Below are 288,358 nucleotides of genomic sequence, written 5' to 3'. Positions count from 1 at the left end.
ACGCCATTCTCCCGCCTCAGCCTCCCAAGTAGCTGAGACTACAGGCGCCCACCACCACGCCCGGCTAGTTTTTTGTATTTTTAGTAGAGACGGGGTTTCTCGTCTTAGTTAGCCAGGATAGTCTCGATCTCCTGACCTCGTGATCCACCCGCCTCGGCCTCCCAAAGTGCTGGGATTACAGGCTTGAGCCACCGCGCCTGGCCTCTGGTATATTTTCAAAAATTATGTTGTTTTTTTTTTTTTTTTTAAAAATAGTGACATCAAATTGTACTTGAAAAAGCACTGTATTCTCATGATACATACATCGTTTCAGATTGCCTTTTCTAGACTTTTCCATAAATATAGCGTAGAATCTTAAATGTGCCAGCTTGCTTTTTAAACTTTACCTAACTTTATAAGCATTTTCCCATGTTTTCACACGTTGACTTTTTTTTGAGACAGGGTCTCACTTTGTCACCCAGGCTGGAATACAGTGGCACTATTACCGCTCACTGCAGCCTTGACCTCCTGAGCTCAAACAATCCTGGTTCAGCTTCCTGAGTAGCTGGGATTACAGGCACACAACACCACACCTGGATAACTTTTTTTTCTTTTCTTTTCTTTTTTTTTTTTTTTTTTTTTTTTTTTGAGATGGAGTCTCACTCTGTCCCCAAGCTGGAGTGCTGTGGTGCAATCTTGGCTCACTGCAACCTCTGACTCCCTGCTTCAAGCTATTCTCCTGCCTCAGCCTCCTGAGTAGCTGGGATTACAGGCACACGCCACCATGCCCAGCTAATTTTTGTATTTTAGTAAAGATGGAGTTTCACTATGTTGGCCAGGATGGTCTCGATCTGCTGACCTTCTGATCCGCCTGCTTCGGCCTCCCAAAGTGCTGGGATTACAGGCGCAAGCCACCACACCCAGCCCACACCTGGATAACTTTTTGTATTCTTTGTCTAGAAAGGGTTTCACCATGTTGCCCAGGCTGATCTCGAACTCCTGGGCCAAACAATCCTCTCGCCTCAGCCTTGCAAAGTGCTGGGATTACAGGTGTGAGGCACAGTGTCCAGCTCACATTGACCTTTATGTTTGAGGTGGGACCAGTATCAAGCAGGTTTAGGGTAGATGGGGCAGGGTGGGGATGACTCATCTGGGATAGATCAGCTTGTGTAGGACATGTCCCTCTATTGTGGGTTTCATGGATTATTTCCCTCTATGAAATGAAACTCTCCTCAGCACTAGGCAAAGTAAGTTACTTCTGAGATCCACTAACTCCCCTTCCATGCCTACAGGTAAAACCATCCCAGATTACCTTTATTTCTGCTTTAGGGTTTAAAAACCCCAGGAGGCAAACAAATTAAAGACTGCAGATGTTCTTAGGATGGTTAAACTTGACACGAAAGAGAAAGAGGTACACTTCAAGTTCAATTCCTTAGTTATATTAGCCACTTTGAAAGAGTCACAGGGGGCCGGGCGCGGTGGCTCAAGCCTGTAATCCCAGCACTTTGGGAGGCCGAGACGGGCGGATCACGAGGTCAGGAGATCGAGACCATCCTGGCTAATACGGTGGAACCCCGTCTATACCAAAAAATACAAAAAACTAGCCGGGCGAGGCGGTGGGCGCCTGTAGTCCCAGCTACTCGGGAGGCTGAGGCAGGAGAATGGTGTAAACCCGGGAGGCGGAGCTTGCAGTGAGCTGAGATCCGGCCACTGCACCCCAGCCTGGGCGACAGAGTGAGACTCCGTCTCAAAAGAAAAAAAAAAAAAAAAGAGTCACGGGTGGATATTATTGTTCTCTTTAAGGTTTTTTTTTTTTTTTTTTTTTTTTTTTGAGACGGAGTCCTGCTCTGTCGCCCAGGCTGGAGGGCAGTGGCACAGTCTCAGCTCACTGCAAGCTCCACCTCCTGGGTTCACGTCATTCTCCTGCCTCAGCTTCCCTAGTAGTTGGGACTACAGGCACCTGCCAACACGCTGGGCTAATTTTTTGTATTTTTAGTAGAGACAGGGTTTTACCTGTGTTAACCAGGATGGTCTCGATCTCCTGACCTCGTGATCCACCCGCCTCAGCCGCCCAAAGTGATGGGATTACAGGCGTGAGCCACCGCACCCGGTCTGTTCTCTTAAGTTTTAAACTTGATGGAGTTTTGTGTAGTCTTTTTAAGCAGCCCTCCCCACTCTGCTCCCCTCCAATCAGCAGTTTATGATGGTCAGTTTTGTTCATAGAGTTCAATTTGATAGTTAACATGTATATTGATATGGCTGCCTGTGTTTTGTGTTACGTTTTGCTGTGTTTCATCTTCCTGTGCCTGGGAGCTCCCATGCCCTCCTTTCCTATCTCTCTCAAAATGAGCTGTTTTTCCCCATCTGCTGCATTTTGGTTATAGACATTTATTTGTAGGTTTTCTTTAAAACAAAACTCCTCTAAATCATACTTGATAACCATCCATACTCTTTACTCTCTCCTGTCCTAGGAGCTGTTTTCCTAACTCCTGCCCTTCATTCTTGACGCCTGCCTGGCCTCGTTTTGGTTCCTTTTCTGCAGCATTGCTTCCACCCACCAGCCTCAATGCCCCTGTCCCTTAAGAGTATTGCAGTGCCTCCTAACTGGGTTATATGCCTGTGATTGTTCATTTTTAAATCTGCTACCAAGAGCTTTTTAAGCTGTAGATATGATTATTTCATCCTGGGCTTTAAAAATTGTGAGGTGGGGCCCTTCAGTGGGTTTCCAGAGCAGGATAAAGTTCATGGCTCTTAGATGGAACCTTGAGCCCAGCATCATTCTGCCAGCCGCATCTTTGCCATTTCCCCCACTCCACTCTCCCTCCTTTCTCATAACACACTGGTGCACTCTGATGGCTCCCAGGGGTTTTGTTTTCATGGTCAGGACACAAAAAACGTTTGCAGTTAGACACAAGGTTGCCATTTTTTAAATTTTGCTAAGTAAGGGCATTAAAAAATGATCTCCATCATCTACTGTCTTTATCTCATTTTAAAAGATGGCAGTTTACCCTAAAAAAAAAAAATGAATTCAGCATTGTGAGAAACTCAGCAAATCATCTGCCTTTTCTGCACACTGTGTTCCAGCCTTCTGCATGTGGCTGGGAGGCGAATCTCTTCTTCAAGCTCAGGTTTGCTTTTGCTCTGCTGCCCTCGCCTCGCACTCAGTGATGCTTACCTCTGGTGAGCCCCTGCAGCCCTGGAAGTGTTTGACTCATACTCCAGGTTCCCTGGAGTTGAAATTTCTCTCTCTGTTTCTCCTCTGACACAGGTAGCCAGGGCTCTCTGTCTTACAGCTCTTGGTGGTTCTGACACCTGGAATGTTACTAGCCTTGGATGTCTGAGGATGATTGTCATCATATCTCAGGTTTTCACACAGATCCCAAACCTTGCCCTATGTGTAGGGTATACAAACAGTATAGAATATTTTATGCCACTAATTTTAACAACATGCTGAGAATGCCCACTTTTCTCTGCCTATGGATTGGCTACACTCTGAAAGCAGCAAGGATGGGCCTACAACTCCAGCTGCGGGAAACTGAGTAGACTGCTCCCCTTTATTTCATTTTATTTCTTATTTTTTGGGAGAGGGTCTCACTCTGTTGCCTAAGCTAGAGTGCAGTGTCATGATCAAGGCTCACTGTCGCCTCAACCTCCCTGGGCTCAGGTGATCCTCCCACCTCAGCTGATCCTCCCACCTCAGCTTCCCAAGTAGCTGGGACTACAGGTATCTACCACCACACTTGCATATCTGTCTTCCAGACTGTCATCCATTAAAAGTGAATTTTGACTAGTAGGGTAAGAGAAAGCCATCACCATAATTAGCAGTATCTTTTGGGGGAAGCCTTGAAAGGACTATCTTCCCTTGATGAGAGCAGAGCATTAAAGTTTAACTACACAGAATAAAGAGACAGTGAGTTTTTTCTCATATTTTTACTGTGGCCCGGTAGCCATTTGTATAATCTGTTAAGCCTTTTTTTCCCCCTTAGAAAAATTCTGTTTCCAGATTGGGAACACTCCAGGATGTCATTGGCCTCTGAAATACTTTGTGGAAATGTGTTAGTTCCCATTCTAAATTGGTTTGGTGACTGAGGCTGTTGACTTCAGTGTTTTGTTTTGTTTTGTTTTGTTTTATTTGAGATGGAGTCCCGCTCTGTCACCCAGGCTGGAGTGCAGTGGCGCGATCTCGGCTCACTGCAAGCTCCGCCTCCCGGGTTCACACCATTCTCCTGCCTCAGCCTCCTGAGTAGCTGGGACTACAGGTGCCCGCCACCACGCCCGGCTAATTTTTTCCATTTTTTTAGTAGAGATGGGGTTTCACTGTGTGAGCCAGGATGGTCTCGATCTCCAGACCTTGTGATCCGCCCACCTTGGCCTCCCAAAGTGCTGGGATTACAGGCGTGAGCCACCGCGCCCGGCACTTCAGCATTTTAGTTGTGGGGCTGGCAGAGCATGAAATTGGGTTTGCGTGAGCATGTGTGTGCCTGGGTATAGTTGACTGCATTTTCTTTGCAGAATTATAATGAAGCATCTTCAAGGACTTTGAAAAAGTTTCCTCAGGCATATCCAGTGAGCATGGTAGATGCCATTGTTTCGCAAGTTTTCTATTTTCTTTGTCTGTACAGGTTGTTCTTGACTTCATGGCTGGGAGGAAATTGAGGATGCCGAAGAGTACTTGCCGTTTGGCCAGTGGGGTTGAGCCGGTCAGCTGGCTCCTGTTCTCCCATGGGCCGCTGTCGGGGCTGGGTCCTGTGACTATAGGAGAGGGGCCACATAGAGGCACCGTTCTAAGTTCTGTGTGGGGACAGCACAGTTCCTCTGGTCGCTGCACATGCCCTGTCTGACTCATCTATTATCTAGACTCATAAAAAAAAAAAAGATCCTAAAAAATACTGGCCCCGTTCTGGAGAGTTGGCACAGAAATTCAGATTGTGGACTCATTCTGTAAGCTGGCTTCTGTTCCTCACCTCCCACCCTTTTCTCCCTGGCCTTCCCTACCTACTATCACCACTCCCCATTGCCCATCTCCTTCTCCCAACCTGGCTCTCTTACCTGTGTGACTGTTAGGGGTTCAATGGTAGGTATTTGGGCAAGGAAATTTCTCCTTTCCTTAATTGATTTCAGGAAGATCTTTTGTATCCCAGAAAGGAACTCCAGGGCGACTGTGGTAAATATCTGATTTCATCATTTTCTGAATACATTAACCTCACATATGCTGATGGGATGCCAAGAAAATGGAACTCCTACCCTTGGATGGCAGGGAGTCAGGAATTCTATCCACTGGTGTGTGAATTCCCTCAGGGCATCCCATCCAATAAGTGACACGCACAGCCTCACAACCCTCTTGATTGATGCACAAAAGAGTGGATTTTGCTGCTATACTGAGTCCTGGATATTCACAGCAAAGCTCTAAGTGACAGGTATGGAAGTGCTTTTGAGTCTGAACCTAAAAACACCTAGACATCCCCACAGAGTCGAATCTCAGGCAGAGTTAGGGCTGGGAGGAACGTCAAAGACCACGGCCTGGCCTCGCTCCACAGCTGAGGGGTCCAGTGTATTTCAGGCCATTTGCTTGTGCAAGGACATGGTGTTCTGCTTTTAGTTCCAGTGGTTAAAGGATACTATTAAATGCTACTGAATTATTTTAAGAATAGTAGTGTAAACTGCATTTAGCTTGAGCTACTATAACTAACTTATGGGGTTTCTGGACTTTGATGAAGATAGCTCTTGTGTTTGCTGCAGACAGAAAGCAGATATCTAAGTGAGCCCTGAAAGTAAGTTCTCTGCTTGGAAGCATTGGCCTCTCCCACACAGAGGCACAAGGAGTGCTAACCGTTGGACTTGAAGGCTGTTAGAGTTGGAGCTGCAATGGATGCCGGGTAGGTGTTGCTTGGGCATTGTTCCAAGAGGCTCTGGAGGCAAGTATTTTAAACAACTCAAACAGCCCCTCTAGGCGAGCTGCAGGAAGTCCAGCCCTTGCCTTCCTGTGGTCAGCAGGAGATAAAAGTGTGGACTGTTGGAGGCTAGGCCCCTCCTATCACTGGATAGCAAACTGTTAAGGGAAGATAAAAGGAAAGAGTAGGGATGTTCTTTTTAAACAGCATGAAGGTGCCTTTGTCACATGCATTCAAGTAAATTAAGGGTGGTGAGCAAGGCATGCCTCATTTTTATGATCACAAACGTGTTGAAGAATTCTGAGAAGCAGGACTTGGTTTCACAAGTATGCCAAAACAATTTCATGTCATGAAAATATTGGTAGAGGTAGGCTTTTGATTGAGAATGTTCCCATTACATACTGCTTAGGTTAAATGGGCATCAGCTTGGATTTTCATATCTGAGTGCTACAGAGATTTTCCCTGTTGAAGTGTGCCTGACCCATGGGGACTGGGTGGACGTGTCCAGCTGTCCTTGGACTGAGCAGATGAGCAGGCAGGGCAGCTATGCTTCTCTGAAGTGTGCGTGTCTCCTCTTAGTTGTACTTCTGGTGTTGGCCCAATTATTGCCCAGGTATGAAAGAGTTTGAAGGAAGAGACCGTCTGCTGGTGTCTGTCTTTCCTTTTCAGTTTTCCTTCCTGTTCTTCATAACATTTGGGGGGAGTTTGGGGGCTTGCAAGGGGGTTATCTGTTTCTCAGGGTGGGGCTTGTAAATGTGAACCCACACTTAAGAGCCTGGGCATGTTCAGTGAATGAACAAGTGAACAAGTGTGCTTCGGGGACATGATGCTTGTTTCAGGTCCCGCTGGGCTATGGAGGGGGTGGCCCTTTGTGCAATTAGACCCCCTAGGGAGTGCAGTTGTTGTGAACTAATCACCGCCTGGAGAGCCTGTGTGCCTCCCACTTCCTCCAGGACTGCATTAATCCCCACTCCCCACCCCCACTGCCAGCCCCTGTCCCTGGCCCCCTCCTTCCAAGGTGCTTCTGCTGGTCCAGGAACATGCCACCTCCTCTCCCAGCTGTACATGGGCTTTCCGAAAAGGCCCATCCTGCCTGCTAGTCATTTTTGGTTTGCTCAGTTTACTTTAAGAAAACCCATTTGCTTGCCAGTGTTTTTGGTTGGCTAGGTTGTGATAAACACTTATCAACCACGTGTATCTCAGAGCATTTGTTTTCCTTCATATGCACAGTAGTAAATACTTTTCTTAGAGGCGAATTTGGGGGTGAGGGGATAGAAGGTTTTCTGTTATATAGCATAGAGGGCAGCCCATCCAGCTCCTGGGATCTGGGCATGGTCACTTCACCGCACACAGTCATTCCCAGCTGACGGTTTGTAATGTCTGATTACGCACTGTGAAATTTTGACCACAGCTGACCACTTTTCCAGTGGGCAAGGAAAGATGTGATCTCCTCCTTCCACTGCCTTGTCTAAGCTAAGCTGTTAGGGGAGAAGCCTTTCAAACACTTTTATCTTCCACAAGTCATTTTGGTTTTCTAAGGAGTGTCATCCTGAATTCTGGGAATTCGAAGCCCAGATTTAAGGTAAACCCACCTGCCCTGGGATTGCTTAGCTTGCAGCTCGTCCTCTGGGGCAAAGTGGAGAATCCTGTTGCTGCTGCACCCTTTCCCCGAGCATGTCAGAAAGGCCAGTCCCGCGACCTCAGGGCCTGTGAAAGAGTTGCAGGATATTGCCTAAAACTCTATGCAAACTGCTACTGAACTTTACCCTAGCTTCTTAACCAGAAGCTGGAAATGTGACTGAATATATACACTCCCATTTCTACCATACAGTGTCACGGTGTCAGCCATGCTGTATTCAGGTGCTGCAGTTAGTTGGAAGAGAAGAAGCTTGGTGAATGTAGGGAAGAAAGAGCTGCATCCTTCTGGGAGCCAGTAGTGTGTACTTCCGTAATTAACCAGACGTGAAGCTGACCAGGATTGGTTTCAGCAGCAACTGAAGTCAGAGGGGTTTTTATTTCCTGGTGGCCATATAGCATGGCAACTGTGTCAGCAGCTGTTCTCATTGTCCAGGGGATTGCATTTGGGAAAAGCCAAATTATTTTAAATTGTCCAACTTGTGGGCTGGGACAGGAATTCTTTTTTTTTTTTTTTTTTTGGAGATGGAGTTTCGCACTTGTTGCCTAGGCTGGAGTGCAATGGCACGATCTTGGTTCACTGCAACCTCTGCCTCCGGGTTCAAGCAATTCTTCTGCCTCAGCCTCCTGAGTAGCTGGGATTACAGGTACCCGCCACCACACCCAGCTAATTTTTTGTATTTTTAGTAGAGATGGGGTTTCACAATGTTGGCCAGGCTGGTCTCGAACTTCTGACCTTAGGCAATCCATCTGCCTCGGCCTCCCAAAGTGCTGGGATTACAGGCGTGAGCCACCGCACCCGGCCGGGGACAGGAATTTTTTTAGAAGACTGTCAAGCTGAGCTCCTGCCTTCAGAGCTTTGGCAATCCAATAGGGGAAGCAGATGGGTGAATTGAGGAGTTGGGAGAATCAGGCCAGGGACTGCCTGGAATGTTGGAGGATAAACAGTGTAGCATCAATAGCTCGCACGCTGGAGGATATCACAATGTTTGTTAAGTATTTTAATAAGCACTCCTTTGAATCTATATTGTAAGGTAAGGAGGGCAGTGTTACCAGCTTCATTTTCCAGCCGGGAGAACTGAGGCTCAGAGTTTGGTGGCTCCATTGATGGCAAGCTGAGTTTCCAGGCCAAGATTTAAGACTCCCCGTGTCAGGCTGAGCACAGTGGCTCACACCTGTGTTCACAACACTTTGGGAGGCTGAGGCGGGAGGATCACTTGAGTCAGGAGTTTGAGACCAGCCTGACCAACACGGTGAAACCCCACCTTTACTAAAAATGCAAAATTAGCCAGGTGTGGTGGTGCACGCCTGTAATCCCAGCTACTCAGGACGCTGAGGCAGGAGAATCACTTGAACCCAGGAGGCAGAGGTTGCAGTGAGCCGAAATCACGCCACTGCACTTCAGCCTGGGTGACACAGTGAGACTCTGTCTGAGAAAAAAAAAAAAAAAAGATTCCCCATGTCATGTACTTTTTAAGTTATGCTGTAATTATTTATTCTTGCGCATGCTTTTGGAATCTTAAGGTATTATGCAGAGAGGACAAGTGTTACGCAAAATAGATTGTCCCCTTAGAAGTGCGGAATCTGAAAGTCAGAAGAGTCTTCTAACCTGGTCTCCCACCCATTGCTGGACTGGGGTTTTTTGTTTGCTTTTTATTAACCTTCAAGCAGAGGGTTACCTACCCTCTGCTTGAAGACTCCTGGGGACAGCGAGCTCATTACCTTATCTGGCCTCTATCCATCTGAGGGCTTAGTTCAAAACTCTGGTTTAAAGAATTGTGGCGCTCCAGAGTTGCTTGTTTGTGCCTCATTCCTTCCACGGTGGACCCGTGCAATGAGTGTGCCCGTCTTCCACACACCGGTCCTGTAGCTTTTGTAGCTAGCTCTTGTCTTCATTCTGTTAGCCATTTCCAGTTTTCCCCTTGACTTGGTTTCCCAGTCCTCTAGCTTGCTAATGACCCTTCTCTGAATGGTTTTTCAAAGACCCTTCTTGTGGTACAGTGGAAAGTACGAGATTTTTGGAGTCAGACAATCCCAGGCTAGACTCCTGGCTCTGCCCTTTAAAAGCTGTGCTATATCTAGCAAATAGCCTAATCATTACCTTCCAAGATTTGGGGGAGGATTAAATATATGTAAAGTGCCTAGCATATTTCTAGCATGGAGTTTGTGTCACAAGTACCAGTGCCCCAGTTTATCAGGGAAGGGGTGTCTGGAAAAAATAAAATTGGATGCACATTAGATTTCCAGTATACTCTGAGTTGAATCCCGTTTTCTGTTACTTACAGCAACATTCTTTTCTGTTTTCAAATTCCTCAACCAAGGGGGGTTAGGGAGGCCTCTCCCTCCCCTTTCTTGTACCTGATAAGCCAGGAGAGCAGATCTTAGGGTGGGACAGGGCAGGGGAGCTGCTCAACTTAATCCCCTGCAGAGTCATCTTTAACCTTGGCCCAGGAGACCCTGCCCTGCCCTAGGGGTAGGTGAGGGTGCCCTGTGGGCCCTCCATCCCTGTGGTCCAGCATGGGTGCTTCCTTATTAGAGCGTAGCCCACCTTGGCCACCCAGAGTAGAGGATGATACACGTTTCTGCTAAGTTAGGCAACAAAGTGATGAAATACCAGGTCCTGGCAGGCAGGCTGAAAAACAATGTTTAGGAAAAGTCTGGCTTTTTTGGGGAAAGGGCCAGGGACTCAACTCTTCCCACAGCTGAGCGCCGAGGGCTGCTGTGTCCCCTCCCAGGGGAGCAGGGTGCTGTGTGACAAATGGCTGCCATTTAGCAGCTGTGTCTTGGCCTTGCAAATCTGGCAGTAGTTAGGTCCTGGCAGGAAGACTTGCTCCCTGGAGAAGAGCTACAAGAAGTGGAGTCAGCTTCTTCATAGTCCTCACGTACTAGCAGGAAAGCTTATCATTGCGACTGTGCCCCATTTCCTTCCCTTAAAGAAGCACAGAGCCTTGCAGAGAGGTGCAGGAAGAAGAATGGGGTACCACAGGATGGTTTTATCTGGCATTGTCCAGAGAATCTCCCCAGCTCTCCCATGGTTCGTGTTTTAAATACTCAATCTGACTGACATAGGTAAGTTTGGTAGGCAGGGACTCTGTCTTCCCAGTCGACGTGTGCCTCCTGCTGAAGTTATATGTAATGTAGTAATTTAAATGTCCATGTGATTTTTAAGAGAAGCTGCTTCCTGCATGGAACCTATTACTCTGCACTAAGCTGCTCCCTCCTCCACACTTTACAAAATATTGAAGTTTTCCTTTACCTCAGAACAACCGATATTGCTTTTGAAAAGGAGCATCAGTAGCTTGTTATTTCTAATAAAATGCTCCAGGTCAAGACCAGCAGAGCATCTGAAACCTAGTCAGAGTAAGGAGCAGACACCCTGGCCTGTGAGAATGACCTCTGATTTTTCTTCCTCCACTCTCTGGTCCCATTAAGAGACAAACTGTAGTAGACAGTGAGCATTTTCTAAGGCTGTAAGAGGGAACCTCAAGGCTGCGTGTCTCCCCTTGAAGTTATCTCCCTAACTGTTCTCCCGTCACCTGCCCCTTGTTGCTCACTCCTCACGGCCTGGGAGCAGCAGAGAGGCGAGGGAGAGTACCCGGGGCCACCAGGAATCCTGGCTGAAGGGCTCAGGTTTGGAGGTGATTCCACAACCCCCTCCAAGGAGCTTTTTGGGAGGTAGCACAGGCTTGGCAACTGCTATTTGCTGGAGAGAAAGCTTTTAGGGTCCAGGGCTGCTTGAAGGCCCAGGCCCATGTGGCTTTGCCAGCCATGCACTGCAGGCTGGCCTTGCCTGTCTGAAGCCTACCTCTGATGTGTTTTTGTTCCTGAGGAAGCCCTGCATAGATTCATTCCTCCCTATCCCTTATTTATTATTATTTTTTGTTGTGGTAGATAAAGCCAAAGTTAGAAATGGGGATCTTTGTCTCTGATCCAGGGCCTTGGTTTTTGCTCTGGAGGTGTATGATAAGCCAAGCAACTTCTCCCAAATCTTCACTAAAGGAAGGTTTTCAGGGAGATCCTGGGCTTCTTCATGAGCTGGTTCTCAGGGCTGGATGGAAGCCTCTAGAGAGCTGGTAACTCAGAAACTTACACTACTGCACCAGCCCCCCAGAGGGTTTCTGACTCAGTAGGTCTGGGGTGGGACTGAGAATTTGCATTTCCAATAAAGGGCTGGATGCTTCTGCCCTTGGGGCTTGGTGGAGGGTCTGTAGTAGTTAATTTCTCCCTGCATTGTGTTGATGGATCTTCTCTGCAAGGTCAGCTCATCAGATAGGACTGGACTGTTCAGGATTCAGGCAGAGCCTACCTTGCTTGGCTGCTTCTAGAACACAAGGGTATAGAACGTGAAGTGTCCCATCACTTTGCAGAGCAAGCGTAGTGTTTCCGAACTCTTGCCCGCTGCAGCGAACCTTTCAGACTGAGGTGGAAGTCCAGTTTTGCCTCCTGCCAGGGAGAGGAAGGCAGAGGTGAAGGGGGAGGAGAGCACTCCTCCTTCCTGCCTTGACCGGGACGGAAATGGAAAGCCAGGTGCTGAGCATCTGGAAGGGCAGCAGTGATGCAGAGCGAGATTACTAGAAGTCAGAGAATGTGACTAAGGGAGCGCACCTGTGCTCTCCAGCCATGGGCCAGGAGTCACACACTTTTCCAGAAGAAATTTAACAGAGGTCAGAAACTGGATTTATTGCATTGTTCTACCACGCAGCAGCTCTAGGATCTTGGAGACGAGTGTTTGTTTCTCAGCCTTTGTTTTTATGGCTGTACAGTGGGAACAATCCTCATGGTTGTTGTTATGAGGATTAAATGAGACGATGCGTGTGGCACGTGGCGCTCAAAAATTGTTAGCCATGATTTTGATGGCACAATTAGAGGTAAGTGTGTCCTGGAATTTGGAACCAAGAGCCATGGATCAGTGGGAGTCATGTGGAACATGGCCGTGAGGGATGGGGTCAGGAGAGGAGTGCAGGCAGATATTCTGGGGCAAGGAACTGAGCAGAGAGGGTAACCATGGGGACTGGTGTGCAACGGGGCCAGAAGGTAGACTGAGGCCAGAGCATGGAGACCACTGAATGGCAGGTTAAAGAGCCTGACAATTAGTCTTTTTGTTGTTGTTGTTGTTTTTGAGATAGAGTCTTGCCCTGTTCACCAGGCTTGAGTACGGTGGCATCATTCTAGCTCAGTGCAGCTTCGAACTCCTGGGCTCATGCAATCCTCCTGCCTCAGCCTCCCAAGTAGCTGGGACTGCAGGAGGGTGCTACTATACCTGCCTAATATTTGAATTTCTGGTAGAGATGTGGTTTCACTTCATTGCCCAAGCTGGTCTCAAACTCCTGGTCTTAAGTGATCTTCCCACTCGGCCTCCCAAAGTGGTGGGATTAGAGGCATGAGCCACTGTGCCTGGCTTGCTGTAGTCTTCAGAGGATGAGAGTATAAGAATGTTCTGGAGCTCAGAAGACACCCAAAGAGGAGGCTGACATATATCTTGGGTCCCAAGTTTGCTGCCCCCCTTCACCTCTGCACTTTTGTCTTGAATGTGCCAAGGGATACATCCCCCGCCCACCTCTTTTTTTTTTTCTTTATCAGAGATGGGTTTTGTGTTTCCCAGGCTGGTCTTGAACTCCTAACCTCAAGTGATTCTCCTGCCTCTCTGTCCCAAAGTGCTGGGATTATAGGCGTGAGCCACCACGCCCAGCTCCCCCCAATCTCTTAGGAGCCCCTTCTCACCCAGGAAGAGAAGATCGGAGTTGGCTGAAGCAGCTCCCGGTGCCACATGGTGTAGGGGCCTGCTTAGATGCTGAGAGGCGCTGTGTGACACGCTAAGGCTCCTGTCTTACCAAAGCCTGTGCCAGCCACGGGTTGGCGGTGGCGGTGGCGGGGGGGTGACTTTCGTGGGTTGCCGCCCTATCCAAGGCATAGCCTGGACCCTAAGCCAAGAAACACATCAACTTTCTGGAACTCAAAGCCGTCATCACAGCTGTCTCAGCCTTCAGAGCACATGTGAGGTGGTGAGAACTGTTTTGCCCTGAGCTTTGCAGGCAGAACAGGCATGGCCCTTGTGGAACATTTAGCCTGGTTTGATTCTGTCCCCAGCCTAGCCAAGACTCGGCCCGTCCTTCAAGAGATGCCTTTGCTATTTGTCAAGCTCCCTCCTGGCTCAGACCATTTTAGTGTCTGAACTGTGAACTCAAACTCTTAGCCTGTCCTGGGTTGGCCTGAACTGGTTAACTAGGCTCTTACACAGCATGCATCAGCCATCCTAAGTACTTGTGGGCATTGTGGAGGCTCTGCACTGCGCCCCTCCTGGTCAAGTGTTGTAAAACCCACTGCTCTGTCATCTGTGGGTACATTTTATTTCAGGGCCTCAACCATCATCCTAGGCATCTAAACTTATTCCACATTTCCTGGGGGCCTTAGGTCAGAGTTTAGATTTCACTTCAAGAACCCTGAGGAGGCTAGGCGCGGTGGCTCATGCCTGTAATCCCAACACTTTGTGAAGCCAAGGTGGTTGGATCACCTTAGGTCAGGAGTTTGAGACCACCCTGGCAAACATGGCGAAACCCTGTCTCTATTAAAAATATAAAAATTAGCTGGGCATGGTGGTGCACGCCTGAGATATGAGAATCACTTGAACCCAGGAGGCGGAGGTTGCAGTGAGCCAAGATCACATCACTGCACTCCATCCTGGATGACAGAATCAGACTATCTCAAAAACATGGGGGGAAACAAAAAACACTTCAGGTTCTTGCCTATAATCCCAGCACTTTGGGAGGCTGAGATGGGTGGATCACTTGAGGCCAGGAGTTCAAGACCAGCCTGGGCAACATGGCGAAACCCTAAAAACCCAATTTTAGTCTCGACTAAAAATGCAAAAACTAAAGTTAGCCGGGCGTGGTGGCACACACGCCTGTAATCCCAGCTACCCGGGAGGCTTGAGGCACAAGAATCGCCTGAACCAGGGAGGCAGAGGTTGCAGATTGTGCCACTGCACTGCAGCCTTGGCGACAGAGTGAGACTACATCTCAAAAAAAAAAAAAAAAAAAAAAAGGAAAGAAACCCTCTGGTTTTTCAGAAGCTGGGATGCAGCCCTTATCTTTCATCTTTTCATTGCTATCTCCTTAGACCTGGAGACCTGCCCCTTAATCTTCTGTTTCTGGCTTTACATAGCATTGTCCCTTATCTCCCCCGGGGCTTGGGGGCTGGCCTTTCCCTCCCCCCACAGAGGGACTTCCGCCCTCTCTTAGTCCTCCTGCCTCCATTGGCTTTGCATAAATCTTGTGGGAGTGCAAATCCAGAAATTCAGCAGCCTCCACCAACAACCAGATCCAGCCTTTCTGTCACATTTCACCTACGGGAGTCATCTTTAGGGCGCTACTAGTCTTTCTTTTACTTTTTTTTTTTTTTCCTGAGGCACTGTTCGTGGAGCTAAGGGGTATCTCAAAGTTTCTTCTAATAACTCTTTTGTACTTTTCCACTCTTCAAGCTCTGCAACTCCCTCAGGCCTAATAGAACCCAAAACAAACAGCCTAGTGAACTCTGGCTTTATATTGCAAGACATTCTCAATATTCAAATCATTTACACCCAAGGGCAAGGGGATGGGTGTTTCAAGGTCAAGACTCTCAGCCTAGCCCTCCTTGTTTAAAACCGTCCTCTCCCCCTTGCTATCCTGTGGCTTCCCGGAAGCTACTCGGTGGACCTTTTTTTGAGATGTCTTTTTAAAATGAAGGGAAATAAAATGGAATGAAGGGGAAGTGGCAGGTATAAATTTTAATGAAAGTCTTAGCTATATGCTAGAAAGTTTTAATTTCAGACACTTGTTCTGACTCTGAAGTGTGTTTATTGTGTTTATGTGGTTTTTTTGAGACGGATTCTCACTCTGTCGTCCAGGCTGGAGTGCAGAGGCGCAATCTCGGCTCACTGTAACCTCCGCCTCCCCGGTTCAAGTGATTCTCCTGCCTCAGTCTCCCAAGTAGCTGGGATTGCAGGCGTGCGCCATGATGTTCACCTAATTTTTGTATTTTTAGTAGAGATAGGGTTTTGCCATGTTGGCTAGGCTGGTCATGAACTCCTGACCTCAGGTGATCCACCTGCCTCAGCCTCCCTAAGTGCTGGGATTGTAGACGTGAGCCACCGCGCCTGGCCTATTTATTTTTTTAAAATTTTTGTTATATCTTTTTATTTTGAAGTGTGTTTTTATTAATTATGAGTAAAACTATGGCTCATGCTATTTATTTGAAGATCTTGGCAGTTTCTAGAAAAAAACCAAATGGCTATTCCTGTCCGGGCTTTGTTCCTAATAAAATTTATCATTAATTAAAATATGAAAAAAGAACAATAACTTTGCTTTTAAAAAAAAAGGCAATATTTAATTTCACCTTAGATGGGTGAAGATAGTCTGAAAGGATGTTTGTGCATTTCTGAAAACTCCATGGGTATTTTTAATAAAATGGACTTGATTCATAGTTCACAAGATGGCAGGTCATATATCACGCAAAACAGGGATTCTTACCCTGCTGTCCCTGGGTGGGTTTCTAGGGTCCCTGACCCTCCTGGTACTGAATGAAAATGTTGAGTATAGAGTATGTGCATTTTTTCAGTGGGGTGGGGGGCATAATGTTCAGTTTGAGGGTCTCTCCCCTTCTGTGGGACAGGGTCCGCCCCTGTGGGTTAGTACTGAGGTTCATGGTGACAGCTGTGTGGCACAGATGGGCAGCTTGTCTCTAGAAGCTCCAGAAGGGAAATAAAAGTGAGAAAATATGCCAAGCAGTTGTTTCTTCCCCGGCGTTGTCCGTGTGGGGTTTATTTTACCTCTGAGTTTTCTCCCAGTTTTGTGCTCTTCACCTTAGCTGAGGGAGGCTGTGTTGAGAGCAGAGAATGTGGCCACATGCTGTAGCTCTGGGAAATGCTGCATTCCAATTTTCTCCCAGCACAGGGCTTTGAAGCCCTTGACACCCCAGAGCAGACTTGCTCAAACTTTTGAAGGGCACGTGTAATTTGAGACGGTTTCTGCATCTTCCCTACAGAAGGAGAAGGTCTGCATTTGGTCCTATTTGACGTGTGTTAGCAACACTTTCTTCTCACACCTGCAAGAGGATGTAATCATCTCTCCTCTACTTTAAGGCACTGTTCAGTTGTATATTTCTTATTATTTATTTTTTGAGACAAAGTCTGGCTCTGTTGCCCAGGCTGGAGTGCAGTGGTGCAATCTCAGCTCACTGCGACCTCTGCCTCCTGGGCTGAAGCCATCCTCCCACCTCAGCTCCAGAGTAGCTGGGACCACAGGCACTGCCACCACACCCAGCCAATGTTTGTGTTTTTTATAGAGACAGGGTTTCACCATGTTGCCCAGGCTGGTCTCGAACTCCTGAGCTAAATGATCTGCCCAGTTTTGATCTCCCAAAGTGCTGGGATTACAGGCATGAGCCATTGCTAGTTGTATATTTCTTAATTTCTTCGACTGTCTTTTTTTTCCCCCCTCTGTTTCTGATAGTACTAATTGCTGCCTTGCTTTTCTCTTCTTGTTAAACTGGCAGTCTGTAGGTATCTGCTGTGAACATGCCATTAGGATGCACGAAGCTCCACCTCCACCGGGGAGCCAGTGGTCCGAGCCATTCTCACATTATGCTGCCCTTGACATTGCTGGAATGTGACTGGGGGAGAGGGGTGTCCTTGTCTGTTCAAGGCACACTCAGCTCCAAGCTCTTACTTGGATGTTGACGGGACAACTCTGGATGGAATCAGCCTGGCTCCTGGCAGCTGGCTTGTAATTGCAGGCAAGGGATGGGAAATGTTTTCTAGTCCTAATTTGTGACTCCCGGTGATGTTGAGCAGAGGACCATTTCTGGTCTTAATCCTCTTTTAACATCATCTTTTCTTGTTTTTGTAGGTTGCTCCGACTGTGTGCTCCAGGAGTGGTGGCTCTGAGGTGTGACCCTGCCCACCTTTGGGCCCAGCCAGGTTCAGCCCCCCAGTAAGGAGGGCAGCTTGATAACACAAAGAAAACAGGTTAGTGAAGTGGTTTTGACTCTCAGTGAGTCACAATAATGCTGAACGTCGAGTCTTCCCATGCTCTCCCCTCCTACCCTCCCCACTTCCCTTTTAATTGTCGTCCCCCTTTCCAGGTCCTCCTGAGGCTTTGGTGCAAAATCATGTTGAAATTGTAACTAGGCCAGGCACGGTGGCTGACACCTATAATTCCAGGACTTTAGGAGGCTGAGGCGGGCAGATCACTTGAGGCCAGGCATTTGAGACCAGCCTGGCCAACATGGCAAAACCCCATCTCTATTAAAAATACAAAAAATTAGCCAGGCGTGGTGGCGTGTGCCTGAAATCCCAGCTACTCAGGAGACTAAGGCATGAGAATCGCTTGAACCTGGGAGGCAGAGGTTGCGGTGAGCTGAGATAGTGCCACTGCACTACAACGTGGTCAATAGAGTGAGACTGTCTCACAAAAAAAAAAGAAAAGGAAAGAAATTATAACTATAACTTGTTAGTTCTTGATCTGATGGGCCTGAAATGTGGGATGAGAAAGGGTGCCAAGGGTTTGTCTCAGGAAGCAACACTTTGGACATCTCATTTTTTTTTTTTTTCTCTTCTCTCCCTCTCTCCCCTCCAAATCCAGACCATGTGTGTTAAAAACTGGAACACCAGGTTCATCTGCTTGGTAATGTTGATCATATCTATGACTTGGGAACTTCATCTGGCTTCCCACTGCTTTCTGATTCCAGTTGGAAGAGATTATATTAGAATATAACCAGTGATACTTATTTTTAAGAGACAGGGTCTCACTCTGTCGCTCAGGCTGGAATGCAATGGTGTGATCATTGCTCACTGCAGCTTTGAACTCCTGGGCTCCTGTGATCTTCCCACTTGGCCTCCCAAGTATCTGGGACTATATGACACATGCTGCCACACCCGGCTTCTCTTCCCCCTCCTTCCCCCCCTCCCTTCCCTTCTCTTCTCTTCTCTCTTCTTTCTTCTTTCTGTCTGTCTTTCTGTCTTCCTTCCTTTCTTTCTCTTTCTTTCTTTCTTTCTTTCTTTCTTTCTTTCTTTCTTTCTGTCTGTCTGTCTGTCTGTCTGTCTGTCTGTCTGTCTCTCTTGTCTTTCTTGATGGAGTCCTGCTCTGTCACCCAGGCTGGAGTGTAATGGGGCTATCTCAGCTCACTGCAACCTCTGCCTCCTGGGTTCAAGCGATTCTCCTATCTCAGCCTCCTGAGTAGCTGGGATTACAGGCATGTGCCACTACGCCCGGCTAATTTTTGTAGTTTTAGTAGAGATGGGGTTTTGCCATGTTAGCCAGGCTGATCTCGAACTCCTGACCTTAGGTGATCTGCCCGCCCTGGCCTCCCAAAGTGCTGGGATTACAGGTGTGAGCCACTGTGCCCGCCCCCGGCTGATTTTTATTTTTTATAGATGGGGTCTTGCTGTGTTTCCTAGGCTTGTCTCAAATTCCTGGGCTCAAGCCATCCTCCCACCTCAGCCTTCCAAAGTGCTGGGATTACAGGTGTGAGCCACCACACCTGGCCTTATTTTATAATAATAACATATATTATTATTAATACTGGGGTGATGTCAGAGAGAAGAAATGTTACAGAGGAAAGAATGAAAAGTCTAGGATTGTAAATATCCAGAAAGAAAAAAATGCTTCGTGAATAGACCATAAAAATGTTAGAAATGATCTTTTATTCCCTGAGATTGAGTATCAGAGGGTTTAGGTTGCTTAGTTGGGCTATTGTTCGAAAATTGTCCAGGATGTGGTTATAGGGTAGATAGGACCAACTAATACTGGCCAGCTTGCTCTGGTTAGATGATCATGTAGAAGAGCCCACATGTTATGGTGGGTTTTTTCCAACATAGAACAATGAGCTCCATTGTGCCGTGCAGCATCTTCTTCCCCTTCTGCCCTGCTATGTGGTCCTGAAGGAAGAACTCAAATAGAAGACATAAGAACAAACTGAAGTACAATCTTGTCACAGCCCAAGGGGCTGGTTGTTGGTTGCTTCTGGAACAAATTCTCAGGGATGAGGCCAGTGACTCTTTTCTTTCTTTCAAACAGTGTAGCTGGGAGTTTCATTTTATTAATTACGCTTTCAGATTAGAGATGAGTCTCTATTTTTTAATTGCTATTTACTTAAAATAGGAAAAGGAAGTAAATGTAAGTGATCTCGGTGTCATCAGTGGTTAGTGTCACACTTTATACTTTATCCCCAAGGAAGAAATACATTTAGCAAATATTTTCCTGCCCAGACAAAATGGGAAACAACAAGGCTCTTCTCCTTTTCAAGTGGGATAAGCTTTTGCAATTTTCAGCCCTTACATTGATTGACTATACTGACTGTTGCTAGGCTTTCTGTATTTAAGACACTTAGGTAGTTTGCAAGAATGTATCTTTGATAACATGACTGAGAATAATTCTTACTGGCAATTTGGCTCTGTTTAGTGAATATGTTTTTGTCAGTTTACTTATTATTTCCCTCCTCTCCAGTTTCTTCCCTTATTCAATGATATAATTAGAATTTTTTTTTAATAACTTACAATTTTACATTTAGTCTTAAAGGTGTTTAACCTGTTCCCAGACTTGAGCAAACTCTACCACATTTTTCTTTTCTTTTTCTACACAGACACACACACACACACACACACACACACACACACACATAGATTTTGTTGTTTGTTTGTTTGTTTTTGCTTTTACAATTTGAGATGGGGTCTTGCTGTTTTGCCTAGGCTGGACTTGAACTCCTGGGCTCAAGCAATCCTTCCGCCTTAGCCTCTGAAGTAGCTGGGAGTAGCCCTCTTTTCTAAATGTAGTAATGTGACAAAAGCAAGATAATCTTCAAAACTCATAGTATAAATTGGTGGAAAGTTTGTAACAATTACAGGAAAGATAGATTTCTAGTTAGTTATGTTATAATTTTCTGTACATTAAAATTATGAGGGAGATACACGTATTTAAAAGAAGGAGGTGAATTCAGTATTGAAGGTATCCATTTATGAATCAAGTACGTAATTACGTGATTGATTACAAAAACTCTAGGAAACTGATGACTCTCTTTTTAGTAGTCCATTAAGAAAAAAGTATGTGTACACACTCGTGTGCACTTTGTGTCTACATGTTTTTTCCCTATAGAGAAATTGCCCAAAGTAAACCTTCAAAGACAGTTAAAAACAGGAAGTTTGAAGCACAGTTCTTTTTTTTTTTTTTTTTTTTTTTTTTTAATTTTTAAAAATCATCTGTAGAGATAGGGTCTTGCTGTGTTGCCTAGGCTGGTCTCGAACTCCTGGGCTCGAGTGATCCTCCCACCTTGGCCTCCCAAAGTGCTGAGATTATAGTTGTGAGCAACTGTGTCCGGCCTGAAGCACAATTCTTCATAAATTTAAGGGGTTTGCTGGCATGGGGAAAGGCCATGGAAAGATGAGAGTGTAGATTTTTTTTGGCTGTAGCTTTCCTCTCTTTATGAAGAAAGATGAGGGCAAAGAGGCTGGATCCACAGTCTCAAATTGTATGTTTCTGCAGTTAGTCCTTTTACCTACCAGTTGGAAAACCATTTGATTCACATTTTCAAAATGTCTGTTAACAAGGAAGGCACATCTTGTCTCTTTACAAGACAAATACTTTCCCTAAGATTCCCTTTAGCCCGTTTGGTAAGAATTTAGGCTGGTGCCGCACGTTTATAACTGCTCTGGGTGGTACCATTTCTCACATGCTGGGTCATATCCCCTAAAGTTGGAGGAGGAACCCATGAGAAATCATATTCTTTCTTGTGTTGTTCCTACACATTCTCTTTACAGCTGAGATGATGAGCTTGATCTTCAGCTGCTGTTGTGGACTTACATAATTTATTAGCACACAATGTGAGATAATAGGATATTAATATCCTACTACCTTATGGTAGGGCTTCAGCTAAAGAATATCCTCCTAGATAAAATGAGGGAAGTGTAGACTTCCTACCTACTGACTGGACCTGTAGCCATAATAGTTCTAGTTGCAAGGAACACACATGGCTTGAAGAAGTAAATTGTGACACGGCCATGGGCCATAGTTTTCCCTTTGGTCATTCTTTTCATGTCGCCAGGTTTCTTTTAGGTCTGTCCTGAGAGGGTCTAAACTCAGCCTTTAGTGAATGCCTGAACTGTTGTGTCTTTGGTTACTTTTAGGTGAAGGCATGAGATGAGTCAAGTGGAGCCTGAGCATTCTTGCAAAGGACTGAGGCACAGTGTGAAAGAAAATATGATGTATGGGTATAAATATGAGCTTCAGAAAGTGAAATTTTACTGCAGAGTCCTTTTGGCTGTTGGGAGTGTGCATAACAGGCAGTACTGTAGGGGTTAAGATAAGGTTGAGAAACAGCTACAGAATGTGGTTTTGGAAGAAAGAAAGGCAGACGTTGCCTCTCATTTGTACTCCTTGCAGTGTTGTGAATATAGTGGTCTAAGATTATAGCAAATAAATGATAACAGTTTTTTCTTCACTAAGTGAAAAGATGTTCACTTTGGACCTTTGCTTCCCTTCCAGTGTCAACGAGTACTACCGAGAGAAGAAAAGAGGTCAACACAGACTCATTTTCTACTCCATGTGAATGATAGCTACAGCAGGGGAAGTTTCATAGTCTATCAATTGGGTCAGAAAATGGAGGTAATCAGCAGTGTGGTGGTGGGGGGTTCTTCTTTCCATTTTCTAGGGTATGTTACCTGCTTTATATATGTGTGTGTGTATATATATATATATATATATATATATATATAAAATTTTTTTTTTTTTTTTTTTTGAGACGGAGTCTCGCTCTGTCGCCCAGGCTGGAGTGCAGTGGCGCGATCTCGGCTCACTGCAAGCTCCGCCTCCCGGGTTCATGCCATTCTCCCGCCTCAGCCTCCCGAGTAGCTGGGACTACAGGCGCCCACAACCGCGCCCGGCTAATTTTTTGTATTTTTAGTAGAGATGGGGTTTCACCGTGGTCTCGATCCCCTGACCTTGTGATCCGCCCGCCTTGGCCTCCCAAAGTGCTGGGATTACAGGCGTGAGCCACCGCGCCCGGCTATATATATATATATATATTTTTTTTTTTTTTTTTTTGAGACGGAGTCTTGCTTTGTCACCCAGGCTAGAGTGCAGTGGCCGGATCTCAGCTCACTGCAAGCTCCGCCTCCCAGGTTCACGCCATTCTCCTGGCTCAGCCTCCCGCGTAGCTGGGACTACAGGCGCCTGCCACCTCGCCCGGCTAGTTTTTTGTATGTTTTAGTAGAGACGGCATTTCACCATGTTAGCCAGGATGGTCTCGATCTCCTGACCTCGTGATCCGCCCGTCTCGGCCTCTCAAAGTGCTGGGATTACAGGCTTGAGCCACCGCACCCGGCCTGTATATATATATATTTTTAAGAAACAGGCTTTTATATGTCAATTTGAAATTTGTAACTCTGATAGTGTTGGCTTCTCAAATCTCTTATAAAATTCAGGCTCCCCATCAAAATCACTGTATTGCAGCAGTGGAATTTAATGAAACCCGATGTTTCTCATCACTAGTTTTAGGTCTAGAACATTTATGTAGTAGTAAATGAGTCTAGGTTCTTAGGAGGGTGCTGGCAGGGTGGTAGCTTTCTGGGCTTTGTAATTGTTAGCTTGGCCTTTCCCACTTCTGCCTAACCCAGATTAGGAAAGGTAAAGAAACCTGCCTCTCATGAGTTTGAGTCCTGTTGGTAGTGCACACTCAGAAAGGAAGCAAGGTTACTTAGTCCTTGGTGTGCCGAGACTTGGTTTAGATGAAAGCTTCCATCATTCTGGGAGTGAATGTGGCCTTTAACTGGAGAAAGACAGTGTTGGATGTTTTTGACCTGAGTTACAATTAGAGTAGCCATGGCCAGTGCCCCCTGGCAATGACAGAAGCCTAAACTTCCCCATGATCACATCAGCAATTTCCAATTTTCAGTTTTATGGCAGAGGCTTCTTAGAAGCTTAAACCCCTGTCCCAATGACGTCAAGTTCGCCCGTTGGCTTGGAAGGTTCAGACCTGTCTTCCATCAACACCATGATGTCGGCGGTCATGAGTGTAGGGAAGGTCACAGAGAATGGCGGGAGCCCCCAGGGCATCAAGTCCCCCTCGAAGCCTCCAGGACCAAATCGGATTGGCAGAAGGAACCAGGTAAGTGTTCACACCTGGTGGTGACCTCTGGTGGGTCCAATCCATGAGAATATTGGGAGATGTTTCCCAGTTTCCTATGATAAAACCTTGGAAGAATACGGGGATAAAACCTTGGAAGAATATGGAATAAAACGGGTGTACCCAGAGGCCTTAATCATTTTTCAAGAGCAAAATTTTCATGACTTATGTTAGTTTCCTTTCGTGGAGAAAGTTTTCTTTGCTGTGGTGTCGATGTTGGTGGAAGTGCCCTTATTTTTGGCCCCACCATTGGATTTTAGCTCAAGCTTTCTTCACGTGATGGCCATGGCAGGGAATGTGACTGATTTCTCTGCTGTGCTGTGGTTTGTTTCCTCATTCACACAGCTGGCTATTTTTAAGTGTCTTCAGATTAGATAGCAAATAAGTACTGCCTGTGCTGGGGCTGCTGTTTAGCTTTCTATCCTTGAAAAAGCACAGAATTTGGCTTCAGATAATTGCACTTAAGATGCTGTTTAGTCATCTTGAATTTTCATTGGGCATCAGATCAGGAGAACACGGTAAAGTAAATAGGTGGAATTGAGAAGGGTTAATGCTGTTATGAAAGTTAATGTCTTCTCTACTGGGAAATAAAATGAATCTTCAATGTACAAATGGGACATTTCCTTGAAAAGGTGTTGCTATCTTGGCAACATATTGTTGAACAGAGGGTAGGTGGAGGAAGGAGGCAGAGAGTGAATACTTCTCATTTCATCTCTGGATCCATGTAATACCAATTGACTTCCTTGTGTTTAAGTTTGGTTTAACTGATTTAATGAGGCTATACTAAATCCTTGGAGAGAAGGAGGTCTTGCATTTGTCTAGGAACCAGAGATGGATGAGAAAGCAAACCTGCTGGGCTTTTGTGAACTCATTTTCTTTTTTATAAATAATCCTACTGTGGCTGTCCTTATACAGAATTCTCTGAGTATTAATATGATGGTTTTCTATACATTCTTAGAAGTAGAGCCTTAATTAAAGCTTCTGATACAACTTTTCCTACAAGAAAAGTTGTACCAGCCCCAAACCCTGCCAGCGGTGTGGGGGAAGATGCGTTTCTCCACACCTTGCTGAGGGATGGGGACCTGGCAGAGGTCAGTGATGTTTTAGCATTGGAACATTGATTCCTTTCTCTCTTCTTTTTTCCTTTTCTCCTCGTGCCTCTCTTCCTATGGGTGCCTGAGAAAATACTCAGCCTGTATGACTGTGGCCTGAGTCGAGAAGGAGCGCTAGCTCTGAGAAGAAAAGGTTTATTTCCACTCTCATGTGACTGTCCATCTATCCATCTCTCCATCCATCAACCCATTGGACAATATGTACCCAGTTCCTATATCCAGCTAGCTGCTGTACCAGGTGCCAGGCATTTGGGGAAGAATAAGACAGACAAGGTTGTCGTCCTCATCCTTCTGCTCTACCAGGAACAAGTGAAGTAATAGGAAGAGCTTTTCCTCAAATAGCTCCAAGTTGTCCCAAGTCCAGCCTCCAGATCAGAGACCGTGGTTAGGGCCCTGGAGGATGCCCACAGCACCCCCCATGTTTGCATGCTAACTGGAGGCTGTCTCTTCAGGTGTGAGGAGGCAATTGTGCAGGTGGGGCAGGGCCGCCTTTCATCCCCCTCCCTTCTTCTCCAGGGATCTGGTATCCTGAGTTTGCTTTTGAAATGGAGGTTCTGGCTAGAGGTAGCCTGGTAAATATAGTTCTTAATCCAAAAGACAAAAGTCAGTGGGGAGAGAGTATGGGGAAGAAGGAAGCAGTCTCCTTACCTGTGGACTAGACAGGGAGGGCTGAGAGAGGGAGCCCGGGGAAAGTCCCATCGATGTGAGCTTAGAGTTCCAGGAGAGATTAGCCACAGCCGGATGCTGACATGGGTGCCAGATTGTTTCATTATGGAATGGTTCGTTATCACATTAGCTGCTAATTTTATCTTTCAACTCAGGAGGTGTGCTCCTTCCACCAGCATGACTGCAATAACTGGATTCAAAATTCTCCATTAGGGTGCTGGGCGTGGTGTCATGTCTCTAATCCCTGCTACTTGGGAGGCGGAGGTGGGAAGATTGCTTGAGCCCAGGGGTTCAAGGCCAGCCTGGGCAATATTATGAGACCCCCATGTCTTATAAAAAACAAAAACAAAATTCTCCAGGAGGGCCTCTCTTCCAGTATCACAGTGCTTTCTTTTCTTGGAGGTTCATTTTATTATTATTATTTTTTTTTTTTTTAAATAGAGACAGAATCTCTATTTCTCACCAGAGCATGGTTGATTCCTAGTTTCACAAACTATACAGCTAATGTGTGTAAGCTGCCTTAATTACTGTGATATCTGGCTTTGCTTATTTTTTTAAATTATAAAAAAACTTTTTGTAGAGACAAGGTTTCACTATGTTGCCCAGGCTGGTCTCAAACTCCTGGGCTCGAGCGATCCTCCCACCTCAGCCTCCCAAAGTGCTGGGATTACAGGTGTGAGCCACCATGCTTGACCTGGTTAGTTTTAAAAGATTACATCTAGGTCTGTAGACCTCCTCCCAGGTAACTTGGATTTTGGGGACCTGTATGATGGCTGGCAGCAAAGCACTGCCAGCCTCAGAGGTTGGGGTGTCAGTTCATGAGTCACCCCAGAGTCAACACAAGTCAGCCCCACCAGCCACACGGTGTGCCTGCTGTCTATTGTAAGGTGAATGCAAGAGGATTTTTAAAAAACATTTGTCTCCCCATGGCTGGTCACTTGGAGGCCTTTAAAAAAAAAGTATTTATATCCTATTGGTGACTTAAAAAATTATATATATGTAAAATTGTCTATCTACTAATTTGACAACAATACCCCGGAGATGGAACTCATCCCCAACTTTTGGCCTGGCTGTGAGATATCCCTCCTTGTTAAATCTTATTTTGTTGCTGTTGCTTTCGTTTATCCCCACACCCCTGCCCCATGGGGGTCCTTGGCCAGCTCTACTCCGACTACAGTTGTAGAACTGGGCTGAGAAAGTGTGACACCCCCTCCCCCCATTATACCTCAGAAAGAACTAGAAGTATGATAAATGAGTAAGAACGGGAATTTTTTTTCCCACTGTTTCTAGGATGTTCATGTTTTGTAGAATCCATATTCTTAATTCCTTCTGAGAGTGAGAAAATGTGGAGCATACCTAATTCTCAGACCCAATTCCATAGATTAGAAAAAAGTTTTGGCCAGGCACGGTGGCTGATGCCTGTAATCCCAGCACTTGGGGAAACCGAGGCGGGTGGATCACCTGAGGTTGAGAGTTCAAGACCAGCCCGGCCAACATGGCAAAACCCTGTCTCTACTAAAAATACAAAAATTAGCCGGGCATGGTAGCACACACCTATAGTCCCAGCTACTTGGGAGGTTGAGGCAGGAGAATCGCTTGAACCCGGAAGGCGGAGGTTGCAGTGAGCCACAATTGTGCCACTGCACTCCACCCCGGGCAACAGAGAGAGACTCCATTTAAAAAAAAAAAAAAGTTCCTATTGCTCAGAATGAGACTTGTTTGTCTTTGAAGAGGAGTGAGAGAGAAGGTGGCTGTGAGCTAGACATCATCATGCCTTCATTCCACCTGTCTGGTTTATGGCGCCATTTGTTTTTATAGTCTTCAGGGTGACTTTTATTTTCATCATCTCTCATAAGCAACCACCAGAGTGTTTCCTTTCTGTGCCTTGGGGTTAATCGTTCTTTTGGTCAGACTTTTATATAGCATAGTGGTTTAGGGCATGGACTGTGGAGCAGCTGACCTGGGTTTTAATGCTATGCCTACCACTTAATAGTTCTCTGACTTGAGGCAGGTTACTCGCCTCTGTGTACCCCAGTTTCCTCGTTCAGAAAATGGGATCCGTAATAATGCTTGTCTATTAGTGGTTGTGAAAAAACCTGATGGTCCTGTGTAGAGTTGAGCACATGGTAAGTGCTCAATAATTGGTGTTATTTGCAAGGAGCAGAAACTCATTCAAATGAATGCAAGTAAAAAGAGGTCTATTGAAAGATGCCCGAGGATAGGAAATGACCCAGAGCCTAGACAGAGCATCCAGCCCTAGGGACAGTGCCCTCCATCCCATTGGGTTAGCACTGACATCTTCCACACTGCTTTCTCCTGACTTGAGCTTGCCCAGGTGCAAGCCTCTTTGGGTTCAGCTCTACCTCTCCATGAACTTTCAATTCAAGTGCTCATAATCACCCAACTTAGTAACTTAGCCATCCTCAAACCTGGGCACATGTCACCATCATCTGGGGAGCTTGTGAGACAAACAGATTTCTGGGGTTCTACTCCCCCCAACCCCAGTCTGCCACTGACTCTGATGTGGCATGTCCAGAATCTGGTTAAATGCATAGAAAAAGCCCCCCAGGTGATTCTGCTGATCTTGAGAAATCTCTTGAGCACCGCAACTCCAAATTACTGGGAGAGGCATCCAAGCCTAGGTCCAGTTAGTTTTGGGTATGTAGACAGGAACCCGTGGTGCTTAGGGACTGTGAGGGTGAGGAGGCAATGATGCACACAGCCTAGAACTCTGCATGAATTATTTGGAAAGAGGATCTGTAGCATAGGGTTAGTGAACGACACTGGCTTTTTCTTAAAAAGGCAAAACATACTGCTTGACCTGTGCATTCTGAGGGAACATAAAAGGAGCCCCCTCAGCAAGTAGTAAACTGGTTCTTTTGTCACCTTCTGTGGAAGTCTTCAATTTGGGTTGGCATTCCTATCAAAGTTGTCGTGATGAGGACAGCAATTTTCTGTGTGATGTTTTTGTTGATTATTTATGAGCAGCATTAAGCAGGTGCTAGCAGTGGGCAGAGGAATCACAGCATGCCCACTGGGTGCACAGCTAGGCACTGAGGGCTTCCCTCTCGGTAAGGTGGGCTCTTCTGTTGAGAACCTTATTATCTCTCATGTGTTCTTGGAGACCTTGAAACCTGTTGGAGGATAGCCCAGGTTGGGCTTGGGGAGAAATGTATTCTTTTCTAGCTCTTCCGTGAGTCAGTGCTTAATTTTTCACCATCACGGATGATGAAGTGGTATCTGTGTAATTAGAATGCTAGTATTTATTGAGTACTTACTATGATCCCAGCACTGTTCTAGTGTTTGGTGTGTGTTACTTTAACCTGCATCATAGCATGGTGTGGTACTGTTTTTCCCATCTTTCAAATGAGGAAACTGAGGCAGACAGAGCAGTGACTTGCACAAGCTCATACCTGGGCAGGTTCTGGAGCCCATGCTCTCAGCTACATAGACACAAGTGCTTATTACAGAAAGAAAAGGCACTCATTGACTGTGATTTGAAATTTATCTTCCCTTTTAATCTTTCTTTTTAGGAAACGAAAGAGGAGAAGTCTTCCTATAACTGCCCCCTGTGTGAGAAGATTTGCACTACCCAGCACCAGCTGACCATGCACATTCGCCAGGTAGACTCCCGCTGTTCTTTTTTTTTTTTTTAAGTCAAGTGCAGTAGTGAGAAGAGGGGAAAGAGTAGAACAAGGAGTTAAACACTCACTGTGGGCAGTCAGTTGAGGTAACTCACGACCTTCAGACCAGCCTATTTTTGATTTAAATTATTCTTCCTAAACAGAGGGCAGGGTAATTGGATTTTAATGGATGAGTTGTAGCTGTGCCTAATTTAAATTTAGTATTTTAAATAATTTTGGGAGGTGGTTATGAAATGACTTTTATATGTGCATATTCCTGTGACAAAGTCCTAGGTCAATGCAGAATTCCTTTTTGGCTAGGTGCAGTGGCCCACGCTTGTAATCACAACATTTTGGGAGGCCCAGATGGGCGGATCACTTGAGGTCAGGCGTTTGAGACCAGCCTGGCCAACATGGTCCAGACCAACCTGTCTTTACCAAAAATGCAAAAATTAGCTGGGCATGGTGGCACACACCCGTAATCCCAGTTACTTGGGAGGCTGAGGCAGGAGAATCACTTGAAAACCCGGGAGCAGAGGTTGCAGTGACCCAAGATTGCGCCACTGCACTCCAGCCTGGGTGACAGACCAGGACTCTGTCTCATAATAAATAAATACATAAAATAAAATAAAATAGAATCACCCTTTTTTTTTTTTTTGGTGAGACAGAGTCTTGCTCTGTCACCGAGGCTGGAGTGCAGTGGCATGATCTCGGCTCACTGCAACCTCTGCCTCCTGGGTTCAAATGATTCTCCTGCCTTAGCTTCCCAAGTAGCTGGGATTACAGGCACCCGCCACCACCCCCAGCCAATTTTTAAAAATTTTTAGTAGAGATGTCGTTTCGCCACATTGGCCAGGCTGGTCTCAAACTCCTGACCTCGTGATCTGCCTGCCTTGGCCTCCCAAAGTGCTGGGATTACAGGCGTGAGCCACAGCGCCCGGCCTAAAATCCCCTTTTAAATTTGAACAAACATCAAGTTAAAGGACCTTTCGTTGTATGTTGCTTGTCGGTATGAACCAAATCCCTTACAGCATAATGAGATCATAGCTGCAACCCTGTTCCTTAGTGTAAATGTACATCACACAGAAGGAAATCTACTCAGCTTGGGGTCTTTTTTTGCTTTTCTCCTTTATTATAAGATTTATCCTCCTTCTTCTGCTATGGCCAATTCATGACAAAATGTTGATGAGTGTAGAACAGTGAAGGATTGATGACCTAGTATAATCATGACATAGTACTGAATAACATCAGGTCACTAAAGTGACTGGGGTTTGAATAGAAATGTTCCTTTTTACCGTCTTTCAGAGGCCGAAACCGCCCTGTGCAGGTTTCAGTTCTCTTTCTCTGACGGCAGGCCTGAGTCATCAAATTTGAAGACGGGACATCAACTCTTTTAATGGGAGGACATATTTCCTTCGCTGTTGAGAGTCCTTCGGCTCATAGGAGTTAATATATGTGGTCAGTGAATCTGTATGTGATTCAAAGAAAGACCTGGGAAGGCTCTTCTGAGCCTTTCAGTAGAAATAGTTTTCAAAACAATGCGGGAATGGAGGAAGATCATACAAATATTTGTTTGCCTGTTTTCCTGATACATTGTACCCCTTCAAGAAGATACTTAAAATGAAAGAGAAACACATAGCCAAGAAAGTTCATTGGTTTTTTAATAAAGCTCTGGATCTGCATTTCCTAAGAGCTGAGCTTTTGATGCACTTTGTAAGTGACCGCTGTGATCATTGCTTTCTGCAGCACAACACAGACACTGGAGGAGCCGACCACTCATGCAGCATCTGCGGGAAGTCACTGAGCTCGGCCAGCTCCCTCGATCGCCACATGCTGGTGCACTCTGGCGAGAGGCCTTACAAGTGCACTGTGTGTGGCCAATCATTTACCACCAATGGGAACATGCACAGGTGGGTGAGGGTGCCCTTTGCTTGGGGGGTTGGCTGGTACCTGGAGGTTGGCAGGCAGGACAGTGGCCTCTGAGCCTTCAGAAGACTTGCCTAAAGATACAGAGAGTTCTGGAACTGTGTCCGTTGTATGGAAAAACCAGAGATGCACACTATCTCTGGGGTATTCGAGGTGTCGGATCATGGGAAACGGAAGTACCTTGGCAAGGTCTGTGGCCCTTCAGAGTTCTTCAGGATAAAACACAGTCGTTTCCCCTCTGCCAGTTGGAGTTTGTTTGGGTGCAGATTATCACATGTAAAAGAAGAGCCCTCCAAGAGTAGCATCCATGTAACCCTGCCATGTAAAAAATACTTGCATATGCCTACCAGATTCCTCACAGACGGTTTCGTTGCAAAAATCAAAACGTCTGGGACCTTTTAATAAATAGTGAAGTGGCCTGGTCCTGGAGCTTCAGGATAAGATAGGATAAAATTAAGAAAAAGAAAGTCTGATGAACGTCAGGACGTTACTTCCTGAGAGAGAAAGATGCTCACTCGGGTGGGAGACAGTAGAGTGGTGGACATATTAAAATTGGGGTGAACCTATGGAAAATAGTTTATAGGCTGATCGTACATGTTTTGAGGGATTTACTCTTCCATATTCCTGTCTAGTCCTTATTCTGCTTTCTTTTAAAAAAGTTGAGTCACATTTGTTACATGTTTATTTCAAAAGAAAACTTTATATAATTACTATAAAATGGATATGCTAGTTATATTTGGTTATATAAACACTAAAATGAGATGGGCCAGTTTATTATACATGCACATGGGACATACTGATACAGCAGTTAAGTTTCTTGATTTGGAAACTAGGCACCTGAATTCAGGTCTCAGCTGCTACTTGTAAATTTTCTATCCTCAAGCAAGTTACTTAACCTCTTTGTACTCCAGTTTCTCATCTTTAAAAAAAAGATTTTTTTGTTTAATTATTTTCTTTCATGCTATTTTGACCCCCCAAAAACGAGATTTTTAATCATATCTACTTCATTGGATAAGGATGAGGATTAGGTGATAATGAGTTTAGCGTACAGTTCCTAGCACAAACTAAGCACTCGATGTTATTTATTGTTATTTGCATTTCTAAGTAATGCTGCAATAATTTAAAGCCTGTGTATATCTCAGTCTAAACTCTTAGAAGTGAGGTAGAGTATGACTTCATGAAAAGTAGGAATATATTAAGAATTTACAAAGTGTTTTGCTTTTTTGTTTTCTCATAAATTTCAGTCCTGATGGGTTATTCTCTTTGCCCCTCCTGTCTTGGGAGTGTTTTCGGGTATAAAGGAATTGAATAGTGTCACTATTTTACAATACAATATTTTGCATTTTAGCTTTTTATTTTTTTTACCACCGTGTTGGCCTGTTGGTATCATTTATTTTTGCTTTGCGTTTAGATCTGCTCGTTCTACACCCCACACGCCCAAAAAGTCCTTTGTTCTTTACATATTTGCCCTTCTCAGAATCTGGTCCTAGAGGTATTGCCTGTTCCCCTCTTGGGGATTCCTTCACTTTTTCCTACTGAGCCCCTGCTCAGTGGAACTCCCCATGGGCCAGCTCCAAGTTGGCAGGGGCAGTGGGCACACTGATGAAGAGGACCCTCCTAGTGGCGTTTTGGCCCTAACCGCTGACCGCTGTGATCCTCCATGAGACATCTCTTGATAGTAGGCCCAATCACTCCTGATTCGGAAAATTTCCATTTTGAGACATGATTGAAATAAACACAGCTATAAAAGGCATAGTTATTGTCTTCTACAATAACCTGTGTGGCAGTGTGTTTTACAAATAAATAATCATTGCTGAAGCTATGGTGCTCTGGGTGTCATATCTGTATTACATGAATACATATCTGTATTCACTTTTCATTTGTTTTTTTTTTTACATCTTACGGTATAATTCATACATCATACGTTATACCATGTAAAGCGTGTACTTCAGTGGGCTTCAGATTCTTTTTTATTGTTAAATAATAGTTCATTGTAGAAATATGATACCACATTTTAGTTATCCCTTCATCAGTTGATGGACATTTAAGTTGTTTCAACTTTTTGGTTATTATGAACAAAGCTGCTGTTGACATTGTTGTACAACATTTGGTATGGGCCTATGTTTTTGTATTTCTTCGTAGACACTTAGGAATGAAATTGCTGGGTCATATGGTAAATCCATGTTTAAGTCGAGGAATTGCTAAACTGTTGTTAAAAGTTCCAATCTGGGGGTATTGCCATTATAACAATACTAACTTGATCCATGAACTTGGGATGTTTTCCCATTTGTTAAGTCTTCAGTTTCTTTCAACGTCTCATAGTTTTCAGAGTACAAGTTAAATTTATTTATATTGGTTAAATTTATTTCTAAGTATTTTATTATTTTTGATACTACTATAAGTAGTTTTCCAATTTAATTTTTCAATTGTTCATGGCTAGTGTATTGATACACAGTTAAAATTTATATATTGGTTTTGTTCCCTCCAACCTTACTGACCTCATTTATTCATTCTAGTAGTTACTTAGTGGATTCCTTAGGTTATTCTATATCATGTCTGTATTCATTTTCTCGCCTACTTGCCCCGGCTACAACCTGCAAAACAATGTCGAATAGAAGTAAAGAGAATGAACATTCTTTTCTTGTTTGTGATCTTAAGGAGAAGGCATTCAGTCTTTCCCCATTAAATATGATATTAGTTGTGGGTTTTTTAAATAAATGTTCCTTACCAGTTTGAGAAAGTTTCTTTCTTTTCCTAGTTTTTTTAGTGTTTTTATCATGAAAAAGTATTGGATTGTGTCAGATGATTTTTTTTTTTTTGCATCTCTGGTTGGGTTGTTTTTGTCCTTTATTCTTTTGTTGTTGTTCATTTGTTTTTTTGAGATAGAGTCTCGTTCTGTCGCCCAGGTCAGAGTGCAGTGGCGTGATCTTGGCTCACTGCAACCTGTACCTCTCGGGTTCAAGCGATTCTCCTGCCTCAGCCTCCCGGGTAGCTGGGACTCCAGGCGTGCACCACTACGCCTGGCTAATTTTTTTATATTTAGTAGAGATCAGGTTTCACCATGCCAGCCAGTCTGGTCTTGAACTCCCGACCTCAGGTGATCCTCCCTCCTCGGCCTCCCAAAGTGCTGGGATTACAGGTGCGAGCCACCACGCCTGGCCCCAGATTTTGTTTCTTCTTGAGTCAGTTTCAATAGTTTGTATCTTTCTAGGAATTTTGGCGATTTCATCAAGTGATTGGTTGGCATACAATAACTCATAATATCCTTTTGTAATCCTTTTTATTCTATAAAGTCAGTAGTAATTTCCTTTCTTTCATTCCTAACTATAATAATTTGAATCTTCTTTTTTTCCCCTTAGTCAATCTAGCTAAACATTTGTAAATTTTATTGATCTTTTCAAAGAACCAACTTTTGGTTTCATTGATTTCCCTCTATTCTGTCGTCTATTTCATTAAATTACTGTTCTAAACATTATTATTTCCCCTTTTCTGCTTTCTTTAGGTTTAGTTTGACCTTTTTCCGGTGTTACAGCAAAGTATAAGGCTGGATTATTGACTTGAGAGCTTTTTAAATACAGGCTTTTATAACTGTACATTTTCCTATAAGCATTGCTTTAGTTGTTTCCCGTAAGTTTTTGTATGTTGTGTTTTCTTTTTCATTCATCTCGGCATGTTTTCTAATTTCCCTTGTGATTTCTTCTTTGACCCACTGGTTATTTAGAAGTGTGGTGTTCAGTTTTCACAAATTTGTGACTTCTCAAATTTCTTACTAATTTCTGGTTTCATTTCATTATGGTCGGGAAAATTCATTCCATTAATTCGTTACTGATTTCTAGTTTCGTTCCATTATAGTTGGGGAACATACTTTGCATGATTTCAAACTTTGTAAATGTACTGAGGCTCGTTTTATCACCTAGCATATGGTTTATCCTGGAGAATGTTCCATCTGTTTGAGAAGAATGTGTATTCTGCTGCTGTTGGGTGGAGTGTTCTATAGATTTGCTGTTAGGTCTAGTAGGTTTATAGCATTGTTCAAGTCTTCCATTTCCTTACTGATCTCCATTTATTTTTATGTACTCTGCCTTGTAAGGATTGTATAATTATTATCCCATTTTGCAAATGAGGAAAGAACTGAAGTAATAGACAGTGATAAGATTTGAATAAAGGATATCTGGCTTCAGAGGCCATGCTTTTAACTACCACAGGTTGAGTACCCCATATTCAAAACGCTTGGCACCAGAAGTGTTTGGGATTTTGATTTGTTGTTTTTTTGTTTTGTTTTGTTTTTTGGAATATTTGCACATATATAATGAGGTATCTTGAGGATGGGACACAGATGCAAGTCTGCACACAAAATTTGTATATGTTTCATATACACCTGATATACATAGCCTGAGCATAATTGTATGCAATATTTTTAATATTTGTGCATGAAACAAAATTTTGACTGGGACCCATTACATGAGGTAAGGTATGGAATTTTCACTTGTGGCATCATGTCAGCTCTCAAAGTTTTCAATATTGAAACTTTCAATGTTTCAGATTTCAGATTTTCTGATTGGGACACATGGACTGTATGTGAGAAATCATTGATGTAGCTTTTGTGTCACTTTGCATATTAGAAAAAACACTCTTTCACTCTTTTCCTCATTCTCAACACCATTCTGTGCTGTTATAGAACGTTATTTTTCAATGGTAAACTATTACTGTCATCCCACTAGCATATTCTATGTATAGTGAGCATGGGATAGTTTTGGGGGCAACCATTTTGACTGAATTTTATTACTCTGTGTTGTCTGGGTTTACTTGGATAGTCTTAGAAATTATTTTGAACTTTTTGTAGCATAGCCCTGGGTACTATTCTAAGATACATTTCTCATTTATGGTCATTGTATTTTGGAGTTATTTATAAATATTTTTTTTAAAGCAGGCATTGGCTGGGCACGGTGGATCACACCTGTAATCTCAGCACTTTGGGAGGTTGAGACAAGCCAGTCACTTGAGGCCAGGAGTTTGAGACCAGCCTGGCCAACATCATAATATCATGTGTCTACTAAAAATGCCAAAAATTAGCCAGATGTGGTCATGTGTGCCTGTAGTCCCAGCTACTCAGGAGGCTGAGGCACAAGAATCGCTTGAACCCATGAGGTGGAAGTTGCAGTGAGCCGAGATCTTGCCACTGTACTCCAGCCTGGGCAACAGAAGAAAAGCAGGCCTTGGGGATACTTGTTTGTGCTAATCTTTGGTTTTCTGGTACTGATTTTACTTATTATGAGGCACCTTGATTCAGAGGAGAGGACTAAATTGGGGCTGAGTTCTAATCTTAGTTCTGTAGAATTTTGTGGAAATCTCTTAATTTTTTGACACTTTAACAGAATGGCTTAGTATTACCTCACATTGAATTTGGACTCAGATTTAATAATGTTTGTAAAAGGTTCTGAAGGTTTACAGTGTACTATGGACATCCCCTGGGTAGAGGGAGTTTCTGAGTCTGTATTGTTAGAGTTGAAACCACCATAATGACAATCTAGGAAAGTGTTCCACTACTAGCTGTGTGATCCCAGACAAGTTACTTGACACCTCTGTGTCCGAATTATTTCATTGTAAAACGTAGTATTAGCCGTACCTACCTCATGGGAATGCTGTGATGATCAGTAAATAACACATGCAAAGCACTTGGATAGTTGTTGTTAAATGGTACGTATCAATAATGATTACTACTCTTTTATTGTTGTATGTGCCAGAGAGGGAAAATATATTGAGTAAACATTCTTATAATGCCAGAAAATAAATTGAGTAAATTGAGAGTGATTTCTTTTAAGTTTGCTTGTTTTAGTTTTTGCTACACTAAATCTGTAATTTAAGTAACTATTTTTGAAATATTGGGGATTATCATACTACATTTATTATGTCTTTGCAGAAAGTTGCAAATAATGAGTTAAAAAAACATTTGGGTTTTGGTAAATCACATAAAAGTCATTACCATTTCATTTGTTGGCGAAACTGTACTTTTGAAAAAAATTATAAAAATGTGAGAACACTTACAAAAATGTGCCAGAGAGAGTGGAGTTAGATTTATTTGCCCCAGTGGATCTGTTCCAGAATCTGAGACTCTAGTAGTGAGCTGTGATCTCTCCCAAGCACATACCTGTGGGCCTGTGTTACATTAATCAGGGGCCAGAACTGCCCTGGGATGTGTGTGCAGGAATTAAAAAGAGTAATGCAACCCAGGTCCTGAGAAGCACGGAAGGCAATCAGTCGACTTGTAAGAGTTTAGTGCTTAAGATCAAAGTTCTTTTTCTTGTTTCCCTTCCGCTATCACTGCTTCCCAAGGTCTGTTGGCACCTGCTGGGATTGGGTAGTGCCCAGGAATTCCCTCATGGGGTCTCCAGAGCCGACGCTAAGCTGAGGGATCAGAGAACCTCTGCCTCCGCTTCCCAGGGCACCCACACCCAGGTGCCTCCGTTCCATCTTGTTTATAACCTGCTCGAGGCTCTCCCTCAACTGTGCCAGTTTCGTCTGACATGGCCCTGTGCTCTGATTTTTGGCTCCTCCCCTGAGGGGTACAGATTGGGTGGGGCCTCTGCCGTGGCATGATTCTCTGTAGCGTGGATTTCTGGAGTTTCGTTTCTCTGAAGGCTTGATTCCACAAGGCTGGTCTGTGCTGTGCTCCTCAACAGCACAGTTGATGACCACACAGCTTACCCTTCTGCCTTCTTCTGCTCACCCCCTGGTCTGAAGGCTGTCCACACTCACACATGGGGTGCACACCTCCGTGTGTGTGCACACTCTTCCAGATGAGCCCAGCTCTCCAGTTTTGCCTGCTTGAGGCAGATCTGGGCTCCACCCCAAAGTTGTTTTTTTTTTTTTTTTTTTTTTTTTGCTGAAACACTCAGAGGGCCTCACAACACAGACTCTGAGGACTACATCCTTTGAAGTTTCAAGTTACTTTTAGCTGATATTGAGGTGTATAGAGCAACTCACTCTATTTCCTTTGGCCTATAGTCATTTTATGAGTATTTGTTAGTTATCTGTATTTATAATGCGACTCAGTCTTTTTGTAGAGTTTCCTTTATCTTAGTTTTATAAGAGGACACTCAGAATTGTTATATTGGCCAAATAAAGTAAACTTCACAGAATGAAGGTAGCATATTAAATTATGTGTAGTCGTAGACAGATGCTTTGTAGCACTGATAAAGCCTATAACTTTTTACTAGTAAATAAATTTACTTGATCTTTTAAAAGTAATTATATTTTGGCAAGTAGGGAGATGAGAGTGATGCTAATACCAACTTATTTTGAGAAAGGTTAGGATAAAGACCTTTTTAATTTATTACTTATATTATTTTAATTTGTTTTGAGAAAGGTTAGGGTAAAGACCTTTTTAATTTATTACTATATCTGGTATAGCTTTGTGAGCTGCCACTTCCCTGTATGCAGATTCTCATGTTTTTGAGGTTTGAAAATCCTTTGTCCCAAGCCTTTCTAACCACAGCTCAGTTGCTGAGCAGAAGAGTAGGTTGCCATCAAGTACAAAACATGTATCATGGAAACATCACCGTGGCTCCAGCTTTTAACTTCCCAGAACTCTTTATCAGTTGCTCCCACGTTGAAAATTTGGATTGAGTGGTGCTCGTCTTCCAAAACAAACTTGGGAAACTGAGCCAGAGCATGCCTCTGGGAGAGCTCAATGTAGGAAAAAGGGCATTGAGCTTTGCAATATGCAAAGCTTGTTCCAGAAAGTGCTGGGCTGCAAGCTGTGAAGAAATGATACTTGAAACAGAGGATTGAAATGTGCCTCATTTGGAATAAAGCCTGTCTCTAAAACTGGTTTTTCCTTTTAAAATTGCTTTGGGGAAATAGGAAATTAATTTTCACTTTGCTCTGTATTTTACAGACTGTAGACTTTTAATTCTAAAGAGAGTTGTAGAGCATGTGTTACATTTAAGGACATACTTAAGACCCTGGCAGAGGCAAGTTTTCATGACTGACTTCATTTATTCTTTGAAGAGTAGGGATGTGTTCTGATTTCAACTGTCATTAGAATGGTGAAGATGGGCCAGTACTTTGGGAGGCCAAGGTGAGTGGGTCACTTTAGGACAAGAGTTCAAGACCAGCTTGGCCAACATGGCAAAACCGCATCTCTATTTAAAAAAAAAACAAAAATTAACCAGGTGTGGTGGCACTTACCTGTAATCCCAGCTGCCCAGGAGATGGAGTTCACTTGAACTCATGAGGCGGAGGCTGCAGTGAGCCGAGATTGCGCTACTGCACTCCAACCTGGGCAACAAAGCGAAACTTTGCCTCAAAAAGAAGGGGTAAGATGAAGAAGTGAAATCCTTGGAACATCATCTAGTTGTTTTGTTGCAGGCTTTTTTCCTGCGGCCATAGGCATGATTTTTTTCTGTTGCCAAGTGTAGGAGACATAGGACCTGAGGATGCCCCTGGACATCAGGATAGGCTTCAGGAACAGAGGCTTATATGTTCCTATTATGCTTGAAGAAAATACTAGCTGCACAGAAATGTGACCTGCTCCATGACAAATGAGACCACGAAGGCTCTGAATTTAGCATACTACTCTCAGATGCCTAGGCTAAGCCAGCCCTTGGTGCACAACTGCACTTGGGTATCTGGAACAGGTGGCCAGTATTAAATGAGAGAAGGAGCAGAGGTAGCACAGTGTTTCTGAAAGCAGGGGACAGTCATTTCTTTACCCTCAGTGCCCAGCAAGAGGAAGGGTCCTGTGAACTTCCATCATGGTCATATCAAGTTTCTGAGGACACCCTGTAGCTTGTTCTGGCACATGTTGCTTCTCAAGGGTGGAGGTGACCACTCAAAGGTTCAGTCAGTCCCATCTTAAAATTAATCTCGTAATCACAAGGTCCCTGTCCCTCTTGACATATTCTTCTGCAGGAAGGAAGGTATCAGGACAGTTCACATGGAAATAAATTATATATTTATTTGTAGGATAAAACTCTGTGGGTCACCCTGCCCTGGACTGTGTGAACGTTTTTTTTCCGTTGAAATACTTCTATGGAAAAGAAAAGCTTAAAAGCATTTCAGTCGTCTACATCCAAGGGGGAAAGACAAATCAAAAGCAAATGTCCTTCAGGGATGCTCAGAGATCTTAACACATTTAACTCCACTTAGAAGGACATAAATGTTCTATACAAAGACTGTTGAGGGGTTTGTGTAAATGTGATTTTAATGGGATATTCGTAGTCAGCATAGCTGTATGAACTGTATATATCTCCTGATACATGTTAGGCATTTAGTGAATATTTGGTACTGTAGTTTCATCGTGATAATACTTGGGTATCAAAGCAGTTTTCAGCATATGTTAGTACTCTGAACACTAAAATAGACATACTTCTGGTATAATTTAGAAAGCTTTTCTTTAAGAAGGGCTGAAACTTCTCTTTTAACCAGATAAAACAAAATATATGTAAGTGTAATATCCCATTCCATGATCATTCCACTTAATATGCTTTTCCCTCTCTTGAGAGTGCACCTTGGTAAGAGGCCCATAATCTTCCCTCCAGAGTGGAGATTTTCCACTAGATAAGACATGGAGAAAAAGAGCGGATATGTACAAATTTGTTGATTACAGCAGAATGTCTGAGCTACCAGTTCCCCCCAAAAGCATTATTAAGCTTTCACCACATAAGCTTACTGATTGATTAAATAAATTTAGCCTTTCTTTACATCTCGTTGGCTGGATGTGAAACCTGTGTGCTTTTATTTTTACTTCAGTAGTGGTTTAAAGAAGGGCGACATCTTCTGTGGTGCTTCTGAGTCCTGATAGCTCTGCCTAACTTTTCTGGCCAGGGCTGATAAAGGATACTCCCTGGAGTGGTCAAGAGCCTCAATTTCTTCGTCTTTAGTGGGGGTAATGTTTACTCACAAAATCTGTTAGAAGGATTAAATGCTGTAACATATACTCAAGCCTCTGGCTCATGTTAGGTGCACAACAAATTGTAGTTCAAGGCCTTCCGTTCTCTTCTCTCTTAAGATATTTAACCCAGCAGCTCCTTATACCTACTTGTTCAGCAGATGGATTTACTAAAGTGAGAAAATACACTCCCAGCTTCTTAACAATTGGGGCAACATAGGCTGCATTCTAAGAACCCGAGAGCCTGGTAACAATGCTGTGCAACAGTAGCTGTGTGTCATGCTGAAGTTCCGTGGCCAAGTTGTGCAAATCCTTACTATTACCTGAACACTTGCCTTTTTTTTGTTTGATTGCTTGTTCTATGATGTTTACATATGTATGTGTGTATGTGTGTGTGCTTGGGTTTTTGTGTGTGTGGTTTTTTGTTTTGAGACAGGGTCTCACTCCGTCTCCCAGACTAGAGTACAGTGGCGCCATCATAGCTCACTGTAGCCTCAACCTCCCAGGCTCAAGCGATCCTCCCACCTTACCCTCCTGAGTAGCTGGGACTACAGGCACACTCCACCATGCCTGGCCTGTTTTTATACTTTTTTAGTGTGGATTTGCATTAATACTATTAGATGCGATTCTGTGGTTCTTTCCAGAATTTTTACTTTGCATTTTAGAAACCTGAATAGTTGAAAGCTACCACTATCCTCTGAGAAAAAAGGTAGGCAAGTGGGATTTGTCACTGAATTTTATTCTTCAAATAAGATAAAAAGTGTAAGAAAGTTATCAAAGCCAAAAGTTGGCCAATTTTAATTGACAGTCTCTTGTGTAGCCTGTTTTTTGTTTGCTAGACTTGACCTTCCTCAAAACATTTTCCCTTTTACTTTGTGTTTTTTTCTTTTCTAATACCCTTTAACAATCAGCACAACTTATTTTTTATATATATGGGTATATATGTGTGTGTATATGTGTTTATTTATATATATATATTTTTTTAATTTTTTGAGATGGGGTTTTGCTCTTGTTGCCCAGGCTGGGGTGCCGTGGCGCAATCTCCACCTCCTGGGTTCAAGCATTTCTCCTGCCTCAGCCTCCTGAGTAGCTGGTATTACAGGCATGTGCCACCATACCCAGTTAATTTTGTATTTTTAGTAGAGATGGGGTTTCACCATGTTGGCCAGGCTGGTCTCAAACTCCTGACCTCAGGTGATCCACCCACCTCAGCCTCCCGAAGTGCTGGGATTACAGGCGTGAGCCACCATGCCCGGCTTACTTTGTATTTTTGAAGAAATATTTGAGAAACCTCCTTGTAGCTGATGCTTACTTTTAATTTAGAATTTCTCTCTGAATTGAACTGACCAAGTTCAAGTTCAGTTATGCCAACGAGCATAACAATCATAAAACTGTCCAAGTGGACACTGTCCCCTCAGTGGACGTGTTAAGCAGCAATCAAGTCTTTTTCATCCTATCACTAGTTCTCAAATTTATGATCTGGCTCATAGTTAGTTTTTTGTCATTTGGTCAACTGGATGCTAATATTTATAACTTAAGTTTTCTTCTGTTTTAGCAGAGTTGGTGTTCGTTAGTTTGTTTTTTGGAAACTAAGGAAATGCAAAATAAATTTTATCTTTAATGCGAGCAGTACAGTATTTTTGACATATCTTGTTGAGTTATTTCAGCAGCTCAGTCTTAAACCAGGTAAAACTGGTGGATGGCAGCAGAATCTGGAACATCATGCTTGCCCACACTTGAACAGCAAGCAGGGGTGAGAGTGAGAAATTAGGTTAGGGAAGGTAAGGGATGGGCTTGCTGGGGGTAGGATGAGGAGCAAGGAGCTGGCCTCTGCTCTGGAATGCAGCGTGCCCTGGTGTCCTCGCCGACCATGCCCCTTGTCTGATGCGCTGAGGACTTTGAACAGGTCCTGAGTGTGTGTCCAGTTTAGTTTCATAACACGAAAGTGGCAAAGTCAAGAGGGAGCCTGACTTCCAGCATTAGATCACAAAATGAAACCTGCAGGGACCTGGCAGCAGTTCCACCGTAGCAGTTCACAGGGTTTTATACCTTACATTTTTCCGCCTTTGTTTAAATATCCAACCTGTCCGACCTGTTCGGGCTGAACAAGCTGGTGCTAGCAAACCCCGAAGCGTGCCCACTCACTGTCAACCTTTTTCTGATGTGTTAAGGAAGGTGATTAGTGGCAACATTGCCCCCTCAGCGCCCATCCCACCTTCCCCACTGAAACATGAACAAGAAGCATTGAAGTCTTAGCCTGTGTATTCATGATACGGATTCTCATCTCACCTTTGGCACGTTTGTGTGCCTGTGGGCCGTCCTCAGCTTCTCTTGGGGCTCTGGGATGCTTAATGGAAAGGTTGTTGGCCTTCAGTGGAGAAAGATTTTGTATTTCCTTAAACCGGAGATTCAGTTGCATAATGGGTTCATTGGTCCTGCGGTGTCAGCACTTAATTCTTCCTCTTCATGCTTATATAACCCAGCTTGCTCAAGAGGACTGCTGTTCCAAGTTTATGGGTGGGAAAACTGAGGTCTGCGATGCTGCAGGTTCTTCCAGGGCTCTCCTCTCCGGTTTCTGTTAGTAGATGGTATACTGTTGCTCCCTCGACATCTCTGGAGAACAGGGGCCATGTGTGCACCGTGTCCATCCGTTTGAGATAAAAGTGGCTATAAACGGCCTTGGTCATACAGAAGGACTGTCACCTGGTTGGTCTTGGGAGGTGACATTTCTCTTTGGATTCATTTATATTCATCATTCTCTCTCCAATCTTGGTTCCCGTTTCCTTGCCAGCAGTTTCTCAGTGGCCCCTAAGCAATATAACACAACATCTCCAGAGTGGGTGGCTCTCCTTTTTCACTAGGCTTCTTCCTGCACTCGCCCACTGCACCTTCCACTTTCCTCATGGGCGCGTGGCCGACCATCTGGGATGGCCCCGCCCGTGCATTTCTTGTTCCTCTTTTGGAACTGGCTGAGGAGTGGCAGTGACTTCGCACTGCCCTGTCATGAAGATAGTCATCTCTTCCTCCTGCACAGAGTGAGTGACTAGGTCCTGCCTTCTTGAGGACACCTCAAGCGGTCTCCCTTCAAGCTGAAGTGGGAAATGGCCTCTGTGACTTCAGCACTTCCCTCCTCCTACGAAGCTTAGGTGTGGGGGTTGGCATATATGATTTTAGCCGTTGCCCTGGGAAGCTGGTCTCTGTGGTGGCTGGTGATGGCTTCGCTCAGAGGGGACAGCTCTGGGCTCTTGAGGTCACTTTGGGAATGATGACTTAAGTTGGGGCACCATCACCTCACACTGTAATATGAGGATATTCAGCGTCCCTGCTGGGAGAGGCCAGCCATGGGTGTGGGATTTGGACCCCAGGCTGCATGTAAGTGTTGAGGAAACCGAGGGAGGTTAGCCTGGGAAAGAAGAAGAGGCCATGACAACACAGCGGCTGCCCTGAGGTATCTAAGGCCTGTCCATGGGAAATGGGAGCCTTCCACTGATGTCTCTGGACTCATCCAGGAAGGGCCTAGCCGGCCGATTGCAGCTCCGTGTTAATGAGAGTTCTCTTTGGGTGAGAGAAACGTCAGTTCATCCAACTTCTGAGGTCTTTTGTTTGTTTTTAAGAATGTCTGATTTTGTATGAAAATATGTACTGTGTATTTTTGTGGATTTTGTAAATAGGTATGGGGACCAAATAACATGAACATTTATTTTAGCATAAATAAGCAGGTAAGGGAAAAAGACAAGCACAAGCAGATGTAGGGTGTTACTGATTCAAGGGCAGGGCAGTTAGGCATCATGTCTAGAGTAAAAGATTTTTAAAAGGTTGGTGCTGGTTAATGTGGACTGACTGCCAACACCCCCTACCCGCTACTGGATCTGAAAGTCGAGAGGAGGAAGGAGCTGTAGAGGTAGCAGAGAAGGGGCCTCAGTTTTCTAAGTAGACAGTCATTAGCAAGAGAATGTCATCCCTTGACGCTGGGCTCAGGAGTTCGAGGCTGCACTGAGCTTGGATCGCACCACTGCACTCTAGCCTGGGTGGTGCAGCAAGATTCTGTTTCCAGAAAGAAAAGAATATATATTCTTCAGGCATTATCATTCTAGCTCAGTTCATCATTAAGGAAGTATCTGTACCAAGAAACCAGAAGGACCAAGATAGAAAAGGAACTGCTGTCTCCAAATACTGCCAAGGAACCTGAGGCAGGAGAGCAGAGATGGTGGTCCAGCCTGGAGAGCCATGACCCCACGCCTGGGGTTGGAGAGAAGCTCTGGGCTGATGAGCAGTGGAGACTGAGAGCCTGCCAAAGCGTTTGCTTACAAGGAACATGAAAATGAACCCCTGGTACACCTGGACTTCAAATTAAATCTCATCAAATTTAACTGTATCCTTACACTGGCTCCATTGGAATGCTATGCTACAGTCAGTAGATGAGAGACGCTCTCTATTTGGGGACATGTTGCCCTAGTATTGCAGGGAAAGGGGGGCTTGTAGAGGAAATCTGTGCTGTGGAGCATGTGGTCTTTACAGACACCTCCCTGAATGAAGGCAGTAGGAATAAACCTCAGTATCAGCCACAAAGCTTGACTTTGTCACGGCCTCCATGGGCCACATTGCCCACATCAGAGGCTGCGGGATCTAACCGGCCTCTGGTGGTGGCTGCAGTGTGCGGTGCATTTCACCAGGAGCATCCCGAGAGCCCTGGGAGCCACCTGGCTGACGGCATTCCCACAGCGAGCCTACGGACTGCGGGCTTACACTTCATGCCAGGCTGACTTTGGACTTCTCTAAGATGGCTGGCTTTGGGGGTCAGCACAGGTGCTTACGCATTGTCTAACCTTCCTCCACACCCTGGGACAGCTGGTGTGACCTGCCTTCCGGACAGGCATGACTGAACCCAAACAACACCTGAATTACTAGAAGGTGCCTCTGCACTTTACAGGTGGGGCCACACCAGGAATTGCCACCTTGCTGTACTCCCCTCACCCCCTCCCACTCTGTCTGCTCTCCGTCCCCCATTTGCTTGCATAGAACTTGATTGGCATTACAAGCATCATCCACAGCCCCTGCACACTGAGCTCCTCTCCTAGGCATTTGTTATGAAAGCATACACACATCTTTCTAGAGACGTACTTTGGCCAGAAATGTAGGTTGTGCAGCTGTGGAGGTTCTTAATCTTATTCACTCCCTCTTTGTTTATCACAAGGCTTTTTTGGACAAAAAAAAAAGCAAGCACCAGGTACGGATGAGGATGTCTCTATAACCAGCCTGCCAGACCCTGTTTGAACCTGTTGCCTCTGGCTTGGCATGTCTTGGGCCGTGCTGTGTGTGCTTTGTATACAGCGTCCTGTGTCCTGACAGAGTGACTTTCCTCATAGTACCATTCACTCAGAGTATCAAATGAGTCGGCTTCTCCATTAACAGTCCTAGGAGGAAATTGAGACTGAAAAGTTAGCAAATACTGGAAGTGTCTATATTTCTCCTGAGGTTTAACCTTCACACGTAAATTACACACGGAGAGCTTGAAGAATGTCTGAGACCTGCTGTGACGGCAGCTATGACCAAGTAATCTTTGGTTTGGATCACATTTAAACTGGTCGAGAGTTTCCCAGAGGATTTTGCCCCCAAAAGAATTTTAAGAATGTTAAATTTCCCAACTTTTTGGTTAAGCATTTATGCCTGGTAAACTGATGCAGAGACTGCTGGTATATTGGAAGATGAGTCTGGGAGATGTCTAATGCTGGTATCCAAAAATGTTAGCGTCCTGGTCAAATGGTTAACCAAACCTGCAAACGGTGCAGAGAGCTGGAGAAGTTCACTATGATCCTGTGGTTCTCATGCTTAAGCAGGCTTCAGTATCACCTGCGGGGCTTGTGCAAGCCAGACTGCTGGGCCCTGACCCAGTGCCTACCAGTCTGCAGGTCTGGGGTGGGACTCAGGGGTTTTTATTTGCATTAAGCTCCCAGATGGTGCCCATGCTGCTGGTCAGAAGCCTACAGAGGGAATACTGGTGTTCTAGGAGACTGACAGGATTGTCCTCATTTTACCAGTGTGGAAACTGAAGCTGAGGGAGCCCAAGTTTCTCTGGAGTCTCCATGGTTACTGGTGGCAGAACAAAGATCACACGTCTCAAATGTGTCACTGCTCAGAGACCACCCAAAAGTTTCATTGCATCACATGGTGTCTGTCTACACCATCTTCCCACCCAGATTCCTGATTGCTGCTCAGAGAAAGCCAGTGCTTGAATAGCTAAGAGCTTTACCCCATTCCCAAATCTAATGACTTAACATGCCTAAAGAAGGTCAGCAGAAAGTTCCTGTATTTGGAACTGGAAAGGAGAACATTCAGGGAGGCAGGGAGGGTCAGGTTTTAGGGATTGGTCTGTCTCCCCGGAGTTATTGACCAGCCTTCAGCCCTTGCACAGGGTGTACTCTTTGGTTTAACTCTGATGTTTTCAATATTGTCACAGATAACCTACCCTACTACAATGGACCATCTCAAATTTTAGAAAGCAAATGATTACACTTGTGGGAGAAAAGCCATTTAAGCTGAAAATCAGCATCTACTCCTAGATTCAAAGTAGGCTCCAGTTGTGCCAAAAAGTGCTCAGATTTGGGGGGTTTTTTTTTTCCAAGTTTAAAAAACATCTGCAATATTTGTGTTCGTTTATCACTGTAAAAGCCTCTTTGGGTGTTATGAATAGGATAAAACTTCTTGACTCCAAAAGTTCTGATAAAATTCCTTCCTTAGACCACAGTGCGGCAGGATTCCTACTATTAAAGTGTCATGCTTCCAAAAGAGAATCACAGAATTTTATGGAAAAGCAGAAATATACTTGGATTTTACATTAACCTCTCTCTATAATGAGTGTAGGTATTGTTTGGAATGAACAAACATGAATTCCAATAAGAAAAGATTAACATGTCCTCAGTGTTCATAGTTAGAGTGTTTTCGATTGAAGTCCCTACAATGTGGCACTGTTCACAATCTCATGTCAGGTTTGCTCACACCAAATTCTAGCAAGGCAAGTTGTAAGGTGTCCTGGAACCTGAGAATAAATGTCATAGTAATACTCTGAGTGAAGCAAGCATTTTCTACATACACTTCATTCCTTCACTCCTTCATTTGTCCATTCAGGAATTCAGCAAATATTTATTTGTTTGTGCTTCCATCCAGCAGTTTAGCAGATACTTACTGACCAACACCTATGTGCCACCAGGGCTCATGCAGAGAACAACAGAGACCAGGTTCTTGCTGTAATGGAACTTACTTTCAATTGAGGGTGAGGGGACAGTCAGACGAGTAAAATACATGGTATATTCAACTACTGCTGTGTGCTGTGGAGGAAGGAACACTAAATTGTGGGCATGAGAGCATCTGCACAGGTGGGGTGTGGGGCCTCAGGCAAGGCTTTGCAGGAGAGGCACGTGGCACGAAACCTGGACGGCAAGAGCCAGGCTTGGGAAGGTCTGGGGTGCAGTTTTCCAGACAGAAATAGCAAGCACCTGAGTCCCGGAGGTGGGAACTAGTTGGATGCGTTTGAGGGACCCACAGGGGCTAGTCTGTCTGAAAGGGCCTTGGGATGGAAGAGGGCAGGGTGCTCCACTGTTGAAGTCTAGCAGATAGGTGGAAGCCAGATTTAGTTTAATTCTAAGAATGGGACTGTCAGAGGAATTTAAGCAGGGAAGTGGTATGATTGGTCCTGTGTTTTAGATGCTCAGTCTGACTGCTGGATAGAAAATGGAAAATAAGAGAGCAAGAGGAAGAGCAGAGTGGCCAGTTTAAGATACTAAGACCAGCTGGTAGGAATTCCTGCCACTGCTAGTGTTTATGCAATGTATCCATTGAAATGTGAATCCTTATATATGGATCTCCGCACACTTGTTCAGTTATTAGACCTTAAGACAGATTTCTAGGAGAGGAATTACTGAGGTAAAGATCATACATATTTAAACTTCATATCTCTAGTGCTCAGCCACTTTGCAGAAAGGCGGTCACTCATTTCTACTCTCACCAATGATGAGAGAGTACCAGTCTTCTGAACCAGACCAGCACCGCATATTGTTAATGTAAGACTTTCTCACCCTCGCCAATCTGGAAGGTGAAAAGATGTACTGCTCAGGTGCAGAATGGAGGAGATGTGGTTTGATAGCAGTAAATGAAGTAATCATGGGGGTTGTGATTGACAACAAACTTGGTAGGAACTGAGGGTATAAACACACCCAATGGAACCCACCCAGGCTCCCTTTATGTAGCTTCTGGAGGTCATAGTGCCAGCCATGTGCTCTGAGCTGTCAGATCACATCCAGACTGAATTTGCATCTGGATCCAGCATTTCATGAAGGATACCTGTACACTGGAGAGCATTCCAAGGTTACTTGGGACCAGTATAATTCCACAGACTTGCAAGCAGAGCTTCAGGGGAGCTGTTCGCTTTTGAAAAGAGAACACATTACAGAAGCGCAGTAGTCCTCTTACACTATTGGAAGAGCTGCCACGCGGATGAGAACATACACTGATGCTATACCACAGCATCTCCCTTGAGGACAGATAGACAGTTAAAGCAAGGACAGAATTTGTGACTCCATGTGAGGGAGATGGTTTTAACAATTAGAACAGCCGGGCCGGGCGCGGTGGCTCAAGCCTGTAATCCCAGCACTTTGGGAGGCCGAGGCGGGCGGATCACGAGGTCAGGAGATCGAGACCATCCTGGCTGACACGGTGAAACCCCGTCTCTACTAAAAAATACAAAAAACTAGCCGGACGAGGTGGCGGGCGCCTGTAGTCCCAGCTACCGGGGAGGCTGAGACAGGAGAATTGCGTGAACCCGGGAGGCGGAGCCTGCAGTGAGCTGAGATCCGGCCACTGCACTCCAGCCTGGGCAGCAGAACGAGACTCCGTCTCAAAAAAAAAAAAAAAACAAAAAAACAAAAAAAAAAAAAACAATTAGAACAGCCGGTGAAAATGGAGAAGTCCTTGTTGGTGGAAGTGTCCAAGCAGAACTAAATGGTGATGCCTCCAGTCTGTTGTGGAGAGGGACTTTCTATGCAGAATAGAGGGCTGAATCCCATCCCAGCTCCCGTCCAGTTCATGGGCTCCTTGTCATTTATTGACTCTCAGGATGCATGGAACTTAGACAGATTAGCCCTTGAAATCAACCCTGAGAGAAAGACTCAGGCCTTCTAAGGATTAGAATATTCTCTTTCCCATCACCCCTAATTTGTTTTGGCTACAGCTTGAGGGGAAGGGGTCACTAGTGTCTCATCATGATGATCCTGGCTCCACTTCCTTTGAGCTTTTGGGAGGAAATGAACAGCGCAAGTTGCCACTCCTGTTGTTGGAGGCCAGGGAAGCAGAGCAGGGGTCAGAGCAGTGGGGAGAATCTCTCACTACATCACATCCATCGTCAGACCTGGCCGGACCCCTCCAACCCTGCAGTTCACCCGTGGGCTGAATTGAGGTTGTCAATGCACCCGTGGCTTTTGCTCATCATGTGGTTTGAAGGACAAAGCAAGAATTTCCCATGTTGTGCCCAGTAGCTGGGGATTTCACCCTGGAATGGAGCGGTGCTTGTGCTTTCGCACCTGGGGTTCTGGGGCTCAGTGGGAGAACTGGAGTGAGCCCCGTCTGTCAGACTGTCTTGGCCTGCTTTTGTCGCTCTGCCGCTTCTAGGAGTGATGCAGTTCAAGGGCAGCCCCAGCTTTCCAGACTAGGATAGAGGCTCTGCAGTCCTTGAGCAAAACTGGAGGTGGCAGCGTTCTATGCCTGAGCTGTGGGCTCCTCACCTCCTTCACTCTCCTGTTGAAGTTTGGTAGTAACTGTGCCACCTGTGGCCACAGTCCACCAGAGAGGAAGTGTCCAGGTTCAGGTTGTATCCCTAAATTCCAGCTGGTGATCCAGAACAGAGTTAACTGACTGGCGTGGTCTTGAGAGAGAGGTTGGGGTTGGGGGAAGAGCATGAGCTCAGAGTCGGCGCACATAGGTCAAATCAAGCTCTGAGGCTGTGGGCAGGTTGACCTCCCTGCACGTCAGCTGCCACATCTGCAAAATGGAAATAATGATCTGTCTAAGGTTCCTGCTAGGCCCTCACTAAGTGTTGGCCTCAGTCCCTCCTTTATGAAAACAACTTCTTTCACAAATCCCAAGAACAAAATAATTAAGTATCATTTTGTATTTTTATAAATATTATGTCCTATTTTTCAAAAGATATTGCTTGAAATGGGCTCATGAACTGTTTATAGTTGTCAACCTCTTAATTTTTAATATTCTCATATCAACTGTAGAAAAGGGTGTGGGTTCTGTTAATTAAAATTCACTTTGAGTAATTTATTGATTTGATGCTAGTTTACATCTCTTATCATACTTTCTCAACTCTTAGATGCTTTCTTTAAAATGAGCATTTCTAAAATTGGAGTGTCAAAAACTTGCCAGCCTTTCTTTTTTGCTCCTAATGCCGATATTGAGGGATGGTGTCCTCAAATCACAATCACTTTGGAATAGAGGTGGTGCTTAGAACAAAGCTATTTATTCCCATTAACTTTCACAAGGCTTTAGGAGGCCAAGAACTAAATAATGTTTGTTTGTGATTCTTTATTATTATTCTATTTCTTTCTTTCTTTTTTTTTTTGAGATCGGTTCTCACTCTGTCTCCCAGGCTAGAGTGCAGTGACATGATCATAGCTGACTGCAACCGTGACCTCCTGAGAGCCAATACCATGCCACTGCACTCCAGCCTGGGCAACAGAGCAAGACTCCGTCTCAACAGCAACAAAAAAGGAGAGTACAGCTAAAAAGAGAGCGAAACTTCTTTTCAGAAGGGTGAGAGGATAGCTCATGAAAATTTTGCTGTCTTTCCCTACTCCTGAGAATTTCTCAAGCAAGATAATCCTATAAAATAGTTATTCATAAAAAGCTGTGACTGTGGTCCTAAATCTGGCACAGTTCAACCACAGTTATATGACGATGGTCATGATGATTGTCATTGGCAAAACTAAATCATTTTTATGTTGCAAAATTAGGAAATTAAAACTCACTATTCATTTGTAATGTCATTTGTTTCCTGTATATCTTGGGACCTTGTTCTTAGAATGTGTGTTTTAGAAGTCAGTAAAGTAAGGTTACTTAAGTTGAATAACCTATAAGACTCTCTTTTTGGAATAGACATACACATATTTTACGTAATACTTTCTTATCATATGGGTAGCCTAGTCCTGTAGATATTAGAGTTACCGCATGTAACTTTTTCATTCTACTGTCCGAGTTAACTCTTGTGATCTATAAATCCACATAATACTACGAACAACAGGGAACTGCTTTCAGGTCTTAAGCACTCTGGACATTTGCTCTGTTAGCATGTCTCGAATTTGACCACCAAAATGCTTCCAAAGCAGAAAAGACAGATGTGTACAACAGATAGATGGGAGGTGGGTTCTGGGGGCAAGGATAGCATTAGCACTTAGTTTATGAACTAGTGGAACAGTTTAGCATCTGGGAATTCTTTATTCTATAGAATTCCATGTCCTAAAATAGTACTTTTTGTCTGCATGAGTGGATCAGGTCACCAGATAGTTTGTTTTCATCTCGTTAATGCCAGTTAAGTTCATGAATGTCTTCTAGTGAACAGCAAGGCATTGAGCGACACTTTTGGACAGCACTTGGAAGAGCTTTTAGAGAGGTTCAAGGAGATTATAGAGTTTTAGAAAGACAGAAGTCACTGTATAAATTATATCTCATGTCTCTTAACTAAAGAAAATTTAAGTACCAATGCCTAAATATAAAATATTAAAAACATAAATGAACTGACTTCTAAAGATCACATTGTGTGTGTGTTCTTTTCAGACATATGAAGATCCATGAGAAGGACCCTAACAGTGCCACAGCCACAGCCCCTCCATCTCCTCTGAAACGTAGGCGATTGTCCTCCAAGAGGAAACTGAGTCACGATGCCGAGTCAGAGAGAGAAGACCCAGCACCAGCTAAAAAGGTCCTCTTGGCTCCCAGCGCAGATTCACCTGCTTATGGGACTTCTGTCAGAAATACCACTAATCTTTATTTTCTCAGTGTGGAGACTTGGCAGACATCCATCCTAAGCTCTTAAGCTGTGTTTTCCCATACTGTTTCTGTAGAGTGTCTGAGAGAAGAGTGCTAGTGTGCACTTCCTCTTTGGAGCCCCTTTGCTGAGCCCAGAGATGAAATGAAGAGCTTTTACAGTTGTTTCCATGCTTTCTACCTGATTTTTCTAGCTAAAACGCAAGCTTCAAAAGCGTTTGGGACTCTTGTTCTCACTTTTTTATTACCAGTGCTGGCAGATACCAGGTGCTGCATAAGTACTTGTCAGGTGGGTGGGTGGGTGGGTGGGTGGGTGGATGAATGGTAGTGTTCCGCGAGTATTTGTTGTGTGAATGAATGAATGGTCAGGTCCTTAATAATCAGGATTGGATAATGCAACCCTTGCCTTTTATTATTGTAAATCTCTGAACTTAGCATTGGCCTCTCTTCTGAAGCCATCCCATGTGGGAGACCTCCCTCGTGACTTCACTTTTTTCCTTTTCCCTCAGATGGTAGAAGATGGGCAGTCAGGTGACTTGGAGAAGAAGGCTGATGAAGTCTTTCACTGCCCAGTATGTTTCAAGGAGTTTGTTTGCAAGTATGGACTGGAGACCCACATGGAGACCCATTCAGATAACCCACTAAGGTAGGAGAAGGGGTGAACTAGACCTTGTTCATTCCTGTTTCTCTTGGCATGTGACAATGTTCTTAAGTCCTATTACTCCACACTGGGCTCCAGTGATTGAACTTGTGCACAACATTAGGGAGGCAGTTCAGAAAGTACTGGTGTGAGGAAGAAGTTGGCTGAGAGTTGTCAGAGGGTGGCTGTATCCACAGGGTGTTCACATAGTTCACTGTGCCTTCTTTCTCTCAGCAAAGCCCCTTGAGTAGTCACCAGTGAGCCCCTGAACACTGGGGAGTCTGCTGTCACGGGTGTTCTTGGACAACAGGTAGATTTTCTTGGCAAAAGATGTTGCCACTCAAATGACTATTAGCAATGCATGAATATGTGGCCCAAACAGGGACAGCCTGTGTGTTGGATACCCCCGGCACAGAACTGGTGCATCATAGGCACTAAGAAGTGTTTGAACTGAGCTAGACCTCATAGCACAGAAACCTGAGAAGCCATTTTGGGGTAAGAGAAAGTTCTGCTTAGTGCAGGATACTTGGCCAAAAATGGAGCCTGATATGTTTCAATAAAAAAGTGATTGCTCTGCCATCCAGCTTCAATTGTAGGGGCTTCCCAGCTCCAGTGTTTCTGATCCTCAGCCTTGCCAGGCAGAAGACATGGGTAGTGACAGGACTTCCCAGAAGAATTCAGGGGACTCATCTTTCTCTACCTTCTCTCATAATTCATCAGGCAGTCAGTCCTGTATTCTTGATGAATTGATAGATTTGGAAGTTTTTCGTAGAGAATTGCCACTTTAAAAATGTTATCTGCCAGAGATTTTAAGCATTGGAAAGAACAAAGAACTACTTAGGAACCCCTGCTGTTGTTGAGAGACTTGAAAGTAGCCCATCCTGGAAGTCACACACAGCTGCAGGGTCACAAGCACAGAGCGGGGCCATACATGCGTGCAGCTTTGGGTTTTAGAAGACAGCTTGGGAATGCAGGAATTTGGGCATCTGTTTGCCTGAATCCCTGATATATGGACCAGATTTCCTTCTTGAAGACACGTGTTTAGCTGTGACTTAGGAATGGGAAAATCTGAGCAAGCTGAAGACGTATGTTATAGGGAAAAGCCGAATTGTACAGTAAGATGATGCCAGGTCAAATATGATTATCCTTAATCACATTAGCCTGACATTTTTCCATTGGTGAGGGAAAAAGGAACTTACGAAGAATTTAAACTGCTGAACAGTTGAAGTGCTATAAAATGTCTTTACGGAACTCCCCAGTCTCAAGAAATTGCGTGATCATTGAGTTGGGCACAGACTGGTTGTCAGGCCTAGACCCCACTCCTGTCTCTGCTCATACGGGACCTCAGCCAGCTACATCTGAACCTGTTTTCTCATCCTTCAAATTGAAGGAGGGCAGGACTAGATAATCCTTGTGTTCCTAAAGCCTTCTTGTTTTTTTGTTTTCTTTTGTTTTCTTTTGTTTTGTTTGTTTGTTTGTTTTTGAGAAAAGTTTTGCTTTGTCTCCCAGGCTGGAGTACACTGGCGCAATCTTGGCTTACTGCAACCTCTGCCTCCTGGGTTCAAGCGATTCTCCTGCCTCAGCCTCTCAAGTAGCTGGGATTACAGGTGTGTACCACCACACCTGGCTAATTTTTGTGTGTTTTTGGTAGAGATGGGGTTTCACCATTTTGGCCAGGCTTGTCTCAAACTCCTGACCTCTGGTGATCTGCCCCACCTTGGCCTCCTAAAGTGCTGGGATTATAGGCATGAACCACCATGCCCAGCCCCAAAGCCTGCTTCTTAACAGTTGTTTTATTCTGTCTACCAGGAAAAAGCATATGGCTCCTCTCTGTGCAGGCCCTCTAGTTCTGAGAGATGGGGAAACTTCACAGGTTCAGGAATGCCCACAGCATCCCCAGGATATGGACTTGTAGTGGGTGGCAAATACTGAAATAGTTCTCTAGATCAAGGACCTGAGTGAGCAGAGATGACATTATCAGCTGAGCCTCCCAAAGCGAATCATGAGCAGAGGCAGAAACAGCACAGGGGACCCCAGCTCCTGCTCACGTGGCTACCCAGCAGCCTTGAGAGCCGGTGCTGCAGTGAATACAGGCTGTGTCTGAGCCCCTCTGTGTACGTTCTCTCACTTCATATTATTCTGTGCTCAGTTACCACCTTAGAAACTATCATTTACCCCCGTCTAGATAATTCTATTCTGCGGGAAAAATAATGTGGCTCCCACAAGCAATTTCTGAGCAGTCCAAGCCTGCATAGCACGGTGTGTGGCAGCGATAGAGGCAGATCAAGTGACCCCTTCTGAAATGCTGACCTGGGTGAGGGACGAGGTTCTCCTGAAGCAGTCCTCTGAGCAAGGACCTGCTCCAGGGAGGCCAGGCTTCCTCTGCACAGAGGTTGGAGATGGGCGTTGCACTGGATGCTCATCACTTTTTTCATGGTTGGGATGGGCAGGATTTGGTGAGTGATTACTCCACAGTGATGGTAGGGCTGGTGGTGTAGACAGGCTGTGAAGCTGAACCCTCAGTCCCGCATGTCCAGCTAGCTGACCTAGAGGATTTTCCTCACCTGTTTACAAATAACGCCCTGTGTTTGGTGAGGGGTTGGCTGAGACAGTTTTGTAGCCTGACAGGGACTTGGCCCCTCTGGGCAGGCTCTCACTTTGCTGGCCCCACAGCTGTGGCTGAGGGGTGGCCCATAAGAAGAGGTTGCCAGGCATCCTTTGTGGGGGCACACAGACCACCCCCTGCCCTGTGCCTCGATCTATAATTGTTGCTAGGTGGGGTGGGGCTGGCATGGAAACCAAAAAGAGTTGATTACAGAACATGGTTAATCTCCCTTTGCTCCTCTCTGCTCTGCCGATCCCCGTAATAGCCTGCTATCAGAGGAGGCCTGGGGCAGCCTGCGCCAGCAGGGACTAGCTGGGCGGTGAACTGGGACAGTAGCTGGTGGCAAGACAGCTTGTTAACCCAGAACTAAAATAGACACCAGCTCCATTTCAAACCCCAGAGGCAGCAGAACCACAGTGGGATGCTACCCGCTTAGACTGGAGGTTTGTAACTCAAAACAGCTGTTGCCTTCTCACTCTCCTGCATTTGTCTCCCTTCCCCCGCCACCAACACTGGCAACGTGCCCATTGTTCCTTAATAAAAAGTGTTGGAAATCCAAACTCATGTAAATCTCGATTCCATGTCCCTCCACTCCACTGTGTTTCAAATGAATGAAATGTTATCATAGAACAAAAGGAAGATACAAAGCTGCCTTAGAGATGCCAGCTCTTACGGTCGGGTGTTAGCTTCACCCTGACATGACCAATGCTCAGTCATCCCCCTTCCCCCACGACTCCCCAGATGAGGGAGAGAAGGCAGAGGAGGAAACAGAGTCAGGCTATGGTGAGCTGGCATTTGGAACTGGAGGTGAGGGACGGAGTGTTCAGAGAGCAGGCGGCTACACCGAGGACATCCTTTGTGTGAGGATGTTGCTGGGCACTGAATGTCCATCAGAATAGAACAGAGCAACTGGCCATACCCTGCTGTGAATGAAGTCAGCTGGGAGGGGCATCCAGGTCAGCAGGAGAATCCGAGCCACGCGGGTCCCTGAAATTTTCTAATAACCACATTTCATTTCATTTCATTTTGAGGATCTCGCTCTGTCACCCAGGCTGGTGTCCAGTGGCATGATTATTACTCACTGCACCTTGACCTCCCAGGCTTTTAAGTGACCCTTCCACCTCAGCTTCCCAAGTAGCTGGAACCACAGGCATGTGCCACCCCATGCAGCTAATTTTTTTTGTATTTTTTGTAGAGACAGAGTCTCCCTATGTTGTCCAGGCTGGTCTTGAACTCCTGGCCTCAAGTGATCCTCCCACCTTAGCCACCCAAAGTGCCGGGATTGTAGGTGTGAGCCACCGTGCCTGGCCCTAGTAGTCATGTTTTTAAAAGTGAAAAGAAAGAGACAAAATGAATAATGCTTCGAGTATACCAATATCATCAAAATATGTCAACGTATAATCAACAGAAAAATTGTGAGTGATGTGGTTCACATTCTTGCTTCCATGTACTGACTTTGAAATCTGGTGTGTGTGGCGCGACACCAGCCCATCTTGACTGCACCACACCAGCCACATTTCAGGTGCTTAACAGTCCACAGAGAGGTTTCAGACAAGCCACCTATGGCAGGGAGGGCTGCAGCTTTGATGCCGAGCCGTGTCTTGTGTGTGAAGGCCCAAGGGCGGCAGCTGGATGGTCACCCTGTTGGCACAGCCACTGCTGAGGGTGAAACTTGGCCAAAGTTATTGTGTAATCTTAGATGGCCCCCTGATGAAAGGAGTTCGGGTAATAAGTAATGTTAACATCATTTCAGTTAAAATGTACCCAGCAAATGATTGAGTTTGTACTGTGCGCCAGGCACTTGCCCAGGCTTGAAGGAAAGAGTGATGTTTGAGACAGGGTACGGGCTAGGCACAAAACAAGCTAGTTGGTTATAAAGCAAAGTTCAGAGGTGAGTTCACGGCCCAGGAGGGCACGTTTCCCTCAAATTCCAGGCAGAGGGATCTGGTGGATGCAAAGCTTCTCCTTGTTTACATCAGAGGCTGTGGGGCTTCACTTAATTTCCTCTGGGTCAGGGCCCAGCTGGGTCTGGTACTTCATTGACCCTGGTCATCTCTGAGTTCAAGGTGATGACATGAAATCTCTGTTGGGAATTAGTACGTAAGGAGCCCGAGGGGGCTCTAGCAGGCACCTCGGCTCCATGAGTAGGGAGGGCAGCTGAGACCACCCCCTGCCTGTATCTTAGTAGTGGGGCCACCAGAGGGAAATGCCTTCTTTTTCCTGCATTCTCGACTGTTCCAAGGAATGTTTACCTCCCTTCACTGCACACCTACCACCTACAGAGACCCCAGGACGACTCATCGTCTACCCGGTATTGATCCTGTCAAATGTCGTCCTAAAAACAGGGAGAAGATAAAATATTTGTCAGCATCTTGTATTCAAGAGTCCATGAGTCTGAGGCTTGGGCAGGCAGAAACAGATTTTAAACACTTCTGGGGGCTGTGAACAGAGGTCCCTCCAGGAGGGGAGGACTGCTCCCACCCCTCACCTGACAGGTACAGAAGCCTTGGTCAGGACTACCCTGCCCCCCACCCAAGGGCCAGAGCGAGGAGTGGCCCACCCAGCTTTGGTGCCCACTACACACCCTTCATGAAGTCCTCAGACTCTGCCCAGTGCTTCACGCCACGCTGGTTTGGTTGAACAATCGGAGTGGGGCATTGGGTTGCCGTGTGCAACCCAGGCGGGTTCCTGGGGCATGGGGAGGGGCGGCTGCCTGGCCAGGGCCCTGTCACAGGGCCATCACTGTTGCTCGAAGCAACTGGGAGAGATTAGTGCAGCTGTTGGATGTCAGTTCTCTGCCCTGAGATGGGCAGGGGAGGGTGGGCTGAGAGGAGAGGAATGTGTGAGTTGGTTGAGACTCTAGAGGAGAGGTTGTTTGCACTTACTCCTTTTGGCCTCTGGAGACAGAACAGGAAAAATGAAGCATGAAATCCCTTTTGAGAAGGAATGCCAGCCTCTCCATTAAAACACAATAATGAGGAAGGAATTCAGTATCTGAAGGAAATGGCCAAGCTGAGTGGCAGCTTCTCGGCAGGTATTTCGCAGGTTCTGCTGATGAGGGTTGCAGGGAGCAGGGAGTGTCAGCGTTAGGAAATGCTCCCAGCTGAGCCAGCGTCCAGGCATTAGGGATGTGTGGGTCACATAAGGAGCCAGGGCATCTGCAAATAGCTGTCCTCTGAACGCACAGCCCGGCAGAGTGGAATGAAGCCAGCCGGCTCCGTCCCAGCCTGCCGCCTGGCAGCTCTGTGACCTCGGACAAGTGGTGACTCGGTTTCCCTATCTGGAAAATAGATTTGAAGACTGTTGTGAGGATGAAGGGAGATATTCCACAATCCTCAGAGTGTAACAAATACTAAATGCAATTTTTCTTCTGGTACTATTTAGAATGCATGTATTTTTAAATATTTTAAACCTTCCAACATTTACAGTTATAGGTGTTGTGCCACTCTATGGCTATCCCATTCCAGCGGAATTGAAAAGGAGTCAAATTCCATGTGTGATTTACTTGGTAGAGAACATGAAAGCAGTTTGTCCTTTACTCTTATAAACAGCTGTTTTTATCTAGTTTCACTTTTGTAAAGATTGGGAAATGGAGTGGCTCTTTAAATTTAGTTTGAGTCCTGCTTCCCATGTTTCTTAATCCCACTATGTGGAAAGCAGAGATTTAGAAACGTGAAGGAACTCGACACCTCTACGTCACAGAACCACACGTCACTTTCCTTAGATTGTTGGGGGATCCCTAGGGTTCTAAGGAAGTGAGTTTCCTGATGTTTGAAATTTGCCAATGCAGCGTTTCAAAAATATGCTTAGCGTAGTTTAAAAAAAAAAAAATTCACCCTTCTTGCTGATTGTGAGGAGGTCATATGTCCTTCAGCTGTCACAGTGGTAGACTTGATGGAGTTACGTGACAGAGAACAGAGCCCAAGGAAGCACCTGAGCGGTTTTTCATCTCTGGGTTACTCTGTTAAGGCTTGTTTGTTGACTTCGGGATTTTCATCTTGTTCTAGAGAGTTAAGGTCACCAGATGAATAAAGTATTACTGTTAGTGAGCACTGGGGGAACTAATCCCAAAACTGTTAAGCCACAAGGTTAAGAAGTTTAAAAAAAAAAAAAAAAAAGACTTTTGGTGTCCTTGTTTTCCATTTCTGTAAATCACATTGCTGATAAATTTGCCTTTGGGCATGCACCCTACCCGTTTTAGGTACTAGGCTCAGTTACTGGCTACAGATTCCACATGCCCTTTTCAGGGCTGATGCTGTTAACGGTGATAGTTATTCCTGATAAGTACCTTAACTCTGCTGTGAGGTATCAAAACTGATGGATCTATTTTTGGCTGCCTCTTTACCATTACTCCTTCTAAAGAATGTGTACAGCATAACAACATATTTATCACACTGCATTTCTACCCCAGCTCAGAATTGTGCAACTTTCTTTAAAAAAAAAAAAAAAAAAAAAGGATGTCCTGTCTTCTTCCAAGGACATTTGCTGTCAGAAGAACAGATATCTCTGCCTTGCCTAAATAGGCAGGCTGTGTAGCACAGACAGCCATCAATTCAATGACTTTTTAGAATTTTAGGGCCTCACGGTGGCTCATGCCTGTAATCTCAGTACTTTGGGAGGCCAAGGCAAGGGGATCGCTTGAGGCCAGGAGTTGGAGACCAGTCTGGCCAACATGGCAAAACTCCATCTCTACTAAAATACAAAAAAAAAAAGCCAGGCATGGTGTCTCAGACCTGTAATCCCAGCTACTGGGGAGGCTGAGGCACAAGAATCACATGAATCCAGGAAGTAGAGGTTGCAGTGAGCTGAGATTGCACCACTGCACTGCCGCCTGGGTGACCGAGTGAGACGCTGTCTCAAAAATAAAATAAAATTTTAATTTACTTTTGTTTTCTTAAGACTTAGTGAATCTGAGTGTGAATAAGAACATTATTTGTCGTATTAAAGTCCCCTGAGGATTGAAAGGACAAAACTCCAGCTAGCAACTGAGTGTATTTTCTTGACCTGTTGGAGCTGGTTGGTCCCACCCCTTGCCCTATGTACCTCCTGCCTTTAGTGACTCAGGCACGTGGTCAGGCAGTGGCTGGCCGGTTGGGTCTCTGTGACTTCAGGACAGTGTGGAGTTCAACAGCTCTTGTGGGAGTCAGGCTTCTCTGACCATGTTAGCACTGTGCCCTTTCCAGCCCAGCAAGGGTCAGAGTCAGTATACTGTGGGATTTTGCTTGTCTGTTTGATTTTTGGAGAAGGGACAGGAAGGGCTGTGACAGTGCCTGTCTAGTCACTGACAACCACAGGCACTTCTCTAAGCACATATCAAAGAGTCTCTGTGATCATGGTTCCCGGCCCCTGGTGTTGGCAGCCACCTTCCTGTCATCTGTGCCTTTACATACCAGCGGCCATGTAGAAACAGCTTACCTTGTGACCTGGGAGGCATTTCCCTCCACTGGGCCCCGCAGGCCCTCCTCTCTGCTTCACCTACCCAGTGCCACCAGGGACATTACAGTTGATACTAAGGGAGGGAGGAAGGGATGCTTTGAAGAGATAAGTGCAGGCAGCTGCTTCACCTCTGCTGTTCCAGGGAGCTCCACCTCCACGTACCTGAACACCACAGCCCCCTCCTACCATCTACCCTAAGAACTGCTAGAGCTCCTCCACCCTATAATGGGAACCTCCACAGTGGAGCGGCCCCACTGGAGGCAGGACCCACATTTCAGGGACTGGAATGTCATACATGGGGTGGGGAATGGTCCAATCTATTCCAGTATTCTAAATTAAAGTTTCTTATCCTCTTACAGAAACATTGGCCAACGTGTGCTAGAATGCAGGTCCCCTGGGGGCCTGGGGGGTGGGTGAAACAGGCTCTTGTGCACTGTCTTGGTACAGAAACACTTATTTCTGTGAGCACAGTGATTGGGAGTTCACATATGCTAAGCAGCTCCTGTAAGTTGAGGTCAGGCTGAATGTCCATCTTGGATTCCATGTGGAATCTAACCTTAATCTGTCCTTTGGAGATTTTTCCCCTGATGATTTTTTTTTTCTTCCTGAAAGTAATGTATTTCTGAATGTGATTTTTAAAGAAAAAGTTGTTTTTGAAAGGGTCAGTGGGGTTCTTAATTTCTTTAAATCCTACAAAGAGATACACTTCCCCCAAATACATTTACTTTACTGACAGCAAAGTTAGTTTCCATTTGGAAAAGTTACCCTGTTTCCAACATCGAGTTATCTCTGTTGCCAGAAAATCAAAAGGCAGCCAATCAGATTTGTAAACCTTTCCTCTGGCACATTATCAAGATCTCTTGCAAAATGAAATTGTCCTACAGCCCTCCCCTCTCCTGTGGCTCTGAGTGCAGTTCTGCCCCATCTAAATATTAGTATTTTGCAATCATGCTCTTTATGAGTCCCTGGCAGAGTGGAGATACACCACAGACGGGGTGAGGAGAGAGTCGTGGGGACCACCTGGCCAGTGACTGTGGTCTTAATGAAGATTGACAAGCCCAAGGGAGGTTTGCAAATACCCTGATGCCTGCAGCCGGCTTTGCATCCAGCAGCTCCATCCACAGATTTACAGTGGCCTCTATTGTCCTTGAAGAGCTGCTTAGAAACAAGGTTGCAAAGCTTTCTCCTTCGGGCCTTGGGAAAGCTGGATGAACCCTCGGGTTTCCACCTGATAGGGCTGATCCAAGTGTTTCTGGGTGGTGGTTTCCACACTGGTTTTATTTAAGGTCTATCAACAGGTGCTGAGTGTGAGGCAGGGAGGCAAGTGGTTTTCTGTGGGTGTTTCTTCCTTTTAACCAACTGCACCACATGCTTCTGATTTCAAAGCAGATTTTTTTTCTCTGCCACTTTCACGTTTTATGTCTTTACACTTCTAGAAGTCCCTTAGTTGAAATTCCATGAAAAGGGTGTGAAGTGTGGATTTAGACCTTGCTTAGATTCTGTTAGGAGGTTGAGTGCTTGTGCAGGCTGGGAGAGCATACACTTCTTTTCAGGAGGCAGGTAAAGGGAGCAGGTGGGATGAGGCAGAAGACTGGTCAGAAAGAACACTTTTCTCCCCATGAGGCTTTCAGTTAGACAGAAGTAGTAAGGACGATTGTGAAGTTCTTGTGAGAAGAGAGAACACTGTTCCTTTGAAATTAAAACTCAATTTTTCCTGATTTTTCATGTTGGCTAAAACAGGCCAGGAAACGGGCTTTTCCTGATTTCTTTTTTCCTGTCGTACAAAAACATAATGATTAAATTTGGAAAAGTACTTTGCGGTTTTCAAGGGACTTTGTTATTCACAGTAACTGCAAAGATCCCCCTGTTTTAGATGAGAAGGGAAACTGAGGTATGGAGAAGGAAAGGAACAGGCGAGAAGTAACAAAGATGAGTAAAGTATTGGTAATTTCTTTTCTCTGGGAGTTCTAACAATCTAACAGGCTTGTACTTTAAGACATTTCTAGATAGCAGATTCTCACACCTAACTCACTGTATCTTCCAAACTTGTCTAACTATAAGAATCAGCTGGTGTGCTTGTTCATATACAGATTCTTAGGCCCATCCTCTAGTTATTCTGATTTCAGTTGATCTGGGGTGATCTAGGAGTCTGCTTTTTTTAACAAGGTCATGTGGGGATTCTTATCTCTTGGCATGTTTGGGAAATTTTACATAGCCGGCAGCTGAAGTGCAGATGGAAATAAGTTGTCCAAGGTCATACAATCTGAACTCCCTGATCCCCACCTGGTGTCTCTGGTCCCTGAGTCCACATCCCCCTACCACCCACTGCTCCACAGCTGCCTTCCCAGGGACACAGAGTTTGTGGTCAATACTGGATAATTCTGCCACGTCTTTATTCTCATGTCTTCATCAGCTACTACGTATGAAGCTGTCCAGAAACGAGGGATTTTGAGGGTGAGTGAGAGAATGAAGAAGACAGACACAGGCATAAGAGACAAAAAAAACCTCAATGTTATTAAAAATGCAAGTAGGTGTGCACACCTGTAGCCCTAGTTACTAGGGAGGCTGAGACAGGAGGATTGCTTGAGCCCAAGAGTTTAAGGCCAGTCTGGGCAACATAGTGAGCCCACCTCAAAAAAGAGAAAAAATCACTACAACCATAGAGGTACAGTAAATTCTAAATCTAATTGCCATATTAAGAGGCATTCATTCTCCATTCCCTTCATAAAACCTACTTGTTAATGCCAGTCACACTAAATATTCATAACCAATAGGCTATGCACTAGTACAAAAGTCTCAAAAGTGGAGAGTAGCCAAGCACAGTGGCTCACACCTGTAACCCCAACACGTTGGCATTGCTTGAGCCCAGGAGTTTGAGATCAGCCTGGGCAACATGGTGACACCATGTCTCTAAAAAAATTTTTAAAATTAGCCAGGCATGGTAGCACATGCCTATAGTACCAGCTATGAAGGGAGGCTGAGGTGGGAGGATCACTTGAGCCCGGGAGTTCAAGGCTGCAGTGAGCTATGATCATGCTACTGCACTCCAGCCTGGGCAACAGAGCCAGACTTTTTTTTTTTTTTTTTTTTTTTTAAGAAGAAAAAAAAAAAGGCTGGGCACAGTGGCTCACGCCTGTAATCCCAGCACTTTGGGAGGCCTTGGTGGGCAGATGAGCAGGCAGTTCGAGGCCAGTCTGGCCAACATGGAGAAACCCCGTCTCTACTAAAAATACAAAAATTAGCTGGGCGTGGTGACGCAAGCCTGTAATCCCAGCTACTCAGGAGGCTGAGGCGGGAGAATCACTTGAACCGGGGAGGTGGAGGTTGCAGTGCGCCGAGATCGCGCCATTGCACTCCAGCCTGGGCAACAAGAGCAAAACTCTGTCTCCAAAAAAAAAAGTGAAGAGTATTCAGTAAGATCTCTAGGATACAAGGAAAAAAAAATATTTTTTATCTCACCGTTTTAAAATTTCTATTTGGTAATATACCTGGCACATTACATATATGCAAATATATATGTATATAAATACATATACATACTACCTGTGTACACACATACATATTCTCAGCTGAACAACAAACACATATGGACCACATACGAAAAACTTTTTTATAGGAGTAGTGCACATTTCAGAAAGTTTGCAGCCACCTCTCAGTCCTACCTGCCTGCCTTTTGCAGTTGACTTGCATGCTACGTCAAGTCTCTTCCCAACCTGTTTATGTCTGTAATACTTGTAATCATTTATTATAATTTAATTAAATTTTATATAAGCTGATGGAATGTTGTTTTAATAAAAGAATAGTCTCTGCAGAAACTTACGTTGCAAAGGCTTATTTGCAGTGCAGATTGGACAGAGTGTTTTTTTTTAGTTGCTGTCAAATTTAGGCTAGGTAAGATACCTGTGCACAGTTGAATGCCATAATCATAAAAATCTAGGATTCTGCTTTAGTTTGGCTTGCAAAAATCTGGTATAATAAACTCCCATGTACCCTTATCCAGTTTCAGGGATTATCAGCTCACAGCCAATTTTGTTTCCTCTCTTCCCCAACTGAGGTAATTTCAAAACAAATCCCAGATATTCTATGTTTTATTTATAAGTATTTCATTGTATATCTTTTTTTAAAGGGGACCTTTTTAAAAAGCATAGCCAAAATAATATCATAACTGAAACATTCAGTCACTTGTGAATATATCAAATATCTCTGATCAGAGTTAGATTTCCCCAATTCAGACATTTCTCTTAGCCTTTCAGTCCAATATAGATCTTTCAGCCAACTGGTGGCGAGGTGATGGATTGGTGACCATGGGGAGGGTGCAGTTGAACTTGAGCATGGGGAGAATGAACTGGGGGTGGGAGAAGGAAGGAGCTCCATCTCCAGGACAGAGGCTCTTGTTGCCTCCAAGGGTCACCGTCCTCCCTGTGTGCACAGCTCAGAGCTTGAACGTGTTTCAGCCAGAAAGAACCTCACCCAGAGGGGCTGCATCCATTCTGCTTCCCCGCAGGATGTGTCTCGTGGCCTGTGATTTAGACCGCTGGGTACTTTGACGTCTGGGCCCGCAGTGTGAGGACTTCCAGCCCCTAAAGGTGTTCTTCATTATCCAGACCCATCCCTTCCCTGGGCCTTGACCACAGTGGTGAGCTCAGCAGAATTCCCTCAAAAGGGACGCTGTGTTTTGAGTGGCTCATGGGAACCCAGGGTTGGGGTTCCAAAGGTAGCTGAGCAGTGACAGGAGAGTGCTCAGGAGAGGCCCTGCCTGAACAGGGGAGCCAGGGGAGGAGCATGCACAGCAGGACCGGGTTCTGCTGTGCCCGCTACAGCGTGATAAGGCAAGCAGGGCAGCCCAGACTGACACTTCTTCCTTTCGGTGCTTCCTGAAAGTGAGTGCAGCTGCTTCGTGGCTGACTTCGTTATCTGTTTATTTCCAGGGAAGACTCTCTCTCAAAAAAGTTTTCACTGAGGTGCATGCAGTGTGGACGCAAGCAAGTGGCTTTGCCTGGCTGAAACAGTGATAAAAGGAGCTAGCTCCCTTAGAGGGGGTGAGGGTCAGCTACGCTTGCACACGTAAATACATGGAATGATGCTTGGTATACAGCGTTGTCTAACAGAATATCCTGTGATCGTGCAAACATATTGTGTCTGTGCTTCCCGATGCAGTTGAGCCCTTAAAAGAAGGCTGAAGTGACTGAGGAAACTTTAATTTAAATTTGAACAGCCACATATGGCTTTGGTGGCTACTACATTCCGTGCAAGTCTAGGAGATGTTGATAATACCATAACGATGGTATTTTGTTTTTATCCACCCATCTGCACACTGATGTAAAACTTTTAATATGGTTCTCAGTGAAGACCTAGAAGACAATACTGGTATGAAAAGCAGAGACAATATTATAAAGTGGTGTTTGCTCTGCATCTGTGTGGCCTGGAACATTTAGGATGTCAAAGATCATCTCTGAAATGAAGAGTCAGATTTTGAAGTGGACTGCATCTGTGGGAGTCTTTCAAGGAAGGAGAGGCAGCCTTGTGATAGGCATGGGTGGGAGCAGGAACTCAGGCTGACATTTCATGTGTGCTTCTTACTGGCTATGTGGCATGAGTCACATTGCTTCGTATTTTTGATCACCAGTGTTCATCTGGAAGATGAGAGTCATGATACGCACCTGCCTGCTGGGGTTGTCATATGTGCTGTGCTGTCAGGGTGCCTAAGCTCCGTCCGTGAGGACCGTGGTTATCATTCAGATAATGATGATGCTAATACCACAACTTAATGCACAATCACTGTCACTTCTAATTAGATTGGAAAGTTTAATAATTTTTATCCCTGTCAGATGCCAGGGATGCCGATTGATTGCTCTAGCTACTACTTAAATGTATATGCTCTTTTGACTTTTAAACATTTACTCTCTAGACTTTTAAGCATTAGAATCCAGTGAACTGAGGGAGAGAGAAACCTCTGACATGATCCCTAATGCCTGATCGAGGTGAGAGCGAGCAGGTCTGCCACGGTGACTTCAGGTTCCCAGCTGTCTTCTTCTTGTGCCCAGACTGTGGGTGTTCAAGTCGTATGTACATCTTGTGCTGCCTGCAAAGATTTGGTATCCAGAAGTTGATAGAATACAATGTTTTTTAAAGGAAGAGGTTTTTGGTGCTAACCATGCAGCCTGGCTTCTTGACATCATATCATTTTTATTTTACTCAATTGAAATGAGTCAACAAAAACATAAGGCTGGAAGAGTAGAAACTCTGACTTAACTGCTTCTTCATATGTTCTCCCTTTCTGCCTCCTCATATGTTCTCCGTTTCCTCTCCTAGATGTGATATTTGCTGCGTCACCTTTCGAACACATCGAGGACTGCTGCGTCACAACGCGCTTGTCCACAAACAACTTCCCAGGGATGCAATGGGCAGGCCTTTCATACAGAACAACCCTTCGATTCCTGCTGGCTTCCACGACTTAGGATTCATGGACTTCTCCTGTAGGAAGTTTCCTCGCATTTCTCAGGTATTCTGATCAGCCCATGGAAGCAACCAGCAACTGCCTTCCATGGTCCACGCAGTTAGACTAAACTTCCTCTCCCTGAGGTTTCTTTCCTTAAAATGTCGGTTGGGCTTTGTCTTTTTTATAACACCTTTTTTCTTAAAATTATCGTTGGCCCTTTCAGTCTTCCTTGGGTTGTTGGGTTGAGAAGGGCGCAGTCTTGTTTGGGGTTGAATATCCTAAGAACTTGTGCATCAGTCTAGCTGTTCTGTGCCTTTTGCCCATTCTTGGGTCTTTGAGGTTTAAGATGTCAACCCTGGTAGGCCAGGCCCCAGTGACTCACACCTGTAATGCCAGCACTTTGTGAGGCCAAGGCAGGAGGATCGTTTGAGGTCAGGAGTTTGAGACCTGCCTGGACAGCATAGCAAGACTTTATCTCTACAAAAAATTTAAAAATTAGCCAGGCATGGTGGTGTGCACCTAGTAGTCCCAGCTACTTGGGAGGCTGAGGTGGGAGGATACTTGAGCCCAGCAGGTTGAGGCTGCATTGAGCCATGATCACGCCACTGCCCTCCAGCCTGGGTGGCAGAGAGAGATTTTCTCAAAAATAAAATTTTAGGGCCGGGCACGGTGGCTCAAGCCTGTAATCCCAGCACTTTGGGAGGCCACGGTGGTCAGATCACAAGGTTAGGAGTTCAAGACCAGCCTGACCAACATGGTGAAACCTCATCTGTACTAAAAATACAAAAATTAGCCAGATGTGGTGGCACGCTCCTGTAATCCCAGCTACTCGGGAGGCTGAGGCAGGAGAATCACTTGAACCCAGGAGGATGAGGTTGTAGTGAGCCGAGATTGTACCATTGCACTCCAGCCTGGGCAACAGAGCAAGACTCCATCTCAAAAAAAAAAAAAAAATTTTTTTTTTAAATAAAATAAAAGTTGTGAATTGTAAAACACCCCAGCCCTATAATAATTGGAATTTGTGGGCTTTTAAAAAAATCTTTACTATCTGCGTTGCAGCTAAATATTCTAAATATTGTGGTTTCTATTAAAAACAGTTTGGGTCATTATTGACCTGAATAAGAAAAGAGCCATATATATTCCCACTAATAAAGCACCTGCTAAAACTACTTTGAAATCGGCTGGGCACAATGGCTCGTGCCTGTAACCCCAGCACTTTGGGAGGCCAAGGCGGGTGGAGCACTTGAGGCCAGGAGTTTAAGACCAGCCTGGCCAACACAGTGAAACCCCGTCTCTACTAAAAATATAAAAAATTAGCTGGGCATGGTGGCACATGCCTATAATCCCAGCTGCCGGGGAGGCTTAGGCATGACGATCTCTTGAACCTGAGAGGTGGAAGTTGCAGTGAACCGAGATCATGCCTGGATGACATAGCGAGACTCAGTCTCAAAAATAAATAAATAAAACTACTTTGAAATTATTTTTTCCCCCATTTAAAGAAGTTCAGATAGAAGGCATCAACAGTGTTGTTCTTCAAGTGTATAAGGAACAAACTCAATGGATTGTTCCATATGCACACCACCCATGTTAACCCCCCAGGTGACATTCCTCATAGCCCCTCCTAGGCAGTGTCCCCCTTCCACAATCATAGAGGGGTAGGGTAGCTGATTCTCCAACATCTCCCACCCTCAGTTTCGCAAGGCACCCATTTTTTAAAAGAATTAATTCTACTCTTGTGGTATTGTTACTTAACTATGCTTCAGAATCTCTCATGAGATATCTTGTGGGGTTGATATCATTTATCATGCAAACATGATTCTTAAGATGCTTTGTGGATTTCCTTATTCAGTCTAGTGTGTTAGCAAGCAGGAGAAGGTCATTTTTTTTTTTAAGGCAGAGTCTTGTTCTGTTGCCCAGGTTACAGTGCAGTGTGGCATAGTCATGTCTCACTGCAGACTCAACCTCCTTAGGCTCAGGTGCTTTTCCTGCCTCAGCTTCCCAATAGCTAGGACACAGGCATGTACCACCATATCTGGCTAATTTTCTTGCTTTTTATAGAGACGAGGTCTTGCTATGTTGCCCAGGCTAGTCACAAACTCCTGGCCTCAAGCGATCCTCCCACTTCGGTCTCTGGAGTAGCTGGGACTAGAGGCATGAGCCAACACACCTGGCAAATTTTTTTTTTTCTTTTTTTGTAGAGATATGGGATCTTGCTATGTTGCCTAGACTGGGAACTCTTTTTATATTATGGGGGAAGATTGTGGGATAAATGTACAACAAATACTTTGTGCATCTCCGTTTAGTGATTATTTTTTCAATCTTCACGTGTGTTCCCTTGCTTTTACCGGTGGGTTCTATATAGGCCTGGTGCGAAACAAACCTGCGGAGGTGCATCAGCGAGCAGCACCGTTTTGTCTGCGACACCTGTGACAAGGCGTTCCCCATGCTCTGCTCACTGGCCCTGCACAAGCAGACCCACATGGCGGCAGACCAGGGTCAAGAAAAGTTGCAGGCCACGCCCCTGCCTGCTGACGCCCTGGACCAGAAGGGCTTCCTGGCCTTGCTTGGCCTGCAGCACACCAAAGACGTCAGGCCTGTCCCCGCCGAGGAGCCCCTGCCGGATGACAACCAGGCAATTCAGCTCCAGACACTCAAGTGTCAGCTACCTCAGGACCCCGGCTGCACCAACCTGCTGAGCCTGTCTCCTTTTGAAGCTGCTTCCCTAGGCGGTTCTCTCACAGTTCTCCCCGCGACCAAGGACAGCATAAAGCACCTGTCCCTGCAGCCCTTCCAGAAGGGCTTCATCATCCAGCCTGACAGTAGCATTGTGGTCAAGCCCATCTCTGGCGAGTCGGCCATTGAGCTGGCAGACATCCAGCAGATTCTGAAGATGGCGGCCTCGGCTCCCCCTCAGATCAGTCTTCCGCCCTTCTCCAAGGCCCCCGCCGCCCCACTGCAGGCGATCTTCAAGCACATGCCCCCTCTGAAGCCAAAGCCCCTGGTCACACCACGGACGGTGGTGGCCACCTCCACGCCCCCGCCTCTCATCAACGCCCAGCAGGCTTCCCCAGGCTGTATCAGCCCCAGCCTGCCGCTGCCGCCCCTGAAGCTCCTCAAAGGCTCAGTGGAGGCGCCCTCCAACGCCCACCTGCTGCAGCCCAAGTCCGGGACCCAGCCCAGCGCGGCCACGCGGCTCTCCCTGCAGCAGCCGCGGGCGGAGCTACCGGGCCAGCCCGAGATGAAGACGCAGCTGGAGCAGGACAGCATCATCGAGGCCCTGCTGCCGCTGAGCATGGAGGCCAAGATCAAGCAGGAGATCACAGAGGGGGAGCTCAAGGCCTTCATGACAGCGCCCAGCGGCAAAAAGACGCCAGCCATGCGCAAGGTGCTCTACCCCTGCCGCTTCTGCAACCAGGTGTTTGCCTTCTCGGGGGTCTTGCGTGCCCATGTGCGCTCCCACCTGGGCATCTCGCCATACCAGTGCAACATCTGCGACTACATCGCCGCCGACAAGGCCGCGCTCATCCGCCACCTGCGCACGCACAGTGGGGAGCGGCCCTACATTTGCAAGATCTGCCACTATCCCTTCACTGTCAAAGCCAACTGCGAGCGGCACCTGCGCAAGAAGCACCTCAAGGCAACCCGCAAGGATATCGAGAAGAACATCGAGTATGTGAGTAGCAGCGCGGCCGAGCTGGTGGACGCCTTCTGTGCCCCGGACACCGTGTGCCGGCTGTGCGGCGAGGACCTCAAGCACTACCGTGCCCTGCGCATCCACATGCGCACGCACTGCGGCCGCGGCCTGGGCGGGGGCCACAAGGGCCGCAAGCCCTTCGAGTGCAAGGAGTGCAGCGCCGCGTTCGCGGCCAAGCGCAACTGCATCCACCACATCCTCAAGCAGCACCTGCACGTGCCCGAGCAGGACATCGAGAGCTACGTGCTGGCCGCCGACAGCCTGGGGCCCGCGGAGGCGCCAGCCACTGAGGCCTCGGGGCGCGGGGAGGACAGTGGCTGTGCTGCCCTTGGTGACTGCAAGCCCCTCACCACCTTCCTGGAGCCCCAGAACGGCTTTCTTCACAGGAGCCCCACCCAGCCTCCGCCTCCCCATGTCTCGATCAAGTTGGAGCCCGCCAGTAGCTTTGCGGTGGACTTCAATGAGCCCCTGGACTTTTCTCAGAAGGGCCTGGCGCTGGTCCAAGTGAAGCAGGAAAACACCTCCTTCCAGAGCCCTTCCTCCCTGGCCCCCTACGACTGCTCCATGGAGCCCATCGACCTGTCCATCCCCAAGAACTTCAGGAAAGGGGACAAGGATTTGGCCACTCCCAGCGAAGCCAACAAGCCTGAGCAGGAGGCGGGGAGCAGCGGGCAGCCCTCTCCCTGTCCAGCACCCGGCCCTTCTCTTCCCGTGACTTTGGGGCCCAGCGGGATCCTGGAAAGCCCCATGGCCACTGCGCCGGCGGCCACCCCGGAACCCCCAGCGCAGCCCCTGCAGGGCCCCGTTCAGCTGGCGGTCCCAATCTACTCCTCAGCCCTGGTCAGCAGCCCTCCCCTCGTGGGCAGCTCAGCCCTCCTGAGTGGCACAGCCTTGCTGCGGCCATTGCGACCCAAGCCCCCCCTGCTTTTGCCAAAGCCCCCCGTGACAGAAGAGCTGCCCCCGCTGGCCTCCATTGCCCAGATCATCTCATCTGTATCCTCGGCCCCCACCCTCCTGAAAACCAAGGTGGCGGATCCAGGGCCAGCAAGCACTGGCAGTAACACCACGGCTTCAGACAGCTTAGGAGGCTGTGTCCCCAAAGCCGCCACCACTGCCACCCCTGCTGCCACCACCAGCCCAAAAGAGTCTAGTGAGCCTCCCGCTCCAGCCAGCAGCCCAGAGGCTGCCTCTCCCACCGAGCAGGGCCCAGCGGGCACCTCGAAGAAGAGGGGCCGGAAAAGGGGGGTGAGGAGCCGGCCCCGCGCCAACAGCGTTGGGGTGGACCTGGACTCCAGCGGGGAGTTTGCGAGCATCGAGAAGATGCTGGCCACCACGGACACCAACAAGTTCAGTCCGTTTCTGCAGACAGCGGAGGACAACACTCAGGATGAGGTGGCCGGAGCCCCCGCCGACCACCACGGGCCCAGTGATGAAGAGCAGGGCAGTCCCCCAGAAGACAAGCTGCTGAGGGCCAAGCGGAACTCGTACACCAACTGCCTGCAGAAGATCACCTGTCCCCACTGTCCCCGGGTTTTCCCTTGGGCCAGCTCCCTACAGAGGCACATGCTCACACACACTGGTAAGAGGGCCACCGGGCTCCCAGGCGGTGAGTCCTACGTCGTGGCAGGGGGAGCCACGGGTGGGGGTCATAAGCGAGATGAATCTCCCACAGCTCCAGTTATTCCTAGCTTGCCTTCTTCCCCTGTCTGCGAAGCCCCGGGCTTGTCTGGTGGTGCTGTATTTCCTGTGTGCTCTCAGTACCCACATGGCCTGTGTGCAGGGGCTGAGCCCTCCAAGGGCAGCGCCCTCCAAGGGCAGCATTCTAGTGAGTGTTCACCCAGGGCATTTTGAGGTGAAAGTGGTCACAGGCCCTCAGATCACTCATGGCGTCGCGTCATCCCTTCCGGAGGCAGTAGCCAGATTATCTACTGGGTTAAGCAGGGAGGCAGCTCCGGAGAAGTGAGACTTTGAAGGTATTGGGGCATAATGAGCTCGGTGCTTTGACACTAGACATTCCATTCCAGTGTCCTCAGTGCAGCGTTTTAAATTTTGAAAATTTTGTGAAGTTTTTTTGGATGCCGTGTATTCTTAAATCTTACAAATTGTGATGTTGGCCGTTTTCTTTCGGTTCACTAAGTCACATCTTCCCCTGTTGATTGTGAAAATCAGCAATGAGTGGTGGTAGAATGTTTTGAAATTTCTGTTTATGCTACAATTGTAAGCCTTTCTGAGAAACTTCTCTCGGAAGGGCCCGGCGCTGGTCCGGGTGAAGCAGGAAAACATCTTCCTGAGCTGTTCTTCCCTGGCCCCTACGACGATCCCTAGAGCCCATCGACCTGTCCATCCCCAAGAACTCACACCCAAGTGTGAAAAGGCTCTAAGTAATAGACTTAAATGGTCAAAATGATACCCCCAAAACTATTTTCCTTTTTTCTTTTTTTTTTTTTTTTTTTTAAGACAAAGTCTTACTACATTGCTCTGGCTGATCTCAAACTTCTGGGCTCAAATACTTTTCTTGCCTCTGCCTCAGAAAGTGCTGGGATTACAAGCGTGAGCCCCCGCACCTGGCCCCGAAAGTATTTTTCTTTATTTGAGACGGAGTCTCACTCTGTTACCCAGGCTGGACTGGAGTAGTGTGATCTCAGCTCACTGCAACCTCTGCCTCCCAAGTTCAAGCAGTTCTCCCTGCCTCAGCCTCCCAAGTGGCTGGGATTACAGGCATGCGCTACCATGCCTGGCTAATTTTTGTATTTTTAGTAGAGATGGCGTTTCACCATGTTGGCCAGGCTGGTCTCGAACTCCTGACCTCAGGTGATCTGCCTACCTCAGCCTCTCAAAATGCTGGGATTACAGGCATGAGCCACCATGCCCGACCTGCCCAAAAGTATTTTTCAAATGTTAGTTTCCAGAAGTTGATTTTTAAAGAGAAGTTTAGGATAGGAATATACTTTAAATAATTTTGTATCAGGTGCTTCTAGTATATAAGTGGCCATACAACTCTCACCTGAATTACAATTTTCTGAATTTTCTCAGTGAACAGCCTCTGTATTCAATGATTTATGTTATTGAACTAAGGGCAAATTAGTGAGATCCTATCTTTTTGGGGTTTACAGCCAAAATATTAATAAATAGATAGGCCCTAAAACCACATGGTACTGGATTGGCGAATAAAATACAGAACACCAGTTAAATTTGAATTTCAGATAGACAACAAATAATTTTTAGTATAAGTATTTTTATGCAGTTCTTGGGATTTACTAAAAAATTATTTGTTTATCCAAAATTCAAATTTAGCTCTGGGCATCCTGGTTTTTTTGTGGGTTTTTCTTTTTGCGCTAAATATGGTAACCCAAGGTAGTCAGGAGGTTTATGACAGGATGTTGAGGGTGGGTTGTGGGAATTGGTGTGAGCTGTGCTCTGTATCTTGGTGGAAATGTATTACATAGAGTTGATCATCCCACAAAGCTTTGGAGAAGCTCGTGGAAGGCTGTTTCTCCTAGATGAGGTGGAACAGCAGGAGGGAGGTCATGGAGCCACCGCTGGATACCTGAACAGTGTGCAGAATGGAGCCTGGGGAGGGAGAGGAAGCTGGGAGCCAGAGGGAGTTGTGGCTGGGAGCGATAGGTCTCTCAGAGGCCGCACTGCTCACCAGAGCTTGCCACACAGACACGGCATTTCTTTCTGCTGTGGTGGGTCCTTGAATCCAGGGATTGAGGAGTAGCAAGTCAGGAGTGCCTATCCAGGGAAGACTCAAGGAGAACCAGGATTTCTAGATTTGTAAAGTATGTACTGCCCTTTCATACCACTGTCTTCCTGTTAAAATAGTTTAAGCCTGACAAGTAAAGCAGCCATTCTAATGATGATAGCAGTTCAGGGAAGAAAATGCATCTTCAAGAGAAGGTGCCCCTTATAGCAGTCTCTTTTGCTACCCTTTTTGGGTATCACCTGTTTATCGCTACTGAGAGTCTATGGAGAAGTGAGTCTTTCTGTTACCACTTTTCAGAAAGCAGATGGTCTGGATCTGATGATTGGCTTGGCTCGCGCCCTTCCTCAGTGCTCTCACCTCCCCCTGCTGTCACCCAGCCTCCCCATCTTCCTCCTCCGGTATTTCCTTTTTTAAGAGTTGTGCCCATGTCTTTGCAGGTGCATGATATGTGTTCCCACTTGTGAATCCAGTCATGATTGCCTGGCCTTTGAATGCCAAAATACCAGTGTTGGTTTAAAATTTAGTAGCATCTAAAACTGAGCAAGAAAGCAGGAGGTTTGTTTAAGATAGGATGGGGTAGATATAAATACAAACATTCTGCCTCTTGTCCCTTAAAAGTTACTGATAACCTCGATAGATGTGTCTGTTTTGGCACAGTCCCTGTATCCTATCATAATATGTTCTTGGTAGAGCTAGTGTTCATGACAACCTTGGGAGGGTGATGTCATCTGTGTGTTGCCACAAGGAAATCGAGGTTTACTTAAGGAGCTAAGTAACTTGCCTACAGCCATATGGGGAATAAGAGATGGAGCTACTGTTCCAAGCCAGGGTCAGGTTCTGTGCAGCTGCCCCCTGGCCCCAGGGTGTGTGTACCAAGTGTGTCCTCTGTGCGAAGGTAGAAAGCGGGCAGGGTGCACCTTCCATGCTTCCCTGTGTTCCCACGTGTCTACATGCAGAAGATTGGGAAGTAGTTTGAGATAAGGGGGGGACACCACTGTGGATCAGAATGTTATTAACTAATTTGAGATTTAATGACTACGGAATCGTGTTAGCCACCTGCATAGACACCGTATGAAGGTTGGTACCCATTGAGCTCCATTAACTTCCTTTGCTGTGCTTCACTCTCAGCCTCCAGGGATGTTCAGCATCACCACTGCTAAATCATGTTATATGGAGCACTTGGCTACATCCAGTGTTGTGTTAGAGCATTTTCCATTCATGGAGCATTAGAGCTGGAAGGAGCCTGGGAAGTCATCTGATGGGCCCCCTCTCCCCACAGACCTGATCTTTTTCCTGGTAGGCAGCTCTGCTGTCACTCAGAGCCACATGGATCCCTGGCTTCCTAGGCTTCTGTGAGGTGCTGTCTCCAAAACTTTGAAAAAAGTCTTAAGCGTACACATGTTAAACATTGACTCTGCAGCCACCCTGCAAACAAAGGTATTATTCAGAGAAGATGTTTTGTGCGATATTTTTGGTTTTTTAGTTTTTTGCTTTTGTACAGACAAGGTCTCACCAAGTTACCCAGGCTGTTCTCGAACTCCTCGGCTTTGCAAAGCGCTGGGATTACAGGTGTGAGTCACCGTGCCTGGCCATTTTGTGTTTTTGAGTATACTGTTAAAATCTAGCTGAGTTCCAGCCAGAAACATTGAGCAGCATCCGGTTTTGGACTGCATTTAAACAAACTGTCTACACCTTGAATGCTGGCCTCTTCCTACCCCCTCAGCAAATTACTGTACTGTCTCTACTTTGTCTCAAAACACGTGTTCTCCAGTCCTCCCATTCCTCACAGGGGCAGCAAGAAGCAGATCTGGTGTTCAGTGTCCAACGAGGGGTATACCTGCTGGCTGCTGGCAAGGAGCATGTGGCCTCAGCCTTTTCTTGCTCCCGGCTCAGGTTCCAGGAACTGTGTCTGATGAGGAAGCTGGCAGGGCTGTCATTTTTCATACCCCTGGCACAGTCTCCACACACACCTGCCTTTCCTCCTTCCTTCCACTCCTCTCCAGCTCTCTCCCAGCCCATAGTTTCCTGCTGATGAGGACAGTTCCTGGTTCCTTACCTTTCTCCACCTAAATGTGCCACTCCATAGGAGACAAGAGTGCACTGTTCCTGCCTTTGCCCCTCGGGAGCATCTCGTGTGTTTTTAGGCCACAGGTGGAGGAGAGGGTGCCAGAAAACACAGCCAGTCTGTTCTTGCCTGTCCTTGTTTTCTTCCCCCTTCCGTTTGCTCCGGTTCCTTGTCCCACAGCGACGGGCTTGGGACTATGGGATGTCCATTTTGGGCTTCCCTGGCTCACTGCCTTTCTCATGGGTGCTTTGAGCACCTTTTTTGAGCCGGCTCAGGCTTTCCCCTGACACCCTTTCCTCCCTGCTTCTACCCGGCAGTGAGGGTCAGAGCTTCAGTCAGTGAGTCATCCTAACCTGGGTGTGGAAAGCACCTGGGACACCACTTGTATTTGGCTACTTTTAGCTTTCTTAAAAGACAGCTTTGGCCATTTTTACCCAGTCCTGTGTACACTTCTGCCAAATACAGAGAGAAAATACCAAAAGAAAGCATGCCTTCACGCAGGGGTGGAGGAGCAATGGCGAGAAGGCTGGGCTGCTCAGGCCCATCTTGTTACAAAAAGAAAAGCAACTGCAAGGTTTTCCATGCTAGTTAGACCCCACCTTTCTAATCTGATTGTCTTTGAAAAATGAACAGAAATGTTTTCAGTTCTGTTTTTTTGATCTTGGAGGCCAAGATGCCAATCTCCTCATCAAACTATTCTCACTGTTCACCCTTCTCTTGCCCCAATGCCCTTCTTCATTTCTTGACTGTTCTGGGAGAATAAACACTGGCTAATTTGAGGGGGTGTTTTTTTTTGGAGTTTTTTGTTTTTGTTTTTGTTTTGAGACAGGCTCTCGCCCTGTCACCCAGCACCCCGGCTAGAGTACAGTGGCATGATCACAGCTCACTGCAGCCTTGAACTCCTGGCTGAGCGTAAGTGATCCTCCTGCCTCAGCTTCCCAAGTCGCTGGGACTACAGGTGCACACCACCATGCCTGGCTAATTTTTTTACTATTTTATTTTATTTTATTTTTATTTTTTGAGACAAAGTCTTGTTCTGTAGCCGAGGCTGGAGTGCAGTGGTGTGATCTCGGCTCACCACAACCTCTGCCTCCCAGGTTCAAGTGATTCTCCTGCCTCAGCCTCCATAGTAGCTGGGATTACAGGCCCGTACCACTGCACCCAACTAATTTTTTGTATTTTTACTAGAGACGGGGTTTCACCACATTGGCCAGGCTGGTCTTGAACTCCCAACCTCAGGTAATCTACCAGCCTCAACCTCCCAAAGTATTAGGATTACAGGTGTGAGCCACCGCGCCCGGTCTTTTTATTTTTTTGTAGAGACAAGGTCTCACTGTGTTGCCCAAGTTGGTCTGGAACTCCTGGGCTCAAGCGATCCACCTCTCTTGGCCTCCCAAAGTGCTGGGATTATAGGCATGAGCCACTCTGCCTAGCTGGCTGATGGTTTCAGTACTCGTGTTGGGGCTTGCAGAATGCTGTAGGTCCTGAGTGTGCAGGTACTCCCTGTGGTTACAGGTGCTTTTACAAATACCCCCCTAAAGCAGTTATTCGTGGCAGCTACCAAATAGATAAAATCATTTGCTACTTTCTATATAGATGACTGGCCAGCAAGTGTTTTTGAAACCTGTGTTACTATAAAATACTAAACGGGCCCGTTTTCCTGCATCCCTGCAATCCAGAAAGCCCACTGCTATGTAAAAATGTCAGACTTACGCAGTGAAATGTGAGCTTTTAATGACTCGTGTGAGTTGTTATGTCACTTTGGGAGCCTTCATAGTTTGATGCAATACTTTGGCATCATGGACTGTTTTTTGAATTTAGCATTAATAGGGACCTTCTCATGGGGACGTCAGCCTGGCAGTCCTAACCAGCTGTAAAGGTGACGCACTTACCAGTGTGAAAATTAGAGTAAACCATGTGATAGGGGGAGCGAGAAGCCGACCGTTTTCTTTGAAATCAAGAATCCTATCATAATAGCTTCTTACTTGTTTTCCTCTTGGCCCAGTTATTTTCTCAATCTGGCCAGACTCAGAGAAGCAGCAGTGTTACCTTTTGACAATAAAATATTAAAAGTACTTTATTTTTACTTGAAATTATTAAATACTGTGTTCAATTTTAAATGAAAAACAAGAAGTAATTTTTTTCATTTTATTTTATTTTTGAGACAGAGTCTCTCTGTCGCCCAGGCTAGAGTGCAGTGGTACAATCTCTGCTCACTGCAACCTCTGCCTCCCAGGCTCAAGCGCTCCTCCCACCTCAGCCTCCCCAGTAGCTGGGATTACAGGCACGCACCACCATGCCTAGCTAATTTTTGTATTTTTAGTAGAGACGGGGTTTCACCATGTTGGCCAGGCTGGTCTTGAACTCCTGGCCTCAAGTGATCCACCCGCCTCGGCCTCCCACAGTGTTGGGATTAGAGGCATGCACCACCATGCATGGCTGCAAGAAGTAATTTGGAAGATGCACCATAAACACTGAGATACTGTACAACTAGTCATACTTTTTTTTTTTTATTAATGTGGATGTTTTAAAAATAAATTTTGCAGAAAACACTTACAGAATGATATGAGGAGACCTGAAAACAGTCAGTGAGTTCTCCACCTCTGTTCCGGTTGCCTGTGGAGCTCCTCAGAAGCACGCAGGCCGGGTGTCTGGGTTTCTGATTCTGCCCTTGCCAGGTTTCTAATTCTGTTGTCTTTGATTGTTGCGAGCATCTTTATCTTAAAAGCTCCTGAGGAGATTTGTAAGCATCATCTAAAAGGGTCTTTTAGCTCAGGATGGAATCAGTGTCGCCTGTCTCTGATTATTGCTGCTGATGTAAATTTGTGGCCATGCTGTCACAGGGGCGGCGCCAGGTCCACACCTTCACGCTCTGTACAAATGGCGCCCCCTGGAGTCGTGTGACACAGCCATGCCTGTCAAGGCTAGTCCCTCCTTCCCCTGGGAAAACACGTGGCCCCTCTGGCTGGTCCCCAGGTGCCAGGCCCTTGCTGTGCATTCGCAGGGGAGTGTGTGGCCTTGGGCACCTGCGCTAGTTCAGGTTTCTGTCAACATTAATCTAAACGAACGCCAGAGGCCCCTGTGATCTGCGTTTCCAGGGAGCTCTGTTTAATTGTGGCAATCCCACGGCTATGAGACAAAAGTACTAGGCCTCAGCTCTGAAGTCAGGTTAGTTAACACATAAAACCTTTTACCCTGTAACATTAGCAACTGGGACCTTGGACGCCAGCGACTTGGGGGAAAGGGAGGAATGCAGTGATACACAAATGATGCACCACCAACTTCCATCTCTTGAAGGTTCCTGATCCCCTCCCTCCTCCTCTCTTTTCCTCTCCACCTCCCTTTTCCCTTGTGCTTTCTTTCTGCCTCACATGCATCCACACAAACCCAGGACAAGTTGTAGAGGAGCTTCGATTGCATTTTCAAACATGACATTTACAGCACAAAAGGAATCCAAGTAAAAGGAGAGGGTAGGCAGACCAAAGCAGGAGGGTACTGTGCCTCTCTGTGGCTCACCCATCTGTGCATTTGAGATGGGTCTAGCGGCGAGGCAGGGCCGCCAAAATGTCCTCTTCACGTGCACATCTGTTGAATGGAGCACATGATCAAATGCAGACATAGTTACATATTGGTCACTCATTTGCAACCAAGCTTGGAGCAGGGGGAAGAAAGAACCTTTAATATAATGAGAAGATCTCCTGACTCTTGCCACCTAGGACCACAGTGAACTTGAGGAGAAGTCACTGCAGGATCTCTCAGCAAGTCAGACAGGAGTTGTCCTGGGAAGTCAGAACTCACTGCTCCCATTCCCCAGTGGGAGGGTACTGGCCACCCTGGCCGGGGGCTGTCCCTGACTTCTCTTCATGGCCCCCCAAAGATACCCAGGGGGTTCCCCAATGGATTTCCTAGTGTCCATATTATGGTGTCCTTGCCACACTAGAACTCGTTAGAGGGCATCTTTCTCTTTGTGATAGAATATAGGTGTTTTCTTGCTGTGCTCTAAAATCTCTTCATTCACTTTTATTTTGTGTTGTCATTATTTAATATTTGAATTGTAATAGCATTGTTTTACTTTAAATGTATAGTTTTCAGTTTCATTTATTTTAGTATTTTGAAGACAAAAATTCATATTCCATTCAACTTAGGAAAAGGGAGAATGATCGTTGTAGTCACTGATGTTCTCTTGTTTTTTTTTTTTTTTTTTTTAAATGTGTTTTGTTAATTTTCTTGAAGGGGTGGAGGAGGGGGGAACAACTGCCAGTGATCCCAGAAGAATAAACAAAAGCGACTTTTGTTTTTCATTGCAGTAGAAAGCCAGATAAATATATATTTTTTTTCCTGCTTCAGGTCAGAAACCCTTCCCTTGTCAAAAATGCGATGCCTTCTTTTCTACCAAATCTAACTGTGAACGCCACCAGTTGCGCAAACACGGAGTTACCACCTGTTCCCTGAGAAGAAACGGGCTTATCCCCCAGTCAAAAGAGAGTGATGTTGGATCCCATGATAGCACAGGTAGTGCCGCCAGGTGAACAAGAACCCAGAGAGAGGGAGACAGAGGAGTTCGGTTAAGAGTTGTATCTAACTCCGGTCCGAGCTGTGGAGGGGCTGCTTGTTCACTTCTCTGTAGGATGCAGAGCCTATTAGTAGAAAGGCGGGCCCTACTGATGATTGGGAGGGAGCATAACTCCTGGGTCAGATCGCCTAGACATACAGCAGGAAACAGTGACAGTGCCCCTCGGTGACTCTCGGGGCTGCTAGGGAAGATCTGTCACCCTCTTGGCAGAAGAGGCCTTTGTTCCCGATGTTGGGAGGTGGGATGTATGGGAAGGCCTACAACTTTAGCCCTGGGTATGAACTCATCTAAAGGGGATGTGAAACCTTAAAGGTTTGGGGAGCCCTGGCCTCTGCAGCCTCCTCGGGAGCAGGCCTGGGCTCCCTGGGGTGTCAGGGTATTGAAGGAACAAGGGGTGCGGTGTTCTTCTTTTCAATAACTCTCTTCCCGGTGTAAGACTGTCCTTGTTTGAAAAAGCACTGTGCATGTCCTTTCTTTAATCACATCTCTGCTTGACCTGAATCCGAGTATTATTCTCCTGTGCTGATGTGTGCTTCCTCCCTCCAGCACCCACAGAGCAATTAACGGCTGCCCGATACGTCTTCTGCCACCTTTTTTCCCTTGTAGTTTCTGAATTTACTCATGTCCTCTATCGGTACGCTCCATCCGCTCAGACTGCTGGGGTTCTCCATCCTCGCCCCCAAGAGCAAACAAAACAAAAGCCAGCCTGCTGCAGGCCACTTAGACACCCCGCCAGTTGCCACTGGTTAGCAACAGGGACAGCATCATGGTGCTGGGTCCATTTCTGCAAGTCTTTTTTTTTTTTTTTTTTTTTTGAGACGGAGTCTCGCTCTGTCGCCCAGGCTAGAGTGCAGTGGCCTGATCTCAGCTCACTGCAAGCTCCGCCTCCCGGGTTTACGCCATTCTCCTGCCTCAGCCTCCTGAGTAGCTGGGACTACAGGCGCCCGCCACCTCGCCCGGCTAGTTTTTTGTATTTTTTAGTAGAGATGGGGTTTCACCGTGCTAGCCAGGATGGTCTCGATCTGCTGACCTCGTGATCCGCCCGTCTCGGCCTCCCAAAGTGCTGGGATTACAGGCTTGAGCCACCGCGCCCGGCCCAGTTCTGCAAGTCTTGAAAACCTGACACTATCTCGTGGCTGCGAAGAGATCCCCCCAGCTATGTTTTTCTAGGGTTGTAATTGCGTCCTGTGGCTTCTGTTCCTTAGATAGGGTGGAGATGGGGTGCTCTAGAGTTAGGAGGCACCCCTGCCTCAGGAGTCAGTGTGGACAGCGGGTTGGGCATTAGCCCCCTTGTCCTTACCTTGGTTATAGCGATGTGGGGGCGCATCTGGAGAGGCCACCCTTTGCCCCTCTCTACGCCTCCCACTGAGCCCCGTGAAACCAACTGTGAGTGCTCTTGACTGCCCAACTGCCAGTCCAGATCAGATCCTCTGAGGGTATGAAAGTGTAAGCTGCTTTGCTCACTGCTTCCCCAGCTTCCACTTCCACATAACTCACCAGTATCTTTGAGTGAAGAAAGATGTGGGTGCCCACGGAATCTTCCCCTAACTTGGACCCCTGTGAGCCAAGGATGACCTGCAGTTCAGCCCACGGGAAGTACACACCAGTGCTGGCAGGCACGCACTTGCTGCAGACCATTCTGTTAATGTTTAACCATCGGCCGCCACGTTACCTGTTGGTCTGGAACATTTTCTTTCAGCCTGGTTTTGAAAGCTACACTGTGATCTTCCCATAGTGGTTCCACAGTAGCGAAAGCAGCCAGTAACTGAGGGAGCTGAGGGGGAGCCCTTGGGTTTCCATGTTTACAAATAAGTCTTAGTAACTCTGTGCTGAATATGCATTTTGCATTCAGCTTCTTTATCATAAGGGAGGAACAAGGGCTGGGGCTCCTGCTGACTTCTGCAGACACAAAGCTGAGTCGGAATTTATGGTCTTAGCTTCGGTTCAGCACCAAGTGTATTTATAAGTTTGTACTCATAAGTTTTGTTTTCCAAATCCCAGCAAAGCCCTTTCCCACCTCCACCCCACCCCGGAAGTTATATAGGTTTTCTTGAGGGGATAAAACCTCTAGAAAAGGAAGTTACTGAAAGTTGTAATGTGAAACTAGCAAAGAGAAAATACATGTTTGGTTTAGTTGTGGTCCCAGTCCATGGTGAGAAAAGGGACTGAGATTTAAGTGGGAGAGAAAAGAGGTTAGGGAGGCAGAGTTTAGTGATTTCAAGGGGGATTTTAAAAACCAGATGAGCATGATGGGCATGGGGTGAAGCCTTCATTCTGGGCTCCTCCCAGTGAAGTTAAAAAAGTGAGGCTTTGAAGGAAGACCACTTAAAAAGGGGGAGGCTGGGGGAGGAAATGACCAAGGAGGTCCTTGAGGGGTTTTCTAGGCTTATATGCTTAGGTGGCATTTTCTTAAAATTCCTACACGTTTTATAATGCAGGTCTGACTTTTTTCAACATAAAGTCCCCCAAAAGAATGCTTAAAATGCCACAGTGGGGGCAGTTCTCCCTTCAAAGGTCCATTTTGAATATTCAGATTTCAACTGAAATTCTCCATTCACTGTCCTCGACAGAGAGGTGCCCTGGCCCCCTCTGCCCTTGAAGGGCATGCCCTTGGTCCTTCCGATGATGCCGCGTCTTCGTGTTTGTAGGCACCTACATAGGGCTGTTTTTAATTCATATAAACGTGAAAGTGTTTAAACTCTCCCTTAATGGTGACCACCTTTACCAGCCCAGAAGTCCCACATGTCAGCATGGACTGCACCCCAGGAAACCCTCTCAGTCCTCCGATGCTTTGGGTAGAGTGCAGACACGGTGGCTTCCCTGCAGACGCACCCCTGCCAGGTCAGATGATTACTTCGGTTGGTAGTCTGTCGCATCGGTTGAGGCGCATTTAATTTTTAGGAAACAATAGATTATTAATTGTTGAGCTGACTAGGGCCGTCTCCACTGTCCTGTAGGAGGAGCTGTGGGTTTATTATCTATCAGGATTCCTTCTGCTTCCTCTGGCAGTTTTCTTAGTTGTTGAACACAAACCGAGGGACTGATGGGGAGAGGGAAGAACTGCATATTTTTAAGGTAGCATTGCTTATATAAAAAGTCATCAGCTCAGCTACCTCATTTGGGAGTCTGGGTGGTTGAGGGCGGGGATTTATACAGCACCTGGCCTTGTAAGTTGACTGTTCATGATAGGTTTAGAGGCGAAGTGTTTGTTCATGAGAATCACTAATGAAAATCAGTTGTTGCTTAGAATGTGAAGGGCACAGCCTGCACTGCTAAAACACTCCCCCTAGTGGGAGTTTGGTAGAATACAACCAAGCCCCCTGTGTCCCAAGAGGGCGTTGGCCTTTCATTGTACTCGGGTGATCTGTCTCCATTATCCACACAAAGGAAGGTCCCAACAGCAGGAACAATTTGATCTTAGTATATTTATTTGGGTTTTATTTCAAAATTTATTTTATTTTTTTCAAGCTTTATCATGTTAAATATGTTCTGTGCAGTTAAAATAATGCATGTTCTTTGCTGAAAAAAAAAATAATAGAAGTAGCCTAGGATATACTGGGGACAAAGGGGAAGTAACCAGAGATTAAATCTTTTAAAAATAACCGGTTGGGCGTGGTGGCTCATGCCTGTAATCCTAGCCCTTTTAGAGGGCGTGGAGGGTGGATCACCTGAGGTCAGGAGTTCTGAGACCAGCCTGGCCAACATGGTGAAACCCTGTCTCCACTAAAAATACAAAAATTAGCCGGGCATGGTGGCTCACACCTATAATCCCAGCTTCTTGGGAGGCTGAGGCAGGAGAATCACTTGAACCCAGGAAGCAGAGGTTACAGTGAGCTGAGATTGCACCACTGCACTCCAGCGCAGGTGACAGAGCAAGACTCTATCTCAAAAAAAAAAAAAAAAAAACCTACAAAGGCCAGCCACAGTTGCTTATGCCTGTAACCTTAGTACTTTGGCAGGCCAAGGCAGGAGGACCCCTTGAGCCAGGAGTTCGAGACCAGCCTGGGCAACATAGGGAGACCCTGACTCTAGGGAGGGAAATTACCCACAAAGCCAGCAAACAAATTGAGCAGTTTGTATTTTTATTGTAGAGTTTATACCAATATCCATTCTATAGCTGCTCTCTGTTGAAATGATTCAAGAAAACGAATATCTTGTTTTTCCTTGGAATGTGGCCCAGACATTGGTGTGCATATCTCAGGATTCATATTCTTTAAGCTTTTGGATAATTTTGCAAAATCATTTCTTCTTTAAAATTTTATATTCACACCATAATATTTCCTTCTGAAACCTCTTGAGATACTCAGACAGTGGCTGCCAAAAAGTGCAGTCAGTGTAAAACTAATGAAATGAAATGATGGAAGTGGACGCGTTATGCAGATGGCTGTGGGTAAGCCTAAAGCCCCAAGCAGGTGTGAGCAGTAGGTACTGTCTCTTCAGACCTCGGGATGGGGCAGGACCAGCTCCTTACCCCAGCCCTCCTGACCGCCTTGATGGCCAAATAATGGAGCATGTGATGTTGAGGAGAAGTGATAGATGCAGGTTGATACTGTAGTTACGCCTGATCACACCAAGTAAGAATCCAGGTTAGGTGTGTGAATCTGCTGGCTCAAGGACTGCACTCACATCTGGCCTGTTGAGGGAGGCGCATCTCATACTTGTGCCGTAAAACAATGACTTTCATCCACCTAATTCTCAGAGGAACTTCTGAATCCCTACAGTAATAAATCAGACAGTGGCCAGGCATGGTGGCTCACGCCTGTAATCCCAGCACTTTGGGAGGCCAAGGTCGGCAGATCACCTGAGGTCAGGAGTTCGAGACCAACCTGGCCAACGTGATGAAACCCCGTCTCCACTAAAAATACAAAAATTAGCCGGGCATGGTGGTGGGTGCCTATAATCTCAGCTACTCGAGAGGCTGAGGCAGGAGAATTGCTTGAACCCGGGAGGCAGAGGTTGCAGTGAGCCAAGATCACACCATTGCACTCTAGCCTGGGCGACAAGGAGAAACTCCGTCTTGAATAATAAAAAATCAGACATAGGATCTGCAGCTAAATAATAGGTTCCACCAGCTTCCAATGCACTGTTGTAGTGCATAATTTTAAGAAGTTATTAAGTCCTCTTTCAGCCTTAGGAAAGAGAAGGCCTTTTGACACTGTTTGATGCTGTGAATGTTGCAACCGTGCCATCCCTTAAAAGGACTGTTGAAAACTGGTAGGCTTTCCACATACAGTTTTACTGGGTGGAATGGACAGATAGGAACAAATCAAAAGGCAGGAAGTCAGGGTAGGTGAGATGCCCGGAAGCCAGAACCCCTTGTCTTCACAGGCACCCACAGCCCTTCACAGTCCGCTCCCCTCACTGTCTGCTGTTGCCAAGCCTGGCATCAAGGGTGCCCTTCCTTTGAAAGATTTCCGCCACCCCTGGGAGGCTGACAGCTAGGAAGCCTACAAGCTTGCCTGCACCCCGTTGGGTCTCTGCAGCCTCCACCTGGAGATGAGCGTCAGGCAAGAGTGCATACCATACACACAGAATGCAGGCTTGGGGTGGTTTCCTGTGAAACTCATCAAGACCATGCTTTGGGGGATTAGGGGTGGGGGTGGTCCTGTGTATGTTGCATGTTTGTATGATCTCTTTGCACTGGAAAAATAACTTATAACTCAAGCTTCCTCAACCTCCCTGGCGCTGCGAGTCTCTGGAATGCACCCCTCTCCTATCTCGCAGCCCCTGTCTGCCCTGCCTGAGTCACTCACACCTTCCTGGGGGCGGGAGCAGTGGAAGCCGGGGGTTCGGGGGCACAGCCAGCTCTGGGAACACACCTCAGGTGATGTGGAGGCTGCTTTTGCCTTTCTTACCTCCCCGGGGTCATCTTGGTCCTCCTGGGGGAATGTAACAGGTGGTGAGGATTTGGGCCGAAAGAAGTCCTCACTGGTTTGGGGTTCAGGCTGCTGGCGTGGGTCTAGCCCATTCCCGGCGACGTCCCTGGCATGAGCGTACCTGGTGGTGCCCCTCTGAGCCCTCCCCGCTGTGCTTGCCCCACAGACAGCCAGTCGGATGCGGAGACTGCAGCCACCGCGGGCGAAGTGCTAGACCTCACCTCACGGGACAGAGAGCAGCCGTCGGAGGGTGCCACTGAGCTCCGCCAGGTCACAGGGGATGCCCCTGCGGAGCCAGCCAAGGCGGAAACGGCCTCGCCTGTGCACGGAGAAGAGCACGGGCCTGGGGAGAGCCATGAGCCGGAAGAGGAGCGTGGCGCTGAGGAGAGTGCCGGTGACGCCGACGGCGCTGAAGAGGACGCGTCGAGCAACCAGAGCCTGGACCTGGACTTCGCCACCAAGCTCATGGACTTCAAGCTGGCCGAGGGCGAGGGCGAGGGCGAGGCAGGCGCCGGGGGCGCGGCCTCGCAGGAGCAGAAGCTCGCCTGCGACACCTGTGGGAAGAGCTTCAAGTTCCTGGGCACCCTGAGCCGCCACCGGAAGGCGCACGGCCGCCAGGAGCCCAAGGACGAGAAGGGAGATGGCGCCAGCACTGCGGAGGAGGGGCCCCCGCCCGCCCCTGAGCAGGAGGAGAAGCCCCCCGAGACCCCGGTGGAGGTGGTGGAGTCGGCCCCGGGCGCCGGGGAGGCCCCGGCGGAAAAGCCTGCAGAGGAGACTGAGGGCCCCTCCGACGGGGAGAGCGCAACCGAGAAGAGGTCCTCGGAGAAGAGCGACGATGACAAGAAACCAAAGACAGACTCCCCCAAAAGCGTGGTCAGCAAGGCAGACAAGAGGAAGAAGGTCTGCAGCGTGTGCAACAAGCGGTTCTGGTCGCTGCAGGACCTGACCCGGCACATGCGCTCCCACACAGGTAACCAGGGCAGGCCAGGTCCCCAGCCCGACAAGAGGCGGCCAGGTGGGCACCTCTGTCCTAGGAGCTGCCTTGAAGCGGCGCTGGAGGCCGCCGAGAGAACGTTTGCTTACGTTGCGGGTGTGCTCCTTAAGCCCGTGAACTAGGAGTTTTAAGGAGTTGTCCTCTTAGCGCTGGAAGACCGTGCAGGCCTGCAGCCAGGCAGGAGAGGGTCCTTGGCCCTTGTGTTTTTGAGAACGATGTGATCCGCCTCTTAGCGCTGCTGAGCCTCCGTCTTCCCATCTGTAGAGCTGGGGTGACAGCTGCCCTGTTTCAAAGAGGTATCTAGGAGAGGGTGCTTGTGCTGGCCATTTGGGGCCACTTGGTCCTGTCTAGTCCTGTGGCCCGGACGACAGGCGCTGCCCCAGGCCACTGTGGGGCGGCAGGCACCCTGGGTGATCCGTTAGGGCCAGGAGGGTCTTTTCCTTTCTTAGCCGTGCAACCGGCTGAGGTGACTGGGACAGGACTCTTAGCCACTGCCCTGCACACTGCTCCTAGAGTTCACCCACCACCCACAGGGTGGAGGCTGCAGACCCCAGAGCAGGGGCGCTTGCTTTGAGACAAAGACCTGGATATGCTCATGGAGTCCAGAGAGATATATCCTCCTTCCTTCCAAAATAACCTGTCCCTCCTCTCAGCCGCAGCTTCCCTCCCTGTCACATCTGCAGCCCGCAGTGAACACGTGTGCCCCAACCCAGCACAGTCCGCTGTTCGCTGCGCTTGCGGGTGTGAAGGACCAGGGGCCTTGGCTCTCAGAAGAGGGATATTCTTGGGCTCCCAGAAAGCGTGGTGGGCCCTGCCCCAGGCCTGGCGTGTGAGCATCAGGAAAGCCCCCGCTGCGCCACATCGCAATGCAGAGGGTACCTGGTGCCTCCGACTTAGGTGCTGCTGTCCATGCAGATTCCTGAGAGGGCCCACTCCCGTCCCCCTCTAGGTTCCTTCCTAGGCTCTGGTCGAGGCCAGTCCGCATGTCTCCTGAGGCTTCTGCTTCTGGGACTTGGGTTTTCTGGATCAGTATGTAGAGTGCCTGGACTGAGAGAGGAAGGAGAGGGAACGTCTCAAACTGATAGCTTGAACCAGCAAACAGAGCTTGTCCGTCCTGTTTGCTGGTTCAAGGAAGAGGCCTCTGGCTGAGAAGGAAGGAGTCCTGGTCCCTCACACATAGCCTGGGAGCCTCATTCTTCCTGTGCAGAGCAGGGTGTGGTGGGTACTGGTGCCTTTTGGTTAATGGAAATTCTTTCTTTCTTCCGTTGTTCCAGGGGAAAGGCCATACAAATGTCAGACCTGCGAGCGAACCTTCACCTTGAAGCACAGCCTGGTTCGCCACCAGCGGATCCACCAGAAAGCCAGGCATGCCAAACACCATGGGAAGGACAGTGACAAGGATGAGCGGGGTGAGGAAGACAGCGAGAACGAGTCCACCCACAGTGGCAACAACCCCGTCTCAGAGAACGAGGCGGAGCTGGCTCCCAGCACCAGCAGCCACATGGCCGTCACCCGGAGCCGGAAGGAGGGCTTGGCCAGTGCCACAAAGGACTGCAGCCACAGGGAGGAGAAGGTCACGGCAAGGCGGCCGTCTGAGCCTGGCCAGGGTGACCTTAACCCAGAGAGCCCAGTGGCCCTGGGGCAGGACCTGCTGGAACCTCGCAGCAAGAGGCCCACTCACCCAACCCTGGCCACAGCTGACAGCACCTCGCAGCTCCCGGGGATGGAGTGACAGCCTCAGTCCCCCTCAGCACAGACAGAAGCCAGCAGAGCAAAGCGTCATGGGGTTTCCTCAGTGCCCTTCGGCTGTTGGGGAGTAAGAGAGAGAGAGAGAGAGAGAGAGAGAGAGTGAGTGCGAGAGACAAGCAGGAGCGTGGCTGCTCGCTCAGTGCCATAGCCTTACCGCAGCCTGTGCGGGAGGCCACAGCCCGTGCCGATTCCAGTGCCTTAACTACTTACCGGATCCCTCCATATTATCGTGGGTGTTGTATTTTTCCAAAATGACTTCTTAAACAAAACAAATAATTATAATGAATTGTCTGGAGAGGACCTCTTCATTTGAGCATTAGCATTATTTTTTATTGGTGTGTGTGAGCTTGTTTTTGTGAATCTGTGATAGCACCGTTTGTTCTGTGAGCTGGAAACAGAAGGAAAAAACATACCCTTGGGTACCCATAGCCAATAACTGGAAGAAAATGATGTGAATTTCGTGTAAATGACCAGAGGAAAGATGAATAAGATGATAATTTCTTAAATAGACATTTTCCTTTTTTCTGTGTGCTTCATGGTGGAGCTGTCATCTGGTCCTTGGTATTACAGGATGTGGTTGATGAAGGTTTCCAATATGGTTTCAGGCCAAAACCAGGAAAGATTCTAGCTTCAGCCTCATGTCCGTTTCCACTCTGTCAGCATTAGACATGGTCACCGTTCAAGTTTCAAGACATCCATTCTTAACTATAGAGAAGAGTTACTCCCCTGGCGTCTAAACCTATGGAAAACATGCACGGATAGCATATATTTGATTGCCTCCTCTTCCCTTTCAGTATCTATATTATTAATATTATTATTATTATTATTATTGTTAGTTCATCAGTTTGCTGTTCTCTGCAGTGAGCAGAATCAAATGGGCAATATTTGTCCTGGGAGACCTGTGCCGCACCCGGGTCCCCGTGTAAACGTGTGCCTGCGGCTGTGGTTGGCACCCTCGGGTGGTAGCTCTTCTACTGTAATGAGACAAGCCTTTCTTCTGTCACTGCAGAATTTAGCAGGGCCGTGAGCAGTCTTCCCAGGCGTGGCCCAGGAGCAGCTCAGAGAGGGTGGAGTGAGGGTGCGTGCATCCAGGAAACAGGCGTCAAGAAGCCAGGGCCGTGCCTGGAGCACTGCAGAGATGACTGTGGAGAAAGCAAAGCAGTGACCCAGTGACCAGGCACGTTACTCGTGAGCGAGGTATTCCCAGTCTTCCTGCTAAGCCTAATCCACGCCTTACCCAGCTGTGCTACTGTCATTTGCAAAGCGAGGAAATACTACTACTGGTAATAAAACTACACATGCAAGATGTCAGATGAGAAATAGGTTTATATTTACCTTCCTGTGATGTGGAGTTGGTGCTTGAAGATAAATGTGCTGTTTCTAGTTTCTTAAATAGCCCAAACCCCTGGGTGCAAAAAGGCAGGATTCTTTTTACCCATAAGCATCTTTGGCAGGCAATAGACGTCCCTCACTGTCCCCGCCTGCAGGGAGGAAAATGTACCCCACTGCACCTGAGCTCCTGTCCCTCAGCCGAGACCTCAGGGGCCCCCAGCCAGCCTGCTGCTGGGGACCCCTGTGCTTGCTGCAGTGTGTGGAGCCTCTTGTACCCCAGCTGCTTTCCCCTGCCTTTTTCTGGCCCCAGTGCCCCTCCTTTACATAGACTTGTTCGCACAGAAACATGCACACCCCCTTTTCTCCACCGCTTCACCAGTTTCTGAAATCCAACCTCCCAGACTTCAAAGGAAGATAGATATTCTTGAGATAATGAAAAGTGATATCTTCGCATATGAAAGGAAAAAAGATTGAGGTATATATGATTTTTAACTGTATTAGGGATGTATGAACCAGTTTAAAAATGAGGTTTTATTTACTGTAGAGATGAATGCAAATCAGAACCAATGATTCCTTGGTCTACTTAGTTAAAACCAGTTCATACATCCCTTAGGTTTCTTTTTTTATTATTACAGTTGTTATTGTTATTTTTGTTGTTATTATTTGGGGTTTCTTGTGTTTTTTCTCTGCGACTCTCCACACTAAACTCGCAATATTGTGGGGAGAAGCTGTGAGTAAACTCTACGCTGCGGTGAGATGTAGCAGTAATCAGCTCCCAGCGACGTGAGTAGCCGGGGCTGCCGCTCGCAATAATCACTATTGATTTAAAGCTTTACTTAGCCTTGATCTGTACCCTCGTAGTCAATAAGGTCTTGCCACATTTTATTAGTGAGGTGGAGAAACGTATTATTTGTTTGTTGTTTTTGCCCTTCCCCCACCCCCCAATATTAAACTGTGAAATTTGTGATTTGTTTAAACTCTGGGTGAATCATAGCTTAGTTTGCATGTCCAGCTAATTTGTTTCTATACATTTTGTTTGATTCTCTTTCTCCTTCTCTCAGGGCTTTTACAAAAAAATATATATATATGGATCTTCTGAAAAGTTTTTTGAGGTGCAAGTTTTTTCTTTTTTTTTTTTTTTTTCCTCATTGATTAATGGACATGATGCTGAGATTCAATCACTACATGAAACACCTGGCTGTGAAAACAGAACAACCCAGAGGGCTGTTTTCCAAGCAGCGCTGGGGAAGCTACAGAACAGCCGGATGCCAGTTTCGGGAGGATTCACCGTACGTTCTGACCCTCTGTTCGTCTCTTTCCTCTCCTCTTTCTTCAAGAAGGAAATTGATCCTAGTGATTTCAGCCCATGCATTAAACAGGAAACAATAATAAATTTGTAGAATGCATATTTTTCTAAAGGGAACTTAAAAACTGCTGCTACATGTTATGTACAAAACTGGTTTATGCCACATGAACAGAATCACAAGTTTGGTTTTGGTACTTTTTGTTCCTCTTTGTATTCAGTTGTATAGAACTTCCAAATTCAGAATGAGAAGAAAGCTGTTCTGTATCAAACCATCTAAGCAATAAATGTTATATTTTAAAAGCGGCAGATTGCCGGTCACGTGGCCGTCCTGTGATTTGTTGTGATCCCATCCCCAAACCCACAGCCCACTTGGGGCAGCCCCCAGGTGTGCAGTACCGTTGGAGGGAATCACAGGTGCCCAGGAAAGCTCTTGTCATCCAGGCAGCATTTTTCTTCGCTCTGGAGGCTGGGGCAGTGACTCTTGCCTATAATCCCAGCACTTTGGGAAGCCAAGGCGGAAGAATCACTTGAAACCGGAAGTTCAAGACCAGCCTGGGCAAAATAGTGAGACCCATATCTCTACAAAAAAATAAGTTTAAGAACTATCTGGGCATGGTGGTACACGCCTGTAGTCCCAGCTATTTGGGTGTTTGAGGTAGGAGGATGTCTTGAGCCCCAGGAGTTTGAGGTTGCAGTGAGCTATGATCGTGCCTCAGCACTCCAGCCTGGGGGACACAGCAAGACCTTGCTGTATAGAAAAGCACTCGGCCGCACTTGTGAGAGCTACTTTGAGAGCATGTGGAAAGTTAAGTGGGTGGCCACTGTCAGAGCTTCAGAGTGGAGACCTTGGTGTTGGGTGCACAGGGCCAGGAGACTGGACCCAATGGGGCACCACGGTGCAGGCCACTGTCATTGGCTAAAGCCAGCATTTTTGTTTCCTGTGCAATAATGCCTAAGAAGTCTGCCTCACCTCTTCTTCCCCCAACCCAGTTGTAAGTGATTTAGTCAGCACCTAGTGGAGGGAGAACAAAATCTGTTAGTGTGACCAGATTTTGGTGAGACGGGAGGGAACAACAACCCTAGGGCTGGGGACGGTGCAGGTTAAAACTCACATTTGGGTAAAATAGCAATCAGCAGAGCTTCAACTCCTGTAACTAGGGAGTGGCTCTCAAAAAGCAACACTGGGGGCCGGGCACGGTGGCTCACACCTGTAATCCCAGCACTTTGGGAGGCCGAGGCAGGCAGATCACGAGGTCAGGAGATCGAGACCATCCTGGCTAACCTGGTGAAACCCTGTCTCTACTAAAAACACAAAAATTAGCCGGGAGTGGTGGTGGGCGCCTGTAGTCCCAGCTACTTGGGAGGCTGAGGCAGGAGAACGGTGTGAACCCGGAAGGCGGAGCTCGTACTGAGCCGAGATCACGCCACTGCACTCCAGCCTGGGCAACAGAGCAAGACTCCGACTCAAGAAAAAAAAAAAAACAACACTGGGCCAGGAGTGGTGGTTCACACCTGTAATGCCAGCACTTTAGGAGGCCAAGGTGGGAGTATCACTTGAGGTCAGGAGTTTGAGACCAGCCTGGTCAACATGGTGAAACTCCATCTCTACTAAAACTACAAAAAAGTTTAGGTGTGGTGTGTGCCTGTAATCCCAGCTACTCAGGAGGCTGAGGCACGAGACTCCCTTGAACCTGGGAGGCAGAGGTTGAGTGAGCTAAGATGGCCCCCATTGCACTCCAGCCTGGGCAACACAGTGAGACTGTCTCAAAAAAAAAAAAAAAAAAAAAAAAAAGCAACACTGAAAGAAGTTGGTTTTGGAGGCGGCTGATGGTGGATAATGCTAAAATGCATTGAGTGTACTTGTACCATACACTACTAAGTGCCACCTCACTGCAGGACCAGAGCTGTGGCTGTGGTCCTTAAGCTTTTTCAGGCCTCTCTGTTGAAAGGCGGAGAATTTAACACACATTTATATGTGGGAGCTTGGGGGATCCGCATGCCTGCGTGGGCGGTGGCTGGTGGAGTAGGCGGAGTACTAGCCCTGGGTAAGCGGATCTCAAACCTCAGATCCTCCAGCCCAAAGACATAGCCAACCGCCTGCCCTGTGTTAGGGATGCAGGGCAAAGAAGTGGCCATGAGCGTGCCGCTGGGGACAGGCTGGCTGGCATGAAAATCCCAGCTCTGCCTCTTGGGGCTGGTGAATGGCCTTGTGCCTGAATTTCTTCATTCCTAAGAAGGGGATAGCAATAGTACCTGCCTCATGGGCATTGTTGTGTGGATGCCATGAGTTAATTATATAAGGTGCATGTTAGGGGCTCTCATTATTGTTTCTACAGAGTCTTCTCATAGGAATGCTTCGTTGGTTCCCTGGTGAAGTAGTGGGTAGAACTTCACCACACGCATTCATGGCACACTGTGGGGAACGGCCAGTGGAGGGCCTCATGGGAGATCACCAAGACGCACTATCCTCAAACCCTGGGGAGTCTTGCCACCTTCTCCTACCTGGCCTCCTCTGGCCCTGTAATCCCACTACCTTCCCGCTCAGCCTGTGGCCTCCCCATGGCCCCAGGACTCTGCCTGGGTCTTGGTGCTTATCCAGCATCCCCACCCTGCACCAAAGCCTATTCCACTGGAGGAGGGCATGGGGCATGGGGCATGGGGATGGGGGAGCTGGTGGCATAGACCTAGCACCCAGGATGAGGCCTAGTCCCTTGCTACCTTACTGCTCAGATTGTCATCTGAAGACCCAAAGCATCAGCATCCCTAGGAGCTTGTTAGAAATGGCAACCTCAGCTTGACCTGGCGCAGTGGTGCACGCCTGTGGTCCCAGCACTTTGGGAGGGTGAGGCAAGAGAATCACTTGAGGCCAGGAGCTCAAGGCTGCAGTGAGCTATGTTCACACTCAAGCCTGATTGACAGAGCAAGATCGCATCTTCACAAAAATAAAAACACAAACCGAAAAATAACAGAAATGAGAACCTCTGGCCCACCCAGACCTGCTGAGTCAGAATCTGCATGTGAACAAGGGCCGCAGTGGATATGTGCACACATTAAGGTTTGAGAAGCTCCGGTCTAGACCCCAAAGCTTGGTTCAGAATAAAGTGGATGGTGGACCCAGCAGCTGGCTGCAGAGACGACTGTGGATTCTTCCTCCCAACCAAAGACAGAATCCATCTCAGAAGGAGTGGGCAGAGCCCAGATATGGCTTTAGAGAGTGCCGGGCTTGGCCCTCCAGAGCTTCCTTCTATGGATCCTACTCCAGCCCCAGCACAGACTCAGCCACTGCCTAAACCCGAGTGCCCCGAGAGTCTTGTTTGGGGTTTCTGCCTGTTTGCCATCCTTGTGGATTCCAAAGTCTACTTTGAAAGGGCCGAGGAGCAAGCAGGGCCTCCAACCACTGGCCAACAGCGCCAGCTACCTGCTTGCCTGTCCTGGTGTCAAGCCTTGGGCCTGGAATATTCAGGCCTCTCCCCTTCATAACCACCTCTCTGAGGAGGCCAGGAGTGAGGGAGGATGACTAGGCTTATTTTAAGCTTGTAATTGAAGGTTGCTCTTTAGCAACAAAAGAGTCCCCTCCAATTCTAGGCTGCCAGAGTCAGTGTCCTAAATAAGAAACAAGCGGTCACTCCTTTCCCGTTTTACTGTTAGGGGAAGGAAGTCACAGCCCAGTAGGAAAGTGACATCCCTGGCCCTTGCCGTTCACTGCTTCAAGTCTCACCTGGCTGTCAGGGCAGGAATTCATGTCCCCACGGTGGCATCTGCTTCCCAGGCTGTGAGGCCAGCAAGGGGCTCGCTCAGCTGCTCCCCAGCCCTGCCTTCCTCCATGGATCTGACATGACTCTTTTATGGGAATTTACATAAAAGTAACGCCTTGCTCAGTGTGGAAAATTTAGGAGCTGCAGGAAAATATAAAGAAAATAAAGGAAGTCATCTCGCTTCTCAAACGCCGTTTTAACTTGGTGAGTGTTGCTCTTTTCATTGGGCCTCACTTTTCCCTTCCTCATTCTAAGATGTGTTTGTACAGGACTTTGCACACTGCAGTGTTTTCCTGTGGTTTTTGTTTCTTGTCTTCACCCAAGTCCAGTCAGCTGTGAAGGAAAAAAATCCTTATTCCTTCAGAGCAGGGATGAGCATTGAAATGATTTGCTCAGGTCAGCTGGCTATTGAGTACTTTTGTAGGGATGAAATTCTCCACCAGCAAAATCCTAAAACACAAGTCCCCAAGAATGGGTGGTGTGTGTTGTCCACTGAAAAGGGAGTTACTGAAAACTAGGAATGTGTGGCCTCTAGGAAACATGGCACTGATGCAATTTGGCACATAGATATTTGGCATACATATTCCCAGGGTCACTGAGTAAATTCTCAACTGTTCCAGTTCTCTTTTTCTGTATGACAACACCAAAACTTTGGGTCAGGATTCAGTGGGTTGGGCAGGGTTCTGCAGGGATGGCTCATCTGTCCTCCATGAGGCATCAGCTGGGGCAGAGCCTCCAAGACCAACCATTTTTTCTCACTCATATCAGGTGCCTCTGTGTGTACAACCCACCCACTCACCTACCCACTAAAAGAAAATTATCTGGGTTGCTTGTTAAAAATTGCATTTCAGGCCGGGTGCAGTGGCTCAACCTATAATCCCAGCACTTTGGGAGGCCAAGGTGGGCAGATCACCTGAGGTCAGGAGTTCAAGACCAGCCTGGCCAACATGGTGAAACCCCATCTCTACTAAAAATACAAATATTAGGCAGGCAAGGTGGCAGGCGTCTGTAATCCTAGCTACTCGGGAGGCTGAGGCAGGAGAACCGCTTGAACTCGGGAGGTGGAGGTTACCATGAGCCAAGATCACGCCTCTGCATTCCAGCCTGGGTGACAAGAGTGGCACTCTGTCTCAAAAAAAAAAAAAGAAAAAAATTGCATTTCAGATCTACTGATTCAGGATCTCGGGAGGGAGGACCCAGCCATGTACATTTTTAGCAAATTCCTGGAGAATTTGCTAAAGCCCATAAAAGTTTGCAAACCAGGGCTCTGTTAAAGATTGTTCCAGATTCCTGCCCCTCAGATGTACCTCTAGTTGCCCCTCAGGCTAACACCAAGGCAAATTGTTTGCAATGGAGCTGTTGTTTGGTCTGGGGTAACTCTCTGATATCTAGGATATGTACCAGAACCTTCCTTCAAGTCTCCTGTCTGGCCTCTTTCCCTGCTTTTGCAGCCACTCCTCTACCTATATTGGCACAGGTGCTCCCACCCAACTTTGGGATCACCTACCCCCAAAAGGGAACTTCTAAGAACCTGTGGCTGGGCTCAACCTTGGCACTGAGTCTAGGAGCAGTTGCCTCCACCTGACTCACCTCCCTGGACCTTTGGGTCCCTAGTCTCCTGATACACACTTGTCAGGGCTGGCTCATAATGGTGGGATCCATATGGATAAATGAAAATGTGGGGCCCTGCTCTGTTGCCCGGACTTGAGTGCAATGGCACAATCTCAGCTCACTGCAGACTCCGCCTCCTGGGTTCAAGCAATTCTCGTGATTCAGTCTCCCGAGTAGCTGGGACTATAGGCACACACCGCCACACCTGGCTAATTTTTTTTTTTTTTTTGTATTTTTAGTAGAGACAAGGTTTTACCATTTGCCCGGGCTGGTCTCGAACTTCTGGTGGCCTCAAGTGATGTGCCTTCTTGGTCTCCCAAAGTGCTGGGATTACAGATGTGAGCCACTGTGCCCGTCTTGTGTTTTTGTTTTGTTTTGTTTTGTTTTTTTAAGAGACACGGTTTCACTCTGTCACCCAGGGTGGAGTGCAGCAACGCAATCTCAGCTCACTGCAGCCTCAATCTCTCAGGCTCAAGTGATCCTCCTTCCTCAGCTTCTCAAGTAGCTGGGACCAAGGTGCACACCGCCACACCTGTTGTTCTTGCCATGTCGCCCAGTCTGGTCTCAAATTCCTGGGCTCAAGCAATCCTCCCACCGCAGCCTTCCAAGTGTTGGGATTACAGCATGAGCCACCGTACCCAGCCAATGGGTTCTCCAAGGCCACATTACCTTAGGCATTGGGATACTTACATGCAGGTGCCCACAGGTGCCTGAGGTCTCACATCTACCCAACCCTCTCTACCTCCACACCCAGGCCTCCACCAGGGGCCAAGGGGGCTGCAATCACTAGGCAAGGGCAGGGGGTTGAGTGGCCAAGAACCTGTCCCAGGGAGGCAGGAGAGAGAGGCAGGCAGGACCACACAGGAGCTGGGGCTCCCGGCACCCAGTGCACACTCCATTGTCCCATCAGAGTTCACTGACAAATCCCAGTTCGAAGATAATATCATAAAGAGTTTCATGATGGGGCCCTGGAAGCATTGAACTCCAAGCACAGTCCTTTGCCTGTGGGCTCTGGCCCCACAGGGGTCGCACTGCAGGAAGCCAGCCCTGCCCACCTCCCTCAGCAACTTGGTCCTGTCGGGTCTCCCTGCTGACCCCATGGCACCACTGCACCCTCCTATCTGTGGGGCCCCCACTGTCCCCACCTAGAATTCTGTTTCCATACCAAGGCGTGACCAATGGCCCCCAACCCATTCAGTGTTTCAGGCCAGCCACTCCTGTTTTTGGCGGCCTTGCCCTCCCACGAACCTTACATCCACGCCTGCCCTCGGATCTGGACACGGTTGCACTTGTTATCTAGTATCAGCACTAGGGAGGCTCAGTCAAGCCAGCGCTAATGGTGGGTTTGGTGTCCTTGGGACTTCTCCACCTAGGGCCTGTGCCAAGGCTGGTCCTCAGTGCTTGGTCAAGAGTGGCTCTGGCGGCTCTGGGGTGGTGGCCCCTGCAGCTCAGTGCCCCTGCCCCTCACGCTCACTGGATGGGGGACGACACCCTTCCTCTCAGCTCAGGGTGGATGGACCCCAGAGCGCCGCCCAGCCAGCCAAGTCTCCCTGCCCCTGCCCTGCCCTCCAAATGGCCCAGATCATACCCACTGCCTTTCTTTCCTAGCTCACTGCCTCCGCCCAAGTCACCTTCTGTCCTGACTCCCGAGGGCTTGGGTCCCACTGGGGAAGTCGGGAGGAAATGGGAAGCCTTCCTGACTGTGAGTGAGGGCAGGAGGGGAGGTGGGGTCAGAGAGGGCACCTGGAGGGTGGCAGGAGAGAGCAGGAGGGTGTGAGAGAGGTGGCAGAGGAGGGGGTACAAATAAGAAGAGAACACCATCATTGTTTACCAAAAGTGAATTACACCACGCCAAGTTTTCCTGTTATGTATATATTTACTTATTTATGTATTTTAGTGTGCTTAGTTGAGGTAAAAAAAAAGAAGCAAGAAAAGTGTTTGCAGATCGGCTTTATGGCGGTGAGCTTTGCAATCATCTCTGAAAAAGTTGGGATAGCCTGGCAGGCAGACGAGAATCCAGGCTTGCTGGCGTATCCAGATGACTCGGAAGGAAGACCCCAGACGGGGAGCGGCGGCGCTGGGAGCAGGAAGCTCCTGGTCAGGCTGTTGATCCATGTTTACCCAGCAAATATTTGCAGGCCCTGAGCTCAGCAGGGGAGGAAATCTCAGGCAAATGAGACACAGACTCTGCCCTCCAGCCGCTTAGGAGAAAAAAGCTGAGAAGGACATTGTTAAATGGAGTGGCAAGCCCAGAGCATCAAGGGCATTTGGAGGTGGGAGGTACTGCTGGTTGGGGACGTGTAGACTGAATTTACAGAGTGAGGCCCCTGGAAGGATTTCTGCAGGTTGCAGCAGGCTGGAGGAGCGTCGCTGGCCCGGGGCCAGGGGGAAGCTCAGGGCACAGGGAGGCTGGCCACGGGGTGTCCCATCACATCACAGTGGTGTGGGCTGTGGCTGGAAGGGCAGGCGGTCCACTGGCTGACATGCCGCACAGCAGACCGTGAATAGATGCAGGAGCGAGTTGGAGTCAGGAGAGCTCTGAATACTTGAGTTCATTTCCTGCTGGAGGTGGGAGCCATTGAAGGTTCTTGAGGGCATCTGTGAGTGCATCAAAACTGCAGTCTAGAAATGTCCTAGCAACAGTGTGAGATGGGGAGCCAGCAGAGAAATTATCAAAATAGTCTAGGCAAAGGTAATGAGGGCCAGATGTGGTAGTGTGCACCTGTTATCCCAGCTACGTGGGAGGCTGAGGCAGGAGGATCACTTGAGCTCAGGAGTTTGAGACCAACCTAGACAATGTAGCAAGGGCCTGTCAAAAAAAAAAAAGGAGTTGGGGAGAGAAAGAAAAGGTAATGAGTGTTTGAAGTGGGCTGTGGAGGAGAAGAGCAATGGAGAGATCACATTTGGCTCTACTTGAGGAAGGAAGATTGCAATGAGGATGCAGTCAAGCTTTCAACATTGTCACTGGAAATCGGGGGAGGTGGTGCTATGAAGGATGCCAGGGAAGCCAGGTGGAGAAGGCGGTTTGATGGAACACAGAGATCATGGGTTCTGTCTTGTTGGAGGTGTCTCTCAGAGGTCTTCAAGTGACAAAAAACTCAGAGGCTGGGTGCATTGACTTATGCCTGTGATTTCCAACACTTTGGGAGGCCGAGACAGGAGGATCACTTGAATCCAGGAGTTCAAGACCACCCTGGGCAACAAAGTAAGACCTCCATCTCTAAAATAAATAAATAAGCTAGGTGTGGTGGCACATGCCTGTATCCCAGCTACTTGAGAGGCTGAGGTGGGAGGATCACTTGGGCCTGGGAGGTTGAGGCTACAGTGAGCCATGATGGCATCACTGCACTCCAGCCTGGGCAACAGAGCGAGACCCTGTCTCAAAACTAAACAAACAAACAAATAAATAAATAACTCAGATCAGCTTCTACAAAAACGAGAATGGGTTAGCCCACATTGACAAAAAGTCCAGAAAGTGACTTTGGTTAGATGCAGGTCCACCAAGGCTAGTGTTCAAGCCCACTGTGTTCCATTTCCTGGTTCTGCTTTATTTCTCAGGGAGGGCCCCTGCCAGGCAGCAGAGTCGCTCAGCTTATGTGCAGCCAGCTTGGCGACTACAGCTGCTCGTCCCAACAAGAGACCAGGACTTCAGGCTGGTCTGAGGCAGGTGCCCACCTCTGGGTCACATGCCATTCTTGAAGCAGTGGGCAAGTCAAATATCCCCACCCCTCCTGCACAGAAAAGGGGAGGATCCCAAGAGGGGAACGTGGGGGCTGCCTCCAGGAGGAGAAGAAAGACTTGTGGGTCCACTGCAGACAGCCAGGTAGAGATGTCTCAAGCCCAGGGGTCGGGTAAGAGCTACAGCCAGGTTTGGGTTATTGTGGGAAGAGCCATAGGAGTGAATGAGATCAGGAAAGGTGGCGGGGGCAGGGGAGCCCTAGAGACCTAGGAAAGAGACAGACAGGCTGGGGAAGAGTCAGGGGACAGTGGTGAGACGCTCAAAGAGGAAGTGGGCGAAAACAATGTTGCCTAAGAAGAGGGAGCCCAGTTCCCTGAAGGCGTGGGTGAAGACAGGCCATTGGCCTGAGACGATGGGCAAAGGGCAGGGTGTGGGCAGAACTGGTTTGGGACCCAGGGCAGTGGAAGAGCAGAGCAGTCCTTGCCGAGACCAAGGGACAGCAGAGCTGAATGACCGCAATGCATTACCCGCTGCGCTTTGCAAATAAAATGCGGACTGTGCAAGAAAGCGTGACTTTCAGTGTCTATTCGTGTCCAGGAACAGCGACCAGGGCAAGTGCTGGAGTGCGCCAGGCCGGGCGAGGCAGGGAGGGACTGAGGGCTGGGTCCGGGGGAGAGGAGTGGCCAGGGAGGAGGGGCGACCCAAAGGCCTCCGGAGATACGCTGACAGAAGGTAAAAACAAGGAACAAAGCGAAACCACACACAAGACAGCAGCATGGAGTCCAGGCCCTGCCCTCTGCAGCAGCTGCAGCGCAGGGGCTCTGGGGCTCTCCCTGCTGTCTGTGGAATTTCCAGGCCAGCGCATCTGACTGGCCTGGCCTGGGGCAGTGGGTGGGGATTTGGATGTTTCCAGAGAAGGGAAGATCGCGGTGAGAAAACCGCTCCGCAGCTCCAGAGGGGTCGATCCCCCCGACAGAGGGAGGGGGCGTGGGCGCCACGTGGCAGCGCTGAGGCTTGAGTGCTGGACCGGCCCAGCGAGGAAGGTCCCAAAGGCAGCTCTTCTCCCCAAAGACAGGCCTTGCGTTTGCTGGGCGGGCTCCACTCCCAGTCCTGCTTCAGGTAGAAAAGGGAGGAGGGTGCCGGACCAGCTTGACCCGGTCTCCGCAGGGGCAGAGCGAACAGCACTCCTTACCTTCGGCCTGCAGAGCCCCTCAAGCAGCAGAGAACCACACATTCTCCTGCCCTTGGAAAAAGTTGACCCGCTTCACAGTGAAGCCTGAGAAGCGAGGTGAGGGCGGCGGGGGGATTTCGATGGGACTTGCAGACGCCTGTCTTCTTCCCAGCGCCCACCGAGGGATGGTGACGCTAGGACAGCTGAAGCTGGCACACCACATCTGATCAGTGTTCCTCAAGCACCTCTTTGTCCATGCACCCTCCCTGCCCAACACCTCCAACGGCCTCTAAGTCTTGGAGAATGACATCCAAGCTCTGCTTCCCGAACAGGCCCAAGCCCACCCTGCCCCCCAGTTGATCCGACCATGCCCACCGTCTGTCACCCTGTGCTATGCCCTGTGGTGACCATGCCCACAGATGACCTCAGCCCTGGTGACCATGCCCATGGATGGGCACGACCTTGAATGGCTCTGCTCTTGATAGTCACGCTCCTTGTAGCCATGTCCTGTGATGGCCATGCCCACCAGTGAGCATGCCTTCGGGTGACCACTCTCAGACACCCTGGGATCCAGCTGCCCTCACACCCCCAGGGCATGCCTGGGCACACCTGTCCTCTCTTTGGTCCTCCCCTAAAATGCCCTCCACATCCTAAATCCTTCTTCCAAACCCCGTTCTGCTCCTTCAGCCTCACCACCTCCTTGAGGCCCCCCGGGACTATCCCAGCTCTCTGGTGTTCACTCGCTTGGTGTTCACTCACCATACATCGGATGGAGTACATTTGCCTTTTTAAAAATAAGCTGCGCTGTCTCCACGGCTAGATTTTCAGATCCCGAAGGATAGGATGGAGGCAATTATTCTTTTTTGCGTACCATCCAAAACTTAGCCCAGCACCAAATACCTTTTAGCTATTCAGTCTATGTCTCTCTCTTTTTTTTTTTTTTGAAATGGATTTTTTTGTTCTGTGGCCCAGGCTGGAGTGCAATGGCATGATCTTGGCTCACTGCAACCTCCGCCTCCTGGATTCAAGCGATTCTCCTCCCTCAGCCTTCCCAGCAGCTGAGATTACAGGCGCCCGCCACCACGCCCAGCTAATTTTTTGTATTTTTAGTAGAGACGGGGTTTCACCACGTTGGCCAGGCTGGTCTTGAACTCTTGAGCTCAGATGATCCACCCGCCTCAGCCTCCCAAAGTGCTGGGATTTCAGGTTTGAGCCACTGCACCCAGCCTGGCTCCCAAGAGCTTTCTAATGTGCAAGGAGGGCTGGGACTGGCTGATCTAAGGGTACCCCGGGAGTGCCGTTGTGTGGTCAGCTTCTGGGATTGGGAGCCAAACAGCCCCAGTCCAAGTTCTCACCCCACTCTCTGTGTGCGATCTGGCAGCCCTAGGCCTCAGTCATCTTCATCTCCCACATGGGTTTAAAATGCCCACTGCCCAGAACATAGAGTCCCCGCAGAGCTGTAGATGAGTCGGAGCCCCTAAAGCCATAGCCCCCAATCCTCCCTCAGCACTTAAGGCCTTCACTGAGACAGACTCTCAGTCTGGGTCTCAGGCTGAGCCACTGTGCTCAGCCAAACATTTCTTTCTCTTTCTGTCTTTCCTTCCTTCCTTCCTTCCTTCCTTCCTTCCTTCCTTCCTTCTTTTCTCTTTTCTTTTCTTTTTTCTTTTCTATTCTGTTCTCTTCCTCCCTTCCTTCCTTCCTTCCTTCCTTCCTTCCTTCCTTCCTTCCTTCCTTCCTTTTTCTTTCTCTCTTTCTTTCTTCTTCTTTTATTTTTTAGATGAAGTGTCACTCTTGTTGCCCAGGCTGGAGTGCAGTGGCACCATCTCGACTCACCGCAACCTCTGCCTCCCGGGTTCAAGGGATTCTCCTGCCTCAGCCTTCTGAGAAGCTGGGATTACAGACATGTGCCACCACGCCCAGCTAATTTTTTTTTTTTTAAACTAAAGATGGGGTTTGTCCATGTTAGTCAAGTCTCAAACTCCCGACCTCAGGTGATCTGCCTGCCTCAGCCTCCCAAAGTGCTGGGATTACAGGCGTGAGCCACTGTGCTCAGCCAAACGTTTGTCTCTTCCTTCCTTCCTTCCTTCCTTCCTTCCTTCCTTCCTTCCTTCCTTCCCTCCCTCCCTTCCCCTTCCTCCCTCCGTTTCCTTCCTTCCTTCCTTCCTTCCTTCCTTCCTTCCTTCCTTCCTTCCTTCCTTCCTTCCTTCCTTCCTTCCTTTTCTTATTTTTTTTTTTCAGATGGAGTGTCACTCTTGTTGCCCAGGCTGGAGTGCAGTGGCACAATCTCAGCTTATTGCAACCTCCGTCTCCTGAGTTCAAGTGATTCTCCTGCCTCAGCCTCCCAAGTCTCTGGGATTACAGGCGCCTGCCACCGCGTCCAACTAATTTTTGTTATTTTTAGTACAGACGGGGTTTCGCCATGTTAGCCAGGCTGGTCTTGAACTCCTGACCTCAGGTGATCCACCCGCCTCGGCCTCCCAAAGTGCTGGGATTACAGGTGTGAGCCACCGCGCCCGGCCCAAACATTTCCTTTTCTAAGAGGCCGTGGGGTGTCCTGGATCCGGGCAAAAAGGGCAGTTCAGGGCATGGGGCCCTTTGAGGAGACATCCTTGTTGGCCGGTCTTGGTACTGCTGCTCACCTGAGCCTGGAGAGTGGACCCCAGTCTTGCAATATTCCTCCAGCCCGCTGCCCACGACAGGAGTGCTGCCTGTGAAAGCCATGGGTCCCGTTTGTGTCCCAGAGTGTAGAACAAGATCCTCCTATACACCATCATCACACTACATGCCGGGAAGGCCGCAGGATTCTGGGACTGGAGCTCAGTTTTTTGTTTTTTGTTTTTTTTTATTGATACTAGAGAGAGGCTTAGACACTTTTCTAATTCTAAGAACCTGCTTAGAATGATAAAAACTGAAGGGGAAGGGGCTTCGCGCATTTTCAGGAGCTTGGGGACTGCAAGTGTTCCACGTTTATCTGAAGATGAAGTTAACAGGATCATGAGGTAAGGAAGCGCAGCTTCAACTTCAGATGGCATCTCTGAAGTAGTGTGCGAAGCCTTTCTCCACACAGACAGTCAAGTCCACAGGAAATCCTGTCTGCCATATGCTGAACTGAGTCTCCCCAAAATCCACATGGGGAAGCCCCCACTACCTCAGAATATGGCCATATCTGAGACAGGGCCCTTACAAAGGTAATTCAGCTTCAGTGAGGCTATCAGGCTGGGTCCTAATTCAGTTTGACAGGTGTCCTTATAAGAGGAGCTTGGAACATAGACTTGGAGGATGCGGCGGGAGGAGACGCCTGCAAACCGAGGAGAGGCCTGGGGGAAACCAGCCCTGTCGAAGCCTCCCTCTCAGGCTTCCAGCCCCCGGACTGCAAGGCAATCTGTCCGTACTGTGTAAGCCCCCAGACGGAGGGCTTTCTTGTGGCATCCGGCCCTGACCAGTGCAGTGCCCTGGTGGACTTTCTGCATGTTCCTGATACGGCTGATAGACAGGTGGATGACGACGGGGCTTCTTCATTGTGGAGTCTCATGAGATGCTGCGGGCACAGCACACAGGACAGTCTCCACCAGCACTAGGGACCGGCACAACCATCGCAATGACAACCCTTCTCTTAATGCTCACAGGAGAATGGATGACCCAAGGTCTAAGGTCCAAGGCCTGTGCTGGACAAGTTATAAACCAAATCCACAAATCTTCGCTGGGCTCCTGCAGTACCTTACCAGGTGTGGAAAGCGCTGCCTTAGTCATGCTGGCCGCTGCTCACATTTCTTACTTACTTATTTATTTATTTATTTATTTATTTATTTATTTATTTATTTATTTATTTATGTAGAGACTGAGTCTTGCTCTGTCGTCCAGGCTGAAGTGCAGTGGTGCAATCTCGACTGTCTGCAACCTCCGCCTCCCAGGTTCAAGTGATTCTGGTGCCCCAGCCTCCCGAGTAGCTGGGATGACAGGCACCCCCCATCATGCCTGGCTAATGTTTGTATTTTTAGTAGAGACGGGGTTTCACAATGTTGGTCATGCTGGTCTCGAACTCCTGACCCCAAGTGATTCGCCCACCTCCGCCTCCCAAAGTGCTGAGATAACGGGCTTGAGCCACTGTGCCCAGTGTGGTTCCCACATTTCATTAAAATGTCTTTGTAGAATTCAGAGAAACAAGAAAAGTTATGGAGTTTTTTTGGGGAAAGCCAGGAAATTCCGCTGTCCTAGAACTGGACAGTGTGTCCTGAGTTCTCTTTGGGAATATTTATTCATCTAACGGGGGTTTCTCAACTCTGGGTGCCCATCTGTAAAATGGATGCTACCAGTTTATCTGTCCAATTTAACGGCAAAATGCCTATGAAAGAAAGAGTACGAGGGCAGAAGGAGAACAAGGTGGCACAGTCCCTCTCTCCCACCCACTAAGCTCTGTGACCTTGCTTAGAGGGTTGGTATTGTATTGGGAGTGGTGAGGGGCTGGACAGAGGCGCTCTTGAGGCCCCTTCCAATTCCCCTGTTCCTCTGATCAAATAATAGGTTTGCCAAGTTCCCACACCCTGGACTCTCCTGTCGAGGACCAGAGAGTCTGGGAGCTGTGCCCCTTATCAATTTAGTGCCATGCGGCTCCAAGTTCATCCTTCATTGCCTGCTTTGAGCAAATGGACCTGGCCCCTTTAGACATTTCCTTTGTGTGCTGACACGGTGTTGTTTTGTCAGAGGCAGCAGTGGTAGAACATGGCCAGAAGGTTTTTCTTCCTGCCCTGTGTGCCCACTTGGCTGACTCCTGCCATGCAGACGGACCCTCCAGCTCCAGGCTCCTGCAGTGCGTGGTGGTCAGCAGCACCCAGCAGCTTCCTCCATCCTCTTCTGTGGCTGACTTCCTCCAGGAAGGCACTTCCGTTACAGGAACAGCTTAACTCTGGCCACCCAGAGCTGGATATCCAGCAAGTCCCACTGCTGTGGCACCAACAGCAACTTCTCAGCCCTCCGGCGAGTCTGGGCAGTGCTCTCTCAAATGAGGGTTCAAGGTGGGAAGGAGCGGTTGGATGAGAGACTGTTTCTTATAGCTGCTCTTCCTGGATGATTGGAGTTGACGTCTTACTAGCCAACCCCTCACTTCTCTAAACCTGTTACAGTTATGTCAGATTTTCCCCATTCAAATTCATATGTGGTTTCCTCTCTTGATTGGCACAGCGTTGGTACCATGTGCAGCTGTAGCCATAGACCTGCGAAGATGGAATTTGGAAGCTGGTTGTGCCTTCGGGCTTGAGCACAGTGCTGAGCTCCTTGCTGGTGGGACATTGGGTTCCTACTGGGAACAGACTTACCATCCTGTGTAGTCTGCTGATACATGATCACCCCTAGATCCAGGACATGACCAAGCCCCAAGGGTGATGGCAGCACAGCCTTCCAAGAGACATCTGGGGTTTCCACCTGTGACCTTGGGAACACCGGAAGCATTTCTGGGTGCTGGAATCAAGGCACTGCATGGATGCCCAGAAATGCTCCTAAGCGGCCTCAGAGTCACGGGTCTCTGCCGCACCGTTTAGGAGATGGCAACACCCTGAGCAAGGGACCCTGCCGGGGACCACTGGGCAGCGTGGCCCAGGCTCACCCATCTTCAGATCGGGGCACTGGGCATCTGTCACATGTCCAGAATACCATACCATTGTCGCAGAAGGCTTGAAACCAACGACGGGCACACAGAAGAGAAAGGCACATCTGGTCAAATCAAAGCGCTTCAAATATTGCGACTGTCCCAGCACCTCAGTCTCAGGAGAGCCAGTGGCGGCTTCCTTCAGTCTGGCTGATTCCTCACCTCTCTTCAATCCATCTCTTTCTCAGAGGTCCCTGTACCGGCATCACCCATCGGGGAACTGATCAGCAAAGCAGTTCTGGGCCCTATTCCAGGCCGACTGACTCAGAATTTCGGGGCTGGAGCCCACTAGTCTGTATGTGGACAGGTCCTGCAGGCGACTGTGCTGTGCGGTGAAGTGCAACAATGACTCACTCACGTGCCAGGGGCGAATCCTGGCAGGCCCAGCCTGCAAATCACTGAATGCACCCCCATCCCCCCCGCTGGCTGACAGGGGCTCACCACCGACCCCCAACACACACAGTGTTAATCTTTGAATTCACATGTAGAGCTTGTTTTAAAACGCAGGTTCCTGGGTCAGCTCCCTGAGATTCTGCTGGAGTAGGTATGTGGGTGCGTTCCGGGTGGTTCTGATGCGTGTGGCTCACAGGTTGAGGGTGCGATGCCTCTCTCCGCCTGTGACTGTGTGTGCACGTGTGTGTGCCTCTATCAGGTGGCAAGTGAGCACCGCGTCTCCGCCCTCTCCTGTCTTCACCTCAGATGCGGTGCGCCTCTGCTCCTGCCGCCTCCCAGGTCCCCTGTGTCCTTCTTACCTTTACCTTGTTTCAAAACCCCACTCCCATTCTCAAAGGCTCAGTTCAAAGATCTCCTCCTGAAGCCTCTCGCCCTCCCCCCACTCTCACCCACCACCTGCAACGTGCTCTTGCTGCAAGTCCATAGTATTAGTTATGGGCCCGGCTCGTGTGAAGACAGGCAGGGGCTGTCTTATTCAGCTGTGACTCCCCAGAGCCTGGCACTCAGCAAGAGATTCATACTTATTTGTAGGCCTTTCAATTCAATTTATTTCCGTCTAATTTGATTCAGGGCAATTCAACTCCATTCACGTCAGCACAAGGAAAGAGCGCTGCGGAGCCCACAATGGGCACCAACACACAGACATTGGCCTCAGGCAGCCCGGCTGGAAGGAGCCCACTGGTCTCACAGAGTGGCACTGCTCGGCCTGGGCACCGAGCACTCCCCGCGCCTCAGGCCTCTCCAGACATGCCCCCTCCACCGCCCCTCCTGAGGACGCTCATCTTTGAAAATCTCCTAAGACGGAACTGGAAGCTCTAAGGTATGCGTTGCAACCATCACATGGCAGGGGCTGGCGGGCTTCACGCAGAGCCCCCCGTCGTGTGGCCTCAGTCACCATCAGCGTAGTGGGTGGGGGCAGCTGACCCAAGGGGAAGACTGCATGGGTCTCACGGTTCAGCCAGTCCTTGCTGGCGGGACCTGCATCCCCATCCTACTGGCTGGGAGTAGGACTGGTTTCCTGGGAAATCACCCATAAACAGCACACAACAGCTGTTCTTCAGCCACAAAACCCTCGTGACACAGCCATGCCCAGGGGTGACTTCCCAGAGCCATGGGTGGAGCACCCGGTTGAGTGGGCTGCTGCTGTCCTAAGTTTCACAAATTGCAAAACGATGCAGAAAAGATGGCGGGTCTCCAGGAACAGCTGCTCTGGGGGATGTCCTGAAGCAGCCACGGTGGAAGCGCTGGCCTTGCACCTGGAGACCGCGAGGCGCCCGAGCTGCAGGAGCGGCCAGATGTCATCAGTGCGTCTCCCTCCTCCGGCGTCTGAAAGAGCAAAGGGAGACAGTGACCTCCTGCGAGGCTTCCGGACGCCCCTCCAGGCACTTCCTTACTGGTGCGCGAAGCGTGTGGCTGGACAGAGGCAGCAAGGCGCGGGGCCCAAGACTCTCTGCTACTCTGTCCGGGCCAAAGAGTTCCCGCGATCAAAGACCCAGAGACTCTCCCCTCACACCCTCCCATGAAGAAACACATGGAAAAATCGAGGATGGGGTTCAAAGTTTCTACAACAGGTCCATTTTGTGATTCCCCAAAGGAAGGATAAATACCATGCCTTTTTCTTGGGATTTGATCAGACTTTCATGCTTTCAGTGAGAATCTGGCATAAAAAGAAGCCCAACGTTTCGCCATGCTTCATGAGTAAAGCAGTGAAAAGCGCACACCAAGACCCAGCTGGAGAGATTTGGAGGGCTCTGCTTGGTCACTCAGTCAGCTCCCAAATCTCACTCATTCTTTCTTTCACTCAACGAATCTTTATGAAGTGCCTACTATGTGCCAGGCCCATAGGAGCTGGGGCACCATCGTGAACAAGATGAGGTCCCCTGAGCCTTGCAGTCGAGCGGGGGAAGAGACACACACCAGGATGGCTTGGTCAGTGCAGGTGAGGCACTGTAGCCAGGACTCGGGTGAGGGGACAGACACCTACCCTAACTGCGGGTGCCTGCAGGGGTCTACACAAGCTTTCTTAGAAGAGGGGTCATGAATATGGAGGTTGTAAAAAATAAATAAGACCCCACCGTTCCCAAGTCATCAGTATCCACATCACCAGTCACAGGCCAACCCAGCAGCACCATGTGGCCCTGGAGATGCTGAGCTAGGAAGGCCAGAGCATTGCTGCAGGGCTATTCTTGCCAAAAAGGCAGAATCTGAATGTGATCCAGGGGAAGGATCCCACAAACTCTCACTGGGGTACTCTCTGCAAAACAACTAGCCTGCATTCTTTAAAAATGCCAGGGACGCTGAAAGAGAGGCTGTTCCAGAACAATGGAGACCAAGACATGACAACTAAACGTACTACGTGATCCCAAACCAGGAAACAAAATAGCCGTCAAGAGGATTACTGAGACAATTAGTGAAGTCTGAACACAGCCTATAGTTTAGAAACCGTTGCATAAATGTTAAATTTCCTGACTTTTTTTTTTTTTTTTTTTTTGAGACGGAGTCTCGCTATGTCGCCCAGGGTGGAGTGCAGTGGCCGGATCTCAGCTCACTGCAAGCTCCGACTCCCGGGTTTTTACGCCATTCTCCTGCCTCAGCCTCCCGAGTAGCCGGGACTACAGGCGCCCACCACCTCGCCCGCTAGTTTTTTGTATTTTTTAGTAGAGACGGGGTTTCACCGTGTTAGCCAGGATGGTCTCGAACTCCTGACCTCGTGATCCGCCCGTCTCGGCCTCCCAAAGTGCTGGGATTACAGGCTTGAGCCACCGCACCCAGCCAAATTTCCTGACTTTTATAACTGTAGTTTAGTTATATAAGAGAATGTTTGGGCCGGGCGCAGTGGCTCACACCTGTAATCCCAGCATTTTGGGAGGCCAAGGCGGGTGGATCACCTGAGGTCTGGAGTTCAAGACCAGCCTGACCAACATGGAGAAATCCCATCTCTACTAAAAATACGAAATTAGCTGGGTGTGACAGCACATGCCTGTAATCCCAGCTACGGGAGGCTGAGACAGGAGAATCGCCTGAACCTGGGAAGCAGAGGTTGCAGTGAGCCAAGATCGCGCCATTGCACTCCAGCCTGGACAAGAGAGCGAAACTCCGACTCAAAAAAAAAAAAAGAGAGAGAATGTTTGTTGTTAGAAGGTAAACACTGGTGTATCTGGGGGAAAGGGGACGTGGTATGCCTGCAATTTACTCTCAAAGAGCTCAGAAAAAAATACATATGGGGGGTGTGTGCATTTGTATGTGGTGAAATGCTAAGCACTATCTGGGTGAAGGTGAAGAGTATAGGGAGTTTCTTTATACTATTTTGAAACTTTTGTGTAAGTTTGAAGGTGGCAGAATGTCTGGGAGAGAGGGCAGCCTGTGCAGGCAGGAGGTGGCACCAGTGTGGTGCGCACAGGGAGGGAGCTGCCGGGCTGGAGTACAAATTCACAGGAGGACCAGTGAGACAGAAGGGCCAAAGGGCAGGCAGAAGCTAATGGTGGAGAACTTTGTCCTGATGGCTGTGGGGAACCTTTAGGGGCAGGAGAGAGCAACAGGGTCAGAATGCCATTTGACAATGACCACAGAAGCAGCTCAGGTGGTGGGCTGGAAGGGGACCAGACTGGCAGCTGGGAGAGTGGGGCAGGGCTCTCGCAGCACTGCAGGCAAAGGCAGCACCGCACCCACAGGGGCAGCATATGGGAACCAAGAGCTTGCCACATATTCCCAAGGCCCAGAGCAGGGTAGGGCCACAGAAGAGCTGGATATAAGAGACTGTTAAGAGGCAGGAGGATGGAGGGGGTCTGCAAAAAGGGAGTTTCTTCTGGAAGTGATGGCACCAACGGAGACAGGAAATACTGCAGGAGAAAGTGGTTTAGGGGGCTGGGCGCGGGGGCTCACACCTGTAATCCCAACACTTTGGGAGACCGTGGCGGGTGGATCACCTGAGGTCAGGAGTTCGAGACCAGCCTGACCAACATGGAGAAACCCCGTCTCAACTAAAAATACAAAAAATTAGCTAAGCGTAGTGGTACATGCCTGTAATCGCAGCTACTCGAAAGGCTGAGGCAGGAGAATCGCCCGGGAGGTGGAGGTTGCAGTGAGCCAAGATTGCGCCATTGCACTCCAGCCTGGGCAACAAGAGCAAAACTCCGTCTCAAAAAATAAAAAATTTAAAAAAAAGAGAGAAAAAAAGTGGTTCAGGGAAGGAAAATGATTGATCCCCATATGGCGTTCCGGGTGCCTCTGGGGTACGCGTGTTTGGCTGGATATGTCTGCTGCTCACTGGAGAGAGTGGGGGCACTCCTGGGGCCAGCCTACCCACGTCCATATCCTGGCTACCTTGCTCACTAGCGGGGCAGCCTTACCGTTCTACATATACCTCAATCTGCTCAGCTCTAGAATGATATTATAACCTATCTCAAATCGAGAGCGGTATGAGTGCACACAAGCCAAATGCTTTGAGGAGTCTCAGGTCAGAGCTCAGTGCTCAGTAAGGGGCAGCACCCCCCACCCATTTCAGGTGGCCTTGCAGCTATCAAAGGGTGAGAAGTACCAGGAAGGGGGCACAGAACACGGCCCTGGGCAACAGGAGCCTCATCAGTGACAAGCTCCCCCCGCCCTCAGTGTGCTTGTGCCGTCCGGCCACATGGCTGCTCAGGGACATTGTGCTGTGAGCCACGGCTTGTCCTGGATGACGGTGTGCAGCATGGTGTGGGAGAACCGGCAGCACCTGCTAAAATGCAGACTCCTGGGCCCCAGCCCAGTGTCAGAGCCTCTCTGGGGAAGGCATCCTGAGCCTTGCACTTCAAGGAAGCCCCACCCTTTACTAAACCCCCAGTCTCAGGAGCAATTCAGCCTGCAAGTGCCGAAGAGCAGGAAGGAATTGCTGAAGGAATGTGTTTTTGGAGGGAGAGAGCTAATGGCAATCATTTCCATCTTTTATCTCAGGTCATCACTTGGACCCTTTAATTTACATAACTCAATAGACTCTGTAAGGTTTCAAGGAGTCAATTATCATCTTAATAAAGGCAGTGTTTCCTTGAAAACAAAATTGCTCTATGGAAATATATTTCCATATATATATATATATTTTTTTTTTTGTCTTTTTTTTTTTTTTTTTCCTTTTTGTGGAGAACGGGGTCTCGCTATATTACCCAGGCAGGTCTTGAACTCCTGGGCTCAAGCTATCCTCCCGCCTCTGCCTCCCTGAGAGCTGGGATTACAGGCGTGAGCCACTGTGCACGGCCCAGGAATGTATTTTTCAAAAGACCCATGTAGGTTGCAGGATGTTTTACCTTGGCCTGGATAACATGATTTTTGACAAAGAAAGAAGTGATAGCTCTCTTCCAACATTTCAGGTGCAAGGCCACCTGAAATGAGTGGGCGGTGCTGCCCCTTACTGTTGTAAGGGACAGAAGGCAGATTTTTTTTTTTTTTTTCCTAAGAAGATCTGCAGAGCAGAACTAGGACATCAACAGGGAAGTTGATTTGGGTTCAAGGAGGAACTAGTATTTGAGCTGTCCAAAGGCTGGCCACCTGGCCAGGCAGAGGTGCTCATACAGGTGGTTATAGAAGAGGGTCCTGCATTGGGTAAAGAGCTGGAGGAGATGACTCTTAAGATTCTTTCCAACTCGAACATTAAGTAGAAGATGAGAGGCCTCTACCAGAAGTTCACAGGGAGGAGTAAGTTGCTGGCAGTGGTTTTCAGTTGGCTGACAAATAAACACGGCTTATGTAATGAGGAAATAAATACTCTTAGTGGTGAAAATTTGAAGGCTACTCTGTGCCAGGCATCGGGATCAGAGTAGAAACTTTAAGAAGTCAAAACCCTTGACATACAGCAAGGACTTTATAAATATTCCTAGGATAGCTAATAACTGTAGTTACTATTATCCCCATTTTACAGATGAAGAGACAGACTGAGACAAGTGACTTGCCCAAGGTAATCTAGCCATTGAGTGGGTAAGTTTTGATTCAAACAAGGGCTAATTCCAAGAGCTATTTTTTTAAATACATAAAAAACTAATTTTTAAATTTTTTTGTAGAGATGGGTTCTTACTACATTGCCCAGGCTGGTCTCGAACTCCTTGCGTCAAGTGATCCTCCTGCCTTGGCCTCCCAAAGCCCTGGGATTACAGGCTAGGATTACTGTTGGAGCTACCGTGCCTGGCCTCCAACGGCTATTCACCATCATACTATACTACTGACAGTCCAGCCACTGAAAAGATTTGATTTGTTCATCTGAAACATCCTGTGTGTATACGTGTGTGGACACAACAGAGGCAAAGTCGAGGGGTGGCCAGCTTTGTCTGTCCTCAAAGACTGCTCCATTTGGGAGGCAAGGTGAATCTGGACAGCACATGTTGGGCGTGGTCAGGCAGCTCTATAGGTGACCTGCGGGCTTGCCTCACTGCATTCATCTTTCTACCAACACAAACCATTCAAATTACTTAAAAAATCCGAGATTATTTCATTGATGTCTTAGCAAAAGCAGCATTTTTCGTTTTCATTTTAGTTCTGGGGTAGGGGTGGAGCACAGACTGTTAGGCTGGTTGGAGTAGGGGGTTGGCTTTAGGAGAGAATGGTTCCTAACAATCTTGCCTTCTTCCCAGGCTTCTCCAGCTTTCTGGCAATACCAAGGGGCAGACCCGGGAATGGGTTGTTCAGTCACTGCTGTACCGTCCGTGAGCGGCAGAGGGCAGCAAAACACACTCATCTGACGGGCATCAAGGGAGCCTGGGGATAACCAGGTATGCTTTAAAATGTTTTCACATCATTTAGGGAACTTTTACAGAGGAGAAATACTACAGATTTAAAATCATGAAACCAAAAAAACACAGACATGAGTAATTACTTATTCCCTTATGAGAAACTTAGAACCAGGTGTGGTGGTTCACACCTGTAATCTCAGCACTTTGGGAGGCTGAGTTGGGAGGATCACCTGAGGCCATGAATTTGAGACCAGCCTGGGCAGCATGGGGAGACCCTGTCTCTACTAAAAATACAAAAAAATTAGCTGGGCATGGGGGTGTGTGCCTGTAATCACAGCTACTTGGGTGGCTGAGGCACAAGAATTCCTTGAACCTGGGAAGCAGAGGTTGCAGTGCGCTAAGATGGCGCCACAGCACTCCACTCCAGCCTGGGCAACAGAGCGGGACTCTGACTCAAAAAACACAGAAGTGGGCTGGGCGCGGTAGCTCACACCTGTAATCCCAGCACTTTGGGAGGGTGAGGCGAGTGGATCACGAGGTCAGGAGGTCTAGACCAGCCTGGCCAATATGGTGAAACCCCCGTCTCCACTAAAAATACAAAAATCAGCTGGGTGTAGTGGCACCTGCCTGTAGTCCCAGCTACTCAGGAGGCTGAGGCAGAAGAATCACTTGAACCCGGGAGGCGGAGGTTGCAGTGAGCCGAGACTGTGCCACTGCACTCCAGCCTGGGTGACAGAGCAAGACACCGTCTCAAAAAAGAAACAAAGAAACAAACAAAAAACCCATAGAAGTATACTTTCACAAATTCTTTTAAAAAAATACCTACATATAATTTAAAATAGAGATGGGGGTCTCACTATGTCAACCAGGCTGGTCTCAAAATCTTGGGCTCAAGTGATCCTCCCACCTTGGCCTCCAAAGTGCTGGGATTACAGGCATGAGCCACTCTGCCCAGCCAACTTTTACAGATTCTCTTTTTTTTTTTGGAGATGGAGTCTCGCTCTCTCACCCAGGGTGGAGTGCAGTGCCACACTCTCGGCTCACCTCCACCTCCTGAGTTCAAGCAATTTTCCTGCCTCAGCCTCCCAAGCAGCTGAGACCATAGGCGCCCACCACCACGCCTGGCTAATTTTTGTATATTTAGTAGAGACGGGATTTCACCATGTTGGCCAGGCTGGTCTCAAACTCCTGACCTCAAGTGATCCACCCGCCTTGGCCTCCCAAAGTGCTGGGATTACAGGCGTGAGCCACCGTGCCCAGCCTACTTTTATAAATTCTTAAAGACATAGCTAGTCTTTCCCTTTGGTCTCTTTCCTCACAGTGTTCCTGCGGCGGCTTTTGTGTGCCTGTGATGTTACGGAGTTGTTTCCACTGGGAATTTGGCAACTTTGTCATGCGATTAAGGAGAAAAGAGTTAAGGTTACAATTCACTCAATTTAGGAACCAACTTTTTATTTTGAAGCTACAGCTGTGATCTACTGTTTCACTTCCCTTTATGGAAGTCACCTAATGGAATTTCACGGAAACCATCTCTAGCAACGCCTATGCACTGGCTTGCCAGTTTCCGTGAAGTTTTTGTTGTAGTAAACGCTTCCTGGTTGAGCTGCTATGTACAACCAAGATGCCATTTCAACTTCTCAAGGTGCAGCAGTCTGATCCGTAACCCCGCAAGTTCCCAGCCAGAGATGCAAGCATCTGTGAACCCAAAGCATGCCAATTCAACCTCTTATCTTCTCCCGGCTGTCCAGTGAATGGTGCCCTGGAGAAAGAACCTCAGTAAATGAGGGAGATGGCATCATCACATGAAGGCTCTGGACACAAACCTGTGTCCAGCTCTGCCACTTAATGGTTGAGGAATTTCTGGCAAGTTATTTCACCTGTGTTCAATTTCCTTATCAGAAAAATGGAGACACGGGCCTGGCGCGGTGGCTCAAGCCTGTAATCCCAGCACTTTGGGAGGCCGAGGCGGGCGGATCACAAGGTCAGGAGATCGAGACCACGGTGAAACCCCGTCTCTACTAAAAATACAAAAAAAAAATTAGCCGGGCGCGGTGGCGGGCGCCTGTAGTCCCAGCTACTCAGGAGGCTGAGGCAGGAGAATGGCGGGAACCTGGGAGGCGGAGCTTGCAGTGAGCCGAGATCGCGCCACTGCACTCCAGCCTGGGCAACAGCGTGAGACTCCGTCTCAAAAAAAAAAAAAAAAAAAAAAAAAAAAGAAAAATGGAGACACACCTACTTCACAGTGTGATAATTAAATAATTCACATGAAACACCTACCATGTGTGCCAGGTCCTGTTTTAAGACTTGGTGAGCTGGTGACAAAATTCTTGCTGTCATAAGCTTACATTCACAAGGGGTGAGTGACGGGCAATGGAAGGACAAGGTAACTTCTCTCTGTGTCTGTGTGTGAGAGTCTCGCTCTGTTGCCCAGGCTGAGAGAGACAGAGAGAGAGAGAGAGAGTCTCTCGCTCTGTCGCCTAGACTGGAGTGCAGTGGCACGATCTTGGCTCACTGCAACCTCCGACTCCTGGGTTCAAGTGATTCTCCTGCATCAGCATCCCGAGTAGCTGGGATGACAGGTGCGCACCACCACACCCAGCTAATTTTTGTATTTTTAGTAGAGATGGGGTTTCACCATATTGGCCAGGCTGGTCTTGAACTCCTGACCTCAAGTGATCTGCCCACCTCAGCCTCCCAAAGGGCTGAGATTACAAGCGTGAGTCACCATGTCAGGCCCAAGGTAACTTCTGATAGTGGTGAAGATAATGAGAACAGAGCAGGGTGTGTGGGGCCTTCCATGAGGGGAGTTGTCAGGAAGACTAAGAGCAGGGAAGATGGCTGAAACCTGGGCAGAAGGGATTACTGCCAAGGCCCTGATCCTGGACAAGCCTGGCAGGGTAGAGGATGTGGAGGTGGCTGGCCAGGAAGCCTGGAGGGCAGCACAGGAGGGGCAAGGCAGGGAGGGAGAGATCCTGGAGAGCCCTGCAGGCAGTGGTGGAGCACCGATGGTCACCTAAATGTCAGTGGAAGCCAGAGGAGAGTTTCCGGAAGGGAAGAGTCAGGATCTGACCGAGTGGCTTGGACTCCTGTGGGCAAAAAGCTGCAGAGGCAAGGGAGTGTGGCAGGAGTGGCTGCACTGAGCACTGACTGGCACCAACTCGGCAGCAGAGAGGAACTCATGACTTTACAAGTAGCAAAGAGAAAGGCTGAGTCCCTGAAAAGGAGAAATACTTCCAAGGATTTTCTATTAAGAATCTTGGGGCCAGGCACAGTGGCTCATGCTTGTAATCCCAGCACTTTGGGAGGCCGAGGTGGGCGGATCACGAGGTCAGGAGATTGAGACCACCGTGGCTAACACAGTGAAACCCCGTCTCTATTAAAAATACAAAAAAATTAGCCGGGCGTGGTGGTGGGCGCTTGTAGACCCAGCTACTCGGGAGGCTGAGACAGAGTTTGCAGTGAGCCCAGATCGCGCCACTGCACTCCAGCCTGGGTGACAGAGAGAGACTCCGTGTCAAAAAAACAAAAACAAAAAAAGAATCTATCTTGGGCTGGGCACGGTGGCTCATGCCTATAATCCCAGCACTTTGGGAGGCCAAGGCGGGCAGATCATCTGAGGTTGGGAGTTTGAAACCAGCCTGACCAACATGGTGAAACCCCGTCTCTACTAAAAATACAAAAATTAGCTGGGTGTGGTGGCACATGCCTGTTATCCCAGCTACTAAGGAAGCTGGGGCAGGAGAATCACTTGCACCCGGGAGGTGGAGGTTGTGGTGAGCTGAGATCATGCCATTGCACTCCAGCCTGGGCAACAAGAGTGAGACTCTGTCTCAAAAAAAAAATCTATCTTGACAGGGCACAGCGGTTCACACCTGTAATCCCAGCACAGCACTTTGGGAGGCTGAGGTGGGCAGATCACAAGGTCAGGAGTTCAAGACCAGTGTAGCCAGTATGGTGAAACCCCATCTCTACTAAAAATACAACAATTAGTCAGGTGTGGTGGTGCGCACCTGCAGTCCCAGCTACTTGGGAGGCTGAGGCAGGAGAATCGCTTGAACCTGGGAGGCAGGGGTTGCAGTGAGCTAAGATCGCGCCACTGCACTCCAGCTAGGCGACAGAGACACTGTTTAAAAAAAAAGAAAAAAAGAATCTATCTTGATTTTCTTTCACTATGTAGTGACAATGCATCCAAGTTAAAAAGTGGCTCATTTCTTTTGGGGCCACAAATAAGCTGTCCACAACCACTGGGATTATTAGACTCATTGTAGGAGGCTCAGATAAATTTCACATTTGCATTTATTGCTTCCATTATATAGAGGCACACTACAAACATTCTGAAAAAGAAAAAAAAAAGCCCACCATCCTAACCAAAAACGGCTTTAGCATTTTGGTATATTTCTTTTCAGACTTTGGATTAATCCAAAGTTTAATACTGAATGTTTCAAGCATGGCAGAGAAGACGTAATGCTGGTTCTTACTGCCCTAATATATTTTTTTCCTAACTCCCCAAGCTTGTTATGCTCTAGTATTTTTTATTCTTCAAAGCATTTTTTCCTCTCAGCAGAAAAGGCTAAAAACATTATTAACTAGTAACAAAGAAAACTGATTCTCCGGAGTGTGCACAGCCTCTAATCAAAACTTACTTTTTCTATGAAGAACACGCTTAATTCTATTGCTTAGAATAAAATCTTGAAGGGAAAGAAATCTTAGGTGCTACTGACTTATTGGGTGGGTACACAGATGAGAAAATTAAATCAAGGATCCATCTTGGCTTCCTTAGAAATGTTTAATAAGCAATTAGAGTATGCAGTCTGTGCAATTATTGGGAATCGAAACTCAGTATGGGAGTGGGGGTGGGGGAGACCTTACTTACTCATACCTGTGTGGCGGGGAGTGTCTTTACGATCATCATCTGAAAAGCAAACTAGCTGACAGCCCAACAGTGCCTGTAAAACTAATCTTAAACCACCTTTATTCTAAAACATCACTCTGTTACTTGAAATGTCTAAAAATGTGTGAACTTTTTGTTTGTTTTTGTTTTTGAGACGGAGTCACCCAGGCTGGAGTGCAGTGGTGCAATCTCAGCTCACTGCAACCTCCACCTCCCGGGTTCAAGTGATTCTCTTGCCTCAGTCTCCTAAGTAGCTGGGATTACAGGTGCCTGCCACCATGCCCAGCTAATTTTTGTATTTTTAGTAGAGACGAGGTTTTACCATGTTGGTCCGGGTAGTCTCGAACTCCTGACCTCATGATCCATCCACCTCAGCCTCCAAAAGTGCTGGGATTACAGGCGTGAGCCACCGTGCCTGACCAAACTTTTAAATAATTTCCAGGAGGAAATTATGATCGAAATTGTGATTTTTTTTTTTTGCTTGTATTTATATTCCTCATGCATCTTGAGACCAAGCAGGAATATGCACTGGTACTTTAGAAAACATGTTGCACACAAATATTTTCATGATCAGCTTTAATTTAAGGGACATGTAAATCAAAAGATGCATTTGACAGGACAGCAGACTAGTTCAAGCAGGAGGTTAGACCAGTAAGAACAACCAAGAAAGCAAAGTGCTCGTTGGCTTTACCGCACTTAAGAACTGACCCCCAAATAACAGAAACGTTTCTCAAATCTGCACAAGAATTTTAAGGATTCATGACCCCACTTTCATTAAATAGTCCCAGAAGATAACTAAATAACATTTTCAGATAGAACTTCACACTGCAGAAGTTTCATAATAAACAAACCTGACTAAGATATGTTACAGAAATCACATTGAGTTTGCAAGCACTAGAACTCAAATAGAAAACCCAAGACCTTCTGCAATAAATTAGAAAATATAAACAGAAATATTTTAAACGACAAGTATTTTGCCCCAACTAAATTCAGATTTCTTCAATGTTCTCTGACTTGTTAGATTTCAAAGTGAACTGAAATCTCATTTTATTCACAGCAGAGCCAAAATTGGAAGTCACTTATTAAATCCTTATGTACAAAGCACCATACTTGGGGCTCTATGCAATTTTGGGTTGGATAAACAAGTCATGTTGAATGACAAAAAGTTAGACTGGGGAGATTGACGGAGAGAAGCAAGCACCTGTGATTTGTTGGTTTGGCGTTACAATAAACACGGTAAGTGAAAATGAGTCACAGGCAGTTAGAATGGCATTAAGGAAACCATTTAGGTCTAAAACTCAGGACTGAAGTGATCAACAGTTAACAGATGAAGCCATGAGAACCGGCACGCTCTCGCAAGGCTGCTGCAGAGAGCAGGATGGTGAGCCTGAGTGAGCTTGGAGTCAACAGATTCCTCAACAGAAAAGGAGTGAGGAGCAGGGCCAAAGAAATGAAGGTGAATTTGGGGGGTGGCGTTCAATGGGTTAAATACACAAGTTGATGCCAGGGAACTGAAGCTGAAGAAGGTTCTGGCAAGTGGGGAACCATGAGATCCTGACAGAGCAGGCTTTTGTGGGCAGAAGCCATAGTAGAAGAACAGTTAAAGGAAAGCCTGAAATCCTGGCAATGAAAAGGAAGCCAAGAACATAGGAGATATTTTGACAAAGGGGAGAAGCAACAGAACAGGAAGTGAGGCAGGAGAACCACAGAGATGGAAGCCAGGAGGGTGTCCATGGAGACGGGCACAAGAGAAAATCAACCAGAGACTGAGAAAGCGGCGGGAAGGAAAGGTTTCATCTGGAGAGAAAAGCCTCTCAAGGCTGGGAGGGACAGGAGCTGGTGACCATGAAGCAGTTCAGACTCAGCTCTGAGCCCCTTGTGGAGACCACAGGCGGCACAGCAAAGTCCTCGCCGCAGAGCGAAGACCACGCGGCAGAGCGAAGACCATGGACGCACAGACGGGGTTATCCCTTGAAACCAGATCCGGGAGGCCATCAGTCAACAAGCCTGTGTGGTCACAGATGCTTACTGGTGGTTCCTGAAATGAGTATTTCAGTATAAACCAGTATAAACCAGATGTGTGCTTTTCGGGTGGACTTCAAGTAAGGAGTCGAGATAAAACACTTAGAGTGACCCTTTGGCCACTGCCCTATCTGCAGGCTCAGCCTGCTCTAGATCTGATTCCCACAGTGGAGGGACAGATGAGAAAAATACATAATCATTATGTTTTAGCCAGGAAAAGGCAACTTATGAACTGGATGACATATCAAATGCAAGGCCTTAACATGCATTCACTCTACGAAACTGCTCTGAAGAATTCAAGGGAATGAAATCCGGTTCTCATGCGTACCAAGGACCAACTGCTTTGAATCTTCCACTGTTGATGGTAGCAACCGGTCCTTTAAGCAGAGCCATTTTCCAGACAGTCTGTACTTTTTTGTTGTTGTTGTTAGTAGCTATTACTTATTATTTATGTGTTTATTTTTTGAGACAGTCTCACTGTCACCCAGGCTGGAGTGCAGTGGCGCAACCTTGGCTCACTGCAACCTCCACCTCCTGGGTTCAAGTGATTCTCATGCCTCAGCCTTGCGAGCAGCTGGGATTACATGCATGCGCCACCACGCTCGGCTAATTTTTTTTTTTTTTTTTTTTTTTTTAAGATCGAGTCTCGCCCTATCTCCCAGGCTGGAGTGCAGTGGCACGATCTCGGCTCACTGTAATCTCTGCCTCCCAGGTTTAAGCAATTCTCCTGCCTCAGCCTCCCAAGTAGCTGGGATTACAGGCATGCACCACCACACCCAGCTAATTTTTATATTTTTAGTAGAGATGGGGTTTCCCTATGTTAGGCAGGCTGGTCTCGAACTCCTGACCTCAGATGATCTGCCTGCCTTGGCCTCCCAAAGTGTTGGGATTACGGAGTGAACTACCACGCCCGGCCTTTTTTTTGTATTTTTTAGTAGAGATGGGCTTTCAACATGTGGCCAGGCTGGTCTTGAACTCCTGACCTAAAGTGGTCCACCCACCTCGGCCTCCCAAAGTGCTGGGATTACAGGAGTGAGGCACCATGCCCTGCCCAGACAGTCTTTATAAATGTGGCTTGACTCTGGAGTGTGATAGCAGAAAAAAATACAGGCAGTGTGTAGTCCCAGCTACTCGGGAGGCTGAGGTAGCAGAATGGCATGAACCCGGGAGGTGGAGCTTGCAGTGAGCCGAGATCGCACCACTGCCCTCCAGCCTGGATGGCAGAGAGAGAGGCTACGTCTAAAAAAAATAAAATTAAATTAAAAAATAAAAATAAAAATAAAAAAACAGGCAGTGCCTCAGAGAATATAAAATATCAAGCAAATCCTAAGTGTTGAAGCTAGAACCCAGGTGAGTGCACTCTGCACTACTGAGAACATGCTCCCTGCCGAAGGGCTCGTACACCTTATTCCAACCAAGCCGGAAAGAGCAGCAGACCAAACCTGAGGAGTGGGTGCCTCTGCGCTCCTTGAGGCTGTTTCACTACAGATAACAAGGTTACCCAGGGCAGTTGTGAAGATGAAATGAGGATGTGTGTGACAGAGCAGAGCAGATGCTTGATGTACTCAATCTGAACACTACTCTTGACTACAGTATTTCTCACTCTCCTTTCTAAAATGCCTTTAGGCCTTAAGCTCCTATTTCTATAAATGTTGGGTTGATGAGACTGAAATGGTTTCTGAAAAAACTGTTCAGAAATAGACCGATTTTCTTTGGGTGGTTCAGTCTGATGCTGAAATAAATTCCAAGATGATTTTCAAAAATAACACGAACCCCAACAACTTCACTGGGAAATATGGAGTCTCTTCAAACATGTTCTAAAAAAGAACTGGATGTGCAGGTGTAAGAGATTTATGACAAAACAAAGACTGCCCTTGCCAGCCTTATTTGTTCATCATTAAATCCAGTGCTAGCCATATTACATGCCCATCTTGACATTTTCATCCTTTAGTTAAAAAAAGAACACTATTTAGCTTACATATGCAGAATTTAACTACTACCCCACCACATCAAAGTCCATAAGGTACCATATACTCTTCCCCATCCCATGCTTCATGGGATGTTACTACAGTATGGTGCTTTACAGCGAAAATGAGAGCAGTCACTTATGTGGCTTACTGAGAGCCAGGCAAATGTTCTAAGCAGCTACACACAGTAACTCCTAACAACCTTAGGAGGCAGGCACCAAAACCTGAAGTATCATACAACTAAGAGGGGATCTGGGATTCAAACCCAGGCAGCCTGACCTGAGCGTTTCCTTTTTTTTCTCTTTTGCTAAATAAAAACTAGGTTTAAGGGAAGAATCATTTATAACAACATTGAATTAAACAAGGGTTTGTAGGTCAAAGAATTAAGACTATTTAGGGCAGACACTTCAAGCATCTCTCAATTCACAAAAGAGCACACCGAGACTCCAAGGATGAGCTGCCTTTGGTTAGTGGCTAGGGTACCGTCAAGACCCAGAGGTCTCCTAACTCGCATGCTAGCACACCACACCACCCCTTTGTTCAACCTCACAGAACTGCCAATGATACTAGCGTATCACCAGGAATACTTATGAACCATACTAACTCACATGGAAGAATGGCAAATGAAAACTGGCCCACATTTTCTTGTTCCTTCTTCAAACAGTAACAGGGTTCTACATAATTGTGAACTAGAAGCTGGGTATGAAAAACAAGCCAGATACAGAGCTCACAGTCCAGAGGGAGACATGTCAACAAGGTGACGGACAGGCTGCTATGGCTACTGACAGAAGTCTACATATGGGATAACAGGGGAACCAAAAAAAGGCACAGTCAAAACATCTTTGACTGCAATTTGGAGACTTTAAATAAGGATTATCCTTTCTACAGGTATACTGAACTTTCTTTTTAATGCCTCACTGTGCCTAGTAAGCAAAATCCATAACATAACACACCAGACAGAAGCCTTACCCTGTGGGCCAGGCGCAGTGGCTCACACCTGTAAGCCAACACTTTGGGAGGCCAAGGTGGGTGAATCACTTGAGCTCAGGAGTTCGAGACCAGCCTGGCAACATGGTGAAACCCTGTCTCTACCAAAAATACAACAAAAAAATTAGCCAGGCCTCTGGTGCGTGCCTGTGGTCCCAACTACTTGGAAAGCTGAAACAGGAGAATTGCTTGAGCCCAAGAGGCAGAGGCTGCTGTGAGCTGAGATCATGCCACTGCACTCCACTCTGGGCAATACAGTGAGACCCCCTGTCAAAAAAAAAAAAAAAAAAAGATAAAACATAAAAGCAGCCTCACCCTGTAATCTTAGTTCTATACTATCTGGTTCTATAACCCAAGAGCAGATACTTCACTCTCACCTTCAACGTGAAGACAGATCTTTCAATCCTTTAGAGCTTGAAAATGCAATCAACCCATTAAAATGTTTTAAAGACCATGATCCTGTTCATCAAGGAGACTTTAAAGATATGTGATTAACAAAAATTTAAAATGGCATTGTGGGTAGCTGAATTATCATAGATACAGTACAGCAAGTATATATGGTGTATTCATTACTGAGATGATTTGAACTTTCCATATTCTATATGTAACCTTGAGCAAGCTACTTAAATTCAGGTTTTGTCTATTCCATCTACAAAATGGGAACAGTATCACCTTCCTTCAGTGAGCTGTCGTGAAGGTGTGTGATATGATGACTAGAAAACAAAACACAGCCCATGACTGATGTTTAATAAATGAGTTCCCTTCCCACTTTCTTAAAATGCAGCAAAGTGGTACCCAAACCTAAGAGCTATTATCCCTAAATAATTTCAAAATCTAAAAAAAGAAAAACCTTAGAACCTCAGATGATATAATTAATATAAAAGCCCAGGTTTTTGTATAAATGAAAAGGGATACAAATTCATACAGAATCCATTAGTAACATTCATAAGCGCCCTAAATAAATGACTGAGATGTTTGGAAGTCAGCTGCAAGATGTTCTTCCTCCTCAAATATCCTCTAAGGATGAGCTTATAGACAGATAAACTTAACAATGAAACCTAATATTTTATCAGTAAGAATCTTGTTTCTGTGTTAAGCTGCTCTTTACTAAGTTGGAGGTAGGAGTTCAAAGTACAGTTTTACTTAAGAAAATCGGGGGCCGGGCGCGGTGGCTCAAGCCTGTAATCCCAGCACTTTGGGAGGCCGAGACGGGCAGATCACGAGGTCAGGAAATCGAGACCATCCTCGCTAACCGGGTGAAACCCTGTCTCTACTAAAAAATACAAAAAACTAGCCGGGTGGGGTAGCGGCGCCTGTAGTCCCAGCTACTCAGGAGGCTGAGGCAGGAGAATGGCGGGAACCTGGGAGGCGGAGCTTGCAGTGAGCCGAGATAGTGCCACTGCACTCCAGCCTGGGCGACAGAGCGAGACTCCGCCTCAAAAAAAAAAAAAAAAAAAAAAAAGAGGCAAACATTCATTTTAGTTCTACAGCTATAAAATGATGCCATTCAAAACGTGAACAGTGGGCCAGGCGCAGTGGCTCACGCCTGTAATCCCAGCACTTTGGGAGGCCGAGGCAGGCGGATCACCTGAGGTCAGGAGTTCAAGACCAGCCTGGCCAAAATGGTGAAACTCCATCTCTACTAAAAATACAAAAATTAGCTGGGTGCAGTGACGGGCGCATGTAATCCAAGTTACTCGGGAGGCTGAGACAGGGAGAACTGCTTGAGCCCGGGAGGCAGAAGTTGCAGTGAGCTGAGATTGCACCACTGCACTCCAGCCTGGGTGACACAAACACTCCGTCTCAAGGGGAAAAGAAAAAGTGAACAGTGTATGTTGCATCTGTTTTATATATGAAAAAAAGAAAAGTACTGTGGAAGTACTTAAGTACGTCTGAAAATGTTTTTAAATTTAAACATCTAATTTAGGAACTAAAATACGGGGTCTAGTCTTGGCAAGAGATGGTATGTGTCACTGAGTTTTAAAAAATTATTTCATTATTCAAATGCACAAACCAAGTCAATTTTCCTTCGTATCAAGGGTATGGATACCATTGTACTACAAGATGAATGTTATATATGAGGCTCGCCTATTATACTTATCTACTGTACCTCAAAAATAACACGTCATTAAGTAAAGGTTGCAATGTTACATTACCACCATTTACTTCTCCCCAGCACAGCCATGATACTGTGCTGATGTGCTACGAATGCATGATACTAGGCTGATGTGCTACAAATGCACTTGTAAGGCAGTAGCTCTTCCATATTTTTTAAGGTCTAAATTTTCCCTTTCTTCTTATCAAAATCACATTTTCTGAAGTTACTTAAAAACCTTATTACTATCAAGTGAAGCTTCTTTTCTTCTGATTTCTACTTTACTCCTTCCCTGAGGCTTCTACTTCTGAGGTCCCATTTCCCTTTTCCTCTCCTGGGACAATGCTTTAGAGGGCGGATTAGCCCCGAAAGTCAACAGGGGCTTGAAGACCATGAAGTAAATGAGGAAGCTATACAACCAAAGCGAGATCCATGCTTTATGAACATATTATTCTCACACATCTGGGGACAGGTTTGATACACAAGATCCTTAAAGTCATTTTACATATTCTGAAACCAAGTTGTTCAAAAGATGAATTCTGAAAACATAGTTGGTGTAGCAAATGAATATATCAAAACAAAGAAAAACTTCATCCAAATATTTACATTTTAAAAAGACATTTAAAAAATAGGCTACTTATTAAGTGTGCTTGAACAAACCATGTGTGGAATTGAATTCCATTCATTACGGAGTTAGTTTCTGCTAAATACTTACTGATGCTAGAGCAGACCCCTGGCATCTGAGGATTTAAGAGTTCAACTGTTCTCAATCTATGCTAAAAAAAAAAAATAAAACATGACAAATAATAAATTCTACATTTCCGAGGCACTAATTTGAACTTCAGAAGTGGGAGGGCTGGTATGTAAGGCAATGAGGAGGGCTGGCAGTTGTAACTCAGTGTGGTTTTGCAACTGCCTACGTTATTACCAGGTATTCCATAAAACTCTCTAGAGGCCATTTACATTTTGTAAATTCTGTAATTACACCTTACTGTATCATGCTGTAGTAGTTTCACAAACTTAGATATTCACAAAAATGTTTTGGAATATATTCCTTGAGAATGTGAAGGGTGTCCTATATTACATGAAACAAAAAACCATGCAGTTACTTAGAGCTCATAGAGCTTTTTCAAAATAAACTACTCATCATAACAGCCCAATTAAAAACTCAAACACTTTATATTACAGATATAGAGTTTGTAATTCAGCAATGCCAATATAGGTAATTTGATATCTTAGCCCCTATTTGCAAAGTGATTAACAATTATACAATAACTTCTATTCTATTGTCATCGGCTTTGGCTCAGATGTTTAAATACTTCAACAGTCTGGAAAGACTTTTTCTGTGTGTATTTCGTTTTGTTTTTTGTCTGTGTGGGCATGAGTGTAGGGGAGATTATACTGAAAAGGAGAATGAAGAGGTCAGGAATTAAAGAACCACTAAAATTTGACTTAACATTTTCTTATAAAATACATGTGGGAGAATATGGCTTAAAGACAAGAAGGGGAGAGCCTCTTAACTGTTCATACTATTTTACTTCACCCTCCATCCAGTCTGACAATAATGCCAGACTTAATTTACAATCTAGGGCAAGAGTAACTCTGTAAGAGGATTTTATGAAGTACAATTTAATTTTGGTTTCAGTCTTAAGCACTTAAGAACAATTTCTGGAATCTTTCAGATTAACTAAAAAGGTTATATCAACAAGCAAAACTCCCAAAAGATTAGATAAGAAACAATTAGTTAACTGCTTTACAAATATCCAACTCACTTTCTTCATTGATTAGGAGTTAATTGGGAAATATCTCTGTCCTGATAACTTGATTTTCTGCTTAGTCTGTGGACCAAGGCAACTTTTCTTTAAAAAGGATGCTTTTATTAAGGAGAGAAAAATTCTCTCAAAACAAAACAAAAAAACCTACACACAACTGAGTGAGTAGGTCTAAAATCACTCCAGAGCTATCTCTGGGTCAGAACTAGAGCAACAACAGACAACACAACACAGTTTTCACAAATATACTAGTTTCTTTTTGTTAAAAAAGGGGGTAGGATCAGGTTTCATATATTAAAGTCAGCAGAAATTTTGTGTTCACAATTTGTTGCCAGAGAGATCCCCAAATTCCTTGAATCCACTGGGAAGTTTTCTGAAGGTGTGCATTAAACAGCAGCAAAATACCAAAACAATTCTATTGCTAAAAAGCAGCTACTTCTGCTTCTGCCTTTAGAATACTAATTGTAATACAGCAACAACAACGAAATGTTAATTTGTGCCATCAATTGAAATTTGAGCTATTCCAACAATTGTTTTCTTTAAAACTGTTCAAGGCAGGACATCAATAATCATAGTGGGTAAATATTAACTGAGGTTTGGGGGAAAAATCAGAAAATGTCAAAAAGGAAGAGACAACTGCATTATATTTAGTATTCTAAAGACTTGTTTCAGGTAGTTCAACAATGATTCTGGTAAGACCAACTGCTCACATACATACACACGCACACACATAGATTTTAATGGTTTAAAAAAAAACCAAATTTGTTACTTTAGAAAAATGAATGCAGTGCATTTTCAGCAATATTATCGCCACAGACTCTGATTGCTCAGTCCACACATAAGTAGTAGTTGCCTTCTATGGTGATATGGCTTCTCTGCACTAATTCCCATCAGGCCGAAAAATATTAGGGCAGGTTAAGTAAAGACCGAATTGTTGCACAAAGGAACATTTACTCATCAGATCCCACTGATCTCTTCTGTGCCCGTTTCCTGGGCAACCTTCTTGGTGAAGCTTTATCTGGAAGAAAAGAGAAAGTTTTAAGCTTGCTATTACAAGTATACTGAATCCAAAAGACATGTAAAGAGTATCTGCCTTCAACTTTCCCACTAAGTTACACACATGCATGAATACCATCTAATAATAAATGCCTCCTATCTAGCTCTAGGTTTTAAAAACAATCTTTAACACAATCCTTCAAGAGGTAATTCCAATTAAAATGAAACTGTTTTGCAATTAGGGTGGGTAAAAGATTAAAACTTGGTTATTGTACTGCTGAAGATACCATGCAAAATCTTGAATTCTGTAACTTAACCAAGTTTACACATGCATAAGTAAACACTTAAAAACTGCTTAAAAGGTATGATAGTGACAGCTCAAAGAGACATGCTGGTTACAAATGAAAGATTTTGTATTTACAAATGCAGTCATGCAGTTTGCATAATTTTTCAATGTCATAAATTTACCTGGAATAAGCAGCAGAATAAAGGAAATTAGTATTTCAATGCTAAAACCATTCTATGCACACAAGCTGTATCTCCTATGTTAGATTCTTAGTAGGGTCTATTTAACAGAAAATAAATTTGTGGTGGGTTTTTCTACTTCCATTCGGTAACAGGTGTCATTTATAAGTTTCTCCAAAAAGTGAAAGGCTGGATGTATATCTTCCCTCTATTATTGTCTTGTCTTACTTTCTAGGGGGTACTTTACATATTAGGAAGATTTTAGAATAAGTTAGAAATTACTTGCATAATTGTTTTTGTATTGATTTTGCATTCATTGATTTCATATTGATTTTTTGGTACTGTTTTTTTTGTATGTTTGTATATTGTAGAATAAGTAGAAATAAAAATCATTTTTTCCACTTAAAAAAAGTGAAGGGCTAGAAAGTGATTTTCACCAAAGTACGGGGCTTATTTGTAAGCATTTCATAAAACGGAAAAAAAAAAAATCTGTTCAAAAGATCTCCCACCTCCAAAATTGTGAGATCACCATACCTAGAAAATGTGTAAATGTTTATCAAGAATATTTTTTTTTTTTTGAGACAGAGTCTCACTCTGTCCCCCAGGCTGGAGTGCAATGGCACAATGTCGGCTCACTGCAACCTCCACCTTCTGGGTTTAAGCAATTCTCGTGCCTCAGCCTCCCAAGTAGCTGGGATTATAGGCACACGGCATCACACCTGGCCCAGCCAAGAATATTTAAAGACTACAAATTTTGCTTCAAAGAAATCTCCTTAAGATTAAGGGCTAAGGCCAGGCACAGTGGCTCATGCCTGTAATCCCAGCACTTTGGGAGGCTGAGGCAGGCAGATCACTTGAGGTCAGGAGTTCAAGACCAGCCTGGCCAACATGGTGAACTCCCATCTCTATTAAAACCACAAAAATTAGCCGGGTGTGGTAGCACACACCTGTGATCCCAGCTGCTTGGGAGGCTGAGGCAGGAGAATCACTTGAACCCAGGGGCCGGAGGTTGCAGTGAGCTGAGATCACACCTCTGCGCTCCAGCCTGGGCAACAGAGCAAGACTGTCTCGGTGGGGGGGGAAAAAAAAAAGGTTAAGGGCTAAAATATTAAGACAGAGCCTCACTTTTCAAGTGTGAAAAAAAATCCAGAAAACTGCTCTCACTACTTCATTAAGTAGGTTACTAATGGATGGTTTCAGGGGCTCTTCAACTTACCTAAAACTGAGTTGTGAGTACAGACACATGTTTCTGATGAAGATAGTCTACAACTTTTATCAGATTTTCAAAAAGGTTAGACTAGGAACTACTGCCCTTACAGCTGACCAATCTCTAAATAATTCTTCTAAATACGTAAAATGCTGAACATATGGTCTTTGAGAATTCAAAAAGTACTCTAGGATTTAACAGCCATCTGTGTGAGCAGCAGTATCATATGCAGATGTGAGCTGGGCATGGTGTCTCACGATTGTAATCCCAGCACTTTGGGAAGCTGAGGTGGACAGATCACTTGAGACCGTAAATTCAAGACCAGCCTGAGCAACATGGTAAAATCCCCTCCCTACAACAAATATAAAAATTCAGCTGGGTATGGTGGCATGCATCTGTAGTCCCAGTTATTTCGGAGGCTGAGGCGGGCGGACTGAGCCCAGGAGATCGAGGATGCAGTGAGCCATGATCATGTAACTGCACTCCAGCCTGGGTGACAGAGTGAGACCCTGCCTCAGAAGAAAAAAAACAGATGTATAGCTCCCATGACTTGAGCTACCACCGATGCTATATGTCCCAGGGTTTCCAAATCTTGATTCACTTGTGCTCTGAAACAGAACTTTCAGATGTTTCCTGGACATCCTTATCTGGGAGTCCCAAAGGTTTTTCACACTCAGTATAGCTAATCCAAATACATCTCTCCTCATCCTTCATGCTTCTCTTTCCTAGATTATGGGATATTAATGGGATCACCTTCCACCCAGTTGCCTAAGTTCAGAATGCTCTTTCATTCCTCCCTCACTAACACATCCAGTCATAAGAAACCCCATCTACTCCACCTATGAAACATCCTTCTACTCCCATCACTACTGCCTCAGCTTAGGCCCCAGTGACTTCTGTGCTTTACTGAAATCACGGAACTGGTAACCCTGCTTCCAACGGCTCCTTTGCAGTCCTCCACAAAGTGATCCTAATTTTTCCTTTTTTTTTCTTTTTTTTTTTTTTCTCTTAGAGATGGGAGTCTCGCTATGTGGCCAAGGCTGGATTCAAACTTCTGGGCTCAAGCAATCCTCCTGCCTTACCATTTCCAGTAGCTGAGACTACATGTGCACACCACCATGCCCAGCTTACCATAATTTTCAAAACACAAAATTGTAATTCCTCTCCTTTAAAGTGGCTCTCTTTGACCCAGGAGTCAAAAGTTGTTAGCATAGCTCATAAAACCTTAAAGACTCCTCACCCAACCGTTCACGACTCAGGTCTAGTGCTGACCTCCTCCTGTGCTCTTGTTACTTTGTACCCACCTTTCATAAAGCAACTGCCATACTGTAATTATGTTTCAAATAGACAGCTAGCTCACAGAGAGCAATAAAGAAAACAATTTAAAAATGGAAAAGGACCTGAACAGCCAATTCACAGGAAAAGAAACACTAGCCAATACAGTCATCTCTGTTATCTGCAGGAAATTAATTCCAGGACTACTCCCCCACTGCAACCCCACCCAAATCCAGGCATACTGAAGTCTGGCTGTTAGCACTGAGGAACCAGTGGATACAAAAACCCTTCCCTGTACTTCGGTTTGGTATCCTGCAAAAACTGTGATTTCCTTTTTTTTTTTTTTTGAAATTAATTTTACTATTATTTCAACAGTTTTGAGGGACAGATGGTGTTTGGTTACATGGGTAAGTTCTTTAGTGGTGATTTCTGAGATTCTGGTGCACCCATCACCCAAGCAGTGTACACTATCACCAATGTGTAGTCTTTTATCCCTCACTCTCCTCCTACCCTTCCCCCAAGTCCCCAAAGTCCATTATATCATTCTTATGCTTTTGCATCCTCAGAGATTAGCTCCTCAATGATTTCCTTTCCTCCCTACCCCCACCTTTTTTTTTTTTTTTTTTTTTTTTGAGACAGAGTCTCACTGTCACCCAGGCTGGAGTGCAGTGGCACCATCATGGAGCAATCACGGACCTACTAGGCTCAAGCAATCCTCCCACCTCAGCCTAGGCGCATGTCAACACATGTATTTTTTTCTCATTCTTTGTAGAGATGGGGTCTCACTATGTTGCCAAGGCTAGTCTCAAACTCCTGGGCTCAGGTGATCCTCCTGCCTCAGCCTCCCAAAGTGCTGTGATTACAGGTGCAAACCACCACGCCTGGCCAAATACTCTATTTTAATCTGCTTTTGGTTGCAGATGTGGAACCCACCAATATACCAAGGGTCAACTATATTGAAAAAATCTGTATATAAAAGTGAAACCTGAGCAGTTCAAACCTGTGTCTTTCAAGGGTCAACTATGAATATGTGTAAAGGAGCTGAACCTCATTCTTAAAGAAATGCAAATGAAACAGTAAGACATTCATTTTGCATCATACCGACTGATTAAATAGGCAATATTGTGCATGGCTGAGAACATAAATTGGCACTACCTTTTTTTTTTTCCCTTTTAGGAGGGAAATGGGGTCCCTTCCATAAAAAGTCAGTGTATTTAATCTTAGACTCAGTTATTCTAACTTTAAGAAATTATCCTATAAATTAAATATAACAATATTCATTACGGTATTACCTGTAGGAGTGAAAAACTAAAAGTTACCTTCCAATACAGAACAGGTTTAATCTATCATGACATATATACATAAAAGAATACTGTCTAGTTGTTACCAACAGTTAAGTAAATATATGCAGCTACTGTAAAGAGACATCCAAGGTATGAAAACTGAAGTTGTAGATCCGTGTAGACAGCATGATGCAATCTGAACTAAATACATAAAAACAGTAGGCGTATACACTTACACATGTATAGAAAATTCATAGAAAATATAAACATAATACCATTTATGAAAAATAGGGCCAGGTGTGGTGGCTCATGCCTGTAATCCCAGGACTTTGGGAGGCCGAGGCTAGCGGATCACTTGAGGTCAGGAGGTCAGAGCCAGCCAGGCCAACATGGTGAAACCCTGTCTCTACTAAAAATACAAAAAAATTAGCCAGGCATGGTGGCGCGTGCCTGTAATCCCAGCTACTCGGGAAGTTGAGGCAGGAGAAACGCTTGAACCCAGGAGGCAGAGGTTGCAGTGAGCCAAGATCGCACCACTGCACTCCAGCCTGGGCGACAGAGCAAGACTGTGTCTTAAATAAATAAATAGGATTAATGAAGCCAGGAACTGACTTATTTTTTTCACTTCTGTACTCTTCTGTACTATTTAATTTTTCATGAGGCTGCATTGCTTTTATAATAAACGTTTTTAAAACGTCCTTCTACAATTGAAGAAAAATTTCTGTATTCCTTTATAAAGATTAGTATTTTAACAAACTGAATATGTAATACAACTGAAATATATCTGTAAATTATCAGGTAATATTTTAGTTTTATTCTTTCAAGTTACAGTGGGTAGTTTTTCTAATAAAATGTAGTAAGAAAAACTGTTCCGTTACTCATTAAACTTGATGTAAAATATTTACGTGCTATTTGAGAGCCCCCAATACTCTAGCAAAAACCGTTAAAATAATTAAATGCCTCACCTCTTCTACTCTGCACTGAAGCAACAGAAAGAAAAGAGATAGGAAATGGATTAGGAACACAGAAAATTCACACATTCGTAAATAAGCTGCAGATTTGGAAGAATTTCCAAATTAAAGACTATACACTGAATAAACCTTTAAGGTCTTCATTAATCACTATACTAGATTCTACACAAGTAATGGAAAAGATGAATGTTAAGTAGCACTGAAAAACCTTTTTTTTTTTTTTAAACTAAATCTAAGATATTTAATTTCCAATTAAGAGAAAAACTTCCCAGCCAAGTCTGTTAAGAATACTTACTGATTTGATTCAATGTTTCCTGAGGAATCCAGCTCATGTCAACATCGTTCTGACTTGATGTACCCATTTCTACTTTCTGTATGGGTCTCTTACGCTATAAGAACATAAAGACATATTTTAAAGAAGTTCCATTATATCATTTACTTAATATTTTTTAAAAAAGAATTGAGGTCTTGCTATGTTGCCCAGGCTGCCTGGAACTCCTGGGCTCAAGCAATCCTCCTGCCTGAGCCTCCCAAGTAGCTGGGACTATAGCCACATACTATCATGATCAGCTGTTTACTTTAATTTTTAAAACACCTATCAAATTACTTAATTTAAATATCTTAGTAAACAAGTTATATTCTCTTCTAGTCTTCCTAGAACACGCTTCCACTCAAATACTTTATTAAAGGGAAGGAGAAAATCACGTCTAGTGCTCATTATAAAGAATAAATCTTCATCACATTTATTTTCGGGCTTTAAAGACCTTTCCCCTTGCTATAAAGGTTCATGTTATTGGACCATTGGTGGATCAAATAAGAATAGCTATTTATACAATGACTTTCTTTCCCTTTAGGAATCAAACTGTAATCAAAGAATAAATGTATTTCCATATTCAATAAAATTCAGGACAACTGCTGATATGTTACATGCAGGCAGTTCCTGCATCGTAAGCTAAATACAATTAAACAGTTGGCACAGATAAAACAAAATGAAACCATAAAATCTCATTAAGCTAACCACCTCAATTTAAGAACGTCAAACTTTCTCCCTAGAGTATTTACAGCAAATCTGCTAAAAAGTAAAAATGAATCATCATTTAGCCTTGCTTTAAAAAAAACCCCCAAGAAACCAACAAACCTGTTATCTACATACGAAACAGTATTAATTATATAATCTGTAAGTTAGAACCTAAGTACATGGAGAGATAACTTAAAAATGGTTTCATTTAAATGGAAGAAAAATGGAGATGCAGTTATACCTAATATACAAATTTACCGCAAAAATTCCAACCATTACGACAATGAGGCACAGCAAGTTTTAGAAATTAATATTTAAACACAAAGTATTTCTCTTTTAAAGAGAAAGAGCTTATTAACAACATTCATCGTTAATTTTAACATAGATTTGACTGCCTGACTTAAGGCTTAACAAATAATCGCCAAAATGACTAGCGACTGCTGAGGGTCTAATGGATTATACTAACATATCTGATAAAATTGCTTATACTTTCCCACTGACAGAAACAGTTTAGGTTTTGTTTTTGTAGTCTGGAGGGAAGGAGAGGAGGAGGGTAAGTGAGGGAATGGGGAAGAGGAGGGAAATAAGGATACGGTAGGGAATGAATCCAGAACCATGATCGTGGTAGACCCCAGGTGTTACCATTTTACTACTCTAACTAATCATTTTATTACTCTAACTACAAAAATGGAATTTTGACTGACAGAACAAAATTTATTCGTTCTTTTTCCAATGAAAGGACTCGTTTATTAATTAAGGATTATTTCTATAACTAAAGAGTATTAATGCAGGCTGGGTGTGGTGGTGGCTCATGCCTACAATTCCAACACTTTGGGAAGCCAACGTGAGAGGATAGCTTGAGCGCAGGAGTTCAAGACTAGCCTAGGCAACATGGCAAAACCCCGTCTCCACAAAACATACAAAAATTAGCTGGCTGTGGTGGTGTGCACCTGTAGTTCTAGCTACTCGGGAAGATGAGGTGGGAGGATGACTTGAGCCTGGAAGGCTGAGGTTGCAGTACGCCAAGATTGTGCCATTGCACTCCATCCTGGATGGCAGAGCCAGACTTCAGTCTCAAATAAATAAATAAATAAAAAAGCAAATATAAAAGCTAGGTTAGTTGCAGATAAAATAGCATACCCATTAAAAAGTATAGTAAATAGAATAATAAAACCTGAGTTTAGGGAATAAAAACACTAGCATTAAGAGCTACAATACCAATCCAAAGGTAAAGATCACTCTGGAGGGCACAAAGGACACTAATTGTATGGGTGTATGAAAGTCTAAATGAGGCCAGGTGTGGTGGCTCAAACCTGTAATCCCAACACTTTGGGAGGCCAAGGTGGGCAGATTGCTTGAGTTCAGGAGTTTGTGACCAGCCTGGGCAATACGGCAAAACCCTGCCTCTACAAAAAATTTTAAAAATTAGCTGGGGGTGGTGGCATACACTTAAGGTCCCAGCTAACCGGGAGGCTAAGTTGAGGGGATCACTTGAGCCCAGGAAGTCGAGGCTGAAATGAGCCAAGATCACACCACTGCACACACCAGCCTGGGTAACAAAGTAATACTCTGTGTCCAGAAAAAAAAAAGAAAGTCTAAATGAATCAATTTACATATCCAAGGCTTCAGGTTTTATTTTAAAAAGGTACTCCAAAGTTCTAAGTATACAAACCCACAGTGACAGTCTGAGGCCGAAGAACTAGATTGTGCTTAACTTAGTAACTCTTAACAACTTTTGAAAGACGGCTGTAAGAGGTGTTCATCCATAATTACCTTTCTAGATTCTAGGAGTTGATGAAGGCCAACAATAACCAGAAGCCCAAGACCAGCAAGGAACATATACATAAAGATTCTGGTACAAAAGGAGAAAATATGAACTGTCTTTAATTCAGAGGAAATACCACAGCTAATTACAACTATAATTATAACACATGATAGAAGCTTTCCAAATAACTTGTGGGGAAAAGGAATAAAATACTTTGTATTCAATTTAAATCCAAGCAGTTAAGTTTTATAAATTACCTTTAAGAGCAATTAGTCAAAAAAAACCTCTATGATTGAAAATAGAATTACTATTTATGCTCTATTCAAAAGCTTGGTTTATATAATAATTGCATTAGCGTTCATCTGCCTGGAATATTACATTATTTTGCACAATCCAATTTAAAAATTACCTTAAGTGAATTATATATAAGTTTAGAGTAAAAAAAGATCCATCATTCAGAAAGAACACTTACATTTTCCAAGATAAAATCTTCTAACTTATGTTTTCAATAGTCATTTCAGAGGCACGAGATAGGCTGGTGAACAGTTTATAAGCATGGGGTAGAAAATTTAGATGAGAGGAAGGACATAAAGCCAATACTAACTTTTAAAGAGATTCTTCTGTCAGTTTCAACTATCTTTCCTAATTTGACTTTAATAGTTGTATGAATATCTGAAGTATGAATGAATGTTGGAAGGATCTCACCAAATCTATACAGTCCATTCCATTTTCAATATCTAAAAAATGCTGCAACAGGAGCAAGCTTTCCAGTCTTACTTTACAAGCAAGATCAAGATCTACATGCTACAACTTTCACTTACGTTTCTCCATCTAATCCATCCTCTCTTTCAATAACTGTAACTGTTTGATTGAAGACTGCATCTTGGAATACATTGCCCTGTTTAAAAAAATAAAATAATCAGAAAAATCTAAATGCAATAAAGGAAGGAAAACATGTAACATTACTTAAAATGGTTACTCTAACACATTGAATATAGTCTTCCCATCACTTAGAAGACTCATTCATATGTAACTGCAATACTGCGTGTCAGGGACTCAACACTGTTATTTTCTCACATAAAATAAGAAGTCTCTGGGCCAGGTGAGGTGGCGTATGCCTGGGGTCCCAGCTACTCGGGGAGCTGAGACAGGAGGGTTGCCTGAACCCAGGAGTTTTGAGTCCAGCATAGCAAACATAGCGAGATCCACACCCCTTAAAAAAAACTTACCAATTTTGCCAAAGTTGTCCCCAAACTTTCTTTTGGGGTAGGGGTGGTGGTGTGAGGACCCATAAAGTAAAATAGAGATAAAATGTGCAGAAAGAAACAAAGCTCACAGCATTCTTACGTCAACAACTTTACCTTTCGTTGTCTGTAATCCTTCAAAACAAGGAAGGAAGGAAAAGTACAGCAGCAGCTACAACAGCAGGTCATTTTAAGAACTAGATCGAACAAAAGTTAAATTCATATTCTAAAATGACAGTCGTGCCAGGTGTGCTGGCTCACACCTGTAATTCCAGCACTTTGGGAGGCCAAGGTAGATCACCTGAGGTCAGGAGTTCGAGACCATCCTGGCCAACATGGAGAAACCCCCTCTCTACTAAAAATACAAATTTAGCCGGGTATGGTGGCGCATGCCTGTAATCCCAGTTACTTGGGAGGCTGAGGCAGAAGAACTGCTTGAACCCGGGAGGCAGAGGTTGCAGTGAGCCAAGATCACACCATTGCACTCCAGCCTGGGCTACAAGGGCAAAACTCCATCTCAAAAAAAAAAAAAAAAAAAAGACAGTGGGCTGGAAACCAAATTCTTCATAATAAATGGGATGGTCACTTTAGGTATGAAAATATTTTTATGTTGTGGTCTTGAAATAATTTTATCAGTTCACAATTTGTTTTCAAATGCATTAGACTCACTGGGGCAATACATAGCTATTCTTCACAAAGGTAGTACGTTGTCAACTGTCACTTATTGCTAAACTGTAATTATGTAAGTTTTACTTCAAGATCCTTCAATTTGCATTCCTCTATTGACAATTTCAGGAATAATACACAGATTAAAAAAAAAGTGGTAGAGGTGAATTTAAAAGAAGGAACTAAAACTACACATATACCTGTTGGATCAAATTTTATTCTACTCACAAACAAGGTAAAATCAGTAATTCTTTAAGCTACTTAACTATAGAGTTGAGGATGCTTAATACATTATTTTGAGGACAGGATGAAAACACTTCCTTCTCTCTACTAAGTAATCAGAAAAAGGAAAACCTGATTGCAGCACTAGAAATTTAACTCAGACATAAGGTATGCATGTTAACACCAGGGTAATGAAAAGGTTGAATTAATTTCCAAGAGAAAATAACATTTCCTTCTCTGAAAACTTTTTGACAAAGGAATGGTTTAGATGTGCTTTCATTTAAACAAGGCCCTACTTCTACTAGGTTTCTCTCATTCAGTCATTGATGACTGATATATAATATACATAGTAAAAATCATAAGGCATCAGAGCTTATATTAGGACATTTGGTTCTCCTAAATCAAAAACTAAATGATAAAACTTGCTGCTAAAACTACACTGAAAATATATGGATCTACATTACCTATGAGTATATAAAATGATGGGAAAACAGTTACAGACAGTCTTTAAATTTACAAATAGAAGTAGTAAAATGGGCAAAATGCAAGCAACAACAGGAGGTACAAAACAAATTATTTGACAGATCTTTTTTTCTTTTTTTGAGATGGAGTCTCACTCTGTCGCCCAGACTGGAATGCAATGGTGCGATCTCGGCTCACTGCAACCTTCGCCTCCCAGGTTCAAGTGATTCTCCTGCCTCAGCCTCCCGAGTAGCTGGGATTACAGGTACCTGCCACCATGCCCAGCTAATTTTTGTATTTTTAGTAGAGACAGGGCTTCACCAGGTTGGCCAGGCTGGTCTCGAACTCCTGACCTCAGGTGATCCACCCACCTCAGCTTCCCAAAGTGCTAGGATTACAGGTGTGAGCCACCGTGCCCAGAGACAGATCTTAACATCTGAATAAGCAGCAGACTCCATTGTGTGTCTTACTGCTCCTTTTCCCGTTAAGATCCGGCTCATAGCTTTACTTACATCTCCATTTTCACTTCCACCCCCACACAATAGCATGTTATTCCCTTCATCTCTAGTATGCAGCACTTATCAGCATGCTCTAGTGCCTGTTTTCATCTACCTCCCCCACTGGATTACAGACTTGAAGAAGAAATGTGCAATTTATCTTTGCTTCCCTGGTGGCTATCACAGGTTCAACCACAAAACAGGCACCTGAATGAATAGATGAATTCTATTAAACAACATCGCCGTCCCCATCCATCTCTAACTTAAACAAAAAAGTTTACAGGATCTTACGTTCAAATCTTTGTAGTTCAGATTGATGACCAAACCAAAGGGTCGTCCGCCCATGGGCTCTGCAGGAATGAAAGAATACTCAAAAGTTGCCTGTCTCTGGGGTGGCACTACAGTGTTCAGAGGAAGAGCTGTGAAATTCTGGATATAAAACTGGTAGTCCTGAGGATAACGGAATGAGGCATCTAAGGATTCAACGATAAAATCTTCTGTACCCTTGTTGGTAAAGCCTACCAGGAACTTCACAATGTTATTTGCTGGAAAATCTGAGAAACAAAATAGAGACAAGAAAATTAGAACACACGGAAAGAGCACAAAATTTTTAAAAAGGCATTACTAATGGATTCTGCACCCTTTTGTGTAGACTTTGGTGTCAGAATCCCTTCCAACAGAGCACTCCAGTCACCCGCTAACTAGAAATTGATTCCAGTTGCTGTATAGGCTGAAACTCTTTTGTCTGTATGCTAGCACTCCCACATAAGCATTCAAATAAGTGTCTCGATTTCAGACCAGATCACATCCAAATCATGTGGTAAAAAAGAGTTGTATATTTTTGGCAGTGAAATAATCAAGCAGCAGGGTTACATGTGTTGGTGAAGTCACCTTCACCTCCAGCTTAGTGTTATCTGTGCAAATAAATAGAAGAATGAAGAAAATATAAAGTCCAAGACTTTCATCTGAAAACTAGTATCTATTAGAACATAAATATTAATCAGGCAATCCCTATCCATGTTAAGCAATTAATCAAAATGCAAATCTGAAGGTTAAGACCCAAGGATGTAGCTACAAAAATAGAAGAAAAAAAGCATAATAAAATTATACTTCCTATAGGCGTAAAGTTCGAAAGCCCATGGGAATAAAACCGAAAATGTGAGAAGACCAAGAAAATTAATAACTTTCAATATTAAGTCTTCAATAATTACACTGTAGTCTACAAAGCTGAGTTTCTCTGAGTACAGCACAGGCTGTGGGGTCAACAGATCTAGGTCTGGATCCTGTGTTCTCAAATCTACTTATGAACTGGGAGCCCTGACTCCAGTTCTTAACTTCTCCAAACCTCAGTTCAACAATGACTACGCTCAGTGGGCTTGTTAGAACTAAGTAATACATGCCAAGTATTGAGAATAGCATCTACCGTATAGAACTCAATAAATTATCAGCCATAATTATTTTCTTTTAATAAAACCTAGGCTCTGGCTGGGTGTGGTGGCTCACACCCATAATCCCAGTACTCTGGGAGGCAGAGGTGGGCAGATCATGAGGTGGAGATCAAGACCATCCTGGCCAACATGGTGAAACCCCGTCTCTACTAAAAACACAAAAATTAGCTGGGTGTGGTGGAGCACGCCTGTAGTCTTGGCTAGTTGGGAGGCTGAGGCAGGAGAATCGCTTGAACCTGGAAGGCAGAGGTTGCAGTGAGCCGAGATCACACCACTGCACTGCAGCCTGGCGACAGAGCAAGACTCTATCTCAGAAAACAAACAGCAAAAAAACCTAGGCTCTAACCTAGACCATACTGGAAAAATTAAGTATTTCATTAATGGTTAACACTCAAAATATGACAAAGGGCTGGGCGTGGTGGCTCAAGCCTGTAATCCCAGCATCTTGGGAGGCCAAGGTGGGTGGATCACAAGGTCAGGAGATAGAGACTGCCTGGCTAACATGGTGAAACCCCATCTCTACTAAAAATACAAAAAATTAGCCAGGCGTGGTGGCACGCGCCTGTAATCCCAGCTACTAGGGAGGCCGAGGCAGGAGAATCGCTTGAAACTGGGAGGCGGAGGTTGCAGTGAGCTGAGATCATACCACTGCACTCCAGCCTGGGTGACAGAGCAAGACTCCATCTCAAAAATAAAAATAAAAAATAAAAAAGACAAAGTTACTTTGCTGTGGCAGTTTAAAAAAGTTTTAAAACATGATCTTTCTCAGGAGGCTGAGGCAGGAAAATCGATTAAACCTGGGAGGCGAAGGTTACAGTGAGTCGAGAGGGGGCCACTGCACTCCAGCCTGGGTGACAGAGCGAGACCCTGTCTCAAAAACAAAATTTTTGAAAAGGACAGTCAATTTCTAGTTAAACTAGATAGTATTTATTTTATTTTTTCCCCTTAGTTTATTTATTTTTCACTCTATCACCTGCATATTCCCTTTAAATGCCAACAATATTACTTTTACAGATATGGGTATTCAGATATATATGAACAAGTTCATCATTTTAAAATTCCGACATCTGAATTAAAACTAATACTTCCGTACTACCTTCTCCTTTTACAAAGAGTATAGTTGTATCTGCACTTGGTGAAGCTTCAGGTTCACCAGACACATCTTCTTCCTCTTTATCTTCTACCTAAGAAAAAGAACAATTAAGAGGAGATTACTATGGGAGAGAAAAAAGATCATTATTTAACAATAAAGATTTGACTGGGCATGGAGGCTCACGTTTATAATCCCAGCACTTTAAGAGGCCGAGGTAGGCAGATCACCTGAGGTCAGGAGCTGGAGACCAGCCTGGCCAACATGGTGAAACCGTCTCTACTAAAAAATATAAAAATTAGCCAGGTGTGGTGGCACGTGCCTGTAATCCCAGCTACTTGGGAGGCTGAGGCAGGAGAATCGCTTGAACCCAAGAGGTAGAGGTTATAGTGAGCTGAGATTGCCCCAATGCAAGACTCCGACTCAAAAAATAATAATAATAAAAGAAAGAAATAAAGACTTCACTTTATGTTAGGACGAAATACTGCTTCTCTACAGCTTGCTGGGATTAGTAATAAGAATTTCATCATACCTCATTAATTAAAATAGAACTTTTGGAGCAGTGCATCTTGAGCAGTAATGTGCATACCAATTCTTTGGGGATGTTACAGATCTAATTCAGGCCTAGGGCAAAGCCTATCATTCTCCTTCTAACAAGCACCCAGAAAATGCCAAAGCTGCTGGTATTCAGACCATATTGTGAACTCCGAGGTTCTAGAACAGAGCTTGGTAAACTTTTTCTATAAATGGCCAAATAGCAAATACGGCCTTGCAGACCATAAAGTCTCTCTTGCAACGACTCAACTCAACTATGGGGCTACTGTGTGAAAGCAGCCCCAGGCAACAAGTCAATGAATGGGGAGAGCTAGATGTGGCTTGCAACCACAGTTTGCCCACCCCTGCCCTCAAGTACCTGTTAACAGCCTACACAGATTTCCATTCTAATTAACCAAATTTTCCTGTGAGGATCAGTCACATAATTTTGAAGAAAAAAAAAAAAAGAGTGTGACCAGAGATCTTCCTGGGGTGACAGAAACGTCCTAAAACTGAATTTGTGTTGCAGAACTTGGTAAATTTACTAAGTGTATGTTTAAAACAGATGAATTTTATGATACATAAACTGTATCTCAACAGTTTTTAAAAAATGTGAACAAATTTTATTTAAAACTTTAAACACAGTGCAGCATCATTTCTCCAAGCATCAATATGGATTAGAGACAGTCACATCTTTGAAGTATCCAGACTCTTAATAAATTGAGATGCTTCAGGATGCCATTGTTTACTGGCATTTAACTTTTCACGTATATAAAAACTACTTCCCCCAACAGATAAAACTTGTCAAGAGCAAAGATTGTCTCATAATTGTAAAATCCTCCACATCCAGCTCATGTACTTAAGAGAGGATGCACTCAAACACTTGTTCAATGACTGTGAAACTGTGTTGTAAGCTATATTTTAAGCATCCTTAATGATTTCATTCATTTAGTAAGAATAAGTTTCTACTTCTGAGAAAAGAGATCCATAAGTAGGAAAAGAGACCAGAGACAGAGAGGCCGAAACCATAAATGACAGGGATAGAGAGGAAAAAAGTATATTTCAGAAAGAGTTAAGAGAAATCCCTGATATCTGATTGATGGGTTTTGGAATAAAAATAAACAGAAGAAGTAACAAGGCAACAGCTTGAATCACTGGAGCCGTATCAAAACAACAGAGTTTATGGCGATAGGACACATGGCAAATGATCTGGACATTTACAATGTGAGTACTTATGGAGCATTCAAATGAAACTATCCTGAGAAGAGCTGGAAAAGAGCTACAACAGGATAACAACGGAAAACAAGGAATTAGGCAATTAGGTTGCTGGTGACCTTAGCAATACTAGTTTTACTAGATATATGGGACCAGATCATGATAGAGAATAAACGTGAAGTGAGCAGAAGAGAAAAGCTGCCCAAGTTTCTCTTTCAAGAAGTCACTGGCGTTGGTAAAGATAAGTGGGTGCAGCAAATATGGAGGAACAGTATAAGCACATATGTGGCTTAACAGAATCCAATCACTGAGGAGGATTAATGCTTGATGTTACAAAATGAAAGAATAATGTAACAAAATTCTGCAGGAAGAGATGGGGACATGAACACAGGTGGAAGGGTTAGCCTTAGAAGAGAACAAGGACAACTCATTATTAAGGAGAAAACGCAGAACAATGGGTGAATAATATATTTGGAAGTAGAAAATACAAAATCTGATAGAGTTCATGCTTGATGGCCTTCTTCACTTTCTGACACTGAAGGCAATGTTGCTGCCAAGACTGAAAACTCATTTACGGATTTAAACACGGTCAATGTTTGGAATACTGATTGTGGATAACTAAGTAACTAATTTACCTTACAGCTATTCAGCATATAAGGTGTATAATGCTTAGTATCTGCTACCTGGTAAAACTCCAAAGTATTTCAGCTATTGCAAACAATCTCCAGAGGAGAGTGTAGAAATTGGTGGCATTGGTCGCCCACAGGGAGATGACTTCATGGCTGGAAGGCACACAAGGGAAACTTTTCATCATATACTCTGTACCTTATAAGTTCTAAGCCATTTGAATATATCATCTATTTTAAATATATATATATCTATTTTTGAGACGGGAGTCTCACTCTGTCGCCCAGGCTGGAGTGTAGTGGCGCGATCTCAGCTCACTGTAAACTCTGCCTCCCAGGTTCACGCCATTCTCCTGCCTCAGCCTCCCAAGAAGCTGGGACTACAGGTGCCCGCCACCACACCCGGCTAACTTTGTTTTGTATTTTTAGTAGAGACGGTGTTTCACCGTGTTAGCCAGGATGGTCTCGATCTCCTGACCTTGTGATCCACCCGCCTCGGCCTCCCAAAGTGCTGGGATTACAGGAGTGAGCCTCTGCTCCCAGCTAAATAATTTTTTTAAAGTTAGCTAGTGTTATTACTACTACAGCTCTTGTTTTAATAAAAATAAAACCAAAAACCTCTATCATTTCTATGGGGAGGACAAAAAAACCTTTCAGGAATGATGGTAAGGTCCATTGCAACCCAGTTTTATACAGTAAAAGAATAATCAATGGGGTAGAAAAGCCCCAGGTGACTAGGCTGGGCGCGGTGGCTCATGCCTCTAATCCCAGCACTTTGGGAGGCCGAGGAAGGTGGATTACAAGGTCAGGAGATGGGGACCATCCTGGCTAACATGGTGAAGCCCTGTCTCTACCAAAAATACAAAAAATTAGCCGGGCATGGTGGCGGGCGCCTGTAATCCCAGCTACTCGGGAGGCTGAGGCGGGAGAATGGTGTGAACCCAGGAGGTGGAGCTTGCAGTGAGCCGAGATCGCGCCACTGCACTCCAGCCTGGGCAACAGAGCGAGACTCCGTTTCGGGGGTGGGGAAGGTTTGCCCTCAAAAATTCTAAACCAATAACCTGCGTCTAAACCAGCTGTTGATACCTTAGATCTTATGAAAAACCCTCTTTTCCCTCACTTGACTCCAGCATACTTCCATATCTCCCAGTTCCTTGATGCCTTGGCAGCTGAGTATAAGGTGATAAAGAAATCTTGGGAACAGCAGCAGTAGGTGAACTTTCTAGCTCATTCAGTTCTGGAGGTGACTTCTGTAGCAGCCTTGGCTTTGAGGGATCCTGCCCCTGCTGGCATGGTCTAGTCCAATGGAAGGTAATACTTTTCCTGCCTTTCTATTTCAATCTACCTTAATTATTTTCTGATTTGAGATAAGTAACAAAGCAGAGGGTACTAACACTTTTGTACTAATAGGCCAGGGTAGAAAGTGGATAATCAGAGTTGTTCTTTTTCCTCTAATGGTTCTCAAGGCAGGAGAAATTAAGATATGGAAAAGGTCTGGCCAACGACACAAGTCTCTCAAAGATCTAACAGTTCCCTTCTCTACCCCCTATCCTCTACTTATTTAACAGGGTCTGACTCTGTCACCCAGCCTGGAGTGCAGTGGCACACTCATAGCTCACTGTAACCCTGAACTCCTGGGCTCAAGTGATCCTCCTGCCTCCAATAGTTAGGATTACAGGCACAAGCCACCAGGCTCAGTTAATTTTTTTAGTAGAGATGGTGTCACGCTATGTTGGCCAGGCGGTCTCAAACTCCTGGGCTCAAGTGATTCTCCTGTCCTGGCCTCCCAAAGTGCTGGGATTACAGGCATGCCTCATGGCATTCAGCATCTCTCTTCTACCCTCCTCCTCCACAGTAAGTACATTCCAGTGTCACAGAGCACAAGTAATTTCATATAATTGGTAACAACGATATAATCCATCACTAAATTTCAATACATGCCCAAATTTCAGTGCCCCAAATACCATCTTTAATCCTGAATTCCTAGATGGATTCCCTTCCAACCATCACTCTAAGTTATCTACCACAACGGGTCAAATATTCATTAACAACAACGCAGCAGAAATGTATTAATCTAGTTAAAGCTGTTCACCTAATGCAGGCTGGGTTGAAGATGCGGAGTCTTAACATAAACCCTAAAGGTATCTGTATACAAACGTATGAAACGCTTGACTCACAGATAATCAGTAAGGAGTTCCTAAAGAGGGGAAATTAGGAGAGTTCACAAATTACTAGGGACATCCTATCCAGATAAAACAGCAGGTGCAGAAGCATAAAAATGATAACTCAAAAACACCAATAAAATAGCAACAGATTTGCTTAGTTGGAAGACATACTCCATAAAAATGAAGGTAAGTCAAAAAAGCAGCAGAAATCTACATATAAGTCTAAATATTTTGACACTGAAATAAGAAAATAGGGAACTAGTGGTTTAATTTTGAAGGAAATGACAAAATCTGGAATCATGAGAGGTTCCAGGTTCAAGTATGACATGAAAATAGAAAGAAAAAAAAACTGTGTAGGATGGATTACAGTCATTCCAGAGAGGAAATAAAATTAGCTAGATGCATGCTGCAAAGATCCCAATTCCAGCCCAATATTCTTACTGTTGTATTACATAGTAAACATTTCAGACCTGAACAACTTTGAAGAGATCTTCTCTAACCCCCTTATTCTTCACAGGATATATTTTATACACTGTTTGTTGTCTGCTTCTCACCCCCTGCCATTAAAACACATATAACTGCCCCAAAAACAGTCTAAAAGAGCAGAGAAAATATCTAGTTTGCTCACCCAGCACCAAGAACAGTGCCTGGCACATAAGGATTCAGAAATAAAACAAGTAAGCAAAAAGAATAAAAACAGAGTAAAAGCAAGCAAGCAAAAAAGAAACTGAGACCCACAGAGATAAGTCAGAAAACTAAGCAGCAGGTATACCAAATCTATGAAGCCCTGGTCCAGTGCTATTTCTACTATGCTGTTACCCTTGTAGACTCATGTCACCACGATCCTGAATTGTTAACTATTTCATGTCTCCTTCCCTGTTCCAGAAAATACACTCTATTCTCAATGACTGGTGCCTATTCTCCCAATTTCAATTCACTTTGATCACATTAACAAACCTCTAAAAGCTGGGATTTTAAATTTTTGTATAAGGATAAGCTCTAGGCCAGGTGTGGTGGCTCATGCCCATAATCCCAGAGCCTTGAGAGTTGGAGGCATGAGGATCATCACTTGAGCCCAGAAGTTTGAGACTGGCCTGGGTAACATAGCAAGACCCTGTATCTACAAAAAAAAATTACAAAACTTAGCTGGGCTTGTTGGGGCATGACTGTAGTCCTAGCTACTCAGGAGAATGAGGCAAGAGGATCGCTTGAGCCCAGGAGTTCGAGGGTGCAGTGAGCTATGCTTGTGCCACCACACACCAGCCTGGGCAACAGAGCAAGTCTCTGTCTCTAAAAATAAACAAGTAAGGATAAATTCTAGATGTATTATTGATATGGTTTCACTGTGTCCCCAGCCAAAACTCATCTTGAAGTGTAGTTCCCATAATCCCCACATTGTGGGAGGAACCTGGTGGGAGGTAAATGAATCATGGGGGATGGTTACCTCCATGCTGTTCTTGTGATAGTGAGTTCTCACAAGATCTGATGGTTTTTATAAGGGGCTTTCCCCACCCTTTGCTCTGCACTTCTCCTTGCTGGCACCATGTGAAGAAGGACATGTTTGCTTCCACTTCTGCCATGATGGTAAGTTTCCTGAGGCCTCCCCAGTCATGCTGAACTATGGATCAATTAAACCTCTTTCCTTTGTAAATTACCCAGTCTTGGGTATGTCTTTATTAGCAGCATGAGAACAGATTAATACAATTACATACATTTTACATATATTAAATAGTATATAACACTAACCAAATCTGTGGGTTCATCTTCTTCTACCTCGGCTTCATCATCTTCATCCTCAATTATAGAATCTTCTACTGTTTCTTCATCCTCTGTAAGATCTTGTGCCACTGCTAATGAGCCTAATGATAAAATACAGAAAAAGCAGTTAACCTTTACTCTGGAATACTACTTTTTTTTTTTTTTTTTTTACTATCAGATATAGGCAAAAAAAATCTTCCCTTGGACTAACAGAATCTCCCAGTTCACCTGAATGATGCCAATTACAATGCATCTAAGAATATCTGTATTTTATTTTACTAGAAGTCTTAACAACTGCATTTTTTTTCTTTTTTTTGAGACAGGGTCTTGCTCTGATGCCTAGGTGGGAATACAGCTGTGCAGTTATAGCTCTCACTGCAGCCTCGAACTCCTGGGCCCAAGTGAACCTTCCACCTCAGCTTCCTGGGTAGCTAGGACTTCCTGGGTAGTTAGGGAGGTAGGCATGAACCACTGTTCCCTGCCTGCACATTTTCAAAGGAAAATGTGGTTTAATTTCAAAAAGTGCCCAACAGATGGAAAAATGAATGGCACAAACTAAAGATGCCTTGAAACACAAAGAACTTCAAGCAATTTTGTTAAGCAAATTAAGGAAAATAATTTTTTTGCAAAGGTAAGAAATTTCTAAATGTAATCCCGGTCATTAATGACATAAAGCAAACTAAACAACCCCTACCTTTAAAAGAAAATAGCATTCTTGGTCAGGCGCGGTGGCTCACGCCTGTAATCTCAGCACTTTAGAAGGCTGAAGCAGGTGAATTACTTGAGGTCAGGAGTTCGAGACCAGCCTGACCAGTATAGTGAAACCCCGTCTCTACTAAAAATACAAAAATTAGTCCGGTGTGGTGGCATACACCTGTGGTCCCAGCTACTCCAGAGGCTGAGGCAGGAGAATTGCTTGAACCTGGGAGGCAGAAGTTGCAGTGAGCGGAAATCGCACCACTGCACTCCAGCCTGGGCGACACAGCAAGACGTCTCAAAAAAAAAAAAAAAAAAAAAAAAAAAAAAGCATTCTTAAGTTCTATGTAGGAAACACTGTTATCAGAGGTGACTACAGCTGAAACTCTTAGAACTTGACAGCCTGTGAGTCCAAGAAACAAATATCTATATCATATCCGTGGTAAAAACTGGCTTGCACGAAAAACATTGTTTAGTAAAAACGGTACGGGCAGCTTCAGGGTTGATAGCAAAGAAAGAATCCAATTATTTTTGCATGTGGCTTCAAACATGTTTTATGGCATTTTATTTTTCTCAAACTTACTGTTACAAAGTAGAGTTATAATGCAAAAAAAAAAAAAAAAAAAAAGTAAATTACAGTTTTATAGATAACAGTACTCTAAGTAAATCACATTCTATCTATTTCAGGTAAAACCCTAAAAAGAATTTCAAAGTTCTAATGTCTTCCAACATCTCTCAGACAAAATGATGATGTGGCAATTCTGTGGAGGAAAAACATGGGAAGGGAAGCGTGTTTTTACCCAGGAGAAACAGCTTACATCAAGGACCATGCATTTTCAGTCTTTTCCATGTCTTTTGAGTTCTCACTGGTCGCTAAGATTTATTGCAAAATATTAAAGAACACTGAACCATGCATTATGAACTGAAGAGATTTCACTGCCTGCTAAACAAAGACTAAAAATAGTGCATTCATAACTTATAAGTCCTTTTCAAAAACCAGTAAGAAAAATATCCATGTCTGACATAGTAATTTCAAGTTGTAAATTTGAGCACTTTGGAATATAAAGGTCTTTCATGGATATTAAACAATTTTATTATTTTAATGTTAACCAATAACAATTTTGTCCCTATGAAGTCTAAGTCTTCATTCAGCTGGAAAAAACTGAACAAACATTTTCTTTAAAAGAAAAACCGTTACTCACAAAAAATGTTTACAAGATAGTAATTCAGTTTAGATAATGTAATTGATGCTTCTTGAAAGTTTTTACAACTTGAAAATAGTTCTAAATAGTTCTAAAATGAAATCTACATTTGTCAAGTTTTTTTTAAAATAAGCTTAAAGAGAACCAGCAAACGACTCCCAAAGTAAAAGAATCTTGTTAAACCTGCAGATGAACGCATTAACAGTTGTTTCATTCTCCCACTTGGTTTTCTAGCCATTAAACAGAAGCCAGTCACTTCACTTTTCATTGCAAAACAACTCCTGGATACCTGTCACTACCGTTAAGACACACAGCTTGCTTAAACTTACAGAATGAAAGGGAATTCTAGTGCTTAATCAGCCTAATTATTTCACTTTGCAAATTAGAAAGTCGAAGTTCATGACAAAACCCGGGCAGGAAGTCAAGTTGCCTCATTTTTATATTCTGCTAAGTTACTTTCACACTTAACTGCTGGGTTAATTGTTGGAAAGAATAAATCTACATATTAAAAACACTCGAAGTAGGCTACATTTTTTCAGCACAACACGATGCTTCCACAAACAAAAAACTGCTCCATGAAAAGAAAAGGAAAGGAAGAAGGCAGAAGTAAGGGAGACATCCCAAAGGGATTCTTCAGTCCGCTTGGCAGCAGGGGCCGACAACGCGGGTGACGACAAGGTAGTTTTTCTGAAATCATAGTAACACATACGGGTCAAGCAGGGGGTGAACGAGGCAGGTGACCATTAAAAAAGCCACTCTGATGGCTTAGATGTGTCGAAAACAAGAGTTTTAGCAAATGAATGAAGACGGACTCGCGGCGTGGAAGCTAAAGACACGTCAGCCCTGAGCACCAGGGGCTGGGGGTGGAGCGGAGCCGGAGGCGGCCAAAAGAAACAGCCCGGCTGCGGCGCGCTCGGAGCGCAGCCGTGGCCAGAGCCCCCTCGCCTCCTCCTGCAGCCGAGGACCCTTCAGTTCTGGACGCTCCTGCAGGCGCGGGTCCAGGGCCAGAGAAGCAAGCCCAGCCCTCGGCCGGCCACGAAGCAAGGTCGTCCGGACACGGCCCCGCACTCCGCGTGCAAGGGACAGGCCACAGCGGGGTCTCCAGCGCCCGCGGGGGCCCCTGCTGCTACGAGCCTAGGCTTGGGGAGAGGGCGGAGAGAGGCCAGCGGAGTGGACACGGACCCCGAGACCCGGAGCGGCCACCGCCTCCAACTTCAAACTTGCCGTCACTGGCATCTCCTTCCTGGCCATCCCCCTCCGCACACTCTCCTTAGCCTCACCTCTGGGGCCGCCTCGGAACAAGACAGTGGCAGGGAACACGAGCAAGAGAAGCAGCAGCAAGCGGGGGAGGAGTCTCATGGCGCTGCCGGTCCAGTGTCCAGTCTCCGTCCGGGAGGGCTCTCGGCTGCTCCGGCGGTAATGGCGTTACTCTTCATCCGGGCTCCGGGCGGCGAGGGGCGGGACACGTACCACGCACGGGCCTTCGCCACGCCCCTCCCCTGAACGGGAAACGCCGCCGACGTGGCTGCTCAGCGCGGAGACTTAGGTAGAGCCGGCCGCCCGGAAGTCACGTGGCCGGCTGCTGGCCTCTCTGTGGCTCCCGCGAGAGTCCGCCTTCCGCCGCAGTTGCTGGCCGGCAGCCTGCGGTTGGCCGATCTTTCCGCCCAGTCCTTGACTCCCAATTAGTTAGCATTGTCAGTGGTTAGTGTATTTGAATGACGATCCTCTTGATAACGGCGATGTAAAGAACATGAGCTGCCTTTATGTGGCATTTAAAAGCAAAAAAAAAATTTTGGAAGAGAGGACATCGTTCAAAGGCAAAACCATGAAAATACACAGTGGAAAATCTTTGTCTGCCCACACCCTCTCCCATGGTTAAGTAATGACAATTCTTAAAATTATTATTTTTATTTTTTTGAGACGAAGTCTTGCTCTGTCGCCCAGGCTCGAGTTCAGTGGTGCAATCTTGGTTCATTGCAACCTCCACCTGCCGGGTTCAAGCGATTCTCCTGCCTCAGCCTCCTAAGCAGCTGGGACTGCAGGCACGCGCCACCATGCCCGGCTAATTTTTATATTTTTATATTTTTACTAGAGATGGGGTTTCACCATGTTGGCCGGACTAATCTTGAACTCCTGACCTCAGGTGATCCACCCGCCTGGGCCTCTCAAAGTGCTGGGATTACAGGCGTGAGCCACTGCGCCTGGTCAGCAATTCTTAAATTTGTATGTGACATTCCAGAATTATAAGTCTGGATTTGTATGTGACATTCCTAAAGTCACCTAAACAGTGCCTGGTATGTAGTCAGCATTTGTAACTACACAATAGGTCCAGCAATGGCTGTCCATTTTCTTTAGTTCCTTTCTCATCTATTTTGGATTTGAGTTGCTGGAGTAATATAGCAGTTCATGAAATTAATCTGAATATTAGGTAATCTTGGACTGGACCAGTGTGAGATGTCATAAAGATGAGGAAATAAATCATGTGCTTACTATTGTGTCACCTCCTTAAACTGTGCTTTTTCATTTAATTTTCTAAACATCTCTATGAGCTGGATATTATTTACTGAGGAGAAAACAGACCCAGAGAGGTTAGTAATTTACTCAAGGCTTCAAAAAGCTAGCAAATGGCAGATGCAAGATTTGATCAAGGCTATCTGTTTCCAGATTCCATACACTACTGGTCTAGGACATCTGCTGTTCTACTCCGGCATTGTTTCTGCTTCAGGTCTCCTTGTCCTGGGGCTGTAAATGCAGTTGGGAGCCATTGCCACCACTACCTACTTCTGTCTGCTAAAGTCACAGCCTGAAGGTGCTGGGCTGAATCAACCCAATTCCACTCTGCCAGGCCACCAGTGGCACCACTGCTGTGTTGCTGCTGCTACTAGGGCGCCCAGCAGAAGTGGAGGGCCTCCTCTCACTTTGTTGCTGCCTCTGCTCCTGTGCATGCTACCAATGCTGCCACTCTATGTCAGGACTACCAGGGCTGCTGACCCTGTTTTGAGATGACTGAACCTTGCTGAGTTCTCCACTGACTCAGAATAATCTCCCTCCCGTACTTTGAGGCACCGTTTCATGAGTTTCAAATGCGACCTGCTCTGAGGTTGTTGACGTCTGACAGGTGTTTTGACAAATACATCTTTAACTTGCTACTCTCTCCTAACACCAGAAACAAATTGATGGGGACTGTAATCGATGGTGAAGTTACAGACCTCATGCTGTACTCAAAATCACAGCTGCTCTCCATCATGGCACCACCGTGTCTTACTGGCTTGCTTTCCTCATTCAGAGGACTGATTACGGAAGGGGACAACGTCTCATTCTTTACGGTAAAGAGATTCCTAGTAGATCTGTCTCACGGGTTCTCAGATGTTTAGACGTAGCCTGAACATGTAAGGATAATTTAGTGTAGGCTTAACCTGGGACTTCCACTCCAACGATGATGTCATCAATCGATTACTAACAGATTTTATTTGGGACTTGAATTTTACACAACCAGCTACAACTGGTGCAGCAGGAAAAATAAAGTGTGCCTACTCTAGATATTACTGATGTGATGAATTTAGACAAAATAAGAACATGTAAACGGAAAACAGACCTGTGTGACTGTCCAATTAGTATTTAAAAACGACAGCTGTGCTGGGTGCAGTGGCTCACACCTATAATCCCAGAACTTTGGGAGGCCGAGGCGGGTGGATCATGAGGTCAGGAGATCCAGACCATCTTGGCTAACACAGTGAAAACCCGTCTCTACTTAAAAAAATACAAAAAAATCAGCCAGGCGCGGTGGCGGACACCTGTAGTCCCAGCTACTCGGGAGGCTGAGGCAGGAAAATGGCGTGAACCCGGGAGGCGGAGTTTGCAGTGAGTCGAGGTTGCGCCACTGCACTCCAGCCTGGGCGACAGAGCGAGACTCCGTTTCAAAAAAAAAAAAACACACACACACACACAAAAACAGGCAGCTGTGACTAAGGACGTAAGGGGCTAGCCCTGACCAGTGTGCTCACCAATTCTGCATCACTGTGATCCACATTCTCCCTATAAGCAGCAGCTTTTCCTTGGTGTCCACCCAGAGCTCTCTACCCTAATTGGTTCCAATCCTTAATTTATGGAATTATGAATTCCACCTACTAATTTAACTCTTTCCAAATCTTTCCCCATGTCTACACTAATCTCTTTGAAGGGATTTATTTTCAGGGGATAGTCCATATCCTGGTGACTCTCCTTCATAGTGAGAGGTGACAACGTGCTAGCAGCCCTTGCTCTCGGCGCCTCCTCCGCCTCGGCGTCCACTCTGGCGGCGCTTGAGGAGCCCTTCAGCACGCCACGGCACTGTGGGAGTCCCTCTCTGGGCTGGCCGAGGCCGGAGCCTCCTCCCTCTGCTTGCGTGGAGGTGTGGAGGGAGAGGCGCAGTCGGGAACCGGGACTGCGCGCGGCGCTCACTGGCCAGCGCGAGTTCCGGCGGGCGCGGGCTTAGTGGGCCCCGCACACGGAGCGGCAGTGGGGCGCCGCCGCCCAGGGCAGTGAGGAGCTTAGCACCCGGGTCAGCAGCTGCGGAGGTTGCGTCAGGTCCCCCAGCACTGCCGGCCCGCATGCACCACGCTCGAATTCTCCCCAGGACTCAGCCGCCTCCCCGGGGGCAGGGTTCGGGACCTGCAGCCCGCCGTGTCCGAGACCCCCTCTACGGTGGGCTCCTGCACCGCCCGAGTCTCCCTGACGGGCGCCGCCCCCCTGCTCCGTGGCGCCTAGTCCCATCGACCGCCCAAGGGCTGAGAAGCGCTGCCGCGGGTCGCGACTGGCGCGCAGCTCTGCCTGCAGCCCTGATGCAGGATCCACTAGCTGAAGCCAGCTGGTCTCCTGACTCCTGTGGGGCCTTGGAGAACCTTTATGTCTAGCTAGGGGATTGTAAATACACCAATCAGCACTCTGTGTCTAGCTCAAGGTTTGTAAATACACCAATTGGCATTCAGTATCTAGCTAACCTAGTGGGGACTTGGAGAACTTTTCCATCTAGCACTCTGAATCTAGCTCAAGGATTGTAAACACACCAATCGGCACTCTGTCAAAACAGACCAATCAGCTCTCTGTAAAATGGACCAATCAGCGCTCTGTAAAATAGACCAATCAGCTCTCTGTAAAGTGGACCAATCAGCAGGATGTGGGTGGGGTCAGATAAGGGAATAAAAGCAGGCTGCTGGAGCCCACAGCGGTGACGTGTTTGGGTTTTCTGAAGTGTTGTGGCTGATTTGCTGCGTGTTTGGTTCCAGGCTGCGTTTGAGCTGTGATGCCGTGAAAGTCTGCAGCTTTAATCGTGAGGCTACTGAGCCTTTGTACCCACCAGGAGTGAAACTATGAACACATCTGAAATGCATAAACTCTGGATTACCATTTTTGAGAACTGTAGAATACTCAGCCTGAGGGTCTGTGGCTTTATTCTTGAAGTCAGTGAGACCAAGAACCCACTAATTCCAGATGCAATAGAACTCAGACAAATCCTGTAGTTGATTTTCCACATCTGTCATTTGAGCAGAGCATTCTTTCTCTTTGATTACTTACAATTTCTCTTAAGTACTTACACACACAAATGTAAGTACTCCTGTGTTCTTTTATGCCCCCACGAAGTAACTGTGGCCAAGAAACTTCCCTCATGTTTATTTTTTTGAGATGGGAGTCTTGCTCTGTCACCCACGTTGGAGTGCAGTGGCACGATCTTGGCTCATGGCAACCTCTGTCTTCTGGGTTCAAGCGATTCTCCTGCCTCAGCTTCCAGAGTAGCTGGGATTACAGGTACCCATCACCACGCCCGGTTAATTTTTGTATTTTCAGCAGACGACGTTTTACCATGTTAAGCTGGTCTGGAACTCCTAACCTCAAGTGATCCACCCCCCCTTGGCCTCCCAAAGTGCTGGGATTGCATGTGTGGGACACCACACCCAGCCGCTCATGTCCTTTTAAATCTTTGCTTGTCACCTCAGTGAGGCTTACCTTGAGCTCTGCTTTAAAATTCCAACCCTCCTGCCCCCACATTCTGCATTTTCCTCTGTTCTCTTGTTCATAGCACTGATTATCTTTTCTCACAATATAGTTCAGCCTGTCTCCTGTTGGATGTGAACATCTTGTGGCCAGGGAGTTTGGGTCTTAATGTTATAGAAGGGTGCCTGATACCCAGTGTGAATTCAGTATTTGTTAAATCAATGAAGGTACAGTGTTGTTACAAGTCACATCTTTCCTCCATAAGTTTGAACCCAGGTTTGATTGTAAACCTAATAAGAAATGAAAAAACATTGAGCAAAAAACCCTAAAAACGTTACATTTATTATAGATAAGCAAAGGCTTAAGCATTCTTTCATGTAGCAAGGGAAAGAAAAAATTGGCTTTTGTGTACTATACCTCCAAGGAAAAAAATTCCTTTATAATCCTTATGAAAAGAGGGTACTCATGGGAAAGGAAACAAGAAATAAGAATGACTTTAAAGGGAGTGCTGGCTCTCCAGCCCACCTCCTCACTTAGGAAGGCCTCCAGTCCTTCCCCAGCACATACTTCATAGAAAAGAACAGATGAAGTCATAACTACCTGATCACTCACCACAAAATCCCCCACTTTCATCCTTATGCTCAGGCTGTGCTTTTTTTCTTTTTTTTTCTTTCTTTTTTTTTTTTTTTTGGAGATAGATTCTGGCTCTGTCTCCCAGGCTGGAGTGCAGTAAAACAATCATAGCTCATTGTAACCTTGAACTCCTGGGTTCAAGTAAATTGTCCTGCCTCAGCCTCCCAAGCAGCTAAGACTACAGGCACACCACCATGCCCAGTTAATTTTTTTTTTTTTTTAGAGGCGGGGTCTTGCTATGTTGTCCAGGCTGGTCTCCAACTCCTGGCCTCTAGCAATCCTCCCACCTTGGCCTCCCAAAGTGCTGGGATTACAGGTGTTAGCCATCAGTCCTTTCAGTTACAATAAAACGACGTTTAGAGGCCCATCAAAGGCCAACCACCATTTGTGGTTTAGATCCCATCTCCTGCTCAAGGACATGTGATTCTGAAAATAACCCCCTCTTTTCTCCCTCACAATACATTTCTAGTTCTCTAATTCATTATTTGAACATCAACATTCAAATATAATATTCCCTGTCTTAAAAAAACAAACTCTCTCGGCCTCGGTTCCCCTTCAGCAATAGTCTAATTTCTCTGCTCCCTGACACAGTAAAGCATCAGTATTTTACCCCTCCATTTTCTTCTCAGCCTATTCCAACTGTGTTCTTATTTGTAACACTTCACTAAAATTTGTTAGGTCTAATGGCCCTCATGTGAGCCTTTCCTCCTCTCATTCTTGAGCAGTTGTTTCTCTAGGCTCAACGACATCCATGCGCTGCTGGTTTTCCTTCCACCTCAGCAACCCCTCCTCCTCCTCTGCTCGGCATCTAAATATAGGCCTTCTAGAATGGGCACACCGTCTACTCTCTGTGTCTACAGGTTCTGTGTTCTTGGATTCAACCGACTGCAGATCAAAAATATGGGAAAACAAATAAAAATCACTAAAGATACAAAAAATATAGTGTCACAATTTACATAGCATTGATGCTATGTTAGGTATTATAAGTAATCTAGAGATGATTTAAAGTATATGGAAGGGTGTGTGTAGGTTATGTGCAAATAGTATGTCATTTTTTTTTTTTTTTTGAGATGGAACCTCGCTGTCACTCAGGCTGGAGTGCACTGGCCCCATCTTGGCTCACTGCAAGCTCCGCCTCCCGGTTTCACACCATTCTCCTGCCTCAGCCTCCCGAGTAGCTGGGACTACAGGCACCCGCCACCACACCAGGCTAATTTTTATATTTTTAGTAGAGACGGGGTTTCACTGTGTTAGCCAGGATGGTCTCGATCTCCTGACCTCGTGATCCACCCATCTCGGCCTCCTAAAGTGCTGGGATTACAAGCGTGAGCCACCGTGCCCCGCCAAACAGTATGTCATTTTAAGGAACTTGAGAACCTGCAGATTTGGGTATACATTGGGGGTCTTGGAACCAGTCCCCCTTGGATACTGAGGGATAACTGTACTACATAAGACTGGGAAACTCACCTGCTTATATTCTGTAAGAGGCCTTAGAGGACACTCCATTTACCCAAGCGATGAGAAATGCACCTGGTGACAGGGGCTGAGAAGACCATTGGTCAGCTCTGGAGGTCTGGGCTCAGGGCAAGAGATGCTGTTATGGAACTGCACTGATAGCAGTGGGAGTGAGGATGGGAATGGAGGCCAGATGGCGTCACCTAATGGCCAGCAACAATGTGGGCACACTGCTCACAATGAGCTGCAGGGTCAGAATAGGGGAGAGGGGCTGGGGAATGGGCAAGGGGAGTAACCTGTAGAGAGCTGTGATAACAGCTGATAAAACACCTTCCTAGAGGCAAGACAAATGGGCACCCAATGAGAGCATTGCTTAGTTTATACAATTAAATAAATCAAGAGGCCGGACGCAGTGGCTCACGTCTGTAATCTCAGCACTTTGGGAGGCCAAGGCAGGTGGATCACAAGGTCAGGAGATTGAGACCATTCTGGCCAACATGGTGAAACCTCGTCTCTACTAAAAATACAAAAATTAGCGGGGCGTGGTGGTGCGTGCCTGTAACCCCAGCTACTCAGGAGGCTGAGGCAGGAGAATCACTTGAACCTAGGAGGTGGAGGTTCCAGTGAGCCGAGGTCACGCCACTGCAGTCCAGCCTGGGCGACAGAGCGACACTCCATCTAAAAAAAAAAAAGAAAAAATGAAATCAAGAAAAACCAGGAGGCTGAGGGCAGTCACCCCAATAAAAAGTTTTGATACTGCTGTGGTCTGAATGTGTCCCCTAAAACTCACATGTTGAAATTTAGAGCCCAATGTGATAAGAGGAAGAGCCTTTCGGAGGTGATTGTCTTGAAGTCAGAGCCCTCATGAAAGAGGTTAGCAACCACATAAAAGGTCTGGAGAGAACTAGCTAGGCCCTTTTTGTCATTCTTTTTATTTTTTATTATATTATTTTTTGAGACAGAGTCTCACTCTGCCGACCAGGCTGGAGTACAGTGGTACAATCTCAGCTCATTGCAACCTCCGCCTCCCAGGTTCAAGTGATTCTTGTGCCTCAGCCTCCTGAGTAACTGGAATTACAGGCATGCGCCACCATAGCCAGCTAATTTTTGTATTTTTAGTAGAGACAAGGTTTCACCATGTTGGCCATGCTGGTCTTGAACTCCTGACTTCAAGTGATCCACCCACCTCAGCCTCCTGAAGTGCTGGGATTACAGGCACGAGCTACTGCACCCGGCCTGCCATTCTTGCTGCCATGTGAGGACACAGCATCCATCACCTCTGGTGGCCACAGCAATAAGGCACCATCTTGGAAGCAGAGAGCTGCCTTTACCAGACTCTGAACCTACTGGCACCTCGGTCTCAGATTTCTAACCTCTGAGACTGTGAGAAATAAATTTCTGTTCTTTTTGTTTGTTTGTTTTGAGACGGAGTCTCACTCTATAGCTAGGCTGGAATGCAGTGGCTCAATCTTGGCTCACTGCAACCTCTGCCTCCCGGCTTCAAGTGATTCTCCTGCCTCAGCCTCCTGTGTAGCTGGGACTACAGGCATGCGCCACTATGCCCAGCTAATTTTTGTATTTTTAGTAGAGATGGAGTTTCATCATGTTGGCCAGGATCGTCTCGATCTCTTGACCTCGTGATCTGCTTGCTTTGGCCTCCCAAAGTGCTGGCGTGAGCCACTGCACCTGGCCTAAATTTCTGTTCTTTGTAAGTTACCCAGTCTCAGGTATTTTGTTGCAGCAGCAGGAACCAATTTAGACAGATCCCCTTTCTCCACTGGGCCTGACCCAATTATCCAATTATCAATCCCAGAACTGGAGCAGACGTCAGGCTCCTATGACAAAGAGCCCTGAAGCACCACCACAACTGCCATTCAGTACTGAGTATCTCATCCTTCCTCAAAGGGACCTATGGTCATTGACACACAATCATCATATATTGAGGAAGGTGGAACCTGCAGACCTTTTGAGGATTGTTAGGCACAGGTTGGAACTGACATTTTATCTAGGACCCAAAGTGCCAACACAGCCCCTTTTAGAGTAGGAGCATTTGGAGCCAGGTAATAAGTAGAGCCCCAGCCCAGATCCAGCTAACAGTGGGTTTTTCAGTCATCAGATCCATTCAAAGCTGGTCCCCAAGTGCAGATAGGATAAATGGACATACTTGGTGGTTGAACGAACCCTCACATTAGTTCCCTGGTCTGTGGGGTAAGAACCAATAAGAGTATGAAAGGTGAAGCGGGAAGCTTCTGAAATCGCCACCACTACTCCCCTCCGCAGCCAAAATTAAAAAGTAAAAATACAACCCAATCGCATCAACGGGGAATGGTAGAGGTGTGTGTCACCTTCAAAAGGGTGGTGGTCGGTGTTAAATCCTGGTTTAATCTGCCAGCTCGTCCCTGCAAAAACTAGATAGTTCATGGGAGATGACAGCAGAATACGAAAACTTTTCCAGGTAGTAGCCCCGATGCCTCAAGCTCAAACACAGGAGTTGATCGCAGTTTGTCCTACTAACCCTTCTCTTGCATGTTCCCCAGGAAGAAGGTTGATCGGAATCCTTGACAAACATGGGGTGGGAGCAGTGACGGACTGCGAATAGGATGGAGGAAATTTGGGGGCACGGGTGATGGAAATATTCTAAAACTAGGTTGTGGTGATTATTGCATGACTCTATAAATTTGCTAAAAATCACTGAATTGTATACTTAAAATAGTTGAATTTTACAGCACATAAATCATCCCTCAATAAAGGGAAGAGCGTATGAAATATATTAGTTATAATAACTTGTGTACTTATGTACTATGGTTTTTATGCCTCTTCTTCCAGTTGCCAACACTCTTTCATTAGGGCTGATCAAATCCTCCCATCAAACAAGTGAAGACAGTGAAGACAAGCCCAGTGGAGTAGCTTTGCTGTGAAATTTTGAAAATTGGAAACTCTTCTCCCAGCACCTTCTTCGGTCCTTGGCCCCATTTATAAGAATCCTCCACTGTATTATAGTGTTGAATTTTTACCATATTGTGCTCACTAGACTTTTATAAAAATATATTCTAACTGTTCTTCATGCACGCTTAACCTTGCTAAATACAGGATGATCTTTGTCCAGTTTCACAACTTACCCCTAAGGTGCAATCATAATTCATACTAATTCCCAAAGTCCTTCGCAGTTTTTTTTCAGACTGAATCTGCTAGATTTGAATTATATATGTGGCTCACTCTTACCAAGAGTTGCATTTATATAGGCAAATGTTAACAATCTTTGAAAGACAGAACATAATATAGAAAACATTTATATCCTTAAACAATATTAGCACAGTCCTGTAGCTGTTCTTTTTTTTTTTTTTTTTTTTTGAGATGGAGTCTCGGTCTGTCGCCCAGGCTGGAGTGCAGTGGCCGGATCTCAGCTCACTGCAAGCTCCGCCTCCCGGGTTCACGCCATTCTCCTGCCTCAGCCTCCCGAGTAGCTGGGACTACAGGCGCCCGCCGCCTCGCCCGGCTAGTTTTTTGTACTTTTTTTTAGTAGAGACGGGGTTTCACCGTGTTAGCCAGGATGGTCTCGATCTCCTGACCTCGTGATCCGCCGGTCTCGGCCTCCCAAAGTGCTGGGATTACAGGCTTGAGCCACCGCGCCCGGCCCCTGTAACTGTTCTTAAACTAGAGTTACTATGAACTTGATTTCCTAAAACAGATGTTATGGAGGAGCCAGGGCTTGAATCTGAATCTTATGATTCCCTGTCGAGTGCTCTTTTTCCTATTCCATACTATCTCCCCTGCACTATAATTTAGGGAAGAATGTGCTAAGTGCCATTAAAAAGTCAGATAAAACAGAGGAAAGAGGCATTTCAGATGAGGATGAGGGTGATATCTGAATTAGACCTCAAAGGGTACAAATGTTTTAAATATGAGGTACTGCATGGTGGATGTGAAGAAAGGAGGACATTTAGTGGGCAAGGAAAATGCATTCCCAAAAAAGGAAACAATATGGGGAAAGGCACAGAAGTTTGGGCCTAGAGCACGGAAGGCAATGAACACTGACTATGGAGTAAGGATTTGAAAACCTGTCCATAAAATAGATTTAAGTGAATTATGACATGTATCCATGAAATAGCATATAGCCTTTAAAAATCAGAGTTATGAAGACTGGAGATATCGGACAATAGTTATCAGAAACACTATGAGTTCAGATAACCTACTTAGGATAGTACATGAAAGTGCCTTGCAAACTGCAAATAACAATCTTTTGGAAGGTTTATAATGGGGAGTGAAAAGAGAGGAACCATGATAGCTTTAGAAAAGAAAAGGGTTGCAGGAAGGGCTTTTTTTAAAGGCTAGAGTAGGGTTCAATGAAGAGTTATAAAGTAAGGTGTGAGAAGATATAAATGAGTGACGGAGCAAATCCTCAAGGAGATGGGATGGGCCAGAGTCAAGGGGACAAGAGATCAAACAGACCAGAGAAGAAAAGAGGAAAGTGTGTAAGTCCACAGATGGGGGAGGAAACTGCGTCCCCACACAATCTCCTGTGGTGAGATCCAACAGTTTACTCTGTGAAGGCAGAAGCTGTGGCTATTTCCAACTTTCACTTCTCTCTTTTATTCCCCTACTACAAGAAGAGAGTGACACTCCCAGCCATTAGCTCCCTGAACTTACCACGCCATGGCTTATGTTTGCCCTGAACATGCCTGTCCTGATTTCAAAGGAAGAGATGTCCCTGTCCCTAGGCTGTGCTGTGGAGCCTAGTCCCTCTTTTCTCCTCTGACACCTTGCTTTATCAATGATCCCTGCTCTCTGGAGCCTTCTCAGCATATACATAACTGCTTATTAAATACCTCCACTCAGATGCTTCACAGCTACCTCAAACTCAGGGTATCTCTCCCTACAAACCAGCTATCCCTCTTGTCTTCTCTACATCACTCATCAGAGCTCTGCTAGGCTTCCTAGACCCTTCTCTCTCCACTCCAACAGCTAACTAATAACCCCATCCTTTCCGTTTTACCTTTGAAATCACTCAGCATGCACATCTTCCTCTTTATTTCCACTGCCACTATTTTAGTTACTAGTCTGTTTTTCTTGACTGTAGCACCATATCAGTAGTTTAACCGGTAGTCCTGATTCTAGCTTCATCCACCATCAACCTACTCTTTCTATCATTATTAGGGCAATCTTTCAAAAATGCACTACCACATCACTTCTCTACTTGAAACCTTTCAGAGTCTCTCATCAGAATAAAGTTCAAATTAATTATTTCCTTTTTTTTTTTTTTTTTTTTTTGAGACAAGGTCCCACTCTGTTGCCTAAGCTACAGTACAGAGTGCAATTCCAGCTCACTGCAGCATTCCCAGCCTTGACTTCCTGGTCTCAAGTGATCCTCCTGCTTCAGCCTCCCGAGTAGCTGGGACTACAGGTGTGCACCAACATGTCCAGCTAATTTTAAAAATTTTTTTGTAGAGATAAGGGTCTCACTATGTTGCCCAGGCTGATCTCAAATTCCTGGGCTCAAGTGATCTTCCTGCCTCAACTTCCGAAAGTGTTGGAATTACAGTTGTGACCACTGTGCCTGGCTAAGTTCAAATTTCTTAGTACAGCACAGAATGCTCCTCATGATCTTCTTCATCTCTGACCCTCTGAAGAGCTTGAGTTTTGGACATTAACTGTACTTCAGGGAATGTAACCGGCATCTCAGGCCTCCATGCTCTGAGCGTGCTCTTGCTTTCCTGTTGTCTTGAGATACCTCATCGGCTGTGAACATCTGGCTCAAGTGCCATCATTTCTGTAAAATCTTCCCTGAGGTTTTCCAACACAGTCCAGAGCCATTTCCTCCCACCATTACATCTTACATTGTTCTAGAATACTGATTTATCACCTCCTTAGGATCTTCATTTTTCTTTGTATCCTTGGCATCTGACACAGAGCCTGTCCCAGTGCTTATTGAAAGTCATTAAATGTTTATTGAAAGAAAGATGGGCTTAAATGCCACATCCTTGTGCCACACACCAAGGCAGGCATGTTCATTCTCAGACAACCTCTAGGTAAAACCCCATAGGTGTCTCATAATACACACATCGCATACACCACTTATGCACACAGTCCTCTTCGCAATGTGTTAGTGCTTCCTTTCTACCTGTTTCATCACATTTGTGTGCAGATTTCTGGGGCTGCATTAGCCATCCTTCTCCTATCATATTTTCTCATTTTCCCTAGAAGATTCCATGAAACTAATAATAATATCTCTTTTTAAAATATGAGTAACTTCCAAAGCTTTCAATGTTTCACTTTCTAAAATGAAACTACACTATTAGAGCTGCAACCCACTGTGCATTTCTCATGGTTTAATTTGTCATTCTAAGTTTTAGAATTTGAAAAATTAAATATTTTTGTTTCAACATTCATATAAGACCTCTCTTATAGAATTCCTCAATAAAAATGACAACAATAATAATACCTTTTATTTATTCACCACTTCCTTCAGGACCAGATATATACTCTACATATATTTTCACCTTGTATTTATCTAATTTAAGTACGAAACTAACTTTAGTGAGATAAAATAATTTTTCTCTTCCACCTAAGGGGTGTGTGTGTGTGTGTGTGTGTGTGTATATGTGTGTGTGTATATATATATATATATATATATATATATATATATAATATTTATTTATTGAGACAGGGTCTCACTCTGTTGCCCAGGCTAGAGTGCAGTGGTGAGATCTTGGTTCACTGCAGTCTCTGCCTCCCGGATTCAAGCAATTCTCCTGCCTCAGCCTCCCAAGTAGCTGGGACTACAGGCACTCACCACCATGCCCAGCTAATTTTTGTATTTTTTTTAGTACAGACAGGGTTTCAACATGTTGACCAGGCTGGTCTAGAACTCCTGACCTCAAGTGAGCCACCTGCCTTGACCTCCCAAGGTGCTGGGATTACAGGCGTGAGCCACCGTGCCCAGTCGTAAGGCATATTTTGATCAATAGCTATACCTCCAGTCTGGTTTGGGATTTATCAAAAGGATAATATGTATGTTAAATACATTTATTTTTCTAGTGCATCTCACAAAATCAGCTATCTCTGGTTCCTTTGTTTAAATTCAGAACTAATTCCTCAAAACTATGTTAAAGTGGAAATTATAAGGGTTACGTGTTAAGAGCCAGTCCTTTCCTTTCATCTGGGTTTTTCTCTTTGTTTTGAGACAGGGTTTCACTCTGTTGCCTAGGCTAGAGTGCGGTGTATGATCATGGTGCACTGCAGCATCCTCCTGGGCTCAGGCCATCCTCCTGCCTTAGCAACTCCCCATCCCCACCTCCTTACCCCCACACCACACTCCCCTCCCCTGCCACCCACTAAGCTGGGACAAGTGCTTGCCAGCATGCCTGGCTAATGTTTCTGATTTTCAGTAGAGATGAGCTCTTCCTATGTTGCCCAGGCTTTTTTTCTTTTTTATTTGAGACAGAGTCTCACTCTGTCACCCAGGCTGGAGTGCAGTGGCCGGATCTCCGCTCACTGCAAGCTCCGCCTCCCGGGTTCACACCATTCTCCTGCCTCAGCCTCCCAAGTAGCTGGGACTACAGGCGCCCGCTACCATGCCCGTCTAATTTTTTGTATTTTTAGTGGAGACGGGGTTAGCCAGGATGGTCTCGATTTCCTGACCTTGTGATCCGCTCGCCTCGGCCTCCCAAAGTGCTGGGATTACAGGTATGAGCCACTGCACCTGGCCGCCCAGGCTTTTTTATCTGGGTTTTAATTCCAAAGGATTTCAGAGTTGGTGTCTTTTAAAATTTGGTTGGTATTATGAAGAATATGCCTGCCTGGACAGAAAAAGGATGTCTTGCAGAGGAAATAAAAAGTTGAAGTGAAATCCATGACTATTTTTGTGCATCATTAAAGGCCTGATAATATGGGAGTGGTATTCTGTGAAAATATTTGACAAAAAACCCACTGTATGTTTATGTTAAATAGAATATATTTGATTATTCACAGGAAGACATTAGAAGTAATCGCATTTTTGGAATGTAAGACTTTACCATTTATACAGATTTTAATATATCATCTGCATGGATTGATTTGGCTAGCATATGTAGTAGTGACTCTTCCTGGAGTGGTTGACAAAAATGATTACTGTTTAATCCTCAGGCTTGTCTAATCTAAATCATTTCTATTTTCTTTAAAAACAGCTGGCATCTAAAAATGAAAGGAAAAATGTTTTATAAGTTTTGGGGAAAGACTAACATTCAGTGACAGAACCCCTAAACAGCCAATTTTTGATCACATATGGAAAAGGGGTGCAAAGTAAGCCTATAGATAAGTGAATTCCACAGATAATATGAACACTATATTTTGTTTGTTTGTTTTGAGACAGAGTCTTGCTCTGTTACCCAGGCTGGAGTGCAGTGGTACAATCTTGGCTCACTCTGCCTCCCAAGTTCAAGCGATTCTCCTGCCTCTGCCTCCCAAGTAGCTGGGATTAGAGGTGCTCAACACCATGCCCGGCTAATTTTTGTATTTTTAGTAGAGACAGGGTTTCACCATGATGGCCAGGCTAGTCTCAAACTCCTGACCTCAAGTGATCTGTCCACCTCAGCCTCCCAAAGTGCTGGGATTATATTTTTGATAGAGATGGGGTTTTGCCATGTTGTCCAGGCTGGCCTCGAACTCCTGACCTCAAGTGATCCACCCACCTCAGCTTCCCAAAGTGTTGGGATTACAGGTGCAAGCCACCACACCTGGTCTCCAACACTATATTTTAACTGATATTTTTGTTTGTTTCTTTCAGCCTTTTTCCCACTAAGGAACACCATGAAGAACAAGGTGGACCGAATTTCATCTTCCTTGGTTTGGTTGGCAGTTGACAGAATGTAGAAAAAATAATCTGAATAATCCAAAAGTGACTTACCAGCATGGCATAGTTAAGAATTGATAGTATTGGCTGGGTGTGGTGGCTTACACCTGTAATCCCGGCACTTTGGGAGGCTGAGGCAGGTGGATCACCTGAGGTCAGGAGTTCGAGACCAGCCTGACCAACATGGAGAAATCCTGTCTCTACCAAAAATACAAAATTAGGCAGGCATGGTGGTGCATGTCTGTAATCCCAGCTACTCGGGAGGCTGAGGCAGAAGAATCACTTGAACCTGGGAAGTGGAGGTTGCAGTGAGCCAAGATCGTACCATTGCACTCCAGCCTGGGCAACAAGAGTGAAACTCCGTCTCAAAAGAAAAAAAAAAAAAAAAAAGAATTGATAGTATTAAGGCACCCTCTTAATTCAACTATGAGAAAAGCTGGGTCTCAATGGCAGCATATGGAGGCATGCCCTACTGAGTGCCTCCTCATCCCCAAAGCTGTGTTACAAATAGGCCACGGCATTTATGAACATATCCACGTCCTGAAACGGGACAGAGGTGGCAGCAGCTGTGTCTGCTGTTTGGGATCACGCCAGCAAGTGTAGCATTGGTCCTGGGTCCCAAGTCTAACATTCACTCCTATTCAGTACCTTTTATGAGATCGGTAGTTGAGGATATCAAAATGAATATGAGACAATTCCTGTACTCAAAAGTTCCAGTCAAGTCAAAGGACGTGCAAGCAGAGAACTGTAATGCTGTGTCATAGGTGCTATTATGTCAAATGGTACAGTGTGGGCACATGGAGAAAGCAAGTCAGTTCCTTTTGGGAGACAGAGCAGGAAAGGCTTCAGAGAGGAGGCAGAGCTTGAGATGACAGGCGTTTGTGAGGTGGGAACTGAGTAAGTGAGAAAAAAGGAGCTGGAGAAGAACATACCAAGTAGGAGAAGCTGCATGAGCAATAAAAGGAAAGCACAGAAATAACATACCATGCATAAAGGTAGGGAGTAGAACCATGGTTATTAGAGGCTGAGAAAGGTAGTGAGGGGAGGATAGGGAGAAGTTAGTGACTGGATACAAAATTACAGCTAGATAGGAGGAATAAGTCCCAGTGTTCTATAGCACTGCAGGGTAACGAGAGTTAACAGCAATTTTTTAGATATTTTCAAATAGCTAGAAGAGAGGATTTTGAATCCTCCCAAAACAAAGAACTGATGAATGTCTGGAGTGATAGATTTGCTAATTACACTGATTTGATCATCACACGTTGTGTACATGCATGGAAATACTACTCTGTATCGTGTGTGTGTGTGTGTGTGTGTGTGTGTGTATATATATATATATATTTTTTTTTAGAAGTTGTCTCTCTCTGTCACCTAGGCTGGAGTGTGGTGGTGAGATCTTGGCTCACTGCAACTTCTGCCTCTTGGATTCAAGCTATTCTCCTGCCTCAGCTGCCCAAGTAAGTGGGATTACAGGCACACGCCACCACACCTGGCTAATTTTCTGTATTTTTAATAGAGACGAGGTTTCACCATGTTGGTCAGGCTGGTCTTGAACTCCTGAACTCAAGTGATCCACCTGCCTCAGCCTCCCAAAGTGCTGGGATTACAGGTGTGAGCCACCATGCCCAGCCTGTATCCTATAAATATGTACAATTAATATGCTAACTAAAAAGAAAAGAAAAGAAAATCACATGTTTAGAAAGCTGCAATCGGTTAGACATGGCTGATATGCATGATGAGAAGGAGAAAGCAGTGAATGGTAAGACTGGATAGGAGGGCCAGAGCCAGATCATAGGGAACTTTATACACCATGCTAAGGAGCTCAGATTTGATCCAGAATGTGATTGGGAACCACTGAAGGGCTTTATGCAAGGGAGGGGCATGAAAATATTTTGCTTTTGAAAGATCAAAATATGTCTACTCTATGGAGGATGGCATGAAGGGGACCAAAACTGAAGGCAGAAACAATAATTAGGAAGTGAGTGCAACAAGTCAGATGAGAAATGACAGGGGCTTGAAATGAAGCAGTAGCAGTGGGGATGGAGTAAAGGGGCCTTACAAGGTTAGAGGGAGGGGCTTCCAATTACAGCACCAGCTATGACAGGAGATGGAAGAACCCTCGTCTGAGGACGGAAGGGAAGGCTAGGTTGCACAGTATGGAAATGTGACTTCAGGAACTCCTATTAAATCTTGTGTTATTGTCAAATTACATGGAAATGTAAGATTATTTATCATGATCATCAAGGTGACCTACCATAGTCATGGACTTTGGATGATTTTCTAAACTTTTCGATCTGTAAGAAATAGAAAGAAAATAATGTAAAAAGGAGGAAGAGGGGACTGAAATAGTGAACATGGTGAGCAAGTATGCCATTATTTAGCATATTTTCCCCCCACTTTCAAGGAGAAATCGTCAATTAAGATAGAACTATGAGACCCTCAGAGATTAAGATCAAGCTTTTTGGTATATAACATGTGGATCATTCTCACTTCATTTAAATAAAAACAATGAGGCAGGGTATGGTGGCTCACACCTGTAATCCCAGCACTTTGGGAGGCCAAGGTGGGTGGATCACTTGAGGTCAGGAGTTCAAGACCAGCTCTGCCAACATGGTGAAACCCTGTCTCTACCAAAAATACAAAGATTACCCGGGCATGGTGGCATGTGCCTGTAACCACAGCTACTCAGGAGGCTAAGGCAGCAGAATTACTTGAACCTGGGAGGCGGAGGCTGCAGTTAGCTAAGATCGTGCCATTGCACTGCAGCCTGGGTGACAGAGTGAGACTTCATCTCAAATAAAAAAATAAATAAAATTTAAAAAAATGAGGCACACTCTCACTACATTTAACATTCCCATAGATTTACTTAAGATACGATTCTGACTGACTTGAAAACTTAATGAATTTACTTGAAAGTCATGAAGAACTAGAGGCAAAAATAAAACATCTGAGGCTGTTAAGATACTTGCTTTTATATCCTTATGTCCCACTATTTCCACTAGTGAAGAGAACTGGCAAAAGCAATGCCATAATTTTGAGAGGCTGCAGAGGTAAGCTGAAGCTTGTTTGCATGCCGAATATACCGAGATCAATTGGGCCAATCATCACAGGCTTCACAGAGGGTGGTGGCTGAAAGCTGATGTAGGTCTGGAGTTTTCTAACAAATGTCCTTCTTGGCTGGAAAGGGTTTTGAGAGCTCTTCTGCCCATCTCACCCCCGAGTAGCTGGGATTACAGGTGCCCACCACCATGCCTGGCTAATTTTTGTATTTTTAGTAGAGATGGGGTTTGGTCTTGAACTCTTGACCTCAAGTGATTCACCGGCCTCAGCCTCCCAAAGTGCTAGGATTACAGGCATGAGCCACCATGCCCTGCCCATACTGCTGTGTTCTTAATCAACCCCACAGGGTTTGTGCATACACCTTGTAGCATCAGATATTGAGCCTCTTCTAAAATAGCAGACTGTAAGGCTTAATGTTAGTGTAAGAAAATCTGGTGATAAAATACAGAGCAGGGCAAGTAGTTTCGTTGTAGACAAAAATCTTAGCCCATAATCTTTATAGTTTCTTCCTTAGAGTGACTGTACATTCCATGAGAGCAGGGAATCTGGCTTTCCATTTCAGGTTCTACAAAAAACATTAATCAAGCAACTACTTTATGCTAGGCAAAACATGAAGCACTTTCATATAATGTATCTTGTTTACCTTAAATTGAGATAAGAAATAGTTTTTTTTTAATATCTATCTATCTATCTATCTATCTATCTATCTATCTATCTATCTATTTTTTTGAGACTGAGTCCCACTGTGTTGCCCAGGCTGGAGTGCAGTGGCACAATCTTGGCTCACTGCAACCTCCACCTCCCAGGTTCAAGCGATTCTCCTGCCTCAGCCCCCTAGTAGCTGGGATTACAGGCACGTGCCACCATGCCCAGCTAATTTTTGTATTTTTAGTAGAGACGGGGTTTCACCATGTTGGCCATGCTGGTCTCAAACTCTTGACCTCAGGTGATCCACCCCCCCTTGGCCTCCCAAAGTGCTGGGATTACAGGTGTGAGCCACCACACCCAGCTGTATTATCTATATTTTAAAGATATTAATTTAAAAAAGAGAGGGAAACTTACCTTGGTTTTCTGGCTTTTTCTCTGGGCTTTCTAATTAAATCCTCTAAATGTTTATTTCTCTTTTCCAAACTGAAAGAAGAAACAATTGAATTTTATGACTAAAACTGACTTTTCTAGACCATTATTTTGTTAGATTCACTAGAGGATTTTAGTAGATAAAAATAGGTAATCTAAGGCCGGGCGTGGTGGCTCAAGCCTGTAATCCCAGCACTTTGGGAGGGCGAGACGGGCGGATCACGAGGTCAGGAGATAGAGACCATCCTGGCTAACACGGTGAAACCCCGTGTCTACTAAAAAATACAAAAAACTAGCCGGGCGAGGTGGCGGGCGTCTGTAGTCCCAGCTACTCGGGAGGCTGAGGCAGGAGAATGGCGTAAACCCGGGAGGCGGAGCTTGCAGTGAGCTGAGATCCGGCCACTGCACTCCAGCCTGGGTGACAGAGTGAGACTCCGTCTCAAAAAAAAAAAAAAAAAAAAAAAAAAGGTAATCTAATTATCTATACACTATCCAACCACCTAACCATATAGAAACTTGGGATTCTTTCCTAGCAACTCAAAATTATTCTATCAGTTTTTCCCTTTATAGGTTCCAGTGGTGAAGAAGGAAAGTAGACAGTAGCAAATATATAAAGTAGCATTCAGATATTCTCCCATTTGCTTACACAGTGGTTCACTTATACTGATCCTTCTATCTGAGTAAATCCAATATGATCCTGAGGGTAACATGTTAAAAACAAAACTCCTGGCTAGGCGTGGTGGTTCACACCTGTAACCCCAGCACTTTGGGAGGTTAAGGCAGGTGAATCTCTTGAGCCCAGGAGTTCATGACCAGCCTGGGCAACGTGGTGAAATTCTGTCTCTACAAAAACACAAAAACTAGCTAGGCATGGTGGCACATGCCTGTGATCCCAGCTATGTGGGAGACTGAGCTGGGAGGATTTCTTGAGCCCAGGAGGTGGAGGTTGCAGTGAGTCAAAATCATGCCACTGCACTTCAGCCCGCGACAGAGCTAGACTCTGTCTCAAAAAAGAAAAAAAAAAAAAAAAAGAAAGAAAGAAAGAAAGAAAAGAAAAGAAAAGAAAAGAAAAGAAAAGAAAAGACAAAAAACCCTGAGCTAGAAACAGCTTAACATGCAAAAATATGTGACAGCATTACAGGACCATCACAAACCTATTTTTCCATCCAGGGAGGTTGTATGAGCTTCCCGTGGCTGCTGCAACAAATCAGCACAAATTCTGTGGCTTAAAACACATACATTGGCCGGGCGCGGTGGCTCAAGCCTGTAATCCCAGCACTTTGGGAGGCCGAGACGGGCGGATCACGAGGTCAGGAGATCGAGACCATCCTGGCTAACCCAGTGAAACCCCGTCTCTAGTAAAAAAATACAAAAAAATAGCCGGGCGAGGTGGCGAGCGTCTGTAGTCCCAGCTACTCGGGAGGCTGAGGCAGGAGAATGGCGTAAACCCGGGAGGCGGAGATTGCAGTGAGCCGAGATCCGGCCACTGCACTCCAGGCTGGGCGACAGAGCGAGACTCCGTCTCAAAAAAAATAAAAATAAAAAAAAAATAAAACACATACATTTATTTTCTTCTGGAGGTCAGAAGTCCAAAATAAGCTTCACTGGCCTGAAATCAAGGTATTGGCAGGGATGTGCAGCCTCTAGAAGTTCGAGAGGAGAATCCTTTGCCTGGCCTCATCCAGCATCTGGAGGCTGTTCTTATTCCTGAGGGGGCTTGGCCCCACATCACACCACCTTTTCTCCCCATTTCCACTGTCAGGTTGACTCTTCTTCTTCTGTCACCAAATCTCTCTCTGCCTCCCCTGTCTTATAAGTACCCTTGTGATTGCATTTAGGGCCCACTCAGATAATCCAAAATAATCTCCGCAACTCAAGATGTAATCACATCTGCAAGGCTCTTTTGCTATATAAGGTAACAGTCACAGGTTCTCATGATTAGAACTTGCATGTCTTTGGGCCATTCCTCAGCCTACTGTAGAGGATAAATAGGCCCTGAGAGGAGATGAAATTCTACCGCAGAGGTCTAAACTCAAATGCCTATAGAAGGGTCAGGCAGGTATGTGAAATGAGCAAAGCCAGCTAAATGGTGATTCAGACAAACCAAAGCGCATACACCCCTAGGCCCTGCCTAAAAGAAGTTGCTACTTAGCTCTTGCCAAATGTTGCCATGTGAGAATGCTGCAGCCATGATTAGATCTTCTTGTCTTACTTATTTTTAAATTTTTATTATTGAGAGACAGAGTCTTACCCTGTCACTCAGTCTGGAATGTAGTGGTGCAATCACAGCTCACTGCAGCCTCAAACTCGCGGGCTGAAGCAATCCTCTCATCTCAGCCTCCTGAGTTAGCTAGGACTGCAGGTGCATGCCACCACACCTGACTAATTGTTTTAATATTTTGTAGAGACAAGAGTCTCTCTATGTTGCCTAGGCTGGTCTTGAACTCCTGGCCTCAAAATATCTTCCCGCCTCAGCCTCCCAAAGTGCTGGGATTGTAGGCATGAGCCACTATGCTCAGCCTCCTCTTGTTTTTAAAGAGGAGATAGAAATCTAGATTTTTACAGAATATCTTCCCTTTTCAATTTTGGCAATTAATTTAAAAAATACTTTAAACATTATATGGACAAAACACAAATGCCCCAGAATATAACTTGTAAGTTGTCATTTTGAAATCTATACTCTTTCTTTCAGAGATATCAGGTTTTGTTTTAAAGGGATAAAGAGAAGTTGTCAAACCCAGAAATAGAAGATAATGTGAAACAACTCTGTGTAAACCAAAAGCCTGAGTCTGTCATGCTTAATTATCAGAGAAATAGCATGGAATAAATCTTCTGTATTTCTAGAACTGAAAAGAATGAGTCCAACTCCTGAAGGAGGGAGACACCTAAGGAAAGAAAGTGAAAAGTATTTCCAAGTGTGCAACAAGGCAACAGTGGAATATATTGACACAGTGCTCCTGTGTGTAGAGCTGCGGGCAAACAGCTATAATCTAAGCCTACCTAAATGGAGTCCTTGGTTTATTTTGGAGGAAGTCATGTCCTCCATAGAGGCCATGAGAGAACTCTGCTGAGAGCTAGGCAAGCAAAGCAGCACCACTGAATGGAGTATAATGAGTGCTTTGATTTGCATTTAATGACATGACTGTATTTCTTTCTTGTTTTTCTTTTAAGACAGAGTCTCGATCTGTCACCAAGACTGGAGTGCAGTGGCGCAATCTCAGCTCACTGCAACCTCTGCCTCCCTGGTTCAAGTGATTCTCAGGCCTCAGCTTCCCAAGTAGCTGGGATTACAGGTGTGCGCCACCATGATTGACTAATTTTTGTATTTTTAGTAGACATGAGGTTTTGCCGTATTAGCCAGTCTGGTCTTGAACTCCTGGACCCAAGTGATCCTCTCACCTTGGCCTCCCAAAGTGCTGGGATTACAGGCATGAGCCACTGTGCCCAGCTGACATGAATATATTTCATGTGCTTTTTTGCCATACATGTATTTTCTTGGTGGAATCTCTACTAAAATCTTTGCCCATTTTTATTGGGTTATTTGTTTTCTTATGACTGAGTTTTGAGAGTTCATTACATCTGGATAGAAGTTCTTTAGCAGATACATGATTTGCAGATATGTTCTTCCAGACTATGGCTTGTCTTTGATCTGTTAACAGTGTCTTTAGAAGAGTAGTTTTAGGCTGGGTGAGGTGGCTCACACCTGTACTCCCAGCACTTTGGGAGGTTGAGGTGGGCGGATCACGAGGTCAGGAGTTCAAGACCAGCCTGGCCAACATGGTGAAACCCCATCTCTACTAAAAATACAACAACAAAAAAATTAGCCTGGTGTTGTGGCGTGCGCCTGTAGTCCCAGCTACTTGAGAGACTGAGGCAGCAGAATCACTTGAACCCGGGAGGTGAAGGCTGCAGTGAGCTGAGATTGTGTCACTGCCCTCCAGCATGGTGACAGAGTGAGACTCCGTCTCAAAACAACAACAACAACAACAACAACAAAACAAACAAACAACAAAAAAAAGAAGAGCATTTTTAAATTTTGATGAAGTCAAATTTATCAAAATTTTCTCTAATGAATCATGCTTTTAGTGACATGTCTAAGAAATTATTGCCTAACCCAAAGTCATAGCAATTTTCTGTTTCCTTCTAGATGTTTTAAGGTTTTAGCCTTTATCTTTGGGTATACTATCCATTTTGAGTTTACTTTGTATGTAGTGGAGTGTATAAATCAAAGTTAATTTTTTTGAAAATGGGCAATGATTCCAGCACCATTTGTTGGGAAGGTTATCCTTTTTCCACTTTGTTGCCTTTGTATCTTTGTCAAAAATCACTTGTCCATATATGTATGGGTCCATGTCTGCATTCCCTGGTCCGTTCCATTGATTTTTATATTTTTATACCAATGCTACACTGTTTTGATTATTGTAGCTCTATAAAAAGTCTTAGAATCAGAGTTTCCCTCCCATTTTATCCTTCTTTATCAGAGTTCTTTTGGCTATTCTATGCCTTTTGAATTTCCATATGAATTTAGAATCAGCTTGTTAAGTTTATTTAAAATTGGAATTGCACTGAATCAATAAATGAACTTGGGAAAAATCTTAACAAAATGGACCCATGAAAGAGCTATACCTCTCCATTTATTTAACTCTTTACTTTCTCTCAATGATGTGTTGTAATTTTTAGTGTATGAGTCTTTTACATACTTTTGCCAAATTTATCCTTATGTAGTTTATATTTTTGGAGCTATCAGAAATGCTTTTTAATTTCTGATTGTCTGTTGCTAGTATATAAAAAGACAACTGACTTTTACATATTGATATTGGATCCTGCAACCTTGCTAATCTTAATAGTCCTGGTAACTTTTTTGTAGATTCCATCAGATTCTCTACATAGATGATCATGTGTTTGTGAATACATGCAGTTTTGCTTCATGTCCAGTCTGGATGAATTTTATTTTTCTTGCCTGATTGTACTGGACAGAACTTCCAGTACAATGTGAATGTACTGAAATGTCTTGTTCCTGATGATAAGAAAGCATTTAGTCTTTCATCATTAAGTATAACGTTAGTAAGCTTTTGTAGGTGCTCTTTGTCCTAATTGAGAAAGTTCCTTTCTTTTCCTAGGTTGTTTAGGTTTTCTCATGAAGAATGATGTTGGATTTTGTCAAACGGTTTTTCCGTCTGTCGAAATTATCATATGCTTTTTCTTTTTTAATTTTTTAAATATGCTAACTAACAATGATGGATACAATTGTTATTATATATAAAGCTGGCCCTTTTTTGCTATATAAGGTAACATTCACAGATTCTAGGGATTAGAACATGGATTCACCATTTACTTTTACCTGACATTTTTAGCAGTATATACTGTACCCAATTTGTAGTCTTTTATTCCTCACCCCCTTCCACCCTTTCCCCCAAGTCCCCAAAGTCCACTGTATCATTCTTTTTTTTTCTTTGTCTTTGTACAATATTTTATTAAAGGTCTTTACAGAGCAACATCCAGACTCCAGAATACAGCTGCCAATGAGACCCTGTTACGCTGTGGGGACTGGTTGGGGCACGGCAGGTGGCTCTGGCTCCCCACCCTTCTGTTCTGAGATGGGGGTGGTGGGCAGTATCTCATCTTTGGGTTCCATGATGCTCACGTGGTCAGGCAGGGGCTTCTTAGGGCCAGTTTTACCAGTTGGGTCCCAGGGCAGCATGATCTTCACCTTGATGCCCAGCACACCCTGTCTGAGCAACGTGGCGCACAGCAGTGTCAATGTAGTAGTTAACAAGGTCTCTGCTGTGGATCATCAGGCCATCCACAAACTTCATGGATTTAGCCCTCTGTCCTCAGAGTTTCCCAGACACCACGACCTCGCAGCCTTTAGCCCCACTCTCCATGATGAACCACAACACACCACAGCAGGCCCTCTGCACGGCAAGCCCTCCTAGGGTTTGTAATGCAGACACTCTGCCTGGGCAATGGCACACAGGCCCCTAGCGGCCACCTTTTCAGCATAAAGCTCTACACTGCCCTCTGGAAAGCCAAACCTCTTCTGAACTACAGCAGTCAGTTCCCGAGTCCCCCAGCCCTTCTCACCAAGAACATTCTGTGTTCTGGTGACTAAGGTAATGATTTCTCTTGGCTGGTGTAACTCGCACCTCAACTCCAGAGTAGCCAACTTCAGCCAGTTCCTGAGTAAGAAACTCATTCAGTTCAGCTTAGAAGATGCCATCAGTGACAAACTTCTTCTTGGAAATTTGCATGGCCATCCTGCCGCCATGCTCCGCCGAAAGGAAAGGCACTGTATCATTCTTATGCCTTTGTGTCCTCATAGCTTAGCTCCCACTTATGAGTGAGAACATATGATGTTTGGTTTTCCATTCCTGGGCTACGTCACTTAGAATAATGGTCTCCAATTCCATCTAGGTTGCTGCAAATGCCCTTATTTCATTCCTTTTTATGGCTGAATAGTATTCCCTGGTATATATATATACCACAATTTCTTTATCCACTCATTGATTGATGGGCATCTGGGCTGGTTCCATATTTTTGTAATTTCAAATTGTGCTGCTAAAAACATGCATATGCAAGTATCTTTTTTGAATAATGACTTCTTGTCCTCTGGGTAGATACCCAGTAGTAGGATTGCTGGATCAAACGGTAGTTCTACTTTTAGTTCTTTAAAGACTCTCCACACTGTTTTCCATAGTGGTTATACTAGTTTACAATTCCACCAGCAGTGTAGAAGTGTTCCCTTTTCACCGCATCCTTGACAATATCTGTTTTTTTTTTTATTTTTTGATTATGGCCATTCTTGCAGGAGTAAGGTGGTATCACATTGTGGTTTTGATTTGCATTTCCCTGATCATTAGTGATGTTGAGCATTTTTTCATATGTTTGTTGGTCATTTCCATATCTTCTTTTGAGAATTGTCTATTCATGTGCTTAGCCCACTTTTTGATGCGATTTTTCTTTCTTGTTAATTTGAGTTCCTTGTAGATTCTGTGTATTAGTCCTTTGTCAGATGTACAGAGTGTGAAGATTTTCTCCCACTCTGTGGGTTGTCTGTTACTTTGCTGATTATTTCTTTTGCTGTGCAGAAACTTTTTAGTTTAATTAAGTTCCACCTATTTATCAGTTTTTTTTTAAGAGAATATAGAATTTATTCGATATTGAATATAAAAATAAACCATCTAAATAGGGGCCCAGGGAGCTTCCCTTATTTCTCTAGGTGCCTCCAAGCCTTCCCACCCCAACCCCAATAAAAACATTTTGCATATATAATGGCTAGCAAAGACTAAAAAGATGCAAAACTTCCAAAGACAGCAGGCACTCAGCTTAAGGAGGGTGATGACTGGGTCAGATGAGATCTTCCTGCAGGAGCCCACCATTTTCTTAGTCACAGCACTGACGAAAATACACCCCAGCCTTCTGGACCAGAGGCTGACATTAGGGGGTCCCTGAGCAAGTGATGGGCTGGAGCTGCTCATTGGGAGGCAGACAGTCTACTCCGTCAATGCATCCTCCAACTGCTTCACTCTCAAAGCCTGCTTCTGTTCCTGCAGCACACCACATAACTGATGCATGGCCATTTTTAGCCGGGGGAGCTCATCTGCAAAGATGAGGTGGAACCGGCCTGGCTCCTTATACATGCAGGCTTTGCCACGGGATAACAGCTTGTTGTCCAGGAAGCAGCGAGAGGAGCTGTTCCTCTTCAGATGCACAGGGATCCAGGTACTTTTTCAAGTTGATCCAGACACAGAGGCCAGAGCTGCAGTTGTGAAAGGGGATCTCCAATGCCTTCAGTTTGGCAGTGATGTACTTGTGAGCTTCCCAGAGCCGGTAGTTACTGGCGGGCAGGTACGCTCTGTCAATCCATTCTGTGTTCTGGAGCAGCTGACACAGCTTGTGCCGGGTGATGCCAGAGATACTGCGGAGGTAGCCAAAGGTGCTCACAGCAGAAGACATCTCCTTGTTGTGGGTGTCAACAGAGCACCAAAGCGGAAGGCAGAAATGCCAAAATCCTTCCTGGTGTCCCAGATCACATGGGTCCTGTTGTGATCAGGCAAACTTTTCATGCTCAGGACACTGTGGAATGTGACGGATTCATCAAAAACACAGACAGCACGTAAATCTCATCTATGATCACATGTAGGTTATACCTCTTGGCAAAATCCAGGTATTCCATCGCAAGTCTGAGGAGTAGATGTCACCCAGAGGATTCTGAGGATTGATTAGCACAAGGCCTTGGACCTTTTTCCCCTCAACCCTAGCTTCAAGCAGGGCTTCCTCTAACTTGTCCACAGTGAGGTGGAAAGGATGGATGTTTGTAACAGTGATCTCACTCTCCAGGTGGACAGGAATCAACTCAACCTTCATGTACAGACAGGAGCTAAAGTCAAAGCCACTATCGAAGGGAGCAGGGACCAGGAAGGCCTCGCCTGGATTACACAGAACCATGGCCAGCGCAGAGAAGACAGAGCAGCAGCCATTTAGAACAGCCACATTTTCTGTATCAAGTCAGGCAGGTGCCTTGCACTAGTAGGTCAGGAAGCGGGCCACTTCTTCTCGCAGGAACGGGTGCCCTCTCCAATCAGGGTACTGCAGCAAGATGTCCTCAATGCAGTTCATGTTACTTTTTTTTTTTTTTTTTTGAGGCGGAGTCTTGCTCTGTGCCCCAGGCTGGAGTGCAGTGGCACGATCTCGGCTCACTGCAAGCTCCGCCCCCTGGGTTCATGCCATTCTCCTGCCTCAGCCTCCCGAGTAGCTGGGACTACAGGCGCCCACCACCACGCCCGGCTAGTTTTTTGTATTTTTTTAGTAGAGATGGGGTTTCACGGTGTTAGCCAGGATGGTCTCGATCTCCTGACCTTGTGATCCGCCTGCCTCGGCCTCCCAAAGTGCTGGGATTACAGGCTTGAGCCACTGCGCCCGGCCAGTTCATGTTACTTTCTTGCAATCTTTCAATCATCAGATAAATGCAGAGCTTGTTCTCACTGGTGCCAAGGTTAACGAAGCCTAAGGTGTTCTTGCCTTTATGATATTTGTCTTTATGATAGGCACTGTAGCCCTGGAAGCTCGACTGATAGAAGACAGAGATGTCAATCCCACAGTTGGACAGGTCACGGCTGACGAAGGCAGCTTCACAACCACTCAGTTGGGGAACTAGATCAGGCTGCCCGGGCAATTGGGCCCCCTGCCCATATCTGACATCACCCCTAGAGTCCTGGGAAGGAAAACGCACTTGGAGCTCCAGGCCACTCGTGACCCCAGACTATAGGAGCTGGATCATCTGGCACATTAAGCGACCCAGAGGGCTTCCTGCTCACTGACGGCCCGAGCGTGCCTCTGTTCTTCCAGCGGCAGGCCCTGCCTGCTGTCAGCTGTACTCGAAGTACTCCCTCATGGTCTGCCGCAAGTGCAGCATCATCTCCAACAGCTGGGTATAGATGCTCTGGTCTCTGAGGACCTGGCCTCTCGTCTGGCCAGAGGGCACAGGAAGGGTGTCTGAATGATGACTCATACTCCGGGTATCTGTAGTGGCCCCTGAAGGCTGGCTGGCACCTCTGTCTCTGTTTTCACTTATCTTCTCTCCAACCTAAAGCCTGACTGAGGAAACTGTCCATGATTGTCAGTGCTCAGGGACCTGCTCTGTCGCCCTTCTCCTCATTGAATGTATTAATCATTGTTTTTGTTGCATTTGCTTTTGGGTTCTTGGTCATGAAGTCTTTGCCTAAGCCAATGTCTAGAAGGGTTTTCCGATGCTATCTTCTAGAATTTTTATGGTTTCAGGTCTTAGATGTAAGTCCTTGATCCATCTTGAGTTGATTTTTGTATAAGGTGAGAGTTGAGGATCTAGTTTCATTCTTCTAAATGTGGCTTGACAATTATCCTAGCACCATTTGTTGAATAGGGTGTCCTTTCCCCACTTTATGTTTTTGTTTGCTTTGTTGAAGACCAGTTGGCTGTATTTATGTCAACGTTTTTTTCGTGAAAAAGTAAGCCTGGCCAGCATAGTGAAACCCCGTCTCTACTAAAAATACAAAAAAATTAGCTGGGCATGGTGGTGGGTGCCTGTAATCCCAGTTACTTGGGAGGCTGAGGCAGGAGAATCACGTGAACCCAGGAGGCGGAGGTTGCAGTGAGCTGAAATGGCACCATTGCACTCCAGCCCAGGCAACAGTGTGAGACTCCATGTCAAAAAAAGAAAAAGAAAAACAAGTCAAAGAAACACAACGGGATTGTGACTACAAATAAGGGCAGTACTAATATTTTTACTATATACTGAAATGCAGCTTTTTGTGGGATTTACAAGTTTTGGGTGTAAACAAATGTTCACCTTATTCTCTGTGATCAAGGTATAAAATCGCATGGATTTTTAAAAGAATGTTCAATCCAATCAAACTTTTTGATCATCCTGTACTCAAACTATCATGAAACTTTGAAAGAAAAATTGTGGATTTACACTGAAATTTTCTGTGATTTTTGATATGGTTTTGCATGGAAAAGCATTTACAGTGGCTTCATGTGGGTAGAAATCACAGTTGCTGTGACAGGGCAGTGAGCTGTCATTTATGAATTCAGTGTTGTCTGTAGGAGATATGGCACTGGAAGTATTCTTCTAGGACTCTGTTGGCATTCTGTGGATGGTGAATAGTAAATAAGTTAATGCAGAAGACTTTGATGAGTGACTTCAAACACTACAGATTATGATCGGGGATCACATGATGGGTAGGAATGGAATAGAAGATCACCTTGAATAACAAGGTAGCAGGGCTTGATAAAATGGGAAGCCACTGGGACATTTTTATGAGAGGATCCACCTCTCACCTGGTTGTGATGGGGACTAAGATAGATAGAACAAGTCTCACATTTTGTAGGAAGGTGTTCCAGAACCAGCAATGTTTGGAGCAGGGACTTCTACATCTGAAACAGACAGATCTGGACAAAAGTGTTAGAGAGAAAGTGGTATTCAGGAAGGAGAGATGCATGGCTACTTAAATCTCTAGCATTGTGGAAAAGCTATCAATTCAGACTCAGAGGGCAGTGAATGTATCTCTAAGGAAATGGCATTTCAGCAGATATGAAGATAGTACAAGATAATGGGGGTGAAGACAGCCTGAGCATTCCAGGTAGAACAACATGCTAAAACTTGGAGGCAAAGGGAATATGGTACATTTGAAAAAGTATAATATCTCTAGTGTGGCAAAAGCAAGTCAGGGAATGGTAAGATGAGATCAGAGAAGCAGGGAGGAGCTTGATCAGGAAGAAGACTGTAGGCCATGGTAAGGATTTTTGCTTTTACCTAAGGTGATGGAAAACCACTAAAGTTTTTTTAAGATACAAAATGGCATACTCATATTTATATTTCAGAAAGATCACTCTGGTTGCATATACAGGGTGGACTTCGCCAAGTAGTTTTATTTTAGTCTTTTAGAAACATAAAATGTCACCAATAGCTTTTGTAGTAAATAGCTGTTTCTAAAGTCCAAGGCCTATGCATTGAAAAATTACAGTATAACCTATGAATGCATTTGAAGAACAATACCTCAAACTCTATTAAATTTTAGCAGAATCAATAGACTAGCACCAATTTAAAAGAACATTGTTCTGATGATGTATTTGATAATTTTTTTTAAAATTTTAGTTGCATCTATAAAGTGAGGGCAAGTTTATCAAGAAAGTAAAGGAATAAAAGAATGGCTACTCCATAGGCAGAACAGCCTGATGATTTTTGAAGCAGTGTATATCTTTTAATGAGACTAAAGCTAATTCACTATAATTAAACAAAAATACTGTTCTTCATGGATATAACAGACTAGATTTGATTTTTTAAAAAATAAATCAGGGCTGGGTGCAGTGGTTCATGCCTATAATTCCAGCACTTTGGGATGCCAAGGTGGTAGGATTGATTGAGTCCAGGAGTTCAAGACCAGCCTGGACAACACAGCGAGACCCCGTTTCTAAAATAAATAAATAAATTTTTTAAAAAGTCAGGTATGGTGGTGCATGCCTGTAGTCCCAGCTACTTGGGAGGCTGAGGTGGGAGGATCGTTTGAGCTCAGGAGCTGGTGATTGCAGTGAACCAAGACTGCACCACTGCACTCCAGCCTGGGAGACAGAGTCAGACCCTGTCTCAAAAAACAAAAAAGTTGGCTGAGCACGGTGGCTCATACCTGTAATCCCCCACACTTTGGGGGGCTGAGGTGAATGGATCACTGGAGGGAGGTGAATGGATCACTTGAGGCTAGGAGTGAGAGACCAGCCTGGCCAACATTGCAAAATCCTGTCTCTACTAAAAATAAAAAAAAGAAAGAAAGAAAAAGAAAAAAAAAGGCCAGGGTGGTAGTGCACACCTGTGGTCCCAGCTATTTAGGAGGTTGAGGCAGGAGAATCACTTGAGCCTGGGAGGCAGACATTGTGCTACTGACTCCAGCCGAGATTGTGCCACTGCAATCCAGCCTGGGCAAGACAGCAAGACACTGTCTCAAAAAAAAGAAAGAAAGAAAGAAAGAAAGAAAGAAAGAAAGAAAGAAAGAAAGAAAGAAAGAAAGAAAGAAAGAGAAAATTCTAATAAGCAGTCACAGTTGACAATGCTTATGATAAAGCCTAAATTCAGATTTTGACCTTTGGTCTCTTCTTCAACACAAATTGGGTCAACCACTCAACTGAAATATACATCAAATTTTTTTTTTCTTTCCACCCAAGCCCCGCAGAACATTTAAATTTTTTAATTTAAAAATAACTGCGACAATCATAATGGCAGATGGGAGGCAGGACAAGATTGCAGCTCTGACTGGGTCGGACAGAGCAGTGTGTGGAGGCTCGCATCATGAATTTTAGCTCCAGAATGACTGCAAGAACAAATCAGGAATCCTGAGAGGACCAACGGACCCTCTGAAGGAAGCAGACTGCTCCTGCAGGAGCCGGGAGACACCCCAAATCCTGTGGGTGCCCAAACTGTGGAACTGGGAAAGGGAGAGCCTCTGCTCCCGAACACACACTCGCACTGAAGAAAATGAAGGTCTAGTTTGCGAGAGAAGTTTCTCACCTTACCTGGAGCTGAGTCAATCTAGAGAGCCAAGTGAAATACAGGGGTAGAGGAAGCAGTGGGAAAGGCCCTGGGAGTTCACTGGGTCCCCAAGCAGGCCATTCCTGCCTGGCTCCACAGGGACCCTTTAGGAGGGCAGCCAGAGGCCGGGGGGAAAATGCCACAGGGAGAAGGAAGTCTCCAGCTGAACTTTGTAACAATTTGAATTGAGCAAGGAGCCTCCTGGCCAGAACATGGGAGAGGGTGGGAATCTGGCTTGCAGACTCCACAGGAGGGAAAAGAACCAAAGCCCTGTTCTTTCACAGCTGGGAGGTGGGTAGCCTGGGGAAGTTCTCAAGCCCTGCTCACCCACTGCCTGGAAACAGACTTGGGACTGTTAGAGGAGCCATGGTGAGAGTGAGACAGGCCCTTTGGATTGATTGTGTGGGAGTTGGGTGAGGCCTGTGACTGTAGGTTTTCCCCCACTTCCCTAACAATTTGCATGACTCAGCAGAGGCAGCCATAATCCTCCTAGGTACACAACTCCAGTGACCTAGGAATCTCACCCCCATCCCCCACAGCAGCTGCAGCAAGACCTGCCCAAGGAGAGTCTGAGCTCAGACATACCTAGCCCTGCCCCTACCTGATGGGCTTTCCCTATCCACCCCTGGTAGCTGAAGACAGAGGGCATATATTCTTGGGAGTTCTAGGGCCCTGCCCACCACTGGTTCCTCTCCATACTACCACAGCTGATGCTCTCTGGAAAGCGCCACCTCCCCGCAGGAGGCCAACCAGCACAAAAATAAAACATTAAACCACCCAAGCTAAGAACCGTCACAGAGTCCATTTCACCCCCTGCCATGTCCACCGGAACAGGTGCTGATATCCACAGCTGATATCCATAGATGGTTCACATCACAGGACTCTGTGCAGACAACCCCCAGTAGCAGCCCAGAGCCAGGTAGACTTGCTGAGTGGCTAGACCCCAAAGAGAGATAACAATCACTGCAGCTAGGCCCACAAGAAGCCACATCCACAGGGAAACGGGGAGAGTACCACATTAAGGGAGGAGACCACCCCTCATATTGTCTTATGCCCAATTTCTGCCTCCAAAGAAAGAAGAAGTAAAAACTAAAAGGAAGAAATGAAATCCACAAGCAGATAGCCTGGCACCACACCTTGGACCTGGTAGTTAAAGATCGACCCCTGACCTAATCGGTTATTTGCATAAAAAAGCACTGTGAAGATCCCTGTCCTATTCTGTTCATTCTAATTACCGGTGTATGCAACCCCCAGTCACGTACCCCCTGCTTGCTCAATTGATCACGACCCTCTCACATGGACCCCCTTAGAGTTGTGAGCCCATAAAAGGGACAGGAATTGCTCAACTGGGGAGCTCGGCTCTTGAGACAGGAGTCTCGCCGATGTTCCCGGCTGAATAAACCCCTTCCTTCTTCTTTTCTCCCCCACTTCCTTCTTTAACTCATTGTCTGAGGGGTTTTGTCTGTGGCTTTTCCTGCTACAACATCAAGGGAACACCCCATGGGACAAAAGAATCTGAATGACAGCCTTCAGCCCTAGGCCTTCCCTCTGACAGAGCCTACCCAAATGAAAAGGAACCAGAAAACCAACTCCGGTAATATGACAAAACAAGGCTCTTTAACATGCCCCAAAATCACACTAGCTCACCAGCAATGGATCCAAACCAAGAAGAAATCCCTGATTTGCCTGAAAAAGAATTCAGGAGGTTAGTTATTAAGCTGATCAGGGAGGCACCGGAGAAAAGGTGAAGCCCAATTCAAGGAAATCCAACAAACGATACAAGAAGGGAAGGGAGAAATATTCAAGGAAATAGATAGCATAAAGAAAAAAATAAAAACTTCAGGAAACATTGAACACACTTACAGAAATGCAGAACGCTCTGGAAAGTCTCAGCAATGGAATTGAACAAGTAGAAGAAAGAAATTCAGAGCTAGAAGACAAGGTCTTTGAATTAACCCAGTCCAACAAAGACAAAGAAAGAAATCATAAGAAAATATGAACAAAGCCTACAAGAAGTCTGGGATTATGTTAAATGACCAAATCTAAGAATAATTGGTGTTCCTGAGGAAGAAGAGAAATCTAAAAGTATGGAAAACATATTTAGGGAATAATCGAGGAAAACTTCCCCCGCCTTGCTATAGTCTTAAACATCCACATACAAGAAGCACAAAGAACACCTGGGAAATTCATCGCAAAAAGATCATCACCTAGGCACACTGTCATCAGGTTATCTAAAGTTAAGATGAAGGAAAGAATCTTAAGAGCTGTGAGACAAAAGCACCAGGTAGCCTATAAAGGAAACCTATCAGATTAATAGCAGATTTCTCAGCAGAAAACCTACAAGCTAGAAGGGATTGGGGTATCTTCAGCCTCCCCGAACCAAACAATTATCAGCTAGGAATTTTGTATGTAGTGAAACTAAGCATCATATATGAAGGAAAGATACAGTCTTTTTCAGACAAACAAATGCTGAGAGAATTCCCCATTACCAAGCCACCACTACAAGAACTGCTAAAAGGAGCTCTAAATCTTGAAACAAATCCTGGAAACACATCAAAACAGAACTTCTTTAAAGCATAAATCACACAAGACCTATAAAACAAAAATACAATTTAAAAAACAAAAACAAAAAATAAAAAAAACCAAGGTACACAGGCAACAAATAGCATGATGAAAGCAATGGTACCTCACATCTTAATACTAACATTGAATATAAATGGCCTAAACACTCCACTTAAGAGATACAGAACCACAGAACGGATAAGAACTCACTGGCCAGGTGCAGCGACTCATGCCTGTAATCCCAGCACTTTGGGAGGCCAAGGTGGGTGGACCACCTGAGGTCAGGAGTTTGAGACCAGCCTGGCCAACATGGTGAAACTCCATCTTTACTAAAATACAGAATTAGCCAGGTGTGGTGGTGCACACCTGTAATCCCAGCTACTCGGGAGGCTGAGGCAGAAGATTCGCTTGAGCCCGGGGGCTGAGGTTGCAGTGAACCAAGATCGCACCATTGTACTCCAGCCTGGGTGACAAGAGTAAAACTCTTGTCTCAAAAACAAACAAACAAACAAACAAACAAAAAAAAAACAAAGAAAAGAAAAGAAAAGAAAAAAAAGGACTCACCAACCACTGTTTGCTGCCTTCAGGAGACTCACCTAACACATAAGGACTCACATAAACTTAAAGTAAAGGGGTGGAAAAAGGCATTGCATGCAAATGGACCCAAAAGTGAGCAGGGGTAGCTATTCTTATATCAGACAAAACAAGCTTTAAAGCAACAGCATTTAAAAGAGACAAATAGGGATATTATATAATGGTAAAAAGCCTTGTCCAACAGGACAATATCACAATCCTAAACATATATACACCAAACACTGGAGCTCCCAAATTTATGAAACAATTACTAATAGACCTAAGAAATGAGATAGACAGTAACACAATAATAGTGGGGGACTCAGTACTCCACTGACAGTACTAGACAGGTCATCAGGACAGAAAGTCAACAAAGAAACAATAGATTTAAACTATACCTTTGAACAAATGGACTTAACAGATATATACAGAACATTTCATCCAACAACCGCAAAATACACATTCTATTCAACAACATATGGAATTTTCTCCAAAATAGACCATATCATAGGCCATAAAAGGAGCCTCAATAAATTTAAGAAAATTAAAATTATATCAAGCACTCTCTCAGACCACAGTGGAATAAAACTGGAAATCAACTCCAAAAGGAACCTTCAAAACCATGCAAATACATGTAAATTAAATAACCTGCTCCTGAATGAGCATTGGGTCAAAAACTAAATCAAGAAGAAAATTTACAAATCCTTTGAACTGAACTACAATAATGATAGAACCTATCAAAACCTTTGGTATACAGCAATGGCGGCAATAAGAGGAAAGTTTATAGCCCTAAGCACCTACATCAAAAAGACGGGAAGAGCACAAACTGACAGTCTAAGGTCATATCTCAAGGAAGTAGAGAAATAAGAACAAACTAAACTCAAACCTAGCAGAAGAAAGGAAATAACCAAGACCAGAGAACTAAATTAAATTGAAACAAAAAATACAATACAAAGATAAATGAAACAAAAAGCTGGTTTTTTGAAAAGATAAATAAAATTGATAGACCATTAGCAAGACTAACCAAGAAAAGAAGAGAGAAAATCCAAATAAGCTCATTAAGAAATGAAACAGGAGATATTACAACTGACACCACTGAAATACAAAAGATCATTCAATGCTACTATGAACACCTTTACACACATAAATTAGAAAACCTACAAGAGATGGATAAATTCCTGGAAAAATACAACCTTCCTAGCTTAAATCATGAAGAATTAGATGCCCTGAACAGACCAATAACAAGCAGCAAGACTGAAATGGTAATTAAACAACTACCGACAAAGTCCAGGACCAGATGGATTCACAGTAAAATTCTACCAGACATTCAAAGAAGAATTGGTACCAATCCTTTTGACGCTATTCCACAAGATAAAGAGAAAACCCTCCGTAATTCATTCCATGAAGCCAGTATCACCCTAATACCAAAATCACGAAGGAACATAATCAAAAAAGACTACAGACTGATATCCCTGATGAACACAGACGCTAAACTCCTTAACAAAATACTAGCTAACAGAGTCCAACAACATATCAAAAAGATAATCCACTATGATCAAGTGGGTTTCACACCAGGGATGCAGGTGTGGTTTCATATATGCAAGTCAATAAATGTGATACATTACATAAAAAAGATTTAAAACAAAAATTATGTGATCATCTCAATAGATGCAGAAAAAGCATTTGACAAAATCCAGCATCCTTTATGATTAAAGCTCTCAGCAAAATTGGCATACAAGGGACATACGCCAATGTAATAAAGGCCATCTATGACGAACGCACAGCCAACGTAATACTGAATGCGGAAAAGTTGAAAGCATTCCCTCTGAGGACTGGAACAAGACAAGGATGCCCACTCTCACCACTCCTCTTCAGCATAGTACCGGAAGTCCTAGCCAGAGCAATCAGACAAGAGAAAGAAATAAAGAGCATCCAAATTGGCAAAGAGGAAGTAAAACTGTCACTATTTGCTGATGATATGATCATTTATCTTGAAAACCCTAATGACTCCTCCAGAAAGCTCCTAGAACTGATAAAAGAATTCAGCAGGCCTGCCGGGCACAGAGTGGCTCACGCCTGTAATCCCAGCACTTTGGGAGGCCAAGGCAGGTGGATCACAAGATCAGGAGATCGAGACCATCCTGGTTAACAAGGTGAAACCCTGTCTCTACTAAAACAATACAAAAAATTAGCCAGGCATGGTGGTGGGCGCCTGTAGTCCCAGCTACTCAGGAGGCTGAGGCAGGAGAATGGCGTGAACCGGGAGGCGGAGCTTGCAGTGGGCTGAGATGGCACCACTGCACTCCAGCCTGGGCGACAGAGCGAGACTCTGTCTAAAAAAAAAAAAAAAAAAAAAGGATTCAGCAAAGTTTCCTAATACAAAATACATGTACACAAATCAGTAGCTCTTCTATACACCAACAGCAACCAAGTGGAGAATCAAATCAAGAACTCAAGCCCTTTTACAATAGCTGCAAAAAAAAAAAAAAAAACCAGAAAAAAGAAAGAAACAAACAACAACAACAACAACAAAAATCCTAACCAAGGCGTCGAAAGACCTCTACAGAGAAAACTACAAAACACTGCTGAAAGAAACCGTAGATGACAAACAAATGAAAACACATCCCATGCTCATGGATGGGTAGAATCAATATTGTGAAAATGACCATACTGCCAAAAGCAAACTACAAATTCAATACAATCCCCATCAAAACACTACCATCATTCTTCACAGAATTAGAAAAAACAATTCTAAAATTCATATGGAACCAAAAAAGAGCCTGCATAGCCAAAGCAAGACTAAGCAAAAAGAATAAATCTGGAGGCATCAAACTACCTGATTTCAAACTATACTATAAGGCTATGGTCACCAAAACAGCATGGTACTTGCATAAAAATAGGCAAACAGACCAATGAAACAGAATAGAGAACCCAGAAATAAATGCAAATACTTAAACAGCCAACTGATCTTTAACAAAGCAAACAAAAACAAAGTGGGGAAAGGACACCCTTTTCAACACATGGTGCTGGGATAACTGGCTAGCTGCATCTAGGAGAATAAAACTGGATCTTCATCTCTCACCTTTTACAAAAGTCAACTCAAGATGGATTAAGGACTTAAATCTAAGAGCTGAAACCATAAAAATTCTAGAAGATAACATTGGAGAAACCCTTCTAGACATTGGCTTAGGCAAGGATTTCATGACCAAGAACCCAAAAGCAAATGCAATAAAAACAAAGATAAATAGTTCAGACTTAATTAAACTAAAGAGCTTTTGCATGGCAAAAGGATAGTCAGCAGAGTCAACAGACAACCCACAGAGTGGGAGAAAATCTTCACACTCTATACATCTGACATAGGACAAATATCCAGAATCTACAAGGAACTCAAACAAATCAGTAAGAAAAAAATAAACAATCCCATCAAAAAATGGGCTAATGACATGAATAGAAAATTCTCAAAAGAAGATATACAAATGGCCAACAAACATATGAAAAGATGCTCAACATCACTAATGATCAGGGAAATGCAAATCAAAACTATAATTCAATACCACCTTACTCCTGCAAGAACAGCCATAATAAGAAAATCAAAAGACAGTAGATGTTGGCATGGATGTGATGATCAGGGAACACTTCTACACTGCTGGTGGGAATGTAAACTAGCATGTAAACAGCCATCACGGAAAACAGTGTGGAGATGATTCCTTAAAGAGCTAAAAGTAGAACTACCATTTGATCCAGCAATCCTACTACTGGGTATTTACTCAGAGGAAAAGAAGTCATTGTATGAAAAAGATACTTGCACACTCATGTTTACAGCAGCACAACTCACAAGTGCAAAATCGTGGGACCAACTCAAATGCCATCAATCAACGAGTGGATAAAGAAACTTTTATTATATATATGTATACACACACACACATCTATATGATGGAGTACTACTCAGCCATAAAAAGGAATGAATTAATGGCATTTGCAGTGACCTGGATGAGACTGGAGACTATTATTCTAAGTGAAGGACTCAGGAATGGAAAACCAAACATCGTATGTACTCACTGATATGTGAGAGCTAAGCTATGAGGACGCAAAGCCATAAGAATCATATAAGGGACTCTGGGGAGTTGGGAGGAAGGGTGGAAGGGGGATGAGGGATAAAAGACTACAAATATGGTGCAGTGTATACTGATTGGGTGATGGGTGCAACAAAATCTCACAAATCACCACAAAACAACTTATCTAACCAAATATCACCTATACCCCAATAACCTATGGAAAGAAAATAAATAAAAAATAAAATTAAAAAATTAAAAATAACTGAGGCAAAGCAGTAAGAACAAAATGATAGTTTGATACTATTTTAAAAATATTAGTTTTTTAATTTTGATATTTCATTAGCCTATGGTGATTGAGCACTGGCTGAATTTCCATAGTTATAAGCTGAAGAGGAATCAAATTTTACATTTCCTGAGTATACAACATCCTCTCCCCTCTTCAAATTTAAAACTTGCCTGCATTAGTTTGAAAAAATGGGAAACTTTTTTGACATTTGTTCTGCTTATAACAATTGTGAAAACCAAAAGCAAACTTTCTAAGATACAAATGCATGTACTTTTAATTATTTTGGGTGAGGCAGGCTTATAGAAAGCTCATATTTGGGGGGATCTGTCTCTATAAAATTAGACCTTTTGTTAAGCTCCAGTGATAGCCAGCACAGCATAAATGAAATTGGGGGAAGGATGGAAGCAGCAGCATATTAGAAACGAGTATAATGAACAAATAAGAACTATGCAGAGTTTAGGAACACAAATTTTGCAGTGTTTCATGCTGAATCCCATTCTCATGAGAGAATTTATTTCCTTCTTGATATATGTATGAATATCTTTAATTTGGTGTGCATTCAATATCTTTTTGTGAGTAATTTCTAAGCACTGCAAGATTTTACTTGAATACTATGAAAATATCCTCTAAAATTGTTGAATGTTTCTTATTAATTCCTTCATCAAACCTTTAAATCAAGGGGGAGCTCTGAGAAAGGAAGATGAAAATCTGGTTGCTTAACTGTTGAAGTAGTCCAGACATTAAGCAGTCTACCTCTATTAATAAAGAATGAACCTAATTCATAAAACTGCACATTTTTCTTCTTTCTAGGAGTCTGAAAAAAAGAATTTAGAATCCAAAGACTAAGGTATTAGTAAATATTCACAAAATTAAGGATTCGTTTTTTCAACTTACTGTGCAATCTGGGAGTGGGATATTGCAAGCCTTTGGTCAGCACATTCAATGATTTCTTCATATGATGTAACCTTGAAAAAAATAAGCTAAACCAATTATTTTTCATTCTAGAATTTTAATTTTTTTTCCTTTTTTATTACTACAAATTGAAATTTAATTATTTGACTATTAATGAAACTTTCACAATAGGCAAAACAGATTCCTTACATTTTGAAATCAGGAATATGAAAAAAATTATTATAACGTGCCCATTCATTATGAAGGAAACGTGAAGTGCCAAAAAATGGACAACAGTAGTGAGTCAACTATAATCCAGTTGTCTTCCAAATAAGCACTATATGCATCAACTAAGGGTTGTAGTTCATTTGGTTAAAGTTAATGCAGTTTTAATAAGGTAAACTAGAACACTAAGTTGGCAAGATTTAGAATTATCCTGAAAGCGAAGTAGCAATACTAAGATTTCAAATTGCCAACAGCAGAATGGAGAGACGCACACAACAATCTTCGATAGCTTTCAGCTAAAAGGATAATGGGGGTGTTTTATAATGTCATTATGAAGTAAAAGGGATTAATATAAATGTGCTACATCATCCCACAGACCCTTTTTAGCGCTAAAATCCTATTAATATTTGGCATAGTTTTTCAAAGGCACAAATATTTCTGTAAGACAATTTGTACCAGGCCAGGAGCAGTGTCTCAGGTCTGCAATCCCAGGACTTTGGGAGGCCGAGGCAGAGGGATTGCTTGAGACCAGGAGGTTGAGAACAGCCTATGCAACATAGTGAGGTCACATCTCTACAAAAAAAGTTTAAAAATTAGCCAGGAGTGGTGGCACATGCCTATAATCCCAGCTACTAAAGAGACTGAGGTAGGAGGCTTGCTTGAGCCCAGGGGGTTGAGGCTGTAGTTCGCACTGCACTGTACTTCAGCCTGGGTGACAGAGTGAGATCTTATCTCAAAAAACAAAGGAACAAAAATGTGTACCTTCTTTATTAAGCTGCCTAAATGTCTTTGATACTTGTCATTTTCTTCAATGAGTCTGTTGCAGTGGCTTTCTTTTGACTCTAGGAGACATCCCAATTTTGTGATCTATGGAGAAACATCAGTAAAAACACTAACCTGGAATCTGCCACGAAAGCTATATATGGATGCCAAGAACAAACAAGAAAAGTGAGCAATACTTTATTCCAATATTCTTCTAAACCATAGGTGAAGCACGAGAGGCTATGAACCAGATAATGGTTAGACTGCACTTAGAACAGATAAACAAAAATTATAATGGGGTTTTACCTTTTCTCTTTATACTATAAAACAGCACTGCAAACAACTGAACACCTATTGGTACACACAAATATTTATCAGCCCCTTATCATCTTTCCTTATATAGCCAATGCATAGGCATATTTGACTCTACATGAAGTAAAGCACTGATGTTTTCAGGTTTGAGAAATACTCTCCCTTGCATAAATGACTGCAAGTTTTTAAAAAGGTTCAGCTTAATGTATTCCATTTTCGGACCTATGGTCCAATTTTTATTTGCAAGAAAGCCATTAAAAATGAAAAATTATGTGACATCTAAAATTAATTATCAGGAAATAGTATTCACAAGTTTCCCTAGCAGTTACCTTAATTTTCAAAGCAGTTATAGAAGAAAAACTATAAACATGAAAAAACAATGTTAGATGACTTTTAATCATCTAATGTTTTATTTTTTATTTTATTTATTCATTTGAGATGAAGTCTCGCTCTGTTGCCCAGGCTGGAGTACAGTGGTGCTATCTCAGCTCACTGCAACCTCTACCTCCCAGCAACTCTCCTGCCTCCTGAGTAGACAGGATTACAGGTGTGCGCCACCATGCCCAGCTAATTTTTGTATTTTTAGTAGAGATGGGGTTTCACCATGTTCAGGCTGGTCTTGAACTCCTGAGCTCAGGTGATCCACACCCCTCGGCCTCTTAAAGTGCTGAGATTACAGGCGTGAGCCACCACGCCCGGCCTAATGTTTTAAATACACTTATGTGTCTGTAGTGAAGAACCCTAGAGGAATCGATAACAGAGCAAATTTGCAGCAGAAACAGCAACTTACTTTCTCTTATATGAATAAAGTAATGAGGACAATATCAAATCAGTGGTCCCACTTCTCTAACAACATACATTATTTAAGGTACTTAATCCAGTTGTTATTACTTCAATTTAACAGTTGGAACCAAAGTGAAGATAATTTAAAAGATTTTTGAAGTAGAAAATGCTAGAATCCATATTTCTCAGCTATTAATGTTAGGCTCTTTTCATTGCATCTCCTCACTACGTCCTGGAGGGGGTGTTCCACTCTGCTTCATGACGCTTGACTGGAGCAATGTGGAATTCCTTCTCAGTTTCTATTTTTCATCATAGATTTCATGGCACACTTTGAATTATTTAATAGCTCTCAAGATCAAAATAACAATCCTTTTAAGTCTGCAGATTGATTTTTTAAAAATTTGCTAGCCTCAGATTAAAGAAAGAATAGCAAAAGCTTCCTTACAGAATAATATTTATTTTAGAGATAAAGGAATTGCTCTGCAGAAGCCGGGTTTTTAGAGTATCATGAAAAGAAATACAACATTGTAAGTGTCTGCTAAAGTACAAATTTTAACTGCTTTAAGGGTATAAGTGACATATGATTAATAACACATATTTAAGGTGTACGGTTTCGTAAGGTTTTGTTGTTGTTGTTGTTGTTTGTTTTTGTTTTTGAGATGGAGTATCGCTTTGTCACCCAGGCTGGAGTGCAGTGGCGCAATCTCTGCTCACTGCAACCTCTGCCTCCAGGCTTCAAGTGATTCTCCTGCCTCAGCCTCCCTAGTAGCAGGGACTACAGGTGCATGCCACCACACCTGGCTAATTTTCGTATTTTTAGTAGAGGCGGGGTTTCACCATGTTGGCCAGGCTGCGGTTAGGTAAGTTTTGATATATATATATATATATCAAATATGCTTCCAAAACCATCACCATCATCAAGATAATGAGCCTACCCAGCACCCTCCACAACCGAAGTTTCCTCTTGCCACTCAGCAACGCCTCCCTCCTGCCCATCTGCCTTCCTTGACCCCCACACACTCTGCCAGTCCCAGGCAACCACTGATCTGCTTTCTGTCATCATAGATTACTTTGTATATTCTAGAATGTTATATAATGGAACCAAACAGTATTTACTCTTTTTTTGTCTAGTTCTTTTCACTTGGTATATTTATTTTGAGGTTCTTCTATGTTGCATGTGTTTCAGTAGTTCATCCTTTTTTTATGACTGAGTAGTATTTTCACTGAATGAATATATACAATGGATTTACCCATTCACCTGTAGACAGACATTTGGGTTGCTTTCTGATTTGGGCTGTTTATTATAAATAAAGCTACAAAGACCTCATACATATTTGTATGAACATAAGCTTTCATTTCTCTTGGGTAAATATCTGGGAGTAGGCCAGGCACAGTGTCTCATGCCTGTAATGCTAGTGCTTTGGGAGACGGAGGCGGGAGGATTGCTTGAGCTCAGGAGTTTGAGGCTGGCCTAGGCAACAAAGCAAGACTCTAGCTCTACAAAAAAAAAAAAAAAAAAAAGTTTTTTTAATTAGCTAGGGCTGGTGATGTACACCTGTAGTCCCAGATATTCTGGAGGCTGAGGTGGGAGGCTGCAGTGAGCCAGGATTGCGCTACTACACTTCAGCCTGGGTGAGAGAGAGATACCCTGTCTCTTAAAAACGACAACCAAAAAAAAAAAAAAGAAAACTAGCAGTAGAATAATGGTAGGTGTGTGTTTAACTTTTAAAGCTATTGCCAAAATGTTTTCCAAAATGGTTGGACCATTTTACATCCCAACCAGCAGCGAATGAGAGTTGTATTTGCTCCACATTCTCTCCAAGCCTTGGTACGGTCAGTCTTTTTAATTTTAGACATTCTAAAAGGGGTGCAGTGGTATTCTTTGTGGTTTTAATTTGCATCTTTTTTTTCTTTTTTTTTTTTTTCTTTTTGAGATGGAGTTTCGCTCTTGCTGCCCAGGCTGGAGTGCAGTGGCACGATCTCGGCTCACTGCAACCTCCACCTCCCAGGTTCAAGCGATTCTCCTGCTTTGGCCTCCCAAGTAGCTGGGATTACAGGCATGTGCCACCATGCCCAGCTAATTTTGTATTTTTTAGTAGAGATGGGGTTTCACCATCTTGGTCAGGGTGGTCTCAAACTCCTGACCTCAGGTGATCCACCCACCTCGGCCTCCCAAAGTGCTGAGATTACAGGTGTGAGCCACCATGCCCGGCCTAATTTACATCTTAATGATGTTAAGTATCTCTCCCACCTCTTCAGCACCTCCTTTCCTGAGTGGCCTGTGCTGCAGCACACAGCGTAGACACAGACCCACAGAAGTTGTGATGGGCCTCACTGACTGCCTTGAAGATGCAGGCTCTAAGGGCAGGGGTGAGTTAGGCAGAGGCTGGACACCCATGTTGGGTCATGTTCACAGCAACAGACATTTGACATAGCAGAGGAGGAAGTCCTCTTGGAGAGCTGCTCCCTGGGCAGCATGGATGACAGCCAGCGAGAGGCAGAGAAGCCAAGATGAGGTTCACTCGGTCCAGGTAAGACTGCTCAGTCATGAGCCCTCCAAACATATCCTGGGTTTGCTCCTCTCTGTATCCCAAATTCGTGGACACAGTTCCAAGTTAATAATATATTAATTTGCTTCAATGTATTATGAGGCAGTGAAATCCAAATCACTAAAAAACTGAGGTCAATACATCTTGTATTCACTTTCTGTTGCTGCTCTAACAAATTACCACAAACTTAGTGGCTTCACACAACACAAAGTGATTATCTTATAGTTCTGTAGGTGGGAAGTCTGGCATAGGTCTCACTGGGCTAAAGTCAAAGTGTCAACAGGGCTGTGCTCCTTTCTGGAGGCCTTAGGGGAGACTTTCCAGCTTCTAAACACTGCCCACATCTTTGGCTTAGGTCCCCTCTCTTCATCTTCAGAGCCAGCAAGTGTTATAGCTTTGAATATTCTTTAGTAGTCATATCTCCCTCTGACATGTCTGGGAAAGGTCCTCTACTTTTAAGAACTCATGATTACACTGGACCCACCCTGACAATCCAGGATAATCTACCCCTGAATCTCAAGGCCCTTGATTTAATCACATCTGCAAAGTCCATTCTGCCATGTTCTGGAAACTATGGTGTGGAAATTTTTGGGGGTGCCATTATCCTGCTACCACACACCTTCTATGAGGCCCTCCATGATTTGAGGTGCAGGTGGCCTGGCTATATGGTGAAGCCAGGGTATTTAGCTCTATCTAGGTTGTAATTCAAGGTTTGCTAAGAGGCTTTTACTTGCATTAACACACTTTCCTCATATAGGGTTGTCTTACATTCTGGTAGTGTCAACTTAGAGGGAAAGTATGTCAAGGTACACATAACATTCACCATGAACAGTGGATAAATCAGCCATCATTATTAATAGGCTTGCAGATTGAGATATGGGAAGAAAATTGACTGATTGAGTTTCCAATTCTCCACATAAAGGTTTTGAGGTTGTGTACATACAATACAATATAAACCTGGCTGGGCGCGACGGCTCATGGCTGTAATCCCAGCACTTTGGGAGGCCAAGGTGGGCGAATCACCTGAGGGCAGGAGTTCAAGACCAGCCTGTCTAACATGGTGAAACCCCGTCTCTACTAAAAAATGCCAAAAAATTAGCCGGGTGGGGTGGTGCATGCCTGTATTCTCAGCTACTTGGGAGGCTGAGGCAGGAGAATCACTTGAACCCAGGAGGTGGAGGTTGCAGTGAGCCACGATCATGCCACTGCACTCCAGCCTGGATGACAGAGCAAGACTCTGTCTCAAAAAACAAACAAACAAATACAATATCAATCAGAAACTAAACATTAAGCCAGAATATATAGAGCAGGTGAGGAACAACATGCAGATACGAAGCTAACTAAGACCTACACTCCAGTGCCATATTTATTAATGAACTTCTTCATAGCTAAAACGAAATGGAAATCTGGTCAGTTACATAAATAATGATGAATCTGGTTGTCATTATTTATGTGATGAAAATATACCTGCTTCTAAAGGAGAAGCTTGTCCTAGTGCGCCCGAGATCTCTAAGGAAGTTCTCACCCAAGTGAAACAACCACGTCTCCGTAGCAAATGAGAAGGATGTTTCCTCGGATTGTTGAGGGTCTAACATCAGAGCACGGCTCAGTAAAGGCAATTCTGTGAGGGCCAAGATAGCATGTTCCAAGCAGCAGCTTTCAGATCATGAACATGATTCAGGATATGACTCTTTACTAAGTGGTAAAATGAATTTATGACCAACATAAAAAAAGAAATGGAACAGAACAAAAAAGAATTTTAAAACCCAATGTTTTAGCTGTGTGTGTGTACATATAAGAATTCCATCAAGATGTAAAATGTATTTTTTCTAAACTGAGGATTACTACTAGAGGAACAAAAGAACTGCAAAGATTATCCTTCAGAGATACAAGAGCTCTTAAGCTCTTGCCAAGAGCTGGTCAGGAAATAGATTGATGTGATATCCTTCAGCAAGGACCTATGGTGCAAATATTGTTTCCCACTCTTGCTTTAGAAAGGAAATTAGGAAAATCAGAACCAGGAAGGTGAGGGAGAGGGTCAGAGTATCAGAAGGACTACTGTAAAATGCCAGGATGCTTGAGAGAACAAGAAAACAGATGGTAAAGTTGACATCTATGTAAACTAAGAATTTAAGATTCCATCCGGCAGGACAGCCCTCCCACCTGTGTGACCCAAGTTCTAGTGATGACTCTAGTCTCTTCCTTAGGAGGCTGGTCAGTGGCAGAGAGGCTGGCAAACTATAAAGTATACTCAAGGTAACACCGTGCCAAATTCAGATACTGGCAGGTACCTTCTGTCGTTCAAGTGGACCGCAAGGTACTGGGTTTTGATTGTTTTCTTTTGGTTCACTTGGAAAATTTTTCCTAGAGCAGTAATTTTCCACTTTGCCTATTCCTTTCTTATTCTTGTGACTTCTTTACAATTTAACAAACTATTAATTTTAAAGGCTACCAAAATAATAAATTAGGTAAATGTTTTATGTAATATATGATTGCCATATTGAAGTGGTATGTTTTAGGACAGATTTTGGTTTGTAAATTTTAACTACTCGATAATACTAGTGAGAGGATATCTCATTTGTATTAGAAGGTATCTATTTTACTGAAGATGGGATCTAGGAGGAACTTACTATAAGCCTATTTGAACTCTGAACATCAATACCATTAAATGGACTTTTGCCTTGTTCCCAGTGATCAAATCTCTGACTGTATCAAGGTCTTCCTGGACCAGGAGACATTTTGCACTTGACAGTTAAACACCCAGGATGCTCGAGCCAGCAGGAAGGCAAAGCTGAAGTCAAGGACCCTGTCTCAGGATGGAGGAGGACAGGCTGTAAATGGAGCAGATGGCAGGGTCAGAACTGTGAAGAGGAGCCAACAGCAAGGGGTCAGAAGGACATGAGGGAAGCACACGACGATGTGCCAGGGGAAGCATGAGCATCACCCTGCACTCCAGCGGCCACACCTTGCTGGCCCAGAGTTCCTTAGAGAATGAGGTGTGAATCTTCTGGAGTACATTCTGCACTTCCAAACAATAAAAACAAAACCCTTTTTATCTTGAAAACTTTCATGCAAGTCTAAAGAATAACATAATGGACCTCCATATTTCCATCACATAACTTCAACGATTACCAACATTTTCCATTACTGTTTTATCTTTCTCCAACTCTGCTCCTACCCCTACTATGCCACCTTTTTGTTCTCCTGGAGTACTTTAAAGCAAACCTTGTCATCATATTAATTCATTCATAAATACTTTTCAAAATATAATACTAACAGGATGGGTGTGGTGGTTCACACCTGTAACCCCAGTACTTTGAGAGACTGAGGCGGGTGGATCACCTGAGCTCAGGAGTTCATGACTAGCCTGGCCAATATGGCAAAACACTGTCTCTACTAAAAATACAAAAATTAGCTAGGCATGGCGGTGGGCGCTTGTAATCCCAGCTACTTAGGAGGCTGAGGCAGGAGAATCCCTTGAATCCCGGGGGCAGAGGTTGAAGTGCCACTGCACTTCAGCCTGGCAACAGAGCGAGGCTCCATCTCTAAAAACAAACAAGCAAATGTAATACTAACAGAGAAGGGCTTTTAAAAACACAATGATACCACTATCACATCTATTAAAATCAACAATATCAACAATAATTTCGTAATATTATCTAATATGCTGAGTTCAATTTTCTATTATCTCACAAATGTCTTTTTATAGTGGTTGGTTGAGTTTCATACACTGCCTCTGGCTGATTTGTCCTTTAAGTCTCTAGCCTCTCTTAGTCTATAACAGTTATTCCCCTCTCCTTCCCTTCTCTTGTGCCAATTATTTATTTATTAGAGTCCTCTGCATTCAGGATTTGTCATTATGGTATGATCAAGTACATTTCTTTACCCACTGTAGTTCCTGTCTGCTGGTAGTTAGGTCTATATGCTAGCTTTTGGATTCAGCAGTTTTGGTAAGAAGCCTTGTGGATGGTGTTGTGTGCTTCCTCTGCACCATGTCAAGGGGCACAGGTCTGCCTGTCTCACCATTAGTGGGGTTGAGATTCATCAGTGGGTTCAAATTTTGGTCAATACGACTCATTCATTAAAAACTCCTTATCAATCTTGAACCTAAAGGTTTTAGCAGCCATTATGATAGCTGCTTACATTCCTTAATCTATTCAGGAGTGCAAAATATAATTTTCTAAACTTATCTTTTCTTCGGCTTTTAATAGCTTACATTCTTCAATAAAGAACTCTCCCTCATCAATTATTTGGATACTCTGAGATAGGGTTTGTACAGCAAAGCCCACAGTGCATTTTAAAGGTGATATGGTGTGTTTGACACTCTGCCATTTGTGACCTTGTTCCCATTCCAGTTCCCACTGCTGGGAACACTACTGGTCACTCTCATCATCATCTTTGTATCACCAGGGCCTGAAGCATAGGTACTGCTAATGGACAACAGAATGTATTGTATGCTGTCCTCTTGGTTCCCTATGCCCAAATTTTACTGGTCTTTAAGACCCAACTGCCATCTCCTTCATAACCTGCACTTAGAAATAACCTCTTCTAGTCCTCAGACAAGTATCCACTCTGTTAGATGCCAGTCATTGTACCTCTTCTCTAAAAACTTTCCCCTTCCTCCTGATAAACAGTTATTTATGTATCTTATCTTCTTTTCTAGACTCCTTAGTAGCAGGGTTTATATTTTGTTTCGCTTTCTAGCTCCTTAGTGATTAGCTTGTTTAATCTTTTCTGAGAAGTCAATAATAATTACTATTTTTTAGGCTGGAGTGCAGTGGTGTGATCTCAGCTCACTGCAACCTCCGCCCTCTGAGTTCAAGCAATTCTCCTGCCTCAGCCTCCCAAGTAGCTGGGATTACAGATGCCTGCCACCGCGCCCGGCTAATTTTTTGTATTTTTAGTAGAGATGGGGTTTCACTGTCTTGGCCAGGCTGGTCTTGAACTCCTGACCTCATGATCCACCTTCCTCGGCCTCCCAAAGTGCTGGGATTACAGGCGTGAGCCACTGCACCCAGCCAATAATTACTTCTTAAATGAAAAAAAAAAAAAATTAGAAAAGAGGAAAGCTTTGAAACTTCATGTTATTAGACAGTTTCTTTTCTATTAAAGGTGAGTTGTATGTAATGAATTTGGTATAGAATGCTGCTTTTAACCATTTAAAAAATATGATGGTAGACTTATCTAATTAACTCCTATAAAAATTCCTTATGTTAATTAGACGTTTTCATTTTAGTGAGATCCAACTGAGTTCCAAAATTGCTCTATAACTATCTAGATTCTAAGATCACATTTTCATTTTCTTTTAACATATTTTTCCTATTTTATCTGCCTTTATCTTTACAACACCATCTAAAGTACGTTATGAGTGTTATTGCCTAAAGCACACCTTAACCATGGTTGTTGTACATAGCTATTACTGTAGCATATGCAACAGTATTAGTGTACTTCATCTACTATGAAAAAACAGCACTTTTTCTTTTAATTTCTGCATTTGGAAGGAGATAAATCTGATTAGTCTTAACAGAAACGAGGTGGGACAATATTTAAGATTTCAAAACCCAAAAATGCAAACTTCAATTCTATATTCTTGTGGGTAAATAATAATGCCATGATGTCAGCCTGTGACCATTTTAATAAGCCAGTTTTTTGAAGGACAATTTCTTAAACTTGTTAGTAAAATAATGTTGTGTATAAAAATAATAGCAAGGTAACAAAAGGTCTTTCTTACCAGGAAATCAAGCTCCTCATTTAGACTGTGGTACTTATCCAGTTTGGCTCCCAGAAAGGTAGGTACATCTCTGATACTCTTGGCTTCATCTGAATCACAGTCTGTGACCTGAGATTAAATATATTTGTTCTCACTTTCAATCATTTCATACTCCTTGGAATACTTGACAATAAATACTTATTAGTTTAAAAATCAAAGAGATTATCAGTGGCTGAAATAATAAAAGTGTAGAACTTAGAACTAGAAGGACTTCAACAAATTTACCAAAAGAGCATAAATATCTGAAAATGTATATTTTTATGTTAAAGATAGTACATAGTAAATATTAAGCTCACCTTAATAGCATGATCTTGAAATGCTTTTTCCTTAGCAATTAAATCTCTAAAGGTTGTGATTCTATCTTTATGTTTCAGTAGCTAAGAAAAGGAAAACATTCTGTATTTTAGAGAGGAAATACAACTACACTCTAATATTTATAATAAAATAATCAAACCAGGCCGGGCGTGGTGGCTCACGTCTATAATCCCAGCACTTTGGGAGGCCGAGGCGGGTGGATCACCTGAGGTCAGGAGTTCAAGACCAGCCTGACTAACATGGTGAAACCCTGTCTCTACTAAAAAATACCAAAATTAGCCGGGCATAGTGGTGGGCACCTGTAATCCCAGCTACTCAGGAGACTGAGGCAGGTGAATTGCTTGAACCAAGGAGGCAGAGGTTGCAGTGAGCCAAGATGGCGCCATTGCATTCCAGCCTTGGCGTCAGAGCGACACTCAGTCTCAAAAAAAAAAAAAAATAATAATAATAATAAAAAAATAAAATAAAAATCAAACCATGCACAGTCTAACAGTCTTCAAAAAACATACAAAAAATATATTTTTACAGCTCTCGTGAGGAAAATAATTCACACAGCAGGTCCAAGACTGAGAGGCTTAGAGAGGCCTGCTGGCAAGGCTGCCCTGTGACTGGCATTTGGAAAGTTGGACTGTGGGAAGTTTTCCACCGTTCTCTGATGTAAATGGCTTATGGTGCTTAACCTACTTGCCCAAAGCATGGGACTTAAGCTAAGCATCTACTTTCCTTCCAGGGATCTGGAATTTTGGCACGTACTAGGCAGAGGGTGCTTGTGTGAACTGCTCCTGATAAAAACCCCGGGCACTGGGTCTCTAAGAAGCCTCACTGGTAGATGACACTTCCACACCTGTGGTTGTAACTCATTGCTGGGGGAATGAAATGCATCCCGTGTGACTCCATGAGGACTCTTGGAAGCCTGAGTTTTGCTTCCTCTAGACGATGCCCCTGTGCTTTTCCCTTGGCTGATTTTGCGTTGTATCCTTTGCTGTGGTAAGTCATAGCTATGAGGACGACTCACAGTCCTTTAGCTAATCATCAAACCTGGGGGTGGTCTTGGAGTCTCCAAGGAGTTATCCTAACATACAGTTGTTGTTACAGTCAGGCTATTAAAATTTTTCCTTAAAGAAAAAAAAAATAGCCAAATCTGGGTGTAATTTATAATCATTTCTTATTTGTTCCTTCAGTATAATAATCATCTTAATATCCAATATTCAAACTGATTAGTGAAGTGTGGTGCACGGAATATTTTTTATTCTTTATTGTGAACATTTTCCAATATTTAAAATAGAGAAGAAACTTTAATGAGCCCCATGTAACTATCATTCAGCTTCAATAATTAACAGCTAATGGTCAATGTCATTTGTATCCTCAATCACTGCCCTCTTCCGTCCATCCCCCTTCACTGAATCAAACTGCAGACATCACATCACCTGTCAATACTTCAGTAATTACATAGAAATTAACCAAAAGAACATAAATATCTGAAAGAAGTATTTTTGGGTTTTTGTTTTGTTGTTTTGCTTTTTGTTGTTGTTGTTTGTTTTGAGACAGGGTTTTGAGACTTGCCTCACCACAGCTTCGACCTCTCTGGGCTCAGGTGATCCTTGCACCTCAGCCTCCAGAATAGCTGGGACACAGGTGTGTGCCACCACGCCTGGCTAATTTTTGTATTTTTTGTAGAGACAGAGTTTCCCCATGTTGCCCAGGCTGATCTCAAACTCCTGGGCTCAGGCCATCTGCCTGCCTTAGCCTCCCAAAATGCTGGGATTACAGGCATGAGCAACTGTGCCCAGCCTGAAATTGTATTTTTGTAATATCCTCAGTTGGGCTTATTTTTGAAAGCTGTTTAGAGAAGTGGATGCCAGTTGTTTCTCTGCGTGGCTATGCTCATACCTTGGTCCTGTCCTTTACAGGCTGGCTACGAGGCAGACAGATTCTTCAGGATACCCGCGAGACGTCAGTTCAGAGAAGTGCTACAGAACTGAATTTGTTATGATCCAAGATTCCAGGTCTGAATATATTTTGATTCCTTAGCCAGAAAAAGTTGTCATTTCTGCATTCCTCTCAGATTCAAAATGGTACAATTTGACATCCTGTTATCACCTTCCCTATTTAATTCTCTTCATTTTATCCTTCAACCTCTATTCCGCAACGCCTAGAAAAGCATACTTGAGGCCGGGTGCGGTGGCTCACGCCCATAATCCCAGCACTTTGGTAGGCTAAGGCAGGTGGATCACCTGAGGTCAGGAGTTCAATGGTCGCATTTCATTAAATTTGGCCTGGCCAACATGGTGAAACCCCATCTCTACTAAAAATACAAAAATTAGCTGGGCGTGGTGGCACATGCCTGTAATCCCAGCTACTTGGGAGGCTGAGGCAGGAGAATAGCTTGAATCTGGGAGGCGGAGGCTGCAGTGAGCCAAGATCATGCCGCTGCACTCCAGCCTGAGCAACAGAGCAAGACTCTGTCTAAAAAAAAAAAAAAAAATTAAAGAAAAGAGTAACTAAACAAAATTCAAGAACCTCTGCACTCACCCTTCACCCACCTGAGAAATAAAATTGTCTTAAATGTTTCTATTATTCCAAAGGATGAAGTTTGAAATCGCTATAGGAAAATCAAAATAAATGAGCCTTCGGGAATCAGTAGTGCCATGCAAAAATGAAAAAAATTATCATACTAAATTTTTTGTAGGTTTTCCAGTATAGATAAGCAATAAAACAAGTCAAATGTTGAACATTTTATCTCTTTAGTGAGGGGCACAGTAAAACTAATCTAGTCCCCCAAAATAATGTTTTAAATCATTCCACCTTTAAGAGTTACTTCCTCACTACCTTTTAACTATTTTTTCGCTAAAAATAATATACATTTTAGATGAAGAATAAATATAGTACCTCTTTATCTAAATTTTTCTTTTTAAGATGGAGGCTCTTCAATTTTTGCAGCATTATATCACTAACCTTCTCACTCTCTTTGAAATGTTCGGCATCAGAATTGGTGATGTCCTAAGGATAAGAGTTTCAGAAGCTAGATGAAAAAGTTTTTACTAAAGCTAAAAGGAAGTAAAAAACATGCATATGAAACAAAAATAAATCTCCTTTCAATAAGTAAGCAAATCAAAAGAGGTAAAATCATATTGCACTCTATTCCTCAATTACTCATCAGAAGGCATCTAATAAAGGGTTAGTATGGAAAGACTTCATTGTTTTAATTTTAATTATAATTTTTTTTTTTTTTTGAGACAGAGTTTTGCTCTTTTGCCTAGGCTGGAGTTTAGTGGCGCGATCTCTGCTCATGCAACCTCTCCCCCCGGGGTTCAAGTGATTCTCCTGCCTCAACCGCCCAAGTAGACGGGATTATAGGCACCCACCACCCTGCCCAGCTAATTTTTGTATTTTTAGTAGAGATGGGGTTTCACGATGTTGGCCAGGCTGGTCTTGAACTCCTGACCTCAGGTGATCCGCCTGCCTCGGCCTCCCAAAGTGCTGGGATTACAGGCGTGAGCCACCTGGCTGTACATGTCCCTTCATTGTTTTTTTCATTAAATGCAGTGTTTATAAGCTCCCAGGACAGAAGCATCATTTCCCCATCTTAAAGATAAAGAAACTGAAGTGGAGGTTAGGTTACTTGGTCAAGTCACACAGCTAGGAAATGATAAGCCAGCATCTGAACTCCTCTGACAGCAACTTCACTTTTTATTGGACTGCCCTTCCCCGGCTCCTAACCAAAAGTGGTATTTCAGATTGGGCAAAAAGCTCATTAATGTGAATAATCACTAATCACTAGGCACAGACTGACCAGAGCACAAGACTACTGCTCTGGGAAGGCATTCCTAAAATGTGGGAAGTACTTAATAAAGGGGTTCTTTTTATCTTATTACATTTTATCTTTCTGTACACTTGTGAGGATTAGGTGTTCAAGAAAGATAAGCAGAAAGAAGACATGGGGCAAAGAAGGGCTGGATGGATGGCTTAGGGGTCTGTATTTTATCTTCAATTCTTCATTTTCTTCTTCCACAACTTAATTCCTTTTATTGCCTCTCTTTTAGTCCAACCCTATTATTTATTCCTCCCCTACTAAAATATCTAATATATGTTTTATTACCTGGCACTTGAGAAGTCCCACCATCAGAGCCAGAAGACTGTGCATTTTGGAGGCCAGTTGAGAAGATCTTTCTATATCTGCAGGATTCAGGCTCTCTTCTTCACAAGGTGAGCAATCCAGGAGCAGATTAGAATGTGTCATTTTTGTATCCTATATACACGTAATTCAGATTTGTCAAAAAATGACAAAGAACCTGAAATATCTTTTAAGTAAAATGCTGTATAAAATGCCACTCTTAAAAACCTTGGTTGATAGTTCTCAAACTTCTTGATCTTAGGATCCCTTTAGAAATTAAAACTGAGAATATTTTAAAATATTTGTTTACTAATTCTTTTAAAGTAGCAATAAATCCATTTGTATAAACAAAAATAACAATTTATTTATTTATTTATTTTTGAGCCAGGGTCTCAGTCTGTCACACAAGCTGGAGGGCAGTAATGTGAACACGGCTCACTGCAGCCTCAAATGCCTAGGCTCACACAATCCTCCCACCTCAGCCTCCCCAGTAGCTGAAACCACAGGTGCATGCCACCACATTTGGCTATTTTTCATATTTTTTGTAGAGATGGGGGTCTCACCATGTTGCCCAGGCTGGTGTTGAACTACTGGGCTCAAGCACTGTTCTTGCCTTAACCTCCCAAGTGCTGGGATTGCAAGTGTGAACCACTGTGCCCAACTAATAACAATTTTTAAATAGAACAATTACCACATTTTTCAAAACAAAACATTTGTGAAAAGAATGGCACTGTTCTGCATTTTTTTCCAAATATTTTTAATGCTGGCTTAATTGAAGATAGCTGGATTCTCATATTTGCTTCACACATTCCATCAGCCATGAGAGCAATTACATCATCACACATCGTGTGGCTTCTGGAAAACTCCACGGTACACTTGTGAAAAAATGAGAGTAAAAAAGGTGATAATGTCTTAATATTACTATAAAAATACTTTTGACTTCACAGATACTCCCAGGCCATACTTTGAGGAAACAGAACTAGAGTTCGTGAAAAGCAAAACTATAAGCAGAGTAAGTATGAATTCAGAGTGTTAGAGAAATTGATTAATCAAAATAAAATAAAGAACTTAAAAAAAAGGCTCAAGAAGAAAATTATATACCATGCTAAATTTCTGTACAATTAAACTAACTCATTTAGAGCTTACCCATTCAAAATGCATCATGATTTGGTTAGGAGCTCCAGTTAAGATGGCTTAGGTCAGTGGTTCTCAAAGTGTGACTCCAGGACCAGCAGCATCAACAACTGGGATCTTGCTAGAAATGCACCTTCTCAGGCCCCACCCCAGAATTACTGAATCAGAAACTCTAGGGTAGGGCCAGCAATATGTGTTTTAACAAGCGTTTCAGGGAATTTTGAAGAATGTTCAAGTTTGAAAATCACTAGCTTAGATAATCCTTTTTTCTTAGATCTTAGAATTTTTTTTTAATTTAGGAAAAGAATATTTTCCTAAGAATCCTTAAAAACAGTAAAATCATTTACTTGTAAAGAAAAATTAAAATGATTACAGATTCATAAAAGAGGGTCCACTAACGACATCTTAAGGTAACATTAGCTCAGTTCAAGTTGTTAAAACAAATACAAAAGTAGGCCGGGTGTAGTGGCTCACGCTTGTAATCCTAGCACTTTGGGAGGCCGAGGAGGGTGGATCACCTGAGACTGGGAGTTCGAGACCAGGCTGGCCAACATGGTGAAACGCTGTCTCTACCAAACCTACAAAAAAAAGTTATCTGGGCTTGGTGGTGTGTACCTATAATCCCAGCTACTCGGGAGGCTGAGGCAGGAGAATCGCTTGAACCTGGGAGGCAGAGGTTGCAGTGAGAGGGGATCGCACCACTGCACTCCAGAGTGGGCGACAGAGTGAGAGTCTGTCTAAATAAATAAATAAAACAAATACAAAAAATTAACTTACACATTTTTCTAGTTCAGATTTGCCTTCTTTCTAAGTAATCAGTTAATAAGAGTTTACTATACATACTTTAAGACAGGCCTACACAACGGAAATAGATGTGCTCTGTCTTGTGAAAATTATCACTTCTGCAGTGTGTTTCCAGGTTCTTGGCTGCCAAAAAAAGCCTTTTGAACTACATATAATAAAGGATTACAGGTTCTCCAAACATATTGATATGGTTCTGATGCTGTTCTTAAATGCATAAAACTAGCATATGATATAGGTTTGTTTTGCCTTGTAAACCAAACATGCAATTGTATTATTTTGTTTTGTTGATGAATAGGATTGAGAGATGACTTAGAAAATCTTTTCTCAAAGGAACCCTGGCGCTGGACATGGTGGCTCACACCTGTAATTCCAGCACTTTGAGAGGCTGAGGCAGGTGGATCACTTGAGGTCATGAATTTGAGACAAGCCTGGTCAACTTGGTGAAACCCCATCTCTACTAAAAATACAAAATTAGCAGGGCATGGTGGCGCATGCCTGTAATCCCAGTTACTCGGGAGGCTGAGGCAAGAGAATCACTTGAACCTGGGAGGCAGAGGTTGCAGTGAGCCACGACAGCGTCACTGCACTATAGCCTGGGCAACAGAGCAATACTGTCTCAAAAAAAAAAAAAAAAAAAAGGTAACTGCTGGGAGATGCTGTTGATTACTGGCAATGAGTACCCACAAAATTCCCAGGTTAACTGCCACCTCTACCAAAATAATCACAAGAAGGCAGGAATAGCTGTTCTTTGAACACTCATGAACCAAAAGAAACTTCTCCAAACTTGTGGTGTATTTTCCTTTCCATATCTGTTTTTTGTTTTTCTTTCTTCTTCTTTTTTTTTTTTTTTTGAGACAGAATCTTGCTCTGTCACCCAAGCTGGAGTGCACTGGCACAGTCATAGCTCACTGCAGCTTCAAATTCCTGAGCTCATGCAATTCGCCCGTCTCAGCCTCCCGAATAGATAGGACTACAGGCGCACATCACCATGCATGGCAGATTGGCTGATATAAAAAATGTTTTGTAGAGATGGGGTCTCACTATGTTGCCTAAGCTGGTGTCAAACTCCAAGCCTCAAGAGATCCTCCTGCTTCAGCCTCCCAAAGTGCCGAGATCTGTTTCTTTCCTTAATAATTATTTCTGCAAACAAATATAAGTGCCACATCTAAATATGCATCACCAGACCACTAGAAACTCTTGAAAATCCGCATTAGAGATTTAGAATGTGTATCAATACCTTGGTAATATCTGACTTCATGACTTCCTCTAATTGCTCCTTTAACTGAGCTGTCTCAGATTTAGGGACATAATTTTGCTCTTCACTCCTTGCAACGTGCTGTTTTAGTTTTTTATTCTCATTTTTTACTTCGTTGATTTGCTGCTGAAGTTTTATATTCTTAGCTCTTTCATTTTCAGACATAAATTGCAAATTTTTAACCTGAGTGAGCAATTTCTCAAGTCGAGATTTCAGTTTCTGTCTTTCTTCCAGGTTTGCCTTGTCACGTTTCTGGAATTCCTCCTGTAAAGACAAGAACTCTTGCTCTTGGGTCTCTTTTTCCCGTTTCAACAAGTCCAGAGCAGAAGCTGTGACCTTTTCCTGCTCTTTTCTGAGTTGTTGTAGTCTCTTTACCTCTTCCTCTTTCTTGCTTAAGGTTTTGTCCATCTCTAAATACTGACTTACAGATTTATTTTTTTGTTGCATTTCAGTCATGTACCTTTCCTGTAAACGCACATAATTAGCCTTGATCTTCTTAAATTGAAGCTGTAACATTTCCTTGTCATTCCTGGATTCCTGAAGATGTTTTTGGGTGTTAGCTAAAATCTCTTGCAAATTCTGCAGTGTCTTTTTAGCATCATTTTTCTCTAGGATTATTTTGTATTTTTCTTCAATTAATTCTTCAACATTCTCCTTTAGCTTATCGATGACATCAATGAACACTTGCTGTTTGGTAGTCTTCATCTGTAGTTCTTTAACTCTCTTCTCTAAATACAGGTTACTACACTGGAGTTCTTGGATTCGCGCCTCCTGCTTTCTGTTAGTATGTTTTAATTTCTTCAAGATTTCATTTAAAGCCATGTCCTCTTGAACAGGTTGTAAGCTTTCAGCACTTTGCTCCATGTCAGGCATCTCACAGTTCTCCTGAGATGCTTTACTCCTCCAGGAGATGCCTGCCGAAGACCAAGTTGAGACAATTTCTGGCCTCTCCACACCCTCTGCTGTGACTTCCTTTGCATAACTGACTGACATCTCAGGAATCTCCCCATGATTCTGCATTTCTTTCGAAGGAACTGCAGTCTGTAAATTATAATAAACAAAGTAAATGTGAATGCGTAGAAAGATCATGAACTTTCAAGTCAGATAGGGCTGGCCTTGAATTCTGTTAGTAGATCCCCTGTTTGGTTTCCTCCACTATAAAGTAACGATAGTACCTACTTCCAGTAATAATGCCTATTAACAAAAGTTAATACCTATGTATTAATTGCTAAATGTTTGTACAGCACCTAACAGCACAGCAGAGCACAGGCAGTAGGTATATGACAGATATATATCCCATTTACTTTGACAAAAGGAAAATTAAACTTTTGTCCTCTTACCATTTTCTATTATGCAAACTTCCCTGCACACATATAAGATGCTTTGACTTCAAATGAATTCAGACAAATAAATCTATCAATTACCTTATAGACTGCAAGTTCTCTCTCTCTTTTTTTTTTTTTTTTACATTTTATTATTGGGCCAAAAGTTTGGATTTTTAGGGAAGGTCTCTTCTCTTTTGAATATTTTTTTTCCACATTTAGACTGTTTTCTAATTATTCTGTGACTCTTAGGAACATTAGAATGGCAGAAGAACATGCCTCATGATTGACTTTATGCTGACAGTACAGGTTTTGGGGAGGTTACAAAAGGACAGTAGGCCGGGCAAGGTAGCTCATGCCTGTAATCCCAGCACTTTGGGAGGCCGAGGTGGGTAGATCACTTGTGGTCAGGAGTTTGAGACCAGCCTGGCCAACGTGGTAAAACCCATCTCTGCCCAAAATACAAAAATTAGCCAAGCGTGGTGGCACATGCCTGTAATCCCAGCTACTCAGGAAGCTGAGTGAGGCAGAAGAATCACTTGAACATAGGAGGCGGAAGTTGCAGTGAGCTGAGATTGCACCACTGCACTCTAGCCCGGGCGACAGAGCGAGACTCTGTCTCAAAAAATAGTAATAATAAAATAAACAAAAATAAAAAAGACAGTACATTGTGGTAAGAAATGGTGAAATGAATATGACATTAAAAACCCAGGGCCAGGTGCAGTGGCTCATGCTTGTAATCCCAGCACTTTGGGAGGTTGAGGTGGGCAGATCATGAGGTCAGGAGATCAAGACCATCCTGGCCAACATGGTGAAACACCATCTCTACTAAAAATACAAAAATTAGCCGGCTGTGGCGGTGCACACCTGTAGTGCCAGCTACTCAGGAGGCTGAGGCAGGAGAATTGCTTGAACCCTGGAGGCAGAGGCTGCTGTGAGCCGAGATCATGCCACTGCACTCCAGCCTGGGCAACAGAGCGAGACTCCATCTCAAAAAACAACAAACAAACAAAAAGCAAACCCCAGGCCAGGCACAGTGGCTCATACCTGTAATCCTAACACTTTGGGAGCCCAAGGTGAGAGGATTCCTTGAGATCAGGAGTTCGAGACCAGCCTGGGTAACATAGTGAGACCCTATCTCTCCAAAAAAATATTTTAAAAATCAGTCAGGTGTGGGGGCACGTGCCTGTAGTCCTAGCTCCTTCAGAAGCTGAGGCAGGAGGATTTCTTGTGGGCCATGGTCACACTGCTCTCCAATCTGAGTAACAGAGCAAGACCTCGTATGTAAAAAATAAATAAATAAAAACCCAGTAAAAGGGAGTGGTGCGCTGTATAATTCTCTGGAATTTAGAGACAAGGACTTCTGTATTTTGTTTTTTGAGCTCATCCTTCTGCAGAACCTTGCATCTTAATGGTTTTTCATTGTTCTGGGATAAAGATAACTATCATTACTGAGACCTACAAGGCCCTAATATCTTGCTCTTGATATCTACTATGGTTTAAATGCATTCCCTAAAGTTCATGTGCCAGAAGCTTAATCCCCAATGCAACAGTGTTGGAAGATGGGGCCTAGTAAGAGGTGAATAAAAATGACTAAATGTTGTTATCGCAGGAGTGTGTTAGTTATCACAAGTGGATTTGTTACAAAAGTGAGTTGGGGGCTGTGCGGTGGCTCACACCTGTAATCTCAGCACTTTGGGAGGCCGAGGCGGGTGGATCACAAAGTCAGGAGATTGAGACCATCCTGGCTAACACTGTGAAATGCCATCTCTACTAAAAATACAAAAAATTAGCTGGGCGTGGTGGCACATGCCTGCAATCCCAGCTATTCAGAAGGGTGAAGCAGGAGAATCGCTTGAACCCAGGAGGCGGAGGTGGCAGTGAGCCAAGATGGTGCCACTGCACTGCACCCTGGGTGACAGAGCGAGAATCCATCTCAAAATAAATAAATAAATAAATAAATAAATAAATAAAAGTGAGTTCAGCCTCCACTTGCTCCCTTGATCTCACCCTCTTTTGCCCCTCCACCTCCCATCATGAAATGACAGCACAGAGACCCTTGTGTGATGTTGGCACCATGGACCTAGCCTCCAGAACCGTGAGCCAGATACATTTCTATTCATTATAAATTGCCCAGTCTGTGATATAGTTGCAGCCGTATGAAATGAACTAAAGCAGTAGCTGGCCCGTACCACCTGTCTTCATCTGCTATACCCCTCCTCCTTCCTCCAACTCTGATCTTCCTGTACTCAGGGCTTCCTTCAGGTCCCAGTAGGTACCATGCTTCCTGCAGCCACAGGATCTGCAGACGTTATTCCTTCTGTATGGCATGTTCTCCTACCCCTAGCTGCCTAATTCACTCCTACTCATCCTTTACAGCTCAGCTCAATGATCATTTCTTCAGGGATGCCTTCCCCAGACTCCCTGATCAGGGTGGTATCCTAATCATAGATGCCCATCCTACTTATATTTGCAGCACTTACCATAGTTGCAAGTTTATACGTAACTTTATATAGCATCATAGCATATATAGTAACTTTATATAACATGCTCTACATATACTTTGTATGTAACTTTATTCACATAACTTATTGATCTTATCATAGTTGCAAGTTCACATTTATTTGTGTGATTATTTGATTAATGACTACCTCCTCTAGTAGGATGTTGTTTTCATGAGGACAAGAACTGCATCTTTTTGTCTGTTTTCTAACCATTACCTAATACGTAGTACAGACCTGGCATGTAATAGATGCCTAAAAGTATCTTTTGACTGAATGAAAAACAGCTAAATGCAATGGAAAGAGGAAAGAACAATCTTGAGAAACCCTATTTAGGCTGATTTTTAAAATGTTGTTTTCCAGAAATCAACATGGACAAAGAAAGTTCTTTTAAGTACTGTCAACTACTTTCAAAAAAATGAAAATGCTCATACTTGTAAATAAGGCATTATAGTCATAGTATTTCCCATCAAACTCACATTGAAAAGGTATTATTGGCCAGGTGCAGTAGCTCACACCTGTAATCCCAGCACTTTGGGAGGCCAAGGCGGGTGGATCATTTGAGGTCAGTAGTTCAAGACCAGCCTGGCCAACATGGTGAAACTCCGTCTCTACTAAAAATACAAAAAAAATTAGCCAGGTGTGGTGGCACATGCCTGTAATCCCAGCTACGCAGGAGGCTGCAGTAGGAGAATCGTTTGAATCCAGGAAGCAGAGGTTGCGGTGAGCCAAGATCGTGCCACTGCACTCCAGCCTGGGCAACAGAGTGAGACTCCGTATCAAAAACAAAACAAAACAACAAGAGAGAAAAGGTATTACTTATACTATTCGTGAATTTTATCTATTTTCCCATACCAATTCCTAGTATTTTTAATTTTTTTGTTCAGAAAGTGCACAGAATATATACTGTCAGTATCTTCAGTGTTCTGAGGATACTACATGTGTGCTCGGAATCAATAAACCAAATGATAAACTAATATTTTCACTTTAGTAGAAAAATTAGTATTTTTTGCTTGTCAATAGAAGTCCAATATGACAGAGAAATCTTGTTTTTCTTGAAAAATTAATTAGTGCTTCAGCACTCCTTCCTCTTCTTAACCTTTCCATTACTGTAAACTCTGCTACTGCCAGCCAGTTTGATTCAACAAATATAAAAGCTTATTATATTCAGGCTGCTCTGTCTACACGGCAGCCATTCTTTTGTTTCTTTACTTCTCTAATATGCTTGCTTTCGATGGAAAAAATTATAGTAAAAAAAGCTTATTACATTCAAGGAACCATATAGACACTGTGGTGCATAACAGGGTAAGACAGAGTCCTGAGCCTTAGAGAAATTACCATTTGGTAGAGCTAATCCTCAAGTATGGACTTGAGGATTATTTTTCTTTACCAGAAAAATTTATTTCTGAATTGGCTAAGATCTCAGAATGCATTTTCCCCGGAGAAGCAAAGTCCCTTATGCTAACTAGGTGATTTAGCACTGCTTGGAAAAGTCTCAGATTTTATATATATATATATATAATTTTTTTTAACGAATCCTTTAATACTCCACAGGCTTTACTGACCATCACAATCGTACTTCCTCTGCTTTATAATTAACTCTCAGATGAACTAGGTTAGAACTATTCTCTTTATAAATGGTTTTACAATATTATTGTGTACACTTTCCTTACACACGAAGCTTGGAGGTTGGCTAGGGTTGAGGGCAGATTCCTTGGCAGTACTTTTAGCCAGTGATTTTTCTGGAAATTTCAGGGTCTCTCCACTGCAGTGGATTAGAGGCGGGCTTCTAGGAGGAGGCTGTCTAAAATACTCGTTACCAAGTTGGTCTGTACTTGCAGAAACACTAGTTTCCATTGGATTTTCTTCCCTAAATGAGTCTTGCTTTATATTGTTGTCTTTTGCATAATTATACACTTGACTTTGAAATTCTGGTTTCTCTGTCATTTCATCATCAAATGCTTCTACACAGTGAAATTTGCAAACGGTGTCAAATTGTCTCAAGGAAGATATGCTGATGGTGTCAACTGGCTGAGTTAGTACATTCTTTGAGTAATTTTCAATGTTGTTGTCTCATAAGAAAGAGAAAGAAGGAAATAAAAACGAGTAGATCATGAACTTGGATGGTAACAGTTATATTTATATTTATCAAATAAACTGCTGTAGCCACTTACAAATTAAGTATTATTTCAACCTTATTTACTGTGTGGATTTTAGCATGGTTTTATGCTAGCAAACAAAACAAAACTTTACATGGGGGAAAGAAGTCCCCAAATGACTGCTACAAAAAAGTTTGTTAGCCGGTCACGGTGGCTCAAGCCTGTAATCCCAGCACTTTGGGAGGCTGAGACGGGCGGATCACAAGGTCAGGAGATCGAGACCATCCTGGCTAACACAGTGAAACCCCGTCTCTACTAAAAAAATACAAAAAACTAGCCGGGCGAGGTGGCGGGCGCCTGTGGTCCCAGCTACTCCGGAGGCTGAGGCAGGAGAATGGCGTAAACCCGGGAGGCGGAGCTTGCAGTGAGCTGAGATCCGGCCACTGCACTCCAGCCTGGGCGACAGAGCCAGACTCCGTCTCAAAAAAAAAAAAAGTTTGTTATATGTAATTCTGGTCAAATACATATCTTCAAAATTATTTTGTTGTACTATAATTTTAAGATGTTTTAAAGTACAAAATCTTTCAAAAGGACAGGGATAGTATAATAGAAAACACATATAAACTTGCTTAATCTCACAAAAATCCCTTGATGTCAGTACTGTTATTATCCCTATTTTACAGATAAGGAAACTGAAGTACAAGAGATGTTAAAGTCACTTGTCTAAGGTCACGGAGCTGCTAAGCAGTGCTGCTGAGATTCTAGACTACTACTTCTAAATGCTATGCTGTACTATTTTTCAATATGACAAATTATGCAGGTGTAATGTTTTTTAAAATCAGAAGCAAATAAGAATCAACATAATCATTATCAACATAATCATTCCCAAAGAATAAAGTTCCCAGATTTCTTCATTTTGTGACACCCTTAAAGTCTCAGTACTTTTTTTCACAGTACCTCTGGACCAAAGGAATATTTAAGTTCCATTTAGTAAATAATTAAGTTCAAACTAGTATTTGTCCTAAGTTATTAGCTGTTTGAAAATACATATAAACTAAAAGAAAAATATAATATTTTATTCTTAAACAACCACACTTTACTACTTGGATGTACATTGTTAGGCATAATACAGCACCTCAAACCGTGGAATCAGATTGGAGACCACCACTCTCACTTCCTATTCCACAATGATTTTCATGCAGGACTTGCTTTTTATTATAGCAACCTCCAAAAACCTACCTTTACAAATAAGACATCACAGGAAGGACTATAATATGGGTTTATAGTGAAAACTACAGCTAACAGATTGTGGGGGTCTGATAGATGTCCAGTGTCACTGTTTCCCTCAAACTCCAAAATACCCTGCAATACTTTAGGTGAATGATTAATATATAGCATTGTTTTATGTGCTTTTATATTTTACATAAATAGCATATCACTATATCTATATCCATATAAAAGTCTTGTATGCAGTGGTTTATACCTGTAATCTTAGCACTTTGGGAGGCTGAGGTGGGTGGATCACCTGAGGTCAGGAGTTCGAGATCAGCCTGGCCAACATGGTGAAACCCCGTCTCTACTAAAAATACAAAAATTAGCAGGGCGTGGTGGTGCATGCCTGTAATCCCAGCTACTTGGGAGGCTCAGGCAGGAGAACCACTTGAACCTGGGAGACGGAGGTTGCATTAAGCCAAGATCATGCCACTGCACTCCAGCCTGGGTGACAGTGCAAGACTCCGTCTCAAAAAAAAAAAAAGTCTTTATTTCACACAAAATTTTGCTTTCGAGGCTTAGCCATATAAATACATACATATGTAGTTCATTATACTGAAAGACTACGCTTTATTCCTTTCTTGTTGGCTATTTAAGTTGCTTCTAATTTTGCCCTTAAAAACAGCATTGCAGTGAACATGTTTCCTTCTATGCCAATGTAAAAATTTTTGTCTAGGCTCTGAGGATACACCTCGAAGTGAAATTGCTGGATTATAGAAAATACATATCTTCAACTTTACTAGATATTGCAAAATTACTCTCCAAAGTGTTTGTACCAATTTATGCTTCTACCAGTAGCCTCAGGGTTCCTTTGCTCTACACATCCCTCCAAAACATGTCAAATTCATATGTATGAAATGGTATTTTACTGTGATCTTCTTAATGTACATCCTTTCATGTATTTAATGGTCTTACAGGTTTCCTTTCTGTGATCTGCTTGTTGTATACTGTTATGGGCTCAATTGTGTGCCCCTAAAATTCATATGCTGAAGCTCTAATCCCCAGTACCTTAAAATATGACTCTTACTTGTAGATATGGCCTTTAAAAAAGTAATTGAGCTTAAAAGAGGTCACAAGGGTAGGCCCTAATCCAGTATGACCAGTGTCCTTGTAAGAGGAGGAAGAGACAGCAGGAAGGCGTACACACAAAGACAAAAGGTCATGTGAGACACTGCAAGAAACTGGCCATCTGCAAGCCAGGGAGAGAGGCCTCAGGAGAAAGCAACCGTGCTGGCACCTTGATCTTGGACTGCCAGCCTCTAAGAATGAGAAAATTAATATCTGTTGTTTACACAGCCCAGTTTATGGTGTTTTGTTATGGCAGCCCTAGCAAACTACTAATACATATACTTTGCCTGTTTTTCTATTATGTGATTTTTTTTTTTTTTTTTGAGACAGAGTCTCTGTCACCCAGGCAGGAGTGCTGTGGCACGATCTCGGCTCATTGCAACCTCCACCTCCTGGGTTCAAGCAATTCTCATGCCTCAGCCTCCCAAGTAGCTGGGATTACAAGCATGCACCACCATGCCCAGCTAATTTTTGTATTTTTAGTAGAAATGGGATTCCACCATGTTGGCCAGGCTGGTCTTGAACTCCTGACCTCATGTGATCTGCCCACCTCGGCCTCCCAAAGTGCTGGGATTACAGGTGTGAGCCACCATGCCCGGCCTGAGTTATGTGACGTTTTCTTTTTTTTTTTTTTTTTTGAGACGGAGTCTCGCTCTGTCACCCAGGCTGGAGTGCAGTGGCGCTATCTCGTCTCACTGCAAGCTCCGCCTCCCGGGTTCACGCCATTCTCCTTTCTCAGCCTCCCGAGTAGCTGGGACTACAGGTGCCCGCCACCTCACGCGGCTAATTTTTGTATTTTTAGTAGAGACAGGGTTTCACCGTGTTAGCCAGGATGGTCTTGATCTCCTGATCTCGTGATCCGCCCATCTTGGCCTCCCAAAGTGCTGGGATTACAGGCATGAGCCACCGCGCCCAGCCATTATGTGCCTTTTTCTAAGTGACTTGTAGTTTAGATACCAAATCTTTTGTCAATTATATTGCATGTATCTTCAGTCCATGCTTTTTACTTTATTATACTTTGGCCATACAGATGTTTTCTTAATGTAGTCAATGCACCAATTATGGATTGCAATTCTCATGTCTTTTTTGTGAGACGGAGTCTCACTCTATCACCCAGGTTGAAGTCAGTGGCGCGATCTCAGTTCACTGCAACCTTCGCCTCCTGGATTCAAGTGATTCTCCTGTTTCACCGTTTCAAGTAGCTGGGACTACTGGCATGCGTACTATGCCCAGCTAATTTTTGTATTTTTAGTAGAAGCGGGGTTTCACCATATTGGCCAGGCTGGGTTTGAACTCCTGACCTCCTGATCCGCTTGCCTCATCCTCCCAAAGTGCTGGGATTACAGGCATGAGCTACCGTGCCTGACCCTGCATTTCTCATGTCTTAAGAAATCTTAGGCGGAGCGTGGTGTCTCATGCCTGTAATCACAGCACCTTGGGAGGCTGAGGCAGTCAGATCAGAAGGTCACGGGTTCAAGACCAGCCTGGCCAACATGGTGAAACGCTGTTTCTACAAAAATACAAAAAAATTAGCCAGACATAGTGGCAGGCGCCTGTAGTCTCATTACTCAGGAGGCTGAGGCAGGAGAATAGTTTGAACCCGGAAGGTGGAGGTTGCAGTGAGCCGAGATCGCTCCACTGTACTCCAGCCTGGGTGACAGAGCAAGACTCCATCTCAAAAAAAAAAAAAGAAAAGAAAAGAAAAAGAAATCTTTTCTCTTGTCACAAGGCGTTTGATATGGTTTGGCTCTGTGTTCCACCCAAATCTCATCTCCAGTTATAATCCCCATGTGTTGAGGGAGGGACCTAGTGGGAGGCAATTAAATCATGGGGACGGTTTTCCCCATGCTGTTCTTGCAATAGTGAGTTCTCACAAGATCTGATGGTTTTAAAGTGTTTGGCAGTTCTCCTGCCCCTCCTGTCGTCATTTAAGACATGCCTTGCTTCCTGTTTGTCTTCTGCCATGATTCTGTTTCCTGAGGCCTCCCAAGGCATGTGGAACTGTGATCCAATTAAACCTCTTTTCTTTATAAATTACCCAGTCTTGGGGTGTTCTTTATGGCAGGGTGAAAACAGACTAATACAGCATTTTCTACACTTCTTTTATAAGTTAGAACTTTGCAGTTCACATGTAGGCCTTTATCCATGTGCACTTTATTTTGTATTTGGTGTGAGGTAAGGTTCTAATCATTTCCTACATTGAGAGAGCCAACTGTTCCAGCACAACCAAATGAAACCCCCCACTGGCTTATAATGACACCTCTATCAAATACCATGTGTCCTCATACATAAATGGGTCTACTTTGTCTTTTATTTATTCCACTGGTTTGTTACCCTTCTGCCTATAATACATCATTATAATTACTATAACTAATAACTCTTGTAATCTAGCAGGATAAGTCTCCACATCTTCTTTTTCAAAATTGTGTTGGGTATTTTTTTTAACTTTTTCACTTCTGAATGGGAATGTTAGGATTAAGGTAGGATACACGAAATTGCATTAATTAATAGACTTCAGGAAAACTGACATCTTTACAATCTGAACATGAAACATTTAATTATTTATTATGGCCTCCAGGAAAGTTTTATAATATTTTTTAATGGAAATCTTACACTTTTTGTTAGATTTATTCTTAGGTACCTTAGTTTGTGCTGCTACTGATAATAGTAAGTTTTTAATAATCACTGTTTTACATCTGTTGTTGCTAGTACATTGGAATGCTATTGGTTTTTTAATATTAATTTTATATCTAGCTTTCTTCTAAACTTTATTAGTTTTAATAGCTCATCTGTAGGTACTTATGACTTTTCTATGTAGAAAAGTACATATTTGTAAATAATGATAATTACTTCATTACTTCTCTTCCTTTCTAATGCTTATAGCACTTTTCTTTCTTTCTTTCTTTCTTTCTTTCTTTCTTTCTTTCTTTTTTTTTTTTTTTTTTTTTTTAGACGGAGTCTCGCTCTGTCGCCCAGGCTGGAGTGCAGTGGTACCATCTTGGCTCACTGCAAGCTCTGCCTCCTGGGTTCACGCCATTCTCCTGCCTCAGCCTCCCGAGTAGCTGGGACTACAGGTGCTCGCCACCATGCCCGGCTAATTTTTTGTATTTTTAGTAGAGACAGGGTTTCACCGTGTTAGCCAGGATGGTCTTGATCTCCTGACCTCGTGATCCACCCGCCTCGGTAGTACTTATTTTTCTTGTACCTGCAGGTATTAAATTCCATAATTTCAATAAGCCTTGTCAAATCTTTTCATTTTAGTATTACTTACAAGTATTAAAAATAAAGACATTTGTATACAGCATTTAGATTTGCTTTAATAAACATGATCAATGGAGGGCCCGGTGTGGTGGCTCACAGCTGTAATCCCAATACTTTGGGACACCGAGGCAGGAGACTCACTTGAGCCCAGGAATTTGAGACCAGCCTGGGCAGCACAGTGAGATCCATTTCAAAAACAAAACCAAAAACATGATCAAAGTATCTCATTATATGATTAAATCCCACATAGCTTTCATGTATCAATTTAGGATTAGAATAACAGATTTGGAGTTACATCAACACACAGTTCTCTTTTTTTTTTTTTTTTTTGAGAGAGGGTCTCATTGTGGTTGCCCACGCTGCAGTGCAGTGGTGTGATCTCTGCTCACTGCAGTCTCAGCCTCCTGGGCTCAGGTAATTCTCCCATCTAGGCCTCCAAAGTGGCTAGGACTATGACACCTGGCTAAGTTTTTGTATTTTTAGTAGAGGCTGGGTCATGTTGCCCAATCTGATCTCAAACTAGTGAACTCAACCAATCCTTCTGCCTTGATCCCCCAAAGAGCTGGGATTACAGGTTTGAGCCACTGTACCTGTTGCTTTTTGTTTTGTTTCGTTTTGTTTTTGAGATGGAGTTTCGCTCTTGTTGCCCAGGCTGGAGCGCAATGGCGCGATCTCAGCTCACTGCAACCTCCACCTCCTGGGTTCAAGGGAGTCTCCTGCCTCAGCCTCCTGAGTAGCTGGGATTACAGGCATGCACCACTATGCCCGGCTAATTTTGTATTTTTAGTAGAGACGGGGTTTCTCCATGTTGGTCAGGCTGGTCTTGAACTCCCAACCTCAGGTGATCCACTTGCCTAGGCCTCCCAAAGTGCTGAGATTACAGGCGTGAGCCACTGTGCCTGGCCCTTTTTCTTTTTTTTTTTTTTTAAGAGACAGGTTCTCCTTCTGTTGCCCACTGGAGTGCAGTGACATGATCATAGCTCATAACAGCCGTGGACTTCCTGGCTCAAGCAATCTTCCCACCTTGGCCTTCCAAAGCACTGGGATTATAGGTATGATCTACCACACCCAACCTCAATACACATTTAAAGATACTTGTATAGTAGAAAATTTTTGTGTCTGAGACTGGGACTTGATTACGGCTCATTCATTTAAAGCTACACAATCCTGGGCAAGTTACTCTCTGAGTCTTATTTTCCTTATCTGTAAAATGAAGATAAAAACAGCCCTTATTTCAATTTTTTAAAAGCCTTATTTCAATAAGATTGTGGATTAAGTGTGATGATATATATAAAGTGCTTAGCACAATACCTGGCTATTGTTATTATCACAGAACACACAAAAAAAGTTTCTCTCTTTTGCATATTGCTAACAAATAGATACTTACCATTTAACAAATTGTCTAGTGTGCCATAAGCATCTTCACAAAGTGTGGATTCATATTCATTTTCCCTTTCAAAATTCTTTATTTCATTCTGTATTAATAAAAAAGGCATTAATACTTCAAGCAAACATCATAAGCTTCTTCTAAAGGTATTTGCACATTGTTATGTAATTCTGCTATTAGAATATTTCATTACACAGATAAAATGTGCTTTCTGGTATCTTTCCCCAGCATATATTTGGCTCCCTTTTAGTAAAACTATGCTAACAGAGTCCCAATATTAAACAACAATGTAACAAATAGCTTGCTATTTTAATATTTTGGTTTTTTGGTTAGTCAAATCATGTGACTATAAACTTAGGAATACATGATAGCATATTTATGTATTGATAATTCTTTGATGTTTATTAAATCTAGTCTAAACAGCATTAAGATGGTTGTTATTCTAATGTTTTAACACTGAAGATATATAAAACAGGCATATATCTGTGACGTATTTTTATAAATTCCTATTTAGTGGAATCAGATGTCACTGACTATCAAATGTTTAGAACAACATTCATGAAGATATTGGGACATTACAATCTTTTATTTTGTAATAAAAGGAGCTAGGCATCTTCATGAAGATAGGAAAGTTGTCATTTACATGCAGGGTGCTGTCAATGTCATTATGAATGACAACTGAATTATTTGCATACTGACATAAGTGGAAGATGCATTAGACTATAAGCCAGGTTCCTTGGGCTCTTGTCCTGCCTCTGTGCCTGAATTGTTGTGGTCATGTCCCCTGGCTGCACTCCTGGGACTTCATGAGGCTAGAAAGGATCAGTTTTAATGCTGTGTAAAAATGTACCTCGCTCTCTCGCCCAGGCTGGAGTGCAGTGGCACGATCTTGGCTCACTGTAACCTCCACCTCCCGCGTTCAAGTGATTCTCCTGTCTCAGCCTCCAGAGTAACTGGGATTACAGGTGCTCGCTTCCATGCCTGGCTAATTTTTATAGTTTTAGCAGAGATGGGGTCCCACCATGTTGCCCAGGCTGGTCAAAATGTAGCTTACGCTAGTGAAACTGGGAAAACCAGACCGTGTATTCCCTTCCTTTCTGTGTCCACTGAAGATTGTTTTATTGTTCCTTATATTTTTGAAGAAATTGAATTCTGAATACATCTGAGCCTCCCAGAACTTATAAGCAATGCACACCTGAGGCAAGTCACAAGTGGTACTGGTAGTTTCCATACAGATGGGAGAATCTGAAAGCATTATGCCTTGAGAAAGATTGCTGACATTCATGGTATCCGATTCTGATATGCTTTCTACTTTTTCATGAGAAGTATCCACTTCAAAACGTACAGGATCTGAAGGTGATGGCCAAAATATTTGATAGTCCTTGTTCATAACTGTTGAATAATGGAAGGCTTCTTTAAAAAAAAAATTGTGTCTATTAGTAGGTGCAAACAAAAAGCTTTTTCCCTATTCTTCTCATTAAGTAGCAAAGTTCACTGCCCTTGTTTGAAATGTCATTTGTCAAGTTATTAGAAAAATTAAAAATTTTAGTCTGAGTATACCATAATTTGATATGGTAGTAAATACTGATTTCGAGAAAAACAAATAATATTGGCTACTATCCAATAATTCCCTAGGCGGCTTTGGACCTAGAAGGCGAAGGGATCGCTCTGTTATTTAATCAAAGGATATTTACAAAATATTATCAGAGACCTATTAGTTTCCACAAAATGCTGGATTTCTATTTACTTGATACCTGCCACTTGAACACCTCACTACCAAGTCAAAAACAGCATTGTAACTCAGTTTTCCCTCCTCACTTTCCCATACTGCGCCTATTCCCTCAGGTACTAGTGTTTGCAAATTGGAGTTGTCGTGGCATCCCTCTACCTCATCATCCATGGCTATTCAGATACCAAGTCTCGTCCATGTCTCCTTTAAAAAAGGCTTTCAGGGCCAGGCGTGGTGGCTCACGCCTGTAATTCCAGTACTTTGGGAGACCAAGGTGGGCGGATCACAAGGTCAGGAGATCGAGATCATCCTGGCTAACACGGTGAAACTCCGTCTCTACTAAAAATACAAAACAAAAAAAAAATTAGCCGGGCCTGGTGGTGGGCAGAGGCAGGAGAATGGCGTGAACCCGGGAGGCGGAGCTTGCAGTGAGCCGAGATGACGCCAGCGCACTCCAGCCTGGGTGACAGAGCGAGACTCCGTCTCAAAAAAAGAAAAAAGTCTTTCAGTAACCTGTGCTTTCTTTCTATCCCATGTTGCCACACTGGTGCACATTCTCCTGACTTCCTCAGGCCTCTCCGGGGCTGAGTGGAAAGGATGGCCACTCACATTGAGTCTATAAATTCTTCTTGTCCTTCCAGGCCATGCATAGCCTGGAGTGATATTACCTACCCAGTACTCCCCTGCTCTACTCAGATCAGGCTCATTTCCCTGCAAACAGATAATGTTCCTTACGAATTAAGCTTGTCATCTGCCCTGGCACGTGCTTCTCTTCCTAAAACCTTCTGGTCTACCCATTTATCTATTTTCAAAATTGCTTCAATGTCTTCAGCCTCTAAATCTCTATCTTACAATTCAGTACTTGGTGATTTCGTTTACTGTTCTAGAGCTTCACCACTGTTTCAAGGGTGTTAGTGTTTGTATTTACAGATCATAAACGTCTGAAGAGGAGTAGACTTACGGCTTTCCAATATCCCCTACTGCAAATGGACCGGTGCTGTCTACACAGCAAACATTGATTGAAGAAAACCTGCATTCTAATGATTTATTTCTATCAAGCTCTCTCAATTTATAGTCATTACTCATCTGCCTGGATTCTTTTATTGAATGTCTGAATGAATAGTTTATTGAAAATTAGTTGTTTTCAAACCTATGTCATCACTCGGTAAAAGACAAAAAAGTAAGCCAAGCAGACTAGTCAGGATCAGTGAAAGGCCCAACTTCATGCTCACCTTTCCCTTGTCTTTCAAATAATGCTGCCTGGATTGTGGTGAGATCTGAAAAATTCTTGCTTTGTTTTCTCAATGCAAAACAGCGCAAAGGACTTGTTTCTTAAGTTTTCTTGTTTGTGAACCCAGCACTTCCGATTACATTTCTACAACTTTGTTTATCCCTCATATGGCACTGCACAATCTGCCAGTTTCTTTTTAATTTAAAGTTAGGCTATTTTTTCCATCTTTCATTTGTCCTTACAGGTTTATGTTGGATTTTTAACATATTTATCAAATGTTTGAATAGATGTCCCAGACATTCTAAAGCTGTTTTAGGATAGGAGTTAAAAGAGGTGTCACGGGCGTTACTGGCAAAAACTATAATCTTGTTTAAACGCTTTTTCAGTTGTACGACAAACTTTACCTTTTTAAAAAGCACTTATCTCATTCATTTTTCACCTCAAAACGAGACACCAAACTTTTTAAGACACAAAAGTGTGCTCACTTCCAGGATCCATAGAGTTTCTTGGACCCACGCTACGGACCTGGCGCTCCCTCCCTCTGCACCGGGTTTTGTGGGAGGGTGAACGCTTTCCAACCTCCTCCACCGAGGACTCTCACAAACTCGCAATGGAGCTCCCGGAGTGCTGGAACGCCCCTGTGTGACGTCCGCCCGCGCCCGGGGATCTCCGCGGGGACCGGCGCAGCCCGCGAGTTCCGAACCACTGTGGGTGCGGCGGGGGACGGCCTCGGGTCTGTCTTCCCAGAGAGTGGTGAAACTGGGAGGTTACGACCCCCTAGGCCGAACAGCCTGCGGGCTAGCTGGCGCCTCCTGCCGCAGTAAACACAAAGGGGGGGAAAAAAACCCCCAAAACTCCGAGAAGAAACGGCCAGCACGGGCCTCGCCGGGCCAGCTACTCAACACGCCTGCCCGGGAGCACAAAACACCCACAAGCCAATACCACCCGGCATTCAGAGCGAGCGCCGGACTCTCAGCCCGGCGCAGGGGCAGGACTTCCGCTCAAGCCAGACTTCCGGGCGAGGCGGAGCGGGGCTTCCGGTTGGGGTGGTAGGGTGGTGGACCTGTTGGTCCCGTTTTCCCGTCGCACGTGGTGGCCACTGTTGGCTTCTGAATGCTTTACAAGGCGGAGATCCACGCCGAGGCCGTTGGATCGGCCGTGGGTACATCCGTCTGAGCCGTTCCTTTCCCAGCGCAGAGCGGCGGCCTCCGGCGGCGCCCTGCAGCCATGGACTACCGGCGTTTTCTTATGAGCCGGGTGGTCCCCGGGCAGTTCGACGACGCGGACTCCTCTGACAGGTAGGCGGCCGTACAGTGCCCTGGCTCTGGTTACGGCTCTCACCTTGTCCGCCCCCTTGGGGCGTGGATTCTTGTTTGTAGTTTAGAGGGAGACTAGTGGTTCATCACTCAGCGTCTCTCTTGACAACCTTTTGCCTGTTTCTGCATCCCCACTGGGTCTTTCTCCCCGTTCACGCGGCAGTTAGTGAAAGCCGCTTGTCAAGGGAGTCTGCGGTTTTCAGGTCGGTTAGCGTCACTGGAAGGCAGAGTTGGGGATAGCGATTAGGAAACATGGGTTTTTGCGCTTTAACCACATTTAGCGTTCAACAAATACTAAGCACTTAATATGTACCTCGTTCTGTCCTGGGCGCCGGAGATGGTGATGAACAAGACGAACCAACTTCCTGCTGTCATGGAACTTTACCTTCTACGTGAAAGAGAGGGCACACCATTTAAAAACCAAATAATGATGTAGACTATGCAAATCGTTTAATATACCAAGTGCTGACTGAATGGGTAGGGAAAGGTTAAGTCCAGATTTGAATGACGAGGAGCTAATCTTGGCAAGAGCAGAGGGAACAGCATTTCACACAGAAGGGGCAGCAAGAGCAAAGGCCCCGAGGCCAGAGTGCCTAGAGCACAGTGGAGGTAGTTGAGAAGATTGGTAGGGTGATGATAGAGAAGTAAGAAGGAGGGCCAGATCATGGAGACCCTTACAAGTGATGGCGAAAAGTTCAGATATTAATCTGGGTCTTACGGAAAGCCATAGGAGGGATTTTAGCAGAAGAATGACATTAGTGATTTAAAGGAATCATTCTTCTATGTAGATGATGTTCATGGAGGGTGGGAGTGGAACAGAGAGACCAGTTTAAAAGTAATAAGGTAATCAGATTCAAAGATGGTGGGGACTAGAGCTCAGATCCTGAAGATATGTCTTGGAGGTAGAAGTGGCAGGGTTTGGTGGTAGATTGGAGGTGGGGTCTGGGGAAAGAGGAATGAAGGATAACTCCTGCCTAAAAGCAAAATGAAACATATTGGAGTTATTTTGGAATTCCAAGAAAACAGTTTATACTTTATGTTTACAGTAAGGATTCATTACATGTAGATTTTATTAATTATTGGGGATGTTTTTAATAAATATATGTATGTTGACTGCTTTCTGTGTGTCAGATCTAGTCTTAGGTCGTAGGGAGGCATTGGTAAACACCCTCCTGAATGACACAGAGCTTGCACCCTAGCAGGGGATACCGATATTATTAAATAATTAGGCTATTTGTATTCGAATTGGGTAAGTAGTGCAAAGGAGAAGTAGGTGAAAAACAGGGAAAACTTCCTTGAGCAAGTGATAGTGAGCTGATACCTGATGGATGAGTAGGGGTTAGCCAGAGAAAGAGGAAGGGCATTCCAGTTTTATGGTTACAGAGAAGTGTACAAAAAGCCTTAGGGAAGAAGTTAAGCAGCAGAAGAAACACAGCCAGCACAGCTGGTGGGTAGTTAATGGTAATAAGAGGACACTAATTTACCATTCACCCCAGGGTATTGTAAGGATACACCAGTGATTTTCCATCAGGGAAGATGTTGCCATCCGGACTTCTACCCAGGGGACTTTTGGCAATTTCTGGAGACGTTTTTATTTGTCACAACTGGGGGTGGTGGTGCATTAGTGGCATCTGGTAGGTAGAGGCCAGTGATATGCTGCTAAACATCCTACAATGCAGAAGACACTCGCCCACAATGAAGAGCTATCTGGCAAAGTTATAACTTCAACATGCCACTCTAGGCAATTATGTATCAATCTATGGAGCATATGTATGAAGTCCTGGTAAATAGCAAGTGTTTGATGATTATCTGTTCTCTTCCTCCACATGTCCATGGGGAGCCCTCAGAGCCATGGCTAATTAATAAATTAGATTAATAATCTGACTTTACTTAAAGTTATGTATGTTTTTCAGGTGGTATCTCCTATTACCAGCTGCTTTTTTATGGTTTCTGTCCTTATTCTGTACGTGAGAGGTAAAAACTGAATTTGGCCTCTGTTGAATTTGGCCTGCAGATATGTTTTGTTTGGTATGCACAGTTATTTGTAAAAATTGACTATGCCAATGAAGGGATAGATTTTACACAGAAATCCAGACTTATAGCTTCTCTTGAAAACTTAAGATCTGGTAACACTAGGCCTGAATTCTAATATGGCAAAAAACAAACAAACAAAAAAGCCCTTACTAGTTGTGCTCCCTTTACCTTGGATCTCTTCTCCCAGTTTGCCAGTCCCCGCTTCTATCATGCAGCCTACTTCACTCATTTGTAGTGCCTGGCCCCTGTATTCACCGTTTTTTCCCATCATGAACAGGGTTGATTTGGATTTCTTTGTGGGGCACAAATCTTGATGTAACTTCTTTTGTTGCAAAGTGTTATTGAGTTCAAAGTAAGGCTGCCTTAGACTTATTCCCAAATTTTTTGTCAGAAAGCTTTTTTTTTTTTTTTAATTACAATTTTTGTTTTAGAGACAGGGTTGCCCAAGCTGGAGTACAGTGGCACAATCATGGCTCACTGCAGCCGTGAACCCCTGGGCTCAAGCAATCCTATGACCTCAGCCTCCCAAGTAGCTAGGATCAAAGGTGTGAGCCATTGCACCAGCCTTTTTTGCCCCTCTCTCTTTTTTCTTCTTTTACAGAAAGATTTTCCTCTCTCTTAAAGCAGCTCTGTGAATCATTTTCCTAGAGTCAAGTCTGGTATACTGGTCTGAGTTGTGTATTCAATAGAGAAGATAACAATGTAATTTCTAAGTTCACCAAGGCAGAAGCAGATTTAACACTTGATGTGCTTCTTCAATAGTAGGATTTGGGCATGGAGAATGAGCAAACAACTGCAACAGAACTGGAAAACAGGAGAACATGGTTTTAAGGAGATGGAGCTTATCAGAAGGTGTATTGTATATAAATATATAATCTATTCTAGATTTATCAATATTTTAATATCTTACATCATAAATATGTGAGATCAGTTAGGGTATGTGGAAATATTGTTATGAAATAATAAAACATTGTTATTTCTAGTGAAAACAGAAACTTGAAGACAGTCAGAGAGAAGGATGACATTCTGTTTGAAAACCTTCAAGACAATGTGAATGAGAATGGTGAAGGTGAAATAGAAGATGAGGAGGAGGACGGTTATGATGATGATGACGATTGGGACTGGGATGAAGGAGTTGGAAAAGTCACTAAGGGTTATGTCTGGAATGGAGGAAGCAACCCACAGGTATTTTATAAAGGATCCTGCACATCTTTATGTAGTCTGCTTAGGTCTTCTTTTTTAAAAGGCTGTTTTGTGATTCTGAAATTGAATAACTAAAAGATTTTCTTCGTGTTATGCTGTCCTGTAGCCTCAGCCTTTACTGATTTTCACTTTTCATCCTTTCTGTATTTCTGTTAATTTCCTGGGTGTGGATTCTTTCCAGAATCTGTAAATGTAAGAAGAGTTATTTAAAGTTTCATAAGATTGTGAGCTTAAAATCTTCATGGGAAAGGGCACGAATTGGCAGTTTACTACAAATAGTTAAGAAACATGTTAAAAAAAAGTTCAGCCTCATTAGTAACTAAAGAAATGCAGATTAAATTTGTAGAGATGCCATTTTTTCACCTATGAAACTGTTAAAGACAAAACATATCATTGATGGTCGAGTAAATAGGTGCACTTACTTACAGGATAAGCTGGTACGTGATAAAAACTTTTAAAGCTTCAAAATACTTCGACTTAGCAATTCTGTGAGTGTGCCAAGACTTAGTTACAAGAATGATCCTCCAAGGTTGTTTATGGTAGAGGAACGTTGGAAACAACCTTGAACTGGATTAAACCTGCTATGGGACTGATTCGCACAATGAGGCATTATACAGCCATAAAAGATGTTGTAATGGAAGACTGTATTAATGAGATAGGAATATGTTTATGATTATTTAATGTACAAAAAACAAGTGACCAAACCACGTACAGCTGCTTCTCATACTGGAAGTACCAAGTGTGTTAGGCGTTTGGAAGGCCATAGGATTAACATGGTACCTCTTCCTGGAGCATAAAGGTTAATCCAACAGTCTTCCTTTGACTATTGAAACAGCTGTATTGGCTGGGTGCAGTGGCTCACACCTGTAATCCCAGCACTTTGGGAGGCCAAGTGGCGGGGATCACCTGAGGTCAGGAGTTTGAGACCAGTCTGGCCAACATGGTGAAACCCTGTCTCTACTAAAAACACGAAAATCAGCCAGGCATGGTGGCGGGCACCTGTAATCCCAGCTACTTGGGAGGCTGAGGGTGGAGAATCGCCTGAACCCAGGAGGCAGAGGTTGCAGTAATCCTAGATCATGCCACGACACTCCAGCCTGGGCAACAGAGCGAGACTCTGTCTCTAAAAACCAGCAATAATAAAATGGCTGTATCATGGACCAGAATGTATGCATTTTAAAATAACCACATTGTGAGTAACAAGAGATTTGACATCTTCATATCGTCTTGTTTTGGTGACTCCTTCATTGATTCGTAATGAAGCTTTGAGCGATTTCATTATTAAAGTTTGTGCATGGCACCAGTCTAAGTGCTAAGCCTCGTACTTAATATTTCCCTCTCTTGAGACGTTGGGCCCAAAATGAAATTCTGAACCAGCTTAATGTTGGTCTTAGCTCTTTATTATAAACTTTAGAGGTAAATGAACATTCTCAAATTTTAAGTCTATAAACCAGTCAAATTAGAAAACTACATTTAATTTTAATCTGTTACTTATAATAAGAGGAATCATAGAGAAGTTTAAAAAAATGGATTATGCAGACTCTTTTAGTCATTAATTTTAACCTTCTGTTTCAAAAACTCTTTAAAAATTTTTTTGAGCCAATTTGATTGACTCTTACCTTTCCTTAAGATACTCCTCTAAGTATTGATGCTTGAATAGCTAACTATGAACTAAGGAAATGTGATGATGAATCTTAGGTTTGTATTTCAACTAGTGCCTTAGACTCTGGAATTCTCTTCTAGGCAAATCGACAGACCTCCGACAGCAGTTCAGCCAAAATGTCTACTCCAGCAGACAAGGTCTTACGGAAATTTGAGAATAAAATTAATTTAGGTGAGTTTACAAAATACATCATTGGGCTAAGAGGACATTTTTCTAAAACCATGAAGTGTTGTATAATTTTATTAGATTAAGAAATGAAGGCTTACCATGGTGGCTCACGCCTGTAATCCCAGCACTTTGGGAGGCTGAGATCAGGAGTTTGAGACCAGCCTGACCAACATAGTGAAACCCTATCTCTACTAAAAATACAAAATTAGCTGGGCGTGGTGGCGCATGCCTGTAATCCCAGCTACTTGGGAGGTTGAGGCAGGAGAATCACTTGAACCTGGGAGGTGGAGGTTGCGATGAGCCAAGATTGCGCCATTGCACTCCAGCCTGGACAATAAGAGCAAAACTCCATCTCAAAAAAAAAAGAAAAGAAAAAAGAAATGAATGTATTCAAGTGTTACTGACTCAATAGTGTTTACAGAACATTAAAATATTAGTAATTTAAAAACATAACCTTAGGAAAAGACTTAAACTTATGCTATTTTGGTTGTTTTCCCCTTGCCATAGGAATGTAATGTTACAAAAACCCATTTAAGTTATCGTCTGTTCTGTTTTAGGTGTTTTTTTGAGACAGGGTCTCACTCTGTCACCCAGGCTAGAGTGCAGTGGCACGATCTTGGCTCACTGCAACCTCGATTTCTGGGGTTCAGGCAGTCCTCCCACCTTAGCCTCCCAAGTAGCTAGGACCGCAGGTGCACACCACCACACCTGGCTAATTTCTATTTTCTGTAGAGACGGGGTTTCTCCATGTTGATCAGGCTGGTTTTGAACACTGAGCAGCTCAAGTGATCTGCCCTCCTCGGCCTCCCAAAGTGTTGGGATTACAGGCGTGAGCCACTGCGCCCAGCCTGTTTGAGATTTTGTAATAGGGTTATCTCATAGTAGGATGCTAAAAATACTGGGGTATTGAATATAGTTACATTTTGTTTCACTAGAGGTTTTTAATGTAGGTGTTAATTATTTAGTGACCTGTTCAATGCCAGGCATCAGAATGTTGATTTGAATCACCACCTCTTAGCAAATGCAGGAGAGGGATGGAGGGACGGAAGGAAGGAAGGCCGTCTTTCTTTTCTTGTGGATCTTCACTCTAAACCCAGCACAGTGTCTCATATAAGCTGTCAGTACATGCTAAATTAATATAAGTATTTTAGGGCCTTCTTTGCCTATCATAGACTTATAACTTGAAGTGAAACAAGTTTTTAGAATTAAACTTGAAATTCAGGCAGTTATATTAGTCATGTGAAATACTAGCAATTGTCTAAAATTTATTATGCAAATTAGTATTTTTGAAGAATTTCTGCATCTAGAATTCTGTGGCTCAAATATTACAGCTGTAGTGATGAAAGTGACAACACTTATCAAGGAAACACAGTTTAGTGCCTACTTTTAAAAACATGATATTGTTTTCATTACTAAACTGTATTCTGTCTACAGTAAAATATTTAGAAAGTATAGAAAAGAAGGAAGGGGGAGAAATACCCTGTTCAGCAACTCTGTTAATGTCTTTTTGTGTTACGTATTGTTTACATTGTGGGTTTCTTGTATTTTAGATAAGCTAAATGTTACTGATTCTGTCATAAATAAAGTCACCGAAAAGTCTAGACAAAAGGAAGCAGATATGTAAGTAATATTTTAATAATAAGCATGGGTGATAGGGACTAGTCTAGATTAAGCAGCACCTTGATCATAATTCGTTTACAAAAGTTGTTCATTTGTATACTTAAACCAGTTATTATTTTGGGGGGGGTGTGTGTGTGTGTGTTTTCCTCAGCTTAAATGAGGATAGCCTATGCCTTTGTGAATTAAAAATATTGATGAATCTTGGCTGGGTTTGGTGGCTCATGCCTGTAATGCCATCACTTCAGAAGGCTGAGCTGGGGGGATCACTTGAGGCCAGGAATTTGAGACCAGCCTGGCCAACATGGTGAAACCATGTCTCTACAAAAAATACAAAAATTAGCCAGAGGTGGTGGTGCACGCCTGTAATCCCAGCTACTCGGGAGGCTGAGGCATGAGAATCGCTTGAACCTGGGAGGTGGAGGTTGTCATGAGCCAGGATTGTGCCATTACACTCCAGCATGGGCCACAGAGCGAGACTCCATCTCAAAAATAAATACATAAAATAAAAATTAATGAATTTTAAGAAATACATAGTAAAACTAGAATCTCATGACATTTACAAATGTGTTCTCATGAGGGGAACAGTGTTTGTAGATTTCAGTTTAAACTAAAATGTGCAAAAATGTTCCCTTAAAATTTATTAAGAATTATTCTTTCCCATGAAGTATTTTTAAAAATTTAAGGGAAGACTATGAACTAACGATATAACTGAGAACTGTTTCTGCTTACACTTCTGTACTCAAAGCCAATTGTTTAAGATCTGGCTCACTTCTCTTATATGCTACTAACTCTGAAGTATTAACACTATATTATAGAAAAAGACACTAAGATCATACAACTAACTGTGAGAATTGAACTTAAAAGCCAACTTTCTTCCGATTTATTATGTCCAAGAGGTATCAGCTTTTTGAGCTACACCATAGTCATTTGTTATTTCACTGGTATCTGTTTGAATCTTTGTGTTTAAACCTTTATTAGTTTAGGTTAGTGTGCTAGGTGGAGTCACTCAGTGTATGAGCAGAAGCAAATCAGAGTCTGCATTTGAAAACTGTCTTGAAATGATTTTAAAAAACAAAAAAACTGCCGGGTGCAGTACCTCACGCCTGTAATCCCAGCGCTTTGGGAGGCCGAGGTGGGCGGATCACAAGGTCAGGAGATCAAGACCATCCTGGCTAACAACGTGAAACCCCGTCTCTACTAAAAATACGAAAAATTAGCCGGGCATGGTGGCAGGCACCAGTAGTCCCAGCTGCTCGGGAGGCTGGGGCAGGAGAATGGCGTGAACCCGGGAGACGGAGCTTGCAGCGAGCCAATATTGCGCCAGTGCACTTCAGCCTGAGCGACAGAGCAAGACTCCATCTCAAAACAAGCAAACAAACAAACAAACAAAAACTTGTGTCTTCTTAGAAAATGACTCTAAAGAGAAAGCCTTGTAAATGACTAACTCTATGTGGAGGCTGAGGCAGGAAGAATACTTGAGCCAAGGAGTCTATGTCTAGCCTGGGCAACATAGTGAGATGCTGTCTCTTTAAATAAAAGAAGACAAGACTTTAATTCGTGCTAATAGAATCGTTAAAGATTTGAAGGACAGTATAAATATACTAAATGTTTTCTCTTTTTCAGCATTGTTCACTTTACCCTGGCGGCTCTTTGATGCTTCTGAAATAGGAATAGATTTTTCTTTTTACTGCATATGTACTCCTTTTGCCAAAATACAGAATTGAATTTTGCATATTCAGGGGAAATGAAGAAAGTTTCACTGAGTAGTGAAAAATATACAATCATATCATAAAATCTGTTATTTAAAGAAACTACTTACTTAGGAATTTTCATGAAATTATCTACATTTAGAAGCTTTTTATTTTGGCTTCTCGCTGAATTTTGAATGTGTCAACTATATGTTTTTGTTTTTGGTTAGGTATCGCATCAAAGATAAGGCAGACAGAGCAACTGTAGAACAGGTACAATTTAAATGTGTTGCAAACTCTTCTTTTTAATTAGCGTTTCTTTTCTCTTTGAATTGTAGTTTGCTTTTATCCTTTTTGCTTAATGCTAATGTTACCTAAAATTAGTCCTATATACAATTACTCCTTTTTATAGTTTCGAGTTTAGAGACATATTTTGCTTTTATAGGACTATTGGATGAATTAGGGTCATAGTCCTTCAGTGGCCTTGCAGAGCCACCATGCAATGCTTTCCCTTCTTGGAGAGATTATCAGACCAGCAGTCTTTTAGAAAAGGTCCGCAGGAATCTTGTGAGCTTTCCCAGAAGATAGGTAGGGTATCTGCCACAAAGCAGAAAGTGTGGGTGTAAAGGAGAGAGGGGCAGATAAGGTCTTCAAATTTCCAATTAGGAATCCTTTGTTTAGAAATTATGCTTGTTTTATTCTTTCTATTCAAGAATGGGGAAAAATTGACCCCTAATTTTCCCACATTCAGAAGAATGTGATTGAATATTAGCTTTGGCCCAGATTTTTGATGTGAAGAAAGTGATAAAAAGAGTCAAAACATTTGCCTCTGCCACCTACCACTCCTCTCCACCCCCAACCCCCACCCCCATATACACAAACACATGTTCTGAATTCCACCGTTAGACAGAAGCCGGGTCTGGGGTCTGTGTCTTCATTGTCCTCTAGTTTATTTTGTGATTTATTTCTGTAATTGAAAACAAAGTATGGTTCACCTCAGAAAAATGAGATAACCTTAAGTTTCAAAGACCCTACATAAGTTTAGGGTTATTTTTGGCAGGACATTCTTTTTCTCTTTCAAAATTAATTTTGAATGATAGAGTACACAGCTTGAGTCTTCAGCTGTCTGTGTAAAATATATGCTTGTGTATACATTTATCATTTCTCTTTCCTTGTTTTGTTCTTAAGCCATTTAGTTTGTTACTTCTTCCTATGCCCCTTACTTGTCTGACTACTAACTTTGCAGAAGTGCAGTTCTGTACCTAGAGACCCATACTCAGCCAGCTGACTTCCCCTCTTTGCTTACCTGTGCAGTAGAGAAGGAATGGAAACTAGTGCCTTTTCATTCTTCTGTAATTGCAATGGTTGTGATTTGGCTTTTAGTCTTGTAGTCTTCCCAGGTGGTTTTGTTTATATTAACCTTAGGTTTCTAGTGTGACCCCAGCCACTTCATTGAAGGTGGACCCTAAAGTATAGTTGGGTTTGGCTAGTTTATAATACTGTCTCACCCCATGGGGGCTAGAGGGCCTGCCTGAGCCACAAGGAGTTATTGTTTGGTATCCTTAGAAATTGCATACAAATATTTGGCTGCTCTAGTTTCAGAGATGAACAAGAACAGCCTTTAAATTCACTGCCTTCTGTTTGTTAGAGAAGGCTTTGAAATCCTTTTTTCTCAAGATTGATTACTCTGGCTTGAAGCAGACTCTTGCCGTGATTTACTCATCTGTAATGGCAGGGGTCTGCAGACTCTTGAAAGGGCCAGCTAGTAAACAGATGCGAGCATTGTGGCTCACATAGAATTTGTTTTTTGTTGTTTTTTTTCCAAAGCAATCCTTTAAAAGTGTAAAACCCATTCTTAGCTTGCAGGCTAAGGAAAAATAAGCTGTGGCCTGATTTGGTCCCTGGGCCAGAGAATGCTAACCCTTGATTTAAAGCTGCCTGTCCATGGCAGTAGCCACTGGGCACTTGAGAAGTGGCTAGTGTGAATTGAATGTGCTGTAAATGCAAAAGACACACCGGAGTTTGCAGACTTAGTGTCAGAAACAAGGACTATCTCACTGATGACTTTTTATATTGATACAGGTTGAAACGATAGTGTTTTAGATATTTTGAGTTAAATAAAATATATTAAGATAATTTCACCTGATTCTTTTTACTCAGTGTAGTGACTAGAACATGTAATACTATTTATGTAGTCTGCATTATATTTCTATTAGCTAATAGCCTAGAGTTCATTTCTGTTTCCCATGGACTTGGTAGCCTTTGAATTCCATGACTGGATGAACCTGTTAGTTGGTTACCTTTGGTTCCTTTGGCCTTTACCTGACATTTTACTGATTAACAATTAGAGTGAATAAAAGCGCCAAATAGTGACTCTCATTTAGTCAACCAGGATAGCATAATACAGTTAAGCTCTGCTGTTTATTAATTGCCACAGATTTTAATGAGGAAAATTTGGTACTATCTTTTGGAACTTTTTAATTTTTGCCTTTCTTTTTAGGTGTTGGATCCCAGAACAAGAATGATTTTATTCAAGATGTTGACTAGAGGAATCATAACAGAGATAAATGGCTGCATTAGCACAGGAAAAGAAGTGAGCTCTTCTTTGGATGATTGAATATTTAGTTTTCTTATTTCAGATACCAAATGAAACTATGGCACTTAGTACTAAATTATGCCTTTAAGAAGAAAGAAAAACAAAGTCATACACATTAATATTTATGGTTAGAGAGGAAATTGTACATATAACTATGCCCTTTCACTACCACTGCTGCATTGTGTCATGGAGTCTAACTAGTTGTGCCCAGTAGTAAGGCAGATGGTCAGATTATTACAGGCTTGAGTTCTAATCAAATAAATTACTCATGGGGCCAGGGGCTTATGGTATGTTTCTATGAGTCAGCAAGTCTTTCTTATTTTTTTTCTTTACATATGGATATACTGCCTTCTGTTTGTTAGAGAAGACTTTGAAATCCTTTTGACTCAAAATTGAGTATTCTGGCTTGAAGGAAACCCTTACTGTGATTTACTCATCTATAATGGCAGGGGTCTGCAGACCCTTGAAAGTGTAAAACCCATTCTGCTGGAAGCAATTCTCAGTAAAATTCAACTTATAAAACATTGGATTTTTAATTTTTTTTTAAACAGAGCCTTAACAGAGTCTTTTTTTTTTTTTTTTTTTTTTTTTAATACAGTCTCCCAGGCTAGAGTATAGTGGCATGTTCTCAGCTCACTACAACCTCTGCCTCTCAGGTACTAGCAATTTTCCTGCCTCAGCCTCCCGAGTAGCTGGGACTACCGGCATGCACCACCACACCCAGCTAATTTTTGTATTTGTAGTAGAGGCAGGGTTTTGCCATGTTGACCAGGCTGGTCTCAAATTTTTGGCCTAAAGGATTCACCCGCCTTGGCATCCCAAAGTGCTGGTATTACAGGCATGAGCCTCTGTGCCTGGCCTGAATCACTGGATTTAAGAATGTCGTTATGGCAATAAAAGGCAAAATTGACAAATGGGACCTAATTAAATTAAAGAGCTTCTGCACAGCGAAAGAAACTACCATCAGAGAGAACAGGCGACCTACAGAATGGGAGAAAATTTTTGCAATCTACCCGTCTGACAAAGGGCTAATATCCAGAATCTACAAAGAACTTAAACAAATTTACAAGAAAAAGTCAAACAACCCCATCAAAAAGTGGGCGAAGGATATGAACAGACACTTCTCAAAAGAAGACATTTATGTAACCAACAAACACATGAAAAAATGCTCATCATCACTGGCCATCAGATGAATGCAAATCAAAACCACAATGAGATACCATCTCACACCAGTTAGAATGGCAATCATTAAAAAGTCAGGAAACAACAGGTGCTGGAGAGGATGTGGAGAAATAGGAACACTTTTACACTGTTGGTGGGACTAGAAACTAGTTCAACCATTGTGGAAGACAGTGTGGCGATTCCTCAAGGATCTAGAACTAGAAATACCATTTGACCCAGCCATCCCATTACTGGGTATATACCCAAAGGATTATAAATCATGCTGCTATAAAGATACATGCACATGTATGTTTATTGTGGCACTATTCACAATAGCAAAGACTTGGAACCAACCCAAATGTCCATCAGTGATAGACTGGATTAAGAAAATGTGGCACATATACACCATGGAATACTATGCAGCCATAAAAAAGGATGAGTTCATGTCCTTTGTAGGGACATGGATGAAGCCGGAAACCATCATTCTCAGCAGACTATCGCAAGGACAGAAAACCAAACACCGCATGTTCTCACTCATAGGTGGGAATTAAACAATGAGAACACTTGGACACAGGAAGGGGAACATCACACACTAGGGCCTGTCGTGGGGTGGGGAGACAGGGGAGGGATAGCATTAGGAGATATACCTAATGTAAATGACGAGTTAATGGGTGCAGCACACCAACATAGCACATGGATACATATGTAACAAACCTGCATGTTGTGCACATGTACCCTAGAACTTAAAGTATGATAAAAAAAAAAAGGTCTTTAATTATTTTGCATATACTTGAGATATAAAAAAGTTTGAAACCACTTCTCACCTATATTTAAACTGGATTTTACTGTACAGTCTTGCATTGCTTAATGAAGGGAATTCTTTCTGAGAAATCCATCAGGCAAATTTGTCATTATGTGAAGAACATTATAGAGTGTACTTACACAAACCTAGATAGTATAGCCTGTTGCACTCTCAGGCTATATGGTAGTTCCCAATCTGTATAACAGGTTTCTGTACTGAATACTGGAGTAATTGCAGCACAATGGTAAATATTTATCTAGACATATAAAAAGTACAGTAAAAATACCTGTTATAATCTTATGGGATCGTCTCATAAATACAGTCAGCCACCTGTCAGTGACTAAAATGTTATGTGGTACATGACTGTATTTGTATATTGGAGCTATGTTTACTGTCCTTTTGATGTAATGTTTTATATTTTAATTCGCATCTTCAGAAGACAGTGGTATTCCTTAATGCATGTTATTTCAGTTCACTTGACTTTTGAGGTTAGAATCAAATATATTGAAAAAGTAGTTATTTAGTGTAAACTTCATTTTTGTTTTTGACTTAAAATAGGCTAATGTATACCATGCTAGCACAGCTGATGGAGAGAGCAGAGCAATCAAAATTTATAAAACTTCTATTTTGGTGTTCAAAGATCGGGATAAATATGTAAGTGGGGAATTCAGGTAAGTTCAGATTTTTCCCTCCAGTTGGTTTAATTTCTGTTTCCTAAAACATTAAGACAATAATGGAATACTTGAAATAATAAATATTTTTCTTATTCAAGATTTCGTCATGGCTATTGTAAAGGAAACCCTAGGAAAATGGTGAAAACTTGGGCAGAAAAAGAAATGAGGAACTTAATCAGGTGACTGTCTGGGATGTGTGTATGTCTGTCCTGTGCCCTGCACATGAACATCAGTCCTTCCTCCCAGCAGATCCCAGTGTGGTTCTGCCCAAATGCAGGGACTTGTTAGGGCCTTCATTTCTATTAGGTCTGCTGAAGTAAGCACAAGAAACACATTTCTGGACAAATAGAGATTGTTTCCTATTCTGTTGTTTTCTATTCTGAGAATCCATTGCAGAAGAATACTGCTACAATTCATATTTATTCCACAAAGCTAGGTCATTTGGAAGGCCTCGTAAGCCATTGAAAACATTTGCAGTTTATACTGAGGACAATAAGGAACTGTTAAAGGATTTTAGCAGGAAAGTGACACAATCAGGTGGTTATAATGCTCTGTCATGTTTCATAGGTATTGCAGTTTTGGGCTAATCTTGTTAGGTTGTGAACTCTTTGTTTGTCGTGGCTTCCTTTTCTTATTTCAGTCCAGTTTTGGACACTTTTATATATTCTTTGTTTGCACTAAGACCTTTTTATCAGGTAAAGGCCTCATCTAGTTGAGATCAAGTTTTCTGAAAAGTATGGAGTTTTTAAAATGTCTTCTAACTTTTTATATGCTGTACACAGGTGGCACATTGGATAGTGTAGCATTGAGTAAGTACTACTCGTTTTGAAAGTCTTTTGTGTTCAACAAGCTATTAGGTGTGAGTCCAACTATTTTTATTAAGCATTTTTCAGGCTAATCAACTCACATTGTGGACATATATCTCCTTTATTTCCTCCATTGTAAGATGCACATTTTTTTTCAGTTTAACATCTCTGGAATTGCTTTGGCTATTATAGGTTATGGGATGTAATAGTCGAGTTGCTAGTGTTTTGTCATTCTCAGTGGTACATAATGGTGCCAGTTAACATTATCTTAGAGTTTATGAAATATTATAATACACTTGAGAGGCCTTGGTGCTATTTCTTAACAGCCATATTAATTTTGTGACCTGCAGTTGTAATTTATTTAGATGCCTTTTCAACTTTTCAGCTGTCCTTTTATTTGTTACAATGTCACAGGCTAAACACAGCAGAGATACCGTGTCCAGAACCAATAATGCTAAGAAGTCATGTTCTTGTCATGAGTTTCATTGGTAAAGATGACGTGTAAGTATGTGGAAGCCCTAATAATTGCATTCTGAGAACTGTATTTTTAAGTTCTTTGAGTTTATCCACTATGTGAATATTTCCCATTTGAATAACTTCTTTTATGAATCTTTCCCACTATATTAGTGAATACATGTTATCAATGTATTCTAGCTTTTTAAGTCTGAAAATGCTTCAGAATGAGGAGCAAGTTAGTCCTATGTTGGAGGGTGGTCTTAGTGTGTTGGGAAAGCATCTATTTGCTGGCACCTTCTTGGTTTATCTGCAGTGAGGCAGATTGTCCCACATGCAGCTCACATGATGAGTTGTAGAAGAGAAAGGCATGTAACAGTATAGTAAGAAGCAAGAAAACTTGTTCTTGGTCTTTTTTTTTTTCTTTTTGAGATGGAGTCTTGCTCTGTCGCCCAGGCTGAGGTGCAGTGGCCGGATCTCAGCTCACTGCAAGCTCTGCCTCCCGGGTTCATACCATTCTCCTGCCTCAGCCTCCCGAGTAGCTGGGACTACAGGCGCCCGCCACCGCGCCCGGCTAGTTTTTTTGTATGTTTTAGTAGAGACGGGGTTTCACCGTGTTAGCCAGGATGGTCTCGATCTCCTGACCTCGTGATCCGCCCGTCTCGGCCTCCCTAAGTGCTGGGATTACAGGCTTGAGCCACCATGCCCGGCTGTTCTTGGTCATTTTGTCTTAGTTCATTTTCTTTTCATTCAAGGCCTGCACCACTCTTGAAAAATGTCCAGTTATCAGAATCCAAGGCTCGGGAGTTGTACCTGCAGGTCATTCAATACATGAGAAGAATGTATCAGGATGCCAGACTCGTCCATGCAGATCTCAGTGAATTTAACATGCTGTGAGTGTATTTTGTCTCTTAAGAACTGCCTGTAAGTTGTTTTGTGTCCTTTAAAATGATAAATGACAAACAAAATCCCACTCCAAGAAGTCACACTAACATCTGAAGTTTTATTGTTGGCTTCCAAATGGCATAAGATAGGATTCCTTTTTTCAGTGACCTTAGTCACAGAATTGACCGCTTGGATCATTAACAGTGAATGGACTTTGGAAATTCTCCCAGCTTTCATCTGTTAGTCAGGATGGCCTCATCTTATCTACCTTGGTCATTTTGTGAATTACTTCCCTTGCTCTTAAGAGTAGAATTTATTTTAAACAAAAAACAGTAAAGTAGTACCATCCCACAGCTTCTGTGTCTCTGGCCATAGGTACCACGCTGGAGGCGTGTATATCATTGACGTTTCTCAGTCTGTGGAGCACGACCACCCGCATGCCTTGGAGTTCTTGAGAAAGGATTGCACCAACGTCAATGGTGAGTAGAAACGGGAATTTTCGAAACAGCTCGTTGGTCTGTTTTGGTTTTGTACTCAGTTAAGCTGTTGGCATAAAATGTTCTCACTAAATTGTTTGGTGCAGTGACGCTTAAACCATTTGTGGGGAGATGGTATGTAGTTTTATCTCCTTGTTTCTCTATAAGGTAGTTGGAATACTAACCTTTTTCCTCATAAAAGCTATCAACGTTTTTCCTTCTGACAGATTTCTTTCTGAAGCACAGTGTTGCCGTCATGACTGTGCGGGAGCTCTTTGAATTTGTCACAGATCCATCCATTACACATGAGAACATGGATGCTTATCTCTCAAAGGTAAGACAGGGAGAGGAAGGAGGAATAAAAAATAGCAGTACAGGTTCAGTATCTCTTACCTCAAGTGCTTGGGACCAGAAGTGTTTCAGATTTTGAATTTTTTCCAATTTTGAAATATTTGCCTTGTACTTACCCTAGTTGAGCATCCGAAATACCAAAATCCAAAATCGTCACTGCTCCATTTGGCATTTCATTTGAACATCATGTTGGTGCTCAAAAAGTTTTGGATTTTGGAGTATTTTAGATTTTTGATTTTTGGATTTGGGATGCTAACCAGTAATTGCATTTGCTTGACACTTCTGAGGGACCCAGATTGCATAGTGTAGTTTATTCATTTTGACAGCTTCCTGACACCTTTTCCTTCTTACTTAACAGATGAAGAATCAAAAATATAGCAAAACAGCCAACAGCCAATGGTAAAGCCAGGTTTTTTTTTTTTTTTTTTTTTTTTCCCCTTTCCTCTCCTGAGTCAACTTGATAGCCAAGGTTTTTTTACTTTAATTATCTGGCAAGATTACATAGACTGTCAAAGTTTGTGAAAGTTTAGTAAGAAAACTCAGTTTTTTGGTCATTAATTCTTTTCCCTTGTTTCTCAGAGGCCTTTCTTTTTCTTTCTTTTTCTTTTTTCTTTTCTTCCTTTTTTTTTTTTTTTTTTGAGACAGGATTCCGCTCTGTCACGCAGGCTGGAACATGGTGGCAAAATCTTGGCTCACTGCAACCTCTGCCCCGCAGGGTCAAGTGATCCTCCCAGCTCAGCCTCTGAGTACCTGGGACTATGGACACATGCCACCACACCCAGCTAATTTTTGTATTTTTTGTAGAGACAGGGTTTCATCATGTTGCCCAGGCTAGTTTTGAAATCTTGGCCTCAGGTGATCCACCTGCCTCAGCCTCCCAAAGTGCTGGGATTACAGGTGTGAGCCACAACTCCCGGCCTCAGAGGCTTTTCTGAATATATAATTTTTTAGAATTCTGGTAAAAGACATAATATAAAAATTTATTGCTTTAACCATTTGAATGTATGGTTCAGTGGCATTAAGTACATTCACATTGTTGTACAAACTATCACCACAATCTGTCTCCACACCTGTTGCATCATCCCAGAGGGATACTCTGTACCCATTAAGTAACAACTTCCCATCCTCCAGCAATCACCATTCTACTTTCTGTCTTTGTGAATTCACCTACTCTAGGTACCTCTTATAAGTGGAATCATATAGTATTTGTCTTTTTGTGTTTGACTTATATCACTTAGTATGATAAGGTTCATCCATGTTGTAGCATGTGACAGGATTTCTTCTTCTTTTTTTGTTTGAGACAGGGTCTCACTCTGTTACCCAGGCTGGAGTACAGCGGTGCAGTCTTGGCTCACTGCAACCTCCACCTTCGGGTTCAAGCGATTCTACCACCTCGGCCTCCCCGAGTAGCTGGGACTACAGGTGCAAGCCACTACACCCAGCTGATTTGTGTACTTTTGGTAGAGATGGGGTTTCACCATGTTGGCTAGGCTGGTCTTGAACTCCCGGTCTCTAGTGATCTGCCTGCCTCGGCCTCCCGAAGTGCTGGGATTACAGACATGAGCCTACCGTGCCCAGCCTAGGATTTCTTCTTTTAAGGCTGAATAATAGTCCAGTGTATGTATATACTACATTTTGTTTATCCTTTCATCTGTGGATGGACATACAGGTTGCTTATACCTTCTGGCTATTCTGAATAATGCTGCTATGAACATGGATGTATAAATATCTCTTCAAGACCCTGCTTTTAGTTCTTCTGAATATACACCCAGAGGCAGAGTTGCTGGATCAAGTGGTATTTCTATTTTCAAGTTTCTAAGGAACCCACCATACTGTTTACTATAGCGGCTGCACCATTTTACATTATCACCAGCAGTGCTCAAGGGTGTTAATCGCTCCACATCCTCACCAGCACTTATTAATCTCCACATCCTCACCAATATCTATTATTTTGTTTCTTATTTTGTTTTGACAATGAGAGACCCCCTAATGAGTGTGAGGTGTATGTTATTATGGTTTTGGTTTATGATTCCCTGATTACTAGTGATGTTGAGCATCTTTTCATGTGCTTCTTGGCCATTTATATATTTTCTTTGGAGAAATGTCTTTTTTTTTTTTTTTATTTAAGAGACAGGGTCTCTCTGTCACCCAATCTGTAGTACAGTGGTACAATCCTGGCTCACTACAGCCTCAACCTTCTAGACTCAAGCAGTTCCCCTGCCTCAGCTGTCTCAGCCTGCTGAGACTATAGGCGCACACCATGACACCCAGCCAGTTTTTCTTTTTCTTTTTCATTTTGTTGGGACAGGGTCTCACTGTGTTCAGTCTGGTCTTAAACTCCTGGGCTTAAGTACTTTTTCCTCTCTCGGCCTCTCAAAGTTCTGGGGTTATAGGCATGAGCCACAGTGTCCAACCCCATGTCTTTTTTTAATCGGGTTTGGGTTTTTTTTGTTGAGTTGTAGTTGTATTTTCTGGATATGTCAGATAGGTGATTTGCAAATATTTATTCCCATTCTTTGACTTGTCTTTTCACTCTGTTGATTACAAACTTTGATGCACAGAAGTTTTAAATTTTGATGCGATCCAGTTTATCTATTTTTATGTTTGTCTGTGAATCACAGTTTTGAACACATGGCATGTATGCCCCTCCATAGGTTTTCAGGTTTGTTTGTTTTTGGGACGGTGTCTCATTCTGTTGCCTAGGCTGGAGTGTAGGGGTGCAATCTCAGCTCACTGCAACCTCCACCTCCTGGATTCAAGTGATTCTCCCACCTCAGCCTCCTGAGTACTGGGATTACAGGCACCTCCCATCAAGCCCACCTAATTTTTGTATTTTTGTAGAGACAGGGTTTCACCATGTTGGCCATGGCCAGTCTCAAACTCCTGACCTCAGGTGATCCACCTGCCTCGGCCTCCCAGAGTGCTGGGATTACAGGCGTAAGTCGCCGTGCCTGGCCAGGTTTTCAGGTTTTATCCTGTCTTTTCCTCTTGTTCCATTTCCTTGTAATACCTTCCCATTTCTGCCTTTGCTCAACTTTGCTCTGCCTTGTGAACTTTAAAATTCTGGTTAGAAAGCTCTTTGGAGGGGGATTTCAGCAGAAATTGTTTTCATAGGTATAGTCTCATATAACTATAATAGAAGTAGTCACGTTGTGTCACTTATTATACTAAGTTCTTAATTCTGTCACCCTCAATTGTGAACTTTTATGAAACAGGAGTTTCATGTATTGCCAAGTACCCAATATCTGGCCCATAGTAGGCAATCACATCTTTAATGGAATAAATAAGTGTGTCATTTTTATTCCTCAACTTGTTTTTCTTTTTTTTGGAAATGGAGTTCCCTCTTGTTGCCCAGGCTGGAGTGCAATGGGGCAATCTCCGCTCACCACAACCTCCGCCTCCTGGGTTCAAGCGATTTTCCTGCCTCAGCCTCCCGAGTAGCTGGGATTACAGGCATGCGCCACCATGCCCAGCTAATTTTGTATTTTCTATAGAGATGGGGTTTCTCCATGTTGGTCAGGCTGGTCTTGAACTCCCGACCTCAGGTGATCCACCCACCTCGGCCTCCCAAAGTACCGGGATCATAAGTGTGAGCCACTGTGCCCGGCCTCTTTTTTTTTTTTTGACGAAGTTTCACTCTTGTCACCCAGGCTAGAGTACAGTGTGCAATTTCGGTTCACTATAATCTCCATCTCCTGGGTTAAAGCAGTTCTCCTGCCTCAGCCTCCCCAATAGCTGGGATTACAGGAGCCCACCACCACTCCTGGCTAATTGTGTGTGTATGTGTATGTGTGTGTTTTGAGATGGAGTCTCACTCTGTAACCCAGGCTGGAGTGCAGTGGCACGATCATGGCTCACCACAACCTCCACTTCCTGGGTTCAAGCGATTCTCCTGCCTCAGCCTCCCGAATAACTGGGATTACAGGTGCGTGCCAGCATGCCTGGCTAATTTTTGTATTTTTTAGTAGAGACGGGGTTTCGCCATGTTGGCCAGGCTGGTCTCGAACTCCCGACCTCGTGGTCTGCCCGCCTCAGCCTCCCCAAAGTGCTGGGATTACAGGCGTGAGCCACTGCACCTGGCCTAATTTTTGTATTTTTAGTAGAGATGGGGTTTCACCATATTGCCCAGGCTGGTCATAAACTGTTGATCTCAGGTGATCTGCCGGCCTCAGCCTCCCAGAGTGCTGAGATGAGAGGCGTGAGCCACCGTGCCCGGGTAAGCACTGATTTTCATGTCTAAACTTAAAAAAAAAAACTCTGCTCCCACAATTTTTTCCTTTCTTCTATATAGAGAAGAGAACAGACACTCAGTTTTACAAACCAAAAGAACCCTTTGGAATCTTTGTCACCCTCGTTTCAGTCATTGTTTGCTCAGAGAGCTTCTTTGGTGGTTTATACTGCAGCAGCAATAGAGTTGTATATTCAGGATTTACAGCCAGCCAGCCTTCTTTGCAATTCCCTTTGCCCACTGCTCAGGATTTAAGGAATGGTTCTTTCATTCTTTAGGTCTCTGTATTCCTTTAGTAAATGCTAAAGCTTTTACTAAATGCAAAAACTAATTATTTAAATTTAGTAAAAGTACCATAACTTTTGAAAAAGGGGAAGCTAGGGATTCCCCAGACTAGAAGAGCTTGATTTATTGTTACTTTTGGGTTGATGGCAGCCTTTTTGGTGAGGTCTGTGCTAGAAAGGTAACTTATACCATTAGAACTCACTAAATGCTTTCATAAGTGTGAGGAGGTGATACTTATAAAGACTGCAACAAGTTTATACCAAAACTGGAACATGGATATGTTTTCTGCAGTTGGAATGTAAAAGAAAGTCATTTTTATTTTCTTTCCAAGGCCATGGAAATAGCATCTCAAAGGACCAAGGAGGAAAGGTCTAGCCAAGATCATGTGGATGAAGAGGTAGAATTTATTATCTGTTCACAGCCTTTGGAAACACTTGTGTTTTGAGGTTTTTTTGTTTGTTTGTTTTATGTTGCTAGAGCATAAACTTGATTTAAATACATAAGCAGCTTTTTCAAATGATGGTAATATTTCCTTGAGATGTATTATGGTAAATGATTTAAGTGAGCCAAGTTGGATAGTTTACATTTCACTGTATTGGTCCACTCAGCAACCTGTTAGCCCATTGTCCTAGATGGAGAAAATTTTTTAAGAGCCTGTTAGAATGTAGGAGTCAAGAAGGAAAAGCCTGTTTTTAGTTTGCAAATGTGAGTTTTTAAATGAGTTAAGTATTGATTCTAGAAATGTTGTAGATTTTAAATATTATGCTTTGATAAAAATGAGTCAGGGTGTTTTTTTGTGAGGGAGCCATAGTGGCCTTTTAAAAAAATTCTCACAACTCTTAATGGTTGACTCTGAGGAGCCCTGTGTTTGTCGGCAGCTCTCCACCTTTTTCACTGCAGCAGCTGGGTATGTTTTGTAAGGCAGAGCCAGTCAGCGCTTGCCAACTGTAATTCCACCCCTTTCCCTCCTGCTCAGAAAAGCTTTTTGGAACACAAATGAAGGAGAAGTGTTATTCTAAGGATAACCTTGAATCAGCTCTAATGTTGTTTTTTTCCCCCTCCTTAAAATAAGTCATATGCAAAATTTAGTGTTCTATCATTAGTAGTGTTACTTTTGGGACACCACATCGCAGATGGGACACCAGTGTGTGCAGACAGCTTGGCTAAGCATCAGCGTTGGGGATGAATGAATATATAGATTCCCCTGTAACCTGATGAAGGAGTATGCTGTGTGAATGTGAGAAGTATATGAATAACAGTTTTGATTTTGCTTTTCCTCTCTGTTAGGTTTTTAAGCGAGCATATATTCCTAGAACCTTAAATGAAGTAAAACATTATGAGAGGGATATGGACCTAATTATGAAATTGAAGGAAGAGGACATGGCCGTGAATGCCCAACAAGATAATGTAAGTAGATTGGTTGGTGTGTAGCAAGCAGCTCTTCAAAAGTAGTAGGGGACTGTCCCAAACCTATTCGGGCCTTTTAAGTTCCCCTAATCTTGGATGTTGGCTTCTAGCAAGATGACTAACTGTGTTAACTTGTGTGCACATTGAATGTAAAGGGAATTCATTGGAATTTATGAGAGGAGGTAACACATTTGAATGAGTCCAACAAGTTATAATTGTAGAAACAAGATTCAGATACAAGTTTAGGCTATTAATGGTTATTATATGAGGTCCATTAACATATATTTCTTTAACATACATCATTCAGGAAAAATTTCTTTTTGGTAAAGGGCCAGATAGTAAATATTTCAGGCTTTGTAAGCCAAGAAACAGAATTAAGGTGATTCCGTAGGTCCTTATGTAACAAGAGAGAAAAAACTTCACCCTCAATTTGTATTCGTGAAATTAGAAATACTTTAATAATAATTGAATACACTTGTGTAATACAAGTATACTAAAGAAGAGTGCAATTATTCGATGTGGGGCGGATAATATTTGGCTTAATTGGGGCTGAAATTTTGTGTTTGCTATCTTCAAATTGATGGCAAATGTTTATCTGTAAAAACTACCAGGTAGGCTGGGCGCAGTGGCTTACACCTGTAATCCCAGCCCTTTGGGAGGCCGAGGTGGGCAGATCACTTGAGATCAGGAGTTCGAGACCAACCTGGCCAATATGGTGAAACCCCGTCTCTACTAAAACTACAAAAATTAGCCAGGCATGGTGGCGTGCTCCTGTAATCCCAGCTACTGGGGAGGCTGAGGCACGAGAATCACTTGAACGTGGGAGGCGGAGGCTGCAGTGAGCTGAGATTGCACCATTGAACTTTAGCCTGGGCTATAGAGCAGGACTGTCTCTCAAAAAAAAAAAAAAAAAAAGGCTGGGTATGGAGGCTCACGCCTGTAATCCCAGCACTTTGGGAGGCCGATGTGGGTGGATCAGCTGAAGTCAGGAGTTTGAGACCAGCCTGGCCAACATGGTAAAACCTCGTCTCTACTAAAAATACAAAAATTAGCTGGGCATTGTGGCGGGCGCCTGTAATCCCAGCTGCTCAGGAGGCTGAGACAGGAGAAACTCCTGAACCCTGGTGGCAGAGGTTGCAGTGAGCCAAGATCATGTCACTGCACTCTAGCCTGGGCGACAAAGCAAGACTCTGTCTCAAAAAAAAAAAAAAGAACAACTATGAGGTGGCTGGTTGGATTTGGCCAGTAGATCTGGTAGACAGAAATAATATAAACTTTCTGTGTTACAGTGAGATTAATTTTAGATACCTTTGTATAATCATAGGAGATGTTATTTAACCCACATTGTTCTTAGTAGTACAATATGCATATTTCATTGTCTAGTTTTATGTTGATCCTTATTTTTTTTTCCTTTTGGTTATAAGATTCTATACCAAACTGTCACTGGATTGAAGAAAGATTTGTCAGGAGTTCAGAAGGTATGAAGAACATGTATTACTGTTCGTTTATGTGAAAACACTTATAAAGGATATAAAACTCTAGTCATATTATTTGTTTTTATTATTTAATATTATTAGAACTAAATTAATGCTATTTTATATTGTTAAAATTTTATAGTTGCTTTCAAAGTCTGTGGACATCTTCAGAAATGCCATTTTTATGTTCTTTCTAAACATAGCACTGAAATTTGGAAATTATTTTTCTGTCTCTGAATTGTTCTGTAATTGCAGGTGAGGTATTTATCTTTTTGTATTCTAGTTGTCATTTGTGGAGTTATTAATGATAGCCATTGTGCTTCTTGATGGTTTTTACAACCAGCTTAGGAAAACTGTGGAATGTGGTCTCCTACCAGGATATTACTTGTTAAAGAACAATCTCATGAGTTCAGCAATCCTGCTGTGCTGGATTCCTGTAATGTTCTTTTTTCTTAAAACAATCTTGTTTTGTTTTACATTTTAGAAGGACAGGGATTAAGTAATTCTAACTTAGGCAGTCATAAAAGCAGTCTTTATTTCTTCAAATCTTCCTAATTGAAGACTTAAAGGATCACAGTTTGCTTTCTTAAAATCATGTCTTTTCTGTGGAAAGAATTGAATTAGGGGAATTCTGGTATTTTGCATTTCTGAGTTATAATAACAGGTGTCATAAGGAAGTTATGCTTTGGATTCCAGAGCATGAAGATTTTATTGCAGCAAGCTAGAAAATCTTGTACAATTGACTTCTAAAGATCTGTTTTTTTCCTTATAAAAAGGAAACCTCACTCTTAAAAACTGCTGGGAAGCACTGTATTAGACAACTGCTAAATTTCAGGAAGTAGTGAAAATTTCTCTTCTTTGAATATTGTTTTCCCTCTCAATTTGATTAGTTTATTGCTAGAAATGTGGTTCACAGGAAAACAGCTGTGAAGTTATCCGTATAAATCTTTATTTTCTACCTCTATGTATATTTCGCCTCCTTCCCAGTCCCAACTAAATGCCCCTGATCAGCTGAAAGAAGCAGAACGGTTTTGTCGTTGGTCTAGGTCACGCAGTAAAACCCTGGTTCCTTCATTTGGGTATGTTCTTGAGCCTTACTTGGAGTGGCTACTTTCATATTTCCCTCCTGATGTTCATTCTGGTGTTTTAATGTTTCAGTACAGGATGTTAGTTTTTAACATGTATTTGCGAGCCTAAAATCTGAATTCTGGCATTAACACATTTAGCAACAACACATAACTTGGTTTATGTGTTGTTTAGAATTACATGGTTTAGAATAACATGGTTCTTTAATAATTTCAAGGTCCCTGCACTCCTAGAAAATCAAGTGGAGGAAAGGACTTGTTCTGATTCAGAAGATACTGGAAGCTCTGAGTGCTCTGACACAGACTCTGAAGAGCAGGGAGACCATGCCCGCCCCAAGAAACACACCACGGGCCCTGACGTTGATAAAAAAGTAAGCAATGAGATACATTCCCCTTTTCTTTAGTGTGGGAGCACAGCGGCTCTTGTTTCTCTTTGCTCAAGGATCTAGCTAGATTGTGATGGCTGAAAACATTATTGATAAGTACCTCTAATTACAGTTTTAATACCTAAGTGTGAACTTGACTTTTGGTGGTAACGTTATCTCAAGATTGGACTGCTCATCGGAGCACCTTGGGCATTGCCTAGAGAGAGCACGCACTAAATTCCGTACATTTCGTATGAAGTACAAGTGATGTTAGAGTTGACTCAGGGTAAATACTGAAGAGCCATTTCAGGGGGACTTATAGCCCAGCTTGATGTTTCTGGAATCTGAAAGACTGTATAATAGTCCCCGCTTCCATGCTTTCACTTTCTACTGTTTCAGTTCCCAGCAGTCAGCCTTGGTTTGCAAATATTAAATGGAAAATTCCGGAAATAAACAATTTATAAGTTTTGAATTGCTCACTGTCCTAAGTAGTGTGATGAAATTCATGCTGTCCTCCTCCATCCTGCCTGGGATGTGAATCACCACGTGGTCCAGCGTCTTCACACTGTCGACACTCCCCACCCATTAGTCATTTAGTAGTCTTCTTGGCTATCGGTTCAGCTGCTGTGATGTTGTGGTGCTTGTGTGCAAGTAACCCTTACTTTGCTTAATAATGTCCATAAATTACAAGAGTAGTGATGTTGGAAGTTCAGGTGTGCTTTAGAGAAGCCATAAAGGTCTTCCTTTAAGTGGAAAGGTGACCATTCTTGACTTAGCAAGGAACTCATGCCTGTAATCCTAGCACTTTCGGAGGCCAAGGAGGGCAGATCACTCCAGACCAGTCTGGGCAACAGAGTGATACCCTGTCTGTTAAAACATTGGTGATGAGCACCTGTGGTCCCAGATACTTGGGAGGTTAAGGCAAGAGGATCCCTTGAGCCCAGAAGTTTGAGGTTCTAGTGAGCTGATCATGCCACTGCACACCAGCCTGGGTGACAGAGTGAGATTCTGTCTCAAAAAAATAAATAAGAAAAGGAAAAGAATCATATGCTGAAGTTGCTGAGATCTATGATGAGAATCTTTTATCCGTGACACTGTGGAGAAGGAAAAAGATGTTTTTGCTGGTTTTGCTATCTCACCCCAAACTGCAAAAGTTAGGGCCATAGTATGTGATAAGTGCTTAGTTAAGATGGAAAAGGCATTACATTTGTGGGTGAAAGATGTAAACAAAAACATCTTCCAGTTGACCACACCATGTTGCACCGGAAAGCATTGAGCCTATACGAAGGTTTCAAAGGTTTCAGCAAGAGTTCCCCTGAAATGAGTGACACCAGGCCATTTACTGTAAGGAACAGTTAAACAGATTCAGGAATAGGTTTGGACTAAAAAACAGAAAAATTACCAGAGAGGCTGCATCTGCCAATGAATAAGCTACTGTCACATGAGTATGATACTGTGGGATATGTTGAGAATGAGAAAGACCACATTCAAATAACTTTTATTATAGTATATTGTTACTATTCTATTATTAGTTATTATCTCTTACTGTGCCTAATTTATAAATTAAACCTCATCATAGGTATGTATATATAGGAAGAAACATAGTATATATAGGGTTTGGCACTATCCACTGTTTTAAGCATCCACTGGGGGTCTTGGAACATATATCCCCCATGGATAAGAAGGGACTCTTGTATTTCTTTAATTGCTAGCCATAGACATAAGAGACACTGCTGACTGAATGCTATGTAACTATTATTATTCCATCTTAGTCTAATCCTTTAAACCATATACAATGTGGGTCCCAAGACTTCTGAGGGACATACTCAGCTGCTAGCATATTTTCTCGTATGTCTACTAGAAATACATATTTTGTCTCTTTCCAATGTCTGTTTCTGTTAGAATATGGAACTTGTAAAGAAAAGTATTTGCAAACATTTAATAACATTCTTAGGGATATTTCTGTTTGGCTGTCTTCACATTTCTATTAAGGAAGCTCAAGGCCAGTTATGGTGGCTCATGCTTGTAGTCTCAGCTACTAGGGAGGTTGAGGCAAGAGGGTTGCTTGAGCCCAGGAGCTTGAGGCTGCAGTGCACAATGATCCTGCTACTGCCCTCCCGCCTGGGTGACAGAGTGAGTCCCTGTCTCTAAAAAGAACAAGCTCAAAGACAATTTTCACCCCAAGTTCTCCACCAACCCATAATCATTTTCTTTTCTTTGTTTTACATTACACTCACTTTTATTCTTCTGTGTGTATATTTTATTTAGTTATAATAATAAGAAGAATACTGCAGGTGGGTGCAGTGGCTCATGCCTGTAATCTCAGCATTTTTGGAGATTGAGGTGGATGGATCACTTGAGCCCAGGAGTTTGAGACCAGCCTGAGCAATCTGGTGAAGCCCCATCTCTACCAAAAAATACCCAAAAAAACCTAGCCAGGTGTGGTGGTGTGCGCCTGTTGTCCCAGCTACCCAGGAGGCTGAGGTGGGAGGATTGCTTGAGCCCAGGAGGTGGAGGCTGAAGTGAACCATGATCATACCATTGCACTCCAGCCTGGGCGACAGAGCAAGACCCTGTCTAAAAAACAAAAAAACAAAAAACAAAAAAAATGCATACTCCAAATGAATGAAATTTGGCTTTTTTGTTTGCTTTTTACAGGAAAGAAAAAAGATGGTCAAGGAAGCCCAGAGAGAGAAAAGAAAAAACAAAATTCCTAAACATGTGAAAAAAAGAAAGGAGAAGACAGCCAAGACGAAAAAAGGCAAATAGAACGAGAACCATATTATGTACAGTCATTGTCATCAGTTACTTTTCTCGCCTGAACTCTAAGCTGCGTCTGGAAGATGGCTTATTGATTTTAACCAAATTGTCATCATGTCTGTCTGTGAAGACGGATTCAGTGTTTTCATGTAATTATGTAAAAAACTCTAAGCTCTAGAGTCTAGATCCAGTCCCTGACTCTGGTGTTGACAGAGGATTTATTTAAGCTATTATTTTAATAAAGAACTTTGTACATTTTTATTTTTATATGTTTTTCTCTTACAAATATGTTTTCAGAAGCATGATAAATATTTAAATGTCAATATCTATAACTCTTACGTGAGTGTCCAGAGGCACTCATGGGAAAATTGGTTTTGCTTTCTTTGTACACACCAGAGACCCATCTGAGGTCATCTGATTATAAGGCCATGTTTATGTAAAGGGAATTTCACTCACAATTCAGCTGGCTGTTGATTTAATCATTCACTGCAACTCTGCTCTTGTGTATATTGGTGATCATTTGTAATGCTCTTACACTTCATCTTTAATGTTCTTTTTGGAGCTAGGACCTCTCAGTTCATCAAGTTTTTTACATTCAATCATTTGGCATATTCATTCATTCATCAAAAATTTGAGTATTTTAGTTGCTGGGGATACAGCAGAAAACAAACTAGGCAAAAATTACTACCTTTGAGTAGTTTACATTTTGATAGGAAGATAAGACATTAACCAAAATAAGTAAAAAGTGGTGTATCAGCAGATGATAAATTATATGGAGAGAAATAATGCAGAGATGAGAGGGCGCCTATTTTGCAGGAGTTTGCAGTTTAAAATAGGGTTCCTGGAAAGGCCTTACTGCGGGCCGATACTTGAGCAAATACTTGAAGAAGGTGAATCGTGTGCATAACAGGAAGGAAGAACATGCCAGGCAGAGCAACCAGCAGTTGCAAAGCCCTGAGGCAGGAGTGTACGTGACAACTTCCAGAAACAGAGCTGAGACATCATCATCAAGGGAGAAAGTAGTCGATGCAATCAGATAGTGTATGGCTGTGGGAGGGTTTTGGCAGGGAGTGATACGATCTGACTTCTGTTTTAAAAGGATTACTCTGGCCTCTGTGGAGAATCGACCAGGAAGCAAGGGTAGGAGACCCGTGGGTATGTTCATTGAAGTAAACCCAAGCAAGAGACACTGATGGCTTGGTATAGGATGGTGGCTGACATGAGAGAAGCGGTTGCACGTTCTAAGGGAAGAGATGAGATTGCGAGGAGTGAAGGGTGACTTCAGGGTTTCTGACCTGAGCAGCCAGTGAGATGACTGGAGCTGCCACTTACTGTGATGGGAAAGACTGTGGGTGGGAGCAGGGTTGGGGAGGGTAGGAGGGTGAGATAAAATCTTACACTGCAACATAGCACAGATACTAAAAGAAATTACCATATAGTTTTTTTAATGGTACATTTTATGTTAGAAGTGACTATTGTAGTCATTGCATTTAGAAATAATTTCCAAAAACCAACCCCTAGTTTTCACTGAAACTGAAGTTCAGTCCTGCTTATTTGACTGGGTTATTGGGGGAAATCATTTGAGCTCTTTATTGTGTTTATTTTGACTTTAAAGTTCAACATGTGAAATATAATTTCAATGAAACACAGAAATAATCCCTGTGAAATAGTCTACAGTTAGCACAATGAAAGAAAAAGCAAAAGCAGACATGAATCCTGCACACCTCTGGGGAGTTTATCTTCAGGATCTTCCAGTTCCTGTGTTTGTTTCGGTCTTACTCTCTGACATGGTATGTTTGCCTCAGGAGGTCAAGCTCCTCAGCGCTATCTTTTGCTGAATCACGCAGTTTCCAAGCTTGGAATCAGTGCCATTTGGCCAGATGTAGCAATGGCAGGATTGTGGGGCAGTTCATTCTCTTACATTGCTACTGGGAGGAAGTGACTTGTAAAACATCAAGAGTTGGTCATGAAGATTCTAACCTGGGAAAAGCTTTTTTGATACCCCTCTCGCTGATACGGCCGTATCCTTGTTTGGATTCTGGGTCGTAAGGCTGTGGCTGGTTTAGCCACTCATCGTATTCTTGCCAACCTTGCCTGAAATTATTGTCCTCATCAGAAGGCTTAGAAGGAGCCTAATCTTAGGCAGACAACTAGCAGGGCTGCTTGCTGACTTTGATAACAATTGACTTTTGATTGTTTGGCAGGTTTTAGGTTAATGGATTATTGGTTGTACAGTTACTTTCTATTTGGAAAGGTGAAATTTGGGTCTCTTGGCCCAAAGCTGGGGACAGTATTTTGTTGGTTGTAGTTATATCTGATTTCATATGTTGTTGATGATTCTCATTCATCAAAATAATGCAGATGTTTCTAAAAGTTTACTATGAGAAATCTAGATAACTTCTTTGAAGCACAAAATGACAGCTCTTTCCTATGCTGCTATCACTCATTCTTCCTTTGATAAACCTGTTTAGGAATAGAACGTTTCTCAGCCGGAAAGTACCACCATTTCTTTTTTGTTTTTTGTTTTTGTTTTTTTGAGATGGAGTCTCGCTCTGTCACCCAGGCTGGAGCACAGTGGTGCGATCTTGCCTCACTGCAACTTTCACCTCCCAGGTTCAAGTGATTTTCCTGCCTCAGCCTCCCGAGTAGCTGGGATTATAGGTGCCCGCCACCACACCTGGCTAATTTTTGTATTTTTAGTAGAGACAGGGTTTCACCATGTTGGCCAGGCCGGTCTCAAACTCCTGACCTTAGGTGATCCACCTACCTCGTCTCCCAAAATGCTGGGATTATAGGCGTGAACCCCCACTCCAGGCCAGCACCACCATTTGAATGTGGTCTTTTAGTGGAGAAATGAGAATGGTGGCAGATCTTTGCCCAGGTCTGTCTGATCAAGTATGAATCCATGGTTCTTGGCTAACATCAGGTTTTCTTCAGCTTTATCACTAACTTGATGAAGACAGATCCAAGATGTTGAAAAACTTTATAGCTTGGCACTAAGAGTTGTTGAGATCTTTCGTTTTCATGAGTATTCTGTTTAATTCTGTGCCAGCAGCTTGTTTCTTGGCTGTGGGCCCATCCTGTTTTGTGACTGATTTCATTAACCTTTTGGCTCAGAAAAGGAAGAGATTGAATAAAAGTTCTTCCAGATGCAGGTAAAAATGAAATTTAAGGACATCTCAAATGTCAGGCTCTGAATGCTATCTCTGAAAAATCCTTTTCATTTTCAAAAACTTGATAAGCTCTCTAATTTCTAGTGGTCTATACACATCGTAAATAAAGACCTTGAGTGTTCAGAGCTTTACTTTGATTTCTGAGGTTTACTTTTTTGATGGAAGAGCTAAAAGAATTGGCAGCGTGAGCACATTCTCCTTAAGTATAGTTTCCCATGAAGATTTCAGGTACAGGGATCAAAACCAAGAACTCTCCATATTCTGTCTCCTAAATGGGATTACGGTGTCACATTCCCTGCATTTTAGTTGGAGTATTTAACTTTCATACCCTTTGGGTTTGTGTTGCCTTGCACATCAAGGCTTTTAAGTGTTTCAGGGGAAACCATAATATTGGTGTGAAATCATTAAAGCCAGTTTTATAAGGAAAGAATTACTGTCTTGCATCTATGCCTTCCAGAGATCTTAGTCCCAGTTGATGGTGTTGTAGAATCCTCTGAATTTTGAGAATATTGACTGCATTTGTGGAAATCTTGACTTTGGTTTTCAGCTTGCTTCTTTTTCTGTGTGACTGCACGTCCTGCTTTGGTTACTGGCTGGTCATGGTCGTGAGGAGGTGGCCCTTATAGCTAGAGTAGCCTCACTGCCACAAAATCCTTTTTGACTTTTTTTTTTTTTTTTTTCTTTCAGAATGATGAGTTTCTTCTGGCATAAAGCAGAGCCATCTCCAGATCTCAGAGACAGGTTTCCATTGCCTTTTATTGGTGCTATGTTTGGGTTTGTTTAAAGGCTGATTAACTTTTGTCATCTTTGGGTGAACTTGTAGCCATTACCAATTCTGTACAGTATATATCTGGCATAAGTCATATAACTTGGCAGTGAAAAAGTAGTGACTTTGGGGCCAAAACATTGTTGGAGTCAGGATGCTAGAATGCTAAGTTGGAGAGGCTGCGGTGAGAGAATGGGGTGTTGGAAGTTGTAGTATGGAAGTTGCCCTTGCTGGCGGTGTCTAGGATACAGCCACAGGCGTGAGTGGCTGTGGTAGGGTAGCAGATAAAAGCACTGAAGGCCAGAAGGGCAAGGACCGAGGCGGAATTGTGGAGAGTCATTCGAGTTCTGATAGGCATGGTTTGAGAGTATCGGAGACAAGCTGGAAATGTTCAGAGTGAGGGGTAGTGCGCTGCAAGAGGGGACATCACCCATGCCCATGATGGAGGGGAAGTGAGTGGCGTCTGATGACACAGGGCAGAAGAGGGCAGGAGGGAAGAGGCACCCGAGAGGAGAGCCAGCGTGTAGATGCAGTGAGGAGGAGGGAACCCTCAGAAGAGAAGTTGGGAATAAAGGGTTTTTTTGTTTGTTTGTTTGGTTTTTTATGGTATGTTACCATGAGCACTATGGGAGTGTTTCAGGAATCAGAAAGGTGAGAAGAGGGGGTCTATTTTTGTTGTTGTTGTTGTTGTTATTTAGTTTTTATTTCATAATCATAAACTTAACTAAACTCTGCAATCCAGCTAGGCATGGGAGGGAACAAGGAAAACATGGAACCCAAAGGGAACTGCAGCGAGAGCACAAAGATTCAAGGATACTGTGAGCAAATGGGGTGGAGGGTGCTCTCCTCAGCTACAGAAGGAATGGTCTCAGGGCGAAGATAAAACACAAGTCAAACTTATTAGAGTTGTCCACAGTCAGCAGTGGTGATCTTGCTGGTCTTGCCATTCCTGGACCCAAAGCGCTCCATGGCCTCCACAATATTCATGCCTTCTTTCACTTTGCCAAAGACCACATGCTTGCCATCCAACCACTCGGTCTTGGCAGTGCAGATGAAAAACTGGGAACCATTTGTGTTGGGTCCAGCATTTGCCATGGACAAGATGCCAGGATCTGTATGCTTTAGGATGGAGTTCTCTTCAAATTTCTCCCCATAGATAGACTTGCCACCAGTGCCGTTATGGCGTGTGAAGTCACCACCCTGACACATAAACCCTGGAATAATTCTGTGAAAGCAGGAACCCTTATAACCAAATCCTTTCTCTCCAGTGCTCAGAGCACGAAAATTTTCTGCTGTCTTTGGAAACTTGTCTGCAAACAGCTCAAAGGAGACGCGGCCCCAGGGCTTGCCGTGGACAGCAATGTCGAAGAACACAGTGGGGTTGACCATGGCTAATAGTACAGGGTTTTCCTTGGCAGTGGCGTCTGCAAAGCTAAAGAGGGGTCTATTTTTTATTGGACCTCAGGTGCAGCTCCCACTGTGGGGTTGGGTGCATCAGGGTCTCAGACCCTGACACCATTAAGAAGGCAAATGCTGTAATCACTGTGGAAGTAATAGCAGTACCTCCCTCATAGATTATTGTGAAGGATACTGAGAAGAGCTGGTGGGGAACTTCGCAATGGATGGATCAGGCTGATAGTACCCGAACCCTTTGCTTTGTCATTAAAAGTGGAGCAGCCAGCCCGGTAGGTGCTCCTGTTGTGATGTAAAAGGAAGTATATAGACCATCTACAAAATACTTCACCTGCCCCTAAAAACACTGAACCTGAACTATGTGGCCACTAGATATAACTAGGTGTTTACAGGAAATACAGGACACAGGAACAGGATAAATGATCCTATGAGGACACAACCAAATCTGGAATAAGGAAGAGTCCATAAGGGGGGCAAAAAAAAAGGGAAGGCCAGACGCGGTGGCTCACGCCTGTAATCCCAGCACTTTGGGAGGCCAAGGCTGGCAGATCACGAGGTCAGGAATTCAAGACCAGTCTGGCCAACATAGTGAAACCCTGTCTCTACTAAAAATACAAAAATTAGCTGGGCATGATGGCACGTGTCTGTAATCTCAGCTACTTGGGAGGCTGAGGCAGGAGAATCGCTTGAACCCAGGAGGTGGAGGTTGCAGTGAGCCAAGATCGCGCCACTGCACTCCAATTTGGGCAACAGAGACTTCATCTCAAAAAAAAAAAAAAAGAAGCACAAGTGGTTTCAGACCACATATCCCCATGCTGTGTACTGCATTTGGATCCTGATGAAATCAAACCAATTGTAAAAAAATTGGGGTGGTGTTTTAAAAATAAGGAAAGTTAAAAATGAAATCTATATTAGATGGTAGTAAGGAATTATCCATTTTATTGGATATGATAGTGATATTGTGGTTACATTTTTTTAAAATGTGCTCCTTCCAAGTATCTATGAAGTCTTTACGAATAGGATGTCTGGGATTGTTTTAAAATACTCCACCCTCTCTCTAAAGAAAAGTGGCAGTAGATGAAGCAAGATTTGCAGAATGTTAATAATTGCTAAAGCTGGGTAATGGATATGTGGGGATTCATAATACTGTTCTCACTCTTTTTGTATATAAAAATTTCTCTAGCAAAAAGGTTTTTAAAAACAAATTTTAAGAGCATCTCACTCTCTTGCCCTGGCTGGAGTGCAGTGGCACCTTCTTAGTTCACTGCACCCTCAACCTCCTGGGCTCAAGTGATCTTCCTGCCTCAGCCTCCCTCAACTGTCTGGGCTCAAGCAATCCTCCTGCCTCGGCCTCCCAAAGTGGTGGTATTACATCCACCACACCCAGCCAATAAAACGTTTTCTAAAAATGTGTTAAAGTATATTGAGCACTCAATATGGCTTATCACATAGTAGTGCTATATTATACAAGTGTCTATATATTTGTTATTTTACTTACTACTTTTAGGTAACTTCTTTTGCCTAGGCATCAGGTTTAACCATGTGGGCTAAGAAAATAGGTCTAGGCAGAATTATAATGCCAGTAATGACCTAGCTTGGTGTCATGAAATGCCCTTTTGGTTCTGAAATTTTTATCCTATTAGTGGGTGCAGTAAGAGAACTTGTATATTGAACAAATGCAGATATAATTCATTTTGCCAACCTGATCCTTGTTTTAAAAGACAGTATCAGCCAGGCACGGTGGCTCATGCCTGTAATCCCAGCACTTTGGGAGGCCAAGGAGAGTGGATCACCTGAGGTCAGGAGTTCGAGACCAGCCTGGCCAACATGGCAAAACCCTGTCTCTACTAAAAATACAAAAATTAGTCAGGTGTGGTGGTGTGCACCTGTAATCCCAACTACTGGGGAGGCTGAGGCAGGAGAATCGCTTGAACCTGGGAGGCAGAGGTTGCAGTGAGCCGAGATCGTACCACTGCACTCCAGCCTGGGCGATAGAGTGAGACTCTGTCTCAAAAAAAATAAATAAAATAAGGCCGGGTGCAGTGGCTCACGCCTGTAATCCCAGCACTTTGGAGGCTGAGGCAGGCGGATCACGAGGTCAAGAGATTTAGACCATCCTGGCAAACATGGTGAAACTCCATCTCTACTAAAAATACAAAAAAAAAAAAAAAAAGAAAACTAGCCGGGCGAGGTGGCGGGCACCTGTAGTCCCAGCTACTTGGGAGGCTGAGGCAGGAGAATGGCGTGAACCCGGGAGGTGGAGCTTGCAGTGAACTGAGATCGCACCACTGCGCTCCAGCGTGGGCAACAGAGCAAGACTCCATCTCAAAAAAAAAAAAACTATACCACTTCTGTGAGACCTGTCCTAACCACTCTATTTGAAATTGCCATCCTGCCTACTTCCCGAAGGCCCCACATGTCTTGTCAGATCACTGGCATTATTTTTCTACAGCTCTTCTAACAAACTAATCTCACATGTTGAATTTACTTATACATACCTTGTCTCTTTCCTCACCTTCCACCTCTGTCTACAGTGTAAGCTCCACAAGGGCAGGGATTTCTGTCTTTGTTTTCTTTCGTATCTCTGCTCCTAGAATAGTGCCTGAAACACAGTCAATGCCCAATAAAGACTTAACTGAATAATATGTTGTGTTTCCTAAACAAAGATCAGGCTATTCGATCCATGGATCACACCCCTCACATTCATAAAAATGAAAATAAGGAGTCGATGTGGGTTGATCTGCACCTTCTAATCACGCCATCCCTGTGACCAGCGGCCATGTTTTCCAATGGCAGCTGGAGTCCGGTCTGTGGGCTCAGGTGCTACGCCCTGCAGCAGAGCCTGTTTTGTCATTGACCCTTGGTGCGGGAGGCACTCAAGCCAATGGAACTGATTAGACGATGATTCAATTAGACTAAGATAATCGAGGAATGTTGCTATTTTAATCTTGACCATGTGAGACCATTTGACTATCATCCAAAGGGCTCAGCCAAAAAAAGATTGCCTAATGAGTTAATTCTAACTCACCACAAAATATGAGAAAATGGGGCTGGGCACGGTGGCTCACGCCTGTAATCCCAGCACTTTGGGAGGCCGAGGCAGGTGGATCATCTGAGGTCAGGAGTTCAAGACCAGCCTGGCCAACATGGTGAAACCCCGTCTCTACAAAAATACAAAAATTAGCCTGATATCATGGCAGGTGCCTGTAATCCCAGCTACTCAGGAGGCTGAGGGGGGAGAATCACTTGAACCCAGGAGGCAGAGGTTGCAGTGAGCAAAAGAAGAGAAAAAGAAAACAAAATGGAAAAATGGGAGGCCTTTTTTTTTTTTTTTTTTTTTTTAAGACGGAGTCTCGCTCTGTTGCCCAGGCTGGAGTGCAGTGGCGCAATCTCTGCTCACTGTAAGCTCCGCCTCCTGGATTCACGCCATTCTCCTGCCTCAGCCTTCCCAGTAGCTGGGACTACAGGTGCCCACCACCACGCCCGGCTAATTTTTTTTGTATTTTTAGTAGAGACGGGGTTTCACTGTGTGAGCCGGGATGGTCTCGATCTCCTAACCTCTTGATCCGCCTGCCTCAGCCTCCCAAAGTGCTGAGGTTACAGGCGTGAGCCCCCGCGCCCAGCCCGGAGGCTTTATGAAATCAAGACATGTGTTCACACGTCGTCATCTCTTCCCAAATGTTATAGCTGAAAAATTTAAAGAGCTATTGATTCCAAGAGATGGCCCTGAGTTTAAACAAGACCTCTGCCTACTTGACAGCCTGACAAATTCCCACAGTGACACTGCCATGATCCTTTCCTCCAACAGGGCGTGAAATACTGCCCCAGCCCCACGGGACTGGTGTGATTGTTAGTGGGTACTTAGTCTTGCCGAATCTAATTTTTCCTTAAATAGTACCAATATGACAGCAATGTTGGGAGGTTGTCTCCTGCTGCCTCTGCATGTAGACATTGTCAACCTTGCTCAAGGGAAATGGGGTTGCTGGCTTTAGTCCAAGGTCCCTCTCTTGGCTGTTACTGGTAACATGCCATGGAACTGGGCAAGCCTCTTTCCTTTCGGGTGAAATTGCTCATCTGTAAATTGAGAGAATTGGGTTATCTAGTCCAACTTGGTCTAGATGGTCATAACATTTCTTCTTTAAAATTCTGTTATTAAAAAAAAATAACAAATGATTTGGAACGGCCAGGTTGGAATTACAACTCCTGAAAGGACTCGTTCATTAAAAATAAAATAGCCAGGCGCGGTGGCTCATGCCTGTAACCCCAGTACTTTGGGAGGCCGAGGCGGGTGGATCACGAGGTCAGGAGATCGAGACCATCCTGGCTAACAAGGTGAAACCCCGTCTCCACTAAAAATACAAAAAATTAGCCGGGCGTGGGGGCGGGTGCCTGTAGTCCCAGCTACTTGGGAGGCTGAGGCAGAAGAATGGCATGAACCCGGGAGGCGGAGCTTGCAGTGAGCCGAGATCGCGCCACTGCACCCCAGCCTGGGTGACAGAGCGAGACTCTGTCTCTAAATAAATAAATAAATAAATAATGGGTTGAAAATGCCGATGATCACACAGATCAGGTACGCTTTTTCTATGAATCATAATCTCATAAGGCAACTTTTACTCTGTGCTGTTTTAATTTTGCGATAGGAATTGTTCATTGGTCTTGCAATAATGTTTGCTCCTCTAGAGGGAGGTGTGCTCTTGGGTTCCCATTATTACCTTGTACTCAAGCAAGCGGAGAGGCTGCTGAGGGCCAGAACTGTAGACTGTGCAGGACAGCAGGCATTCCCCTCAAAGAAGGATTACATGAACAGACCCTGATGATAGTGGGGGCATGTTTGGTGGCTGATTTTTTATTTTTTATTTTTTTATTTTTTTATTTTTTTATTTTTTTGAGACCGAGTCTCGCTCTGTCGCCCAGGCTGGAGTGCGGTGGCCGGATCTCAGCTCACTGCAAGCTCCGCCTCCCGGGTTTACGCCATTCTCCTGCCTCAGCCTCCCGAGTAGCTGGGACTACAGGCGCCCGCCACCTCGCCCGGCTAGTTTTTTGTATTTTTTAGTAGAGACGGGGTTTCACCGTGTTAGCCAGGATGGTCTCGATCTGCTGACCTCGTGATCCGCCTGTCTCGGCCTATTTTTAATTTTTTATTTATTTATTTTTTGAGACGAAGTCTCACTCTTGTCTCCCAAGCTGGAGGGCGACGGCACGGTCTCGGCTCACTGCAACCTCTGCCTCCCGGCTTCAAGCGATTCTCTTGCCTCGGCCTCCTGAGTAGCTGGGATTACAGGCGCCTGACACCACGCCTGGCTAATTTTTGTATTTTTAGTAGAAACGGGGTTTTACCATGTTGGCCAGGCTGTCTCAAACTCCTGACCTCAGGTGATCCGCCCACCTTGGCCTCCTAAAGTGTTGGGATTACAGGCGTGAGCCACCACGCCCGGCCTGTTTGGTGGCTGATTTTATAATTAATCCTCATTAAAGAACTCCTGAGGAACTAACTCCTCAGTAACATTTTTCAGAAGTTGTCGTTCATCCAATCAGGATTTGGTTTACTTTAAAATAAGCTGGGTGCAGTGACCCACACCTGCAATCCCAGCACTTTGGGAGGTTGAGGCGGGCGGATCGCCTGAGGTCAGGAGTTTGAGACCAGCCTAACCAACATGGTGTAATCCCGTCTCTACTAAAAATACAAAATTAGCCAGGTGTGGTGGCACATGCCTATAATCCCAGCTACTTAGGAGGCTGAGGCAGGAGAATCACTTGAACCCAGGAGGCGGAGGTTGCAGTGAGCCAAGATGGCACCACTGCACTCCAGCCTGGGCAACAAGAGTGAAACTCTGTCTCAAAAAATAATAATAATAAATAAAATAAAATAAAATAAAACACATGCTTTAACAAAAGAATAACAATAACAAAAATAGATGTCTAAAGGGCCTTAGACTGGGAGTGTGCATGCTAATGAACTTGCTGAGGCTCACGTCATCTTTCTGGGCCTCAGCTTTCTCATCTGTAAAATGAAGATATTGAACAGATAAAGCCTCTGGCAGGTCCAGAGCTGCCCTCTTCAGTAGGGAGTCAAGAGCCACATGTGACTACTGAGCTTTTGCATGTGGCTAGTTTGGATTGTAAGTGTAAAATACACACTGGGTTATGAAGAGAGTATGAAAGAAACATGTATAGAATAATTTTTAAATGTTGGGTACATGTTGAAATGGTAATATTATGCATATATTGGATCAAATAAATATTTACATTAATTTCACCCACCTTTTGATGAGATAGGACATTTAAATTCCGTTAGTGGATATGTGATATACAGGATAAAACAGCATACAGAGGAAGGAACTTTCCCCCAGAATCTGTCCAAGTTAAACTTATATAAGATACTTTTTTTGGCTGGATGCTGTGGTTCACACCTGTAATCCCAACACTTTGGGAGGGTGAGGATCTCTTGAGGCAAAGAGTTCAAGACCAGACTGGGTAACAGAGACGCACCACCTCTACAAAAAATTTACAAATTAGCTGAGTGTGGTAGTGAATGCCTGTAGTCCCAGCTACTTAGGAGGCTGAGGTGGGAGGATCATTTGAGCCCAGGAAGTCGAGGCTTCGTGAGCAGTGGGCGACAGAGTGAGACCCGGTCTCACACACAAAGATTCTTTAAAATTTCATATTCAGGAATATTAATCCTGAAGAACAAAAACAACAAAAAGTTAAAATTGCCATTCCAATTGGTTTAAATACAGATGATATACAGAGTATGGGGGAAAATGAGACTTCTTGAGACTACATAAAAGGAGACATAAAATACCTGTTTTTTTTTTCCCAACAATATTTTGTTAGCTTATTAGTTTGTTCCTCAAACTTTTCTGCCAAAGATGGAACATCACTGAGCTGCTTCTGCTCCACCTCGAGGCATAACATTTCTTTCAAATCTCTTGTTTCCGCTTTAAAAAAAGTCCATGTGAGTTTTTCATTCCACTTCATACTAAATTCCTGTTAAATTGTTTTAATTTATTTTTAAAATTGATACATATTAGATGTACTTTTTTTGGTACATGTGATAGTTTGATATATTCATATAGTCAAATCAAGGCAATTGGGATATTTATCACCTTAAAGCTTTATCTTTATCTTAGGCCAGGTGCAGTGGCTCATGCCTGTAATCCCAGCACTTTGGGAGGCTGAGGCGGGCAGCTCACTAGAGGTCAGGAGTTCAAGACCAGGCTAGCTAACATGGTGAAACCCCATCTCTACTAAAAATACAAAAAGAAAAAAAAAAGAAAAAAAAAATTGGCTGGGCACAGTGGCGCACACCTGTAATCCTAGCTACTAGGGAGGCTGAGGCAAGAGAATTGCTTGAACCCAGGAGGTGGAGGTTGCAGTGAGCCTAGATCGTGCCACTGTACTCTAGCCTGGGGAACAGAGCGAGACTCTGTTTCAAAAAAAAAAATTTTTTTGTTTTCTTTACCCTAGGAACATTTGCATTATTCTAGCTAATTTTGAAATATACAATCAATTAACATTAACTATAGTCACCCAACTGATCTATCAACACCATATCTTATCTCTTCTATCAGCTTAAAACAAAATTCATGTGAATTTTTCACGCCGGTTCATAATAAATTTCTGTTATTTTTGAAGTTTTAAACTCCCATCAAGTAATGATGCTCCAGAAAGTAGTTCCCCACATTTAACCTGTAGTTTTCTTGAGGCACATCAGGATGATCATAATTGTATTGTATATTTTGTTGCTCCTAAAAAGAATATGGCAAGATTTTTGTCAATTGGAGGACAATGGTATCCATTATATTGCAGTTAGGATTAAATGAGATATAATGCAGGCGTGTCATTTAGTACACAATACACGTTAATCAAAATAAATACTGTTTACTTTTCTCATTTGGTTCCTAACAGGTGCGGTTCCATATAAAATGAAGGATAAGGGCTACAGCATTTTTTGTCAGACTTGGACAATGTTGAATGTACTAGAGAAGCATATTTTAAGGTATAATAGTACATGGAGGCTGCTACAGGACCATATAGGAACCCATTCATTTACAGTTTTTTTGTTGTTGTTGTTGTTTTTGTTTTTCTTGAGACGGAGTCTCAATCTTGTCATCCAGGCTGGAGTGCAAACGTGCAGTCTCAGCTCTCTGCAACCTCTGCCTCCCAGGTTCAAGCAATCCTCCTGCCTCAGCCTCCCAAGTAACTGGGATTACAGGCATGTGCCATCACACCCAGCTAATTTTTTTCTATTTTTAGTAGAGACGGGATTTCACCATGTTAGCCAGGCTGGTCTCAAACTCCTGATCTCAGGTGATCCACCTGCCTCAGCCTCCCAATGTGCTGGGGTTGCAGGTGTGAGTCACCACGCCCAGCCTACAGTTTCGTTAATACTTATGCAGGTCTTAGTAGGCAGTCATGTGCTGTAACTGAAAAGTCCCAGATTTGAGTTAAGAGAACCTGATTCTAGCCCAGGATCTGCTACTCCTTTTTAATTTTTTAAAAATAATGTATACCTTGCCTATTAATAATTTTTAAGGCCAGGTATGGTGGCTTACACCTGTAATGCCAGCACTTTGGGAGGCTGAGGCAAGAGGATTACTTGAGCTCAGGAGTTCAAAACCAGCCTGGGCAACACAGAATACCTCATCTCTATTAAAATAAAACTAAAAAAAAATTAGCCAGGTGTGGTGGCACGCGACTATGGTCTCAGCTATTCAGAGGCTATGGTGGGAGGATCGCTTGAGTCTGGGAGGTTGAGGCTGCAGTGAGGCGTGATGGTGCTCCAGCCTGGGTGAGTGAGATGCTGTTTCAAAAAAAAAAAAAGAAAAAAAGAAAGAAGAAGAAAAACAACACAAACCAAACACCAAAAATCAGAATTTTTAACTAGTCTTCATTAAGTAACATTCTCAATACTATCAGTAAAAAGATCAAAGCCATTCAGAGGAAGGGAGAAGGTGCTATAGCCAAAACCAAATAGGCTGCCCTAGTTGGTGCTTAGCTGAATTTCCTGAGTTGCTGAGCGCAGGGTCACTGAGCTTGGGGAAGTCATCTGACATTTCCCTCCTGGCCTGGGTCCGCTCACCTCCACAGTGTAGAGGTTGGATGCTGCTTCCTGCAGTATTGACTAACTGGGTGAATGTGGGCAAATCCAACTTTCTGAACACACTCCCTCATCTGAAATGAGGACGGTGAGGAAGGTGAATGTGCTGCCAGTGAAAGCTCAAAGCTTGACATCAGGAAGCACTCAATTAATGCTGGCTTCCCCTGCGAATTCTCGGAGTCTAATACAAATTCACTTGCGGTGTCATTGTGTCGTTCTGTTACCCTCTTCCAAAATGAGGAAGTGAGTGTTCTTGTACGAACGGGCTCCTTTGGATTTAAAAACAGCACTCCAGGGCAAAGTGGTCTTTCCATCCTTAGCACAGCCCGTGGAGAAGGAAGGGGGATCAATTGTGGAAATGGTCCTCACCTCCCACGCGGCTCCTGGGAATATGTCTCAAGAGCAGATGAGGGCTTTGACCCCAATGGCAGATCAGTTCACACTACATTGTAAATGGCTCATTTGCGTAGAGCAAACGGTGATGGGTGGAGGGCAGTGGAAGGGGCGCGGTGGGAAGTCCAGAGAGAGGTCCAGAAAAGAGAGGGTGGAGAAGTCCAAAAGCCAAACTTACTGACTTCACAGTTTTACCTGGGCCAGCCCTGCCCTGGCCTAAGCCGGGAGGCGGGGGTGAGGGGGGAACTGGTTCGCTTTCAGGGCCTCCTCATCGCGTCAGGAAGCCACGCCCTGTTTGGGACATGGGACCACACTACACAGCTTGTGGGCTCAGGTGAAGCTGGAAACGGAGCTGCGGCCCACACCGGGCAGCCTGAGTCCCAGAGAGCGGGACAGCAGGGCGGGGTCTGTGGCACCTGCCGAGCTCCCGACCCCGCGCCATTTGAGAACCCAGATTTCCTCTGGCATGTAAGCCAAGGGGTCATTTGGATTCTGGAGGAGAGCCAGGTTGTCGTTTTGGGTGCTTATGTTTGTTTTGTTCCGTTTGTTTTCTGTTCGTGGCAGCCTCGTGGAGCATCTAGTTGCCCAGCTTGCCGCAGTGTGGAGAGCCCGGAGCTGCGGCTCTGCTGGAAAGCCGGCTCGGGTTAGGATCTCCAGCAGCGTCTTCGCGGCGGTGGTTTCTGCACAGGTACACCCGTGCTTGCTGCCTTCAGTCTGTGGCCGGAGAAGAAAGTATCTTGACCACAGAATCAGCCGGGAGTCCTGAGGCATTCGCTGGATTGCTCTCCCAGCATCTCTCTAAAATACCGTGACCTTGGGAGCGGTTCTGAGTCCTGGGGTGGCCGAGAGGGCTTACATTCTCTCCTGCCTCTGGAGGCAGCGGGTGGGGAACAAAGAGAAGAATCTCTGGGGCCGGCTTTCCAGAGAGGTAAAGTTTCCAGAGGTGTCACAGAGACAAAAATCCAGCCCTCTGACTAGATGGGCTTGCTGCAGACAAGGCTGTTCTGGAAACAAACAAACAAAAAATTTCAAATAGGTTAACAATGGGAAAATATTTTTGCATTGAAGAAAAAACAAGCCCCTACGAGAAGGCAGGTCCAGAAAAGATCGCTGCATGATTGTATTTTGGGTTTGAAATTTCAGCTGCTTCTATATTCAAGCCAAAGGGAGCCCCACCCCCCAGCCTCGGTGGGCTCTCCCTGGTCGCAGGGTCACATCAAAGGGGCCTCACCCCTTTTGGTATGGGCTTTGTGCCAGCCACTGTCAGCATCCCAGCAAGCACAGCATTTGTTTCCTAGAACGATGTTGTTTTGAAGGGGAAAAAGCTTATATTCGGCACATTATGGGGGCTCTGGATCCTGCGGGTGGAGGCTGGGTGCGGGAAGGGCTGGCTGTGTTGTGGGAGGCCCAACTGCTGCCCACTGGAGCTGCAGGGGTGTGGAGGCAAGGTCCGCACCGACTGTGCTAGATGGAAAACAAAGTGTCTGCAAATACTAACAGATAGGAAAGAAGGCTGCGCAGCGTGTGGAAACGGGGGTGGATGCTGGAGCCATCGGAACCCTGTGGCTTTTAGGAATGTAGATGGCCAGTGCTTGCAGATGTTCACAGAGTGGAAACTGTGAATGGACCAAGAGGCCAGACCTCACAGCTTGGGTTGCCCCTGGGAGGGCAGCTGAGAGTCAGGCAGCTCTTGGGTTTGATGACGCGTACCCTTGAAGGGCTGCTCTTAACTTTCGTGTCTTTTCCTCAGTTAACACCTGGAAGCAGGACAAGGAAGGCCCAGAGGAGCTCCTTTGGTGGTTTCTCAGCTTAGGGGCAGGACTGTCATCTGATCTGTGCCCTAGATGTGGAAATGGGATCCACTTTCTGATGGCCTATTAGGGCCTTTCTCTGTCACACACAACTTCAAGAAGAGGAGGGGAAATTGAAAAGTGGTAGCCTTGACTGTCGGCATCCTGCCCTAGTGTGGAAGTCAACAGTCTGTCCTTCCCCGGGAGTGGCCAGTGCTGCTCTGGGGCTGCTTCCTGCACCCACAAGCTGCAGAACTGCAAAGCCTCTCGGCCTCCCATGAGTGTGCTCTGATTTATTTATTTACTTATTTGTTTGTTTGTTTTGTTTGAGACAGTCTCGTTCTATCGCTTAGGCTTGAGTGCAATGGTGCTATCTTGGCTTAGTGCAACCTCTGCCTCCCAGGTTCAAGCAATTCTCGTGCCTCAGTCTCCCGAGTAGCTGAGATTACAGGCGCACGCCACCATGCCTGGCTAATTTTTTGTGTTTTCAGTAGAGATGGGGTTTCACCACGTTGCCCAGGCTGGTCTGGAACTCCTGAGCTCAAGCAATCCACCTGCCTTGGCCTCCCAAAGTGGTAGGATTACAGGCATGAGCCACCGCACCTAGCCTGAATTTTTTTTTTTTAAGTAGAAAATGTGAACAGCAGAATGAAATGCCACCCAGTTAACCCATTTATGCCAGAGATTGTTGCAAATTTTTTTGTGTGAAAAATCAGACCTTAGCGATGACCTTGAGCAGTAGAATATAAATAACTCCCATAAGCTTGGCATTCCAATAATGGAACACTAGGCATAAATGGGCTAATGATCTCTTTCCTTCCTTGGGCTCTTTTTATGTAGCTTCTATGCTGCATTTTTTTTTTTTAAACAGAATCGCATTTTTTTTTTTTTTTTTGAGACAGTCTTACTTTGTCACCCAAGCTGGAACGCAGTAGTGCAAACATGGCTTACTGCAGCCTCAACTTCCCAGGCACAAGGGATCTTCTGACTTCAGCCCTCTAAGTAGCAGGACTACAGGTGCACACCACCACACCTGGCTAATTTTTTTTTTTTTTTTTTGGTAGAGATGGGGTTTTGCCACATTGCCCAGGCTGGTCTCAGACTCCAGAGCTCAAGCGATTTGCCCACCTCAGCCTTCCAAAGTGCTGGGATTACAGGCGCGAGCCACTGCGCCTGGCCTCGTGCTGCATTCATAAGGAGACTTTTACCACATGGAGGCTGGTTGAAGGTTGCAACAGAGGTTTGAAAGGTAAGAGTAAATGTTTATGTTAAACATAGACTTATGTGGCTTAGATTCTTTTCCCAACATCCATCTTCCTATCAAAATAAAATAAAACTTCTTCCCTAGCAAATAGAAAGTTGATGAAAATCAAAAGTAACCATATAGTTCATTCACTGTATTATTTATCTAAACTGAATGTTATTCTAAGCCTATCAACAGAATGCTATTGGGGAATATACAAGGGTTATAGGTTATCTCCTATCCTTAATGTTGCTGTTTCTTATGCAATAACACACATGTGCACACACATATACATACACACACTCACATGTTCACACTCATGCACAAATGATTTGGAAAGAATGTGAGGTGTAAGTGCTAAATTGTGTGACCCAGAGGTACATGCCATAGATGTACAGAGAAAGGAGCAAATTGCCTGGATTGGAGTGGTTGGGTGGAACTGGTAGGACCAGAGCCAGACTGAGGGATGGATAGGTTTGGGTGGGGAGTGGGAGGGTGAAAAACTGAGCTACATGCCAGAGGTGGATCATAGAGAACCTGCTCTGCATGGATGGAAGAGTGCATCAATTGGTGTGCTTCTGGTTGCAAGTAACAGTAAACCCTGACTTGCACCGAGATTATCACCAGAAATATCCCAGAACTGAAATATGAAGATAAGACAGTTATCAGGGCCACAAAGAGGTTAAAAAAAAAAAAACCTGAGAGGATAGTAAGATAATCAGATTTCCGCATCTGTGACACCCCTCCCCTCATTCTACCTGGCAGCAAGTGTGTGGAAAATTTCCCCCCAACTCACTGTTTCTACACTGGAGTAAGGAAGATCAAGGTCAACAAACAGCTCCCCTACCATCTTGGGTTCCCTGGCAGGAGATCCGTTCCTTCCTTAACCCACAGGAAGCATAGCAAGTACCTAAAGGGAGAAATAGCTCTGAGAACAGGCAGAGACAAAGGGAAGAGGCAGGACTACCATCCTCACCCTGGAAATTCTGTTCTGTAACTCAACCAAAGGAGGCACCAAATCAGAGTGACTATTTAGCAGCACCACACTGTAAGGGGTTCAGCTTATAGGTCCCCTGGGCACAAACTCCTAGCTAGGAAGGGCAGCATACCGATCAGTTACTAGAGTCAAAGTGAACCTGGGCTTTAAGGTGCTACCCAGGGCCGAAAAGCAGGCAGTGGCCTAGCAGTGAAGAACTTCTAAGCAAATATATTCAATAAAAACCCAAACAAGCTAGAGAAGACTGGAATACATAATCTTTCAATGCAAAGACAGACATACACCCAGAAGAAACAATGGCAAACAGGGAACAATGATCCTCCCAAATGGACAAACCAAAGAACTGGTAATTGACCCCAACAGGATGGTCACATGTGAGCTCTCTGACCAATAAGTCAAATAGTAGCTTTAAGGAAACTCAGTGATCTCCAAGATAATACAGAAAAGCAATTCAGAAATTCATCAGAGAAGTTTAACAAAGAGATTGAAATAACAACAGACAAAATCAAACAGAAATATTGGAACTAAGAAATACATTTGCTGAATTAAAAAATTCATTAGAGGCTCTCAACAGCAGACTGGATCAAGTTGAGCAAAGAATCAGTGAGCTAAAGACAGGCTATTTGAAAACACACAATTGGAGGAGAAAATAGAATAAAAAGCAATAAAGAGGCCGGGCACAGTGGCTCATGCTGTAATCCTAGCACTTTGGGAGGCCAAGGTGGGCAGATCACCTGAGGTCAGGAGTTCAGGACCAGCCTGGCCAGCATGGTGAAACCCTGTCTCTATGAAAATACAAAAATTAGCCAGGCATGGTGGCAGGTGTCTGTAATCCCAGCTACTTGGGAGGCTGAGACAGAAAGGAAGGAAAAAAGAAAAGAAAAGAAAAAAGAAAGAAAAGAAAAGAAAAGAAAAGGACAGGCAGCCACAATATGACTGAAAGAGGGTATATTTTGACCAGATGTCTGAGCTAGGAAAAACCGTGAGGAGAGGAGACAATAAACTCCAAACCCAGTTTAAGATGGAAGTCTGACTGGGCGCAGTGGCTCACGCCGATAATCCCAGCATTTTGGGAGGTTGAGGTGCATGGATAACCTGAAGTCAGGAGTTCGAGACCAGCCTGACTAACATGGAGAAACCCTATCTCTACTGAAAATACAAAATTAGCCGGGCATGGTGGTGCATGCCTGCAATCCCAGCTACTTGGGAGACTGAGGCAGAAGAATCACTTGAACCTGGGAGGCGGAAGCTGCAGTGAGCTGAGATTGCACCATTGTACTCCAGCCTGGACAACAAGAGCAAAACTCTGTCTTAAAAAAAAAAAAAAAAAGAAAAGAAAAAAAGAAAGATGGAAGTCTTGAGAACAATCTGCTCATTTAAAGAAAAGAGAAAAGGGGAGGGAGTAGGCTTTAGTTCCATATGTGTTGTGGCCTGGCTGGTGAATGTGCTATGGGTTTCCACAATAAAGGCCTGGCCAAGGACTCAGCATGCCCCAAATCCTAGATGAGAAACTTTCACAAGTCAGAGGGCCTGGCCCTTCTGACTCTCAGATTCTGAAAATTAGTTTTTACCTTGATTTGGACAAGAAGATTTTTTGGGTGGGGAGAGTTTTCCTACAAATTTGAAAACTTCTAAAAGCCATTTGAATTTTGTATCTATATTGAAATATGGGAAACTGGCCTTTGTAAAGACGTTTTTCACTTCTTTTTTTTTTTTTTTCCAAGACAGAGTCTTGCTCTGTCACTCAGGCTGGAGTGCAGTGGCATGATCTTGGCTCACCGCAACCTCCACCTCCTAGGTTTAAGCAATTCTCCTGCCTCAGCCTCCAGAGTAGCTGGGATTAGAGGTGTGTGCCACCATGCCTGGCTAATTTTTTTTTTTTTTTTTTGTATTTTTAGTAGAGACAGCGTTTCACCATGTTGGCTAGGCTGGTCTTGAACTCCTGACCTCATGATCCACCCACCTCGGTGTCCCAAAGTGCTAAGATTACAGGCATGAGCCACCATGCCTGGTCTTGTTTTTCACTTCTATAGAAAGCATGGGTAGAAAGGATGTATACTTGCATGATTTAAACTTCCTATGTTTCATGTAATTAATATTGCTTCAAAGATGAGTTGTGAATTTCTTATGGAAATTAAAGAATTCTACCTGTTTTGGATGAGAAATTTCATTCATTTTAGTGTTAGCCTACTATAATGATAGCCAGGGGATTCTATTCCTTTATTGTTAAAAAAAGGTCTAAACTTTATATTAGTAAGTTACTTTAGTTTAGAATAAACATTTTTTCCACTTGCAAAAACATCCAATATTGCTTTGTTTCACTTTTTGTCAAATGTATACGTATGTACTTATTTTTTGTTTTTAAAAAGTTTGAGACAGGATCTCACTCTGTCACCCAGACTGGAGTACAGTGGCTCGATCTCAGCTCACTGCAATCTCTGCCTCCTGGGCTCAGTCTTCCCACATCAGCCTCCCAGGTAGCTGGGACTACAGGTTCCCACTACCACATCCACTTAATTTTTGTATTTTTTGTAGAGATGGGGTCTCACTGTGTTGCTCAGGCTGGTCTCAAACTTCTGGGCTCAAGTCATCTGCCTGCCTTGGCCTCCCAAGTGCTGGGATTACAGACGTGAGCCACCATGCCAAGCCCTTAGTTTTCAAAGTCAATCAAATTATTAAGTAAAAAAAAAAAAAAAAAAAAAAAAAGTCATTTTTTCCCAAGTGGAAGACCACTTCCCCTATACCCACTTCCCCAATTTCTCCTTTGTTAGTGTCAGTTATGTTCTTTTGACTGATTCTTTTGGTATTTACCTGGATAACTTTAATTAACAAGCTTGTATTGCTTTATTTTTCAGTTTAAAACATTAGTTATTTTCTTCTATGAAAGTTGAAGATTTAGTTCTTCATTCTCCACGTATTTTCACTTCTGTCCTCTTGCCTGTCATCCCCAAACAGTTATGTTTTAATTTTTATTACTTTTTGTTAGAGATGGAGTCTCACTATGTTGCCCAGAGTGGATTTGGACTCCGGAGTTCAAGCCATCCTTCTGCCTCAGTCTCCCTGGTAGCTTGGAGTTTTCACATCAGTTTCCAATATTTGTGTCAGTGTGACTATCTGTGTTCAGAGCCAATCTTGTAATATTGCAACTACTTTTTTCTTTTGTGCTTAGCTATTAGTTTTTCCCCAAATTAACAACTGTCCTTTTTAAAAAAATAATTGCTTACTTTTCTGTGTGACTGTGGCTAATTTAATTCCAAACTCTCTGCTCATTGTCTGGGTCCTGTCCCAATAGGTTCATTTTCATCATATATCCTCCCAGTTTGGTCTCCATGCAGACCCTCTGGGCTTGTTGCTCCCACGCCAGTGTCCAGCAATCACTGGGAGGCTCCCTTCCCCGTCACACGGGGATTCTCTTCATCTCCATCAAGTCTCCAGTCCCTTGACTTATTTTTCATCTCCTTGTCATTTTACTCTGGGAGATTTCCAATTTTACCTTGAACTTTCCATTTCTGAAAATTTTTAATGTCCAATAGATCTTTCTTTGTTCTCTTGAATGCTACTTTTAAAAAACTCATTGCGGGCCGGGGCGCAGTGGCGCACACCTGTCATCCGGGCACTTTGGGAGGCTGAGGCGGGGAGATCACGAGGTCAGGAGATCGAGACCATCCTGGTTAACATGGTGAAACCCTGTTTCTCCTAAAATTACAAAAATTAGTTGGGCGTGGGGGCACGTGCCTGTAATCCCAGCTACTTGGGAGGCTGAGGCAGGAGAATCGCTTGTACCCGGGAGGCGGAGGTTGCAGTGAGCCAAGATTGGGCCACAGCACTCCAGCCTAGGGACAGGGAGAGAATCTGTCTCAACACAAAACAAAACAAAAACCAAACCAAAACAAAAAACCACACTGCATTCTTCTTTGATGAATACACTCTCTTTTCTCTATATTGCTGTCATATGGCTTTAAAAACATGCTGTCCTGACTCGGTTTTGAGTCTCCAGCTAGAGACAGGTCAGTTTCCCTTATTGATACTCACCGGGGTTCTGGAAGTTATCTTTTCCCTGCAGGGTCCCGTTTCCCCAAGTTTCTTTTCCCCCTTCTTTGGGTCTCCTTGATATTAGAGACTTCGGTGGAATGTCTCTTAATCCTTGGTGGCACAGTCATGATTAAGAATTGGGACTAAGTGATTAGTCATGATTAAGAATTGGGACTAAGTGATTAGTCATGATTAAGAATTGGGACTAAGAGCTCTCAGAGCACAGCCCGGCGTGTTGACCGAGGGCTCCACTGTAGGGTGATTGGGATGAGCCCTCTGATGGGGAACCCTCAAAGTCCACCTTTCTAGGTCTTTCTTTTGGGCAAGACAGGCTGGGTATTCATGGTGTAGAGCTTGGAGATGAGAACCTGGCTGCTGCGAGCAGGGGTTTTACTGCTCCATTGTTTAGGGTGTAAACGTTCACACCACCCTCCCCACTGAGTCTCGGCTCCTTCCCCGCAGCTGCGCCCCTGGTCGCCAATGCAGAGACCTTCTCTTTTCCCCTCCCCTGAGAATACATCCGTCCCCAGGCTTGTGCTGCAGTGGGAAAGGGCCGGTCGGGGAGTCGGGAAGGGATCCTGGGATTTAAAAGCATCTTTAACAGCTCCTCCTCAGGAACCCAGTCACACTTCCTCCCCACCTAGTTCCAGGGATACCTGGTGCTACCACTTTCCCAGAGGCTTTGAGCATTCTGGGGTGTAAGTCTCAGCTTTCCCCTTGTGTTTGGCATTCAGCTTTTCTCAGGTCAGCTATGTCTCCTGCCACTGGTCCATCTTTTTCCGCAGTGTTATCTCCTCTCCAGTTCTCCCTGTCCCTGTGGGCTTTTGTTTGTTTTGTTTTTAGCAATTCAGGAGAGAAAATTAGGTGTGTGTGTGCGTTCGTCACCTATCTTTCCCCTGAACTACAGATGTGTGTCTGTTCGTTACCTATCTTTCCCCTGAACTATAAAGTAACAGAATTGTTTATTGTTGTTAAGGATATACGGACACTGAAAAAATGACTAGAAATCTTATTTCATTGGTGTGTGCTCTTAAGAAAAAAGGAAATTAAAAAAATTATATTTAAATAAATGCCTCATTCTTTTATCTCTATATTCTCGAAATAATCTTGTCAGGCAGGCCAAGGAAGGTAAAGGAGAAAGTATATTCAGTCATCGATAGCTTTTTCTAATCAATCTCTCTCTCTCTCATTGATAAAGTTTAAAGATCGTACAGGTCCTCACTTCATGACAATGATGAAAGGAATCACAAGAGGACAGGTTTACCTGGTGAGCAGAAGGATTGGAAGCATTTTATCTCTGACATTGTTTAGAATTTCCAGCCCATGATGATAATAAAAAGCAGAGAGACTTTTGATCAATCGATTGACTGATTTTGAGACAGGTTCTCACTCTGTCACCCAGACTAGAGTGCAGTGGTGAGATCTCGACTCACTGTAGCCTCAGCCTCCCAGACTCAACCGATCCTCCCACCTCAGCCTCCCGAGTAGCTGGGACTATAAACATGTGCTACTATGCCTGGATAATTTCTTTTAATGTTTTTTAGAGACGGGGTCTCCCTATGTTACCCAGGCTGGTCTGGAACACCTGGGCTCAAGTAATCCTCCTGTCTTGGTCTCCCACAGTGTTGGGATTACAGGCATGAGTCACTGCACCTGGCTCAGTTTATTATTGTCTTTAAAATCTTCCTTGTTTGCATCTGTCTGGTGGTTTTAGTTGAGAATCTTGGGACAAACAGGCTTATAGCAATGATAGGGAGATTTTAGATTTTCAGCAGAAAATGGAAAATTTCTGGGACTTCAGAAATTTTCAAACTTCAGAAACTGTAACAATTGTTTCTAACTCTTTATATTATTCCATCTTTATAAAATTCCATGTGTGGAAATAATGCACGTTCTCATATTTAACTCCATCCAGTCATGCGTTTAATACATATTCATTGAGGACCAATTATGTGCCAATGTTGCTGAACAGGGGAAGGCCACAAAGGTATTTAGGACTTCCCGGCCGGGCGCAGTGGTGCACGCCTGTAATCCCAGACTTTGGGAGGCCAAGGCGGGTGGATCACTTGAGGTCAGGAGTTCAAGACCAGCCTGACCAACATGGTGAAACCCCATCTCTACTAAATACAAAAAATTAGCCAGGTGTGGTGGCACATGCCTGTAATCCCAGCTACCTGGAAGGCTGAGGCAGGAGAATCTCTTGAATCTGGGAGGCAGAGGTTGCAGTGAGCCGAGATTGTGCCATTGCACTCCAGCCTGGGCAACAAGAGTGAAACACTGTCAAAAAAAAAAAAAAAAAAAAAAGCCAGGTGCGGTGGCTCACGCCTGTAATCCCAGCACTTTGGGAGGCTGAGGCGGGCAGATCACGAGGTCGGGAGATCGAGACCATCCTGGCTAACACGGTGAAGCCCCATGTCTACTAAAAATACAAAAAACAAGAAAATGAGCTGGGCGTGATGGTGGGCGCCTGTAGTCCCAGCTCTTATGGAGGCTGAGGCAGGAGAATGGCGTGAACCCGGGAGGCGGAGCTTGTAGTGAGCCAAGATCGCGCCCCTACACTCCAACCTGGGTGACAGAGCAAGACTCTGTCTCAAAAAAAAAAAAAAAAAAAAAAAAGACTTCCCTTGGGGAGTGTCTGTAATCTAGCTAGAGAAATATCTTTTTATTTACTTTATTTATTTATTTATTTATTTTTTGAGAGGGAGTCTCACTCTGTTGCCCAGGCTGGAGTGCAATGACACCATCCGGGCTCACTACAACCTCCGCCTCCCAGGTGCAAGCAATTCTCCTGCCTCAGCCTCCCCAGTATCTGGGATCACAGGCGCGTGTCACCATGTCCTGCTAATTTTTGTATTTTTAGTAGAGACAGGGTTTCTCCATGTTGGCCAGGCAGGTCTCGAACTCCTTCCTGACCTCAAGTGATCCACCCACCTTGCCCTCCCACAGTGCTGGGATTACAGGCATGAGCCACCATGTCCGGCCGAGAGACGTCTTTTTAAATACTGCAATACAGGGCCAGCGTGAGGAGAGGTACAGCAGAAGTTTTCTTGACTTGAGCTACAAAAGAAGCCCAAAGGAGGATGGAATTGATCTTGCCTGAGGGCATCAGGGAAGCCTTCGGTTGGAGGGGACATCAGATAGCACGACAGCTCCTGCAGACAGTGGGGAGATGAAATCACTCAGTGTGGCTGAACAGTAGGATGCGTGGTGGGAAAGGGGCCTTTGAAGGAATCTGAAGATGATTCTTCAGGCAAGGGATTTTCAAAATCCACTCCACAGCAGGAATAACCTCCTAAGACTCCCTGGAGATCCTGACTCAGCCCTTCCTGGGCCCTTGGAATGTCTCTCTTTTTTTTTTTAAAGCTCCCAGATGTATAAATCAGACTTAGAAATCACTGCTCTGGGCAGTACGATTCCACTGAAGGAATTTGAGTAGGGAGAACATAATCAGACTGGCATTTTAGAAATATCCCTTTAACCAAAATGTGGAAATTGGACTGACTGACAGATTGGAGGCAGGGAAGCCCCACGGGAAGCTTGTGAGAAAGTGGGGACAGGAGCCACGGCCGTGGGAGGTGGGTGGAAAGAATAAGACCCGACAGCACACGGCAGTTGTGTAGCTGTAGAGAGGGGAGCAGAGCGGTCACATGGCGCCCAGGTTTCGACTGGGACAGTAACTGGGTAGGCAGTGATCAAGATGGGAAATCAGCAGAGGGTCAGAACTGGAGACAGAATGAGATCCTTTGGGGAACAATGAGTCTAGCTATCAGCGGGCAAATGTGGGAATGGATGTGAAGATTTGGGGTCACCCTTACAGGGATGCTACTGGACATCACAGGAATAAGTGAGTCACCCAGACAGAGGGTGAGGAGTCAGAAAGAAGAGAACGACGTTGTCAACCTTCAAGGTAGGTAGGACCGTGAGCGTGGGAGTGGGTGGGAGAAAGTGGTAGGGTCAGAAAACTGGCCAGGAGGAGAGTTGGGAGGAAAAGGACAACACGGTGTCCCCAGACTGGGGAGGAGGACAGCCTTAAAGCAGAAGGGTGTGGTCACCCAGGCCCACTGCCCTTCCTGAAAGCCACCTCCCACCCTGCACAGCACCTCCTGGGAGCAGGCAGCTGCAGCCCCGAGGGAAAGGCGAGGGGAGCAAAACTGAGGATCTCCCTCAATTATTTTTAATCTCTTTGCAGATTTCGTCAGTGCTCAGCAGCATTTTCTCCCAGAAACAAAGGCGGGAGGGTGCTGGGGGCCTGGGTGTGGCTCCGGGAGCCCTAATTGCTGAGTGAGACACTCCTCCATCCTCTGGTGTCCTGGAGAACGAGTTGGGGGAGCTGCCCGCCCCACCCTGCAGGAAGGGGCCAACTCAGAGCTGTGCATTACTTTGTACATTTCTTCTGATTTTTCTTCTGAGTTTTTGAAGCGTATGCAGTGCTCAGAGATCATTTTAGACACTGCAAGAAGACAAAGATACCTTGAGAGGAAAAATGAGTTTTTCTCCCTCATTCTGGGCTCTCCGCTGCTTATATTTTGAGTTTAAAGAAGACATTATACACACATTAAAAAGATTTATGGAGGCCCCTATTACTGGGTAAAATACATTCTGTAAGCCAGCCGTCTCCAGCCTTTGTGGGCACCAGGGAGCAGTTTGGTGGAAGGCAGTTTTTCCATGGATGGGAGGGTGGGGATGGTTTCAGGATGACACTGTACCACCTCAGATCATCAGGCATTAGTTAGACTCTCATAAGGAGCACGCAACCTAGATCCCTCACACGCGCAGTTCACAATAGGGCTTGTGCTCCTATAAGACTAATGCCACCGCTGTTCTGACAGGAAGTGGAGCACCCGGCGGTAATGCTTGCTCACCTCCTGCTGTGCAGCCCAGTTCCTAATAGGCCACACAGATACTGGTCCATGTCCGGGGGCTGCGGACCCCTGCTGAAGCCTTTCCTTCTTCAGCCATTAAGATTTAGTGTTTTTCATCTGAAGAACTCAATTCTTATTATGGACACAAATGAAGTGATCTAACCAGCAGTCCTGGGAAGTGAGAAAGACTAATTACCCTGGGTTGTAGTTATTTCTTGGATGGATGGCTTTGGATGGATAGCCAGGTGCTGTGAGTACGTTCATTGACTATTCATTCAGCAGATATTTTTATTGACTGCCTACTCTGTACAAATTAGTGTGGATGAAACTATGCCCTGCCCACAGGAACATGTCCAGCTGGGGAGCAAGATGGAACACGCATGCAAAGGTTTAGAAACACTGCAAGCAAGGCTACCTGCCGTTCCTGGCCAAAGGAAACAGAACGAAGAGCCACTGTTCCCCAGAAGTGGTTACTTAGGGTTGCTGTGATCCGGGAAGGTTCTGCGTGGAGGTGGCCTCGTGAGGTGCGCTGTGGCATATAGACCTGTCACCGGTGGAGGGTGTCCAGGTTCTTGGCATCTTGAACAAAGAATTGGACAAAACGCACAAACAAAGCAAGGAAGGAATGAAGGAGGTTTATTGAAAATGAAAGTACACTCCACAGTGTGGGAGTGGCCCGAGCATAGGGGCTCAAAGGCCCCGTTACAGAATTTTTGGGAGTTTAAATACCCTCTAGAGGACTTGGGGCATGCTCTATGTAAATGAAGAGGTTGAAGTAATGTTACAAAGTCATTTACTACGGAGAGGATATTCCCTGTCACAGCTGAAGTGTGAGTCGGCCTTAGGTTCCCCGCCTCCAGACCCTGTTTTCCTGCCTCAGACCTTGATCACTCGCTGGCTCTCTGTCTACTTTTCAGACTGCCAATATCCATTCCTAACTAAGAGAGTTATCAGAAAGTGCTTGGCAAGTGTAGCTGAAGTTACCTTTCTCTGTCCAATCCTCAACTCTGCTCTCCAGGCCCCAGCCCCTTACCGCTTCTCATGGGGGTCACAGCTGCCTGATTCCTCGTCGGCCGCCCTCATGAGCTGTCTCATTGTGAAGTCTGCCTCCTGGTGCATAGTGAGGACTTTATAAATGTTTGTTGAATGAGGAAATGAAGAGCCTTCTAGACAGAGTAGAGTGTGGGGCTAGCATGCGCTTGCAGTGTCCAGCTGAAAGTGAGTCCGCCTGTTGAGTTGGAGTCAGGTGTGTGTGGGAGGAGAGTGAAAAGACAGCCGGGGTCCTGTCTGTCCACACACCAGGCTGAGAATTGGGACTTTGTCCTGTTAGTACCAGAGAGTCACAGAGCGTTCTGGAGCAGGGGATTGACAGGGCAATGTGGGGGGAAGGTCAGCTTGCACCGCTGTGTAGAGTGGACTGGACTGGGTTAGATGAGAGGAGCAGAGGTCAATTAGGACTGTCCCAATAATGCAGGGGAGATGACACTGCCACTCCCAAAGCAAAAGATGCAGTTTAAAAAAATGTGTCTATCTTCCATTAAAGAATATTTTAGCCACTGGCTGGGCACAGTGACACACACCTGTAATCCCAGCACTTTGGGAGGCCAAGGCGGGTGGATCACTTGAGGTCAGGAGTTTGAGACCAGCCTGGCCAACATGGCAAAACCCCGTCTCTACTAAAAATACAAAACTTAGCTGGGCGTGGTGGTGGGCACCTGTAATTCCAGCTAGTCGGGAGGCTGAGGCAGGAGAATTGCTTGAACTCTCAAGGCGGAGGTTTCTGTGAGCCCATATTGTGCCATTGTACTCCAGCCTGGGTGACAAGAGCAATACTCTGTCTCAAAATATATATATAAAATGAAAATAAATCAAACAAAA

At 44.2% G+C, this 288,358-nt stretch overlaps 4 protein-coding genes, 1 long non-coding RNA gene and 3 pseudogenes across 14 annotated transcripts in view; 3 read left to right on the top strand and 5 right to left on the bottom strand.

Moving 5' to 3' along the window:
- RREB1 (ras responsive element binding protein 1) overlaps window positions 1-93,642 on the top strand; it is a 147,329-nt gene extending 53,687 nt beyond the window's left edge. For 6 of the 8 annotated variants that reach the window (XM_015449923.3, XM_005554108.4, XM_005554110.4 and 3 more), the window contains exons 2-13: window positions 17,387-17,505; window positions 22,016-22,135; window positions 23,424-23,636; window positions 28,966-29,055; window positions 30,802-30,965; window positions 52,700-52,844; window positions 53,419-53,555; window positions 67,903-68,092; window positions 70,392-73,302; window positions 81,842-82,006; window positions 88,110-88,913; window positions 90,212-93,642. In XM_015449923.3, coding sequence (XP_015305409.3) covers window positions 23,466-23,636; window positions 28,966-29,055; window positions 30,802-30,965; window positions 52,700-52,844; window positions 53,419-53,555; window positions 67,903-68,092; window positions 70,392-73,302; window positions 81,842-82,006; window positions 88,110-88,913; window positions 90,212-90,669 — 5,235 coding nt within the window. In that variant the 5' untranslated portion in view covers window positions 17,387-17,505; window positions 22,016-22,135; window positions 23,424-23,465 and the 3' untranslated portion in view covers window positions 90,670-93,642. The remainder of the gene's footprint in view (window positions 1-17,386; window positions 17,506-22,015; window positions 22,136-23,423; window positions 23,637-28,965; window positions 29,056-30,801; window positions 30,966-52,699; window positions 52,845-53,418; window positions 53,556-67,902; window positions 68,093-70,391; window positions 73,303-81,841; window positions 82,007-88,109; window positions 88,914-90,211) is intronic. The other 2 variants (XM_005554115.4, XM_074038898.1) reach the window with 1 other exon arrangement.
- Window positions 93,643-110,158: 16,516 nt separating this feature from the next.
- On the bottom strand, window positions 110,159-154,306 carry SSR1 (signal sequence receptor subunit 1). Of its 2 annotated transcripts, XM_045390483.3 has the most exons (9): window positions 154,149-154,306; window positions 150,959-151,071; window positions 144,679-144,766; window positions 142,426-142,688; window positions 139,865-139,941; window positions 139,052-139,130; window positions 136,556-136,649; window positions 131,018-131,081; window positions 110,159-110,960 (listed from the first exon to the last, which is right to left on the bottom strand). In XM_045390483.3, exons 1-9 carry the CDS (start codon window positions 154,225-154,227, stop codon window positions 110,936-110,938), a joined length of 882 nt encoding a protein of 293 aa, XP_045246418.1. In that variant the 5' UTR covers window positions 154,228-154,306; the 3' UTR covers window positions 110,159-110,935. The 2 variants fall into 2 exon arrangements, with proteins under 2 accessions (XP_045246418.1, XP_005554164.1); XM_005554107.4 differs by lacking the exon at window positions 110,159-110,960 and having other exon boundaries at window positions 128,715-131,081.
- Window positions 154,307-168,855: 14,549 nt separating this feature from the next.
- CAGE1 (cancer antigen 1) lies at window positions 168,856-230,184 on the bottom strand. Its single transcript, XM_074038897.1, has 14 exons — window positions 229,696-230,184; window positions 227,446-227,663; window positions 226,251-226,338; window positions 218,826-219,235; window positions 213,323-214,381; window positions 210,133-210,282; window positions 208,989-209,033; window positions 206,015-206,095; window positions 205,680-205,787; window positions 196,305-196,409; window positions 195,321-195,391; window positions 173,876-173,944; window positions 172,008-172,047; window positions 168,856-169,095 (listed from the first exon to the last, which is right to left on the bottom strand). The coding sequence occupies exons 1-14, from the start codon at window positions 229,706-229,708 to the stop codon at window positions 169,054-169,056; spliced, it is 2,499 nt and encodes an 832-aa protein (XP_073894998.1). The 5' UTR covers window positions 229,709-230,184; the 3' UTR covers window positions 168,856-169,053.
- Window positions 179,210-180,958, bottom strand: LOC102147289 (small ribosomal subunit protein uS3 pseudogene; annotated as a pseudogene).
- Window positions 181,297-184,043, bottom strand: LOC102115121 (probable inactive 1-aminocyclopropane-1-carboxylate synthase-like protein 2; annotated as a pseudogene).
- A 46-nt stretch (window positions 230,185-230,230) lies between the features above and the next one.
- RIOK1 (RIO kinase 1) lies at window positions 230,231-258,972 on the top strand. 2 transcript variants are annotated; one of them, XM_015448810.3, is made up of 17 exons: window positions 230,231-230,508; window positions 233,544-233,745; window positions 235,507-235,597; window positions 237,145-237,214; window positions 239,133-239,175; window positions 241,403-241,495; window positions 244,020-244,132; window positions 244,234-244,314; window positions 245,356-245,442; window positions 246,150-246,287; window positions 246,655-246,758; window positions 246,983-247,089; window positions 251,951-252,016; window positions 252,907-253,026; window positions 254,451-254,504; window positions 255,805-255,957; window positions 258,610-258,972. In XM_015448810.3, the coding sequence occupies exons 1-17, from the start codon at window positions 230,438-230,440 to the stop codon at window positions 258,718-258,720; spliced, it is 1,704 nt and encodes a 567-aa protein (XP_015304296.1). In that variant the 5' UTR covers window positions 230,231-230,437; the 3' UTR covers window positions 258,721-258,972. The 2 variants fall into 2 exon arrangements, with proteins under 2 accessions (XP_015304296.1, XP_073894997.1); XM_074038896.1 differs by lacking the exon at window positions 237,145-237,214.
- Window positions 258,973-263,334: 4,362 nt separating this feature from the next.
- Window positions 263,335-264,039, bottom strand: LOC102146306 (peptidyl-prolyl cis-trans isomerase A pseudogene; annotated as a pseudogene).
- Window positions 264,040-276,403: 12,364 nt separating this feature from the next.
- Window positions 276,404-288,049, top strand: LOC141410172 (uncharacterized). The gene is made up of 3 exons (XR_012434256.1): window positions 276,404-276,595; window positions 285,436-285,525; window positions 285,808-288,049. It is a non-coding gene; the product is annotated as an uncharacterized lncRNA (long non-coding RNA).
- The last annotated feature ends 309 nt before the right edge of the window (window positions 288,050-288,358 follow it).

Source organism: Macaca fascicularis, chromosome 4, assembly GCF_037993035.2.
Source record: "Macaca fascicularis isolate 582-1 chromosome 4, T2T-MFA8v1.1".
Lineage (NCBI taxonomy): Eukaryota > Metazoa > Chordata > Mammalia > Primates > Cercopithecidae > Macaca > Macaca fascicularis.
This window is presented reverse-complemented; position numbering and strand designations above follow the sequence as displayed.

Excerpts from the sequence above, each read along its gene's own strand:
- RIOK1 (XM_015448810.3), top strand. The coding sequence starts at position 230,438 with ATGGACTACCGGCGTTTTCTTATGAGCCGGGTGGTCCCCGGGCAGTTC. Across the intron at positions 239,176-241,402 it reads ACAGAGCAACTGTAGAACAG|GTGTTGGATCCCAGAACAAG; the intron begins GTACAATTTAAA and ends CTTTCTTTTTAG. Across the intron at positions 254,505-255,804 it reads ATTTGTCAGGAGTTCAGAAG|GTCCCTGCACTCCTAGAAAA; the intron begins GTATGAAGAACA and ends AATAATTTCAAG.
- SSR1 (XM_045390483.3), bottom strand. The coding sequence starts at position 154,227 with ATGAGACTCCTCCCCCGCTTGCTGCTGCTTCTCTTGCTCGTGTTCCCT. Across the intron at positions 139,942-142,425 it reads TGAACTACAAAGATTTGAAC|GGCAATGTATTCCAAGATGC; the intron begins GTAAGATCCTGT and ends TTTTTTAAACAG. Across the intron at positions 139,131-139,864 it reads GATGGATTAGATGGAGAAAC|AATCTTTATGTATATGTTCC; the intron begins GTAAGTGAAAGT and ends CTTTTGTACCAG.
- CAGE1 (XM_074038897.1), bottom strand. Across the intron at positions 214,382-218,825 it reads GCTTCGTGTGTAAGGAAAGT|ACTGCAGTTCCTTCGAAAGA; the intron begins GTACACAATAAT and ends TATAATTTACAG. Across the intron at positions 173,945-195,320 it reads TCCCACTCCCAGATTGCACA|TTTGGAAAAGAGAAATAAAC; the intron begins GTAAGTTGAAAA and ends TTCTTCTTTCAG.